The 288,358-nt window shown below is 40.5% G+C and overlaps 3 protein-coding genes and 1 long non-coding RNA gene across 12 annotated transcripts in view; 1 reads left to right on the top strand and 3 right to left on the bottom strand.

Annotated features, from left to right (window-relative positions):
* The window catches only part of EHBP1 (EH domain binding protein 1), a 336,619-nt gene extending 276,150 nt beyond the window's left edge, over positions 1–60,469 (bottom strand). Inside the window, exons 1-2 of one of the 8 annotated variants that reach the window (XM_045788076.2) lie at positions 60,324–60,469; positions 51,515–51,913 (exon numbers count right to left, since the gene is read on the bottom strand). In XM_045788076.2, coding sequence (XP_045644032.1) covers positions 51,515–51,618 — 104 coding nt within the window. In that variant the 5' untranslated portion in view covers positions 51,619–51,913; positions 60,324–60,469. Of the gene's footprint in view, positions 1–51,514; positions 51,914–52,746; positions 53,035–53,066; positions 53,135–60,323 lie in introns of those variants that run through there. The other 7 variants (XM_045788073.2, XM_045788075.2, XM_045788080.2 and 4 more) reach the window with 7 other exon arrangements.
* Positions 60,470–110,954: 50,485 nt separating this feature from the next.
* LOC123785973 (uncharacterized) lies at positions 110,955–287,663 on the bottom strand. The gene is made up of 7 exons (XM_087863907.1): positions 287,483–287,663; positions 285,462–285,646; positions 284,809–284,859; positions 281,288–281,464; positions 200,315–200,405; positions 139,629–139,700; positions 110,955–111,096 (listed from the first exon to the last, which is right to left on the bottom strand). Exons 1-7 carry the CDS (start codon positions 287,661–287,663, stop codon positions 110,996–110,998), a joined length of 858 nt encoding a protein of 285 aa, XP_087720033.1. The 3' UTR covers positions 110,955–110,995.
* Positions 205,574–211,600, top strand: TMEM17 (transmembrane protein 17). Of its 2 annotated transcripts, none has more exons than XM_087863431.1 (4): positions 205,574–205,786; positions 209,351–209,454; positions 209,633–209,746; positions 210,690–211,600. In XM_087863431.1, exons 1-4 carry the CDS (start codon positions 205,660–205,662, stop codon positions 210,966–210,968), a joined length of 624 nt encoding a protein of 207 aa, XP_087719557.1. In that variant the 5' UTR covers positions 205,574–205,659; the 3' UTR covers positions 210,969–211,600. The 2 variants fall into 2 exon arrangements, with proteins under 2 accessions (XP_087719557.1, XP_045644038.2); XM_045788082.2 differs by having other exon boundaries at positions 205,577–205,759.
* Positions 253,303–273,700, bottom strand: LOC123785974 (uncharacterized). Its single transcript, XR_006777838.2, has 3 exons — positions 260,041–273,700; positions 259,180–259,237; positions 253,303–258,707 (listed from the first exon to the last, which is right to left on the bottom strand). It is a non-coding gene; the product is annotated as an uncharacterized LOC123785974 (long non-coding RNA).
* Positions 287,664–288,358: the final 695 nt, after the last annotated feature.

Raw genomic sequence — 288,358 nt, 5'->3', positions numbered from 1 at the left:
CACAGACATATAAATACAAACATACATAATTACATATGCAAACATTTTATACACATGCACATAAAATATACACACTGATGCACTTTCTTTGAAATCTATCTAAAGTGTTCCATTAAAAAAACTGAAGTCTTTTGGTGGGTTTATTCAGGGAAGAAAACTTTACAACACAAATTAAAATTTAAAAAAAAAATAAATTTAACACCTCTAACCTACCCTCTGAGTCCTTAAACAGGAACAAGAATAAGCTAAATGTGAAGGTGGCAAGACTTGTCTCAAACTATGGTCCTGATATTAAAACCAGAGAGTAGGAAGGAGGAGAATAATGAGTGGAAAAAGGAAAATATAAGAGAGCCACAATGAACCAGAGTACAAAACAGTAAGCTGTATCTTTCTTTGGTCTGAAGCTAAATTTTGTGCCCTCCTCTTTTGCCGCTAGTGAGCTTAAAGGTAAAAAAATATATATAAATAGATATAGATATAGGTATCTATCTATCTATCTATATATATTTCACTGAATGTCTATTATGTTCCTGGCACTGTGCTGAGCAATGGAGATACAAAGATAAAAGAAAATAAACCTCGATCCTCTAAAAGTTTACAAACCAGTAGAGAGACAAGCAAGTACACAAAGTACCCCATTTCTAGCACAACCTTGAGGAACACAGAGAAGACAATAAAACCTTACGCAGAGAAAGCTCTACTTATATTTATCTCAGGAAATATGCACACTGACAAAAAGAGCCTACCCAACCACTGAGATTACTTATTTAAAATTTATTTTTAAACCTGTAATTTATGACACCTTAAATATAAAATCCGACAAAAGATGAGTGACTAATACAGTACATCTGTCTACTACAAAATTATAAAGCCATTTAATATATTTTCTAACAACATTGACAAGCATGGGACTATGCTTAGGATATCATGTTAAGTTTATTTAATACAGATTAAAAATTTTTTCCTATACTCTATAATGAAAGAAGATACCAGGAAGAAATATCTCAAAATGCTACTGTGGCCACTATTAGAAAGCAAAATTACATGTCATTTTAAAGATATACTTTTCTTTATTTTCTGCAATGCATTTATATTACTTTATGCTGGAGAGCTATTTAAATGTGGGGGGGGGCTGTTATTTAAAATAAAACAACCCTTTTAAGTTTAGAATTAAGTATGAACAGAGTTAAACAATTTCTTAAATTTTACCTTGACACTCCACTATGGTCCAAACAATAACAATATGACAAATACTTATCAGATCACTCTTTCTCCTCTACATCAATCAAAATTCCCCTTTCTCCAGGGTAAGTACCTTAGGAGGGTACTGAAAGGAAAGAAATTGGAGGAAACAATTTGCATTAATCTAAGAGATATGAATTTGTAAAAGAAGACCCTTCCAAAGCGACACAGTATAGAGAAGAGCATACTAGCACAGAGGAAATGTATTTTTCCTAGTTCTGGCGCTGAGTAACCTTCAGAATTCGTCTCCATTTCTCTGGGCCTATTCCCTAATTTATCAAATGAAGAAATGACTAAGATTTCAGCTAGTTCTACACTTGATCTTAGCCAAAAGGCCGAGAACCGATAGATTTCAGCTAGTTCTAAAACACAGTGGTTCAATGACTGTAAGATTAAATGACTATAATTGACTAAATATTTGGTGGTTTAAAATGAAATGAGAAATTCAGGAATAGGGTAAAGAATTTATGGCATGAAATCACTTGCCTCCTGTTTTCTTATAATCTAGAGCTAGCTAATATTATTAACTTTGAGTAACAATATGAAAGGGGAAGTAATATTTTTTAGCAGAACAGTAAACTGACCACCAAAGATTCATGCTCCCTGTCCAAAGCGCAGTGTTAGTTTTGGGAGGTGCTGCAAGAAGCCCCTCAACTGACCCCACCCACCACCTCTACCACCATCAGGTTGGCATTGAAATGGAGCCACATGATACTTCTTACCACTGGAATGTGAGAAGTTATTGGTATCACTTCTGGAGTAAAACGGGTAATAAACAGTATGCCTTCTCCATGCCAGTTGAATAGAGAGGATTCCAGAATGCAGAGGAAGGCACAGTCATAAGATAAAAGGTTTCTGGGCTCCCAGCTGACCACATGGAAGCCAGTCAACCTGGAATACCCTCTCTAGACTGAGATGTGAGCAAGAAATTAACTTTTATTAGGTTAAACCACTTGGATTTCTGGGTGTGTCTGCTATAGTAACTCAACATTCTAGAAAATTCGGTAATTTAAAAATACACATACATAATAATAAAACAGTTGCTATCTTGTATTAAGTTTTCTTTGCAAAGTACTGAGACCAAATTTAACCTTTTTATGTACTACTGGTTTTCATTTATATGAAATTGATGCTTCCAAAGATAAAAGACAGCTATAACTCAAAACCTAGTAATTAATATTTAAGCCCCTGAGCTTTTCCTAGATTAAAAATAAGGAACCATAAGTCTTTAGAACACAAAAGTACAACATATTTCTGCCACCACAGAATCCAGGATGTGTTTGCAATAAGAAAAAGAGAGCTCAAAATATTAATCCTGTAGTTAATGTGAATAGCCACTTCACTAAATAACAAGGTTATTCTTTTTAGGGGAAAGGGCTCTTAGCCATAACTGAACATTTCATGGTGGGATGCTGTGAATATTGAAACAAAAGGGAGAAATTGTCTTATCACAGAAGTACTCTAACTTTAGTATTTCTCAAGTAATTATTTTTATCCTTCAGTAGGTACATCTGCCTCCTACTGTATTATAACTGCTGTAGCTCCAGTTAATTATATTCCTTTATGCTTACTTCACAGGAGTTATTTAGCAAGCTGTAATAATTAATTCAATAGGAAGAAAATTATACAAGATGAAGTACTCATATATAGGATATATTTCTTTTCTGTAAAAATGAAAGGATAGTTCTAATAACAGGAGCTGTAAATCTTTGTCACTTAAATAAAACCACTTTTTTAAAATTATATTTTTGCATCTTCCTACTGTCTTTAAAACATTTTCACAGAGTGACTGCTTTTGGTCAAAAATATTTAACTGGTGATGCCCATGGACTTTTGCTGACAGAAATTTCTAATACCTATATATCAGTATTTAGAGACAGCACCAGTCAAACTGAGGAGGTGCGGTTTGGCATTCTTGAACTGAGTACACTTTTTAACAGGCCACCAAAAAATATATATATATATATATTTTTTTTCTTTTTTGCTGTACTATTCAACAGTACAAAGGGTTTATCATTTTTTAATACAAGGTTATTTCTGAGACAAATAGCATTATAAGTAATCACTACTGTATCATGTGTGCAATATTGGTCTTCCCTCCTATTTTATTGTTTTACGGAAATCACCCACACCACTTCTTTTAATTTAGCATATTTTTACTCTTCTTTTCTTATAGGCTTGTTGGAACAAACCTCACATGTCAAGAAATTCAGATCAATCCAGAGGTTAAGTATCTGACTAATCTCCCAGGATGACAGTTTTTTAAAAAGTCTCAATATGTCACCAATGCCACAGGCCTAGAAAAAAAAATTCCAAATGGAGCAGAACACTGGTGGACTACAGGGGAAAAAGGAACTAATGAATCACCAACGTTCAACTGTTCTCAGAGGAATTTTGAGAGGCTGACAGAAAAATTTAGGAATAATAATCACATATATAGGTGGGAAAACAGCAAAAAAAACCAGCATATTTTAACACAAGAAAAATCAAAAGAAAGGCAATGTGATAATACCACAGTGCTCAGCTGCAAACAACACTAGGTCATAACAATGAATTCTGATCTAACTCTTGTAAAGCTGGCTGGAAAATAGGAAGGATGGTAAAAACGAAGGGTTAGGTTGCTTCAGGGAGGAGGTGGTATAACAGCTAAATCCTCACTGATCACGTTAAGAAGCTATAAAGTCTAAAATCAAAAATAAATTTTTTTTAAGTTAGAAGTATGTTATTGAACAATGAAATACCATTCATACCCACACTGGGAAGTTTATATTCAAAAAGATAGATAATAAGTATTGGCAAAGATATGATGAAAATGAAACCCTCACACAATGCTGATGGGATTGTAAAAGGGTACATCTGCTGTGGAAAAGCTGAGTAATTCTTCAAAAAGTTAAACATAGACTTATCATAAGATCCAGTAATTTTACTCCTAGATATATACCCAAAAACTTGTACACGAATGTTGATGGCAGCATTATCCATAACAGCCAAAAAATGAAAACAACTGAAATGCCCACCAACTGATGAATGGATAAACAAAATGTGGTATATCCATTCAACGGAATATTATTCAGCCATACAAAGGAATGACATGCTGATACAAGTTACAACATGGATGAACCTAGAAAACATTACACTAAGTGAAATAAGCCAGACACCAAAGGTCACTTATTGTATAACTTCATTTATATGAAATGACCATAATAGGCAAATTCATAGAGACAAAAGTAGACTCATGATTGCCAGAGGCTTGGAAAGGGGAGTAAAGACAGGGATGACTATTAAGAGGAACAGGATTTCTTTTTTGGGTGATGAAAATATTCTGAACTAGATAGTGATGATATATGCACAACTCTCTGAATATACTAAACACAGCTGATTGTACATTTATAAAGGGGTAAATTTTTAAGAGTTTAAATAAGACTAGTAAGAATAAAGGCAAGAAAGGGTTGAATAAATGCTAAGTGGTTATATACAAGAAAACAGTCATTACTTTGAAGATCTTCCTTATTCACAAAAAGGACTCCAAATTAACCACTGCCAAGAATAATAACCCATCCTCAAAAGATTCACCACCATGAGGATATTTTTAAAAAGAAGAACAGCAAATACCTGCATAGCATATCATGTGTTTAAGACAGTGTCTTAAGTGTCCTACATATACTAACTCATTTAAAGTTCACAAAAACCCCACAAGTAGGTAATAAGGTGCTGCACTGCCCAACACTAGAAGGTGTCATTCACATCCTCTATGACCTGCCTCACAATCTGAATAGATATTAATATCCCTATTTTACAAATAAGGAAACTAAGACATAAATAAGTTAAGAAGTTTAAGAAGTTTTGCCAAGGTGACTCTAATAGTAAGTAGAAACTAAGATCTGAAATGAGGCAGTTTGGCACCAGAGTCCATGCTCCTAATCCACTACCTATACTGACAAATACACTGTAGCCTCTATAGCGAATCTCAAAGATTTTCCAAACAGCATTAATATCTTTGAGAGGTTATACTTGAAAGTATAATACTTATTTAAAAGCATAGATTTTCACCTGTTTGTAGAAATTAGTTACATTAGTCACAAACTTCATATTATGTTTATAACATCTAACCTATCTGAACATTATCCAGGAATGAAAGTTAGATTTGTTTTTAAGACTGCTATTCGACCTTTCACAAGGAATACATATGCATGTTATTATTTGGTCTGTGATTTTATCTTTGCCTCTCAGATTGTCCTAACTTTTTGTTTAAATAGAAAATTCATTTCTGGTTGTTGTAAAATAAATTAATTTGCTTCACTATAAAGCTAATTTTTGGCTATCTTGATATCATTTCTTCTCTCTATAAAGTTTAATCTGATAAATTATAATAGTAATCACAAAAGAACTTTAAAAAAATCAAACAGGATTAAAAAGTAGTGAATATTTAAAATTATTTATTATCTCACGTGGCAAAAGTACTGTGATCCAAGTCCTTTGAGCAGATGTCTCTCCAAGCCACTGCCACACAGTGATGAGTAAAATTTAAGCACTCTAGAATTTGGCATGTGACTGACAGGGTAGAGAATTACTATATGTGCCTTAATGTAAGGTGAGATGCTTTTTTTTTTTTTTAAGGAAGAAATTGCCTATTTATATCCTTACAACTCTTTTAATTATTTTGAACAAAGTACTGGCTAGAGAAGACACACCAGCTCAAAATAAACCCAATCAATATTAACTTTAAATGCTTAGGTGGCTCTACTAAGAGAATAGGTTTAAATGGGTTTAAATGGATTAAAGAATATTTAACCAATTTAGTAATTGTTCCTAGAAGAATGATTTCTCAGATGCAGAGGGAATGTCACTTATATAAACAAGCTTTTTATTTAAAAAACTATAAAAGTAGTAGAATACTACTATGTAGAAATCCAAATATATACATATGTGGTCAATGAGAACAATAAGTTATTTTAATGTTTCATTATTTAATGTCATTTACTTGTAGCCTGGGATAATGTTTCCAATGACATTACTATAACCAGAATCAAAGAGTGCTGTATCTCAAAGAGAGAGGCAGAAGTGAAATAAGCTCTATGAAAATTAGTCTAGATGACTCAAAAAGTAGCTCCAGTAAGGATGAAGATATTGATGTCAAAGACAAACACAGAGTTTGAAAAAATAAATACTTTATAAGAAGCATTACAACTAAATGCAACATGTGCTCTTAAATTGAATCCTGCACCAGAAAAAAATTTTTTTCTTTTGTTATAAAGGACATAATTGCAAAAATTGGTGAAATCTGAATAAGGTCTCTATATTAGATAATAGTATTGAACCAGTGTTAATTTCCTGATTTTGATTACTGTGTTGTATTTATGTAAGAAACTGTGTTTTTAAGAAATACACATTGAAGGATTTAGAAATACAGAGTCATCATAACATCTGTAATTCCTTCTCAAATGAGTCAGAAAAAATGTATGTATATGCATAAACACAGATACATTTACACAGGGAACAATAAAGCAAATAAGGCAACTAGATGAGTATGAGAATACTTTGCACCACTTTTGCAACTTTATATATCTGAAATTATAAAAACCAAATTAAAAAATCAACAAATATATTAGTATCTTTTTTTAATTAGTATCTCAAAAAAACTGTTTCAAGAAATTTGTTGGAATGTATTATATTTTTATATATATTTAAGTTTATTTTATACACTGTGACATTATATATGGTTAAATTATTACACCAAATATAAGTTGACATCTGTCTATTTCACCTCTATCTCTATAAGCTAGCAAAAAAAAATTTTTTTTTTTAATGGACCTTCTAATTAGGAAAATGCTGGTGATAAGTAACAGGGACTGGGGGTACATAAAACGTTATATGTTCAGGATCACCCTATATTGAGGCACACAGAGTAGCCAGCTTCCAGATAAACAGCTCCAACTTTGAAGAAAACACTCAGAACTAGTTTCTGCACAGGAAAACTGAAAATAATAGCACTTCTTGATAGCTTTCAGACACATAAATAACATCTATCAATCGGCAGTCTGGCCCACAGCTTAAAATAACCCAGTTCAATACAGTCTAGTCATGGCCAAAGAGAAACAGAGCTGAGCTATTTCCAGCTGTAGCATCAGCAAGAAGCCGAGTATGTTACATACATCCAATAGTCAAGAGAAGTGCATTTGTTTCTAGGGCCAAAAGTCAGCACCAACCAGGAAGAACTAGTTCCTATGGAATTCATGACCTATCCTATACCTCCCTTACTAGGAAGGGAACTCAATTTTTCAAAAATGACGAAAAGATATCAGACTCTCTCCCTTCTGAAAGAATTATTATTTCATTATTTTTTATGCCTTACTGTTGCCCAGGGAATAAAATTCAAACTCACTCAAAGTCCTTCTCAATTTGGGGCACCTGGGTGGCTCAGTCATTTAGCGTCTGCCTTCAGCTCAGGGCATGATCCCAGGGTCCTGGGATCGAGCCCCGCATCAGGCTCCCTGCTCCATGGGGAGCCTGCTTCTTCCTCTCCCACTCCCCCTGCTTGTGTTCCCTCTCTCGCTGGCTGTCTGTCAAATAAATAAATAAAATCTTAAAAAAAAAAAATCCAACTCTTGATTAAAAAAAAAAAGTCCTGGGGCGCCTGGGTGGCACAGCGGTTAAGCGTCTGCCTTCGGCTCAGGGCGTGATCCCGGCGTTATGGGATCGAGCCCCACATCAGGCTTCTCTGCTATGAGCCTGCTTCTTCCTCTCCCACTCCCCCTGCTTGTGTTCCCTCTCTCGCTGGCTGTCTCTATCTCTGTCAAATAAATAAATAAAATCTTTAAAAAAAAAAAAAAAAAAAGTCCTTCTCAATTTGACCTCTATAAATCTTCTAATCTAATTTACTACATAGTATGCCGCATATAAATTAGATCAGTCATTGCTCCAAGAACATGACCTGTGCTTTTCTTCCTGTGTCCTCCATGTTGCTAAATGTAATAAACATTTTGGGGGGTCCTCATCTTATCTGACCTCTTACCAACACTGACATTTGTGTATTTCTTCCTCTTTGCAGGCTCATCCTCCTCTACCTGGCCAGGCAGTATTAGGAAGTCCTCAAAAATTGGCTTTACCCTTACCTTACACCATATACAAAAAGTAACTCAAATGGATCAAAAACCCAAATGTAAGAGCTAAAACTAGAAAGTCAGAAGAAAACATAGGGTAAAAACTTCATGACTTTAGATTTGGCAATGACTTCTTAAATATGACAAATACACAGGCAACAAAAGAAAAAGCAGATAAGTAGGACTTCAATATAATTAAAAACTGTTTTACATCGAAGGATACTATAGAGTAAAAAGGCAATCCACAGAATAAGAGAAAGTATTTGCAAATCATTTATCCAGAATATATAAAGAACTCCTACAATTCAACAACAAAACGAACCAAAAAAACCAACCCAATTAAAAAATGGGCAAAGGCATAGCATAGGGAATATAGTCAATGATACTGTGAGAGATGGTAGCTGCACTTGTGGTGGTAACAGCATGACATATAGAGAAGCTGAATCACTATGCAATACAGCTGGAAATAATGTAACGTGTGTCAACTATACTCAAATAAAAAATTCATTAAATAAATTATGGGCAAAAAGAATACTAATTCCACACAAACTCTTCCAGAAAACTGAACAAGAGTAACTATTTCCCACTCATTCAATGAGGCCAGCATTCTCCTGATACCAAAACCAGGCAAAGACTTCACAAGAAAACAAAAACAAAAAGAAAACACTGCAGAATAATATCCTTCATGAACACAGATGTAAAAATACAACTAAAATTTGGCAAATTGCATCTAACAAAATATTAGAGGGATAATAGATCATGATCATGTGGGGTTTATCCTAGAAAGGTAGGGTTGGCTTAACATCCAAAAATCAATCAGTGTAGTTCACTGTATTAGCAAACTAAAAGAAAAACCATATGATAATCTCAATACAGAAAAAGCTTTTGACAGGGTGCCTGGGTGGCTCAGTCAGTTTAGTGTCTGCCTTCAGCTCAGGTCATGATCCCAGGGTCCTGGGATTGAGTCCCACATTGGGCTCCCTGCTCAGCCGAGAGCCTGCTTCTCCCACGCACTCCTGCTTGTGCTCCCTGTCAAATAAATAAATAAAATCTTTAAAAAAAAAAAAAAAGAAAAAGAAAGAGAGAAAAAAAAAGAGAAAGATTTCGACAAAATCCAACATCCATTCCTGATGAAAGCTCCCAGCAAAACAGGAACGAAGAAAACTTCCTCAACCTCATAAAAATCATCTACAAAAAAAACCCCTATAGCTAACACCATATTACTGGTGAAAGATGGAATCATTCCCCTAAGATAGGGAACATGACAAGGTTTTCCACTCTCATCACTTCTCTTCAATGTTGTACAAGAAGTGCTAGCCAGTGCAAATAGGAAAAAAAGAAATAAAATACATCAAGATTAGAAAGAGTTAAACTGTCTTTATTTGGAGATGACATGATCCTTTATGAAAAAGACCCAGTAGAATCTACTAAAAAAACTAGTAGAGTAGCAAGGCTGCAAGATACAAGGTAGATAAACATATTAATTGCATCTCCATATACTAGAATTAAGATGTTTATCATTTAAGATCAATACACTCAAGATCAATTTTCTAACATTTTCAGGACATTCTAATGCACATTTAATCTCTAAATTGGGAATGAGACACTATCTTATGTCCTTTATTTATAGATTCTCAAACAGTGAGTTTATTATATAAATTTATAAATTAATTTTTGTTGATATTTGACAGCATTTATTACCTCTATTTATCTTTTCTTCTATTTTACAAATGTTTAAAATAAGTGTATTTTTAGGGGTGCCTGGGTGGCTCAGTGGGTTAAGTATCCAACTCTTGATTTCGACTCATGTCATGATCTCAGGGTTGTGAGATCGAGCCTTGCCATCAGGCTCTGCACTAGCCATGGAGCCTGCTTAAGATTCTTTCTCTCCCTCTCTAAAAAAAAAAAAAGTGTATTTTTATAATCATACATACATTCCTTTACTTCATTTCCTAAATGTTACCCACACTTTCATTATAATACAAATCTAATTGTAATCATACTATACACAAAAATGTGTATCCCCGTTTTTCACTAAAAAATCTGCCATAAGTTGTATGTTCTTCCAAGGTGCTACATAGAATCACTTAAGTATTTTTTTTCTTGTTGTAAAATCATGCATATAAGAATAAAAACTATAAGAAGATACTAAAAAAAAATACAGATCTCATTTCTTGGCTCATCGACTGGTTTTGTACTAAGAGGTATGTGCTTTTATGTCCCAAGTTATTTCTTCTTTTCTCACCCTTGATGTCCCAAACTCTAACGCCATATCATCATTTTCACATTTTCAAGGTCTATAACTTTCATATTGTGTGTTATAACAATTCTTATATTTTGGATGAGTTATTTTTTAAATTAAAAAAATATCTAGGGCCTTACAATATTAAATACATAATTTTCATTCAGAATCAGATAGCATCTGGACATACAGAGACAATCTGCTAAACATATACCACTTAAGCAAAAAGAAAAATTAATAAAGGGGGGTAAGAAAGAAGCAAAAGGAACAGTTCTTTTTTCATTGAATATTTAATGTGTTTTTACCTTCTTGCTAAGATTACTTAGCTTCTTCACCATAAGAAATACAGTTATTCTTACACAATCCTTTGGATCTTCAAAACCTCCTGTTCTAATCTGGAACATTTACTTTCTAACAATAACTGTTCTACAGGTGTCAATCAAAGATCATTGTTTTGGGGGCGCCTGGGTGGCTCAGTCGTTAAGCGTCTGCCTTCGGCTCAGGTCATGATCCCAGGGTCCTGGGATCGAGCCCTGCATCAGGCTCCCTGCTCAGCAGTAAGCCTGCTTCTCCTTCTCCCCCTGCGGGTATTCCCTCTCTCGCTGTGTCTCTCTCTGTCCAATAAATAAAATCTTAAAAAAAAAAAAGATCATTGTTTTGTTTTGGGTTGGTTTGTTGTCGGTTTAAGAGAGGGGGTTTTATACTGTTTTATGTTATTAGAAATTCCTTGTTTTCTTGGAGCCCAGGACGTTTTATTTCTGGAGGGATTTTTTTGTTTGTTTATTGGAATATATCCTCAAGTAATTCTTTTAGGAAGTGAGAGAGTGGTGATTTTATCAATCACAATCCAGTCAGAAAAACAAAACTCCACTAGGTTATATTAACAGCAGTGATTTAAAGTACAAAATTGTTTAAACATGTGATAACAGACTAAAAGAACAAAAAGGTAGCCCAGAGGTAATACCTGTAGTAAGCAACTACTTCTCCCAGGGCCACAGGAACAAACAGTAAGAGGCTGGAGCTATCAAAACCTAAGATCTTGAAGGAGGAGCATTGGGGATAGAGCTCAGCCCTGAGGGAGCACTGCCCGGCTGCTGCTGGTAACTCAAAAGTATCAGAATGAGGACAGTTCTGGCAATATTAAAAGAAGGTGGAGGATGGAACCCATTGTTGATGCTGAAATGAAATGCCATTGCGGGCCTAACACTTATCAGAATATCAAGAAAACAGGTAGGAAGTCAGTCTTCTCTCTTCATGCCTGTCTCCTAATGGTAGAAACTGATAGCAAGTCTGCTAACACAGTCTGAAAAATATAATTTGGACAGTCCCAGCCCCAGCATCAGAGAGAATTTCAAAAGGTGTTTTTGGAGTTGAATTTTAAAGAATCAGCATTGTACTTAATTTTAAAGCTTAGGTGAGGAGAAAATTCTAGATTCAAAATTATTTTCCCTCATGACTTTGAAGTCATGTGCTCCTTTGTCTTCTATCATCCAGTGTTACTTATCAAGAGTCTAAATCTTGCTATGCGATTTACATAGCCTATTACATGCTCCTATGCTCACCACCTAAACAGACCAATCTAAAAACCAACGGTTCACTCTTATTACTAAGATAGTAAATGATTTAGTAATTAATATACATAAAATTATACTTTAAGAAAAACAAGATCATATTGTAGTACTATTTTGCAATGCATCTAACTTTTTTCATCTAACATTTCACGAACTTTTTAAATGTAGTTAGTATTCTTCCACACTTTATTTTTTATTTTTTATTTTTTTTAAAGATTTTATTTATTTATTTGACAGAGAGAGAGACAGCCAGCGAGAGAGGGAACACAAGCAGGGGGAATGGGAGAGGAAGAAGCAGGCTCCCAGCGGACAAGCCTGATATGGGGCTCAATCCCAGGACTCTGGGATCACGCCCTGAGCCGAAGGCAGACGCTTAACAACTGAGCCACCCAGGTGCCTCTCTTCCACACTTTAATAGCCACAAAGTATTTCTTTATACAGATAGCACCACAATTTAACCAATTCCCCAACTGTAGACATTAATATCATCAATCTTTTTATTACTATAAAGAACACAAAATAAACTTCCTTATAGATGAACATTTGCACAAACCAATGAGTATCTATATTCTTAGGATAAATTCCTAGAAATAGAATTGTAGGGTCAAAACACATTTTTAAGGCTTTTGAGACATACTGCCAAACCTCCACTCTGGAAGGTCATACTAATTTATATTCCTAAAAGCAAAAAAGAATCAAAATGATCCCATACTACAACCAATAGCAAGTATAATCATTCTTTTATAAATATGAAGAAAATTATAAAACCTTACTGAAGCACATAAAACAAACCTAGACAAATGGAAAGGCATATCACATTCTTAAGTCTGCCACTTTTGACATTATGGCAGACTAGATAAACTAAAGGGTCCTTCCATTGTGAAACAAGTAGATTCTGGAAAACGTACTATGTGTTTTAAACATATTGCTGGGCTCCCTAAAGTAGAGGGATTCTCTAAAGACCACACCCCCAACTGCCCCTACTATTTAAAAAAAGGTGAAGATGAGGAATACAAATCATGAGTCTAGTTGATATGGGAGCTGGGGGTTCCAATATATAAAGAAATGGAAGAAAAGTGATGCCTTGAGGGCAAGGTCAGTATCAGCACTGCAACTGAGATTGCTACTATAGTTGAGGCCACAAGCAAAGTGACAGAGCTGAAACTAATGCTACCACATTTAGCCTGGTTCTTCTGAAGGGAGCTGAAGTGGTCCCAAATCAGGTGCATTGCCAGATCCCAGAACAAATCACTGGAGGAAAAAAATCCCCAACTTAGACTCTCAGGGGTCTAATCAAGGGGAAAAAATATGAATTCACACTTGATCAGTAAGCAAACGAGGTGGCAAAGTAAATTTAGGTATCTACCTCAGTAGAAAAACAATGTGTGTGTGTGTGTGTGTGTGTGTGCGCGCGCACGTCTGTGTTTGTATGTGTGTGTATATATATATACATATATATTTTTTAAAGCACAGAGAACATTCAACTAAATTGTATGGATGTGTATGTATAATGAGTTAAATGCAAGAATGATCACCACCAGGTTTGTGGTGGTTATCGTCAGGTGATTTTAAACTTCTCCCTATACTGTTATGTAATGTTTGAACTTTTATAATGAATATATTATTTATGTAATCAAAAAAAAATTATGTAACCCAGATAAACAGGAGATTAGGCTAAAAAATCATCAGAGCACTAGACTTCTACTTCTAGAAAGATGGAGCAGACATAATTCTCCCTATTCCTCCCACTAAGTACAACCAAAAAACACTAAAAATATTATACTATATACAAAACATAAAAGATTTTGAAGGATGGCGAGAAGGTGGCAGGCCAGCTAGGGAATTCAGCCTCAAATAACCCAGACTTAGAGCTGAAGAAACCAGCAACCCCAAAATACCAATACATTCACGTATAAAAAGCCCCAAATGAAGTAAAAGGACCAAGAAAGGGGTAGTCTAGCAAGACCAAGAGCTTTCAGAAAATAACCATTCTACATCAGCTGAACACCACAGAAAATCTGTAACACCACCCCCAAGCTATGTAAGCAAAGGCCAAATGGGGTATTTAGACTTCCTCCTTCCTGAGACTCTAACAAGGTGCCCACTGAGGTGGTGTCAAAGGAGGCCAGTAGAGAGCCACGATTTTTATCTCTGCCAAACAGTATCAAGGCTTCACTTACCTATGGTGTCAGTGGAGACCACAAAAGGAACCTGGACTCTCACCCCCATCTAGCAGTAATGAGGTTCTCTACTGACTGCCACTGTCACAAGAGTGAAGCAGGGGGGCTTCTCGTTGATACAGGGCAGACTTGGGAGTTCTCAATACTCCTGAGTAACAATGAAAGTTCTGACTCTCCACTCAGTCTCCTCTGACACCAACCCAGAAGGGAGTGGGGGGGTGCCTCACTGCTGGGTGGGAATGATAAATTGTGTGTATATAATTTAATAACAGGAGCAGCCACTTAAAAAACAAAAGCTATAACAAAGAGATATACTCAAAAATGCTATAGATAAATTGAAATGGAATTCCAAAAACTGTTCAAGAAACCCACAGTATATACTGGGAAAAGAAAACACAGAAATGAAAAACAAAAACCAAAAACTAAAATGGCAGGCATCAGCCCTCACATATCATAACTTACATTAAATGTAAATGGTTTAAATACAAAAATTAAAAGATAGACATTGGCACAGAGGGTTAAAAAATACAAGTCAACCATAAGCTATCTACAAGAAACTTACTTCAAATGTAATAATATAAGCAAATTCAAAATAAAAGATGGAAAGAAATTTATGAAGCAAACATTAACGGAAGGAAAAGCAATATTAACATCAGAAAAGGAGATTTCAGAGCATAAAAAATTACCAGACACAGAGGAGGACATTATATAATGATTAAAAGGTAAACCTACCAAAAGACATACAATACTAAATGTGTATACACCAAAAACCAAGCTGCTAAATATATGAGACAAAAACTAATAGAACTGAAAACAGAAACATAAACCTACGATTATACTGGAAGCATCAATATCCCTCTCTCAACAATTGACAGAAAAATTAGACAGAAAATCAGCAATATTATAGAAGAATTCAACATCAACCAACAAAATCTAATCAACATTTAGAGAATACTCTATCAAAAAGAACAGAATATAAATTCTTCTCAAGTGCCCACAGAATGTATACCAAGATAAACCATATCCTGAGACTCAACACAAACCTCAACAAACTTACAAGAATTTAAATCGTACAGAGTGTTCTCTCTGGTCACAATGAAGTTCTAGAGAGTGCAATAAGGCAAGAAAAAGAAATAAAAGGCATACAGATTGAAAAAGAAACAATAAAAACTCTGGGCAAATGTCCTCTCTGCAACTGACAGGACTGACCATGTAAAAAAATTCCAAAAAAAATCTACATAAAACACTCCTTGAATTAATATTTGAGTTTAGCAAGGTCACAGGATACAAAATAAACACACATACGTAAATTATATTTTTTGTACACCAAAATTAAAAACAAAATACCAATTATAATTGATTTTAAAAATGTACTTCCGCGTAAATCTAAGAAAACATTTAAAGGACCCGTATGTTGAAAACTACACAATGCTGATGAAAGAAATCAAAGATGATCCAAATAAAGAGACATACCTTATTTATAGACTGAAAGACTCAACATAGGAAAAATGTCTTTCAATGAGTGAACGGTTAAAAAAACAGTGGTACACCCATACCATAAAATACTACTCCACAATAAAAAGGAATGAACAACTGATACACACAACAACCTGTACAAATCTCCACAGAATGATGCTGAATGAAAAAAAGCCAATCCCCAAAAGGTCATATACTGTATTATTCAATATTCTTGAAATGACAAAATTATAGCTACGAAGAACAGATTAGTGTTTGCTCAGGGTTAAGGAGGGGTGCAAATGACAAGGAAATGAGTATAGCTACAACAGGACAAGATGAAGGATCTTTGTGGTGATAGAAATGTTCTATATTTTGACTATCATCAGTGTCAGCATTCTCATTGTAACATTGCACTATAGTTTTTCAAGATGTTACTACAGGAAGAAACAGTAAAGGCTACACAGGATCTCTATTATTTCCTATAATTGCCTGTAAATTATCTCAAAATAAGAAGTTTAATTTTTAGAAGTCACAAAGACAGCACGGTACTGGCACAAAAACAGACACATAGACCAATGGAACAGAATAGAGAACCCAGAAATGGACCCTCGGCTCTTTGGGCAACTAATCTTTGACAAAGGAGGAAAAAAAAACCAGTGGAAAAAAGACAGTCTCTTCAATAAATGGTGCTGGGAAAATTGGACAGCTACATGCAAAAGAATGAAACTTGACCACTCTCTCACACCATACACAAAGATAAACTCTAAATGGATGAAAGACCTCAATGTGAGACAGGAATCCATCAAAATCCTAGAGGAGAGCATAGGCAGCAACCTCTATGACTTCGGCCAAAGCAACCTTTTTCATGACACATCTCCAAAGGCAAGAGAAACAAAAGATAAAATGAACTTGTGGGACTTCATCAAGATAAAAAGCTTCTGCACAGCCAAGGAAACAGTCAAAAAAACTAAGAGGCAGCCCACGGAATGGGAGAAGATATTTGCAAATGACACTACAGATACAAGACTGGTATCCAAGATCTACAAAGAACTTCTCAAACTCAATACACGAGAAACAAATAATCAAATCAAAAAATGGGCAGAAGATATGAACAGACACTTTTCCAATGAAGACATACAAATGGCGAATAGACACATGAAAAAATGTTCAAAATCATTAGCCATCAGGGAAATTCAAATCAAAACCACACTAAGATACCACCTTACACCAGTTAGAATGGCAAAAATTGACAAGGCAGGAAACAACAATTGTTGGAGAGGATGTGGAGAAAGGGGATCCCTCCTACATTGTTGGTGGGAATGCAAGTTGGTACAGCCACTCTGGAAAACAGTGTGGAGGTCCCTTAAAAAGTTAAAAATTGAGCTACCCTATGACCCAGCCATTGCACTACTGGGTATTTACCCCAAAGATACAGACGTAGTGAAGAGAAGGGCCATATGCACCCCAATGTTCATAGCAGCATTGTCCACAATAGCTTAATCGTGGAAGGAGCCGAGATGCCCTTCAACAGATGACTGGATTAAGAAGATGTGGTCCATATATACAATGGAATATTACTCAACCATTAAAAAGAACGATTTCTCAACATTTGCTGTAACACAGATGGGACTGGAGGAGATAATGCTAAGCAAAATAAGTCAAGCAGAGAAAGACAATTATCATATGGTTTCACTCATTTATGGAACATAAGAAGTAGGAAGATCGGTAGGAGAAGAAGGGGAAGAAAGGGGGGGTAAACAGAAGGGGAATGAACCATGAGAGACTATGGACTCTGGGAAACAAACCGAGGGCTTCAGAGGGGAAGGGGGGTGGGGGAATGGGATAGGCTGGTGATGGGTATTAAGGAGGGCACATATTGCATGGTGCACTGGGGGTTATACGCAAGTAATGAATCATGGAACTTTACATCGAAAACTAGGGATGTGCTGTATGGTGACTAACATAATATAATTTAAAAAAAAAAAAGAAGTCTTCAGAAATACACACTGTGGTAGCTCCTTTCCGTCCTGTGTGTGCATGCCTGTCATTCTTCATGAAGAGATGGAACCTATTCTTTCCTCCTCCTTGAATCTGGCTAGTCTTTGTAATTAATTTGTAGGACTTTGGAGGCTACATCGTAGCCTTTCAGCTTCCACCTGCCCTCCTGGAAAACTTGCTCTGGTGGGAAGCCAGATGTCACGTAAGAAATTTGAGTATTATGAGACTCTTATGCACAGAATAAGTGATGCCAGCCGGCCCCTAGCCCAGGCACCATACATGTGAGTGAAGTAGCCATCTTGGACACTGCAGCCCCAATACATTCTTGAAAGAGAATTAAGACCCCAGACATATGGTCCCAGTCAAGCTTTCTCAGCTATCTCCATTCTTTCAAGACATCCCAGGGGCGCCTGAGTGGCTTAGTCGGTTAAGCATCTGCCTGTGGCTCAGGTCATGATCCCAGCATCCTGCGATGGAGCCCCATATCAGGCTCTCTGCTCAGTGGGGAGTCTGCTTCTCCCTCTCCCTCTGCCTGCTGCTCTGCCTCCTTGTGTGTGCTCTCTCTCCCCTCTCCCTCTCTCTTAAATAAAATACTTTAAAAAAAAAAAAAAAAGACAGTCCATCTGATGCCCCAGACATTACAGAGCAGAGATACACCACCTTGGGGCCAAACTACTGATCCATAGATTTGTAAGCATAATAACTGGTTGCTGATTTACACCAAGGATCAACTAACTTTTTTCGGTAAAGGGCCAGAGAGAAATTTTTATTTTTTAATTTTTATTTTATTATATTTTTTTAGTTATGGGGGGAAGGGGAGAGGGGGAGGGAGAGAGAGAATCTCCACGCCCAGGGCAGAGCCCGACATGGGGCTTGATCTCACAACCCTGAGATAATGACCTGAGCCAAAATCAAAAGTTTAACTGACTGAGCCACCATGCATCCCGAGCCAGAGAGTAATTTTTAGGTGTTGAGAGCCACACAGTCTCTGTCATAACTACTCAACTGTGGTGTAGCAGCACAAAAGTGACCACAAAACGTAAATAAATGTGACTGTGTTCCAAAGTTTTTATTTATAACACAGAAGTCTGAATTCCATATAATTTTCATGTGTCACAAACTATTCTTTTGGTTTTTTTCAAACATTAAAAAATGTAAAGAATTTCATTCTTAGTTTGTGGGCTGTACAAAAAAAAAAGGTGGAAGGTTGGATTTGGCACCATGGGCTGCAGTTTCCTGACCTCTGGTTTACACCATTAGGTTTGGGGTACTTTATTCTACAACAACAGATATCTGGGACATACATTAAAGTATTTAGGAGTAAAGGAAAATAATTCTGAAGTTTACTCTCAAACTGTTCCAAAAAGAAATAATATATAAGGAGAGAAAAAGAAGACAATGATAAAGCAAATGTGGCAAAATATTCATACTTAATCATGCTCAGTGAAGGCTACAGGGAATTCTTTAATCCCCCATCCCCAGCCTATAAGCAATGTTAATTAACATTTGGGTGTATTTCCTTCCAGTCCCACTACCAAATTAAACATAATTGTTCCTTTACCTTAGGTGAATACCAAAAGAGCCCCACAAAGTCTTTTAGCAACAAATAACCCTTTCAATATTTAATTGCTTCTTCTACTAGTCAATATGAATGCCAACAAACTTATACATAAGTGTTTAAACATTAGGCTTTTTTTTAAAGGTCTGTGTGTATGTGTGTGGGAATATAAATGTTGGAAGTAGGGATAATAACTAATGATCCCTAATAGCTCTGCAACCTGAAATATTCATTTTTTTATTCCAGTTGTAAGGAATGTTAAATGATGTTGGTTTGCCCTCTGGAACAACCAACCACAATGTACAGTGGTGATTTTCAGGAGGCTGAAGACTTGGACTTGTCATTTCAAAATAAATATACTTTTAATTCTAAAAGGAAGCTTGGGAGAAAAAAGCATCAAATACTGTTACTAACTAACTTTTAAATAATTCTATCAGTGTAAAGAGAGGCGTAAAGGGGTTAAAGAAGATGAGAATAAACACAAGTTCATAGATAAACAGACTGCAAAAGGTATCAATTTTCATTTCCATATCTTTCTAACAGGGGAAGATATTACCCTACTGAAGAACCCTAGGAGATAAAAATGTTCTAAAAACATTTAAAAAAATACATTACTATTTATTATGACAAGATATGAACTCAGTACACGTGGTAGCTGCTTATGCTACAACTATAACACAGACTGTTGGGGCTATTTTGTTTTGTTTTTTATTCAAACTTCCACATCGTACTGACCTTTCCACCAATCAACTTTCACTGAATCAGGATCTAAAATATTCTATTTTCTGCCAATCCTCTTACTTCTTCCTGAAGCACTGGGTTACAAAGTCACAACAACAAAATAATTTTTGAGAGCTGCAATTAAGATCTTGTATGACCTTTTAATTTTACAGATGTGTTCAGCTGGACAGCAACAGGACCAGATTAGAAACCAGGGCTCCTGGGGCGCCTGGGTGGCTCAGTTGGTTAAGTGCCCGACTCTGGATTTCAGCTCAGGTCATGATCTCAGGGTCATGAGATCAAGCCCCATGTTGGGCTCTGCGCTCACTGGGGAGTCTGCTTGAGGATTTCTCTCCCTATCCCTCTGCCCCTCCCCCTGCTTGCACTCCCTCTCTCTAAAATAAATAAATAAATCCTAAAAAAACACAACTTAAAAGAAGAAAGAAAGAAAGAAAGAAAGAAAGAAAGAAAGAAAGAAAGAAAGAAAGAAAGGGAGGGAGGGAGGGAGGGAGGGAGGGAGGAAGAAAGAAAGAAAGAAAGAAAGAAAGAAAGAAAGAAAGAAAGAAAGAAAGAAAGAAAGAAAGAAAGAAAATCAGGGCTCCTGGCTTAAATGGTCTTTCATTTTTGTGAGCCTTGCTTACTTAAGGAATAAAGTATTGAATTGCATGCTCCAGGTTGCCTCTGTCATTCTACTGAATCCTAACATCTCAGACTTGGAAAAGAATTTTAAAGATCACCTGGATGGTCTAAACAACCTACTTAATCTAAATACATGAATCCACAGTCTATATTATGCCTGCCAAGCAGCTACCCAGATCCTCCAGCAATAGAGAAACCATTAACTCCACCCAGACTGCCCACTCTACCTTCAGACAATCCCAAATGTTCCCCCCTATGCTGAGGGAAACCCGTCTCTTTGTAACTTCTATCCTCTTGGTGCCCAGCAGAATACACTTACTTCCATTTCCAAGAACAGCCTTTCAGATACTTCATACTTGCTGGAGTATTTTCTCTTCTCTAAGCTAAATATCCATAACTCCTTAAACCGAACCTTGTATAATTTTGACTCCTCCTCCCTCCTAGTCATTTTCCTCTAAACACATTCCAACTTCTCTAAACCATTTTAAACTACAATGGCAAGAACTGAAGACAATACCTCAAATGTGGTCTGACTAAAGGGGAACCATTAACTTCCTTTCTTAAAGACCTCCAATACTGCAGCTTAACACATTTGTTTATTTTGCTTTGCTTTTTTCACAGACTCATAATAAGCTTACCACTGACTAAAATCTTTTACTTACATGGTAAGTCAAATCTCTTCCACTATATACTTACATGGTTGGAGTCTTTCAGACTAAAGTGTACACCTTTACATATTTATCCCATTCAATGTAATCTAGTTAAATTTGGGCCATGATTCCAGCCAAATGAGATCTTTCAGTACCCTGGCTCTTGATTCATATATCTAATATCACCATAGCTCACCATGATCTGCAAATATGAAACATATGCCTTCTATACTGCATACAAGTAAAGTAACTGATAAAAATAGAATAAAAACAAGCACTGAGTCCTACAGTAAGGCTGTAGAAATGTCCCTTTGGACTTAAAACAATAAATTATCCAGTTTCCAGAACATATTTTTTTCCATCTTGACAGTATCACCATTGAATTAAGCAAACCCTTTATAGAAATACAAATGTGAGGGGCGCCTGGGTGGCTCAGTCGTTAAGCGTCTGCCTTCAGCTCAGGGCGTGATCCTGGCGTTATGGGATCGAGCCCCACATCAGTCTCCTCCACTGGAAACCTGCTTCTTCCTCTCCCACTCCCCCTGCTTGTGTTCCCTCTCTCGCTGGCTGTCTCTATCTCTGTCAAATGAATAAATAAAAAATCTTTAAAAAAAAAAAAAAAGAAAGAAATACAAATGTGATATGTTTATCACATTTGCTTCATCTCTCAAAGGAGCAGATCTGTCAAAAAAGGAATTCAGGTTAGACTAACGACTTTTTCTTAATGATACCATACTGGTCTCTTTCATTATTAACTGCTTATAAATAAAATATGGTTTTTGTCCTCTGTTTTTCAACCTTCCTAAGGCTCAAATATTAACTTGCTTCGTCTATAATTTTAGTCTATAGATTTCTTGAAGAAAAACAAAAAACTACTCATCTCTAGGTTTCTTCTCTATAGCTCTCCTGATCCTGTTGGTTCTTCAAAAAAAAATCACCAGTGCCAAAGCGATTTTTCTTTTCCTTCTTCTGACGTGTCTGGATAAAATAACTTTAGTAGAATGATATTTCTTTTCATTTTCACATCTACTTTTTCTCTACTTATCAAATTATATTTTAAAGCTGTAAATTTTTTGTGGTACCAACTGGAACTGCAGTGTTAATTTATCTGGAATCCAATAATTCTTCAATTCTTATCTAGTTTGTATTCTGAAATGGTTATCTTGATTTTGGGTGCTAATATTCAATATCTCAAAATCCTCTTGTTCATATAGGCATATACCACATTTACTTGTTTTCAATAAAAATACTGCTAACAATAAAAGTATACTCTGCTAACAATAAAAGTATATTCTGCTTTCTTTCTATCTCTAATCCTCCATTCACACACATTAAGAATACCCACTGGCAGAACAATTGGATATCTATATGGGGAAAAACAAACCTCAAGCTTTACCTCACATAATACATCAATACTAACTTGAAATGGATGGTAGACCTAAATGTAAATGTTAAATCTGTAAAACTTCTAGGAAAACAAAAATAGTAGAAAATCTTCAAGACCTTGCAATAGGCAAAGATTTCTTAGGACACAAAAAATACAAAACACAAAAGAACACTGGTAAATTGGATTTCATCAAAACTAAAAATTGTTTGGGGTTCCTGGGTGGCTCAGTTGGTTAAGCATCTGCCTTCTGCTCAAGTCATGACCTTAGGGTCCTGGGATTGAGCCCCGCATCGGGCTCCCTGCTGAGCAGGGATCTGTTTCTCCCTCTCCCCCTGCCCCTCCTCCTCCCTGCTTGTGTTCTCTCTCAAATAAATAAATATTTTTAAAAAAATAAAAATTGTTATTAAAAAATATTATGAACATGAAAAGACACAGAATTGGAGAAAATATTCATAATGTTTTTATCTGGCAAAGTGTTGGTATCTAGAATATGTAAAAGAATTCTTACAAATTAGAAAGCAAACAACCTATTTAGAAAAAAAATAGGTAGAGGATTTAAATAGTTCAAAACAAGATACACAGAGGGGCCCTGTCTGGCTCAGTCAGTAGAGCACATTACTCTTAATCTCAGGGTTGTGAGTTCAAGCCCCATGTTAGGTGTGAAGCCCACTTGAAAAAAAAAAAAAAAAGAAAAGAAAAAAGAAAAACAAGTCACACAGTGAACAATAAGCACATAAAAAGAGACACAACAGCATTAGTCATCAGGAAAATGCAAATTAAAATCAAAATAAGATATTCACTACATACTTACCAAATGGCTAAAATTTTTATTAAAAATGTTGAGACATATGTTGATTTCCGATCATCTTAAAAACAAATAAGAGACAAATGTCAAAGCTGAAAATTACATTTCCATTGACATTTCTAAGAAAACAAACCTGAATATATAAAGTTCACCTAAGTATTAAAATAACGTACTCATATGTAACGATTTGCTTAATATATCAATTAAATGTGACCTAATTTATCACTCGTTTAAATATAATTAAGAGCATCATATGTAACTGGGAAAACCTGTAGCAGAAGAATTTTTTCTCGTTCTTTACCTCTACCAGTTAACTATTTAAGACTTCATTTCTTAATTTTAGTAAATACTAAAAAACTGAACAATTCAAATTTAAATTAAAATATATTCTACCTCAATCAGTGCATGAAACATTTACTAACTGCCTACTCTACACACTAGATACAGGCTTGATTAGTAAAATCATTTCTAAAAACTTTACAGTCAATGGCAGAAAACGTAATGCACACAAAAACATCAAATGTTGGCCCTCAAATCCCTTTGTGCTAGATGTTAACCCCCCTCACCACAACCAACAACAAATACAGTTGCTGGTTCACATTCTTCTCTCTTTTTTTCTTTTCCAGCCCGTACCAAAGTTTTCTTCATGATAGTCATTTTAAATTATAGTAACAAAGCCCCTTACTTTGTTACTACAGGAAGGAGAAGGCACTCAAATTATGACACTGAAATTGTTTTATATAGAATGGAAGCTATACATAATCTCTGGGACCCAGTGAAACTTCTGTCACATTTCTATTATAATCCAGTTTCTTTTAAGCAAACATGTCATCTCCAATATACTTGATACACCTGGAAAGTTGGCATTTTACATATTTGAATTATCAATGCCATGTCAAAAGGACATTTTTTTTTCATTGCTGCAGAGACCTCATTCCCAAATTTCATGTGGAAGTGCAATAGTTTCCATGTACAATAGATAATTCAGGATCTTGTCCACAACTTTGCCTTGAAACTCAAACAATTTGACAAATTAGGGCCTGAATCACAATTTTAAATTGAGGATCTTGAGTGATAGAGAGGTCTGTTATAGGCTTTCTTTTTTTTTTTTTTTTTTTTTTTTAAAGATTTTATTTATTTATGTGACAGAGAGACAGCCAGCAAGAGAGGGAACACAAGCAGGGGGAGTGGGAGAGGAAGAAGCAGGCTCCCAGCGGAGGAGCCTGATGTGGGGCTCGATCCCAGAGGACCGGGATCACGCCCTGAGCCGAAGGCAGACGCTTAACGACTGCGCTACCCAGGCGCCCCTGTTTTAGGCTTTCTAACAAACAACCAGTAGTGATTAATATATTAGGTACTTGAATGATTTTAACTTAGTAATAATTATCATAAAACATTTTTATAATACTAAAACCCCATTAAATTACTTAAAATATATGTAATCATTACTAAGCTTCCTATAAAACATTCTGGTACTCTTCAAAAACTATCTGCATGCATCTTGAAATGTTAGAAATAAGGCCCTACCCTCAATGAGTTTACAATCGAGAGGGAACCAAGATTAAGTTACAAGAAAGAGGAAAAAACAACAACAACAAAAGAAGTTAAATATTTAAACACTAGGAGTATGGACTCTATAATCAGATCTAAGTTGAATACCGGTTCCAATAATTGTGTGATCTTGGGCAAGTCTCAACCTCTCTAAGCCCAGTTGCCCTTATCTGTTATTTGGAGATAATAATAGTACTGATTTCCATAATTACTGTGAGCGCTAAATAAAATGTTCATGCAGACACCTGGCAAAATGTCTAGCACATAATTAGTATATAAATGTTAGTTATTATTTATTTTCACTATTCTTAGGGTTATTTATTGAGTACCAGTGATACAGATGGTTGGAGGAAGGAAAGGAGATCAATAACAGCAAGATTTAAGAAAGGCTTTACAAAACAGGTAAGAATTCAGCTAATCCTTGAAGGGATAGCAGAACTGGACAGACTGAGCAGAGATGCAAAGCAATTAAAAACTTAAAATTAAGACTGGGGGCACATGGGTGGCTCAGTCGGTTAAGCATCTGCCTTTGGCTCAGGTCATGATCCCGGGGTCCTGGGATCGAGCCCCACATTAGGCTCTCTGCTCAATGGGGAGTCTGCTTCTTCCTCCCCATCTCTCCCCACTAATGCTCGTTCACACACTCTTTCTCTCTTCTCCCTCTCAAATTAAAAAAAAAAAATCTTAAAGAAAACACAAAGCTTAAAAGACTGAATGAATAGGGCATGTTTCTAGAACAGTGAAATAAAACACCCAACTACAGCAGAAGAGACATAGAAACACTTCTTATAGAAGGAAGTAAAAAGATTTTTTTTCAAGAAAAAAATAATCTCAATTAGTAGTATTAGTGTCATTCATCAACACAAATTTGCCTTTAGGGGAAGAAATTTAAACTGTAGGTTAAATTACAGTATCTCAAATACTACTAAATAAAAATCACTTTAACAAAATAATAATTGACTGCAATATTTAACAACTAAAATCCAGCCAAGAAAAAAAAATATCTAAAACAACCAGTAGATATTAAATAAAGAAACATTCATGTGCATTGGAAGAAAAGAAGGACGCAAAAATAAAAAAAACTAGAAGTATTTTGTGTATACTAAGAAATCATTGGGGCAATTAGGTGATGGGCATGAAGAAGTGCACATATTGATTGTGATGAGCACTGGGTGTTATATGCAACTGATGAATTATTGAACTCTACATCTGAAACTAATGATGTATTATATGTTGGCTAACTGAATTTAAATTAAAAAAGAAATCATAAGTATGAGAAAAATTAAGATGCTATTTAAGGATACACAAATAAAACTTCCTTAAATGTTTATGCATGTAACTTTATGATGCTAACTGTCCTTGCCTATTATGTGTATGTTGTAAAAGAATTCAATAAACTTGAAATAAGAAAAATTATTTAAAAATAATTCTAAAGAAACAAAATGGGAGATCTTATAGATATGCATACTTCACAGCCTATTGAAATCCATTTTATATATCCAATCCTAATTTAGTAAAAGTAATAATTTATAATTATGGTAAATTTCTGAAAAATTATGTTTTTGTAAAATGAACTATACACCATTTTCTCCTGTAGTAACCTTCTATTGCTCTACTTAAAATACTGGCCATAATATCAATTATTAAAAACAATAAACCATTAAATCCAATACCATAATCTTAACATTTATCAAATATATCTAAATAAAGTTAAAACAAAACATAAATAATTCACAAAACTTCAGGAAACTCATTCACATATCGACTACAAAAGCAGGCTCTGGAGTCAGGCTGCTTTATGGGTATGAGACTGACGGGTTTAAATCTCAGTTCTAGACTCCAATAATAAGCTGCATATGTTGAGAAAGTTATTTAATCTTTCTATGCCTAAGTTTCTTCCTCTGTAAAAATGGGGACAGTAATTGTGCCTTCCCTCATGAGGTCATTGCAAGGATTAAATGGCATAATGTATACAAAATATGTATCACAATATCGAATTTAGATAGAGTTAAGTCCTTAATACACAGAATTATCATTAACATAATCATCATTATGTGTTTCGATAATACATAATGTTTAGACATTTTAAAAGTCTCTAGGGAAACCCCAAGACAACAAGAGATTTTTTTTTTTTCCAAAGGTACACAGAAGAAATTTTAGCCTCTGACGCCTATTGCTACAGCAAATAGTAAACACACCTTACCCCTATCTGGATAAAAATAAAACTTTACACTAAAGGCCTATTTACCTCAGTTCCATTTACTCAGTACATCATGTCGCTTTAAACAAAAAATGACAGAGCATACTAAACACAAAAACACAGTTTGAAGAGATAGAGCAAGCAGTAGAACCAGGCTCAGATATGGCAGAGATGTTGGAATTATCAGAATAGGAATTTAAAACAACTACAAGGTAGTTTTAGGTATCAAACAGAAAAAGTGGACAACATGCAAGAACACATGGGTAATATAAGCAGGGAGATGGAAACTTTTATGAATCAAAAGGGAATGCTAGAAATCAAAAATACTGTAACAGAAATGAAGAATGCTTTTGATGTGCTTATCAACAGATGGAATACAGCAGAGAAAAGACTCAGTGAACCTGAAGAAATGTCAGTAAAAACTTCCAAACCTGAAATGGAAATTAAAAAAAAAAAAAAAATGAAATGAAATGAAAGAGAACAGAATATCCAAGAACTGCAGGACAATTACAAAAGGTATAACATACACATAATAGGAATACCAGAAGAAAAAGAAAATGAAAGGAAAAGAAGTCACTTAACCAATTGAGCATTCAGGCACCCCAATAAATTTTTTTTATAAAAGTAAAATTCAGGGGTGCCTGCATGGTTCAGTCAGTTAAGGCATATGACCATTGATTTCAGCTCAGGTCTTGATCTCAGGTGGTGAGTTCAAACCCCCCACTGGGCTCCACAATGGGAGTGGAGCCTACTTTTAAAAAAAGTCAAATTCATACGTTAGGAGACAAAAAATAGAATCATAAAATGTCCAGATAAAACCAGACAAGGAAAAAATAAAACACTGAAGGCAGAAAAGGAGTGGAAAACAAAAAAGAAACAAGGAATAAAGGCAAAGAATAGAAAATAGTAACAAGTACGGTAAATATCCAACGTATCAATAACATCAATAGTCTAAATAAACCAATCAAAAAATTATCAGAATGGGTAAAAACAAACAAACAAACAAACCTGAGTTGGGTCTACAAACTAAATGTTGTCTATGATAAACCAATTTTTATTTGTTTTCCCTCCTCCCATATCCATCTACAAAAACATTTCCATGCTGGTTACCCTCCAACCCCACAGGGACCTCTTCTTGACTAGGAACTGATGGACCCAGCAGGATCCCATCTGCCCAGGCCTGGGATGGCTATCAAAATCCTGTGAGAACCAACTCCATTATCCCTTGAGATTTGGGTCATGGAGTTGAGTTCCACTGTTTTGCAGTGCGATGGACTAATTTACCCAATTGGGACCCCACAAGTCTCTGTTTGTGGCAACAGTGCTGAGTACAGCCCACCCTGAAATGAGAGATGGACTCAGAGAGCCAGGATTGGGTCTAGAATGCTGGAGGCTACTCTCGTCCCTTGCTTTGGATCTCCCACCTTGGGACTTTAGGATTTCCATCAGGGCCTGGGTGTGCTGGGGAAGCCCTAGGCTGGCCAGCCATTTCCCTAAAACTACAGGGTGCCCAGACCTGCTCTACTGCTGCCAAGAGGGAAAGCTCCTGTGAGGGAGACCTTCTGCGACCCTGTGCTGCTGGCCGCATCAGGGCTTCTGTGAGATACCAGAGTCCCAGGTGTCTCCCATCAGTTAACTTCCCTGCTCTGCCCTGCTTATGATAAACCAACTCCTAATATAAAGACACAGATAGATAAAAAGACACAGATAGATTAAAAGTGAAGAGAAAAGATACACCATGCTAACACTAATCCAAAAAAGCTGGAGTAGCTATAATAATTTCAGACAAAGCAGACTTTACAGCAAGGAACACTATCAGAAATAAAGAGAGGCATTACATAATGACAAAGGAGTGAATTCTTTGGGCATAACATTCCCTAATGTGTATAGCCTAACAACAGAGCATCAAAATACATGAGGCAAAAACTGATAGAACTACAAGAAGAAATGGATGAATTCAATATCATAGCTGGAGACTTTCATAGCCCTCCATCAGGAATTGACAGATTCAGCTGGCAAAAAAAATCAGTAAGGAATAGTTCAACTGCACAGCACCATCAGTCAACTGGATCTATAGACTACTTCACCTAGTGAGAGCAGAGTACACATTCTTTTCAAGTTCACATGTAACACCAAGACAGATCACATTCTGGGCCATAAATTACATCTTAATAAATTTAAAAGAACTGAAATCATACAAAATATCCTCATACACAAAATGGAATTAAACTAGAAATAAATAGCAGAAAGATGACTGAAAAACTCCAAAATACTTGGAGATTAAACAACACTCTTCTAAATGACACGAGTCAAAGAAGTTGCAAGAGAAATCTTAAAATATTTGAATAAATAAAAAAAGAAAATACAACTTACACCAAAAGTTGTGGGATCCAGCAAAAGCAGGGCTTAGAAGGATATTTATATTGACTGCATATATTAGAAAAAAAGAAATCAATGATCTAAGCTTCCAATTTAATAAACTAGAAAAAGGCAAATTAAACATAAAGTGGAAGGAAAGAATAAAAATTAGAGCAGAAAATCAATGAAATTGATAACAGGTTACCAATCAAAACCAAAAGTGGGTTCTTCGAAGAGATCAATACAACTGATAAATTTCTAGCCAGGTTAACAAAAAAAAGAAAAAGAAAAAATACAAATTATTAATATCAGAAATGAAAGTGGGGTCATCACTGCTGATTTTGGGTACATTAAAAAGGTGATAAGGAAGTATTATGTACACCTCCATGCCCACAAATTTGATAACCTAGATAAACTGGACTAATTCCTTGAAAAACACAATCTACGAAACCCCCTACAATGAGAAATAACCTGTGTAGTACTATAACTATTAAAGAAACTGAATTAACAATTAATAGCCTTCTAAAACAGGAATCACAGATGAATTCTACCAAACACTTAAGGGAGAAATTATACTAGATTAATTCCCTAGACAATCTCTTCCAAAAAATTGAAGCAGAGAAAATACTAATTCATCTAAAGGCCTGCATTTCCCTAATGCCCAAACCAGACATAGATATTACAAGAAAAGAAAACTACAGACTAGCATTTCTCATGAACAAAGATGCAAAAATCCTCAAGAAAACAGAAACAAATCAAATCCAATAATGTGTTTAAAAAATACTATACACTACAACCAAGTGGAATTTATTCTAGGCATGCAAGGCTTGTTCAACATTTGAAAATCAATTAACATAATTCATCGTATCAACAAAATAAAAAAAAATCATATAATCATATTATATGCAGAAAAAGCATCTAACAAAATTCAACGTTCACGCATGATAAAAACTCTCAGCCAACTACGAATAGAGGGGAACTTCCTCAACTTGGTAAGAAACCTATCTACAGGGGGCGCTTGGGTGGCTCAGTCGTTAAGCGTCTGCCTTTGGCTCAGGGCGTGATTCTGGCATTAAGGAATCGAGCCCCGCATCAGGCTCCTCTGCTGGGAGCCTGCTTCTTCCTGTCCCACTCCCCCTGGTTGTGTTCCCTCTTTCACTGGCTATCTCTCTTTCTGTCAAATAAATAAATAAAATCTAAAAAAAAAAAAAAAAAAAAAAAGAAACCTATCTACAAAAACCTACAGCTAATACCATACTTAATGGTGAGAAACTATACGCTTTCCCACTAAAAACAAGAATGAGGCAAGGATGTCCATTTTCACCACTCCTATTCAAATCATGCTAGAAGTTCTAAATAATGTGGTGAGATAAGAAAGGGAAATAAAAAGTACACAGGTTGGGAAGAAAGAAATAAAATTGTCTTTGTTTACATGACATGACTGTCTATGTAGAAAATCCCAAAGAATCAATGAAAAAATCCTGAAACAAACAAGCAATCATAGCAAGATTGCAAGATATAAGGTTAATACACAAAAGTCAACTGTTTTATTATATACCAGCAATGAACAACTAGAATATGAAATACAATACCATTTACACCACCAGCACTAAAAAAAATAACCTAGGTATAAGTCTAACAAAATACATATATACAAGATCTATAAGGAATACTACAAAATTCTTATAAAAAGATATCAAAGAAGGGGCATCTGGGTTCTCAGTCAGTTAAATGTCCAACTCTTGATTTCAGCTCAGGTCATGATCTCACAGTTGTGAGATCACTGGGCATGGAGGCTGCTTAAGATTCTCTCCCTCTCCCTCTGCTCCTCCCACCTCCTACCCCCCCAAAAAAATCAAAGCAGATCTAAATAAATGGAGAGATTCTCTGTGCATGGGTAAGAAGACTCAACGATGCCAAGATCTCAGTCCTTCCCAACTTAATCTAAGTTCGATGGAATCCCAATCAAAACCCAAGCAAGTTATTTTATGGATACCAACAAACAGATTCTAAAGTTTATATGGAGAAGCAAAAAACTCCAAATAGCCAACACATTATTGAAGGAGAACAACAAAGTCAGAAGACAAACACCACCTATCTTTACGACTTATAAAGCTACCTGGCAACTAAGCATATAAAAAGATGCTTAAAATCATATGTCACTAGAAAACTGTAAATTAAAACCACAAGATATCACTACACACCTACTATAATGGTGAAGATTCAAAGCACTGACAATATCAAATCCAGGTGAGGATACAGAGCAAAAGGAACTTTCATTCATTGTGGTGGGAATGCAAAATGATACAGGCATTGGAAAACAGTTCAGCAGTCTCTTATAAAACTAATAAATAAAACTAATCCTATTCTTATCATGATACAGAAATTGCTCCCCTTGATATTTACCCAAATGAATTAAAAACTTATGTTCCATATAAAAACCTGTACATAGATGTTTATAGCAATTTTACTCACAATTACCAAAACTCAGAAGCAACCAAGATGTCCCTCAATAGAAGAATGGATAAACAAACTCTGGTACATCCATACAATGGAATACTCCTTAGTGCTAAAAAGAAATTAGCTATCAAGGCACAAAAAGATATAGAGAAACTTTCAATGCATATTGTTAAGTGAAAGAAGCCAACTTTGAAAAGGCAACATATTCTATGATTCCCACTATATGACATTCTGGAAAAGGCCTCAAACTACAGAGACAGTAAAAAGATTAGTGGTTGCCAGGGATTCAGGAAAAGGGATAGAGGAATGGATAGGTGGAGTACAGGGGATTTTTAGGGAAGTCCAACTATTCTGTATGATAATGTAATGGTGGAATCATGTCGTTTTACATTTGTCAAAACCCATATAGGCACATAGCACGAAGAGTGAAAACAAGGTAATTATGAACTTTTGATAATAATAATAATAATAATAATGTATCAATATTGGATGAAGGTGATCTCTATGAAATGGTATGGAATGATTTCCAGGATACACTGTTAAGTGAAAAGCAGAGTGAAAGAGAGTACCAACAATATCTTCTTCCTCTTACGTCATTTATGTAAGAAAAAAGAAATAAAGGGTAAAGTACATGTATCTGATCATTTGTGCAAAAATAAACAGGAAAAATATACCCAAACTCAACAAATGATGTTAGAACAACTGGACATTTATACGCAAAGAATGAAGTTGGACCCCTTCTTGCCACCAAAACCAAAAATTAACTTAAAATAGATTCTTAGGTACAATTTAAAGCACAAATAACAATATAAAAAAATAGTTTAATCAGACTCCATGAAATGTAAAACCATTTGTGCATCAAAAGACATCATCAAGAAAGCAGACATTCATCAACTCAAGAATGAAAGAAAATGTTTGCAAATCACATACCTGATAAGAGTCTTATATGTAAGATACATAAAGAATGTATGTATACATAAACAATGCAATGCTAAAAAGATAAATAACCCAAATAAAAATGGGCAAAAGAGGGTCAGGTCACCTGGGTGGCTCAGTTGGTTAAGCATCCGACTCTTGATTTCAGCTCAGGTGGTGATCTCAGGGTCATGGGATTAAGCCCCACGCTGGACTCCACATAGGGCGTGGGGCCTCCTTGAGATTCTTTCTCTTCCTCTCTCTCTGCCCCTCCTCACCCACTCATCTTCTCTCTCTCTCTCTCGAAAGGAAAAAAAAAAATGGGCAAAAGATACACATTTCTAAAAAAAAAAAATCCCAACATATAAATGGCCAATAAACACAGGAAAAGATTGTGCTAAACATCATCCAGCAATTAGAGAAATGTAAATGAAAACCACAATGATATAGCACTGTACACCTACTAGGATGGCTATCCGAAAACAGACAATAAGATGTGCTAGTGAATGACATTTTTCAAACAACTGGAACAAACAGCCCTTAAATTTGTGTGGAACCAGAGAAGGCCCCAAAGAGCCAAGGAATTGTTTAAAAGGAAAAACAAAGCTGGGGGCATCACAATGCCGGCTGTACTACACAATTTCGAGCTGTACTACAAAGCTGTGATCACAAAGACAGCATGGTACTGGCACAAAAACAGACACATAGACCAATGGAACAGAATAGAGAACCCAGAAATGGACCCTTGGCTCTTTGGGCAACTAATCTTTGATAAAGCAGGAAAAAACATCTGGTGGAAAAAAGTCTCTTCAATAAATGGTGCTGGGAAAATTGGACAGCTACATGCAAAAGAATGAAACTTGACCACTCTCTCACACCATACATAAAGATAAACTCTAAATGGATAAAAGACCTCGATGTGAGACAGGAATTCATCAAAATTCTAGAGGAGAGCATAGGCAGCAACCTCTATGACATCGGCCAAAGCAACCTTTTTCATGACACATCTCCAAAGGCAAGAGAAACAAAAGATAAAATGAACGTGTGGGACTTCAACAAGATAAAAAGCTTCTGCACAGCCAAGGAAACAGTCAAAAAAACTAAGAGGCAGCCCACGGAATGGGAGAATATATTTGTAAATGATACTACAGATACAAGACTGGTATCCAAGATCTACAAAGAACTTCTCAAACTCAATACACGAGAAACAAATAAATCATAAAATGGGCAGAAGATATGAACACTTTTCCAATGAAGACATACAAATGGCGAACAGACACATGAAAAAATGTTCAAAATCATTAGCCATCAGGGAATTCAAATCAAAACCACACTAAGATACCACCTTACGCCAGTTAGAATGGCCAAAATGACAAGACAAGAAACACCAATTGCTGGAAAGGATGTGGAGAAAGGGGATCCCTCCTACATTGTTGGTGGGAATGCAAGTTGGTACAGCCACTCTGGAAAACAGTGTGGAGGTCCCTTAAAAAGTTAAAAATTGAGCTACCCTATGACCCAGCCATTGCACTACTGGGTATTTACCCCAAAGATAGAGACATAGTGAAGAGAAGGGCCATATGCACCCCAATGTTCATAGCAGCATTGTCCACAATAGCTAAATCGTGGAAGGAACCGAGATGCCCTTCAACAGATGACTGGATTAAGAAGTTGTGGTCCATATATACAATGGAATATTACCCAGCTATCAGAAAGAACGAGTTCTCAACATTTGCTGCAACATGGACGGCACTGGCGGAGATAATGCTAAGTGAAATAAGTCAAGCAGAGAAAGACAATTATCATATGGTTTCTCTCATCTATGGACCATAAGAACTAGGAAGATCAGTAGGAGAAGAAAGGGATAAAGAAAGGGGGGTAATTAGAAGGGGGAATGAAGCATGAGAGACTATGGACTCTGAGAAACAAACTGAAGGCTTCAGAGGGGAGGGGATGGGGGAAGGGGATAGACACATATTGCATGGTGCACTGGGTGTTATACGCAACTAATGAATCATGGAACTTTACATCAAAAACCAGGGATGTACTGTATGGTGACTAACATAATATAATAAAAAAATATTATTATAATAAAAAAAAAAGATGTGTTGGTGAGGATAAAGAGCAATTGGAGCCCTGATACATTGCTGGTGGGAATATAAAATGAAGCAGCCATGTTGGAAAATAGTTTAGCAACTCCTCAAGAAGTTAAACAAAATTACTACATGACCCACCAGTACCACTTCTAGATATATACCCAAGACACAAATGTTCATATCAACATTATTAATAATAGCCAAAAAGCATAAACAACCCAAACTACCATTTAGGATAAATAAAATGCAGTAGTCATACAATAGAATATTTTCAGCAATAAAAAGTATGAAGTATTGATACATGATATACATGGATGAACCCTGAAACTATAATGAGTGAAAGAAACCAGTCAGAAAAGACCATATGGTAAGATTCCATTTACATTCCATTACACAAAAAGTCTGCAATAAGCAAATAGACAGAGGCAGAAAATAGATTAGGGTTCCCAGAGCAGGGGTGGAGTAGGAGTACAGAGAAGGTGGAAGAGGAAGAAGAGGAGAAGGGAGTTCCAGAAGAATAGGGAGTGACTGCTAATGAGTATGGGTTTCTTCTGGGGGTGATGAAAATGTTCAAAACTTAGATGTCACATGATGATGGTTACACAACTCTAGGAATACACGAAAAACCACTGAATTGAATACTTAGGGTGAACTGTATATAGTACATGAATTATATCTCAATAAAAGAAGAGGAGGAGAAGGAGGGGTAGTAGGGTGAGGAGAACCATAATAAAACTAGTTACAGTCAGATGTTGGGTGGAACAAGTGGAAAGGATACAGAGGTGGGAACAGATAGATGAGACGGGGGAAATACCTTTTTTTTTTTTTTTTAAACGAGAGCAGGGGGGAGAGGGAGAAAGAGAATCTCAAGCAGGCTCCACCCCCAGCACAGAGTCCCCTATACAGGGCTTGATCTCACAACCCTGAGATCATGACCTGAGCTGAAATCAAGAGTTAGACACTTAACCAACTGAGCCACCCAGTGCCCCGGGGAAATATATTTTTTTAAAAATAGTTCTTTGATTTGAATTTCCCTGATGGCTAATGATTTTGAACATTTTTTCATGTGTCTGTCAGCCAATTGTATGTCTTCATTGGAAAAGTATCTGTTCATATCTTCCGCCCATTTTATGATTTATTTGTTTCTTGTGTATTGAGTTTGAGAAGTTCTTTGTAGATGTTGGATACCAGTCTTTTATCTATAGTGTCATTTGCAAATATATTCTCCCATTCCGTGGGCTGCCTCTTAGTTTTTTTTTTTACTGTTTCCTTGGCTGTGCAGAAGCTTTTTATCTTGACGAAGTCCCACAAGTTCATTTTATCTTTTGTTTCTCTTGCCTTTGGAGATGTGTCATGAAAAAAGCAAAACCACACTGAGATACCACCTTACGGCAGTTAGAATGGCAAAAATTGACAAGGCAAGAAATAACAATTGTTGGAGAGGATGTGGAGAAAGGGGATCCCTCCTACATTGTTGGTGGGAATGCAAGTTGGTACAGCCACTCTGGAAAACAGTGTGGAGGTCCCTTAAAAAGTTAAAAATTGAGCTACCCTATGACCCAGCCATTGCACTACTGGGTATTTACCCCAAAGATACAGACGTAGTGAAGAGAAGGGCCATATGCACCCCAATGTTCATAGCAGCATTGTCCATAATAGCTTAATCGTGGAAGGAGCCGAGATGCCCTTCAACAGATGACTGGATTAAGAAGATGTGGTCCATATACACAATGGAATATTACTCAGCTATCAAAAAGAACGATTTCTCAACATTTGCTGCAACATGGATGGCACTGGAGGAGATTATGCTAAGCAAAATAAGTCAAGCAGAGAAAGACAATTATCATATGGTTTCACTCATTTATGGGACATAAGAAGTAGGAAGATCGGTAGGGGAAGAAAGGGATAAAGAAAGGGGGGTAATCAGAAGGGGGAATGAAGCATGAGAGACTATGGACTCTGGGAAACGAACTGAGGGCTTCAGAGGGGAGGGGGGTGGGGGAATGGGATAGACCGGTGATGGGTAGTAAGGAGGGCACGTATTGCATGGTGCACTGGGTGTTATACACAACTAATGAATCATCGAGCCTTACATCGGAAACCGGGGATGTACTGTATGGTGACTAACATAATAAAATAAAAAATCATTATAAATAAAAAAAAGAAAAAGAAAAAGAAAAAAAAAGATAAAAAGAAAATCCTCGAAAATAATGAAATCTAAAAAAAAAAAAAGTCAAGCAGAGAAAGACAATTATCATATGGTTTCACTCATTTATGGGACATAAGAAGTAGGAAGATCAGTAGGGGAAGAAAGGGATAAAGAAAGGGGGGTAATCAGAAGGGGGAATGAAGCATGAGAGACTATGGACTCTGGGAAACGAACTGAGGGCTTCAGAGGGGAGGGGGGTGGGGGAATGGGACAGACCGGTGATGGGTAGTAAGGAGGGCACGTATTGCATGGTGCACTGGATGTTATACGCAACTAATGAATCATGGAACTTTACATCAAAAACCAGGGATGTACTGTATGGTAACTAAAATAATATAATAAAAAAATATTATTATTAAAAAAAAATAAACACTACAGTTAAAATTAAAAATAATAATAGTAATAATAAATCACAAAAAAATAAAATAAAATATAAATAGTTCTTACTTGGGGAACCATATTAAAATTTCATTAACTTATAAGTTAATTACTTCAACAAGAAAGGTGAGGTATTTTCTAAAGCAAAATACAAATAAAAAGAAATAAAGCTATCTGTGTTCTGAATTAAAAATATAACCAATCTCAATGTTAAAACTAGTGGATAAAAGTTTGATAAGGAATAAGACATTTACATACATATACATATACATATATTTATATGATGCAGTGAGTACAGAATCACTTTGGTATTCCTGCCAGAAATTCATAATCTGAACCTATTCATGAGGAAACAACAAACTGAAATTGACGAACATTCTTCAAAACTATCAAGGTCATGAAAAACAAAGACCAAAGAACTCTATCAGGTTAAAGAAGAGTGAAAAGATATAACAGTTAAATGAAACGTATAACCCTGGACTGGATACTGATTTTTAAAAAAGATTATCTTTTTGCTAGAAATAGAATTATTAACATAACTAGAGAAAAATGAATTAGGTCTATAGATTAAGGAACAGTACTGTATCAATGTTAATTTCCTGATTTGATAAACTGAACTATGGTTACCTAAGGAAATGTCCTCTTTTTTAAAAAATACACACTTAAGTATTTATGGGTAAAGGGGCATCATGGGTAATGTTAAGGGAAAAAATGACATACAGAGAGAGCAAAAGAGAATGATAAAGCAGATACGGTAAAGAGTTGCCACTTGGGGAATCTTGGTGAAAGGTAGATGGCAATTCTTTGTACTACTTATGTAAACTTTTCTAGAAGTCTGAAATTATTTCAAAATAACTGTTCTTTTTAAAAAAGAAATAAGGATGCAACAATATACCTCCTGTTAGAACCTTAGTACCAAAGATGGTAGCTGTATCAAAAGGTTATTGACAAATAACCTAACTGAATAAATAAATGAGAAAGGTCATATCTTCCTAATGGAATTCCAAATATGAGAGGAATAAAAGAAACAGAAAATCATCTGCATCAGAATACAGTAATAATTGCTGCAGCCAAAATCTACTACTAAAGAATTTAAAAATAGTGGTTGTTTGAAACTTTAAAGAGAAACAGGATCTTTACACAACCTCAAGTTATCTCCCTTCCAAAATTTATTAATTCTGTGGTGACTTTAACATATGTCCACAAATTCTTTGATATTCCTCCTTTCAGGATATGGAACCGAATTCCCCTCTTCATGAGTATATACTGGACTTAGTGACTAGACGCTAACAAGTTGAGTATGGAAAAGAAAAAACAGTAACGTACACTGAGAAATCTGTCAGACTCTACCTTAACCACATGATCAAATGAACACCACAAATAATAACTCATGTTGCTTTTGTGTGCTCTCTGATATGATGTGATGAAGGCACTTCACCTCTGTGGTATCTTCCCCAAGTCCATAACCCAATCTAATCATTAGAAAAACATCAAATCCAAATGAGGCACATTCTACAAAACACTAGTCAGCACTCTTCAAAACTATCAAGGTCATGAAAACCAAGGAAAGGCTGATAAACTGCCATAGATTAGAGAGTCTAATACGTGACAACTAAATGCCATGTGGTATCCTGGATTGTATCCTCAAACAGAAAAAGATTATTAGTGGAAAAACTGGTGAAATCCGAATAAGTCTGTAGTTTGGCCTAACACTAGTGTACTAACATTAATCTCTTAGTTTTGATAAATGCCCAAGGTAAATTTATTTACCCTAATTTTACCCAAAGGAAGCTGGGTAAAGAGTATACAGGAATTCTCTGTACTATCTTTGCAACTCCTCTGTAAACCTAAAATAATTTCATAAAAAGTTTTTTAAAAATAAATGAATTAACCAATTTTTAAAAGATTATTTTGTAAATTAGAGTACTCCTCAAATTAAAGCTGAACCATTAAACTCAATTTCTAAACCGACTTATTGCATGAATAAACTCAGTTTCAATTAAGTTACTTTGAGATAGGGTATTACTACATGCTCATTGCATTTAATGATTTTTGGAGGGGGAGAGAGAAGAATGAAACATAATGAGGGAGCTATTACATGTGGTAAACAAGATTTTGGAAGCTTAAGGGGAATAGATGGAAAAAGACTAGTAAAATAAAATAAGGATAGGTTTAAAAGATTAAAATTACCACATTAACAGTATCTTAAACAAACAGGAAATCTGGTAGGTTCCCTTTAGGAGGATAACTACGGCAGTAACAGAAACCCAAGGACCAGAAGAGGCTAGGAAAGTGTTAAGGGTTATCATAAAAGCCTATACCACAGGTTGCCCAACTTTCTGGGTTTACAAGGCCTTTAATGTATCAGTAATTTTTTCACAGGCCAAAGGAAATACTTAGCCATTCTGTTTGTTAAGAAGTCAGGTCCAAACAACTTAAGAAGAATGTATGTCCTAACAACTTGGCACCTATGTTGGGCACTGCACAACTTCACAAACGTCAGAGGACACTCACTGCCTTCCTCTCTCCCTGTTCCATATATATTTTCACATGGTACTTGCTTTTCATAACAGCAACTGCCAAAACTCAGCTTTGTAAAAATATGGTAGCAATGAAAGGAATATAGCAATCTAATTTTGAAAATGAACTTCCTCAAGCTAGTAGTTTGTGGGATTTCCAAAAGATGTTGCTGTATTTCCCTCAAAGTTTTTAAGCGTCCTTTGACGCACTTGTAGAGTTCTCTGCAGTACCTTCAAGGCTCCACAGTGCACAGTTTGGGAACCATGACTTTGGCAAAAGATGACAAAGGATGCCAAGGCAGGAGCAACAAAAAAACTGGAGTGAGAAAAAGGCATGCCTCAGAGAAAAAAAAATCAGCAGATCCAGAAATGTTGCCTGGAAGTATAACAACAGTGTAAGTAAGCACTTGAGAAGTTTCAAAACTTTTTTTTAAAAAAACTGTATGTTTTTAGCTATCCCCCAAAAGTGCTTGTCTCTATGGACGAGAACAAACTTGTCTTTTTTTTATGAATGAATAAACCTGTTCAAATGTTTATATTAACTTGACAGCTTTATATGTGGCATAGCTAAAGTACATTACTCTCACTTTTAACACACACACACACACATACATATTACAAAAATGGCTGGAAAAAAGGAAACAAAATTGAATTCAAATTTTCAACTCAATAAATGTTTCTGGAGTACCAACAGGAATCGTCATCCAGCATCCACCAAAGCTTTACTTCAGACAAGATACGTGAGAAAGAATCACATGCAATAGTTCTAAAATCTGGCTTGATGATGAAGCTTAAACAATCAAGGAACTTCTAAAATGACAGACTTGCCAACACCATTCCACAACTACAAGCTCAGGCTTTCTAATGGACATGAAATCTCCACATTTTCAAAGTACACCAGAGATTCTGAAATCAGCTAGTTTGAGAGGAAATGGCTAAAACAGCACTGTTCAGTAATACTTTTCGGGACGATGGAAATGATCCACGTTTTGCACTGGCCAATATGGTAGCCCCTCCCCACATGTTGCTAGTGAGCACTTGAAATGTGGCTAATGTGACTGATAAACTAAATTTTTAATTTCATCTAATTAAAGTTAATTTAGGTTTAGATGTGAACAGCCACATGTGGTTGGTTGCTCCCGTACTGGATAGCACAGAACTTGATGACTTATATTAAATACCCATTCTGCTAAATTTTCCAAGTTGTACCTCTGATTTAATTTAGATGATCAGAAAACTAGGTAAACTTTATCCAATTTCACAGTCTGAGTCTTTGTAGTTGGAGACTTTATCCAATGTTATACTTCTTTTTGTTCTCACAATAAAAGTCCTCTTTGAATTAAGTTCTAAGAGAAGTTTCTGCAAAAGAATTTGGATATTTTCTTTAGCGAGAAGAAATATTACCTGAGCCAGTGAGTGTGCTTCCCTTTTTGCCTCAGCTGCCAGTAATGTCAGAACCAAGTCCTTAGCATCCAATGGTAACTCCTCTTAAGTGTCTAGTAACATGCACTCTCTGCTCCTCTAAGACTATCTCTGTTCTATTTATATACCTAAATTAGTCAACATAGTGTTATTTTAAATTCTTAAGTGGACAAACTCTTTTGGACATAGGCAGAGTATCAACTATTAAAGTGATAACTTCTTTGATTAAAGTCAATATTTTTACTGTTAACTGAGCTTTAAAGCCAACTTTTTAAGTGTTTTCTCATTTAAAAGTACTTTTAAAATAATACTGGTTTAATAACGAAAAGACATTATTTTAATAGAACAAATTTACTGAGGAAAATCTTTAGGTACCAGTTAAAAAAGCTGCCTAAAAATATCACCATAACAGTGATAAATAAGACAAACATAAACTAACATCCCGCTGTAATTCTATAGGCCCCATTTCACAAACTTGGTTCTACCCCTTTCATAAAATATGCGAAGTTCTGATGCAGAATATGAACATCCCTACTGAGCATTCAGTTCAAAAAGCTTGTGCAATTTTTCCCTCAGTGCACTGGACTATTTTTATATCACGCAGTGAACTACTTCAGTGGCTCTTTTGTTGAAATTTTCCACAAAATTAGAACAAACACATCAACAGCACATTTCTAGAAATACCTAAAGTTCCGAGCATCTAATTGCAAAACTAACGTCAAACTAACCTAAATTATAAGAGTAGAACCTCTTCACATAATCCCTTAAAATTGCATTTCAAATATCAACCTTTAAAATACATAAACCAGGGGCGCCTGGGTGGCACAGTCGTTAAGCGTCTGCCTTCGGCTCAGGGCGTGATCCTGGCGTTCTGGGATCGAGCCCCACATCAGGCTCCTCCGCTAGGAGCCTGCTTCTTCCTCTCCCACTCCCCCTGCTTGTGTTCCCTCTCTCGCTGGCTGTCTCTCTCTGTCAAATAAATAAATAAAATATTTAAAAAAATAAATAAAATACATAAACCAAAACTTGATACCAAATTAAGGTAAGGGAATTTCACATTACTAAAAGATACAATGTACTAAATGGGTTCATTTAAAAAATGATAGGAAAAAATTTTTTTACAAAACATTGTCATAAAGAAATATATCCTAAATATCATACATAGTCACCATAAGATACACACACACAAATTCTGGCAAATGAATTCTACTTTGGAATAATTCAATTAGTTTCCTTAGCCAAATTACTTACTTGAAGTGATTACAAAGTTATAAAACCATATGAACTGATTTTGCTCTGGAAGCAATAATATGTCGTTCCTCTCGCCAAAAGCCAAAGTAATGTCAAAACTTCGTTAATTTCACCACAGTGCTTCTTGCTAGCAGGCTCCCCGGCTTACTCCCACCTCTCAGGTCACTCCAAACCTCTGTGCTAGTTTGTCTTTCTCTAACAATCTTAATGTTCCCACTATATTTTCACAGTGTTCTTGCTTATTCTACCCTTTTGTCTAAATAGTTCTCTTCATCACTTATTGCTTAAATAATCAGATAAAGATAATAATAACAATGGGTAACATTTATTGAGTGCTTACTATATGTCAGGCACTATTCTAACCACTTTACAGGTATTAGTTCATTTAATTGTCAAAACAACTTTATGCTGGAAGCACTGTTAGGTATCATCACCATTTTACAGATAAAATACTAAGAGGTTAAGTAATTTGTTCCAGTTTGCACAGTCAGAAAATGGGTATTTTTCTACATACACAGATATAAATGTTCCTTAAAGCTATTGTAAAGTTTCTTCTGGGGCGCCTGGGTGGCTGAGTCAGTTAAGTGGCTGCCTTCAGCTCAGGTCATGATCCCTGCTCAGCGAGGAATCTGCTTCTCTCTCTCTCCTTCTGCCCCTCTATCCCACTCAGTCTCTGTCTCTCTCTCTATCTCAAATAAATAAATAAAAACTTTTAAATAAATAAATAATAAATGAAAATAAACTTTCTTTCTATAGGGTTGGAAGGCAGGCACAATGGGCTCTCCTCTACTATTTGTTTTGTTTAGTTTTTTCTAAGTAGGCTCCAGACCCAGAGCTTGTGTTCATCACACCCTGAGCTCAAGACGTGAGCTGAGATCAAGAGTCAGATACTGAACGGACTGAGCCACCAGGTGCCCCTAGGCTCTCCTCTATTCTTATGCAGTTAGACTACAATAAATTGAACTAATAGTTTGTAGGTTGGGTACAGAGAAGACAGAAAGGTACTAGACTCTAGATTCCACAAACACTAGGTACAAGTAACTCCAAGATTTAGAGCACAGGTCAGTAAACATTCTTAAAAGGACAGCTAGTAAATATTTTAATGTCTGCAGCCACCGAGTCTATGTTGCAACTATTAAACTCTGCCATTTTAGTGTGACAGCAGCTACAAACAAATGGATGCGGCCAAATTCCAATAAAACTTTATTTACAAAAGAAACAGCTTGGACCAGGCCAAAGTTTGCCAACAATCTAGAGGCATACTGAATCTGGTGTGGAAGCAATCGTGATACAAGCACTTACGATATCAAATTACGGCACACAGGGGCTTCACTATTTTCCTTAAATAACCTACAGTAATTGAATTTTTGTACAGTTGAATTTCACATGGATAAAAATTTTAAATCTGGATAAAATACTATATGTAACAATTCCAGTTTTTAAAAAAATCAGTCCATAAAACACTAACATAAAATTACAACAAAGGATACGACAAAGGATATCAATTTATTATCTACTAAAATTAAATCTACCTTTGACAATTCATCACATGGAAAAGAAGACTCGGCTATTCCCTTTCAAGGAATAAGGTGTTCAAGATTCACATAACTTGTAACAGGAAGTTCTACAAAGTAAAACTTTCTGTCCTATCTCTCCCCTCATTCAATAAGATTTTAGCACCTGACTATCTCAACCATTTTTCCCCCAATTATTCTTGGCAACTTCAAGAGTCACACAGATAATGTGTCCCACACTTCAGCCTATAGATTCCTTGACCAATCTTTTCAGTCCCCAAAATCTTTTCCTCCATTCCATCTCAGCCACCAATTGCCATTGTCATACCCTAACAGCTATAGTCTTAATAGGACAAAAGATGACCCATTCAAATATAGGAAGAAATTCCACTTAATTAATTTAAAAAAAAGAAAATTAAGGTATACTCCTATTTAATGTATATGGCATAATTAAAAACATATTGAGAATGTGTGCTTATTTTTTTATTAATTTTTTTTAAGATTTTTATTTTTAAGTAATCTCTACACCCAGGTGGGGCTGGAACTTACAATCCTGAGATCAAGAGTTTCATGCTGTACCAACTGAGCCAGACAGGTGTCCCATGTGCTTATTTTTTTTAAACTGATAAGTAAATGTGATCCAAAGGAGACCACCACCTTTATCTTGTTATTACCATTAACTACATCTTCCACAATCAAACATCTCACTCTGACTCCTACCTCCCATATTTCCAGCTCATTCAATCTGGTAGCCCAACCCCACCAACTATTCAACCTCTTTAACATATCAAAATCATTATCCTCTTCACTATTACATTGACCATCCTACCTTTCATGTCCTTATTTTCCTCCTTTTCCATCTCATACTCCATGGTTCATCACTATAACAATTCCCACACATTCGCTTTCAATTTCCTTGCCCTTCTTTCTCTCAGTTATACATTCCTGACAAAACCCATCCCTGGTTAAATCTAACTCTGCCTAGTCTATGCCTGCACCCAAACAAGGAACATAGCTGAATTAAAATCTGCAAACTTGCTGGTTGCATTCACTTTAAATTTATGACCACAAAGTTAAGAAGCTCCTCAGCAACTACCCATCAACCCTTCTGAATTTCCCCAGTTTAATACCTCCTCTCTCCTCAATCCTTTGACTTCTCTTTCTGTCACCTCTCGGCTGATAACCTCTAATATTTTTCCCTGAGAAAACAAAAGGCAACAAAAGAGAATGTCCACACCCTCATGCAGCAAATCTACCAACTTACCTGCTTCTCTACCCATGTCATCTGTCTCCCTTCTTATAACAATGAATTGTCCCTGCTTCTACTTAAGTTCAATCTTTCCACTTGTGTACTGGATCCTGCTCCTGTTCTCTTATTCAAGGACTTTTCTCCTGAAGTTACCTCCTCTCCCAGCACATCATCAGTTTTTCCTTCTTTACTGACCACTTCCAACAGCATTCCAATGTGTGCAATATCTTCCATGTGAAAGGTATACCTTGACCCCTTGTCCCTCTTCAGATACTACCTAGTTCTCTGGTTTGTAGCAAAATTCTCCATGAAAAGTATTACACTGACCATATTCATCTCCTTTCCTCTAACCCAATCTAATCAGGCTTTTATCCCTACCTCTCTACTGAAACCACTTCTCAAAGTCACCAGCTCTTTCCACCTTGCCAAATCCACTGTCATCTTGCTCAATCTCTCAACAGTATTTGACAGTTAAACACTTCTTCCCTGATACATTTTGCACTTGGTTCCTTGGAGAATATACTCTCTTAATTTTCCTCCTACCTTACTACTGCTTGTTTTTCAGTCTTTGCTGGCTCTTCCTCTTCTTTCCTACCTCTATACGTTGAAGTGTCCCGAGGCTCAGCTCTCAGTCTTTCTTAATCTATTTAACACCACAGGAAATTTCCTGTAGCCCCATGGTTATATATATTCTATCTATATACTAAGAGACTCCAATCCCTTCTCTCCCCTGACCTCGAGACTCCTATAATTAACTGCTTAATTAAGATCTCCATCTGGATGTCCCAAACTTTAAGAAAAGCAAAACTAATTCTTGATTTCCCCCTCACGCCAAACCTTTTCTTCTCCAGGTGTTCCCCATCCATGTAATTAACATTGCATTCACCTGCTTGTTCAGCCATTTCTCACTTTACCTCCTATCTAATCCATCATTAAGTCCTGTCAACTATAACATCAAAAGCTTTGTTTCCAGTTACACAGGTGTATACATTTGTCAAAACCTATTGACCTATACACTTAAAATTGATGCATTTTTACTGGATGCAAAAGTTTAAGTTACACCTCAATAAAGTGTGGTGGTAGTATATGTGTGTTACCTGCATCTATCTGACCATTTCTCACCACTTCCACCACAACCTCCCTGCTACTTGGACTACTGCAACAGCCTCCTAACTAGTATTCCTGCTTCCATTTTTACTCATGACAATTCATATTCCACAAAGCATCCAGAATAATCTTTCTAAAATGTAAATCATATTATATCACTTCCCTGCTCATACTTATCCAATTGCTTCCTATCCACTTAAAATCCAAAAGCCTTAGCATGAGCTCAAGGCCATACATTAACTTACCCCTGCCTACTTCTCAGACCTCACCTCTTCATCATCTACCCCTTGTTCTAGACACAATGGCCTTCCAGATACTCCTAAAACACACTCCTAAAAAAAAGCTTGTGTCCAATTATTTTTTTAATGTACTTCAAAAGTAGGTTCTTTACATGAAACCTGACGTACCTCTATCTCACTCCATCAAATGGCCAATAGAGAAATGTTTGCTTAAGCCACTAAAGAAGTGGATCTGAATAAGTACTTATGAATGTAACTTGGCTTTCATAAACCCAAGTTAATACTTAAAGTACATGCAACATTTTAATGTCCAATGGAAAACTAAATTGGGATCAGTTACAGAGAGCCTGGAATATCATATGAAGGAGTTTATATTTTATCGAACAGGCCAGCATCACAAACCTAAGCACTAGGAAGAGCTGTTTGGTTTTTGTTTTTTTTGTTTTTTTTTTACTTTTCAAATCCTGAGATCACAAGATCTCATACAAAGAGGTAGGGAATAATAGAGAAAATGAGGAGTTACTTTCAGGTATACACTCACACACACACACACACACACCTTTTGATACCTCTACAATACTGAACCATGTGTTTGTATTACCTATTTTTAAAATAAATTATAATTAAATATATATTTTAAAACAAAAAAAGGAATTCTTACATGTCATGGAAAGACAAGAAACAAATATATTTATGCCTTTTTGGGAAAAGTTTACAGTACTTTAAATACTTTTTTAATGCCATAACTGAGAATTAGACGAAATATAAAAACCTAGATAAAATATGTTCATATAGGTAGATGATACAGACACATACACAAAGCATTATACTTATACATAATGGTTCAGATATTAGGGAGCTCCTACCAGAACTGAATTCTACAACTAAATTATAACCACAACTTGCCAACTTTGAAGTAATTTCCTTAAATACCTGAGAGCTCATAAAGTAAAGACTTTTCTCAGAATCTAAAAGCCTGAAGATGATAAAAGAACCAGGTAAGAAATAAACTAAGAAAAAAGATAGCACAGTCTCTTTCCCTCAAACTCATCTCCAGTGGCCAGTCTCACTACTTGCCAACAACTTTATCAATTAAGTGATTAATAATTAAATGACTTGGAGACAACAATAAGAGTGAAGTTACAAACCCCTATCATCTCCATATTAACATAGCAATCAAAGAATGATGAGGAATAGGACCTCACAGTATAGTGTCCCCTCAGATTAATAAGTCATTCAGGTTTTTGATCCTCACCTAAGTTCTAGAACCATTATAACATGAAAGAATCAGGAAGTGGACTCTATTGAACTAAAACTCACACCCCATCAGCCACAGCAAAGGTGAAATATTGTAAGACAGCAACAGAGAAAAGAACTTTGAGAAAGCAGAAGCCCCAAATCCTCTAATCTATAGAATCCATCCTTTGATCAATGTACTGTGACTTTGCTCATGGCCTAGATCTAAACAAATATCCTTAAACCCTTACCCTCATTCTGTTATCTGTCATATTCAGGCTCATAATCTATGGCCATGACAACAGAACACTGGAAACATTCTCCTCTCCTTAATCACAGAAAGAACACATTCTCCCTTGAAAAACATCCTGATTCCCATGACCCTCTTCCATCAACACATTATGCCTTTCCTGAATCTCTTGAGTTTCATCTTCATTCCCTGAGTTTCAAATTCATGCAGAAGTCAGTGTATTTTGAATATACTTTATCCTGGAGTCATGAATGGACACTTGGAAAAGTTGAAAACATTATTTTAAAATACTGCTCCTTAAACTTTAATATGCATACTGTGGATTTTACTAAAATGCAGATTCTGACTCAGTAGGTCTAGGGCAGGGTCTGAGAGTCAGCAGTTCTAACAGGTAGTTCCAGGTGTTGCAAATGCTCCTGCTTCTCAGAAAACATTTTACGTAGCACAGTTCTACAAGGCAATGGAACCTATATATACAGGTTACATCCAAAGACACAATCCCAATGGAATGCTATCTGTTCTCCCTTTTTATAGTTTATTTCTTCTTCGCTATACCAGATCTATTTTTCTGTCCTCTACACACTTGCAATTTATCTTCCATGTTATTACTATAAAATTGAAAATTCCAGAACATCCAAATGCTTCTGGTGTTAAAGCCATATCCTATCATAAAGATCTAATATAATAGGTGTACCATAATGGCCGTCCCTAAAAATGATCAACCCATCTATTCAACTGTAATCGAGTTAAATTTTCACTCTTGCTTTCACACTGAGACATATTAACAATAACTTATATACTTCTTAAGGAAAAAAAAATTCAGCCATACTGCAAACTATGGGAAAGAAACTGATTTTGTAACTAAAGAATCATTCTATATCCCTTAAAAAAAGAGACTCAAATTTAACCATCTTAAAGTTGCTACTCCTAGTATACTGCCCAGTTAAAAAATACTTGTAGTGAGGATCTTCCTCATTTCCTAGTTTAGGTTAGTAAGCACCCAGTCTTCCAAACCAGAAACTTGGGGGTCAATCTAGGCCTTTCCCTCTCTCTCATCCCCATCTTTTCCATACCTCTGACTGAAATGACCACCAAGTCCTATCCATTTTGTGTCCTAAGTGTTCCTCTCAATTACCTGTGCTCTGCCTTAGTCTAAGCCTTTTCCCTTACCTTACCTACAACAGTAGGCAGACATCGCTACCTCCAGTCACCCTTTCCACTATGATCCTTACTCCACATTATCATCCAAGTGATTTTTCCAAAATGCAAACCTAATGTATCTTCTGCTCAAAACCTTTCACTATCACCCACAGAATAAAGTCCAAGTCACATGTAATAGCCCAAGCACATAACTTTCCATGATTGGAATCCTGCCTACCTCTCTAACATCATATCCCACTGCACTTCCCCCATCCTGCACTTTAAGCTCCATTATTAACAAACTACACTGCTTAAATTTTCAGCACATCCCATGTTATTTAATTCCTCCATACTTTTTGCATAGGCTGTTGCTACAGTCTAGAAAATCCTTCATTTCTTCCCCCTTGGCTTTCTGGCCAACTACTATGACTCTTTCAAAACCCAACTCAGATCCCAGGAAGCCATCCCAAGACCTTACCCTCTATCCTTAAAGAGTTATTTCCTCCACTGCCAACTTTGTAAGTAATAATGGCATTTATTGGGCATTTACTGTGCCTGACACTGTTCCAAGCATTTACATGTATTAACTCATTTAATCTTCACAATAACTCTTCCTACGAAATGGTACCATTATTTCTTTTGCAGATATGGAAACTAAATCACAGAGAAATAAATAACCTGTCCCCAAGGATAACCAACTGTTAAGTGATGGAGACAGATTAAAATCCCTACATCATACATATTTGTATTATTGTACCTATCACAGTGAATTTATTCACATGACTGTCATTACCCTGAACTGTGAGCTCCTTGAGGGTGGGGACTATGTCATACTCAATTCTAAAGCCACAGCGCCTAGTATAAAGTAGGTAATCAGTACATGCATTTCTTGAATTGCACATAAAATAACATTCCTAACAAGTCCAAGAGAAAAGCATTCAGAAACTAGTTTCCCAATATTCAAATATAATTTAAGAGTTCTAGAATAAAGCAACTTATATTTCTCATCTAATAAAAAGAATATTAAAAAGAGAGGTAATACAGATATGAGATTACAGTCCTTGTGGACAATGAAATGGACTTATTTTTGCAGTAATACTACTTAAACACTGCAATAAATCAAAACCCAAAGGACCATTTGCTTAACATTAACTCTTTTTCTCTTACTAAATAAGAATTCTTGCTTACCATTCAAGATAGTGAAAAGAAAGCCCTAAATTTACCTTGCTCAAGTAGAAAGAAGTAAATCATAGGCCAGAACTATTAATTGCTTCCTTAAGTCTGGCCAAGAAATGTATCCCATTAGGCAATTAAAATAAAATACAGTTGCCTGACTAAGCATATAACAAAAGAATTTCTAAGGTTGTATTATGGACTGACATTCCATTATTAAAATAATGAAAAATTTTTTACTGTAAGCCAAGAAAAATTAAAAATCAAGAACAAAATAAAATAGATTATCACCATCCCACAGGAATACAGATTTCTATAACTATTGGAACGCATATGTCACAATAATACATATGCATGTTTACAGTATTCAATAGCATTTTCCATATGTCCTTCAAATTATAAAAAAAAAAATCAAAGTTATGCTAACACTAATGATGAAAGACCTCAAGACCAAATCTACTGTACTTAGTAAGCTCTCACAGTTACAGTCCTATGAGCCATACTGAAGTGCAGTAATTAAAACCCACAGGGATGGTACCAGCAGCAACAGTGCATACCACAATACTTGTTAGAGTAATCTGTTCCCTGCCCAGCTTGTACACACTCCTGCACTACAGAAAGGTGAGTCGGCTGTCAGCTGACTTTAGGCCACAGTGAGTTTAGGCCACAGCAAACTCAACCCCCAGACATGTCTTACCATTTCTTGGTACACTCAACCATCAACTCCTGGTAGGAGGCCACAAACTGGAACTTCGATGCATGTTTTCCCACACGCTGCAGTCTCTTCCAAACTGAAGCCATGATGATCAGTCACTGGAGCAGTTCTGGGTTAGCAATACAGCAGCTTTAACAAAGCAGAGGGCCCAAAGCAAAGGAGCTTTGCATGTATGTCTGTACTTTAAAAAACTCAACTACAACTTGAAATGATGTTTGGGGTCCATAAGTCTTCTCCCTGTTTCACAGGGTAAATCCCATCTTAGATGAATGGCCCAGTCAAGAACAGGATGATACACATGACAGGATGAATGAGAGGAGGTTCCCTCACGGAGACATCACCATTCCACCTCAGGGGCTATATGATGTGTAATCTGGAGGACTGAAGAGCAAAACAAAGAGAGAAAAATATGAGAGAAGCATGAGGAGTGACTAACCACCCATGTTAGATAACACTGCAACCGACAACCTCAGTTCTCCGCATGTTTTTCAAACAATGAAACAAAACACCAACCTCAAAAGCCAGTAACATCAAGGATGCACGACATCAAGGAAGAAATTACAATTCACACCAAAAACGTGGAGCAACACATAAGGTAATCAGCGTCAACAACAATCGAGAAACGCAAGTCGGGGCCCTACCTCCCCCCTCCTAGCATCACAGAAGGGCGAGCAGAGCGGGAAAGTCTAGGGATGCTGTTCAATGTCCACTGCCAGTCAGAGGGAGGAGTGGAACATTTTAAAATAAACTTTGTTTTTCAGCTGATAATTAACAGCCTCCAGTCCTAGAAGATGTGCTTGGAACAAATTAAGGAGCGGGGAGGAATGCTGTTGTTCAGTCGGAGGGGGAAATGGATGGGGAAAGAGGAGTGGAGGGAAATCTCAAGGCAGAGGGAGGGCAATGTCCCGGCTTCAGGCCACTGGGGCTCTCCACCTTCGCTGCCAACCGGAGGGAAATGGAAACTCCTGCCTGGGCGTGAAGCAATGACCAGCGGGGCAAGTGCACCGTGCGGGTGCGGTGCCTCCCTCCCCCTTCCGAAGGGAACAGTCCGCCGGAGCCTCCTTTCCTCACGCACACAGCCCAGACCCCTGCCCCACAGCAGTGGCAGGCGGTGGCTCGCCCGCGGTCCCTGTCACCCAGGCGATGCCAGAAGACCCCAGCCCGGTCCCCGAGCCCCGGCCCCGCCGCACGTCCACTCCCGCCCCTCCTCACACCTCTAATCCCGCTGTCGGGCTGAGTCTGGCCCGGTTCCCTCCTCAGCGCCGCTCCTCCGTCGCCGCCGCAGCAGCAGCCGCCGCCGCCGCCACCGAGTCCTCCATCCCCGCCGGAGCCACATGGAACAGCCGAGCCAGCCGCGGCGCTCGCGGGAGCCGGGGTCTGCAGCCCCTCAGGCGGACGGCGCGCCTCACGCCCGCCCCCTCCCGGACGGAGTCGCCCCGCTACCGTCCCCCACCCTACAAAACCCTGCCAGAGCCGCCGCTCAGTGCCCAGCACCCCCTCCCCCGCCTTCCTCCTCCGCCACCATCATCATTACCTCCCCCGCCGCACCTCTCACACTAACCCTACCCACGGCGGCTCAACCTCCGTCCGCCCCGCCGCCATTGGCCCGACACCGCGCGTGCCCCGCCCATCTCGGCGGCCGGGCCTTTCGGTGGTGGGGGCACCTCATTGGTCGACCTGGGTGCCCATAACAGCGGCTCCACCCCCTAGCTCTGGAGGTGTTTTTCCCCCAGCCGGAATGCGGCGCACAGTCTACTCTCATTTAAAAAAAAAAAAAAAAAATTGGAACCCACCGGGGACGATCCGCCCACTCTTCTGATTGGCTTGGAGAGGGAAACGATAGGCGGGAGGAGTAAGGAGTGTTTATAGTGAACTGGAAGATGATTGCTTAACGTGGATGTCCGTCAAAGGCGCGCTAGGTGCCGGGCGGGGTTTCTGGCTGGAGTCTGTGAAAGTAGAACCGGGGTTGGCTTCGCTGCAGCTGTGGGCAGCGTGGCTGCTGTGGTTTTCTCTTCTGTACTCTCCTGTCCCCAGCCTAGCAGCTGGGTGCGCCTACTCCTCCGCCACTAGCAACCAGGGTGTTTGCGCACACAGCCTTGGTTTCGCCCGATTTCTCCTGGGGTTTTTTCCCTGACAAACTGAAGTAATGACCCTGCCAACCCAAGCCTAACATTCAGTCTGCTGGTCCCCAAGGGGATACAATAAGCTGAGCTAGAAACAAAATGTTTATGGCGCAATTTCTTCTTGTTCTGATTCTTCAACATTTCTTTGAATCTTTGTTTATTTTTCTGGCTATGTTCTTCTTCCCTTGTAAATGATTCGGGAGTGGCCAGCATATAAAAAGGGTGAGTGTAGGCAAAGAAGAGGATGAAATAACCAAAGGAGAGTGTGAGGGCAGGGACATTTAACCTCGTTAAAAGAGCCAAGGATCTTTTTGAGAATATGATGAAAGCTATATAGACACTAATCCAAGGAGGGAGATTTATGCAATCATAAAACACAAAAATTTGCTTTCAATTTTGGGTGGTTCACAGATCTCTTGGTGTAAAGAGGGCAAAGAATGATATGGGGGGGGGGGTTCCAACATTTAACTAACAAGCAGAGTAAAGTGGAATAGAGACTGAAGAGGAATGATCAGAGAAGTAGGAGAACCCTACAAGCAATCAGCATAGAGCTTGAAAAAAGAGAGGGTAGCTAACATGTAAAGAAAACAAGCAGGTTGGGTCCCGGAAACAATTAAGGGCCATTGTTAATCTTACTAAAGATGGAGACCAGAGTGGATGGACAAAGTATCTTGAAGGTTATTAGGGTCTAGGGAAGGATTCTTTGAAGCACAGGACAGGAGGGCAGTGGTGAGTGAGAGTTGATCCCATCTACAGACACAAGAGCTAGAGAAAGAAGAGAGAGAGACAAGAATCAGGAGAAATGGGGAGACAGAAAGCTGGAATCCAGTATCTAATTCTATTTCCATTTTCAATAAAGTGATCTAATAATACCACAAGAACATAATGTGCATTTTACAGAAAAGGACATAGATATCGCTTATTTTGCTGCAGTCTTAATTTTAAAATATTAAGATAACCATAATATTTATATTGATTCTTATTTTCTTACATCTTAGAGCTCTCAAGTGTCCTTGCTGAGTGGTTTACTAAGTCACTACAACCTACAGCCATTATGATCTCATATAGTGATATATTCTGCATCATTAACAGACTTTAAGTGTACGGTGTGTGTTTTTTTTTAATGACTAATTTATAGAAATGGTCATAAACTATTTTAATCTAAGTTGCCCTTCAGGAACAACCCACATGATAATCAGGAGAGTTTTGCATCCTATTTATTATTGTTCTTCAAAACTTTTCAAACTTTCTTATGTGGTCAACCTAGTTTCATTTAACACTCTTTCTCATCCAGAAAAAAAAAAAGAGAGAGAGAGACTTTATTGTAAAGAAATTATCTTAAAAGCAATTAGTTTTGGGGCGCCTGGGTGGCTCAGTCAGTTAAGCATCCGACTCTTGGTTTCAGCTCAGGACATGATCTCAGGGTGGTGAAATCCAGCCCCACAACTGGCTCCATGCTCAGCAGGGAGTCTGATTGAGATTCTCCCTCTCCGGCTAGTCCTTCCCCAACACCTGCCCCCCTGCACGTGCTCTCTCTAAAATAAATAAATCTTAAAAAAAAAAAAAAAGCAACCAGTTTTAAATTCTTGTCTTTCTTTTGGGGAAGAAGAAGAACAAGGAGAAGGAGTGTATAGAACCCCTAGGGAATTTTCTCAAGAGACTGACAAAGAGTTTCTTATAAGACAGCTTTTCTTTTTAAGGGAAGTATTTTTCTTGCATGTAAACTCTTTCATTCTAGTTGCACAGGTAGCTAAGAAGAGGCCAAGTTTCAAAATTAAGTAATTAATGGTTCACCTGGGTGGTTCAGTCAGGTGAGCATCTGACTCCTGATTTCAGCTCAGGTCATGATCTCAGGGTCCTGAGATCAAGCCCCATGTCAGGCTCCCCACTCAGCGGGGAGTCTGCTTGTCTCCCTTGCCCTCTGCTCACTCTCTTTCAAATAAATAAATAGATCTTTTTTTTTTTTTAATGAAATAATTAAGACCAGACCTTGACATTGTTCTGCTGCTGAGCTCAAGTTCATAGGCTGGCTCCTGGAGGCTCCAACAAACAGCTACTTCTTCTCTCATAACTTTTTTTTTTTTTAATAATCTGTCTGCTAACTAAATTTATTGAAGAATCTTCCATATAGAATATCTTAAGATTTTCTCCATCTGCTTAGCTGAAAATTATTGAAAACAACTGAGTATTGATCATATAAATACTATTAATAGTACATAAAGGATACAATCCCTATTCTCAAAAGAGTTTTCGGAAATAGATGTTCAGTACATACGCAAGAAAATAACACAAATTACTTAACCTCTGTGAGTCTCAGCTTCTTATTCTGTAAAACAAATAACCATGCCTGCCTTTCTGGGATGTTGAGAAGATGGAAGATATGTAGGTAAAGTACCTGATACATAGTAAACAGTCAATAAATGGTAATTAATCATGAACACCATTGTGTTTGTTTAATCAACAGTCAAGAAAAAAAACAACAAGACCTTCAAGAATACTTGGGCAATACTTTGTTGCTACTGAACATAGCTACCTCCAGACTAAAGAAACAGTGCATTTAACATTATTCACCTCCCATTGACTCTGTGATTACCAAGAGTGGAAAAACAATAATTTATGTGGACTCAAGATTTTATAATAATTACTAAGAACTCACTTACCCTCAGCCCTCATGACCACCTTTCATACCATATATTACCTGAGATCTTTTGGCATGCTGGAAGTTACCTTTTTCTTAAGGCCTCCCATTCTCTCTACCTACCAGTGTGTATATCCTTCTGACCCTCCCCACATGTCCACAGGGGAACTGCACCTCAAACCCTTTTCTAATCCCCTATTTACTCAGGTCTTGATTTATCACTTCCTTCCACCCCAGGCTTAATCTGTGTGTCATACACCTGTGGTGTATATTACTTTGATTGTTCTGTTCATTTGACCCAGGTGTTGAATGCAAAAATTTATAGGTGTTTTATTTAACAGAAGATTCAACATTTAAAATAATTTCAATTTTGCCCTTAAATATCATCAAGCTCATAGTGAAGATAGAATATGAAGAAATAAGTGGAAAATGCCATCCCAAAACTTTCAATCTTCTTTGCCATGACAATTTTGAAATTACAGAAATTGTTTTCCAGGAAGCAGCTTTGCCAGTCACTGTTTCAGAAACCTCCAAAATGGAGATTCTAGTCTATGAAATGCAACCAAAGGCTTGAATTATGATCATTCCTGGTGATAAAATTTTTATATTTAGGTTTTACAGTTTTGCAGTAAAAATTGTCAGAGGTATTATTGCAGGATTTAACTACTAATAGAACTTATCTCTGCCTTAGTGCTAGTAATAAGTTTTACTCCCAAGAATAGCACTGCAGGCTTTTGCATTGTTTTCCAGTTACCATAGCAGTTAGACTATATACAACATTACTGCAATTTTTAACTGCTAATGATATTTTTTTAAGATTTATTTATTTATTTGAGAGAGAATGAGAGAGACAGAACATGGGGAGGGGAAGAGGGAGAGGGAGTCGAAGAATCTCAAGCAGGTTCCATGAATAGCACAGAGCCCAACGAGGGGCTTGATCTCACCACCCTGAGATCATGACCTGAGCTGAAATCAAGAGTCTGGCATTTAACCTACCGAGCCACCCAGGCACCCCAAAATTATTCCTTTCAAGCCCATAGTAAACAAATTTATTCCTGATTCTACATCAATTCTTATGTCCTAAAAAAAAAAAAAAACAACAACAACAACAACAAAAAAACTCACTGTGGCAGGCTAATACTTTCAAAATATTAACTGGTGGTTCCTGTAGTAGTTGTTTTTCCAGGTACTTCTTTTTATCCTCTTGGCCTTTCTTCTCCTAGACCCCGCCCCAATCCACCCTCAGCATCATACCCATGCTCATTTAGGCTGGTCTTTGCTCATTGTTTCAGGAAAGGAATGTAACAGAATGCAGAGAAACAGGAAATTTCCCCCTGGTTTTGAGTTTCAAAATTGTAGCCCTTTAGGGAGTAATGAAATGGATCCTTTTAGAGACCCACACTGTTCAGTAGGATAACCTCTAGCCACTAGTGTTCAATAGTTGAATATGGCTAGTTCAAATTGAGATGCTCTAAATATAAAATATACACCAATTTCAAAGAGTTAGCATGTGAAAACAGAATGGGATATATCTTATAAATAATTTTTATAATAATTTTTATATTGATTATGTATTGAAATTATAATATTTTGGATATATTGGGTTAAATAAAAGACATTAAAAATTAATTTCACCTGTTACTTTGCTTTTTTAACGTGGTTACAGGAAAAAGTTAAATTTATATTATACGTGTGGCTCACATTATATTCCTATTGGACAGTGCTGCTAAAGACAAGAGTAAAACTTCCTTTTATAAAGAAGAGAAATGGATTTCCTCAACAGGAAGCGGAAGAAGAGTCGGGAGGAAAGTATTGTGAAGCTAGATCCTGGTGGGTCCCTGAGAATAGGACTTACTGCACTATTCTCTATTCTGGCACAAGCTGTGGAGAGGGGCAACTGAAATAGCAGGATCTATCTATGGTATCTGAGAACTGAGAGAGATAACTTAACATTCTTTTTCCTTGTTCAGGCCAAAGAGAGGAGGCAAGACCCTAAAGAGAAGAAAAGGCTGAACTGTGTGTCTAGTCCAGCCTAGACTTCAGAGTACAGTTCAATAGAACTTTCTGTGATGAACAAAATGTTCTATACCTGGCTGTCCAATGTAGTAGCTTCTAGCCACTTGGGGCTATTGAGCACTTGAAATGTGGCTAGTGTAACCGAGAAACTGGAGTGTTAATATTTAATCTCAATTAATTTAAATTTAAATAGTCTCATGTGGTTCAGAGCTACCATAATGGACAGTGAAGCCCTACATAGTACCATGAAGGTTCTGGAAACCCAACATGATGATTTCCAGACACCCAAAAGGGCGCAAGGACAATGGAAACCACCAGACCTAAAGAGGCCTTGCTGATACACCAAGATTGACCCAGCAGCAATCTGTGGGGATGTCTGCTACTGAGGAAGGATGCAGATTGGAAATCTTGGGGAAACCAGCATGGTAGAGGAGGAGCAAGGATCAAATGCTCCATCCCCTTCCTCTGACACCCTGATACTGTGTAAATCCCCTCAGTTTTGATGCAGTCCCTGCTATATTGACTACGATTACGTGTCTGCCACCCCTTGTGAAGTCAGAGTTTGAAATAGAAATTGAGTTGAGTTATAGAAAAATGAAATAACACTTCTTGCAAACCTGAATTCTTTTAGATTGACATTTCTACCTGCTATAAAACCTCAAGTAATAATTCTAAAAAAATACTTAGAAGTTAATATTTATTCTCTTAAAAGACAGCCTTTTTTTCCCCTCTATATCAGAGGACACAAGTTCTTTGGTTGACATGAAAGCATAGAAAAGCTGCAAAAGAAAACCATCTTTTGGGACACCTGGGAGGTAGAGTCAGTTAAGCACCCAACTCTTGGTTTCAGCTCGGGTCATGATCTCAAGGTCATGAGATGGAGCCCCATGTCGTGAAATTGTTTAAGTGCTAGTTTCCCATGAACAAATCTTTGCAGTTAGCCATATGAACCTTTGGCACATTAAGTCTGAGATGACACTAATTCCGGAACCTAACTTACACGCTAACAGCCCAATTTTGTCCAATTTCATAGCATCTAGGAAAGGCTAACCTGGGCCAGTTGGTGGAGACAGAGGAGCATCCTTAACCATCTTGAAATTCAGATAGAGACAGAAGCAAGTCTATAGAAAGTGTCCTTTGGTGATTCAGTAGACCACTCTCCTATTGTTAATCCAGAGCAATATGTTGAATGATTAGAAGGCTCAGAAATCCTCAAGGATTATTACAGGCACTTATAATATTCAAAATGTGTATACTCATAATGTAGCAATAATACCACAATGACATTAACCATTCGAGTGGATGACAGCCATAAACCATTGGCCCCACTGTCCTATTGTGGACCAACTCTTGACTCTAGAGTACACTTGCTGGTCTGCACCATCCTCTCAGTCTGACCTTTCAAATTACTTGAGATAATCTCGGGATGGTGCAGTCCCAGTGCGCCGAGACTGTGTATGTCAAGGTAGGTGTAATTATGAGATCTTTACACATCACAAATGAGTGGACCATTACCAGAAGTATTGCAGCAAAGGTCTGAGTTGGAATGAGGAACCCTTTCTGAGAAAGTTTTTGCTAAATTCAATAAATGTATCTCCTATAAAGTCAGTAGGGATTCTTGACCAAGGTCTATTGGTCATTTCCCATGAAATGTTAAGAGTGTTTGATGAATCATAAAAAATAAACTGACCTCTGCTTCTTCTATGTTTTCAAAAATTGGAATAAATTCCAGATAACCAGATAGAGCATCCAGCCAGTGTTTTCCTCTGAATAATTCCTGGATGACTATATTTAGTGTGAACAAGATAATAAAATGAATATCTTCTGAAATAATAAGGTTAGACAGGGAGAGGCAAAGAAAAGCAGTAGGAATTCACAGTTTGGGAGGGCACTGAATACCCACCATGTGGCATTAAATCAGAGCATTTCCATCTCAAACAGTGAAAAACAAAAAACAAAACAAAACAAAAACAAAAAACAGCAGCTAGCTGAAATCAGGCAGAATCCCACTTACCAGGGCACTAGGCATGAGCCAAAGGAAAGAAGCCTTCTACAGAAGCTTGTCCCAGATGAGTCGAGATGGAACATGAACACAGCTTTCAGAGGGTAGAACTCATGCGCAGTTTCGGCGATCTGCTAAGCAAGCCAAGGTGAAGAAAAATTCCAGGGCAAGGGCAATAACATGGGAGCCAGCGAGAGATGCAGTATCATTCCAGATCTCTCTTTTTACAGCAAATCACCAAATTAGTGACTGGGTTTACAGAGAGTAGAACATAGCCTGCTAGCAAAGAGGACTTTGTGAGATCTGCTGGATATTTCTTCACATTTTGTAGCAAATTTTGGATGCTATTTTTAAATATTCCCAATAATGAATCGCTGATATTTTTCTCCAAAGAAAGTCAACTGTTGCGCAAGTTATGTTTTTTGTGCCATGGTTCAGTCTTCTCAAGAAATCCTGATATCTTTATAAAAACCATGATATTTATCCTGAAGTAAATTTAGTCTATTTTATTTTTTTAATGTTTTTTTATTATATTATGTTAGTCACCATACAGTACATCCCTGGTTTTTGATGTAAAGTTCCATGATTCATTAGTTGCATATAACACCCAGTGCACCACGCAATACGTGCCCTCCTTACTACCCATCACCAGCCTATCCCATTCCAACACGCCCCTCCCCTCTGAAGCCCTCAGTTTGTTTCTCAGAGTCCATAGTCTCTCATGCTTCATTCCCCTTCTGATTAACCCCCTTTCTTTATCCCTTTCTTCCCCTACCGATCTTCCTAGGGCTTATGTTCCATAGATGAGAGAAATCATATGATAATTGTCTTTCTCTGCTTGACTTATTTCACTTAGCATTATCTCCTCCAGTGCCATCCATGGTGCAGCAAATGTTGAGGAGTTCTTTCTGATAGCTGAGTAATATTCCATTGTATATATGGACCACAACTTCTTAATCCAGTCATCTGTTGAAGGGCATCTCGGCTCCTTCCACGATTTAGCTATTGTGGACAATGCTGCTATGAACGTTGGGGTGCATATGACCCTTCTCTTCACTACGTCTGTATCTTTGGGGTAAATACCCAGTAGTGCAATGGCTGGGTCATAGGGTAGCTCAATTTTTAACTTTTTAAGGGACCTCCACACTGTTTTCCAGAGTGGCTGTACCAATTTGCATTCCCACCAACAATGTAGGAGGGATCCTCTTTCTCCACATCCTTTCCAGCAATTGTTGTTTCTTGTCTTGTCAATTTTTGCCATTCTAACTGGCGTAAGGTGGTATCTTAGTGTGGTTTTGATTTGAATTTCGCTGATGGCTAATGATTTTGAACATTTTTTCATGTGTCTGTTAGCCATTTGTATGTCTTCATTGGAAAAGTGTCTCTTTATATCTTCTGCCCATTTTATGATTTATTTGTTTCTCGTGTATTGAGTTTGAGAAGGTCTTTGTAGATCTTGGATACCAGTCTTTTTTTTTTTTTTTTAAGATTTTATTTATTTATTCGACAGAGATAGAGACAGCCAGCGAGAGAGGGAACACAAGCAGGGGGAGTGGGAGAGGAAGAAGCAGGCTCATAGTGGAGGAGCCTGATGTGGGGCTCGATCCCATAACGCCAGGATCATGCCCTGATCCGAAGGCAGACGCTTAACCGCTGTGCCACCCAGGCGCCCCTTGGATACCAGTCTTTTATCTGTAGTATCATTTGCAAATATCTTCTCCAATTCCGCAGGCTGCCTCTTAGTTTTTTTGACTGTTTCCTTGGCTGTGCAGAAGCTTTTTATCTTGTTGAAGTCCCACAAGTTCATTTTATCTTTTGTTTCTCTTGCCTTTGGAGATGTCATGAAAAAGGTTGCTTTGGCAGATGTCGTAGAGGTTGCTGCCTATGTTTTCCTCTATGATTTTGATGGATTCCTGTCTCACATCGAGGTCTTTCATCCATTTGGAGTTTATCTTTGTGTATGGTGTGAGAGAGTGGTCAAGTTTCATTCTTTTGCATGTAGCTGTCCAATTTTCCCAGCACCATTTACTGAAGAGACTGTCTTTTTTTCCACCAGATGTTTTTTCCTGCTTTATCAAAGATTAGTTGCCCAAAGAGCCAAGGGTCCATTTCTGGGTTCTCTATTCTGTTCCATTGGTCTATGTGTCTGTTTTTGTGCCAGTACCATGCTGTCTTTGTGATCACAGCTTTGTAGTACAGCTCGAAATCCGGCATTGTGATGCCCCCAGCTTTGTTTTTCCTTTTCAACAGTTCCTTGGCGATTCGGGGCCTTTTCTGGTTCCATACAAATTTAAGGACTATTTGTTCCAGTTCTTTGAAACATGTCATTGGTATTTTGATAGGGATAGCATTGAAAGTGTAGATTGCTCTGAGTAGCATGGACATTTTAACTATGTTAATTCTTCTGATCCATAAGCATGGAATATTTTTCCATCTTTTTGTGTCTTCTTCAATGTCTTTCAAGAGTGATTTATAGTTTCTAGAATATAGATCCTTTACGTCTCTCATTAAGTTAATTCCGAGGTAGCGTATGGTTTTTGGTGTTATTGTAAATGGGATGGATTCCCTAATTTCTCTTTCTTCAGTCTCATTATTCGTGTATAGAAATGCAACTGATTTCTGAGCATTGATTTTGTATCCCGCCACATTACTGAATTGCTCTATAACTTCTAATAGTTTGGGAGTGGCTTCTTTTGGGTTTTCCATATAGAGTATCATGTCATCTGCCAAGAGAGACATTTTGACTTCTTCTTTGCTGATTTGGATACCTTTTATCCCCTTTTGTTGTCTGATTGCTGTTGCAAGGACTTCTAGTACTATGTTGAATAATAGTGGCGAGAGTGGGCATCCTTGTCGTGTTCCTGATCTTAAGGGAAAGGCTTTCAGCTTTTCCCTATTGAGAATAATATTTGCTGTAGGCTTTTCATAGACGGTTTTTATGAGATTGAGGAATGTACCCTCTATCCCTACACTCTGAAGGGTTTTAATCAGGAAAGGATGCTGTATTTTGTCAAATGCTTTTTCTGCATCTATTGAGAGAATCATATGACTTTTAAATTTTTCTTTCTGGATAAAATCTATGACACTGATTGATCTAAGAATGTTGAACCACCCTTGCATCCCAGGGATGAATCCCACTTGGTCATGATGGATAATCCTTTTAATGTACTGTTGGATTCTATTAGCCAGGATCTTGTTGAGGATTTTGGCGTCCATATTCATTAGGGAAATCGGTCTGTAATTCTCCTTTTTGATGGGGTCTTTGCCTGGTTTGGGAATCAAGGTAATATTGGCCTCATAGAATGAGTTTGGTAGCTTTCCTTGTTTCTATTTTTGAAATAGCTTTAGGAGAATAGGTATTATTTCTTCTTTGAATGTTTGGTAGAATTCCCCCAGGAAAACTGCCCGGGCCTGGAGTTTTGTTTTTTGGAAGGTTGTTTATAACTGTTTCAATCTCTTCATAATTAATTGGCCTGTTTAAAAAATCAATTTCGTCCTGTTTCAGTCTTGGTAGTTTACAGGTTTCCAGGAAGTCCTCCATCTCTTCCAGATTGCTTAATTTATTGGCATAAAGCTGTTGATAAAAGTTTCTAATAATCCTTCCAATTTCATTGGTGTTGGTTGTGACCTCTCCTTTTTCATTCACAATTTTAATTTGGGTCCTTTCTCTATTCTTTTGGATAAAACTTGCCAGTGGTCTGTCAATTTTATTAATTCTCTCAAAGAACCAGCTTCTAGTTCTGTTGATCTGCTCTAGTGTACTCCTGGTTTCTAATTCATTGATTTCTGCTCTTATCTGCTTCCTTGTGTGTGGATTAGGCCTGTCTCTCTGTTGCTGTTCCAGCTTCTTGAGGTGAGAATATAAAAACTGCATTTTAGATTTTTCTATTCTTTTGAGTGAGGCTTGGATGGCTATGTATTTTCCCCTTAGGACTGCCTTTGCAGTATCCCATAGGTTTTGGACCATTGTGTTTTCATTCTCGTTGGTTTCCATAAATTGTTTAAATTGATTTTTGATTTCCTGGTTTATCGAATAATTCCTGAGTAGGATGGTTCTTAGTCTCCAAGTGTTTGAGTTTCTTCCAAATTTTTCCTTGTGGTTGAGTTCCAATTTCAAAGCGTTGTGGTCTGAGAATATGCAGGGAATAATTTCAGTCTTTTGGTATCGGTTGAGACCTGTTTTGTGACCCAGAACATGGTCTATTCTTGAGAATGTTCCATGGGCATTAGAATAGAATGAGTATCTTTGGTTCTGGGGTGTAGTGCTCTATATATATCTATGCGGTCCAACTCGTCGAGTATGGCATTCAAAGCTCTTGTTTCTCTGTTGATTTCTTGCTTAGGTGATCTGTCTATTGCTGATAGTGGAGTGTTGAGGTCCCCTACTATTAACATATTTTTACTATATGTCTCTTTATTGTGGTTAAGAGTTGGCTTGTGTATCTTGCTGCTCCCCTGTTGGGGGCATATATATTTATAATTGTCATATCCACTTGTTGGATACATCCTTTAAGAATAATATAGTGCCCTTCTGTGTCTATAACTATAGTCTTTAGTTTAAAATCCAATCTGTCTGATATGAGAATTGCTACCCCAGCTTTGAGGTCCATTGGCGTGAAAGATGGTATTCCATCCCTTTACTTTCAGTCTGAATGTATCTTTAGGTTCAAAATGAGTCTCTTGTAGGCAGCAAATGGATGGGTCATGTCTTTTTATCCAATCTGCAACCCTGTATCATTTTATGGGGGCATTTAGGCCATTTACATTGAGACTGATTATTGAGAGATATGATTTTAATGATGCCATGTTGCCAGTAAAGTCTTTGTTTCTATAGATTGTGACTTTCTGTTCTGTATCACTCCTGGGGCCTTTTTACTTTTATAGAACCCCCCGTAATATCTCCTGTAGGGCTGGTTTCGTGGTTATGAAATTGGTCAATGACTGGCCATTCTGGAAGGTCTTTATTTCTCCATCAATTCTGAATGACAGCGTTGCTGCATAAAGGATCCTTAGCTGCATGTTTTTCTCTGAAAGAGCTTTAAAAATGTCCCCCCCACCCCTTTCTTTCATTCCAGGTCTGTGTAGACAGGTCTGACATAATTCTGATACCTTTGCCTTGGTATGTGAGAAATTTCTTTGCCCTGGCCACTTTCAATACTGTATCCTTGGATCTAATATTTGCGAATTGGACTATGACGTGACGTGGCATAGGTTTATCATGGTTGAGCTTGGGAGGGGTCCTCTCTGCCTCTTTGGTAGATTAGGGAAGTTTTCAGCTACAATTTGTTCAAATATCTCTTCTAGACCTCTGTTTTTCTCCACCCCCTCGGGGATGCCGATGATTCTGACATTGGAACGTTTCACTGAGTCAGTAATCTCCCGTAACATTACATTCCTGAGAATGGATTTTTTTGAGCCAAGTTTCTATTTTAGCTTTCTCTTCTACTAACCCATCCTCCAATTCGCTGATATGTTCTTCCGCCTCATTAACCCTGGCCGTCAGAGCCTCTAGTTTTGACTGCATTTGGCTCATAGAATTTTTAATTTCTGCCATATTCGCTCTCATTTCCGCCCTTAGAGATTCTATATTCTCATTAACATTTTCGTTAACACTTTTTTCAAGTCTACACATCATCTTGACCATTGTTACTCTGAATTCCATTTCTGATAATTTGTTTATATCCATATCCATTAGTTCTGTGGCAGAGGCCACAGAGTCATTGTCTTTTCTTTGCTGGGGGGGGGATTTCTCCTTCTCGTCATTCTGATGAGGAGTGGTTGCGGGGTTGTCCAGAGCCCAAATTATTGACCAGGACCCAGGCCGTGCGCCCTTGTTTTATAGGGATCTTAGGGATATGGGCTTCTTGATTTTTCAGCCTGTCTTCTGGGGGAGGGGCCTGCCGCGCCAATACTCAGGCAACCCTGTTTGGGTAGAGTCTCCGTGTCCCCTGCGAGGGGGGATGGGGATGGGCACACTGTGAGCCGGTCTTTCCGGGCTTTTGTTCTCTGGCAGCTTTCCCTGGCAGTTTGCTGTGCCTCTTCTGAGAGTCAGAGCAGCAGTGGCCGAATCTCAGCCTCTGTCTCAGAACCGAGGGATCATGGACCGTTCTCCACTGATGTTCTGGCCACTTTAACTCTGTTTCTGTTGGTGCTGCTCAACCCTGCAGCGTCCCGGGATGTGCGCCCCAACCCGGCATCCCAGCCCTCACTTCCAGGGCCGGCACGTCTCTGTCCTTTGTGTTTCTAACGCCGCCAGCCACTAGCCGCCAGCCACCCTGCGCGCTCCCGGAGCTCCCGGTCTCAGTCTGGTTCCAGTGAGCACACCGGAGCTCCGTTTCAGTCTGGTAGTGTGCGCTCCCAGCTCAGGGTCTCAGTCCGCTCTCTTGCGGTGCCGTCCGTGAGTCCGCCGGCTCCCCTGTGCAGGTGGCTACCGCTTCCCGGCGCCCGAACGTGGCGGCTCCCTCCCCCTTCCGTTTATCTTCCGATATCTGTGCGTGGTTTCACGGCTCCCCGCTTTGTACCTCAATACTCAGCGCTGGAGATGTTCATTTGTAGAGATCCAGATGTATCTTCCTGCGTCTCAGGCTGATTCCGTGGATGGTCAGGCTGGTCTGGTACCTATCCAACCCGACTCAGGGGACCGGCTGAAAAAGGGGTCCCCTACTCCTCCGCCATCTTAACTCCTCCTCCCTAGTCTATTTTAGATATTCAACATAGTGCTAAGCTAGACTTGGTGAGAAATAATTATCTGGCATTTCTCATTTCTAAAACTTATATGTGACCACCTTTTCCCTAATAACAAGTATTTTATACTTCAGTGGAGAAAACAAGAATGTTGTACTTGTACATCTTTCTTCACACAACGTATGCTATATTCAGAGGTCAGAACTTGACCATCTTTAGAATATTCACTCTGTCATCGAACAACCAAAGCAAAAATAGGAAGACTATTGGTAACTGCTGAACTTCTTTTATTCTTGTAATAACATACTTCCTAGCTACTCAAAGCTACCTTATACATGCCTCTTCTCCAGCTTTACACCACAGTTTACAAAATAATTGCCAAAATCCTGCAGTTGGTTGTCAGTAGTAAATAACTTGTTGAGTACTTCTTTTTATGTCATGCTGGAAAGTGAATGATGAAAGTAACTGCTCTTCAACATTGTGTGCTATGGATACTTGCAAAGCCCAGGAATGTTATTTGACCAAATAATTTTACCAATAGTTCATACTGCTTTCTCTTAAGTATCTAATTAATTAATTATCTTATTAATTTTCAGCTGATTTTGCAAGCTTTAAGGCAACAATGTAACTTGTACCTTGTTTTGCTACACGGAGTACACCTTTGAATAATAGTTTGATGATTTTGATTTTCCTTGATGATATTTTTAGTAAAAAATATATTCATGTATTAACACATATCTTGTGAGGGGTGCCTGGGTGGCTTAGTCATTAAGCAGTTGTCTTCAGCTCAGGGCATGATCCCAGAGTCCTGGGATTGAGCCCCACATCAGGCTCCTCTGCTGGGAGCCTGCTTCTTCCTCTCCCACTCCCCCTGCCTGTGTTCCCTCTCTCGCTGGCTGTCTCTCTCTCTGTTAAATAAATAAATAAAATCTTAAAAAACAAAAAAACAAAAAAACACCACACATATCTTGTGAATAACTACTAAACCCAAAGCCTTGTGCTAAGAATTGGGAATTTAGCACATCAACAGATAACATCCCTGCCCTTGTGGAGCTCACATTCTGCACCAGTTAGAAACAATTATTTAGGGATGCCTGGGTGTTTCTGTGGGTTAAGCATCTGCCTTGGGCTCAGGTCATGATTCCAGGGTCCTGGAATCAAGCCCAGCATGGCATTGGGCTCCCTGCTCAATGGGGAGCCTGCTTCTCCCTCTCCCTCTGCTGCTCCGCCCTGCTTGTGTGCTCTCTCACCCTCTCTGTCAAATAAATGAATAAAATCTTAAAAAAAATAAAATTCTCTCCTAAAGGGGACGCCTGGGTGGCTCAGTCAGTTAAGCATCCGACTCTTGATTTCAGCTCAGGTCACCATATCAGGGTCATGAGATTGAGCCCGCATCTGGCTCTGAGCTTAGCATGGAAGTCTGCTTGAGATTCTCTCTCTCCTATCTCTCTGCCTGTCCCTCAGCTCACGCTCTTGTACTCTCTCTCTAAATAAATAAAATATTTTTAAAAATTCTCCCTTAATGTTTTTATATTATTTTTTTAATTATTAAAATTGTATAACTGTAGTCTTAGATTGAAGATATTACATGACTTTATGTACTCTTTAAAATGTTCTCTCAATATCTAAAGGCTTTTCATCTATAATTTCTGCTTACAAATCGTATCTAATTGATAAAAATGAAAACTCTCCCTGGAATAAATCCATTCCTAGTACATCTAATGTGTTCTGAACCTGAATCCATTTTGCCCATGGACACACTTCAGTTTGGGGAGTGAATGAAGAGTCTTCTTTCACAAAACATTCTATTCTTAGGAATGTATTTTATATCATAAAAAGAAGTACTTTTTATGTACTTGAATTGTACTTTTTATGTGCTTGAATTGCTTTATTCAGATTAAGAACTGTGAATTTCATGGTCCTGTTAGGTATTTTACCCTTCATCCTCTAACTGGGGGCTCATATTGGACTCCCTTCCTATTTTCATATTATACATGGAGGATTCTGTTCTCTGCTTTAGTGCCAAGTCAGGTAGCTCAAATATGCAAATATTTGCCAGGTGCCTACTATATGGAAGAAAGCATTAACTTCAAAAAAATACATTTTAAAATGTGTAAAAATGTAAAAAAATATTACATATAAAAATACATAAATCACAGCTGAAGACCTCAAGAACTTTAAACTTATTTCAGAGAAAAAAAGTGTATGCATAATAAAAATGTAAGCTATAGCAAATGAAATAGCTTATAAAATAAGAAACAGTCTAAAACAGAATTAAAAGAGATATTAGAAATCCAATATTGTCCTGTAGTCTGAAGAGACTCAAGCCAGTTATGGTGAAGCACACAGAGCGAAGGATGGGGCTGACCAGAGATCAGGTTGGTGGTGCAGCTCCTTCATTTACTAACTGTATCATCCTAGGAACTCACATAACTTGAAGGGAGAAGTGTATTTATACATGTACCCATATACACAACTCCATGTCAAGCCACGCAGACACAATTCTAGGACAACTGGTAGAAGTAGAATGATTAGGAAAGAGAAACAGTTTCCTCTTAGACTGCTAGCTATAAAGACCACTATTCTATTTTGTTGCCAGAGAACCCCACTAGAACAAGTCCTCCTGAGAAAGAAGCGGAAACTGAGAAAGCCAAGAAATGAAACCAAGAAAAAGTTGCTTCATTTGCCTCATCTGTAACATAGAAGTGGAAAAATGATACTTTGTACCTGGAGGTTAAAGCCTAGAAGAGATACACTCTTAAGATCCCTTCAGCCCTATTTCTGTGGTTTTAAAAATTCCTGCATTTAATAAATAGATGCATGTGTGCAAAGTCTGAAAGAGGCATTTAGAATTTCTCAACAGTTGTTTTCATTATGATAGTCTAGTTTTTGCTAGCTTAAAAGGGTTGTTTTTTCCCCCCAGTTGGGGCTATTATTGTTTTTGTTTTCCTTATGGTGTGCCTTTTATTCCTGTGACTTACTCATTATATAACTGGAAGCCTGTATCTCCCACTACCCTCCACCCATTTTTCCCATGCCCCATTCCCCCTGTTCTAGCAACCGTCATTTTGTCCTCTGTATTTATAGGTCTGATTCTGCTTTTTGTATGTTTATTCATTGTTTTTGTTTGTTTGTTTAGATTCCAATATGAGTTAAATCTTATGGTATTTGTTTTTCTCAGTCTGACTTAATTCACTTAGCGTTGTACTCTCTAGGTCCACCCATGTTGTCCCAAATGGCATAATCCCATCCTTCTTTGGATTGGTTATCTCTCTCTCTCTATAGATAGATAGATGATAGATAGATAGATAGATAGATAGATAGATAGATAGATAGATAGATAGATAGATATCTCACATCTTCCTTATCCATTCATCTATCAATAGACTTAGATATCTTAGATTGTTACCATATCTTGGCTATTACAACCAATGCTGCAATGAACATAGGAGGGCATATATCTTTTTGAATTAGTGTTTTCATTTTCTTTGGATAAATATCCAGTTATTGGAATTACTGGATCATAAGGCTTTTCTATTTTTAATTTTTTGAGGAAACTCCAAACTACTTTCTACAGTGGCTCTACCAGTTTACATTCATTCAGTTGGGACTACTTCTGATTGTATTTGTCTAACTTTAATTTTCTGATTGACCAAAAATTGAAAGTTCATAGTCACAATTCCCATGAAGGCAGAATGGCATCTGTTAGGAACATGGAAGATATTGTTCCTAAATGTACCAATTTCTAATTCAATTGTTTATACCCAGCTCTAAAGGGGAGAGTAATCATTAGTCAATTAGGGTCATTTTGTAAATTATCTATGATAAATTATAAACAAAAGAAGCATTGATACAACATATTACTCTTTCTAGAGTATATTGTTTATAACTTCGATGGCAATCCAGCCCAGAGAGTTCAATCTGTTCCACTGTGAATTCCTGAGGTTTTTGAACCCTCTCTGGAAAGATATCCAGGATTCACAATGATTTTGTTATTGCACTATGAGAATAAAGAGTACAAAAACACCATATACAAAAATTAACACAAAAAGGATTATCAACCTAAATATTAGCCACTAAAACTATAAAACTCTTAGCAGAAAACAGGAGTAAGTCTTTGTGAACTTGGTCTTGGCAATGGTTTTTAAATATGATAGCAAAAGCATGAACAACAAAGAAAAATGGTGCTTTATCAAAATTAAAAACTTTTGTACTTCAGACACAGCATTAAGAAAGTTAAAGATTGGGACAGCTGGGTGGCTCAGTCGGTTAAGTGTCTGCCTTTGGCTCACTGCTTCTCCCTCTCCCCACTGCTGCTACTCTCTCTCTCTCACTTGAATAAATAAACAAAATCTTTAAAAATTTTTTTTTGTAAGTTAAAGATTGCCAACAGATGGAAGAAAATATTTGTAAGTCACATATCTGATAAGGAGCTTGTATAATTCAACAATAGACAAATAATCCAATTTAAAAATTGTCAACAGATTTAAATAGACATTTCTCCAAAGAAGATATATAAATGATTAATAAGCATATAAAAAAGATGCTTAACATCATTTGCCATCAGGGAAATGGAAATGAAAACCATAATGAGATACTACTTCACCCCCACTAAGATGGCTTAAAATCAAGGACAACAACAAGTTCTGGTAAGGGTGCAGCAAAATGGAAGCCCTCATGCATTGTTAGTGGGATTTTAATTAACAACCACTTTGGAAAAGAGTTGGGTAGTTCCTCAAAATGTTAAGCCTAGAGTTATAATATAACTCAGCAATTCCACTCTGAGATATATACAAGATAGAAAGGAAAACACATGGCTACACAAAAATATGTACATGAGTGTTCACAGCAGCCTTATTCATAAGAGCCATAAAGTGGAAACAAACCCAAATTCCATCAGGAGATGGAAGCATGAACAAGATATGGATATCCACACGACCGAATGCTATTCAGCCATAAAGAGGAACAAAGTACTGATACATGGTACAACATGGATGAACCTTTAAAGAATGCTAAATGAAAGAGGTCAGTTATAAAAGACCACATATAATCCCATTTATATGAAATATCCATAATAGGCAAAACCATAGAGATGGAAAGTAGATTAGTGATTGTCAGGGGCTTGGGGAAGAGCAAAATGGGGAAGTGATTGCTGAAGGATATAGGGTTTCTTCTGGGAGTGATGAAAATGCTCTAAAATTACATAGCAGTGATGGGTGCACAACTCTGTGAATACACTAAAAATCATTGAATCATACACTTTATTTTTTTAAAGATTTTATTTTTAAGTAATCTCTACACCCAATTTGGGGCTCAAACATACAACCCCAAGACCAAGAGTCATGTTCCACCGACTGAGCCAGCCAGGTGCCCCATGAATTGCACACCTTAAAAAGCCACATAATGATCCTGGGTGGCACAGGTGGTTAAGCATCCAACTCTTGGTTTCAGCTCAGGTCGTGATCTTGGGGTCCTGGGATCAAGTCCCCACTCAGGCTCTGCACTCAGCATGGAGTTGGCTTGAAATTTTTCTCTCCCTCTCCCTCTGCCCCTTCCACTCATGTGCTCTCTCTCTCTCTTAAATAAGTAAATAAATCTTTTTAAAAGATTTTAAAAAATATAAAATTCACATAATGGGTAATATTTATGGTGTGTCATTTACATCTCATAAAGCAGATATTAAGAGAAATAAAATAATATAGAAACAGACCACTGACCAAAGGCATTCTGCAGCCACATTTAACCAAACATCACAAGACAACTAAATATGCTGGAGAGCTTGGCAAACTATATATTCTAACAGAGAAATTTAAAAGGTGAAAGTGCGCTACACTTGGACTTAGGAGGTGTGTGTTCTAGGTTTTCCTGGACCCCAATCAAAATATGGAGGCAAAGATTGTTACTTCCCTCTGAATATCCATTCTCTTTTTCTTTTCCAGCGGTAAGAACCCAGATTTGACTGAGCCATTTCTACTCAGCTGAAGACCTGACAGCCTCTTTTGCAGCTACATATGGCTTGTGCCTAAATTTGGCTAAGTCTTGTTGTATATTCTAGGAAGTCTCCTCAAAGGGAGGGAATGTACCTTTCCTGGTCCCTCCATTCTATTGCTGAGACATAGGTGGGTTGGCTAGAGCTCTAGCAGCTATCTTGGACCATGAGGGTGAAGGATAGCAAGTGGCAAGCTGGAAGGAATCTAGGTCCCTCACAAATTTGTAGAACAAGTACAATTAGCCCTAAACTGCTTATCACCAGACTTCTTTTATATGAAACAGGAATAATCACATAGGCCATAGTTATTTTGTGGGTTGTTTTTTTTTTTTCTGTTACGTGTAAAGGTACATAATCCTAATTAATACACTGGGTTTATAAAGGGTAGAGAAGAAAAGGACCTTTATGTTGGTTTAGAGAAGGAGAATTTACTCTTTAAAAAAAAAGTTAGGGATGCCTGGGTGGCCCAGTTAAGCATCCAACTCATGATTTGGCTCAGGTCATGATCTCATGGGTCATGAGATGGAGCCCTGCATCAGGCTCTATGCTCAGCAGGGAGTTTGCCTGAGATTCTCTCTCTGCCCCTCCTCCACTCCCACATGTGTGCACACACACGCTTGCTTTCTCTCAAATAAATAAATAAATAAATAAATAAATAAATAAATAAATCTTAAAAAAAGTTAAAGCCTTCTTTCTGGATGGAGCAACTTTCTAAATTAATCTGAGGACATTCAAGGGCTCTTGATTTGATCTTCCAAAAGTTTGTTGACAATAGCCAAAAAACCTAGAACTATACAAATCTGTCATCACTGCACCTGCCTCCTCTCCCTGGCATTTTCATTTCAGCTGAGGCCAGTCAGAAAATTTCAAACACTGTGGGTTTCAAATTTGATTAGTTTGTAGGGAGAAGGTAGGATCTTTTCTTTGAAAAGGTTTTCAGTGGTATTCGAATTTTTCAGTTTACTCCAGTTTCCTAACCTTGACTACACATATAAGGTTAGTTAAGCATTTGATTGAGGGGCATAAGAACAACCCCCAGTGGGAAGAAGTTTTAAAATCATGCATTCTTGGCTACTAGATCCTTCCAGGGCTGGTAACTGGTCAGGATTTGTTCACAATCTTACGCAATAATTGTTTTGAATTATTCAATTCAAAAGCCATGCTCATATGGTCAATTAATCTATGACAAAGGTAGCAAGAATTTACTATGGGGAAAAGACAGTTTCTTTTGGTGTTGGGACAACTGGACAGCTACATGCAAAAGAATGAAACTGGACCACTTTCTTACACCACACACAAAATAAACTCAAAATGGATTAAAGATCTAAATGTGTGACATGAAACCATAAAACTCCTAGAAGAAAACAAAGGCGGTAATTTCTTTGATATCAGCCGTAGAAAAGTTTTCCTAGAAATGTCTCCTCAGGCAAGGGAAACAAATTATAACTATTGGGACCACACCAAAACAAAAGCTTTTACACGGAGGAGAAAACCAACAACAAAACAAAAAAAAAGGCAAACTACTGAATGACAGAAGATATTTACAAATGATATATCCTATAAGGAGGTTAATATCCAAAATATATAAAGAACTCATACAACCTAACACCAAAAAAAATCCAAGTAATCCAATTAAAGTCATGGGCAGAGGACCTGAATAGACATTTTCTAGAGAAGACATGCAAATGGCTAACACACACATGAGAAGATGCTTGGCATCACTAATCACCAGGAAAATGCAAATCAAAACCACAATGAGATTATCACATTACCCTATGATCCAATAATTCCAGTAACTGGGTATTTATTCAAAGAAAATGAAAACATTAATTCAAAAAGATAAATGCAAAAAAAAAAAAAAAAGATACATGCATTCCTATGTTTATTGCAGCATTATTTACAATAGCCAAGATATGAAAGCAACCTAAGAGTCTATTGATAGATGAATGGATAAGGAAGATATAGGCATAGATATATAGATATATTTATAGATAAATATTACACGGCCATAAAAAAAAAGAATGGGATCATGCCATTTGCCACAACATGGATGGACCTAGAGAGTATAATGCTAAGGGAAATAAGTCAGACTGAGAAAGACAAATACCATATGATTTCACTCGTATGTGGAATTTAAGAAAAGAAACAAAGAAGTAAAAAAGAGACAAATAAGAAAACAGACTCTTAAATACAGAAAATGAACTCATGGTTGCCAGAGGGGAGTTTGGTGAGGAGATGGGTGAAACAGATAAAAAGGATTAAGAGTACACACTTATCTTGATGAGCACCGAGCAATGCATAGAATTGTTGAATCATTATATTGTATACCTGAAACTAATATAACACTATATGTTAATTATACAATTCAATAAAAAAAGAAAAAAATTAAAAGTTTATTGTCAAATTATATTTTCAAAAGTCAAAAACCATATTTTTAAAATATACATGCACTCCTACATTCCCAGGTGGGCTTTCTGTATTGCAGGTAACCAGACTGTTCTCACAATTTTCTAGATTACTAAAAGTTGTCACAGTACATCTAGTCCTGGACATGTCTCCCTAAAATTTCAATTATTTATAGACAATACCAATGTGATTAAAAGGCAGACTTACCGCATCCAAATTCAGCTATATGAAGAAATACTACTAGAAAATCCTGATAAATAACTGCTTTTCACTTCCTGAAGCTACAGAATCTACCGCTATTTTAGTAATAGTTGTAATTGTTTTCTGTGTATATTTTTATCATTCATGCATGAAGGACTACAACTCACTTTAAACGCAAGGACATAAATATACAATAAAGTGGTTTCATTGGGAAAAGTTTAGTCAGGATTGGATATTAATGTAATCATAATATGGCCAGAAGATTTGGGCTCTTACTCATGAAAACAAATACTTGTAATCTTTTAAAAAATACTTCTCTGTTTTTTTCTTTTTTTAAATGGGCTCTACGCCCAATGTGGGGCTTGAAACTCAGCATCCCAAGATCAAGAGTCGCATGCTCTACGGACTGAGCCAGCCAGGTGCCACAACATTTGTAATTTTTAAAAATTATTAGCAGAAATTTTGTTTCAGGGAAATATATCAAAATAGATTCTGAACTAGCCTACCTTTGTGGTTTTTTTTCTATCACACTTGACATTTTCTGTGTTGAGGTTATACTTACAGATATTTATTTCCACATCTCACTGATAAGGCATTGAAACTTTTGCCTCTTTTTATTATTCTTAGGTAATCTCTATGCTTAACATGGGGCTCAAAACTCTTGACCCCAAGATCAAGAGCCGCAGGCTCTACTGACTGAGCCAGCCAGGTGCTCTGAGATGTCTGTCTTTTAATCAGTGAGATTCACTTGAGTTTTATTGCAGTTAAGGGTCCTTTTCAATAAAAAATGACTACAGATCTTGACAGTTCTTTTCAAAAATTGTTTTAAGATTTTATTTATTTATTTTAGAGAGTGGGGAGGGGTGGAGGGAGAGGGAGACTCTCAAGCAGACTCCCCACCTAGTACGGAGCCCCAAGGCTCCATCTCATGACCCTGAGATCATGATCTGAACCGAAATCAAGAGTCAGATGCTTAACCGACGGGGCCACCCAGGCATCGTTTGTTTAAATTTTTAAATATTTGTGCTGGGGTGCCTGGGTGGCCCAGTTGGTTAAGTGTCTGCCTTCTGCCCAAATCATGATCTTGGGATCCTGGGATTGAGCTTGCCTCTGGCTCCCTGCTCAGTGGGAAATCTGCCTCTCCCTCTCCCTCTGCGCCCCCCCTCATGTGTGCGCACGTTCTCTATCTCTCTCTCTCTCTCAAATAAATACATCTTTAAAAAATATTTGTGTTGGATTAGTAACTATTAAAAAATAACAGGCTTCAAATGATTCATATATGTAATTCTGGGACTCCTGAGAATGGATGGATGAAATGGGATACATACTTCCTTACTTAGGGTTGCATGAAAACAGCCTTCTCAATACTCAAACCAGTGCCCTCTGTGAATCAAGGCTAGAATAGTCATTCTGAAACTTGAATCCACTCCTGTATCACTCCTCTACAAAAAAGGAAAATTAATGCACAACTTCCGGGTTGTTGAGAAGATGAAAAAAGGATCCTATATTGATTTGTCTATTTCAAAAGTGGCTGTTTATACTTTATGATCAAGGCTGGGTGGGAGGAAAGGCAAAGTGATGAAGAAAATAATGTGTCTGACATATGAAAAGTACTCAATAAATGCTGATTTCCTTCTTTTCTTCCCTTCTGAAGGGAGCATATAGTATATAACTTGTTGATTAAATTAACAAAGGGTAAGGGAGGAGATGGTATTGATCACTCATGCTATCTAAAATATCCAACTTATACATCCAATAATTTACTTTATTTAATAATAATCTCTCAAGCCAAAAATCAGAGCCTGAAAGAGATCACTCATTTTTTTTTTAAAAATCTGCTGCTAGTTATAACACTTCTCTGCTTTAGTGAGGATCACGTTCCAATGAAAAGGAAAGCTGAAGAGTCTTTTCCAGAGTCTACTTTTTTATGAAAGTTCCTCTCTTCATCTTTCAAAAGTAGGCACATATTCTATATGCTTATTCACTCTGGTAAAGAAGTCTTTCCTTGAATTTTCTCAACCTGAGACTTGATAAGGACACACTGACTCTTGCCTCTTAATCTTTCCATAACCATCCTGTGCAGATTCTGAAGCCTTCTAGGTTTTTTTTTTTTTTTTTCTTGTTTTTTAAGTAAACTCTGAACCCAAAATGAGGCTTCCATTCATGACCCGGAGATCAAGAATCACATGCTCTACCGACTGAGCCTGCCAGGAATCCCTAGGAGTTTCTTTAAAGTGATATTTCTGTTCTTTCTGTTGGATTGCTTACAAATGGTCTCATAGAGAACACAACTAGCCTCTGGTATTTAACTTGGCACAGCAATCCATTTAAAAAAATTGGGAAAGCTTAATGAGAAATTACTATGCCGTGTTGCAAATGTATTTTTATTGAACCTAGGTGGGAATATCCAGAAAATTAGGCAGATCATAGGTGGTTACTTGTATTCCTAAATAGTGTATACTTCTACACAGAGGGACAACTCATACATCGTGCAGCTCATTCATAGATTGTCTGAGACCATCAGGACCCCCGCAGGAAACTGGGATTCCCGATGCCCCTTTTGCATTAGAAGACTGCACATACGTCAACAGGGAGATGGGTCCAAGGCAAAACAGTTTCTGAATTTGATAATTTCTAATCTTTGACACAAAGAAGATTTACACGACCCTCCCTCCGTCAACAAGAGGATTACCTTAGGGTTCGAAGAAGGAAGGCAGTATTTAAACAAAAGACTTACTCACACTTTGAAAAGTAGAAAGGGAGTGATCACAGAGTGTTTAGAAGTTGAAAGGATCTTAAAGAATATTTCGTTCAATTCCCCTAAGAATAAAGAAAACGAGACCAAGAAAGTATTTTTGTCTGCTGCAGGTCAAAACAGCCAGGAGGCAAGAGGTCATATGGAGTAGGGGAAAGAGCATGGACTTTGTGGCTAACAGTGTGGATTTGAATCCAGCTCTTCTCATAACTATTTGGATGGTTTTCTTATGTATAATGTAGGAAGAATAGGACCTGTCTTCTAAAGTTGTTGTGAAAAGTAAATGATATAACTTACATAAACTGCCTAGAACATTTGCTGGCAACTCAGTAAATGTTTGGCGATTGTTATTCTCAGTGCAGGAACACAAACCAGGGTCTTTCGACTCCAACTTTTGTACACTGCACTGCACTATCAATACAGCTGGCTATAAGGATTCAAACATTCGCTTAAAATACAAGATTCCAATGAAATAAATTGCGCACAGCATCAAACAATGTTTTAAAAACACTCACTAATCATTAATACAAGCCATACCCTGTCCTTTTTAGATGAAATTAAATGTTCCACTTTTCTCAGTGATTCTAGCTGTTTTCGGATACACACAGCTCAATACAAAGAGATGACACAAGGGACTTTTTATCTGCAATGCAGAGAGCAATACGGATATAATTTACATCCGAACTTGCCGTTAGCTCCATATGGCATGTATTCATCATTTAGTGGGTTCAGTGCCCTATCTTTAGAGCTTCAGTGATCAGGGTAGAAATTGCCTACTTATTTATGCTTGGCTGGACTGAAAATATAGAGAGAGGAAGAGGTGAAGGGAAATGCCACTCCCAGCAAGAACTGGCCCCAAAGTTAGGAGTCTAAGATTAACATTGACTTGTCCAGGAATAGCAGTCTCTGTTTTAAAGAGTAAGCAAAACGCAGATGACATGAGGTGTATTATTTATGGGTTACAATCATGCATGTTATTCCTGTCTGTCCCACAGAGGACTTGACTGTGGTTAAATGTAGGGCTGTCTGCCTTTTGTTCAGCACAAAGCCTCACTCACTCTGGGGAAGTGGGCTCTGGCAGCAACATGTGATCAATTGGTTTGTATCAGAAACAGGAGAAATCGTTCTCAAAAGTCAAATAGGGGGCGCCTGGGTGCCACAGCGGTTAAGCGTCTGCCTTCGGCTCAGGGCGTGATCCCGGCGTTATGGGATCGAGCCCCACATCAGGCTCCTCCACTATGAGCCTGCTTCTTCCTCTCCCACTCCCCCTGCTTGTGTTCCCTCTCTCGCTGGCTGTCTCTATCTCTGTTGAATAAATAAATTAAAATCTTTTTAAAAAAAAAAAAGTCAAACAGGAATTAACTCACCCCATTCCCATACCCCTCCTTCAGAGAGGGGGAGTGGAAACAGAAGTACTGTATTCTCTTGTTCCTACTGAGAGTAAAGAAACAAAGAGTTTTCCTCTCCCATCCCTTGGAAAGTCAAAGAATCGGTCCCTTTATACAAAAAAGAATTTTGATTTTCCTCCAATTTTTGCTTCAAAAGATTTAAATCTTTCAAGCTGGAAGAATCTGGTCTTTTATCCTTCGGTCACTATGATTATCTCAGTGATGGGAAAGAGGGAATTCTGAAGCATACAGCCTCCCCCCACACCTATTGTAGTATTAAACATATATTTAGTTCTAGAACTCAAACACTGTAGCAAAGTTTGCAGCCATTTATAACTTCTGGAATATTAAGAAGGATTATGGACTGTTATGGGTTGAATTGTGCACTCTCCAAAATCTATTTGTTGAAGTTCTAACCCCAGCAACTCTCAGAATGTGCCCTTATTTCGAATTAAGGTCATTGAGGAGGTAGTTAAGAAGAGATTAGGATGGGCCCTAATCCAATATGACTGGTATCTTTATTAAAAGGAGAAATTTGGATACAACCACATGGGGAGAACACCATGTGAAGATGAGGGCACAGAATGGGGTGATGCATCTACAAGGCAAGGAATGCCAAAGATTGCCAGCAAACCACCTGAAGCTAGGAGAGACACGTGGAAGCTTCTTCCTCACAGTGCTCGGAAGGAACCAACACTGTATACACCAATCTTAGAATTCTAACATGAAAAACCATGAGATGGTAGATTTCCATTGTTTAAGCCACTCAGTCTGTGGTATTTTGTTAGGACAACCCTAGCAAACTAATAATATGGAATTCCCTTCATTCCTTCCTCCCTTCCTTCCTTTTCTACCTAACTTACTTTTCTTCCTTTTCTCTCTCTTCCTCTGTCTCTCTTTTCCCTTTCCTTTCCTTTCCTCTCCTCTCCCTCCTCTCCTTTCTTTTCCTTTCCTTTCCTTCCTCCCTCCCTCCTTCCCTCATTCCCTTCCTCCCTCCCTCCCGGTTGGACTTCATGAAAAAGGAGGCTGGAAGAGAGGAACATGAATTTCCTTGTAAGCCATTGATGGACTTCATGCTTTCTGTATCATTAAGACATACAAATACTTGTTAAAAGGCATATCCACACCTGATTGTAACTAAAAGTTTGGTAATAGTGGGCAAAGGGAGCTGCCCCAAGGGACACATATGCCAATGTCTACTCCATGTACTCAAAGTCAAAATAATGGCTCCTAAAATCCAATGGCACATTTTAAGCCCTCAAAGAACTAAAGCATTTCCCTTGTTTCTCTCACAGTGGCTTCTCCCTTCCTTGACTGAAGAACCCATTTTTCAACTTGCTAAAAAGCCTTACGTTGTCCAGACTTACCTATCTACCTCCAAAATGAAGCAGAAGCAATGAGCTACTACCTTTTCTTCTTACCCAAGGAGTGATTCCCGCCCCCCACTCCCACAGAAAGGAATCTAGCCCGGGTTTTAACTTATTGTCCTCTCCCTTTTCTACCCATTGCCACATGAAAGATTAGTTTCCAGGACCATTGCTTGGCTATTGTGCTCTTCTCAGGGCTTCTCAATGATACAGCATCAAGACCACTGCCACTTGAAATTGAACATTTATGCACACCCACATACTCTCACAGAGTTGTTGTTTTCTAAGATGGCGGTATTGATACTTTCCAGTATGTGTGCACTTGTGCCTGATAAGGCTACTCTGAGAACATGGGATCTTCTTGTGCCAAATGTGCCTGACACCCATTCTTAGACTAAAGGCCATTCAAACCCCAGAACTGGTTGGTGTTCTTAGAGCTGCTGTATTCTCAACTATGATGGGACTGAAGCTTTATTCATAAAATGGTAAAGTCTGGAACTCCATCTGCCTGGGACTATAGCCTGTAGAAGTTTCCCAGCCATTCATGATGTTACCACATTGCTTGAAGCTATTCTAGGCAAATGGACATCAGTGGTTTTTGCCTGCCCAGCATTCATTCCTCCTCCTTCCCTGGTCCTCTCATTTTCTGTCCTTGAGGTTTAGATGCTGACCTTATTCATGCAACCTTAGGCTGCTACCATTAGTGAAGAAAGTGCACATGACCAAAGCCAAACCAATGAAACGCAACTTAGGGCCTGTGCTGAAACTTCTAGGAAAGAGGTGCTGTCTCTATTTGCCTTGGAGTTGGGAAGAACGTAAGCCCAGAGTTTCTAGGGACCCCCAAGTGAAAAGAATCTGCTGAGAATGAAGCACAGAGAGAGAGAGAGAGAGAGAGAGAGAGATCAAGGGGATGTGGGATGTGAATGCTGTCTGGACATCATCTGTCTCCCTAAGTCCAGCCAAGACTGGCTTTTCAGTTATGTAAGTCAATAAATTTCCTTTGCTAAGGCCATGTTGAGGTGGGTTTTCTGGCATTTGCAGCTGGAAGTGTCCCAATATATCCATTGTTTCTTTTGGCCTTCTGTCTTCTATTTCTTCTACTTGCACAGTGTACAACAGTTATTCTTGTTCTTGTACATGACATTTACATGTTTAGCTTCCTCATAACTGTTGGGATGAGCTTCACTTCAGCGTTACTAAGGTGTTAGTAAATTTGCTATTGTTAATCTTATTCTTCCAGTTGGAGAATTTATAGTTGTTGATGATGAACTTGTTCACATTGTCCTAGAGGCAGGGTAGTTGCCTAGAAAGTCCGAATACATCATAACTCATTATAAGACTATGACCTAGTTAAGAGCTTGAAATGTGCTGGTACCATCTGTCTGTCAGATGTCTAAACATCAGGATGATCTTGATTTATTTCTAGACTTTGTCAATCAGTTTATCACTTGCTATCTGCAAAACAGAATCCAATGACATCTTCATTCCAGGCTGAGTATAGGATTTTCTTGGTGCAAGCTTGCATGTGGCTTTGATTTTGTAGCTGCTATGAAAACAACTCTTCATAGCTGTTTACAATGAACAACCATAAAAAATAAAAAAACAAATAAAGTAGAAAATAATCTATTAATTCAAATGCACTGGAAAATCTGCTTCTTAGCAATTTCGATGCCAGGGAGAAAAGGAGAATGACAACAATCACAACCAGGACAGTATCTACCCCCACTGACAATAAAGGACACATAGACTCCTTATTTAGCACTTTCTATGACACATCTTTCTAAAGAATCAAAATATCCTAGAATCGGAGAGGCCACACTGTCACAGAGTTCAACTTATTCAGAATGTAGGCACACCCTCCACTTCCTTCTTAAATGGCAATCCAGGCTCCTTCCAAATGTCAAAATATCTCCAAGATTGGGTGTCTCTGCCCATTGAAGGAGAACTCTTATTTATGGAAAGTGTTCCCTTGTGTTGAGCTGCAGCCTCTCTCCCAGAATTGTATTTAAGGGAACTCAGAGATCATTCAATCCAACATCTTCATTTTGTGCTCAGTGATCTGCCTTATGAAACAGAGTATCTAATCATCTCCTCTGTAACAGCCCTTTCAATGTTTTATGGCAGCATTTGTGTTTTCCCATAACATTTTTTTCTCTGGGATAAATATGCCCAGGTGCCCCACCCCTTCCTTATCCTGGTCAAAGTTCTCTGAGGTGCTACCCTAACTTCCAGTCCTCTAATTCCCTCTTGTGACATGATACAGTCTTCCCAGCAACCCACTATTATTCATTCAGAGGCTAGGTATTTCCTTCCAGGTGCAAAACTAATGGGGGGAAGAAAACACTTTTCAGGATCTTATGTTGTTCTAGCTATTTTATGTATTTATGTAGAACTACTATTTTATGTAGCTCTTGAGCGCAAAAGAGTTGGTTATGAATGGCCTGTCAATGGTTCTGGCAAAGCCAGATTTTCTACAAATGAATTTGTCAGACTTCTGATCAAGAGTGTCAATAGCATAAAATTGTGCTATGAAAAGGCACCTTAGCAGTTACTTAGACAATTGCCTCATTTCAGTCATGCTATCTTACGTGTGTTCAGGCTTTTACATATTTTATCTTCTTTGTTTTTCATTACTGCCCTGACAAGAAAGTTGGGCAATGTATTATTCTCCCCGCTTTGTAGATGAAGCACAATGACTCCCCCCCCACCACCACCACAAAGTTAGGTTATAACTGGTCCCATGATTCTTGACTTCCAGACTACTGTTTTGTTTTCAGTATGGCCATTGTCCTTTGTCACCAAATAGCCTCACATTTCCCCTAAATAGCATACTGTGTGAGCAGCTCTCTGGAATGTGCAGGTTTAGGACCTTTCATCTGTCAGCTGCTACCCATGGTCCACACCTGGAAGAACCCAGATCTTCTGACTGTTGCAGTCTAGTGACCTCTCATTAAACTACAAGGCTTCATTCCCCTCCCTCCTGGTTTATGCACAACCAGTTCTGAAATCAGCAAACACATTGGCAGTATTGGAAGCAATGATAATTTTTAAGTGCTCATTTTCTCCTCCCTTTCCCAAATCTGATGATGGGAATTCAATTTGCCAAATGTTGCAAGAAAGGGCAAGATTAATTTTAAGTCATAAGCTAACAGTAGGTAGTGAGGAGGGAAAATAAAACTTAATCTGTAGGACTCTCCATATAAACCCTGAGGCTTACTCCCCCTCTTTCTCTTTCTCCTTTGCCCTGAGTGTAATTCATTTATCTTCTGATTCAGTAACTTGAGGAATAAGGGGATATGGAGCAGGGTGATGTATGTGGGTGAAGCCAGGGGGCACTAAAAATGAAAGGGGAGGAACTCTGAATCCCTATGGGCAGCACGCTGTGCTGGGCAGTCTTTACAGGAGTAAGTCTCCAGCTAGGAACAGAACTTTCCTTTCCCACCTGATGATCTTTCATTAACCTAATGAAAGGGTTCATCAAGAAGAAGACAAAAGGCTGGCAGATGCTCACCTTTAAGATTCTCTTTGGTTTATAAAAAAAAAAAAAAAAAAAAAAAACCACATAGAAGGACAAATCCCTCAACATTTGGGAAGAAAAATTTTCTCAAGTTCTTTTACTTGAATTTGGATAGGAACAGTGGAAGAACGTAATTTGTGGCTGGGGGGATTGCTATGCTCAGTGAGCTTTGAACAAATGCTCAGATGAAGCATGCCTTCTCTTCTTGCTTCTTGGATCTACCAAAACTAAAATACAGCCCAGGACTCAGTTTAGCTGTGGGTTTAGCTCCAGACCTCTAGACGTTTGGCACAACACACTTTGCTGGTGATGGTTTGAGATTTAACCTCGAAATCAAGTTGTTATATAATTTAACAATCCAAATCCCAATATATGTTGCTGGCCAATACAATTTTATTTTTTAAAAAATGTTTTTGTCAGTACAATTTTTATACTTTGTATTAAGAGTCTCTGTTTTAAGTCTTTCATTACTGTTGAGAAATTTGTAATATATATATATGGCATATACGTATATGTATATATGTATGTATGTATATATATTCACTTTCAATAATGAAAAGGCATGGGGTTTTCTAAGACCTTCAGATGCTAGCTACCTACTAAGACCTTCAGACAAGAGCCTGAAATGTTAAGAGAACTGATTGGGGTCAGATGGGGTGGAGGAATACATGAAACAGATAGAAAACAAAAATCATCCAAGGAAAAAATGTGAATGCTAGAGTAATTAAACAGATTACAAAGGAATGACAATGGCTAAAATTTATTAGGTACAGGTACCAGTGATGTAAAATTCGCAGCCGATGAGAAAAAGCTTCTAGACCGAACTGCAGGTTAATGTCACCTTGGTTTTCTGGGGGAGGTTATGGTATTGTCAAGCTTTTCACACTTACATGGGTTGTAAAAACAGCAGAAGCAGCCAAGAGGCTTCTGGGTTCCTGAACTGACTAATAGGTATGACATTGATGTTAGAGTTAAGTCAGTTTTCCATTATTTGGAGATTGATTAAACTGGTATGAATTGTGGGAGGTCAAATAAAAAAGGGACACCATTGGCTTTAGATTATGCTGATAAAATGCAAAACATAGGCTTTAGGGTCAGAAGATGGGTCTTGGAGTCCAGGCTATACCTGTCAAGCTGAGTTGCTTTAAGTGAGTCAGTAGCCTCTCTAAGTCACGATGCTCTCTGTGTTAAAATGTATCTAATAATAGTGGCTATTTTGCAACTCAAATAAGCTAACATATACGGATGTGTGTTATGAACTCTACAGTGCTAGTTACTGTTTTTATTATTTTTTTAGTGCTAGTCCCAGGTTATGAATCAAAAAGGGAAACAAAACACACCCTATTTCATTTTGAGGGAAAAAATATGGGAATAAATATTGCTTTTACAGTGTTTTGCCCTTTTAACTTCATCTGGAACTTTGAAAAGCTGCATTTATTTGCTATTATGGCTTGACCCTCCAAAGCTTCTGTATTTGATGCCTTTGGCCCTTATGCACATGTTAAGAAGTGAGAAAAACAATGATTGTTGTAGGCCTGTCCACTCATAGCTTAAGGGAGCAAGTTATGGAACTTGACCGTAGCCTTTGGGAATTTAAATCCCACCAACTACGGTGGGGGATCATGTTTTGGTTTTTTGTTTTGTTTTTGTTTTTGTTTTCAGGGTGATTATTATATTATTATTATTAGTTTTTTTAATGCATTGTAGTTTCTGACTGCTCTCCCAGCAATAAAAGGCCTTGGACTTTTGTGGGTTGGTAAAACAAAAATAATGGGTCTTGTACAATCCAACAAACTCACATAGGAATTTCCCAACCACACAGTCTTGTAGGATCATGGCTAGTGTACTAGAAACATGGGCTAACCCTCAGCTTTATTCATACCAAGTAAATAGTTACCAGGGTAAATCACTACCATTGGCATTTTTGAAATGTGAATTCTGAAAGGAATATGGCAACTCAGTCACCAAAATGTTTTTGTGAAATAGCACAATGTCAGCTCATCTCTCTCAATAGTTACTAGGTAAGAAACCAAGATGAATAACTTTCAGGAGCCAAACTAAACATTATTTTACCTTTAATTATCCTTACCTTTAATGATATCTTACTATTCACTAAGGTTTACTTGAAGACAATTATCACTTTATGAAATGGGACACATACAATGATTAACAGGGGTGTAAAGCTTATAATAAAGTATTCATGAAATTATATGGCAGGACAGATTTAGAACTGCTTTTTGAAGAGGGTGGCTCTATTTTGGCCTGCATCATTTAAGGAACTTTCAATTATTAATAATAACCAGATGATTTCCTTTTGCCTGAATTTCAAACTCAAAGATTCTCAGGATAAGAAGACATCTCTCCTTGAGTTCTTCCTTCTAGATTGCTTTTTTTTTTTTTTTTTTTTTTCCAGTATTGGAAGGTTTTTCTTGGTGGCATTTCAAGAAACTGAAGAAAGACCTTATTTTGTATCTAGGCTCTTTACTTCCCATGTCCTAACTTTGCCAAAATGTAAGCACATTATTGGACTCTCCTCTAAGTTTCAAGCCTAACTTGAATGCCTGTTCAACATCCTTAGGTGACTCAGCCATCTTCTCTGGTTGGGAGCAAAAATGACCACCTTCAGTATATCCATGAAAAAAAGTGTCTCCCAGGACTTCCTGGCGTATTTCAAGGGCCATAATTTGCACATAGGGGCACTTTTAAATCATTTACCAAAAAGCATTCTGAAGAGGTAAATTATAGAAAGGTTTCTCTTCATTGGCACTGGGGTTCACGGTCAATAAAGGACAGCTGGATTTCAGCCCCCACCTGGCCTGGCAGGGCACGTTTGCACAGTGCCCAAACCAGACTACCCTTTACGGCACCTTGGGGACACATTCATTTTTAACCGTTCCTTCCACATCCATGCTGAGGACACAGACATCTGAAAGACACCAGAGGCATTATTTCTTCAATCTCTCCAATTTCTGCCTCCCAGGCTTCCTGCAAATGTTCACTCTCTTCTAGTCTCTGTAGTTCTTCCCATCCCATTATAATGAACCCAAGCTCTCCCTCCCCACTCAATGATTCTCAAACTGTTTTGCCACCTATATGAGGCAAAAGCCTCCAAGACGCACACACTCTTTCCTACTTTTCAAAGAATTCTCTGATAGCAACAAACTGTTGCTGTGCAAACACATTTTATTTAGATTATGTGAATATCTGCTTTAGCAATACTGGTATGGACGGCTTTTGTGTGTACTGCAATCCATATTTGTGTTAATGTTTTGTTATAGGAACTTACAGGTCATAAATCTTGTTGATCTATATAGCTATCACTATCTTACCACAGGGTTAATCAAACAGTACTCCTCAAACACAACAGATGATGATGAAGGTAAAAAAAAGGGTAATTTATAATTAAAAAGCAGAGATAGTAACCACAGGAAAGAACAAGCAACTCAATATAGCACTGATACTGATAACAAAACAATCTTCCCCCAAATTGACGATACTTCAACAATCTGCCCATGCATGTTTATAGTGGGAGTTTGCAAATATTGCCGAGTTGCCTGGCAGCAAGCTGAATATTTAGTTAAGCCCTCAGTAAACTCTAGTTATGTGCTAAATTTTTATTTATGAATACCAAATACTACCAACTCTTGATAATTTAGCAGTTAGTAAGTAGCCTTCAGACAAACATACACACACACACACACACACACACACACACACTGAAAATGTAGGGCATCAAGGGCCATTTGCTAGTAAGATCCAAAGAAAAGACTTACATTTGGGAATCAGTTTGTGGAACATGAGGAAGATGCTTGTGGCCTACCAGCTGGCTAGAGTCCATACATTGAAAATCATTGCTTAGGTGGTGGGCTTGGCTTTTTGACTCAGCTTCTCAAGATGCTGGATCACTTTTCTTATTTCATACTCTATGGCCACAAGGACATTTTAACTTTGGGCCATAGCCAGCCCACTGGACCCCCAAATCCCCAGTCTCTCACTGGAGCAGTCTCTGGGAAGGAGAATCAGATGTTACCCACTAACTGGGCATACTTCCAGTTACCACCTTGTAGCATCTATGATGACATAATGGGAGGCCTTGGGTGAAACATGGTAGAGGGAAGTCAGGAAATTTGGTCACAGGACACCTCTGCCTTGGCAGCTGTTTGGCAATAGGCAGGTTACCTCACTTCTCAGATTAGATTTCTCCTCTATGACATGGAAATAATAATACCAATCTCAAAGATTTCTTATGAAGATGAAATGAGATAATGTAAGTGGTAAAGCATAGTATAATATAAATTTATTTATAAAAGTAATAGGTGCTATCCTTGCAGAGAGGTAATGTCCATGCAAACATCTGGACTGTTCTATTTTTGAAGTATAACTAATATTAGAATGCTATGATGTGTAAGAATGACAAACAATATAGACTGTCAACCATGAAGGTCAAATGCAAGGACCTCACAAACCCTAGAGACTATTCAGAGTATGAATTTCTGATTCCACAATCCTGAAACATGTCATAAGGAAAAGGACATCTCTCAGTGGTCCTAAGTCTCCCTCCAGCCCTTTGTTCCTCCCTTCTCCTGGTCCGGAGAGCAGGACTTAATTCAGACTAATTCCAAACATTAGAAATGAAGGGGTTTTTTTTTCTCTATCCCACTTGAGATTAGGCGCTCCTGCAAGGACAGAGGACAGCGGCTGAAGAATGCTAGGAATTCTTCCCTCCACCCAGTCAGGAATGTGTCCTGCTTGGGGCGCTTAGCAGGAATGTAAGGCCTGCCAGATAAGGCCCAGAGCTTGGCCATTGTGTGCTTGTTGTGGGGGAAGGAGCCCTCCTCCAGAACCAGCCTTAAGATCCCCGGAGGCTACTCTCTGGCTGACAGTAGAGACAAGAGCTGGTGTTGCAGAACTAACCTCTGCAGACAACGAGTGAAGAGAGCCCAGCTGGACATGTGAAAACAAAGACACAGCAGTGTTCTCAGTTTGGGGGAAGTACTGTCTTTGGAATCAACACAGGCATGGGCTTGACCACAGGTTCTGCTGCTTACCAGTTAGCTGCATGACCTGAATTAGGTACTCTGTGAGCTTGGGTTTCCTCGTCTATAAAAGCAAATAATAATATTACCTACCTCTTATACTTGTGGGGAGGACTGAATAAAATAGTGTATATAAAACACTTAGCATAGCACCTGTCCATAAACTGGGGCTATAAAGACAATTTTTATGACTAGTTTCAATTTCTTATTTACTTGAGAGAGAGAGACAACGGGGGGAGGGGGAGCACAGGGAGACAGACAAGCGGACTCTGTGCTCAGCGCGGAGCGGGGCTCAACAGCATTCCATACTACCTACGACTGGAATGACCTGAGCTGAAATCAAGAGTCAGTTGCTTAACCGACTGAGCCACCTAGGCACCGTTACATGATTAGCTTTTAAACAGTTTCAATACCTGCATTTATTCAGTGTTACAATACATAATGTATTTTCATATTTGTTACTTCTTTTTTGGGGGGGTTCCAGTGATTTTTTTTAATATTACAAAACAATTTTATTTGCCAATTATATCTTGATAAAATTGGGGGAAAAACCCATGTGCCTCCTGAGGAAAGTCCACAAACCACCTACGGAGTATCTTTCTCCTTCAGTATCAACCCCGAATTTGATCAAGTATCTAGAGCTAAACGCCTAGATACAACTTACAAGAGGCATATTTGAAACAACAGCATACAAATGCAATCAGTAAAATCCAGACCATTTCTTCAACAGATAAATTCCAAGAGGGATAAACAAGAGAAAAAATCCTAGAGTGTTACTTCTTTTTAATTGCATTAAGCAATAGTGTGAACTTGAACAACCTAGGGATGACTTCTAAATATAGTCATCTTTTATTTTATTTTATTTATTTGAGTGGGGGGGAGAGCACAAGCGGGGGGGGGGGGTGGACAGCAGAGGAAGAAGGAGAAACAGATTCCTCGCTGAGCAGGGAGCCCCATGCAGGGCTCAATCCCAGGACCCTGAGATCATGACTTGAGTCGAAGACAGATGCTTAACTGACTAAGCCATTCAAGCGCCCCGATATAGTCATCTTATAGAACAAGTCATAGAGTGTCAGCTTTGACAGTTATCCCTGAGTCTTCTCTTAGCTCTTGTCTACACTGCATCCCTAGCCCAGTTTTTCAGTGAACTTCCAGTCACAGCAGGCTGCCTCCCTCCAACCTTCCCAAGCATACTGATTCTATTGAACCCATGTAGCTGCTCTCACCCAAGTTCCAATGGGAACTTGGAAGAAGCCATTGTTAGAAGTCATAGAGAGGTTCCAAGGCTTCAGGGATTCTGTCAGGAAGAGTTGTCCTTGACGGTCCCCTGGGGCAGCCAGAATACCTACTTGATCCCCTTACGCTTGGGCCTCAAAGTTTAACCTGTGTTGGAGAAAGCCTCCTGCCCATGCCCTTATCCCAGTTCTCCTCACCTGCTGCTTTGCTTCTGTCAGCCTTTCTTCTCCTGAGAGCAGAATGAAGGAGGGAAGACTGTCCCTCTTAGTTCTTGTCTTGTTGAGACCAGAACTCCTAGAACAATGTAACCTAACTCTGATTCTTGGTGTTCTTGAAGCCGTAGTGCCTCCTCCCTTTCCTGGACCCCCAATCTTGATTCCTACTGTTAACGGTGATCTATTGTGTCCTTCTATAGACTTGAAATGGATTTTTAGCCTCCTCCTGGTATAGGGAGCATGAGGATAGCTGTTGACCTATTTCCTGAAGTCTCTGTGAGCTTCCTGACAATTCTTTCTTCTCTAGGCTTGGTCCCCTGTAATATCAGCCATGGACTTTGGACATGGAGCCCTACGTCCAGCTGGGAGCAAGCTTACTTCTCCACTGATGGCCTTATTGCTTCCAGGCTGGTTCCTGAATAATGCCACCCACCTCTCACTCTAGAATCTCAGAGAAATTTCATCCTTTATTGGTAGTAAATATTTTCTGGGAAAAACATACAAGACCATCACTTATACTGACCTTCTTAAATTCCTAAGGGTATGGCCTGAGGCAAGCTGGACCACAGTTTTCTGAGCTGGCAGGAAGGCTAGTGAGCAAGGGTCAGGCAATGCCCTCTGGAGGGACTCAGGATGGGGTTTGGAGGAACTGTCCTACATGAGAGTTTAAACCTGAGGTAAAGGTCTAAAGCAGAGTCTAAATATGGTAGCAAGCTCTGTTATAGTTATGGCCTTAGCCAGTGCCAGGTGAGAGATATTCCAAGGTATGATGAGACAGGGGTGAAGGAGGTTGCCTACATGTGGCCAGGCTACAGAAAACTCATTTATGGGAGCAGGATCCAGGCCAGATGGCTACAGAGAGATGGAAAACCAGGACCTCAGTCACTAGCTAAGGTCCAGAGCACAGTCAGGCATTCAATGACACCTTTAACATATTTCATAGCACCAGGCAAATGTGTGCCTGATATTGAAAGCAGCCCTAAGCACCAACCTATATTTTTTTCCCCAAACACCTTCTCCTGGTGATCTGTCTGCTTGCCTTCCATTCATGACCATGATTCAGTTACTGCTCCTTCTGAACTATTCAAACACCATAACTGCCTTCAGCTTTGCCCAACACTACCTTTGACCCCACTCTACCTTTTGCTTTTCCTCTCTGGATACAATGCTTACCCTAGGGATGTTTCATGTATCCAAAAACCATTATTTTACCCTCAAATATGGTGCTCCTTCAGCCTTTCCTGTCTCACTGGCTGGCACCATCTGCCTCTATTTTCTCAGGCTAAAAACCTGAAGTTTATCATAAACTTCTTTCACCTGTCCATCTGCCATGTGCATATTTCACTACACTGGCTATCCCACCTCTATCCCACCATAACCTTGACTATGGTAAATATCACCAGTGTGCACCAATATCCAATTCTTTCTTTTCTTTCTGGGCATATAAGAGACAATACTTCCCATCTCACTTACAGTTAAGTGCAGCCATCTAACTAGTATGGGCCAATGAGACATGAGTAAAATTCACATTTTATTTCTGGGCTAAGGTAGTGAAAAGCTTTCTCAGCTCTCTTTACCTGAAACATCCTTCTTCTCCTATTGTGTTCAATACAGAGGTTTTGTCTTTGAGATGGTAGTGTCACCAAGTCAAAGAAGCCTGGCTAACTGCATGATTGAGAAATAAACTTTCTTTGATAAGCCACTGAGATGGAGGGGGATCATTCGTTACTGTAGCATGATCTATCATATCCTGACTAATACAATCCCTGAGGCCTGCTGATTTTACTACAGCATGTGCCTCTGCCTTCCGGTCCCTTTGCTGTAGCTCAGGACCTCACTCTCTCCCACCAGCACTATTGGAAACTTAAAAAATGTCTTCCTGTCTCCAGGTTGGCATCCCTCAGACTCATCCTCCAACAAGACATCAGACTCAAATCCAGCCATGTGTTTGAGCTACACTGTTTTACTGGCTGCCCATCACTGACATGATGAATGCGGGCTGGAGACATGACAGACCTCCTTAGCCAGCTTCATCTCCCATGTCTCTTCTCTTTACACTTTATAACCAGAAATACTTAAATGTTTTTGATTCTCAGAATAATCCAGGCTTTTTCATGCTTCTTTGCCTTCACTTATGCTGTTCCATTTATCCAAAACATTTTTTTTTAAGTAGGCTACACATGGAGCCCAATGTGGGGCTTGAACTCACAACTCCGAGTTCAAGACCTAAGCCAAAATCAAGAGTTGGATACTTAACCAACTGAGCCACCCAGGCACCCTAATCCAAAATATCTTTATAAAGCCTTCATCCTTTTGTTTGCCTGGCTACTCTTTTCTTTAAGATGAGGTTCTTGGATTTACTGGCCAGGCTACAGAAGGCTCATTTGTGGGAGCAGGATCCAGCCATCTTTAAAATGAGGCTGGATTTACTCTCTGTCCACCACACTCCCACAGCATTATCTACACAGTATTAACTACATCATATTACATCTCTTTATGGGTCTCCCTTGTGAGAGTAAAAGCTTAAGTGGGTGGATACCTGTCACATGGTAGATCCTCATTTGTAGGACCTGCGGAAGTAACGAGATTCAGTGGTGATCTAGACACTCAGCCCTCATCCTTGGACACAGAATTCCAGGATGATAAACTGTGAAGTAGACTTGAGGGTTCAACCTGAGAAATCAGTCACTCCAGTGGGTATCCAGGTCTGGCAAGAGTAGGGGATGGAGGTCATACCAAGCTTAACAAATGAATCAAGGATTATTAACCTAGACAAGATTGGCTCAAGAACTGAAAGGACATTGCACTGAATGGGGACCATGAAGAGATACCACTCCGAGAATCCTGATAAGGTAGAAGCAAAGGAAAGACAGTAGAATCTGATATAACTTGACAAAATCATTGAAACTCTTAAGAATTGATTGGGCTTAGGCAGCAACCACATAGTTTGGCTTTCTTGAATGACTACAATAATAAATGCAGTAGATTCTCACTATTTGTGGTGTAAAGTCCCTGGGAACACTGATGAGCAAATATGAAACCATCATTCCTAGAGGTTCAGGTACCTGTGAGCCTGTGGTCACATTTTCATCAACTGATTAACGCAAAACTTTGTTTTATGTATGTTCCTGTTTAAAGATGCTTTATTTCCTTATTTAATGTATATTATGTATTTATTAACATTGAACTCATGGCCAACGACACTGTAATTTATGTCTTAATAAAGTTTATCTAACACACATAGTTCTCTAAAAGGTGCTTCCTGTGTGTAGGAAGCATGGAAAGCACCTCAGCACTGCACTTGGGAATTATTTTAAACAACAAAATCACCAATAAAAAGCACAAAAATGTGGGAAATGTGGCACCAAATAGATTACAAAAAGGATGTTTGTTCATAGTGTGGGAACTAAAACAAAAATAGTGTTACTTTGTTCAACTTCAGCTGAGAATGTGTATATCAGGTGACTCAAATTTTTCACCACTCTGCCCATGTCCATGAATGACCATGAAAGCATCATGAGTATTGATTTGGGGGTTACACATAAATTTTAGGAAGTAGGCTACTTCACAAATATAGAACCCACAAATAATGAGAATCCACTGTAGTTACAATTTATTGAACACCTACCACCTGTCATTGAACAAGGTACTTTACATATACACAAGTTTATCAGCTTTTCACTCTTCAAATAAGATGACTCAGCATTAACAATGGCACATATGTCTTTAGATCCATAGGCTCTCACCACTGGAAAAAGTAAACCTTTATAATAAGATTAATGTCATACAATTTTTACACTGAGCTTATAGATATATTAATGTGGCTAGACATTTGGAATAGGCTAGGCTCTGCTTCTCTTGGAAATTTCTAACTCAATAGTCTGAGCTCTTAGAGAAAACGTGGAATGCTGTGCACACTTGGCAGCAGAGCTATTGACTGATTGTGCTTAGAGACCTACGAGCTTGTGTACTAAGGTCTGAAGAGAATCTTTCTTATAGGAAAACACGGCCACCAGTTAAGAGCACACTCATCTTCCCAAGCAACATTAGGTGAAGCCAAAAATAGTCAAGTAAACAAATTAAAGACAGATATGTCTTTCCGGGCATTGACTGACTGAATAGCAACCTGAGAAGTTAGCAAGCTTCAGAACGTACCAACTATTTGAAGCTTCATGCTTGGAAAATGATGGTCTTGGGCACTCTGGGCATCCACAATCTTCCTACCTGCTGCTGGCTTTCCCTTTAGGTCAGTCCAGACTCTGTTCCAAACTACAGTGTGCTCACTCTTCCTTCTCATCTTTACTCTTATCACAGTGTCATTCTCTTCCCAACCAAATCACCCTTGACTGGCAAAGTACCATTTAGTCCCACATCTTCCATTCACCACTTTTGGACCTCCTTGCCCCTCTAGACCTTCCTTGTGTGGGGGAGGATGTGGACCACCCAAAATCTAGCCCACTTGTCACTCCATCTGTAGAAGAGAAATACTTATAACTCTGACCTCAGAATTTAAGCAGGAGAACATGTGAATATGCACAGCACAGGGCCTGGCACTAAGTGGCCGTTCCACAACGTGGTGATTCTGAATCTGAATTATGGTTTTGACCTTTGGTTCATATAAATTAACCTTTGGTTACAACCCCTTCTGAGGCAACTTTGATGAAGAAAAGGATAATATCACAAGAGACAAGGCAACAGCAAGAAAGAACATGCTTTGGGGGAGTGACTTCCATCCAGATTCTGAGTTTAATGGATGAGTGCAAGAATTTGGGGAACTGATATCATGTTAATATTTCCCTCTTGCCTAAAATCTCCCTAACAACATTTTTACCTGATATAATAAGTTTTTATGAAAGAAACACATTATAAAGGGAAAAATTAAGAAGAATATAATATTAGAAGTTCTGAAAATGAATACATTCAGCTTCAGGAAAAACTCACCCCACCCACATATCCACTTCCCTTTTGTTTACTTATTGGTCCAAAATTTAATTAAGTGATATGCACCAGGAATTTTTCTACATGATGAGGTACAGTGGTAAACATGAAAGGGAAGTTCTCTGTATTCATGGAACTTCCTTTTTTTTTTTTTTTTTTGTATCAGGAAATAGATCTGAGAAAACTCATGACCAACCAGTACCAATCCAGTCACTGGATCACGCACTGGTTTTTGGAAGTGATCACATGACAGTACCTAGTCACTGACGTAAGGTCCAGTCCCTGCTTCTAAGCCCTCAAGGAGGACACAGGAAGGTGTCACAGTGTACAGAGTGTGAGTGTAGAAGCAGAAAGGCAAAAGGAGCTCGCTGAGTCAGCAACTTCTGGGTCTGGGACAGTGAGTTACCAACCTGAGGACTAGATCTCAGGCTGGTTACTCTTTGTGAGTACTACCCCCATAAACAGAAATCTTTCTAGAAGTTATTTTTGACTGTGAAGGACAATGACATATATTTAGTCCAAAGAGATCTGAAATATAGGCCACTAGCAATTTCAAACAGTTGTCAAAGTGTGGAGATAAATCCTGAGAAGAGAGAGAGGTGGGGGTGAAAGCCTGGCTCTATTTGAGGAGTTCCTTCGTTTGTTTCTCACCAGGATTCAAAAGAAAAGAGCTGGATGTTGTGAAATTTGAGCTTTCAAAAGTGCTATAGAAAACTTTTAACACTGTTAAACACTTGGAACACCCAGCCAACAAAAATAAGACATTTGCTCTTATTCTGAAATCCCAAATTAAACTGAGGTCAGAGTAACAGTTGTGTTTCATTCTAGCATGCCTTAGTGAGGAATCGAAGGAGACTCCCCAGAGACTGATAAGCTCCCTGTAACATGCTGAATTGTTAGATCAGATGGAGACAACATTATATATACTGTTGACCCTTGTACAACAATGGGTTTGACCTGCACAGGTCCACCTGCATGTGGATTTTTCATAGTACAGTACTATAAATGTATTTTCTTTTCCTTATGATTTTAATAACATTTTCTTTTCTCTAGGTGTTTTATTATAAGAATACAGTATAGAGGGGTGCCTGGGTGGTTCAGTCATTAAGTGTCTGCCTTTGGCTCAGGTCATGATCCCAGCGTTCTGGGATCAATCCCTGCATTGGGCTCCCTGCTCTGCAGGAAGCCTGCTTCTCCCTCTCCCACTCCCCCTGTTTGTGTTCCCTCTCTCGCTGCCTCTCTCTCTGTCAAATAAATAAATAAAATCTTAAAAAAAAAAAGAATGCAGTATATAATATATATAACATGCAAAATATGTATTAATCAATCGTTTATGTTATTAGTAAGGCTTCTGGTCAACAGTCGGTGACTAGTAGTCAAGTTCTTGGAGAGTCGAAAGTTATACATGGATTTTTGACCACATGGAGGGTTGGCACCCCAACCCTGGTATTCCCCAAGGGTCAACTGTATATAGTGTGGTTTCTTTCTAAAAGTCACAATTAAAGGAATGTAGCCCTAACATAAACCATCGGAACTTGTCACAGCACTTTCCATAATGTAATAGATGGAGAGTCTCACGTGACAATCTCCAGTGTCCTGGCCTAAAATTTGTAAAATGGAGCTCCAGAGGAACTCTTCAGAGCTCCAATAAGTGTTTACTGAAAACAGTGGCGCCTGGGTGGCTCATTCAGTTAAGTGTCTGCCTTCAGCTCAGGTCATGATCCCAGGATCCTGGGATCCAGCCCCACATGGGGCTCCCTGCTCCACGGGGAGCCTGCTTCTCCCTCTCCCTCTGCTTGCCACTCCCCCTGATTGTGCTCTGTGTGTGTGTGTGTGTGTGTGTGTGTGTGTCAAATAAGCAAATAAAAATCTTTAAAAATAAAAAAAAGTGTTTACTGAAAACAATATGTAAAAACCCAACTACATTTTCCAGGGCCTCACTTTTGAGAGTTCTTTGCCCCGGCAGCATTACACAGCAAGGAGGAAGGGAGCAGGAAGTGTGTGAGCACCAGCTTACTGAACACAATGGGAATAAGACCAAAAAGAAAATGATCAAGAAACCATAAGCAGAAGGTTCGTCCTTGTCACAGCATTTTAGGATTAAAAATAAAAAGATTTACTAAAATTAGCCACAATGTAAAACCCTATAGCAGAAAGTTTTAAATAAGGCAAATGGCCTCAATGCTTCAGACAACTTTATCAACTTCATGCTATAAACCATAGCAAGCAAATTAATTATTCCCAGATGCTGGGGATGAAGAATGCTTGCTGAATTGTTTTGCTTCTCAAAATCTTCAGTATAAACACACATTCACAGGATTGCATTCCCTTTTTTGGCTCCCAACATGCAAGTAATTATACAGTGTGCAGGATAATGTTGGATGAGCTCTCCTTTGAATACCAAGCAAGTTCTGGGTTCTGTCAGCCTTTTGGATACTATGTCCACAAACATTTTTCTCTGACAGTCTTTAGTAACAACTTGTAAACAAATTGTTTCAAGTTCATTAAAAAAAAAAAAAGCAGCTCAACAGCACAAACCTCACTTCCAAATTATTCTAAACCCCTTAAGAGCAGAAGGGGGCAAAATTCATCTCAAATATAGTACAGCTCTTGTCTTGAATCAAGAACAGTTTTTCTGCAATCCCTATGAGAGGGGTCAGAAATCATATTGGTAGTCTTTATATTTTTATATTCTTTGCATTTTGCCAACATGTAAACAAAAAGGGAAAAAAACACATTGCAAATCAACTCTGAATTAAGAATATGTTTAGGATTAAAACATAGATTCTCTGATCATGGCCAGAATAATGTGAATAAAGGGTCATTTTTCTGTTTCACCTCCAAATTTTCACAGGACAAATGAAATGTGCCTGGTGTTGGTGAGTCAGGGAAAGTTTTTGGGTTTATCTGGGCCTTCATTCTCCTTGAAGCAATTAAACTCAGTGGATTTGTTCTGGGTCTTTATATAATGAGGCAAAGGTGTGCCTGTGTGTGTGTGAGTGCACACATGTGCAAAATGTGTGTGTGTGGGGGGGGGAGATAAAAAAGACACAGGGAAAACCTCAGGAACTGTTAAAGAAAAAGAACACATTTTCTACAGAAGGAAAGAGAAATTCTGTAGTCCTGCCAAATGCAACACAAATGAGAGGGAAAGTTCAAGGAAAGTTGATATTTAAAAATAAATAAAAGGAAATTCAATGGGAAAACAATATGCAGGTCAGGTTGAAGGCCAGAGAAAAATGCTCATTCAGAACTGGGCTGTCCTCCTGCTTTTTCTGAAGTGAGCAGCTGCTGATTATTGAAACCAACCCACACAGTTGGGTCCCTGCCGCCATGGCAACACTCTGGCTGTCTGTGCTGGAGTGGCCGAGGCACAATGGGGCAGTTCCAAGGCCCAGAAGCACTTCTGGCTACAGATTAAGGAGGTTTTTTGTTTTTTATGTGTGTTGGGAGATTTGGATTCCTGGGTTTGCGGTTGGCTATTGGAAACTTTTCCAACCTGCAATAAACCCTGACCAAAGGGGCAGATTTTCATGCAAATAGCATTATGGTAGGAAAGCATCGAGGTGTTCAATAGGCAAATAACTTATTTTTAGTCTTATTTTAAATTCTCTCTTACAAATCTCTAGTAAGCTCTGGGCATTTATACCTGGTCCCTTGTATTGCAACCTTAGGATGTTTTGGAAATAATGCTCAGCTTGCTTTTTATACTTGTAGCCTATAATAAGGCATGGCCCTAAAAGGGGAAACTATCATAGTCTTGCAAGTTGAAAAAGTTAACTAATAATTAACTGAAGACTTTGAAATTAAAGATACAAACTATAGGGGTGCCTGGGTGGTTCACTCCATTGAGCAACCAACTCTTGATTTTGGCTCAGGTTTATCTCAGCATCGTGAGTTCAAACCCTGCCTGGAGCGCAATTTAAAAAACCAACCAACCATAGATTATAAATTGCTATATGCAGAGCCTCAATCATTGGCACATTCAAGTACTGAACTCACCGTCTTGGTTTCATTAGTACTACAAGCTAACAAACTTATCTACCAGCTAGTTATAAAGAAAATTGCAACATAACAACCTCATGATGTAACATAGTTAAGTAATAGCATAGACTTTAGAGTCAAACTGCCTGAGTTCCTATCCTGCCATTTATTTGCTATTTAACCTCAGGCAAATTACTTAAACTCTCTGTGACTCTATTTCCTCATCTGCAAAATGCAGGTATGAGGAGTACTTACCCGGCAAAGACTGTTAAAGTTATTAAGTGCATTAATATTTCTAAAGTACTTGGAACTGTATTTAGTTAACATATAAGTCCTTAGAAGATAAATAAATAAATAGATAAGCTTTTAAAAATTTAAAAGGACCTCTTTTAAGACCCTGGGAAATATTGCCTTTGGAATTTAGGACAGCACAGTGTATTTGTGTGCTTATGTCCCCACTCAGGAAATGTTAGACTTCTTATTTATAACCACGGCTTTTAACTCACTTGGATCCCTGCTTAAGACTATTTGACCCTGATAAAGCAGCTTGTTTACGAATTTAGCCAATTTGTGTGTGTGTGTGTGTGTGTGTGTGTGTGTGTGTGCAGAGGGGAGTGTCTTGAAGAATATATACTGGATCCTCTGATTCATTTGGATGTCTACAAATGCTTATGTTTTGTTAAAAGCACAAAGCACAGTGCTTGCGAAACTGAGCAAGCATGAGATGCAGCCCTCAAACTGGGAAACGTATCATTGTACCCACTTATTCTAGCAGCAGCCAAGTACCTATTTTTCCCCAGCCTCATGGAGATAAAAAACCCAGTGCTTTCTCACCTCCATAAGAGGATGAGGTGCATCATTTCATTTAAAAAAAATTTATTCTTGAGAAATAAAAAGTATATATATTTAAGGTATACCATGTGATATTATGTACACAGATATAGTGAAATGATACCGCAAACTAACATACCCATCATCTTCCATTAGCTACCTTTTACAGTGTGTGTGGCAGGAACACTTCAGATCTACTCTCTTAGCAAATTTCAAGTATACGATACATTATTGTTGATGATAGTCACCATGCTATATATTAGGTCTCCAGAACTTACTCATTTCATAAGGGAAGTTTATATTTATACCTTTGATCAATATCTCCCTTGTCCCCATCCCCATTCTACTCTCTATTACTATGAGTTGAACTTTTCTTTTTCTTTTTCTCTTTCTTTCTTTCTTTTTCTTTCTTTCTTTTTCTTCCTCCTCCTCCTCCTCTTCTTCTTCTTCTTCTTCTTCTTCTTCTTCTTCTTCTTCTTCTTCTTCTTCTTCTTCTTCTTCTTCTTTTAGATTCCACATATACGGAAGACCATGCAATATTCATCTTTCTGTGTCTGGTTTATTTCATTTAACATCATGTCCTCCAGGTTCATCTACGTTGTCTCAAATTACACAATTTCTTTCTTTTTAAAGGCTGAATATTATTCCATTATATATATACCACATTTTCTTTATTCATTCATCTGTCAAGAGACACTGAGGTGGTTTCCATTACCTTGGCTATTGTGAATAATGCTGCGATGATCATGGGAGTGCAGATATCTTTTTGATAACCTGTCTTCACTTCCTTTGGCTACCTACCCAGAAGAAGGATTGCTGGATCATATGGTAGTTCTCTTTTTCATTTTTGAGCAATCTCCATACTGCTTTCCACAGTGACCAAACCAATTTACATTCCCACCAACAGTGCACAAGGATCCCTTTTTCTTCACCTCCTTGCTAACACTTATCTCTTGTCTTTCTGATACTAGCCACACAACAGTTTGAGATGATATCTCACTGTGGTTTTGATTTGCATTTCCCTGATGATTAGTGGTGTTGAGCATCTTTTCTTGTGCCATTGGCTATCTGTATATTTTCTTTGGAAAAATATCTATTCTGTCCTTCCCCCATTTTTTAATTGAGCTGTTTTTTGGTTGTTGTTTTACTACTGAGTTGTGTGAGATGCTTATACATTTTGGATATTAATGAGGTACATCATTCCTACCAGAGCTTGTTAAGGGTTTTCCACTTCATCCCAGAACTCTTACCCTGGGATCGAAGAGCCTATTCATGGGTTCAGATGCACAACTTTGATGGTGTCCATCCGTCTTAGGCCATGTAATTCCTTATAAATTGTGGAATTGCACTATCTCCGACAGTGGGACAAAACCTAAAACTGGTCCTATGTACAATCCTGTTCTTCTGTTTACACTTTCTTAATTAAGTGAGACAGAAATATCTGTTAGGTATCTATAGTTGCTGAGTGTTTTTTACAGATCTTGTTGGGATAATTGGATGTTTTTCACACAAATATATTATTTTCCAGCCAGGAGATTTATAACTTTTTGGAATCCAGTATATCTGAGGCTAAGGTCTTAGTATATTAGCCAATGTTCTCAAATTAGGTCACATGCCTTCAATTCTAAGTACAGGGACCAGAAGTCATTCTGGGACCTCAAAGAAAGAAATTAATGTCTATTTCAGTTTGCAAAATGGAAGAATCTTTTTTCATAAAGTTTTTTCTCCTTTTACAACTGTTCAAAGTGGGGCTACCTCTCTGGAAATGTGGGTACACTCAAGTGTAGGGGTGAATACTGAAAGGACGAGGACTGAAATACACAAAATTCATTAAAAAAATTAAGGTCACCCTGCAGTTCAACACAGATCCTGTTTTTTAGGAAAACAAATGTACTATCAGATCAAGTATAACTCTATGGAAAAGTTTTTGGAGGCCAGAAGCAAAATTAGAGAAAGGCAGCATTCCATAGTTGAAGGAAACAGAAGCTGCCACCCAGAAGAAATTCAGACTGAGTTGAGGTTATGACACTTTGAAAGGACACTGAATTGAGCAAACTGTTTTATTGTTTGAGGAAGCTGAAATGGAAACCTTAAAAAAGCAGTCTCCTTTTTCTATATCCTACTCCGAGAATTGAAGTGGTCTTAAATAAGAATGTTGGCTCTGGCAACGTTTAGCTGTACTCCAAAAAAAAGGGAAAGTGTTAGGTCCGGGGAAAGCTACCCTGGAATAACAGTCAGGAGACCTGAGCCCCAGTTTCACTCTGGTCACTTGTCAATGTAGGACAGGTTACATTCCCTCTTGGAGATATTAATAACCATGGTGCTGGCGGTGGTAGTAGAAGTAGCAGCAGCAGGAGCAGAGGGAGCAGCGGGAGCAGAGGCAGTGGGAGGAGTAGCAGCAGCGACAGCAGGAGCAGCAGCAGTGGTAGGAGTAGCAGCAGGAGGAGCAGCAGTGGTAGGAGTAGCAGCAGGAGCAGCAGCAGTGGTAGGAGTAGCAGCAGGAGCAGCAGCAGTGGTAGGAGTAGCAGCAGGAGCAGCAGCAGTGGCAGGAGTAGCAGCAGGAGCAGCAGCAGTGGTAGGAGTAGCAGCAGGAGCAGCAGCAGTGGTAGGAGTAGCAGCAGGAGCAGCAGGAGCAGCAAGAGCAGAGGCAGTGGTAGGAGTAGTAGCAGCAGTGGTAGGTAGCAGCAGCAGCAGGTACAGCAGGAGCAGCAGCAGTGGTAGGAGTAACAGCAGCAGCAGAGCAGCAGCAATGGTAGGAGCAGCAGGAGCAGCAGCAGTGGTAGGAGTAGCAGGAGCAGCAGGAGCAGCAGCAGTGGTAGGAGTAGCAGCAGGAGCAGCATGAGCAACGGCAGTGGTAGGAGTAGTAGCAGCAGTGGTAGGAGTAGTAGTAACAGTGGTAGGTAGCAGCTGCAGTGGTAGGAGTAGCAGCCACGGCAGCAGTGTAGTATTAGCAGTAGGAGCAACAGCAGTATTAGCAGCAACAGTATTAGCAGCAGAGCAGCGGCGGCAGCAGCATAGCAATAGTAGTGCTAGTATCAGGAGTGTAGTGGGAGTAGTAGCAGCAGTTTCCATTTATCGAAAGTCTCCTGTCAGGCACTTGAGTAGGAACTATACAAATATTATTTCTTTAAGCTCCATGGTAACCTTCCAGTGTAGATATTATCCCCATTGAACTATCAAGAAATTGGAGGATCAAAGAGGTTTAGTAATTTGCTTAGGCCACTTCGCAAGTCAGTGAAAAATCTGGATTTTGAATCTGGAATGATCTGATTCCAAGGTCTTGTCCTTCTCTTGGTAAACAATGTGGTATGGGGCAGCGTTTCTTAAACTTTAACGTGCTCATGAGCATATAAGATCTTGGAGACCTTCAAACTGGAGATTCCGAAGCAATGGGTGTGCTGGGATGCCTGAGGTCCTACATTTCTAACAAGCTCCCAGGTGACACTGCTGGTTCGAGGAAGCACATTCTGATAGTGCAAAGAAAGTATGCTCTCCAGCAGAATGCGCGGCCTTAGTTCACTCCTCTGCAGCACAGAGGAGTCTGATAAAATGAGTTTCAAGGTTCACTCCAGCTCTGAAATCCCAATATTCAGGGTATACTATAGTATCAAGAAACCAGATCACACAGGAACGACTCTTAGCCGCATGAATTTTTAAACTGGTTTCAGATGAGATTCTGGCTGTGATTTATGTATCTTTCTGCAGCATCTCTGACAGGTAGGATCAGACACCCTCACTCAAATTACATTGTTGTTAAGCTTTAGACTGAGCTAAATCTTACTGAAAGAGTTCAAAGCACTTCTTTTCATAAGCATCTTTAACGATTATAAATGTAAAAATAGTTTCTTATGACAAGCTTAGATGGCAGGGTTTTTCTTTTTAATAACAGAAATGAGAAGTCTCCAAAACCATAATGGTAGCACAATCCATAAAAATATGTTAATTCCTCATCTTAAAGTCTTACAGAAATTGAGGTTTTCTGAGTTAACAAAATAGACTTCATCACAGATGGTCCGAATGATAAAAGGAACCAGCACACTAGTGCAGCAAGACTAAAAACACTGCTCTTAGCGTGCTGAAAGTCTTTCAGGAAATCTTTCTACATATAACTCTGCTCAGTGTTGAAGGAAAAATGGTTTTGATTGGCAAGGGCACTTTGAATGCTTTAAGCAAAGCTCGAGGCTATAGGATGTGCACGTTTTATGAAGAAGCTATTTCTATTTAAAATGGATGCCCTTATTAAGATCCATTTTCTTATCATCTTGTACCTAACACAGGATAATGGCACCAAGGAAAGTGATTTTTGCTCTCTCCTAAGAGCTACAGTCCAGATCACCAAGAGAGATGCCACGAACTCCTTTCCCTGAACTCACACAAGGGCAACTGCAGGAGTAGGGCGTAGTCCTTAGTCTGTGAGTCTCTGATAAAAAAGAATTTCCCAGTGGTGAAGACTGCTAGAAACTGAAATCAGAACCCCTTACTGAGGGCTTTAGAAATCAGATAGAGAGACACATCCATCTGGAGGGGCCTAAGTATATCTGTGTCTAAAGAAAGATACCTTTGAATTCAGGCAAGATTTCATTTTTTTATGGTCCTCAAGGGTGGTCCATATGTATTTAGCCAATTTTTAATTACCCATGGCAGTGACAGTCAGACTTTTTAAAGAGGCAGAGCCACTCTTTTCTAAATAATTTCTTATGAAAAGTCCCAAAATGTAAAATGGATAAATACAGAGCTACTCCATTCGATGTTTGGAAAGAAGGGCTGCCCTTAGACCCTGCTTTGGCCACCACAGGTTGTGTTCCAGCTTCCTACTGCCATTTAACAAACCACTTCAGAACTTAGTGGCTCAAAACAAAGTTTTATCAACTCTCATAGTTTTGTGGGTTGACAAGGCTCAGCTGGAAATTTCTTGCTTGAGGACTCTCATGCAGTTTCAGTCACGAAGTCCTCTGAAGGCTCTGCTGGGGTGGGCGTCCAAGATGACTCCTCCACTCTATGTCCAGAGCTTCAGTGACCCTTGACTTCTTTCTGTCTCCATGTAGCCTCTCACCCTCAGGGCCTTTCTGTGTGGTTTGGATTCCCCTAGGGTGGTTTCTGGGTAGTCACATTTCTTACATAGCAGCTGGCTTCTAAGAGGCAGGATTTGAAGCTGCCAGGCCGATTAATGGCAAAGCCCAGAGCTGGTACAACAAGACTTCCACTGTATTCTATTGTCAAAGCAATAATGGGGCCTTCCCGGATTCAACAGGGTTAGAGAAGTAGTGACCTCCTGATGGGAAAGTAGCAATGTCACACTGTAGAACATGTGGGATAGGACATATTGTTGCAGCCATTTTGGAAAATGCTGTCTGCCATAGTTAGTAAGCACTATGGTAATAAGGATCTGAGATGAGATGGAGAATGAAAATGTAATAATCTTAGTGTCTTTTTTTTTTAAGTAGAGTTGATACACAATGTTACATTAGTTTCAGGTGTACAACATAGTGATTCAACAACTTTTATACCTTATGCTGTGCTCCCCACAAGTGTAGCTACCATCTGTCACTGTACCACACTATTACAGTACCATTGCCTATAGTCCCTGAGCTGTGCCTTTTATTCAATCTTAAGTCTTCTTAAAAATCCCTTCTTCTTAGAGATTTTAATTGTGATCTTGTGCAAAGTTGAAAACAGTAAGTTTGGTTTTATTTTTTGATCTTCTTTACTGGCAGAGATATTAATGTTACATCCTATTGGAAAGTGCTACGAGTTGCTACTTATTTGGGGAGAGAGGTGTGGCTAAGAGGAGGTAAGGATACAAATGATGTTAAACCATAGCCAAATCCTCCCCCTAACTATTTTCCATATCACAGAAAGTGACGAGAACAGACACAACGTGGCCCCAGAACACTCAGGTTAGAGAGACAGAAAGACAGACAGAAAACTGGGGGGCCTGGGTGGCTCAGTCGTTAAGCGTCTGCCTTTGGCTCAGGGCGTGATCCCAGCGTTCTGGGATCGAGCCCCACATCAGGCTCCTCCGCTATGAGCCTGCTTCTTCCTCTCCCACTTCCCCTGCTTGTGTTCCCTCTTTCGCTGGCTGTCTCTATCTCTGTCAAATAAATAAAATCTTTAAAAAAAAAGAAAAAGAAAAGAAAACTGCAGCAACTTGTAGCCATTCCAGCTAATTAGTAAAGCAGGCAGCCAGCATTTTGCAGAGCATCTGGAAAGAAAGCAAACCTTCTATAGAAAACAACTGGTAAAAACTGCACTTTGAGGAATACATAAGCAAAGCCTATAAACCTGACACTAGAAATAAGGGCCCTGAAAAGAGAAGTGGAATCCCAGCCTGGGAAGCTGAGACAAGAGGATTTCTGGAGCCTAGAAGAAACAGAACAGTTTTTGGGCCACTCTAATTAGGACTTCCCCCTACTTTGTTAGTCAGAAAGGGAAATAGCAGAATCCATAATAAATGATTCATTAAATGCAAAATATTCTTTATTATCTATGACAAAACACTTAAATATTAAAATTCTGATTTCGGAAAGAAGACTCGGTTATTTGCAACAAATCCATTGGTTGCCTTCCTAAATTCCAAAATTAAAGTGCCCTTCCAGGTTTTAGTTATTTAGTAACTGAACTGAAGGCACACTAGTTGGATATCATGGCCAAAACTCTTGTGCCCAAAATGGAAAAAAATCTTTCACAATTATTCCTTCCCAAGGTTTATCTATGGATGTGGCACGTGTTGCATTAACCTGTCCGCAAAGATGGTGGAAAAAGAGTCCAGCATGGTCTGATGCTCAGTTTAGGTTCCATGAATTAGAGCTCCAGCTGGAACAACAAATTTGAACCTATCTGAAGGTCAAGTATGATTTAGAAAAGCAGGCGACACATTTTATTACCTAGGGAAATTACCCCTAGAAATTTCTCAATTTATTGTTGGCAGTCTTCTATTGTCAGGGCAAGATTTTTCAGAGAATTGTTCTCAAAGAGAGGAAGTCTTGTCAGTCTTGGTGAAATTACACTTTGAGTTTGGTCTGATTTTAAGTTGGTTTTTTTTTTAAGATTTTATTTATTTGAGAGGGTAGAGCATGCGCGTGCGCACGAGAGAGAGAGAGAGAGAGAGAGAGAGAGAGAGCGCGCGCGCAAGAGTGGGGGGTGGTGCAGAGGGAGAGGGAAAAACAGACTCCCTGCTGAGGGGAGAGCGGGACACAGGACTTGATCCCAGGACACTGGGATCATGACCTGAGCCAAAGGCAGATGCTTAACTGACTGAGCCACCCAAGCGCCCCCGATCTTAAGCTTTTAAAAACAACTCCAGTAGTCGTGAAAAACTGTGTGTGTGTGTGTGTAGGGGGAAGTTGGTGGTGAGCTAGTGGTGAGAAAGGTATCAGTGGTCCCCAAGAGAAGAAGGAAGAAAGGAAGAAAACTGCTGAGCTTTAAAAAACAATCCCCAGGAGTATTTTTGGTTTTTTGTTTGTTTGTTTTTAAGTTTCTGGTATGTAGGAGTTTTACAGATAAAACTCATTTTGGGGGCACCTCGGTGGCACAGTTGGTTAAGCGTTGGGCTCGTGGTTTCAGCTCAGGCCATGATCTCATGGTTGTGAGATCAAGCTTTGCATCAGGCTCTGTGCTCAGCAGAGTCGGCTTGAGATTCTCTCTCTCCCTCTCCATCTGCCCTGCCCCTTCCACTCGTGCTCACTCTCTCTCTTTCAAATAAATAAATAAATCTTTTTAAAGAAACCTTATTTTTTAATTTGATACCAGTCTATAATGAATTTATTGCAACTTGAGTCTTCATGATCAGTCTTCTGCCTCCTCTCCAGTTTGTCTCACATTGCTCTACCTTACCAAATCCTAGCACATCCTGAAGGTATGTGGAATGACCAAATATTGTATACTCTTTTACAACTTTATGTCTCTGTGCCTTGAGTGTCCTGTCTTGTCTTTTCTTTCTTTCTTTCTTTCTGATAGCCAGGCAAACATTTATTATTCATCTTTTAAACTCAAATATCACTACCTCTATGAAGTCTTGCCTCATGTTAAAACTTATCTCTACTCTCTGCCCGGGATAATTGACCATTCTTTTTACTTAAGTGTCTGTTTCCTTCTACTAGGAAGTAAGCACCTTGGGGGCAGCTCCATGGATCCTTTTAGAGACCAAGAATGTCAGTGTTTCATTCAGTTTTTCAGGAGTTATCAGTTCCTTCCAATGAATTCCACTTTTGTGCTCAAAGTTAGCCAAAGGAGCTTTCTATTATGTATAATCACAGAACCCTAATGGTGGCAGAAATACACTGAAACTGAACCAATTGTCTGAGTGGAAGGGACTCAGGTAGCTTAGAGCACAGAGTAAGGAAACCCAGAGTCAGAAACTGGCAGTGCTTGTCTAGCACTCTTCAGAGGAGGGTGGGCCTCCTCTGGGCACTCCCTGAGGCTGGGTACTAGAAAGATATTCTCTATTGTGGGTCAAGGATAATTCTTCAGACCTCATGATGACCTGGAGAATATTGCCCAAATCATCCTTCACTTTTCTCTCTGATTCCATGCTTACTAGCCAACGTTATAATCACAAATTCAATTCTCAGGGTATTATGAGATCAGGAAGGAAGTAACTTTGGTAATTGGAACAGAATATTCCCCGATGTAAGTGAATAACATCTGTAAGTGAGTAACATTATGTGGCCGTCCTGACAGTTTGGACAGCCCAATCAGTTGTCTCAGTCTGATGAACTACAGAGTAACATTATGTGGCCGTCTTGACAGTTTGGACAGCCCAATCAGTTGTCTCAGTCTGATGAACTACAGAGTAACATTATGTGGCCGTCCTGACAGTTTGGACAGCCCAATCAGTTGTCTCAGTCTGATGAACTACAGAGTAACATTATGTGGCCGTCTTGACAGTTTGGACAGCCCAATCAGTTGTCTCAGTCTGATGAACTACAGAGTAACATTATGTGGCCGTCCTGACAGTTTGGACAGCCCAAGCAGTTGTCTCAGTCTGATGAACTACGGAGCCCAGCAGAACTGAGTTTCTTAACCTGTAAGACCAAGACTAGCCTGAGGTGACCTCACCTAGGTGATGCCACCCTTTGAGACTTACCTGGGATTCCACTGTTCCTCCAGATTATATTCCTCCTTCCTACCATACCTCATTTCACTACAATCATCAGTAGTAACCAGTGGTGGGTAAGTCTCCAAGGTCCACATTCTTTGCTCTGTGTAGGTTTACATAGTAAAATCTAATTAATTCTAATCATCAGCTATAAGCAGAAAGGTAAGTGAGCAAGGTTTAGTTACACCTTTGAATGATAAAAGGATTTGTTAAGAAAACCGATGATGTAAAGCAGTTCTCTGTTTTTTCTGTGACATATAAGAATGGTGTTGGCATGAGCAACACAGCCCCACGTGCGGTTCCTGGCTCCATCTCTGCAGCCCCGCCCTTGCTTTTCTCTCAAGAAAGTATTTTGAGATGCAAATGTATGACCATGATATTATTGTGATAACCTTACATCACCTCTGGCTTATTTTTAAAAGTCAGTCATTTGCAAGCTTTTATACTTCTATGATCGGTATTAGGCTGCTTGCAACACATCAGTGTGTCCTGTTGAGACCTGCTGATGTAAATATTACAGGGAGAAAGTTTAAGCTAATTATTAACCAAGGTGTTTATAAACAAGTTTTAGTGTTTGTAGAATTAACATGCCAATTTCACTCTTTCTTGTCAGTTCCAGCAGGAGGGACAGAAGCATGATTTGGTAGTAGTGAGAACTTCAACTGAAGTAACCATGTACGCTGGAAACCAAAAAAATCACCTCTATTATCTCAAAGTTATTTGTCTTGTGCTCATCTCACAAATTCAGGCAGACCTTCCCATTAGATTAATTAAAAAGATTTTACTGAATATGAAAAGTGTTGAGAAAGCATAGATTCTTGATTTGGACCCTTCATACCCACAGTGCTTAATCCCTGGCTGCAGGTTCCTCAGGCCACTTGGGGATTTTATCTAGTACTTGACCTGCAATTTTTACCTCTAGAATGCTAGACCTATCTGTAGAACTTGCAAGGGCAAGTGATACTTAATGAACAGTCATAATGAAACATTTTTCACGTCAGTGTCACACAACCCACTGAATGAGGCCCTACATTTTAAAGTCACAAGCTGTGCTGTTTATACCTTGTGCTGCTGGTCTGGTTGCTGCAAAGTCTTTTTAAAAACACAGCCGTGAGCCGACATCCTGCATGCGTGGAATTGCCTAGGAGCAGAGCAATGAATTAAAGATGGCACAGCTCCTTTTGCTTAACATTTCCTATTTTTCAGGGGTTTGTTTTGCAACTTTAATATTATTAATCTACACAACCTTTTACTTTTCATTCAGAATTTATATCAGAATCAAGCTAATAAATTAAAGATGAGTTAGTTCATTGTTGGGTGGTTTAACATAGACCTAGTATGTTAATCCTGATGTGCTTGTTACTAGGGTTTTAAAATTTTTATTATTATTATTTTTCTGCCTCGTAGCTGTGGTTAGGCAGCAGCAATAAATCAGAACAAAGGAATGAAGGTATTGGGGCTTTAGGGAAAACATGTATTAGAAAAAATTGGTTTGGCACTAAGGGCTGTATTGCATTAAGATGGATTTTAGAGATATAGAGGTAAGAGAATATAGACAAATAAATTGTATAAATAATCTGAGAAATAGCAAGTCTGTACAGACCCCGAGTAACCCTGTAAGCTACCATCAACAGGACTTCCTAATTCCTGTTCAAACAGACCAAACAGGTACACTCTACTTAAATAAATAGCCAGGAGAAATGGGCACATAGCTAATGCTAAGGAAAGTGGGAGGAACAGATAAAGCTCTTTAGAATAGCCCAAAGGATTGCAATAATAGAAGTCAGTGTAGGAGTCTGACAGAGCATCTTCTGTGAATAGGGCTTTATTGCCACTCCAGGCACTGATATTGCAAACACATGCTAAGACAACCAGAAACTGGGAGCCTCACAGTGAAACTCATGCCTGAGAATGCAGTTCTCTGCAGTGGGGCATTCACGTTGGCAGCCTGAATGCAGAGGAGACAGGAAGGAGCATTTAGATAAGGCCGAGTATATGAATAAAAAATACAGTGTGGAAGGTGGAGTTGATAGGAACTAGATAGGACCATTCCAGGGCCCCCGAGGAAGTGCAAGGAAGCCGGGAAGTACAGAAAGAATAGAAAGAACAAAAGGGACTTTTCCTAGTAGCCTAAATGGTACCTCAACTAAGAGACCCAAATGTTCTGGAACAGATTTTATTCTCGACTAAAGCATAAAAGCTCTGTAGATACGGAGACAGAGCTTGTTTAAAGCCCTGAATTTGCTTTTTTTTTTTCTTTTAGCCCTGAATTTGCTTTTGTGGCTCACATATATCTGTTTTGTTTCTAGTTCTTGAACTGAAGTTGGTCCAGGCATACACCACTGTGCAGGGAGCAGACCTGGTCCCCATTCTTAACTTTGATGTTCACCTAGATCCCTTTCCTGTTTGTTCACTGGTCCAGCTATTCCCTGGCCCAGCATCCCATCCCCCGGATCTGCTACAGGCCCTGCTTCACACTGAGCTCCTCTACTGCACCTTACTGGCCTTTCTTTATCTTATCCTATTTTATTCAGTCTCCCTCAGCTTCCCCAGTAAGGTTTATTTGTGACTGCTAAACCATTGGCAGTTATGTCCAAGATAATAGTAATCATAATAATAACAACCCTGCTATCCTATACAGCCTGGCTGAGTTTCGTACACTGTCATACAAAAATGGGTATATTTCCCTGGCTTCATGGATTTGTAGTAGCTGAGTCCCAGTGCAGGTAGAGGTTACCACTTTTTCAATTCCCTTCCTTCCCCTCTTTTTCAAATAAGAATAATACACGGACCCTGATGTCAGGGGACTTACAAACTAATCTAAATGGTTAAATATAAATGTTGAAAGTTCAACAACAGGAAAGAAGTAAATAATTGTTGTGGGAAAAAACAGGAGGGGAATAGTCACAAAGCAGCACATGGTCACTTGGCAAACGAAAGGGTACTAATTGGTACAAAAATTCAAAAGCAGGAGAGAAAGATTATTTTGAGCTGGCAAGGTCAGGGGGACCTGCCAGGCATATCTGTCAGGGAAAGCTGAAGGTTTAGACTTGAGCTCTTGTGGAAACTCCAGGGTTCTAGCAGAGGCAGGGGATAAGAAAGAGAGAGCATTTAATAGTTTGGGTACCAATGAGCATCTGACAAGAAAGGACATGGACAGATAAGCCTCACCCTTCACAGTGAACTTTGACTGCCATCTTTTATATATATATTCCTGTGAAGACCTAGGTATCCCTATGATCTTGGTGCACCTAAAACTTGACAACGTGTTTCTTGGGAAAGCCTGTGAAATGTGAATTGACGAGAAAATTCCATCTGCAGGTCAGCATACACAGCCTAAGAAGTTTTTGCTCTTCCACCAGCCTAAAGCTAAAACCAGGCTATTTTCACTCTTTGGTTAGCTAAATTCATTTTAATACTGCACTGTCAGTATTTTATTTATTTGTCTGGATGCCACATTTCCTCTCCCAAATCTCTCTTGCATAAGTGATTTACTATTTGTTCCTAAAGCTGAAGATTTCATGCCTTGTCTCTTTCTTCTGATAAGAGGATATTGCAGCAGCTTTCCTTTTATGTTGCTGATGGTTTTTATTTTGTTAATTCAAAGTTCAGCAGAGTAACTAGTTTAGTACGGCACAGAAAACCAAGAGGTTCAGCCCTCAAAATGACTAAGACAGTAAATCTTCGCTGGCCCATTATCACATAGAACCCTGTTGAATTTGCTTTCCTAAAAAGTAAGTTAGTAAAGTGTGGTTCTTAAAATAGGTTTTACATTTTCTTAACATTTTCTTAACTCTCTAAACTAAGCATATTTAACTACAGGACACTTAAGGTCCTTAAGATAAAATTATGAAAAAACAGTTTTACAATGGAAACCCATAAACCCTGAACATTAAAAAAAAAAAAACTTGAAAAAAAAGAGAGCAATTCCTTCTGAGTACTCTCATTAGGTCTTCACATAGAAATGTAGAGCGCTCTACATTTAAGATAGGGATTACACGGTTTAAATCCCCCCCCCCAATTTCTTTTAAGGCAGCACTTGGGATGTTAATTTATAATAAGAAAGTTATATACGCCATAGTTCTTTATGGTGGTGGTCACTAGACTAAACATCAACAAACAAAATTAATCACAAAATTAATTCACAAGGTCAGGACTGAACTACTGTCTAAACTCTAATTTTATAAAGTGCAAGTCAATAGAAAGTATTTCATACTAAAAAGGCTGCAAGCAAAGTAGAGACCTGACCAGGTAGCAGAAGCTACCCTGACTCCCAATTTTCCTCCCTTGGGATTTGGGGACTAAATCGGTTATAGAACCCCACATGACCCTGGAAAGCAACACACACTCTATGTTCAGGAAAACTGATGAGAAACAAAAAAGAATCAACCAAGTGGTTGGGTACCTATGGAGTCAGTGCATTAAATGCAAGGACAGGAAGTGGTAAAAACCTGCTGGGATGTTTTTGTGATGCCATGTGAACAGATTTCTCCAGTTTTAATTGGTTACATTTCTCTTCAGGAACTTTGGTTATATTTAGGTATGGTGCTTTTTCACTCTCAGAAAATTATAGAATAATTCACAATCTAAAATAAAATGCCCACAATTCATTATATCAAAAATGATAAGCAATGTACTAAGAAAAAAGGCATGTATTTGAAATCCTAATAAATAAATAAAGTCTTTTCATTTACTAACATGTGAATAAGTAAAATTTAAAGCTAAATAAAATGAAGTGCACACTTGAGTACATCTCTCTAAAAAACTGGCAGATCAAATCAATGAAAACAAATGAGGATATAGAGAATTGATTAACACAGTTACAAACTAAACCTTATAGATATATAGGACTTTATACCAAATAAACAGAAAATAAATATATTTTTTCCAAATGCCTATGGAAATATTACAAAAAGTGGTCACATATTAGGCCACAGGAACAGTTCCCATAACATTACTTAAGTTGAAACCATAGACGTTACATTCTCTGACCATATTGGAACACACACACCACACACACCATAGCCCTGAGTCCAACCATTTGGACATCTTAAAATAGGCTTCTAAGTGAACGCTTGGATTAACAAGAAAGAAACATGATGAAATTATAGAACCTTTGGAAACAAACGACGACAGCTTCACACATCAAAAGCTATGAAAGTCAGAGATGTGATATGAGAGGCTGCCATTGAGAACTGTGAAGGTGGAGCAAGATGACCGTGAGTCAAGAAGTAAAAATTGAGCTACCCTATGATCCAGCAATTGCACTACTGGGTATTTACCCCAAAGATACAGACATAGTGAAGAGAAAGGCCATATACACCCCAGTGTTCATAGCAGCATTGTCCACAATAGCTAAATCGTGGAAGGAGCCGAGATGCCCTTTAACAGATGACTGCATTAAGAAGATGTGGTCCATGTATACAATGGAATATTACTCAGCCATCAAAAAGAATGATTTCACATTTGCAGCAACATGGACGGGATTGGAGGAGATAATGCTAAGCGAAATAAGTCAAACAGAGAAAGACAATTATCATGTGGTTTCACTCATTTATGGAACATAAGAAGTAGGACGATTGGTAGGAGAAGAAAGGGAAGAAGGAAGGGGGTGTAAACAGAAGGGGGAATGAACCATGAGTGACTATGGGCTCTGGGAAACAAACTGAGGGCTTCAGAGGGGAGGGGGGTGGGGGATTGGGATAGGCCGGTGATGGGTAGTAAGGAGGGCACATATTGCATGGTGCACTGGGTGTTATACACAACTAATGAATCATCGAGCCTTACATCGAAAACCGGGGATGTACTGTATGGTGACTAACATAATATAATAAAAAATTATTATAAAAAATAAAATGAATAAATAAAAATAAAATAAAATAAAAGTAGCATGAAATATTAAAAAAAAAGAAGAAGAAGTACCGTGGCCTGTAGAAACGAGGAACAACCTTTAGCATACTGCCAAAAACTAAATGGGGACCTTAGTCCAACAAACACAAGGAACGGAATTCTGCAACAATATGAGTGAGGACAAAACACATTCTCGCCTAGAGCCTCCAGAAAGGAATGCAGCCCTACACATATTTTGATTTTAACTCAGCGAGACCAGTGTCAGACTTCTAACTTACAGAACTGCAAAATAGTACATTTGTGCTGTGTTAAACCAATGTGTTTGTGATGATTTTTACGGCAACAGTAGAAAACGAATACAGATTTGGTACCTGGAAGCGAGGGACTACTGTAACAAACCACCAACTGTGCGGAAGTGCTTTGGAATCGGGCAGTAGACAGAAGCTGGAAGAGTGTTGGGAAGCATGAGAGAAGAAAGTCTAGATTGCATTGAATTGACTTTTAGTAGAAATATGTGCTTTAAGAAATTGTACCCTGCAGTTATATGGAAGGCAGAATCTATAAATGATGAAATTGGACATTTAGCTGAGATTTCCAAGCAAGTGTTGAAGGTGCAAATGGGCTTCTTCTTGCTTACGGTAAGATGGGAGAGGGAAGAGATACACTGAGTAAAGGACTGTTAAGCAAATAGGATACAGGATTTGATGATTTGGGAAGTTCTGCACCTATCCGGATTAGAAAAGACACTAAAATAAAGAGATTCACTGTCAGGGAGGTGTACTCTAGAGAAAAAACTGAGGGTATGGTTAGACAAACTTTAGCTGATACCTCAGAAAAATCAAAAGGTCAGAGTATTCAGCCACACAAAAGGTTCTTTGAAGAGATTGGGATGTGACTCACAGATCCCCTCAAGCAAGCCGAAGAGCTTCTAGGAAGGTTTGAAGACTTTGTCCCTCAGACATCTCAGCAAGATCCAAAAACAGAGATGGAATTATCTGGAAAAGATCTGTGGATGAGCCTGTTATCTAATAGAGTAAATCCCTGTGGCATACATGGGAGACCCACAAAGTTCTTGAGAATTTTATATCAGCAGAAATACTGTTAGCTTGGACCAAAAGAGACAGAGAGAGTATGAAAAGAAAGGAGGATGTGAGATTCTCACTATTCTACAGGCAGGAAACAGGCTGATAAAATCACACAGCTGCAAACATGTATTTCTTTCATGAAAAAGAAAGAATGACTCATCCCGTTCACCATAGAGGATTATTCCAGACCTTGAGACTTAATGGAGTTTCCCCAGCTGGATTTCGAAATTGCTTGGAACCAGTGACTTATTCTTTTTTAACCTCCTTCCATATTCTCCCTTTTCGAACTGGAATATGTTAAGTGTTATCCTAAGCTTGTCCTACCAGTGTATTTTAAGAACAGATAACTTGTTTTCTAGTTTCACAGGTCCACAGATGGAGGGAAATTGTGCCCTAGGATGGATTATACCGAGTCTCACTCATACCTGATTTAGATTATGAGAAATAGAAAACTAATACAAGATGTAAGGAAAATATAAAATACACAAGTAAAAATTACCTTTTTACTTAGCAAGCATTCAAGACTTTCTTGCATGCTTACTTATTCAAAGCATTGAACTTAAATATAAAGTTATTTATTTATAAGTAGTAGTTACTACTATGATTTTAAAGATCAGTATAAATGCAAATCCAAAAATTACTATCTTTAATGAAGTTTCGTTTTCTTTTCAGAATAAAAATGAGGATCTCAATAATCTTTTCCCATAAAAAGATTATGCCATAATCTCACATTTTACTAAAGTTATTCTTATCATCAATTAGCACAAAGTAATGTACATATAAATTTTAGTAATAGTATAGTCTCACAAGACCTTAGGAAGATAAATATTATCCCATTTCATAGAAGGGAAAATAGGTACTACTTGATGGAGAAAAAAAGCTTGCTTAAGGAAACAGGCATTAGTGACTGACTTGGAATAGAACATGTTACTGAGTTCGAGCTTTTGCCTCGTACATCAACTACGGCCATATTTTTTTCTCATGACCTTGATTAAAATTGTGACTGGCCCTCAATCTCAGAGAATGTGTGCTAATATCTTTTCCTCTAATTAGGTATTAAAACAATACAATTTTAAAGTTAAATGGTGAAAAATGAACAGCTTTCTCTTTAACATTAAGAACAAGGGAAAGATGCTCACTCTTAGCCACTTCTAGTCAACATAGTACTGGAAGTGCTAGTCAGAGCAATCGTGAAGAAAAAGAAATAAAAGGATCCAAAGAGGAAAGGAAGAAGTAACATTATCTCCATCTTCAGATGATACAATCTTTATGTAGAAAACCCTAAAGATTCCACACAAAAACCTGCTGGAACTAAAACTGAACTCAGCAAAGTTTCAGGATACAAAATCTACACACAAAAATCAGTTGCATTTCAACACATGAACAATAAATAGTCTGAAAAGGAAATTAAGAAAACAATCTCATTTATAATAGCATCAAAATGAATGAAATACTTTGAAATGAGCTTCTCCAAGGAGGTGAAAGACTTGTACACTGAAAACTGCAAAATATTGCTGAAAGAAATTGAAGAAAAAGTAAATGGAAAGACATTCCATGCTTGTGGATTGGAAGACTTAATACTACTAAAATGTCCAAATTACACAAAGCAATATGCAGATTCAATGTAATCTCCATCAAAGTCCCAATAATATTTTTTGCAGAAATAGAAAAATACATGCTAAGTTCATATGTAATCTCAAGGGACCCAAATAGCCAAAACAATCTTAAGAAAGAAAAACAAAGCTGGAGGCCTCCAACTTTCTGATTTTAAAACATATTGCAAAGCTGCAGTAATCAAAACAGTATGGTAATGGCATAAAAACAGAGGTAGAGCAGTGGAAGAGAATAGAGAACCCAGAAATAAGCCCTCATGTATATGGTCAAATAACCTTTGATAAAGGTGCCACGGCTATGCAATGGAGAAAGAATAGTCTCTTCAAATTGTGCTGGGAAAACTGGACAGCCACAGGCAAAAGAATGAAGCCAGATGCTTACCTTACATCATATATAAAAATTAACTCAAAATGGATTAAAGACCTCAACATAAGACCTGAAACTATAAAACCCCTGAAGGAAAATACAGGAGGAAAGCTTCATGACATTTGGTTTGGCAACGATTTCAAGGACATAAATGAAAAGCACAGGAAAAAAAGCAAAAATAGACAAATAGAACTACATGAAACTTAAAAACTGTGCAGCAAAAGAAACAATCAATAGAGTGAAAAGATAACCCTTGGAACAGGAGAAAATATCTGCAAACCATATATCTGATAAGGGGTTCCTATCTAGAAGATACAGAGGACTTCTACAACTCAACAGCAACAAACCGACACAATTCAGAAATGGACAGAGGACTTCAGTAGACATTTCTCTGAAGAATATACACAAATGGCCGACAAGCATATAAAAAGATACTTAATATCACTAATTATCAGGGAAATGCAAATCAAAACCACAGTGAGATATTACCTCATACCCATTACAATGGCCACTATCAAAAAACCTGAAATAAATTAAGCATTGGGCTTCACAGTTGGAGAAATTGGAACACTTGGGCACTGTTGGTGAGAGTGTAAAATAATGCAGTTGTTATAGAAAACAGTGTGGAGTTTCCGCAAAAAATGAGAAGTAGAATTACTACCTGACCCAGCAATCCCACTTCAGTATAGATGCAACAGAACTGAAAACAGGGACTCAAAGTGGTATTTGTAGACCCATGTTCACTGCAGCATTATTCACAGTAGCCAAGAGGTACAAGTAACATCAATGTCCATCGACAGATGAATGGATAAAGTAAAATATGGTATATACACACAAAGGAATATTATTCAGCCTTTAAAAAAAAAAAAAAAGGAAATCCTGCCATATGGTACAACATGGATGAACCTTCAGGATGTTATGCTAAGTGAAATAAGCCAGTCACTGAAAGATAAATTCTGCATGATTCCACTTACATGAGGTATCTAAAATAGTCAGACTCTTAGAAACAGAAAGCAGAATGGTGGTTGCCAGGGGCTGGGGGAAGTAGGCAAAGAGGAGTTGTTGTTCAATGCATATAGAGTTTTCATTTTTCAAAATGAAGACGTTTTAGAGATTTGTTACATAACAATGTGTATATATTTAACACTACTATACACTTAAAAATGGTTAAGACAGTAAGTTTTATGTATGTATTTTTCATCACAATAAAAAATCTTTATACTTACTATATTGAACTATATCCACATAAGGCATAATTACAAATCAATTGCTAATTTGAAAATTCCAGAGAGTTCCAATGTTAATTGAAATAAAATATTTAAATTAAATTGCTAGAGCACTACTTTAATAGTATTGTATTCCTAATTACAAATTCACTATTATTGAAGTACTAATAAATACATTAAAAGATTGTTAAAAAATAGTATTTCCTTCTGAAGAATGATCATCCAAAGAACAATGGTTCATTTTATGATATACAGAGATGCTCTTTCAAGCTAATTAAATCCAATGCATTTTTATAGCAATTAACAACATGTGGTTAATTATTATGCAGGACTTGCTATATAATATTAATTATGATTAACTCATTTTTATAAGAAGAGGAAATATGTTTGTTTAGGAAGTATAGTACCTTTGATGTTTTATTGCAAGTTAGACTTTAATAAACTTTGGAATTGTATATGAAAAACAAAGAGTTTTCCAAATAAGTTTTAAAGTTGAGTCAAAAATATCTTTTAGGGATAATCTTTGTAGATTTGACATCTACATAAATAAAGTCTGTTCTACATTTAAAACATATATTTGAAGCATTGCCTTTATGTAAATCATTATACTTGGCATTGTGAGAAATATAAAAGTGAATCGATTCAATCCCTGGACTCAAGTTTCCTATGTTACCAAGGTAATTTGAAGAATTTCTGATTCCTTAAACTGTGTTCCAAAGAATTATTTAACTTTGCAACTCTCCTTGATTACTTCCTCATGAAGCAATCTAAAGGCTTTCTTCTCCTATCAAGGTGGTTCTCAAATGTGGGTCAAAGTCGAATTACCTGAGGATCTTTTGGAATATACACACGTAAGGACCACATCCCCAGATTTCTAACTCATAGTCTGCAGTGGGTTTGGACATTTGTGTTTTAAAAAATAACCAAGTGGCTGGGGCTAGTGGTGAGGACTAGGTAATGACTGCAAAAGGGCAGAAGGTTTCTTTTTATGGTAATAGAAATAGTCTAAAATTATATTGTGATGATGATTGCAAGCTCTACAAATTTGCTAGAAATTACTGAATTCTGCAATTTAAATGGTGAGTTTTATGGTATGTAAATTATACCTCAATAAAGTAGATAAGAAGAAAAAAACCTGTGGGATACAGTCAAAATATTAGTCAGAGGAGTTTAGAGTCTTTTTAGATGCATCTATTGGTAAGAAAAAGACTGAAAAGAAATGAACAGAGCATGCAACATATTAAATTGGAAAAGAACAAAAACAACAAAAATGGAAGGAAGTAATAAAGATCAAAACAGAAATTTGATGGAAATAAAACCTTTAACCCCCAAATTGCTTCTTTACAAAGACTAACTTAATGAACAAACCTCTAGCAACTCTAATAAATAAAAAAGAGAAAAAACACAATAGTAACACAAATAATAAAATAGAAGTATAACCGCAGAAACAGGAGATATTAAAAATATTAGAATAGTGTGTGCAACTTTGTAACAATACATTGAGAAACTAGATGAAATGGAAGAATTTCTAGGAAAATATAAATTTGACAAACTATATACAAGAAAAGGTTAAAAAAAAAAAAGGTCAATATCCTTAAAATATTTTTAAGTTAGTCAAAGATATTCCTGCCCCAGAAGTTCCAGGCCCAGATGACAGTGAGTAAATTTTCTCAACTGTTCAAGGTACAGGTAACTTCTACATCTGTTAAACTGTTTTGGAGAATAGAAAGAGACGAAAATCTGTCAAATTCCTTCTATATGTTTAATATAATGTTCATGCCAATATCAGACAAAAATTATACAAAAGAAAGAAATAAAGAAAACATTCTAGCCTAATCCCATTCATGACTACAGGTACTTAGAACCTAAATTAAATATCAGCAAACTAAATATAGCAGTATAGGAAAAAACAGCATATCATGATCAAATAGAACTTAGAAATGGAAGAATGGTTCAACATCAGAAAATACAATACTTTAATTCATAACATTAATATAGTGAAGGTCATTTACTCATTTTGACAGAGGAGGCAATACTAACACTTCACAAAAATTTTAGTAACCTAGGAATAGAAAAACTTAATTTGATAAAGAGTATCTATCAAGAAGTCAATTGCAAACTTTATATGAAATCTTAAAGCACTAGAGAGCTACAATGTCACTGGAATTAGAAACAAGACAAAAATGCTTGTCATCATTAATATTGTTCAACAACATTCTGGAAACCCTAACCAATGTAGTAAGGCACATAAACTTGTTTCACTAACTTTTTCTGTAGATAGATAGATGTGCGCGCGCACACACACACACACACACACACACACACACACAGATAATAAGGAGAAAAATACTAGAAAAGATGAAACAAAATGCCATGTTTATGGATCTAAAAAGGATACAAAAGAATTGATTTAGAAAAACTATTATACAGATTTTAGGAAGGAAGACAGGTATAAGATCAAAATACAAATTACTACTAGCTTTTGTAAACACCTATAGTAACTAACTAGAAGGAATCAAAAAGGACCCATTTGTTTTACTGACGAAACTACCAACTACGGCGGAATAAACTTATCCAAAAATACACAAGAGATGAAGAAAACTATAAAACTTTCTATAAAGTATTCTAAAAGACCCAGAAAAAGAGAAAAACATGCTATGATTCAAAATGGGAAGATGAGATGTTGTAAAGACCAATCACCTCAAATTTAAAAGCTCTAACAGGATTCTTTAATGGAAATTGGCAAGGTAATTCCAAGTTTATTTGGATGAATAGATCAGCAATGATTACAGAGCAAATTATAAGAATAAAAATAATGAGAAGGAACTGAATCCTTTAACAAAGCTTACAATAAAGTGATAGTGATTAAAATAGTGTTATATTGGTGGAGAAATAGATCGACTAAATAAAATAATGTTCAGAAACAGATACATATGAATTTTAAATTTAGTGTATGAAAAATATGTCATTTCAAACCATTGTGGAAAGAATGGACTAATCAATAGTTTGAGGTCAACTGGATGCCCATTTAGGAGAAAAAAATTAGAGTTCTCTTCATACCACACATTTTGAAAACTAAATTCCAAAGGAATTTAAAAATAGTGAAATGAAAAAAGGCAAAACTGTAGAAATTCTAGAATAAAATATAGGAAATATTTAATAATACTGGGAAAGATCTTCCTAAGTAAGGTACAAACCTCAGAAGCCACCAAAAAAAAAAAAAAAAAAGGTGGAGCGATGATTGCATAAAAATATAAACCTTCTATAAAAGACATAACAGAGAAAATATTCCGATTCCTAGTATAAGAACTCCTATAAATAAATAAAAGGAAACCCAATAAGAAAAGGGCAAAAAATATGAACAAGTACTCTGCAAAATCCCCAAATGCTAACACCTAATAAACACATGAGGGGCGCCTCGGTGGCACAGCGGTTAAGCGTCTGCCTTTGGCTCAGGACGTGATCCCCGCGTTATGGGATCGAGCCCCACATCAGGCTCCTCCGCTATGAGCCTGCTTCTTCTTCTCCCACTCCCCCTGCTTGTGTTCCCTCTCTCGCTGGCTGTCTCTATCCTGTCGAATAAATAAATAAAATCTTTAAAAAAAAAAAAAAAAGAAAAGATGGTCAGCTTTGCTGGCAATTAGGAAAATGCAAATTAAAAATGAGATCCTATTTTTATCCATCAAATTACAAAAAGCTAAACATGTGGATGAAGTTCAGGTTTGACTAGGATATGAGGAAAGAAAACTCATACTTTGTGAAGTGTCACAGTGAATCGTGAAAACCTATTTGCAGTGACAAATACTTGTCAAATATTATAAATGTCATCACAATGTGCCATAACTATCAAAATTAAAAAATATATATATATATTTAAAGATTTATCTATTTACTTGAGAGAAAGAGAGCGAGAGAGCGGGGAGAGGAGCAGGGAGAGTCCTAAACAAATTCCATGCTGAGTGCGAGCCAAAAGCAGGGCTTGATCTCATGACCCTGATATCATGACCTGAGCTGAAACCAAGAGTCTCGCTTAACCAACTCCACCACCCAGGCACCCCTCAAAATTAAAAACATTTTTAACTCGCAGTTTTAGATTTACATTATAGAAATACTTGCATAAGTGTGCAAGATTATATGTATAAGGAATATTATTTGTAATAGCTCAAACTATGAGACCTCAATGTCAACAACAGGAAAATGGTTAAACGGATGCTGAAATAGTTATAAAATGGAAACCCCTCGGCCATTTAAACATCAGAAGTCTGAATTATTAAGTGAAGAAATTATGTAATAATATATAAAGCAGGACTTCATTTTGTGAAAGCAAATAATGTGTATGCCTGAATATTCTCAAAAAAGTCTGGAAAGATACCAAAGATTTGACTGTATTTACTTCTTCGGATGGGTGTGGAAAGAGGTAGGGCGATACTGTAAGTGGTTGGAGATTTTTACTTTCTACATTATAAATTATTTATATATTGTATGTGATCTAGAAATAATTTTGTATTCATTGAGTTACTTTGCAATAAAAAATAATGAAAATAAAACATATAGAAAAGAATATAAGAAAAGGGTCAATTGTACAAAAATATATTTCACAGAAATTACAATTTACAGCTAGGTAAAATGGAAATAAACTGGAACCCCCTAAATCCAAACAAGAAGGAATTTGAACCCCAACTTCATTTTTTATGCATTTGTATGAACTGCAAACCTACTGCAAAATTTAGGGACTTAACTGACACCAGACCCACACCTGTATATTATCTAGAACTCAACAAAAAATAGTGGAGCATTCAAAGACTCGTGCATTCTGTTTTGGATCTGGGCCCACCCACACCAATGAAGAACCCACAGACATCGATGCCTCACCTCTGGAGTTCATCCAGATTAGCACCTACCTTTTCATTCCAGAAAAGCTATTCTTCACTCTGAGCTTAGTTGGAGGAGTAAAAGGAGAAGAACAAGGGGAAGAAGGGAGAAAAGAAGTAGGAGGAAGAGGAGGAGAAAGAAAAGAGGAGGAAGAAAAGAGCTTTGACCTCTAATACAAATACGGTTCCAAAACTGAATAATCACTCCAAACCACACAGGTATAAGTCTAGAGATCTAGCCTAAAACTGCTAGTATATTTGATCTCAAATTGGACTCCAGATCAACATTAAATAAGGTGGCTTTTGCTTTCATTTTGATGCTGGTAGGCTGGGTCCAAGGACCTGGAGGGGTCCTGCAGGACCAGCCAAGAGGGTCCTTGGCTTCACGTAGGATGAAAATCAAATGTGAGCCAGCAAGAGATGAAAGCAGAGTTTAGTGAAGATATAGAGAGAGCAGATAACAGGCAGAGTGAGACTCAAAAAGGAAAGGAGGGAGTCTCTCTTACATTCGGGGTCTGGAGTTTTTACTGGGGACAGTGGTCTGGTGCACATTCCTCTCAGGCATCCAGGAACCAGTTAGAACAAAGATGAGAGCCCAGGTGTCATTCCTTGGAGCTGGGGGTCTTGGCGTTGAGATACCTAGCTTCTGGTGGTGTGGAATTCACATATGATGGCTTCCTCCGTCATTCTCACTTGGTTGTTCTTCAGATGTTATCTATCCCAGAGAACCATTAGCTCCTTGTCTCTTACAAGGAGGCTATTTACAATGCATGTGTAAGATGGGGTAGGGGTGCACATCCTAGCAAGAATAGAAGCAGGAAAAAGAAGCAAAAAGAGATTTTTATGGAATCCTTCAGTTTCCCTGTCTCAATTTCAGTAGTTTCTTTAAAAGAGGATATACTTTCTCTACAACTAGATAGATCCAAACAAAGGCCTGAATTGACTAGATAGCCATAAAATTTAGTGTAACAACAGGATTACAGTACTAGTCTCTAAAATAATCAGAGATTTGGCATTGCTTTCAGCTCAATGACCTTTTCTTAAAACTGATCAACTTGGCTAGAGAAGATTTATTAATTCGGAGTTTGTAATCTAAAGGTAATTGAAGAAACTTATAGCATGTAATTGTGACTTTATTTCTACTGAATAGTCATATATTGTCTCAAAATCTGATTCCATTGAGCCAAAGGCAGTTCCTCAATGTGAAAGAAATGAGGACTTTAGGTAACATCTGCAAAATCCACATGGTCAGTTTGAGTCTCAATAGCTGTACCTCCTTGAACGAATATGTGATATATTTGTTTTTCCTTTCCCAGACTTAAGCTCCATTTCCTCACTTTCTGGCCACATCAGTAAGAAAATACAATCCTATGAGCCACCACGGAGATTCTCAAATTATACCTTAGAGGCATTTAATTCCCAAAGACCAAAGCCAAGAAAACTTCAGTTAAAAAAAACAAATAAACTAAGTTTCCTTGATTTAGCTATTCAACTGCTTTAAAATAAACAAATATTGTGGGGCACCTCAGTGGCTCAGCTGGTTGAGCCTTGGACTCTTGATTTTGGCTCAGGTCATGATCTCAGGTCGCGAGATGGAGCTATGCATAGGGCTCTGCACTCAGCTTGAAGTCTGTCCCTTTCCCTCCCCCTCTGTCCCTCCGTCCTGCATGTATGCTCTCTCTAAATTGAGTAAATAAAATCTCTTTAAAAAATTTAAGGAACTAAATATTGCTTCAAGTTCTTTCATATATCCCATACCATCGTGACAATGAAAGGCATTGAGATGAAGAAAATTCTCGTCCTCTATCATATGGGAAATTTTAACAAGTTAAAAGCACATATATCCAAAGACTGAAACAAAAGAAAGAATAAACTGATGGACCCTCTTTTCCTTTGTCTTACAGGTATCCTATCTGTGCCAGATAAGCTCATCGTTATCTGGGGAACACGTAGAACTAAGAGGAAGTAAAGGGAGATAGGAGAAAATACAGTAGTTCAAGAGAATGTCTTAAAAAGTAATAGGTTTCATACTTGCCAATGGCTGGTGAGCTCTGTAGGCAATTAAAAAAGAGGATTTCTAAAATATTTGATCTGCGATGGCCCAAAACTTATGCATAAGTAGTCACGCTTCCGAGATGACTACTTTAGAAGCTAATACTCCCTGTGGGTAAGATCGCTTTTAAAATAGCATCGCTATCTTATCTTTGCCTGACCAATCTAATTCTTTAATATCCTTTAAAATAGCTGATGAAGGAAAAAAGTCAGAGCCATAGTAATAATTACAATTCATTTTTTAAAAGTTTTATTTTGAAATACTTATAGATTCCCAGGAAGTTGCAATTGTGGTATAAAGAGTCCCATGTACCCTTCATGGTATCCTCTTCCATAGCTGTAGTATAATACTAACACCAGTAAATTGACATTGGTACGTTACTGTTGATGTCCTGATCACAGGTGGTATGTTACTCAGTTGCTGCCATTTTTGTAACCCACATTCATTTGTGTATGTGTGTTGGGGGTGTGTAGTTTTCTACAATTTAATGTCATGTATAGATCTGTCTAACCACCACTATACCAAATTCAGCAAAATAATTCCCCGGTGCTAACTCTTGGTTTAGTGCTCCCCAACCTCATCCCCTGTGTGTGTGTGTCATCTGGTTACCACCAACCTCTTTTCAATCTCTATAGTTCTGTTATTTCAGAAACATAATATAAACAGAATCGTACTGCACTTAACCTTTCGAGATTGAGTTTTTGCACTCAACATAATACCCTTGAGATCCATTCAGGCTGTTTTCATGTACCAATAGTTTATTCCTTTCTATTGCTGAGTAATATTCCATTGCATATCATACAGATTGTTCAACCATTTACCCACAAAAAGAGCATTTGGGCCGTTTCCAGTATTTCGCTAGTCAGAATAAAGTTGCGATGACCATCCTCATACAGGTTCGATGTGAACATAAGTTTTCATTTTTCTGAGACACACGTCCAAGAGTGTGATTACTGAATTGTATGTTTAGCTTTGTAAGAAAATGCCAACCTGTTTTCCAGAGTGGCTGTACCATTTCAAATCCCCACCTGCAATATACGATAGATTCAGTTTCTCTACATCCTGACCGGTGGTATGATCACTTCTAAAAAATTTCAGTCATTCTGATAGGTGTGTAGTGATATCTCATTGTGGTTTTAACTTGCATTTTCCTAATGGCTAATGATTTGAGTATCTTTTCATGTCATTATTTGCCACCCCTACATCCTCTTCTGTGAAATCCTTTCACATCTTTTGCCCATTTTATAATTGGATTTTTTTACTGTTGAGTTTTGAGAGTTCAAATACACACACACACACACACACACACACACTTACTATATGTAAGGCCTTTATCAGATGTGTGGTTTGCAAATATTTTCTCCCACAAACTCATTTTTATAAGACAAAATCAGAACTGGACCATAAGTGAAAGGACATTTGATTTTGTAGACAGAGGATCACACTGAAAGCTATATGACTTTGATGTTAAATCTCCCCCAAAAAGAGATGGGCACTCCCATATATAGCTGGTGGAAGTATACACTGGTTCAATCTTTCTGAAGAGCAGTTGGGCAAAATGGATCTCAAAGTATATGCTATAGATTCTCTTTTTTAAAATATATGCATGGGGTGCCTGGGTGGCTCAGCTGGTTGAGTATCTGATTCTTGATCTCAGCTCAGGTCTTGATCTCAGGGTTGTGAGCTCAAGCCCTGCACTGGGCTCAGTTCTAGGCATGGAGCCTACTTAAAAAGGGGGGGGGCACATGGGTGGTTCAGTCAGTTAAGCATCTACCTTTGGCTCAGGTCATGATTTCAGGGTCCTGGAATCAAATCCCACTCAGTAGGGAGTCTGCTTCTCTCTCTCCGTCTGCCCTTCCTCCCTACTCGTGTGCTCTCTCTCTCAAATAAATAAATAAAATATTAAATATATATACATGCATAGAAAAAATTTAGAAGTATATATTTAAAATAGTTCTTTCTAGGTAATAATTTAAACATTCTCCTTTTCTATAATTATTTCTTACAATTTTTTTCAGAAGTTTCTTTAAAAAGTTTTCTTTAAAATGTGAAAACCAGCTACCACTTTTTTTAAAGATTTTATTTATTTATTTTAGAGAAAGAGAGAGAGAGCATGAGGGGAGGGCCAGAGGGAGAAGGGGAGAGGATCTCAAGCAGACTCCCTACCAAGAGTAGAGCCCGACAGGGGGCTTGATCTCAGGACCTTGAGATCATGACCTAAGCTGAAACAAAGAGTTGGTTGCTCACCTGACTGGGCCACCCAGGTACCCCAGGTTTTTTTGTTTTTTTAAAGATTTATTTATTTATTTGAGGGGGAGCTTGAGAGGGAGGGGCAGAGGGAGAGGGGAGAATGGGAGCGAGAATCCCAAGCAGACTCCATGCTGAGCATGGAGCCTGACATGGGACTCAATCTCATGACCCCGAGATCACAACCTGAGCCAAAAACAAGAGACAGATGTTCAATCTACTGTGCCACCCAGGTGCCCTTGCTGTTTTTTTTTTTTAAGTAAACTCTATACCAAAGGTGGGGCTTGAACTCAGGACCCCAAGATCAAGAGTCACATGCTCTACCGACTGACCAGCCAGACACTCCCTAGCTACCATTTGTGATATGTGCTAGGTGCTTTACAGACATTACCCATTTTAATTTTTGAAATGATCTTATGAGGTAGGTGCTATTATTCTTACTTTACAAATGAAGAAGTTGAAGCCCAGAGATGTTAAAAAAAAAACAACAAACTTTTAAAATGTCATGGCCAGGGAGGTGGGTGGGGGATGGACTAGACAGGTGATGGGTATTAAGGAGGGCACTTGTTATGATGAGCACTGGGTGTTGTATGTAAGTGATGAATCACTGAATTCTACTCCAGAAACCAATATTGCACTGTATGTTAACTGACTAGAATTTTAATAATTTTTTTTTTAATGTCATGGCCAGAAAGTGGTACTAAAATATAAACTCCACGAGAGTAAGGATGTTGTCTGTTTGTCCACCGTTGTATCCCTAGGATCTAGAACTCACTAAATATTTTTAAATGATTAATAGGCAAAACCAGGCTTTGTACCTAAATATGTCTTACTCTAAAACCTCTGCCCAAACTCTTGCTCTAAACCAACATTCCAAAGAAGACTTTCTGCAATTTATGACCTTGACAAGTGTGTTCCTTCACCTTTAATTTACTTCATTTAAAATAGGAAGAAATGACCCCCCAAAATGAGAAATGTATGCACAACATGAAGACACTCTAGGAAATATGAAGTCACATGATGGGTAACTGTGTTGCCCTAGTCAATAAATAAATTAGCTTGTAGAAAGCTTAACAAACTTTATAACATTAATATTTTATTTAACATGGTGTTTCTAGCCATTGCTAGGAAATTTTGGATATTTGACCCTTATGTTAAGAATTCAATTCTGAATTTATGATACTATTATTTCTATGGAAAAACTCAGCTTATCTCATACAATTTTGACTTCTAGTAGCTTTTCTAGAAGCATAGCACTTTGGAAGAATGAATATTTTTTACATTGCTATTCAAAAATCATAATTTATTCTTTAGTAGCTACATAGCCTTCTAAATCGCATGAAATACTATTTTTGGAAGAAACCTGACATTCAAACTATAATTTTGTGATAGGTGTAGCAATGTCAACCTGAATTAGAATAAAGCTTCAACTTATGACAAACATCTTATTTCCAGTTCCTGATTAAATTTTACTAATACAACCATAATATCATAATTACTAGGTCTCAGCCAAGTTAGTCACAGTTAATAAATTTATAAAAGGCCAAGTTTTTCATACAGCACTGTTAGATTCCCCCACTTAGTGTTGTTGACAAGGTTAAGGCATGAAGAGAGTATTTGAGATGATCTTACTAGAGACATGCTCTCTATCATCGTTTTGACTTAATGTTGTTTTGGGAGTTCAGGCCAGTGTAAGGAGAGAGCTGAAACAAATCTAAAAGAGAGAAATAGTGGAAGAAACAAAAACATCACTATTCGAAGACAATTGATTATGTATCTAACAAAATGCCCAAGGAATCTGCTACAATTTTTAGACCTCATAGAATAATAAATGGCCAGATAAAACATAAAATATAGAAAAGCCATTAAGATTCTTGAATACCAATAATTACAAACTAGAAAAATCCTAATTTAAAAAAGAGATCCAATTTACAATAGAATAAAATATTGATAAAGAGAAATAGACTTAATAAGAAATGTTTATTAAAATAATAAAACTTATCGGGCAGTGACATCTCGAAAGAATAAAATACAGCAAAGATGTCAATTCCTAATGTTATTTTTAAATCTAGTGTAATCCCAATCAAAATAAAAATGGACGTCTCTTTAAATTTAAAGAATGTTATAATATTCAGTTAGAAAAGTAAAGAGGATAGGAAAATATTCTAAAAATGAGAAAGGAAAGAGCAAATGAAACAGAAATATGAGTCAGTGAAACAGAAGAGAAGCCTCGGAAATAAGCCCGGCTGTAAATAAGGATTAAGAAATGACCAAGTGCAATACAAAACAATAGAGATGATTTTTAAATACACATTTGTGGAAATCATTCATTAGAAATTTGAATTAAATTATTTTAGATCAAATATTTCATAACACCCCCAAATATATTCCAGAAGTCTTAAGTAACTAAATACCTTTAAACTCATAAATAAGTAAATAAACAAGAGTGAGTGAATGTTGATCAAATATTAAGAGATACAATAATTTTCTTTGACTTTGAAGCAATAAAAGAAACTACAAGGGGAGGGATCATGGTTTCATACCCAACTTTAAAAAACATTTATTCAACTTAAAAATAGGAAAACTAGGTAGAAATTAAAGAATCATGTTAAATTTTTAGGTTACTGAAACTTGCATGGCCTGTTGTAACTACTGCACCTTGCACAGTGCCGGGCACATAGTAAACGATCGATAGATATTTGTTGAACAAATATTGCAATAATTAACTAAGTAGATGTTGATTAATTATATAAGACAAGGAAGTGACCCTAGAGTCCAATTAGCCAGCTGCAACTAGGAATGATGAGGGCAAATTAATTTCTTTGGCCCAGATGCATAAGAACCGCGAACAGGAGGCTGCCTAATCAGCTGTGGAATGGACAAGAGATGGGAACAACAGGTGGGCTGTGGAGTGCTATCAGGCCAAATCATGTCACACTATATGCATTAGCTGTTGGAGGGTGATAGCAGCCAACAGGCCACACTGGTCTGGGACAATCAGCAAATGAATGGCTTGACTCAATCAAGAAATCTTGTTCAACTTGGGAGGCCGAGAGACCAGGGTGCTGAATGACAGGACTTACAAACAGCAGACTGAGCTGCTAAACAAAGGGTGTGATTGTGTTTGGAGAGAAGAAAGACAGGACCACATACTTCTTGTCAGTCTTTTTCTAGGATAATTATTCAATGGAGTGCAGCATCCTTAAGCACTCAGACTTGATGGTTGCTGCGTTTTCCATACGAGACAGAGGGATTTTAACATCCATAGATGATTGTTCCCAGTATATAGTAAAGGAAACATTAATTCAAAATCATTCGGGAGTAAGGGAGTCTGTGCAGTAAGGTGTTCTGCATTATTTTTAGTCTACTTTGTGCTGATGGCTCACAGCCTTCACTACATTTTTGCTGAATCAGCAAACGAGTTACACATCATTTGGATAAGGCTAAAAAATGATCAGTGTGGTTTTGCCAAGATCTTGCTTTACTCTTTGTTATTGGAAACTCGTGTTGGAAACATAGAGAATTAGCCTAATGTTTGCTAATATTGTGAATCTATGTGTTTCCATCTTTTAAGCCCTGTTTTCCCAGGGTGATGAAAATAAACACATTGACAGGAATTAGGAGCACAGAACTGTCCATCTTCACGGCATGCCTGGATCCAGGGTTTCTCTGCTGTAATGATACCCCCATAGGCCTATCTAGAACAATGCCCATCTGTCACCTAGACTGGAGAATAGTCAGTCCTTCAAGATGAGTAGAATTTTTTTTTTTTTTTTTTTTTTTTTTTTTTGCTATTATCACTTGACCAGCACACAGGTTACTTGATGGAATGGGCCAAATAAGTTGGCAAGCCATTCATTTCCTAGCTCTCCCTATAGCAACTTCCTGAGTACAACAAGGGAAGGAGAGCAGATTTAAAAAAAAAAACTATTTGTGAAATAGCTGGTAACAACAGGACCAGCATTTAGCACGTGTAAAGTAGATATTTCTAAATAGTGGCAGGATGAGAGAAACTGTTATGTCAAGTATTTTTAACTTCATGATCAAATTGGAATAAAATCAAAAGTGATTGTCATCTGAGGCAGTAGAATTCAATTTTCCTTGCATTATGGAGATTTCTCTGAGCAGACCCAGGTTAAACGATTGCTCTGAGGTTGATGACACACTGATTCCTAGTGCCAACAATGACTTCAGCCTGATGGCAACCTTTACAAATTGCTTCCTGTAAATTCTTTGTGAGAATAACAAGCAACTCATTTTGCTTGAGAGTGACTTTTAGCTAAGGGACTCCACCCAGCAGTCTGGATTTAATAAAACAAAATACACTTTGGTATTACAAACATATTTTTTGAGATGTAAGTTCCCTGCATAAGTTTTTGTAAAAGCAAAGCATTTTCATTTTATACTCAGTGAGAGCCAGATGGACCCTAATGCATAGCCGGCCAACTATTACTTAGTTTATCTGATCAGTTGGTGGCGAAGAGTGGCAGGGGAGGGAAGGCCACTGAAGAGCCACATGTGTGTGTGTTCTTAATATTTACAAAAGTCCTTAAAGACACAACCAGAACAATGGTTGGTCATTCAACCATGCACTCATTCACTTATTCAGCACACAGTACTCACTGAGCAACAGGAATGGTTGTAAGGCTCTGGAGGGTACCAGAGTTGAACAAAACAGACACTACTTTTGCTCTCATGGAACTTCTATTCTAGTGAGCGAAGACAAAAAATAAGCCAAAAATTACCCAAGGAAAAAAGTTTTTAAAGAGAACTCCATGTTTTTAATGGGCAAGGTACAGGAATTATTTATTTACAGAAGAGTAGGTATTAGGAGAATGTATGTCTTTGTGACTGGTAGTAGATAAAACCATATCAGTAAATATTTAAGCTTGGATTGCTCGGACACTGTGTATATAATTTATGACCTTGTTCCTGAACTCAGAGAGCTTACAATTCCAACATGCAAGGTGTTCCCATACATCATGTAGACAAAGAGGAAAGGAAGAACCAGCAAACACTTTGTATGCCATCTGAGTCAGAACTACCTTGCCTCACAGTCACAGTCAGTGTGAAGTAGGTTTCGAGTCCTTGCGCCTCTCAGAACTTAAATAAGAATAGGAATTCTTTGACACTGTGTGTCTTCTCCTACTTGGTCAAAAACAAAGCAAAACAAAACAAAACCTCCACAATGGCATCATTGGCATGACAGGGAAACTGTGTGTGTGTGTGTGTGTGTGTGTGTGTGTGTGTGTGTGTGTGTGTGTGTGAAAGAATGTCCAATCCACTTTGTTCATTCTACTGAACTCATATGATTAAAGGCTTTTGAAAAAGTTTTTATTTAGGGGCGCCTGGGTGGCTCAGTTGTTAAGCATCTGCCTTCAGCTCAGGTCATGATCCCAGTATTCTGGGATCGAGCCCCGCATTGGGCTCCCTGTTCAGTGGTAGGGAAGCTTCTCCCTCTCCCACTCCTCCTGCTTGTGTTCCCTCTCTCGCTGCCTCTCTCTGTGTCAAATAAGTAAATAATATCTTTAAAAAAAGTTTTTATTTAAACTGCAGTTACTTAACACAGTGTTGTATTAGTTTCAGGTGTACAATATAGTGACTCAACAATTTCATACATCACCTGGTGCTCATCACAATAAAGGGTGGTTTTGTGTTTTTATTTATTTTTGTTTTTGTTTTGTTTTTAACAAACATAAAAAGAAGGACCTTGGCCCTTAGAATGTAAAGACCATAAGAACTCTTTAGAACAACTCCTCTGACATTTCAGCTCTAACTTCTATTCCCTCTAACTCTTTCTTCAACTTTCCTCTTTTCAATGTTCTCTGCCAACTGGAATCATAAATCAAAGTTTATGATCACCTCCAAATATATTGGCCACAGACCTCATGAAATCAAAAATCACTCTATGCTTCTGCTGTCCTTCTGGAGTTCACCAGAACTACAACACTCACCTCCTCGATCTAGTTACTTAAGAAGTAATGCTCTTGGGGCGCCTGGGTGGCACAGCGGTTAAGCGTCTGCCTTCAGCTCAGGGCGTGATCCCGGCGTTCTGGGATTGAGCCCCACATCAGGCTCCTCCGCTATGAGCCTGCTTCTTCCTCTCCCACTCCCCCTGCTTGTGATCCCTCTCTCGCTGGCTGTCTCTACCTCTGTCGAATAAATAAATAAAATCTTTAAAAAAAAAAAAAAAGAAGTAATGCTCTTAAGGACAACCATTCTCATATCCTTGACCACAGTTGCTTATGGTTCAAAACTATGACTCCAAGTCTTTTGTTTCTTTCTAAGAACACTTATTCATCTAACAAACACATGTTTGTGGCTAACATGGGGCTACTCGGGCCTACAAAGATGTTGAAGTTACATGGTTCCTACTTTTATAAAGCTTATGGTTGAGAAGAGGGCAAACTACACAGATAGCTCCGAAACAAGGTGGAAAGGGCCAAGCACCCTAAGAGAGAGGCAAATGAAGCGCCATGTTTGCTTAGAGGAAGCTTCTGGTGAGGGGCCTCAGGATGGCAGCACTGTAGCAAGACTTTAGAGGCAGGTACGATTGTACCAGATCAGGGATGGGCAAGCAGATGTGAGTTTACTTCTTTATTTTATACTTTTTTCTCTTCTTGGTACATTATGCAGTCTTTCTCACTTTTATTTATATTCTTCAGATGAGGTTTTCCTAATAAAAACTCTTTTTTTATTTCATAAACCTCTCTCTTTAATTTTCTTCCATTAATATCACTTTGAATCTTTAATAAGTTTACTTTTAATTGGGTATTTAATCAACTTTACAATGAAAGTTAAATAGGAATATCTAAGTAATAAGAGCAACATGAACTTTCTTTAAAAAATCTCTTCGAATTTCCATGTTTTCATAAACCCTGAAGACTTTTCCCATTCTACTGCTACATAAAAATAATTGTGCATTTGTTAGAAATCAGTATTTATCATTCTGAATTACACATTTTTTTCTCATCTGCTATTGCTTTCTGTAGTCCTTAACCCATTGTTTATGTTTCTCATATTTATCATTCCTACCAGCAATATAATGTTTTATTGTAGCAATGTATCACAGTTGACTTGCTGTGTTATTTCCCTATAGATATGTGTTGGATGGGGGAGGCCGTTTCTAGTTTTTAGATGTACTAGTGAGTACCTCCACACACATCCATCCATATGCCTTTTCTTTCCTCTGAATTACCTCCTCGGTCTATGATACATTTTCCAAAGTGAAACAAGATAATATATAATGTATGGCTAAGGGTGTGGGTGCTGGCAGCCCCGCTGTGCTTAGAATCCTGGCTCTGCCACTTGTCTTCTGTGAGAACTTGAGCAAATTACTTAACCTCTCTGAGACACAGTGTCTTCATTTAAAATATAGGAATAATAGTCATACTCATCTCACATGATTAATGGGAGAATTATATGAGATAAAGATACATGTAAACCTTTAGGACTGTGCTTCACGCATCATAAATGTTCAATAATGGTAAGGTTTTTTTTTAAGTAATCTCTACATCCAATGCGGACCTTGAATCCATAATCCTGAGATCAAGAGTTGCATGCTCTACTGACCTAGCCAGCCAGGTGCCCCTCAGTGATGGTAGTTATTAATTATATACATTTCTTGGCATACTGTTTGTTGCATTCTAAAATTCAGTAAATGCCAATTTCCTTGTTTTCATCTACCCAAATTACTACAATTTGGACAAAGTATTCAATCATTTCGATTAATCATGGAATTACAAGCTCAGGGTTGTGAATAATTTTAAAGATTTAGTCTCTCATTCATGTCAGATATGTTCGAGATGCTTTCCAGAAAAAGAACATTAGCTTACAGAATCATCAGATGTCTCCAAGTTTTCATCTTTGTGTATTGGTATAAGGATCCTACCTTACATTTATTATGTTTGTATTTTTCCATTGTAATAGATGGAGCCCTTGGTTTCAAGTAAAACACCTCAACCTTTTACAAGAAGGAAAGGCAGGAGTACAGCAGGGTGCTTGCTTCCTTCCTCTGTCTCTGCCATATGCTGTTGTCCGTGCCTTAGTTTCATTTTTCAACCTGGCTTCCACAACCCATCCCACCCCCCCATCCCCCCACCCCCCTGCCGCTGGGAGCTCACAGGCTCCCTTTGACAGTGACTGCATGTCTTTATCAACTCCACATTCCCAGGAAAGGAGTCTTATTGGCCTGGCTTGGGTCAGTTGCTCACTCCTAAACCCATCAACTGTGGCCAGGGAGTTTGGCCACTGTAACCGGTGGTCCCAGTCAGAGTCATTTATCTGGAGGGGAAGGAAAAGCATTAACCCCAAGGTAGGGGTCTAAACAGAAGGGCTCTGGCCAGACCAAATGACAGATTTCATCAACTCAAGTTATTACAGGGGCTTGATATGTTTCACATCTGTTTACTGTTCTTGTGTGAAACTCTATCCTCTTATGTGAAATGTTCATATCTTTGACCATTTGTCATCAAAACATATTTTCCCTTACATATTTATATCATTGCAGGGTGCCTGGGTGGCTCAGTCATTTAAGTGTTCAACTCTTGATTTTGGCTCAGGTCATGATCTCAGGGTTGTGAGATCAAGCCCTACATCAGGCTCCATGCTGGGCATGGGGTCTGCTTAAGATTCTCTCTCTCTCTCCCTCTGCCCCTCTCCCCTCTCTAAAACAAACAAACAAATTAATGTCATTTCCCTAATGATTTTGGGAATACAACTGTGCAAATATTTAAAAAATTTAGAAAGGCATCAAGATTATTGAAGAAATACTATGTTTAAAGAAGTTCTCAGTGCTATGAAAGGTTCAGAGAGCCGCATTACTATAGAAAATGTAGTTTCTAATGGGGTTGAATATACAAATAAATGAAATAAAAAAGGCTGTACACATGGTCACTCCTCAACCATGGAGACCATGTTCTTAAGAACTCTGAGGCAGAAGACCTATGGTTCAAGAACTTAAATCCATATAACAGAAATCATGTTAGGGGAAATGATACTTGAAATAAGCCTCTGAAAGCCATTAGGATTATGTTCTTTTATACTAAAATAAATATGACTTTATACATTTTACCTTAGTAATCATGACTACGACATGGATATATTTAAACCTTTACCATTTCATACTCACTAGCAAGATACCTTTCAGGACCTTTTTCCCCTGCAGTTTCATTAAGATATTTATAAATCATTTTGTAGGCTTGCTTTAAAATATCCATAGCGAGAAGAATTCTTTCTGGGGTTGGTCCTTCTCTGAATGTTCAAGGTCTTATTTTATGACCTAGTGGTTTCTATCAGACACACTAATATCCTGTCTCTATTCCTTATACATCAAGGGCTTCCTAACACATATCTGTGACTTTGCCTGAGGGCTTCTTCCAGCGGCAGAAGCAGACTTGGTCAGGGACAGGCTGGAAGGGTTAGAGATGTAACCCCTCCAGGAGCAAAAGAGAGTTGGTAGAAAAATGCACCAGTTCTCACCTTTTAGTTGGAATGACTCAAGATGGGGGCCATGCAGTGTCTCAGAGGTCTCCAGAAGGATTAGACCCTAGCTGACCATAGCAGTAATGTGTTCACTAACACTTTGTATTGACCTCTTAGAGTGACATCTAAACAAACAGCTTGCCTTAAAATCCTTGCTTCACGTTCTGCTTTTCGGGGGGAACTAAACCCAGGAGGAAGTTTGACTCCCAGCTCCTGGTCTCTGCCTCCTAAAATATCTGGATTCTCAAGAAATGTTGAAGGCTTGAGAAAAAACTTTTGAGAACTAATCCCCCACCAATACCCAGAGTTTTGCAGTCCTGGATCTGCCCATTTTAACTTCATGCCAGGCACATGCATTTCTCCCCCTACTCTCCCCACTGAAACCACAGGAAGTGCTTCCGAAGCCCTGGATTATTACTGCTAGTTTTCCTTGGTCCTGCCCAATCTTTCATTTCAAAAATCTTTACTTTGTCTCTGCTTTAGTTCCTCTCTACTTTCAACCTCCATTTCTCTCTTTCCCAGCTATCCATGGAAGGAGTGATGTGCAATCTACATATTCCAGAACTGAAATTCTACAGTTGTTGATAAAATACACATCTGTATGTATTAAATAAGAATTATGTCTAAGAGAATGCGACAGTTAGGGAGTTTAAAATGATGTATCAAAAAGGAAGTAGAAATATAACCTGAACAATCAGAAAAGGCTTCACAGAGAAGTTTGGGACCCCTGATCTAGTCCTATCACCCATTTTACAGATGGGGAAACAGATCTATAAGGTTAAATGACTCACTCAGAGTCTTACAGCTTATAATTGGTGACCAACCACCACTTCTCACCCCTCAATCCCTTCTGTGCTCCATCCATGCTGCCCACTCACCATTTGTCCAGAGGTAGCCTTGCCTCTGCCTTTGTCTTTTGTTGGCCTTGAAGTTTGCCATGAGGACCAAGCCTGGAAAAGGATGAGAACAAATAGCACATTCTCCTAAGCACTCTCCACAGTGCACAATATCAGTTTTCCAGAGCGGGTTTTGATATGGGTTGAAAATATTGTTTTGTCTCAAATCTTGGAAAAAATTCTAGTTGCATGGAATTTTTTTCTCCAGAATTAATCATGAGTAGCATACTCTTTATCCTTGTTCTTTGACGAAGCAGAAAACAAAATAGCCATTGAAGGCGCCCTTTGTTTACCCCCAGGGACTAATGACGTTGTGCATCCCTCCCACCAAGCAGCCCTCGGGTACTGGTCTCTCTGAAGAGTGCTGAGTGCCCAGGGTGCTGACTAAGCCCATCCCCACCCCAACTTTTGCCAAGGAGACAATTCCTCTGTGTGTTCTTGAGCTTGGTCGTATCAAATATTCTCAACAAGTTCTTCCAATTTCTGTTTTTAAAATAAAAATCAAAAGACCAGCACATTCCTTTTATGTTTGTGCAAATGAAGCAGTGGCAAGAAGCTGGTGAAACTCTAGCTACAGCCTTTTGATATGTAACTTGAGTGATTACCTCCTGAAGTCCTGAAGTATAAATTAAACTATTTTTATGATATATTTATATACTACATTTCTTCTATAGTATAAATATATTTACCTTGTCTCAGATTTCAAGATTATATTTTTGGTACTTCTATAGACTGTGGAATCAATATTCTAAGAATGAGTCTTACCTCCAGTAATAGTGACTCACGCATAATTGGGGATCCAATAAAATACAACCTCCTCTTCCCACACCATGCTTTGTTTTAAAGGGGGGCATCATTGGTGCACATAGTGTTCACTAGAGACAGTGCTAATCACCATGAAGTCATTTCAGGGAACCCAATGTCAGCTGAGGGAGGCACTGACACGAATATCATGCACACTCTATGGCTCTCATTTTCTGCAGTGATTCATGTGTGACTTGGATCTAATCAGGCATGTTTCATAACAGAAAACACTCCTTTTCTGCAAAGATGTTTAGGACCTGGACTGTGTACTGCTGCAAGGCATAGATGTAGGATATCCACGTAAGGTGCTCAGCCTGCCTCAGAACGTGCCTTGGACGTAGTATGTATGTCCCCAACTAGAAAATGAACACAACCTCTATTCCTCCCTCCCTAAGATCACCTCTCCCCCACCCCCCATGAGGGTCCCTGCTTCTCCTGCAAGGGAATCACTGTAGGAAAAAATTAGAGCCTCTAGAAAATCAGGAGTACCTCAGGGAAAAGACAGAAGAAATTCTAGGAAGGAGGAAGAGCTTGGGGGAGCTGTTTCCAGGAGCAAATGTCCAGCCAGGGATGAGCTTTGTTTTTGGTAAGCATCCCCTTGAAAACAAACATAACAAATATTTTTTAAAAGAGGGGGGAAAAAAACCCCAACTTCTAGGAAAGCACTGTGGTCATCTGTCATTCTCATCTTAATATGGTTTGGTTCAACCAGATTGCTTTCCTTCTTACAAACCAGCTGCACCAGGAAGATAGAATTTTGTTTGGTGGGGAGAGAAAAGTAGATAATTCCAGAGCATGGTGACCTTCTGGAAGACAGTAGGGGTGTGTGTGTGGGCGGGGGCACAGGACACGCTAGGGGAGGTAATAAAAAGGAAGTTAAAAAACCACCCATCACTAATTCAACATGTGCCCTAAGAAAGACATTAATTCTCCTCCCTATGGTCCTTCTCCTTCATCTCTTCCTCCTCCTTATGCTCTCCTTTCTCCTTCCATTTGAGTTTTGAGCCTGTGGCCCTTGTTCCCAGAAATTTAAACCATTATTATTAATACAAGAATTTAGTAGCATTATTCATTAAATTGGCTTTTCTGGGAGCATGCTATAAACCTAATTGCCATAGTAACTCATAATCATAATATTACTAATGACTAATAACTAATAATTATCATGATAATTCTCCTCTGCCTCCTCCTCATCATCATCTAAGCTTCTTTGGGGAATTCCGTGTCAAGTTTCAAATTTCTGTACACTGCAGCCCCCAGGCTGGACAATGAAAGAATTCAAGGAGAGTGGGAAAACAGACAGGGTGCCAGGGTGCTGAGTTTGGACATGCAGCTTGGGTCTTATGGCTCAGGGTCAGGCCAAGAGGGTGAGTAGAGTCCGAGATCTAGTCTGTGCTCTGCTGTCCAGGCTGAACATCTGGGCTGACAGCAGCATCTGCAGAGAAGATGGGACCTCTTTTCTCATCTGCACAGAGGCTGTGGGCTGGCCATGGCCCCGAGCCTAAAACAGGCCTACTGCGGATCACCAGAATCAGTAACAGCATGCACAGGAGAGGCTACACCTTTTTTGGAGGAGTTCCAAAACCAACATTTGGGAGTGTCGAGGCCAAGTTGAAGAAAAAGCATTATGGGGAATGGCGGGGAGGAGATGCACAGTCAAGCTGCTTAGGTTCAGGACAATGACCCCAGCTGAAGGGCTCCTTTCTCGCTGCTCGCAGGCAGTTTTCATTACATTGCCGTTACCTCTGGTGTCGTCAAGGTACTCTTTGGCTTGTACCATTAATATTTTACCCCAAAATTTTAGAAATTCAGTTTGGTCAAATGCTGAGTCCTACCTGTATTGAAGGAGCCCTTAGAATTTCCTCTTTACCTCCATATATCTCTTTAATTCTCTTATCTTTAATGACTAAAGGAAAATTTGGTCTTTTAACAAGTAATCAGATTTTCCTGATTCTTGATTTGACCTGAGAACAGCTTTCAGCAAAGCTTGTTAGAAAGTGAGCTAAAGTGTGGCTTGTTCGTTCGGAGCCTCTGAAGGACGTTACAGCTGCCACAGTGAGACAAGCCGGCTTTGTTTGTGCTGACCACGGCCGTGCCTCCTCCTCTTCCTTGCTCTCTGTTTAGCACTTCATCTTTATCTAATCTTTAACAAAGCATAGTCTGTGCAGGCAGTCTGTGGTGAGCATAGCGAATCAGCCTCTCCTTCTGGAATGTGGCAGCAGTGAACAGTGCCTAAATATTTATTTCAAATATAATCTATCTGTAGTCCTCCACATCCAAAGATTTTTCCAGTTGAAAATATCTGTGGCCCTATGATTCACAGGGCTTTTGCAATAAGAGGCCATGCGAATGGACACGAGCATCACAGTCACTGCCAAGCCAGCAGAAACCATACAGCTGGCCCTTCCAAGGACAGCAGAGAGAAGGAAGAGGGTCCTGCTTTGAGCAGCATTGCCGCATAAGAGTGTGCATGCTACTGGGAGGTCTGTTGTGGTAGGGATGGCTGTGAATGGAGGTGTGGCAGACAGAATGGACTAGGTTGTCGACTGGAACAAACAATCCCAAGGTCTCAGTGGCTCAACATACCAAAAGTTGATTGTTTGCTCATGCTAAATGTCCAGCACGGGTAGGCAGGGGGATCCAAGCTGAGCAATTCCATCTCAACACATGTTTTTATAATTCCTCAGCAGGGAGAAGAAAATACAGTGACTCATGCACTGGTTCTTAAAGCCTCTGACTGCAAGTGACACATGTCATTTCTGTTTCTATTTCATTGGGTAAATTAAGTCACATGTCCACATCTAATTATAAGAAAGGAAAGGAAGTGCACTCTTAACCACATATCCTGAAGAAGAGAATGGGAATATTTGAAACAACTCTAATGACTATTGTGGGGGTCCAGTTGGAAGGACTCCAGGGCTACGTTTGTTTTCTAGGAGCTCTCAACTAGAGCAGGAAGGACTATTTCCATACTCATATGTCTGGTAGCTGCTCTTACAGCTCAAGTGTCTTATTTCCAGAGGTAGGTCTCATAGGCAATTATCTAGAGAGAAAAGCAGTTAGTCCTAATTCTTCCAAGCAGGTTCACTATATTTTCATCTTTAAAATAAAGAATTCCATAAAATACAGATATCATTATTGAGACATAGCTTAAGGGAGTGACTAATTCACAGAGGCTTCAGAAACGAAACATGCCTCCAGATAGCTAGACACTGATTACGTGAAGAACCTACTCTGAGTATTGTGCTTCCTTTCTACATTTGAGTCACATAGTGGAAGTGGTGGGTTTTTGGCAACCGTCATGTTCAACACGAACCTCTCTCCAAGACAGAGCATATTGGATCAGAGTGGACTTCTGACCAAAGCCGGGCCAGAGTTTCTTCTCTAGGAATTTAGTTTGTACTGAGAGAAACTCTGAGGAAACAGGGGTTTGACTAATTGGTCTCAGTTGTCTGTTGACTAGAGATACAACTGATATTGCTAGCGCTCACTATCCATCGGCTCCTCTCCATTTCCCAGTTTCCCTTGCAGTTAGAATGAAGCCATGTGAATAAGTTCTGGCCAGTGGAAGATGGACAGAAATGACAAGCCACATGTAGGGCTGGCTGCTGAAAATACCCCTCATATCCCTCAACTTTCGTTTCCCCACCACAGTGGCCTTAGAGGCCACATGATTAGACAGCATAGCTAAAAGATGCAGAGGGGCTATCCATTGCATAGAAAATTGCGACATGAGTAAGGAAAACAATTATGGATTAGGATGTATTTTTTCTTCAGCATATCCTAGACTATCCTGAATAACATAGAACCAACAGAGGAGTGGCTTTGTTCTACCAAGAATCTAAGAGGGAGAAAAATGACATACATGTGCAGAGGGGGGCAGAATTGAGAAAAGGAGACCATGGGTCCTAATTCCTGGTTCTAATCCCTTCTTAAGGGTAAATCACATTTCTGTCCTTGGCTTCTGTGACGCCCTTGTATCCTTATTATAGTAAATGCCCTGTTTTTTATTAAGCTTGTTCCAGAGTTTCTATCTTTTGCAAACAAAAGTTATAACCTTATGACCTTTATAACTTTTAATACCTCTCATATCTCAGTGCTCAGCATGAGATTACTCGTTATACCATGAAAACAACTAACAAATTAATAGGTATGATGCTGACTTAGATTTTTAATTCCTTCATGCCAGGAATGCCAAGAACTACAGCAAAATCTGGCCCAGATGTAATTCCATAGTACAGCCAGCGCTTACGACACAATTCCAGAATTACACCAATCTTGTTTACTTATCCAAAATTCAAATAAAGGTGGATAATCTTTTCAGTTTTATTGGTTACAAATGACCAGCTGACAAGTTACTCAACTTCTGCAATTGCAGTAAAATTCTACAGCTATCAAGAAAGGGTTGCTTGTTCAAGAACAGCTAAGGAATTGATTGGCTCTTCAGAACCTGTGCCAACTTCCTTTCTGCAGGCGGGCTAAATAGTGGATACCTTTTATAGAAGGAAAGCCATCATCCTATGAAGAAAAACTCTTTCTCTGCCACGAACAAGCTGAATGCAAGCACAGAAACTGCAGACAAAAGAGCATTTGATGATAGATATTGCTGATGCCTGGTGCCTTCAAAGGCATTCCAGGAAAGGTGAAGGAATAACTGTGACTAACAATAACTCATGCTTCTTCCAGGATGCTACTCATTGGGCCAATGGATCACTTGAGAAATATGTCAGTGAGTCAGTTCATACTCACTTTGGCAGAAAGATTCCAGGTCCCTAACGTCTTTGCATTGAATGGAGTAAACGCCAAATGGATACATTCTCTGGGACAAGTAAAGACAGGAGAACATTGATAGTAAAAAGCAGTTTGCTCCTTTAGTATCCCCACCCACCATATATCTGAGCAAAATGAAATTATCAAGGACAATGAAGAAAATCTTGAGTACACCCTTCAGAAAGATGAAGGACCCAGGGGAAGGAGAAAGGTGGAAACACAAGTAGAAAGTTTAATAATTCACTAAACATTGAAAACAACACGAACTTATAAGTACTGCAATTTATATATGAGGATATATCAAAGGCCAATCAAAATAATAATGGTTACAAACAAAAAGGAGGTTGGACCAGATGGTCTAAGGTCTTTTATTTGAAATTCCATGATGAAAGGACTATGTAGATTTTTGTAGGTCAAAAGCCAAATGTGGCCACTGATTAAATTTATCCTATGATAATGACATTGACATCCATTATTTTTTTTACTGTGTCATGCATTCATAAGAGTTTATTAAAATATACAGTTTAAAGGAGAATGAATCCCAGTACCCATGTACTTACTGTTCAGCCTAGCCTAAGAATAAAATATTAACAATACTTCATAAGCCCTCTGAGCCTACTCCAGCTGCATCTTCCTCCACTTAATCCCCGTCAATGGCCACCCAGAGGTTACTACCAGTTCACACTCTTATGTTAATTGTTCCCAGATTTCTTTATGGTTTTACCACCTATGACTCTATGCCCATACAACATATTGTTTAGTTTTGAAAATTTGGTAGTTGCATAAAGAAAGATCAGAGTTACACTATTAATTGAAAGCTCAGGGATAAATGCAATATTATCCCTTAGTGTCAGCTCCCCTGAGAGTCTGAAAGAGCCCTTTTTGGGGAAGTCAGTGAGCAAGGTTGGAAGCTAGTCCTAGCAGACACAGGGCACAGTCAGGGCATGTGGCAAGGCCTCCAGGTGAGCCTGATACTGATGTCGGGCAGAAATATGTCAGAGGGTATGGGATCCTCTCTATTTCCTACCTTACCTCCAGTTCCCAGATACAGGGTTAAGCAGAAAGTTTGGTGAGATGAAATGAGTACTCCTAGGTGGATGCAAGGCATGGAAACAAGAGTGAGAACTTTATCAACAAATGGTCATAATACAGATTAGAATCTAAGCAAGGCTCATTCAAGCATTCTGTCTTGAGGTTGGAGAAGAGGGTAAAATAACAGTGGAAACTTGGTTATGACAGCCACCAACATGTCTGTCTCTTGAGCCTCACGTTTCTCTCTGGGAATAATTGTCCTCTGTATCTATTGATAGCTGTCCTGGAATCTCCCTTCACTCTTCATGAGAATTCCCTTTGCCTTCCTCCTGAGTTGGATCACCTGTGTCTTGTACCCTGGACTGGAACACATAATTTGTGGGGGCGCAGTGAAAAGTGAAAATGACGAGTCCCTTGTTAAAAAATTATTGAGAATTTGGGGGCGCCTGGGTAGCACAGCGGTTGGGCGTCTGCCTTCGGCTCGGGGCGTGATCCCAGCGTTCTGGGTTCGAGCCCCGCGTCGGGCTCCTCCACTGGGAGCCTGCTTCTTCCTCTCCTACTCCCCCTGCTTGTGTTCCCTCTCACGCTGGCTGGCTGTCTCTCTCTGTCAAATAAATAAATAAAATCTTAAAAAAAAAAAATTATTGAGAATTTGAAGATGGTGACAGCAGAGCATCAAAGAAGTATGGGACCCTTCTATGTGTGGGACCTGTGCAACAGTATGGGTTGATGCCAGCATTGCCAGCCCTGCCTATATGCTATGTTTTCCTCTTCCCTAATTTACTCTCTTATTCTAAGAGAGCACATTCCCTGGTAGTCTTTTTGTATGAATGTATAGGAAATAAGCTTTTGAGACTTGCATGTCTGAAAATGTATTTGCTCTCTCCTCATATTTGAATGCAAGCCACTTTATTACACAACACTGTGTTCTGAATGCTGCTCCCTGGAGTTGTGTAATGCAATAGCCCTGCTTGCTTGATGGTTTGGTTGGGTATAAAATTCTAGACTGGAAACAATTTTCCTTCAAAACTTTAAAGATATTGCTCCTTTGTCTTATTTATAGTGTCACTGTGGAGAGGTCTGAAGTTATTTGGGTTCTTAATTCCCTTTATGTGACCTGTTTATTCCTCTCTAGAAGTTTATATAAATTCCCTGGCCCAGAGTTCTGAAAATTTACGGTGTGCCATTGTGAGGGTCTATTTTCATTCACTGCCCTTGGGACTCTATAGGCCCTTTTGATCTGACAACTCATGTTCTTTGGTTGAGAGAAATTTTCTTAAATTATTTCATTGGTGATTTCCTCTGCTCATTTATGTCGTTCTCTCTTTCTGGAGCTTTTATTATTTGGATGGTAAGCCTTCTAGAACAGAACTCTCTTTCATTTTCTTACTTTTTCCTCTTTGTCTACTCTGCTCTACTCTCTGAGAAAATTCTCACTCTCACATTCTGGCCATTCTGTTTTTTTAATTTCATGATTATGTCTTTAATTTCTAAGAGCTCTTTTTATTCTCTAAATGTTCCTCTCTTGGAGGGCCTGGGTGGATCAGTTGGTTAGGCATCTGCCTTCGGATTGGGTCATGATCCCAGGGTCCTGGATCGAGCCCCACGGAGGACTCTCTGTTTGGCAGAGAGTCTGCTTCTCTCTCTCCCTCTGCCTGCTGCTCCCCCAGCTTGTGCTCTCTCTCTCTCTGTCAAACAAATAAATAAGGTCTTTTAAAAAATATTCCTCTCTTATAACATCTTATTCTTGTTTCATATATGTAGTGTTCTCTTATCTGAGGCTAGAGGAATTCTTGTTTGTTTTGTCTTCTCCTCTCTACATAGTTACTGCTGCTCCATGCTGCTGCTTTTTTTTTTTTTTTTTTTGTATTTATTTGGATCTCTTTCTTTTTTGTTGGGGACTGTCCTCAGATATCTGATAATTCTTATTTTTCAGCTCTTAATTAATAATGGGGAAGTAAAAAACTGCTTAAAACACTCAGCAAGTGCACAGGCTTGCTGACTTTGAACTTTATTCTAAGGTGACCTGGCTGGGCTCTTTCAGTATTCAACATTGAAGTCAGTATTTTTACATTTTCTTCTTGTTCTGGTCAGATTCCCAGAAAAGACTATTCCTGTCTCCTCTCTGGTGAAGGAGAGTCTGGCTGAGATACAAGTGAACAAAGAAGTCTGGAGAGTCAGAATGTATGAGCTCATTTTCCTTCCAATAAGAAGCCCTGCTCTCAACTGTGCTTGGCATCCCTCAGTCTCTGACCATCTATTTTACTCTATAGAAACAAAACCTCCAGATTGTCAGCATGGGGGAAGAATAGTTATCTGGTACCGTAAAGAGGAAAAAGGCAGTTAGGAATGCAACTGCCTCTCAAGTAGCTTTTTCTTCCTTATTTGAGGTCTACTTTTTACCCCAGACCTAGGCATACATGATACTGTCTGAGCATCCTGAAGATTCTACAGTTTGAAACCAACTTTCTTGGGCCTGTTGTTAAATCCTTACTACTCGTCCATGTACTTTCCAGCTTCCAAAATGTCATTGCTCTTACCATCTCTCCTATTTTCTCTGTACTTGTATGTTTATATCTTTGGTAAAGAATCTCTTCAATGTAGCTATAGGGTGCTCAGGAAGAAATGAAATTAGATGCATGCATTCAATTTACCATTTAAACTCAGAACACCACCTTCTTTCTTTCTTTCTTTCTTTTTGGGGGGGGTTGGTTGGTTTGTTTTTTTTAAAGTAAGCTCTATGGCCCAACATGGTGCTTGAACTCATGACCCTGAGATCAAGAGTCACATGCTTTACCAACTGAGACAGCCAGGCAGCCCATAACCCCATTTTCTTTGAACAGCCTTTTTAGAACTTGCTGTACCTTGTTTTTACGTGTTCAAATGTATTGATGATGGAGCTGGCACATCAGCACGGCAGTGACAGCTAACCTTCAAATGCAGGCATAGCTTTGGCTAGCGGCTCAATGTGGGAAACATTGATGGGATTACCTGCCCAGCATTTCTCCAGCAGCTCCCCAGCTTGGCCACTCAGGAGCTGACTGACAGGTTCCTACATAATCTCACATGCAGGTTAGAGTTGATTGGCTTAGGGAAATCCAACCTAAACTAGACCACTAACTCACTTCTCTGAGATTCTTGGATATCAGCCAGAGAAACCATCCTTTGTGGAAAACTCTAACATGTGAATTCCTTTCCTCCTGCCACCCAAATTTTGTTGCTGGGTCAAGTTTACCTGCACCATTCTTTGTCCAAGATGTATTGTCTCTCAGAGAGTCAAATTGCTTTATCTTTCACCACTGCAATCCAAAGCTCCTTTCTCCTGCCCACCCACCTTTAGTCCCAAACCTCCAGCATGGACCTGGAGCATGAAGAGAGGGAACTCCAGAAAAGCCCAGACTAGTGCGGGGAAATTGGGAGTTCAGAGCTTTCATCTTCCATGCTGATGATTTAGGAGATAGTATACCTTTTTTTCCCCCAAAGGGAGTGGAGTTTAAAAGCATTTTAGCACTAAAATGCAAATTTCACCAGTTATTAAAAATTTTCCCTCAGGAAATTCCTAGTGCAGTAAAAAAGATAATGACTTTGGATCCAAAGAATTTTGAGGTCTATATTCAAATGCTCTAACTTTGGGCAAGTTATTTGATCTCTTTTCCCTCAGTTTCTTCATATGTGAAATGGGATTAAAAGCACAGGGATCTAAAAAGACACAGTTTAAAAGGTGCCTGGCATGTGGTTAAGGTCTGTAAATGTACAGTCTTCCCCATTTTCCTCATCTGTTAGCAAGAGCACTAAGATCTGCTTCCGTACAGCAAATATTCCCAAGAGTGCTAAAGGAGAACACATCAGCAAAGGCAAAAATGATCTACCTGAGGCCTGGGGGACCTCTGAGAAGGCTATTCCATACAGATATTTCAAAAGGGAAAAGTAACTGAGGGGCACCTAGCTGGCTCAGTCAGTAGAGCATGCAACTCTTGATCTCAGGGTTGTAAATTCAAGTCCCACATTGGGTACAGAGATTACTTAAAAATAAAATCTTAAAAAAAAAAAAAAAAAAAGGAACTGAAATCCCCCCTATGTTTGTCAGGCATGGTGGAGGTATGTTTAAGTTGAACTTTTTTTTTTTTTTTACCTACTTGTTTATTTTAAGCATGAAGCCCCTGATCCAAATGCATATGAAATATAACTCACCTGTGATATCAATATTACTTTGGTAACATTTTTGAGTCACCGATCCCTTTGACACTTTTCCCAGCAAACACATGTGTGTATTTGTACTCACACAACTACACTCTGCAGGTGTACAGACATTTGTGTTACTTGAGTTTTTTTTTTACAAGAGACATGCACTAATTTTATAAATAAAGAAGCAATGAAGAAAGATAAACAGTAACATTAAATATTTTGCTTTTTTCAAGAAATGGCAAGTTTCCTTTTTTCTATCAGCAAATTCAAATAATATACCCTGTTCCCTTTTTGCCCTGCCTACCAGGCAGGAAATCCAGAGTTGATTCTTTTTTTTTTTTTTTTTAAGATTTTATTTATTTATTTGACAGAGAGACAGCCAGCGAGACAGGGAACACAAGCAGGGGGAGTGGGAGAGGAAGAAGCAGGCTCCCAGGGGAGGAGTCTGATGTGGGGCTCGATCCCAGAACGCCAGGATCACGCCCTGAGCTGAAGGCAGATGCTTAACGACTGCGCCACCCAGGCACCCCTTCAGAGTCAATTCTGAAGCATAAAGACTGAAAGACCTAGAATACTTGCATTTCCCTTTCCCTTTGATCCTGCTTTTTCTATTTCTAGTTATCCAACTTTTTCCTAAACCTTCCTCAGGCTTGTTTTTCAAGCCAAGGACATCCCATGATAAACTCTGACCAACTGAGGCACTTTGCTTGCACCACAGTCCTCTCTGCACCCCCACACCACCTCCTGCCAAGCAGGTTCACTAGAACCTGAATGATTTCCTTCCTCCCCTGTGAGAAGTATCCTGCCACGTCTAGCTGAGGGGCATCTAGGGCTGGGAGGGGATAGAAAAAGAGATGAGAACTCCCATATTTGTCAGGTATGGTGGAAGGAGTTTTAACATGGACTTTATTTTAAACTGCAAAGTCCTGATTCCAACGTATTTGAGATAGAACCCAACATATAATACCAATATTAGGTAATTTTTTTTTTTTTGCGTCACTGATTTCTTTGATACCTGCTCCATGGTGGGCATGACCTACAGACCCAGTGGACCTTGAGCGGTGGATGGAACCAGCCTCACCAAGCCCTGGAATTACCTCCAAAGACTGCCAGGAAACAACAGGGCTGGGCGGATGTGGCGGCCCAGGGGTATGTTTGAGGTCCAGACTGCTGCCAGAGTCAGGGCTGAGCTGACCTCCTGGGGGTGACAGCAATGAGAGGCATGCTCCACTATGTGGGGAGTGGAGGTCGAGGGGCAGGTGGCTGTCACCCCTCTACACGACCCCTATCCCCAGATCTAAAGGGAGAATGAAGATCAGCTATTAATTCTGCAAGCTATTCAACATACAAAGGCCTAAAACAGACACCTCAGACTACCTGTACTAGTAAATAACAACTTCATCCCTAAGTCTTTTGAGGGGTACAAAGTGGAATATTTAAAAACAAGATAAAAGATAAAAGTCACACTTTGTTCTTAGAATTAACCTACCTTCCCTCATCTTACCCTGCACCCACAGAAATGGGTGTTTTTACCACCCTTCTCACAAATGAAGAAACTGGCTCTGAGGTCAAGGTCACACAGTTAATACGTGACAGAATCAAGGTCTGAACTAGGTCTGACCCCAGACTGGTGTCCTTAGTACTGCATCCCCACCTCCAAGGTGAGGCAGACAGATCTTCATCAGGCTGAGGGAAAAGAAAGCCCTCTCTCACGACAGATGAAGATGCCACTGCCAAGGGACCTGGGAAAACTGCTGCCTTCGCTTGTTTTCTAACCACAAGGATGTCTTTGCTCTGAAATGCTTATGAAACCCCCTTTATGAGATGGCTTGCTGAATTTAAGACTGCAGCCTGTGAAACTTGACTTTTTCCTTTTTTGAGTCTAACTGGACCTACGATATGCCTAACTGGCCCATGTTCAGACCAAGTGACCCAACCAGACATAACTGACACATGGTACAAAGTCCCTTCCAATAAATGCATCCTTCCACACTGGTGTGGCCATATAAGCATCAATTGTCCAGCCTCTCTACAGGTACTCAGGGAGTAGCTCTGCCTTTCCCCATGCCCATCTACTTTCTTCCTCTGCCAGTTATTTTTTTCAAACATGGGTAAGATCCAGTTATTCCTTTGCTTAAAAATCCTCCATGATCTCCCACCCATCTACAAGGATAAAGACAAGGCTCTTCACAAGAGGCTCCTTCTTGTCCTTGCAGCTCTTAAATTTGGAGACAAGGTGAAATCCTAAAGTACAGCCAAGTGTTCTCTAGAGCTGCAAGCGTACTGATTCTTGCCCTCAGATCCTAGGTGAGAACAATCAGAGTATAAAGTGTAAATAGAAAATAAAATCTTTCATTTAGCCCACACCAACCCTACAGAGTTTGCTACTCAGAGAAATGTGGGCTACTCAGAGTGAGGGGCTCAGAGTTTTTCTTTCTTTCTTTCTTTTTCTTTCTTTCAAGATATTATTTATTTACTTATTTGACAGAGAGAGAGAGACAGCCAGTGAGAGAGGGAACACAAGCAGGGGGAGTGCGAGAGAAAGAAGCAGGCTCCCAACGGAGCAGGGAGCCCAATGCGGGGCTCGATCCCAGAGTCCTGGGATCATGCCCTGAGCCGAAGGCAGATGCCCAATGACTGAGCCACCCAGGTGTCCCGAGAGTTTTCTTTCTTTATAACCCCCTCTTCTCTCTTTTGAAAAACAAGCCTGAGGAAGGTTTAGGAAAAAGTTAGATAACTAGATAACTATGATCAAAGGGAAAGGGAAAGGCAAATATTCTAGGTCTTTCGGTCTTTATGCTTCAGAATTGACTCTGGATTTCCTGCCTGGTAGGCAGGGCAAAAAGGGAAACAGGGTATAATATTTGAATTTGCTGATAGGAAAAAAGGAAACTTGCCATTTCTTGAAAAAAGCAAAATATTTAATGTTACTGTTTATCTTTCTTCATTGCTTCTTTATTTATAAAATTAGTGCATGTCTCTTGTAAAAAAAACTCAAGTAACACAGATGTCTATACAACAAAAAGTGGATGCCCCCTTACCTATACCTCTAATCTCCTTCTCCAGAAGTAAACCTTAAACCCTGAGACTAACCATTTATTTCTAGAGGCTTTTTTTGTTTTGTTTTTTTCGTTTTGGGTTTTTTGGGGGGGGTGTGAGTTGTTTTTGTTTTTGTTTTACACAGCTTTCATAGAATATGGATTTTGTTTGCGCACGCGCGCGCGCGCGTGTGTGTATATAAATTCATAACTTGCATTTTCACTTCACAGTGTACCAGGGCCATCCTTCTATCTCTATCTCTATCTCTATCTCTATTTCTGTCTATATATCTAACTCTTTCATTTTAATGACCATAATATTCCATTATATGGACGTAGCATAATTTATTTAACTATTCCCTTATTTAAATTTTTTCTGATTGTATAGTCTTATAATGGGGATCCTTATATGTACACTTTTGTACAGATATGAGTATTTCCATAGGAAATATTTCTAGAAGTGGAACTGAGGGATCACATGACTCATACATTTAAAATTTTGATGAACTGTCTTCAAAAAGACTGCACCGATTTACAATCTCACCAACAGGGTTCAAAAGTGCCCATTTCCCCATTCACTTGCCAACACTAGATTTTATCGACCTTTTTCATTTTCTGGCACAAACCGCTAAATGTAATTTCTCCTGGCAAGGTCAGTATATTTTAAGCTAGAAAGGAGACCAATCAGAGAGTCTCATTTCTCTTGTTCTGGGGCGGTGGTTTTCAGGCTGTGCTCTGTGGAGCCGCAGGAATTCTCAGAGGCTGGCAGGGGGGAGTGCAAAAGGACAAAACTTCCACCCTCTTAACCAGGGCAACTGAGGTTTTTATCTGTTTTACATTTTGTGCTTTGGGGTGAGATTTTATTTGAAGATAAGATTCTGTTGCTGTAAACAAGTTTGGAAACCAAAGGCCTGGGTCTTATTTCTTACTAAACCATTAGTAGCTTGAAGAGGAATTGAAAACATATTCCTTCAAGGCAAAGAAGAAGGGATGTTAAACAGTGAATATGCAGATGTAGCCAAAATATTCTTATTTACACATTATGTGTGCGTGCGCACATGTGTCTGCTAATGGCCTTGTTTATGCTTGGCCTCACCCTGTGATACCCAAACGCTATCTTGCAACCAATCCTATAACACCATTTCTTTCAAGATTTGGATTAAAATTCCCTTTCTCTAACTACCCACACCCTGCAAAGCACACACACACACACACACAGCAACAACAAACTACTCCACCGCACAAAGAATTCCGGAGGGGAGTCCAATTTACTATTGAGAGCATACTGGGAAAGTCAGAGAAAGAGAAGTTTGAGTCGTAAGGATACAAACAATTTCAAGATGGCAGGGTGAGCATCTTGTGGCCTTTCGTGGCCTAATACCAGCTCTTCTTGATCTTGTTGGCTCCTCTCTTCACTCTCTCCATTCTTTATTTTCATCTACTACCCCCTGGATTGAACCAAGAACTTCAAAATAGTTTCCTCTTTTAAGCACTGCAATTCAACTCTTTGCAGCTTTTACTCTCCACCTCACATGGCCAACCTCTTCATAGTGTTCATCTTCCCAAAGGGGCTTTCCATTTTGTAGAATCAATCCTCTCTAGGAGGCAGTTCTCTTAGAAAGAAAGAAAGAAAGAAAGAAAGAAAGAAAGAAAGAAAGAAAGAAAGAGAGAAAGAGAAAGAAAGAAAGAAAGAAAGAAAGAAAGAAAGAAAGAAAGAAAGAAAGAAAGAAGCAATAGGAATATTGTTTTTCTTCCTCTATATCCCTATTTCTTCCTTACTGAAACACTGTCATTGTATTTCTTTTGTCCTCTTATCATTTTATATATCTGGACATTCCAACCAACTGGTAGGCAGCCCAAGGACAAGAACTCTGCCTTTTTGTAGCTTTTTAAGTGCCCAGTCTCCGGCATACACCTCACAAATACATAATGAATAAAGCAACCCTAACGTACAATTAAAAGAAGAGTAAATGATAAATGAATTTAAGAGGACCCTTAGAGACATTGTAAGATGTGGTAGATATCTCCTTGCAAATGCTGTAAAATCAGCAATTCTTAGAAGTTCAGTTCAAACATTCAGACATATCTTCAACTTATATTTGTCTTTTAGGAGATCCATAATGTAAGGTTATCCTACTCAAAATATTCACTACTTCACATTTCCTTTTTATGCTGGCCTTTACTCTTCTAAAGTTTCTTTCCTACTTTTCCTATGAGCTAGATATTATTTTTGTTTATTCCCTTCCCACCTGGCCAGATTGGAAGGAAGCAGAGATGATTATCAATACAATATCTCCTCTTGCTGGGATTCTAAGAAGAAAAAAATACTATATAAAGTAGCATGCTATGTAAACCAAGGCTTAAAACATCCTTTAGTGAACCATTGTAAAATATCACTTGAAATTCCTGCAGGATCTTCAGCCTGCTATGTTTAATTCCTAAATCTCATGTTATTAAAAGAAGTCTGTTTGCTCTTTTACCTACACTCACATTATACAATTTTTTTTTCATCAAAACTGGCTTAGTTTGGAGTGAGGAAGCAGGAACATATGACAAGTTAGAATTTCTGATATTTGGCCCTTTGCTATAAATTTAAGCCCATGAACAGCTCAAAGCTCAGAAACCAGACCCTTCTGTTGTGGAGATGCACACACACACACACACAAATATATAATATAATAAATAAATACATAAATTCTGTCATACTGACAAACAGAATAAAACAGTCTATGCTTTCTGTGGAAAATAAAATAAATTTTATTGGATAATATAATTGGATAACCTACAAGAAGTGGATACGTTCCTAGAAACATACAACCTACCAAGACTGAAACAGGAAGAAACAGAAAATCTGAACAAATGAATGAGCAAGGATATTAATACATAATCAAATTTTATTTTCCATAGAAAGCATAGGCTCTGTTTTCTTCTGTTTGTCTGTATGACAGAATTTTTTGCCAAAACATTCAACTGAAAAAAGTTTCTCCCAACTATATGCTGCCTACAAAAGATTCACTTCAGATTTAAGGACACACATATGCTCAAAGTGAAGGAATCGAAAAGATATTCCATATAAGTGGATATCAAAAGAAAGCAGGGGGAACTATATTTATATCAGACAAAAGAGACTTTAAGGCAAAAACGGTAACAAGAGACGAAAAAAAATCATTATGTCACGATAAAGGGGTCACTTCATCAAGAAGATATAACAGCTGTAAATATATACACACCCAACACTGGAGCACCTAAACATATTAAGCAAGTAATAACAGATCTGAAGGGAGAAACTGACAACATGGTAATAGTAAAGGACTAGCCCACTTTCAGCAATAGGTAAATCATCCAGACAAAAGCAACAAGGAAACACTGGACTTGAATCATGCACTAGACCAAATGGGCCTAACAGACACTTACAGGACATTCCATCCGACAGCAGCAGTACACATTCTTCTCAAGTGCACATGGAACATTCTTCAGGATAAATTATATGTTAGGCCACAAAACAAGTCTTGGCAAATTTCAGAAGACTGAAACTATACCAAGTATCTTTTCCAACCACAATGGTATGAAACTAGAAATAAACAACAAAAAGAGTGCTGGAACATTTACAAACATGTGGAAACTAAACAACCACTCCTGAACAACCAATAGGTCGAAGAAGAAATCAAAAGAAAAAATTTTTTAAAAATCTCCAAACAAATGAAAATGGAAATACAACACCTGAAAACCTATGGATGCTGCAAAAGCATTTCTGAGAAGGAATTTTGTAGTGATAAACGCATCTATTAAGAAAATAAAATGATCTCAAATAAACAACCTAACTTTACACCTCAAGGACCTAGAGAAAGAAGAAACAAATGAAGCCCAAAGTTAGCAGGAAGAAGCAAATATAAAGATCAGAGTAGAAATAAATGAAATAAAGACCAGAAAAACAATAGAAAAGATCAATGAAACTAAGAGCTATGTTTTTGAAAAGATAAACAAAAGTGACAAACCCTTAGCTAGGCTAAGAAAAAAAAGACATAAGTTTCAAATAAATAAAATTAGAAATGAAAGTGGCAACACTACAACTAATACCAAAGAAATACATAGGCTCCTAAGAGACTACTATGAACAATTATATGACAACAAATTAGATAACCTACAAGAAACAGGTACATTCCTAGAAACATACAACCTACTGAGACTGAAACAGGAAGAAATAGAAAATCTGAAAAAACAAATAATGAGTAGGGATAGAAACACAGAAAAGCCCAGGACCAGATGGCTTCACTGGAGAATTCTACCAAACATTTAAAGAAGAATTAACACCAATCCTTTTCAAACTCTTCCAAAAATAAATGAAGAGGAGGGAACACTTCCAAACTCATTTTACAAGGCCAGCATGACTATGACACCAAAGCCAGATAAGGACACTACAAGAAAAGTGTAGACTAAAATCTCTGATGAATACAGATGCAAAAATTCTCAACAAAATATTAGCAAACTGAATTTAACAACATATTAAAAGAATCACACACCATTGCCAAGTGGGATTTATCCCTGGGATGCAGGAATGGTTCAATATACACAAATCACTAAATGTAATACACCACATTAATAGAATGAAGTATAAAAATCATATGATCATCTCAATGGATGCAGAAAGAGCATCTGACAAAATACAACATCCTTTCATGGTAAAAACTTTCAACAAATTCGGCACAAAAAGAACACACTCCAACATATTACCCAAAGCCATCTACAGATTCAATGCAATCTATATCAAGATTCAAATGGCATTTTTCATAGAAATCAAAAAAACAATTCTAGAATTTCTGTGGAACCACATAAGACCCCAAATAGCTAAAGCAATACTGAGAAAGAACAAAACTGAAGACATCACACTTCCTGATTTTAAACTATACTACAAAGATACAGTAATTAAAACAACTTGGTACTGGCTTAAAAATAGACACAACACATAGACTGATGGAACAGAATGGAGAGTCCAGAAATAACTCCCTATAATATCTGGTCAACTAATATTTGATGAGGGAGCCAAGAACACTCAATGGGGAAAGGGTACTCTCTTCAACAAATGGTGTTGCAAAAACTAGATAACCACATGAAATTGGACCTTGATTTTACACCACTCATAAAAATTAACTTGAAATGGATTAAAGACTTAACCATAAAACCTGATACCATAAAACCCCTAGAAGAAAACACAGGGAAGAAGCTCCCTGACATTGGCTTTGGCAATGATTTTTTTGGATATGACACCAAAAGATCAAGCAATAAAATCAAAAATTGACAAGTGAGACTACATCAAATGAAAAAGCTTCTGCACAGCAAAAGCAACAACCAACAAAATGAAAAGGAAACTTACTGAATAGATGAAAATATTTGCAAACCATAAATCAGATACGGGGTTAATATCCAAAATATATAAAGAACACGTGCAACTTAGTAACAACAACAAAGACAAACAAACAAGCAATCTGATTAAAAATGGGCACAGGAAAAAAAATGAGCAGAGGACCTGAAAAGACATTTTTCCAAAGAAGACATGCAGATGGCCAACATGTACACAAAAGGATGTTTAACATCAATAATCATCAGGGAAATACAAATCAAACCACAATGAGATATCATCCCATACTTGTTAGAACAGGTATTACCAAGAAATCAAGACATAGTAAGTGTTGGCAAAAATGCAGAGAAAAAGGAATCCTTGTGTACTGTTGGTGGAAATGTAAATCAGTGCACCCACTATGGAAAACAGCATGGAGATACCTCAAAAAATTAAAAATAGAACTACCATACGATTCAGAAATTCCATTTCTGGGTATATACCTAAAGGAAATGAAAACAGGTTATTGAAAAGATATCTGCACTCCTATGTTTATTGCAGCATTACTCACAATAGCCAAGATATGCAAACAACCTAAGTGTCCATCAACAGATGAATGGATAAAGAAGATGCAGTGGGCACGCATACACACACCACACACACACATACACACACCACACACACACCACACCACACACACATACACACACACACACACCACACACACACACACCACACCACACACACACACACACACACACATACACACACCACACACACCACACCACACACACACACATACACACACCACACACACACACACACCACACACACACACACACACACAAAACACACACACACACACACACACACACACACGCACTGGAGTATTATTCAGCCATGAGAAAGAAGGAAATTCTGCCATCATGGGCCATATAAGGGCATTATGCTAAGTGAGGTAAGTCGGACAGAGAAAGACAAATGCTGTATGATATCACTTCTATGTGGAATCTAAAAAAAGCTGAACTTATAAAAACAGAGTAGAATGGTGGTTATCAGGGGCTGGAGATGGGGGAACTGGGGAGATGCTGTTTAATGGTACAAGTTTGCAACTAGTAGATAAATAAGTTTTGGGGATCTAATGCACAGCATAGTGATTATAGGCAACTTTACTATATTATAAACTTCACAATTGCTAAGAGAATGGATCTCAATTGTTCTCACCCCAAAAAAAGAAATTATAATTATGTGAAGTGATGGAGGTGTTAACTAATGCTATAGTGATAATCACATTGTAGCATATAATGTATCAATGTAATACATAATATATAATGTTTAAAAAATAAAGTTCCCATAATTCAGCAAGCTTAATTGGTATCATGTAAACAACACAGAGAATGATCATAACCAGATGTTTTACAGCTAAAATATCATGCAGTCACTTCTAAATCTAGCAAAAAAGGTTGACCTGCTTACTTGCTGACATTCAGCTCTTATCTGCCATCATTTCAGCTGTCCAGCCAAGTCAATTACAGTGGAAAAAAAGTTTTATAAACCAAAAACAACACACAAAAGAAAAGGCATGTTCATAAACAAGATGTGTGGGCAAAATGAATTATTTCATTTTAAGCACTTACGTCTTCTGTGGTTCTCACAATAAATGCGACCAATAAAAAGATTGCAGATGTAAGCAGGGTAATTTAAGATGTGGCTTAAGAGTTGGCCACACCTGGGTTTGAATTCTGATTCTACCACTAAGCAACTGGGACCTTGGGAAAGTTGCTTAACTCCCTTAGGTCTGTTTGTTCAGCTCTAAATTGTGGGTAACAATACCTTTCTCATATTGCTAGTGTGAGGACAAAATGTAAAAATGTGTGCTTAGTAAGTGGTAGCTGTTTTATTGTAATTATTGTCACAGAACTTTTGCCATGTAGCACTTTGCCATCCTAAATTAATTTTTGTATTCGTATTTCTTTTTTTGAGCTTCAAAAATACTTTTATATGCATCATTTCATTTGAATCTCATAACAACTGTAAGTGAGATAGAAGAGACATAATTAACCTCACTAGAAAACCAAGATCAATGCTTTGCCTCAGTCATCCAGCAACTCATAAAGTTGGGACAAGAATCCACGTGGTATCCTTATCCTCAGGAGCAATCCTCCAATCTGGTCTCACAGCAACAGGAGGGAGCTTTTAAAAGCACCACTTGATCGTGACACCCCCTGCCTTCTTGTCCCCTTCTCCTCTCCTTCTCCTCTCCTCCTGCCCCCACCTCTTCCCCCTGCCCTTCAAAGTTTCTAGTTTGGGACTGGTCCAGAAAAAAAAAAAAAAAAAAGTCCTGACTTTAGCTCAACTGGGTGAATCCCCACATAGGACAAGAAAACCTACAGTCCTAAGACCACGGTCCAGAGAAACACCAGAAAGAAGGAAAGAACAGGTGAATAACAACCTAACTAAACTATAAGTGAATAGTCACCAGCTCTCTCTGGCCTCCTTCCCTCTCTTTAACTCTCATTCTGCTCTGAAAAGGTCACAGGTCCCTCCACTTAAAATGCCTCTGCCAGTAAACAGAAAGCAAAATAGCGGGAGGAAATTTTTTGGGCAAAAGCATTTATATTCAATTTCTTGTCAAAAATGTTGTGGGCAGAAAGTATGAGAAGAAAATACAGAAATACACGAGGCATTGCAAGTATGCATCTAATATCCTAATATAAATTTGCAGTAGGTCAGTGATTTCTCAACATTTTCAGAGTTGGAACATTATCCTTTAAGAGGTTCATACTGTTTTAAAAATTAAATTCAATTAAATCAATTTGAATAACTCTGACCCTTCTTCAGCTGATGTTACAAGACCACCACTGCTTTATACTGAGATGAGAAAACTTGTAGGTTTCAAAGTAGCATAACTGTTTGTGCTTAAGGCATTACGAGGCTGGCATTTATCAGGTCACTTTTGTCCACAGAGGAAGCAGTTGGCATCTGTATTATGTGAAACACTGTTATGTTGAGGGGGGAATTTCCCCTCAAAAGCCATTTCTCCCTCTCCTCCTAATTCTGTTACTAATGCCTTCAAATTCATTATTCAAGGTTAATTTTTTCTAGGGAAGCAATATTGTTTAGTATCACCTTGATCAAAACAAAGATATAAACAAGATGCACTACTATTTTATGTCCCACTAAGAAAGAAAAACCAACGCCAAGTATAATAAAATACCATCAATGTAAGAGGCATCCCAATTTCAGAGACAGTGGAATACGAAAAATGTGTGTGTTATACTCTATAAAATGCAGTAATTAAGAGCATGGACCTTAATATCAAATACATCTGGAAGGACATAGCGATTCTGCCATTTGATAGACAGGCTGCCCTGGAGAAGTCATTTACCTGACGTTCTCCTTCTCCTCCATTAAAGTAAAATACTAATATACACCTCCTTAGTTATCAAGAATCACCTAAAATGAGGTATGGGGCACCTGGTTGGCTCAGGGCATGATCCCGGCGTTCTGGAATCGAGCCCCGCATCGGGCTCCTCTGCTGGGAGACTGCTCCTTCCTCTCCCACTCCCCCTGCTTGTGTTCCCTCTCTCGCTGGCTGTCTCCCACTCTTGTCAAATAAATAAAAAGTCTTAAAAAGAAAAAAAAGTAAAATGAGGTATAAAAATGTGCTTAGTGCAGAGCCCAGGCCTTAGTTAGGTATCCAAAATGAAAACTACAGTAATTACAATAGGGGAGAATAAATAGCACATTAAGTCCCCAGGGCTCATGATTCCTTACTTTCAATGAGTTTGTGAGATTGGAGATAAAACAGATCTCTACAGACTGAGGTATGTGACGGAGAGGTTTGTTTGTGGGAGAGGAGATAAGACCAGAACTGGGCAACTGCCTGGGGAGGGAAGGCCTGCGGGTGGGGGAGAGCTGGATGTAGAAGAGGAGGGCAGAGGACACCAAAACCAAGCACTATGTCTTCAAACTTTGGGCAGGATTGCTTCTGGTTTCAACTTGATTCTAACATCAAGAATACACTCATATCCCCCCTCTCCAAAAAAAGAATACACTCATGCCCTTAAAAACAATATGTTAAGTGAACGAAGACAGTCACAACCGAATGTTACAGGATTCCATTTATATTAAATGTCCACAATAGGCAAATCCATGGAGACAGAGAGTAAATCAGTGGTTGTCAGTGGCTGAGGGGAGGGGAAATGGGAAGTGGCAGCTAAAGAGTACAGGCTTTTTTAGGGTAATAAAATTAGATTGTAATGATGGTCGTGCAACTCTATGAATATGCTAAAAACCAATATCATGCCCTTTATTTATTTATTTATTTATTTATTTATTTATTTATTTATTTATTTTTATTTTATTTGAGAGAATGCGCAGGGGTGAGGGGCAGAGGGGGAAGGAGAAGCAGGTTCCCCGCTTAAGCAGGGAGTCCAATGGGGCTGTCCTTGGACCCTGCGATCCTGACCTGAGCAGAAGGCAGATGCTTAACTGACTGAGCCACTCAGGCACCCCCTGAATAGTACACTTTAAATGGATGGATTTTATGGTACATGATTTACACCTCAATAAAGATTAAAAAAAAAAAAAAGAATACATTCCCTTGTCCTGCTATTTTGAAGTCTAGAACTAAATTTTAAAGAATTCACTTTACTTTCTAAAATGATAAAAACAACCGAACACATTTAGAAAAATAAATGTATCAACTTTATCTTAAATTACACGAAAGTCACTAAAATTTCACAAAGTTCACTTAAGGTTTTCACATTATTTTCATCTACACCATACAAAAATGGCCAATTCAACCACAGTCTTCAATTTTGTGAATATCAGAAGATTCAGTCACAGGGATAATGACTTAGCCTCTATCAGGAGCCTGCAGGCATTATGTAGTGGGGATGCAAATGAGTTTATATCCAGAGGTGATATTCAAAATAGTTTAAAACTGGGTAAGTCAGGCACTGAGTAAACAGAATGGATGCCAGCTAGAGGTCCCCAAACTCGAAGGAGTTTGAAGGATCCAGGAGGAAGGGCCAGGTAAATTGAAAGGTATGGATTTACGGAATGAGGGTACTTGGAAGCTCCAGCAGGGGTGTTTTTAGTAAGTATTTTTATATTTTATTTTTATTTTATTTTATTTTATTTTATTTTATTTTATTTTATTTTATTTTATTTTATTTTATTTTAATTAACTGGTTAGAGCTGTTCCAGGGCATAGCTGTCTACCTTATCTCTGGTATGCCATCAGAACGCTCACCCTGCTCTCTGTGGCCTTAAAGTGTAGAGATGATGTCTTTACTCTTGACATTTTACAGAGAAGAAAACCAAGGTTGAGGAAAGGTGAGTGGCTTGCCTGCCATGCATGAATAGTAAGAGTCAGAAGGAGAATCCACATCTCCAAAATCTCAATCCAGGTCATATGTGGTAGGGGAAAATGGGCAGAACATCCTCGCACCATTTATAATTTTTAACCATTTCTAAAGCAGAGTTGCAATTCATTTTCTAGCTGTGTGTACAGAAAAAGCATATATATATTTGTTATGGGAAAACAAAGGGACAGTGAGTCCAGACTTCTGGGTAATTATTTTTAAATTATGTTAAAGGGAAGCATCATGATATACACGTAGCATCTCCCAACAGAAGTCACACATCATTGCCAAAGCAAACTTGAAGCGAATAAATTAAAGGCATTTAAAATAAAATACACAACTTTCGTCTTCCTAGGTATTAAAAAGAAAAGACCAGAAAAGAAACAAGAAACGATAGACAAAAATGATGTTATTCACCTTAAGTGTGATTTAGAGCATTGCCAATAGAATGCTACAGGATGACTTTTCGGATGCTTAAGGTTTTGTGTATATTGAGGGAGAGATGAGTATATTCGTTCATTTATATTTTAATAATAATTACTTATATTTGAATGGCCTTTTACCATCTTAGAAGTGCTTTCCAAAAAATAAAATAAATAAATATGCTTTCCTAAACATGTAGTAGAAGACTATTGACATAGGAAGTATTTTGCAATATACTGCTAAGAGGAAATGTAGGCTACAAAAACAGTATGCACAGTTAAAATACTATTTTTTGTATAAAAGAAAATGTGTGCTGTATGTGTGTATGCATACATATGAAAAAGATTGAAAACATACTGAAATACTATCTGTTCTCCCTGGTTGGTACAATTATGGGTTCTTGTTTGGTATTTTCCTTTGTCTGTTTGTTCTCCAGGTTTCTTGCATTGGACATGTATACTTTTGTAAGAAAAAACTTGAGGCACCTGGGTGGCTCAGTTGCTTAAGTGCCTACCTCACATCATGATCTCAGGGTCCTGGGATAGAGCCCCATATTGGGTTCCCTGCTGAGCAGAGCTCCCCCTGCTTGTGCTCTCTCTCTCTCTCTCTGTGTCAAATAAATAAATAAAATCCTTTTTAAAAAATGTAGAAGTGCTTCCATGTGTAATTTATATTCATTGAGCCTAACAGTCATGTGACATATAACACCTCATTTTATGTAAAAGGATATTGAGTCTCAAGGGTGCATGGGTGGTGCAGTCAGTTAAGCCTCAGACTCTTTGTTTTGGCTCAGGTCATGATCTCAGGGTCTTGAGAGCAAGCCCCGGGTCAGGCTCCGTGCTTGGCGGGGATTCTGCTTAAGACCCTCTCTCCCTCTCCCTCTGCCCCTCCACCCCGAGTTCTCTCTCTCTCTCTCTCTCTCTCAAATAAATAAATAAATCTTAAGGGGAGAAAAAAGAGGATATTGAGTCTCAGGAGAACTAAGTGACCTACTAGTAGACAGGTAGCAAGTACCAGAGCCTGGGTTTTCATTTGGCCATTTGACTCTAACTCTTATGTTCTTTCCTCTACATTATAATGCTCAATTTTTTGAGTTGGCTCATGTGATGACTCACTGTGGCGCATGCCGGGCTATCTTTATGTTATCCTTGCTGTAGAGCACCATCCACTCATTTGTACCTGTTAGTCATCCTAACAGAAAGCGCCAGTCCAATTAAAATAGTAGCTGTTCTAGAAGTGGCAGCAGTTGAAGCAATTAACTCCCCACAACATATTCCTGCAGCTTTATTCATTTGAGTAGCCATTATTTCAAAGCAGTACACTACACACAGCTCTCAAATCTTAAAAGCTTCCTGGACTCTCTCCTAGACTCTGTCCTCTTTATCTATATCCAATTTCCACTCCTATCAGTTTTTCAAGGTATGTATTTTTCTGTGATCTTTTCCTTAAAGGCTACTTCTTGCTTCTGAACAGGCCCTGTTCTACTGTGAAAAAGCAAAGAGAACTGTGGGAAAGTAAAGCCATGGAGCTGAACGTGACCACGGACTCTGCTGGAAGCTCTGAAAATCTAGCCTATTACCCATAGCCTCACAACGAGCTGCTGCTGATTTTCTGGGCATGGAAAGAGTTCCCAATCAATTGCAAGTTTCTGCCTTAGGATTTCCTGAATACTGTTTTATTCTTGGACTTTTCACACAAATTTTGCAGCATCAGGGAAATGTTCTGAACGAGTGACATTGTTTAGCTCAGGAAGATTTGGAGTGGAAGATCTATAACCCTTTTCGAGATACATAGGGAAGTCATGGATTAGGCCGAAGCATTCTGGATTTTGTGTACCCTGCCAGATGAAACTCTACTTTCATCCTTCAGAGCTGAGCTGTGTTGTTCTGGGCCCAAAGATGATAGTTTCCAGGTGTTTGTTCCTTCATTCTGCATTTTTAAAACAATGCATATCTTCAGCTAGAGGAGAAGTTGCTGATATCTAAGTAACGTGACCCACATATGCCTGGGCCTCAAAGGCATCCCTGTCCTGGGCTTATAGACGTCTTGAGTAGGACTTAGCACTTCCAGACTCAACAAGAACAAATTTAACTTCCCAAGACATATTGTAGATTTCATGGAGCGATGCATGAAAGGGTTATAATCAAGTACCACATGGCAAACTTTAATAGAAACTCCTGTTAAACATCTTAGTTCTCCTCCAAAAAGTTCCCCTTGGCAACCTCTTCTCTCTTTAATCTTGTCCTCACATAATCTCTAAGTTTTCCCTGGTTCTAGATTTCACAGCATTGTTCCTTGTCCCTGCCCTCCCCCTCTACTTCCTGCAAAAATAATAAATATTTTCTAATGCAGAACAATTTAGTGACCTCTCTTAATCTTGCATCCTCACATCCATCACTTTGTTCACCAAAGAACTTTCTTTGAAATCTGTTGGGCATTATAAATTCCAAGTCATTTTTCTCTGTCACAAATAATTTTTCTCTTGTCACCACTGTGTTGGTCATCACTAATTATTAGGGAAATGCAACTCAAAACTGCAGTATTACCTCGTACTTGTAAGAATAAAAAAGACAAGAAATAACAGATGCTGGCGAGGATCTGGAGAAAAGAGAACCTTTGTGCAGTTAGTGGTAATATAAATTGGTATAGCCATTATGGGAAACAATAAGCAGGTTCCTCAAAAAATTAAAAATTTGGGGGGAGGATAAGTGAAATAAGTGAAGGGGATTAAGAGGTACAAAGTTCCAGTTATAAAATAAATAATATGGAGATGAAAAGCACAGTACAGGCAAGATAGTCAATAATATTGTAATAATGTTGTATGGTGACAGATGGTCGAACTACACGTATCATGGTGAGCACAGCTAAATGTGTATGGAACTGTTAAGTCACTATGTTGTACACCTGAAATCAATATAACGTGGTATGTCAACAATACTTCAATAATAAAAATTTTTCTTAAAACTTAAAAATGGAACCATCAAATGACCCTGCAATTCTACTTCTGAGTAGATATCCAAAGAAAATGAAATCAGTAACTCAAAGAAATATCTTCACTCCACACCCCTCACCATGTTCACTGCAACATTATTGATAATAGCCAAGATATGGAAAAAACCTAAGTACCCATCAACAGATGAATGGTTTAAAAAATTGTAGTATATATATATATACACAATGGAATACTATTAAGCTATTTTTAAAAAAGAAGAAAATCTTGGGGCGCCTGGGTGGCACAGCGGTTAAGCATCTGCCTTCGGCTCAGGGCGTGATCCCGGAGTTCTGGGATCGAGTCCCCACATCGGGCTCCTCCGCTGGGAGCCTGCTTCTTCCTCTCCCACTCCCCTGCTGTGTTCCCTCTCTCGCTGGCTGTCTCTATCTCTGTCGAATAAATAAATAAAATCTTAAAAAAAAAAAAAAAGAAGAAAATCTTGCAATAACATGGATGAACCTTGACGGCATTATGCTAACTGAAATAAGTTAGAAAAAGAAAATACGGTATGATCTCACATATATGTGGAATCCCCCCTGAATTCCTTGTCTCTATGAATGGCTCCATTATCCATTCAGTTGCCTGAGCCAGAAAACTGAATAGCATCCTTGACACTCCCTCTTCCATACCCAACACACAACCCATCAATCATCAGGCCCAGTGGAAACGAATTCTGCATTATCTCTAACCACATCTCACTACACATCCCTTAACCTGGGAAGCCCCATGTCTCAAAACACTCTAACAGCCTTCTCCTCCGGTTCCCCACTCTGCTCCTCTTCATTCCATTCTCCACCCTACAGCCAGAGTGGCTCTTAAAAACAGAAATCTGATTGTTTTACCCTGCTGTTTCCTATGGCTCTTAAGTTAAAGTCTGTACTCCTTAAGACAGCTTACAAGGTTTCTCTAATTTGCACTCTACACCCCAGAGTTAACACTTTTTTTTTTTTCCAATTCTTCAAGACAGCCATGGTCTCTCTCACTCACAGGCTTTTACACATTCAAGTCTCATTTCCTGAACACTCCTACTTCCTTACCTTTGCTTTGCTGACATTCAGAAGCTTTTCTTGGCTCCCTCCCCCCAACACTTAGTTCCCATAATGCACACTAATTACTTACAGCCCATCTTTCCACTAGACTACACAGTCCATGAGGCAGGCATACGCCTATTTTTACAATTCTCTTCCAGCACCTAGCACAGTGCTTTGCATATAGGAGAAGTTCCACATATATTTGTAGTATAATGAATAAAAAAATAAATATGCCACCACTTTGCACTAGCAGCAATATCAGTATCTTAAGCCTACTTTATCTGCATGCAGTGTAAGCTAATTACTCAGTCCAGAAAAAGTATTCTAATTCTGTTTTCTTTTTATAAACCTATCTTTAAGCAGCGGAACACTTTTTTCAAATAAAATATGTGTCAGAGCCCAATTTATACAAAATGGACAAAAACAGAGCTGCTCATATTGAAACTGGGGTGGGAAGCTCCATCTACTTAGCTCCCTTGATCCTAAGGGATCTCCAAGGAACCCATTAGGACACTCAGAACTTAGTTTGAGAACGGCTGATCCAACCAATCCCACTGCAAATAGGTCGAAACATTCATATCACCTGAGGCTTTGTTTTTAAAATCTTCTGAGAAGTAGCCATTAATAGGAGGGATTGCTTATCTAAACAAATAAGGAACCTAAAAAGAGACCCTCAAGTATCTCTATTTCACCTTTCCTGGTATTGCTTTTCTAACCTGCAATGAAAGAGTAAAATACTCTTTCAAAGACTTAGAGGCTCAAAGTACTTCAGGGCACAGACTGAACACATTTTACCACGAACCTTGACATCTGGGGGGAGGTTCAGAGTGAGTTAAAGCCTAAGAGGATTTACCCTGATGCCATCTCTGCTTTGGTTGGAGCCTGAAGTCAATGACACGTATGAAGTTCTAATCCTCATGCAGTTGTCCTTTTCCTTATGTTGCTGATACTCAGCACTGAAGTCTAGGATTCTTTTCATTAGAATTTTTTCTTCTCATGAATAGTGTTTTCTGCCAAAGGGAACAAACTTGCTCCAGACAGAACAGCGTTTAGAAAAGCGCAGGAAAGACATTGGTCAATAGGAAATTGCACAATGAAATGTCTTGTGGGCAGATGGGCTACAGTTTGAAGGGGTTCAGACGAAGTCTAGTTGAGGCCCATACAATCCATTGGGTAAGGCCGTGGCACACACTAATATCACAGGGCCATGAACACTTAACCTACCAGTGAAAGCCTTGGCCTTAAAACCAGCAAGAGAGAATTTCCTCTAGATATCTTGGGGGGGAAATGGGACCACTTATAAATACTGCTTCTTTTGACTGTAGGCAAAACTCAAAGTACGAATAAAATTCTGAATATTTTAATGAGTACATGATTGAGAAGCATATGATTGCAAAGCATGGAAAAACCTCTATTAGACAAAAGCATGATAAAAAATTTATTACTTTCTTTCACTGACTATAACATTAAGAGGGAATCAAGAAACATAATCTATGTAATAGTGGTTAAGTTTGGGAGCTCATGTCATTTGAAAGAGGCTACATCGAACTTTGCTTATGTTTAGCATATTGTTGGCAATAAACAACATAATTGTACTATAAGAATTTATTCTTTGCTGAGGCAGATGAGGCAAATAGATCATTTTCTTAATAGCACAGTCGAAGCGTAGTACTTAAGAGATGTTCAATTCAGTTCCTAGCTCAAGAGCTTACAATCCAGCTTTAGTTTCAGAAACAGGCAGGTAAATGAAGCATTGTAGAGAGTACGGTGGGCATTGCAATAGCAGTAAGGACAGCACAGGAGAGGAACACCTAACCTGGGAAGGGTCTCAGGGGAGGCTTCTACAGGAGGTGATACTGGTGCTGAGTCTTGAAGGATAAGTAAGATAGAAGGGAGGGGAAAGGAGAAAGGACAGTGAAGATGGAATGGGGGAGGAGTTCTAGACAAAGAAACCAGCATGCATGCAAAAAAAGAAAGTGTCTCGTGGTTAGATCAGAGTGTTTGTGGGGGATGGCAAGAGATTGGCTAGAAAAATAGGCAGGGCTGGACGCCTGGGTGGCTCAGCCAGTTAAGAGGCTGCATTTGGCTCAGGTCATGATCCCAGGGTCCTGGGACCGAGTCCCCCATCGGGCTCCTTGCTCAGCGGGGAGCCTGCTTCCCCCTCTGCCTGCCGCTCTCCCTGCTTGTGTTCTCTCTCTCTCTGAGAAATAAATTTTAAAAATCTTAAAAAAAAAAAAAAAAAGAGAGGGAGAGAAAGAAAGAAAGAAAAGGAAAGAGAAGAGAAGAGAAGAGAAAAGAAAAGAAAAGAAAAGAAAAGAAAAGAAAAGAAAAGAAAAGAAAAGAAAAAAGAAAAGTAGGCAGGGCCAAGGCCATGAAGGACAAGAAAGTAGCAAGCTAAGGAGTATAAACATCAGTCTTTAAGGTTACAGGGAGCCATTAAGGTAAATAAGCAAAGAAATAATATGATCAGATAAGCAATTTGGAAAATAATTTATCAGTAGTGGCATGAGGTCAACGCATAATTTTTTTAAAGTTCATGAGTCCCATATTAATATAGAATGGACACTGTTTAAAGATTTTAACTCATTAAATAATAAGGGAACCAGTAATTTAGTTAAGCTGGTTCCAAGAGAGTTGAAGAATGGGGGGGTTTATAGAGGCCATCAGGAGAGAAATCAAAATTAGCTTTTTACTCTTTTAAGTCAAAGACAGATCTAGTTAGTGTTAGAGCAATAAAATCTTGGGATTACTTCTTCTATGGAACAGAACTGTTGGCATCTCTATAAGGCAAAAATCTGCAAGTTAACATGTAACTGCAGAGCATGAGCCCTTAATTTATAAATTCCAATAACAATAAAAAACTTCAATGGTGGTACATTCCCAAATGAAATAATTACCGAGTAGACCTATTTTTTTACTTATTAAAAAAAAAAAAAAGTTTTTTTTTTTAAAGTAGCCTCCATGCCCAGAACAGAGCCTGAACTCAGGACCCCTGAGATCAAACAAACTCAGGACCCCTGAGATCAAACTGCGGGAGGGGGGGGGTTGCTGGGATAGGCCGGTGACGGGTAATAAGGAGGGCACATATTGCATGGTGCACTGGGTGTTACATGCAAATAATGAATCATGGAACACTACATCAAAAACTAAGGATATACTGTATGGTGACTAACATAAAATAATAAAAAATTATTATTTAAAAAAACAAAAACAAAAACAAAAAACCTGAGCCCAGAGTCAGATGCTTAACCCACTGAGCCACCCAGGCGCCCCCTACTGGATAGACCAGTTTAAACAGCACTTCACCATCACATTGAAAGGACCTACTGCACTGTCTTGAGTCTAGTCTAGAGAGTGATAATATGAAGGGATAATCAGCCTATAAAGAAGATTTCCAGCATGGGGGTCTTGTCACAGAAGACCAGACTGGAGATACAGACAGGAGAGCTGTTTGGGTACAGGTAGTGGAGTACACATGCACATTTCACTTATGTAAACCCAACTATATACCTTTGGGAAAATAAAAAGGATAAAGGAAATCAATTATTAAAATGACAAAAGGACTTTTCCCACCATTCCTGTCATACAGCATATGTCCCAAAACCAACATGATAAGAGAGGCAGAACTCTTAGCAGGTTTCAGGTTCCCTGGCCTGAAAATATCCCTATACTGAATGTTGGTCTTTCATATCCTATAACTATTTTTTAAAGTAATCTCTACACCCAACATGGGGCTCAAACTCATGACCCTGAAATCAAGTGTCAGATGCTCTATGAACTGAGCCAGCCAGGGACCCCTATACCTTTTTTTTTTCTTTTTTTTAACATTTATTGAGTTCTTAGCTGAAACACAATAATCTCTTCCAAAGCTCGAGGAAAAACTGTCTGTTCTTATGGGAGATGGTACTATTTGTGCTCATGGACTACATAAAGGATTTCAAAGGGTAAATTATATTATACCTTCACTTGACTTTAGAATCTTCCTCTCCAACCCCTCCCCCAAACTCCCTGTTTCGAAATGACCCCACTATAGGTAAAGCCAAGTATTTCAACTATGTCACCCAAGGAAACTGGAAAAGGTGAAGGGATAGAGATTCTAGGACATAACCCCAGAGAACACTGACATCTAAGCAGAGCCCAGGGGACTGAAGTTCTTGAAGGAATTTGAGGAGAGCTGGCCAGCAAGATAAGATGAAGGAAAATTAGAAGAGGATGAAAGTTAAAGAAGGAGTTTAAAGAAAGGAATGGTCTATAACTTCAAATAACCATTGGGTAAGACAAAGGCAAAAAGAAAAAAAAGTCCATTTGATTTGACAATAAGAAACCATTGGCCTAAGCACAAAACACTACAGAGATGTGGTAGGGGCAGAAGTCAGATTGCAGACAGGCAAAGGGTGAATAGAAGATAAGGAAGAAGAAACAGCAAGTATAGCTCCTCTGTTTTTTCCAAGAACAGTGACCATAAGGGAAGGAGACAATGTGAAGAGGGCCACTGCATGCAGCTGCTCAGGCTGCATAACGGTCAATCCTAGGAGACCTTACTCACCATGTTGATTCTGTGAATGGTGCCAGGGACATGCAGTTCACAACAGGATATGGTGGCCTGATTTTGGGAGGGACACTGGGTTGAGGATGAATTGTTTATTCATTTGTTTAGTGTTAAAATTTTTTAACTTGTTTTATTGGGAGGAAAGAGTATTCAGAGAGGGGAAGTTGGAGACAGATAGGGGTGTGTGTGTGTGTGTGTGTGTGCGCGTGTGAAAGGGAGAGAGAGAAGGAAGGAGGGAGGGTGATTGAAAACATGAGGTTTCTGATTAGGCAGGAGGGGGTTTAATCAGAACACATTGCAGTATTTAATCACAGTGAATCACACACTACTTACAGTGAAATGGAAGGAAAGGGTAGGAAAAGATAATTTGATGGTGATAAAAGTTGGGGGTTTATCAGGAAGTTGGAGTGTATGTGTGTATGTGTGAGGTAGGAAAAAAATTCACTTATTGTAAATGGGGGAAGGGAATAATTTTTAGCCAAAAGATGAGGAAAAGAGTTTGAAGTTTAGAATAGTTACTGAAGATAATGAGAGAGGGGGGATTACTCAGGACCCCCAAAAATAAAGTGATTTTGAGGGTCTGGCTGATAGAGACCAGGACTTTGTAGTGGAAATAAACCGTGACAGAGCTTGAAAACAAATCCTGATCTATTAACAAGGAGTAAATGATGGAAAGATTCCATTTAAGCCTTTGGGGTATGTGTGTGTGTGTGTGTGTGTGTGTGTGTGTGTGTGTGTGTGGCGGGTAGTAGGGGAGGGAGGAAAGTAGGAGAAATGAGTGGGGTTTGTAATCTACTGAGAGGCAAAATAGTATAGAAAAAAAATTACAGTCATTCATTATGTCCATAAGCAGACTATTTAACAGTCAACCATAAAAGTAAAAGAGGCAATGTTACCTAGACATCAAGTACCCAGAGCTACCCCTAGGGCGTGTGGGGCCACAAGCAAATACATTTTTTTTTGGCCAGGTCCCTCTCTATATAAAAAAACTTGATTTTAAAATTGCATTACAAAATTTATGGGCCAATCTGAGGAATAATGGTTTATAGATGAAGATTTAAAATAACTGACAGAAAAGATATAAAGTATTTGTGTATTGTCCAATCAGTGCACAAGAAAATTCCTCGTAGAGTCTGGACACCAACTCTTTATGTTCTTTCTCCTCAAATGAGTTGTTCCTGGTTAATTTAACAGGAAAAGGGTAGCAACACTGTTACTACTCACAATGCCATGATTCTTTGGAACCTGCTAGTATTTAAATTATATGGATTTCTTACGTCTGTGTTCCCTAGTACCATTTACTGTATTTAATACTGGTTACATAATTAATTACTCATGAGGCTGCATCATCTATCATGTCATTTGTGAATACAGGCTGCTAGCCACTCTCTAAAAAGTTGTTTCTGTGCTTTCTTGATGATGACCACAAATGTGAGTCCAGAGTATGCAGAAAAATATGAACAGTAATTTGTTTCTATAATTTGTTTACTGATAGGAATTTTAGAGTGAGAGCATAGAACATCTTCTGATCTTTTTTTTTTTTAAGATTTTATTTATTTATTTGACAGAGACAGCCAGCGAGAGAGGGAACACAAGCAGGGGGAGTGGGAGAGGAAGAAGCAGGCTCCTAGCCTCCTAGCGGAGGAAACTGATGTGGGGCTCGATCCTAGAACGCTGGGACACGCCCTGAGCTGAAGGCAGACGCTTAACGACTGCGCCACCCAGGTGCCCCAGAACATCTTCTGATCTTATCTTCTCTTAAACTCATTAGGCTTTAATGACCACACGTGGGTCAGAGTCTGTGGTAGAAGTGGGGTGACAATGATGAGGGGAGGAGGGTGTGCCACAGGGTATTAGGCCACCCATTGCCACCCCGCTGCCCTTGGGTTCTGTATACTGGGTGGGAACACACATGAGTGAGAACCAGCGCAGAGCTGATACACACAGCTCAAGCCCAAGTCAGTGGTGGACCATGAGTACGCCAAAGTCCCAACCTTGTCCTTGGGCTGACACAAGTGCGAGTCTCCCAAAACCAGCATGTCCGCACCATTCTGGTGGTCCCACCATCCATGAAATGGCTTATCTCTTCATTTAGTCTCCTTTAATGTTTCTTTAATAAAACTTTACACTTTTTTCCATAAAGGTTTTGTACTTATTTTGCTAGATTTATTTCAGGTACTTGATATTGTTTAAGTGGTGTATTTTCAAATTATGTTGTTGCTAGTGGGTAAAAATGTAGCTAATTTTTGTCCATTGATTTTTGTAAGCAACTTGGCTAAAATTTCTCATTAATAGTCATCATTTTATATTTGAGGGATTTTGTATGTGAATGATCATATATCATTTGTGAATATGAGAGTTTTGTTCTTTTTAAGCGACACATACTTTCATTGCTTTTATTTCTGTTGTGTGTGTTTTTTTTAAGATTTTGTTTATTTATTTGGCAGAGAGAGAAAGAGCACAAGCAGGGGGAGCTGCAGGCAGAGGGAGAGAGAGAAGCAGGCTCAATCCCAGGACCCTGGGATCATGACCTGAGCTGAAGGCAGACGCTTAACCGACTGAGCCACCTAGGTACCCCTATTTATATTTTATTTTTAAGTTTTTGGTGGAGAATGTGGACAATGATATTTTCATTTCTTTTATTCTTGCTTTTTTGAGCTAGCTGGGTTCTCCAGTATAATGTTAAATAGAAGTAGTAATAGTAGTATTGTCTCTTTCTAATCTTTAGGGGATATTTTCAATATTTCCCCATTAAGTATCATGTTTGCTGTATATTGTGGTAGATATCTTCTATCAGATTAAGAATTTCCTTCTACTCTTAGTTTAAGAATTGTTAATACCCAATAAATGGAAAAAACCTAAGTATCCACCAATGGATGAATGGATAAAGAAAATGTGGTGTATATATATGCAATGTGATATTATTCGGCCCTAAAAAAGAATGAAATCTTGCCATTTGCAACAACATGGCAAGTTGCAACAACATGGCAACATCAAGTACCTGAAATAAATCTAGCAAAATAAGTAAAAAACCTTTATGGACCTTGAAAGCATTATGCTAAGTGAAATAAGTCACACAGAGAAAGATAAATTCCTTATGAATTTATGATCTCACTTATACATGAAATCTGAAAATAAAAACAAAAACCAAGTTCATAGATCTGGAGAACAGATTGGTGGTTGCCAGAAGCAGGGAGTGGAGAGTTGGCAAAGTGGGTGAAGAGAATCAAAAGGTACAAACTCCTAGTTATAAACAATTAAGTCATGGGTGTGATATGCAACATGGTAACTATAGTTAATAATACTGTATTGCATATTTGAAAGTTGCTAAGATAGTTAAGCAAAAGTTCTCCTCATAAGAAAAAATAAATTCTGTAACTATGTATTGTGGTGGATATTAAACAGATTTACTGTGGTGATCATTTTGCAATATATACAAATATCAAATCATTATATTATAAATACCTGAAATTAATATAATGTACGTCAATTATACCTCAATTTTTAAAAAGAACTGTTATCAAGACGATATGCTGAATTTTAAAATTTTTTGCACCCGTTGAGACGGTCATATGATTTTCTACCTTTAATATATTAATTTATTTCATTAATTGGTTATCTAATGTTAATCTGACTTTGCATTCCTGGAGTAAATCCACCCTGGTCATGATTTATTAATTTTCCATGTACTTGAGAGTTTGATTTACTAATATTTTGTCTAAATTTTTTGTACCAATATTCATAAGTGAAATTAGCCTTAAGTATCAAAGTTATGAGCTAGGGAGCATTTCCACTTTTTTGTCTTTGGAATAGTTTGTGAAGGATTGGAATTATTTGTCTCCTGAATGTTTGTTAGAACTCAACAGTAGACCTATCTGGTCTTGAGGAACTATTGCAGGTTGTAGGAGACCCTTAATTAGATCTTGGATAAGAAAAAGAACATTAATGGGAAAACTTGAGAAATTCAAATATAGTATAAAGATTAGTAATAGCATATCAAGGTTTACATCTTAGTTTTGATTAATTGTATTATGATTATGTGAAATATTAACAATAGGGTAAGCTGGGTAAAAGGTATATAGGAATTCTTGGTACTATTTTTGGAAATTTTCACTAAGTCTAAATTTATTTAAAATAAAAAATTAATTAAAAATAGAAATACTATATGGGGGCGCATGGGTGGCTCAGTTGTTAAGCGTCTGCCTTCAGCTCAGGTCATGATCCCAGCGTTCTGGGATAGAGCCCGGCATTGGGCTCCCTGCGCAGCGGGAAGCCTGCTTCTCCCTCTCCCACTCCCCCTGCTTGTGTTCCCTCTCTCGCTGCCTCTCTCTCTCTGTCAAATAAATAAAATATTTTTTAAAAAAAGAAAAGAAATACTATATGATCCAGTAATTCCACTGCTGGTATTATCCAAACAAAATGGAAGCACTAATTCAAAAAGATATTATGCACCAATATGTTTACTGCAGCATTATTTATAATACCCAACGTATGGAAGAAACCCAAATGTCCATTGATAAATGGATAAAGATGTGATGTGATATATATATATACCACAGAATATAACGGAATATCACACAGCTATAAAAAAGATGAGATGGTGCCATTTGTGACAACATGGATGGACCTAGAGGGGGTATTATGCTAAGTGAAATAAGTCAGACTGAGATAGACATATACCATATGATTTCACTTATAAGTGGATGGAATCTAAAAAAACAAACAAACAGAAAGTAGAAATAGATCCATAAATACAGAGAACTGATGGTTGCCAGAGGGGAGAGGGGTGAGGGATGAGCAAAATGGAAGAAGGGGATTGGGAGATACAGGCCTCCAGTCATGGACTGAGTAAGTCACAAGGGTAAAAGGCACAGCACAGAAAACATAGTCAATGGTATTGTAATAGTGTTGTATGGTGACAGATGGTAGCTACGCTTGGTGAGCACAGCACAACCTACAGACTTCTTGAATCACTGTATTACACCTGAAACTAATGTAACATTGTGTCAGCTATACTTCAATAAAAATAAATAAAAAATAAATAAAAAGCTTCTTTAAAGTTGGGGAGGAGGAGTTTGAATGAAAAGGAAAAGTAAATGCTGATAACCAATGAAGCTTTCCTTTCTTTTTTTGCACGATTGAAAATTATTACAAAAAAAAATTTAAAAAGGAACACTGCAACAAAACAATTGATCTGGTCTTGATTTTTACTTTGTGGGACAATTTTATATAATGGATATTTTCTTTAAAATTTTTTTTGACTATTATTTTCTATTTCCTCTTGAAAAAGTTTTGGTAAGTTATATTTTTCTAGGAACTTATCCATTTCTCTAAATGTTCAAAGTCATAGCCTTAAGGTTGTTCATAATCCATTTTCTTTTTAACCATTTAATTGTCTGTATTAACTCTAGTTATGATCTCTCTTTTAATACTTATCTGTAAAAGGCTTTTCAAAGGAAGAATTTGGCCTTATTAATCCTTTTTTTGTATTTTTTCCTCTATTTCATTGATTTCTGCTGTTCAATTTATGATTTCCACTCTTTATTTTTTACTTCATTATTGTTTTTCTAACTTCTTAGCTTAGGCTTTCATCTTTCCTAATACATCTTAATTTATAATACTTTTGTTATCACACATTCTAAGTATTTTCTAATTTCTATAATTTCTTCTTTGACCCTCAAGTTAGATAGAAGATATCTTAATTTTCCACATACAGGCTTTTTCTAGTTATCTTTCTGTTATTGATTTCTAATTTAATTGCATTATGGTCATAAACTGTGGTCTGTATGATTTCAATCTTTTTATAAGTGTTGATATTTCCTTTATAACTCAGCATGTGGTCAATTTTCAAAAATACTCCACACTGCTTGAAAAGAATGTGTATTCTGTAGTTGTTAGGTGCAATGTTCTAAATACTTATTCAATTACAGCGAGCTTATTAATTGTGTTTTTCTAATCTTCTACCGCCTCACTGATTTTGTCAGCTTGATCTAAGCACTTACAAGTTTAGAGAACTTCTTACATCTTCCTGTAGAACTGGGCCTTTTATCCTTAATGAAATGAGTCTCTTTAAAGCCTTCTGTCTTAAGGACTATTTTGTCTGATACTTATATACCAACACCAACCTTTTTTGGTTAGTGTCTGTATGGTATAATTTTTTTCACAGTCTTATTCTAGTTTTTCTGAATCCTTATGTTTTATATGTGACAAATAGAAGAATATAGCCAAATTCTTTAGAACAGAATGCATAGGTATACAATATACATACACATGCCATCTATAAGTCTTTGGCCCTATAAGTTTGGCAAGTAGTCTATTTTTGTTTTTTTAAAGATTTATTTATTTATTTATTTGAGATAGAGAGAGTGGGGGTGGGGAAGGAACAGAGGAAGAGGGAGAGACAGAATCTCAAGCAGGCTCCATGCCCAGCGTAGAGCCCCACTTAGGGCTTGATCTCATGGCCCTAAGATCTGAGCTGAAATCAAGAGTCGGACTCTGAACCAACTGAGCCACCCAGTTTTAATTCCTGATATATTTGAATTTATTTCTCCATCTTATTTTGTGTTTTTTATGTGTCTTGAACATTCAGTATTTTTTTCTGTTCTCATCTACTTTTTTGGTATGGATTACTTTTTTCTTTCTACTTTTTTCCTTTTGAGTTAAAAAGTTATACACCCTTCTGGTGGTTATGCTATAAATTTTAACTTGGATACTAAATATGTTTACCATTCTCCCAAACAATAAAAAATACAGAATATTTTAACTCTGATCATTCTCCTCCAAACTTATATGCTATAGATGGTTGTGTATTTCACTTCTAGTTATTTTTTAACTTCTTAAGAGATTATTCTTATTGTTGCTCTTTTTAGCTGATATTTATAATTAACCACATATTCCTTGATCCTCATTCCTTTATTCATCTCTGACCTTCCATCTGTAACCGCGTTCTTTCCGCCTTTAGAATCTCCTTTAGTGAGGGTCTGTTGGTGGCAAACTCTCAGTTTTTGTTTGCTTGTTTGAGGATGTCTGCTTTTTCCATTGTTCTTGAAAGTTAATATACAAATGTAGGTTGACAGTAATTTTCTTCCAGCACATTGAAGATTTTAACCTTTTTCTGGATTTCATAGTTGTTAAGAAGTCTAACTGTTGTTCTCTTGAAAGTCATCTTTCTTTTTTTCCTCTGCCTGCTTTTAAATTTTTTCTCTTTGTTTACGGGATTCTGAAATTTTGCTAGAATGTGTCTAAGTATAAATTTCCTTCTATTTATCCTTATTAGGATTGTGGGGCTTTTTGAATCTGCGGTTTGTCATTTCTTGGAAAGTCTCAGCCATTATCCCTCCAATTATTGCTTTGATCCCTTCCATCATCTACTGCCTGCCTGGAATTCCACTTAAATGATTGTTATATTTCCTATATATATATCTCCATGATTTATAACTTCTTTTATATTTTCCTTCGCTTTGGACTACATTATGTAAAATTTTGTGGATCTATCTTTCCTAACCCATTCTCCAGCTATGATTATTCTGGTATTAAATCCATCCATTGTGTTTTTTATTTCAAATATTGGGTAGACCTTGCTTTATTGCATTTTACTTTATTGACTTTGCAGATGCTGCGTTTCTTACAAATTGAAGGTCTGTGGCAACCCTGCGGTGAGCAAATCTTTTGGCACCATTTTTCCAACACCATTCGCTCACTTCATGTGTCTGTCACATTTTGGTAATTTTCAGAATATTTCAAGTTTTTTTTTTTTATTATTATTGTGTTCGTTATGGTGATCTGTGATCAGTGATCTTTGATGTTACTTTGTAATTCTTTGCGGCACCATGAACCACCATGTGTGTTCTGACTGCTCTACTGAACAGCCATACCCCTGTCTCTCTCCCTCTCCTCAGGCCTCCCTATTCCCTGTGACACGATATTGAAATTAGGCCAACTAATAACCCTCCAATGGCCTCTAAGTGTTCAAGTGAAATAAAGAGTCATAGGTCATCACAAGCTAGAAATGACTAAACTTAGTGAAGAAGACATGTCAGGGGGTGAGACAGGCCAAAAGCTAGGCCTCTCAAGCCAGTTAGCCAAGTTGTGAATGCAAAGGAAAAGTTCTTGTAGGGAATGAAAAGTACTACTCCAGTGAACACACAAATGATAAGAAAGCAAAACAGTCTTATTGCTGATATGGAGAAAGTCTTAGTGGTCTGGATAATAGATCAAATTAGCCACAATATTCTCTTAAGCCAAAACCTAATCCAGAGCAAGGCCCTAATGCTCTTGGATTCTGTGAAAGCTCCGAGAGGTGAGGAAGCTGCAGAAGAAAAGTTTGAAGCTAGCAGAGGGTGGTTCATGAGGTTTAAGAAGCCAGCTCCATAACATAAAAGTGCAAGGTGAAGCAGCAAGTGCTGATGCAGAAGCTGCAGCAAGTTCTCCAGAAGATCTAGCTCAGATCATTAATGCAGGTGGCTACACTAAACAACGGATTGTCAATGCAGATGAAACAGCCTTTCATCAGAGGAAAATGCCATCTAGGACCTTCATAGCTAGAGAGGAGAAGAGAATGCCTGGCTTCAAAGCTTCGAAGGACAGGCTGACTCTCTTGTTAGGGGCTAACACAGCTGGTGACTTTAAGCTCATGTGCCATCCTGGAACTCCTAGGGCCCCTAAGAATTATGCTAAGTCTCCTCTACCTGTGCTCTAGAAATGGAACAACACAGCCTGTATGACAGTATGTTTACAGCATGGTTTACTGAATATTTTAAGTCCACTGCTGAGATCTACTGCTCAGAAAAAAAAAGATTCCTTTAAAATATTACTGTTCATTTACAATATACCTGCTCACCCAAGAACTCTAATTGACGGGCACCTGGCTGGCTCAGTTGGTAGAGCATGTGACTCTTAATCTCAGAGTCAGGAATTCAAGCCCCACGTTGGGTGGGGAGCCTACTTTACCCTCTAATTGAGATGTACATGTTGTTTTCATGCCTGCTAACACAACATCCATTCTGTAGCCCACAGAGCAAGGAGTATTTTCAGCTTTCAAGTCTTATTACTGAAGAAATACATTCATAGGGCTATAGCTGCTACAGATACTGATTCCACTGGTGGATCTGGGCAAAGCAAACTGAAACCTTCTGGAAAGCATCACCATTCTAGATGACATTAAAAATGTTCATGATTCATGGGAAGAGGTCAAAGTATCAACATGAATAGGAGTTTGGAAGAAGTTGATTCCAACCCTCACGAATGACTTTGAGGGGTTCAAGACATTGTGGAGGAAGGAACTGCAGATGTGGTGAAAATAGCAAGAGAACCAGAACTAGAAGTGGAGCCCGAAGATGGGACTGAACTGTTGCAATCTCATGATAAAATCTGAACAGATCAGGAGTTGTTTCTTACGAATGGCAAGCAAGTGGTTTCTTGAGTTGGAACCTACTCCTGGTGAAGATGCTGGGAAGACTGCTGAAATGACAATGAAGGAGTCAGAACACTACATAATCTTAGTCAATAAAGCAGTGGCAGGTTATGAGAGAATGGACTCCAATTTTTAAAGTTCTAATGTGGGTAAAATGCTATCAAACAGTATTGCATGGTACAGAGAAATTGTTCATGAAAGGAAGAGTCTGTTGATTTGGCAAACTTCATTGTTGTCTTATTTTAAGAAATTGCCACAGTTACCCCAGCCTTCAGCAACCACCACCCTGAGCAGTCAGCAGCCATCAATATCAAGGCAAGACCCTCCACCAGCAAAAAAGATTACAACTCCCTCAGAAAGCTCAGATGATGGTTAGCATTTTTTAGCAATTAAGTATTTTTAAATTGAGGTGTATTGTTTTTTTTAGACATAATGCTATTGTACACTTACTAGACTACAGTATAGTGTAAACATAACTTTTATATGCACTGGGAAACCAAAAAATTCATTTGACTTGCTTTTTTGCAATACTCACTTTATGGAGGTGGTCTACAACCGAACCCACCATATCTCTGAGGAATATCTGTATTTTAAACTTCTAGAAATTCTTTTGAGTCTTTTTCAAATCTGCTAGGTCATGTTTTGTGTATATTTTCAATTCTTTCTTATTTCTTTAAATATATTTGACATATTTTTATTTCATGCTCGGTAATTCCAATAGCTGATATTTTGTAGTCTGATTGTGTTTGTTGTTTTTGCTGGCCCTTGCTCATGGTATATTATTTGCTTTTATGTTTTGTGATTTTGACCATGAGCACATATTTCTTTAGAATTTACTGATGGGAATTCTTTGAAGCCTTTTTTTGGAGATGGGTTCCATTAGAACAGGTTTGCATCTGTTACTTCTAGGTTCCTAGAAACTACACATTAAGGTTTCCTTTAATTCTTGACTTCAGTTTTTGTTTTTGGACTCCCAGGTATAGTGTGAATTTGGGCTACAAGCCTGTGTGAGTGCTGGCTCTGTTACAAACTCTGTTTTTTCTCTCCCTCCATTCATAGTCAACTCTCAAGGCAGGTAATTTTCCTTGCAATTTGCTGGGGAATGTGGGGGATGGAGCAGAAGGTTTCTTTGTGGTTCATCTTTACACAAAAGGAGTAGGCTTTTGGGGACCTAGATTTAAGCAGAGAGGTCTATGCTTAGACCACTCACTTTGTGCACACTTTAACCTTTGTATTCACTCATTTGGGAAATGCCCTCAAGGCAAAGGCCTCTCCAGGTTTTTGCTTACTTCCTGGGTCCCCACTTGCATTTAGTTCTTGATCTCAAGTATTTCTTACTTTGCTGTCAGCATAAAATGCATTTTGAAAGACTAAAAAAATACTCTGTCAACTATTTTTAGTTGCCTTCAGTGAGAGGATTATTCAGGATATCTAGTCTGTGATATTGTAGAATGGGAATATTGGGAAGTCTGTCTCTGTCTGAAGGTTAAGAGTTGAACTCCAAGATCCCTTCTTGGGTCCTCCTAGCTCCTTATCCTACATGCTCTCTCTCCCTAGATGATTTTATTCTAGGTGCTTCTTGCCAATGATTCCCTGAACTATACATCTGTATTAGTTTCTTTTAACCGCTGAAGCCAGTTTACCACAAATTTGATGGTTTTAAACAACACACATTTATTTTCTTACAGTGCTGGAGCAAAAGTGTGAAGTCAGTTTCACGAGATAAAGTCAAGGTGTCAGCAGGGCTGATTTCTCCTGGATGCTGTAGGGAAGTCCTTCCTTGCTTCTTCTGGCTTATGGAGGCTTCTTGTATTCGTTGGATTATGACTTCCTCCTTGCATATTCCAACATTTTGTTTCCCTCATTGCTTCCTTTTCCCTCTTCTATGGTCACATCTCTCTCTGTCTCGCTCTTATACAGATACTTGTGATTACATTTAAGGTCCACCTGGATCTCAAGATCCCTAACTTAATGACATCTGCAAAGTCCCTTTTGCCATGTAAGATAACATTCACAGGTTCCAAAGATTAAAATCTAGATCTCTTTGGGGGCCATCATTCAGGCTCCCACAACTTCCAATCCTAATCTCCAGACTCAAATCACCAGTTTCCTTCTGAACATCTGCTGCTGATTGTCTCCTAGACCTTTAAACTCATTTTATCTAAAACTGAACTATATTCACCAGCTCAGTTAGTGACATTGTCATCCTCCCTAGCATCCAATTTCAAAGTTGGTATACACTGCTTCTCCTTCACTGTTTACATCCCCTTGGTCACTGAGTTCCTGTCCAATCTACCTCTAAGAGGTCTCTCAAATCCAGTTCTTTTTTTTCCTCCCAACAGCCACTTCCAGAGCTTGTTATCTACTGTAATTGTGACCTCACTGAACTCCTTACTTCTGTTTTTCTCCCACCTAAAATTCCTCTGTTGTCACGAATTATTTTTTAAAAAGATGTATTTATTTATTTAAGAGAGAGAGAGGGACAGGGAGGGAGGGGCAGAGGGAGAAGGAGAGAATCTCGAACAGACTCCTCACTGAGCACAGAGCCTGATGTGGGGCTCCATCTCATGATCCCGAGACCATGACCTGAGCCAAAACTAAGAGTCAGTTGGTTAACTCACTAAGCCCCATGGATTATCTTTCTAAAACCCAAATGACTACACTACTCTCCTCTTAAAATCTCCTCAATGGTTCCATCTTTTTCTACTCATTTAAATCCAAAATCATTCAAGGCCCTTTGCAATCTGGCCAGAGTATATGATAACAGCCTCATTGTTGCCAGGCCCTACCAAGTACCATGTGTTCTCACCACACAAAGTGTTTCTGAACCGTGTTTCCTGAACAAGCCATGCTACTCCTGCCTCAGGGCCTTTACACATCTTATTCCCTCTGCCTTGTGAAAGGATTTAAATCTATAATGGAACCAGGGAATATGATATGGGAATGATATGAGAACCTCATTCACACATCCTCAGGAAAATAAAACTTAAGGAATGAGAGACTGATTTCCCATAAATGCCTGATAGATAGAAAACTGAAACTTATCCCTTGACCAATGAACATCCACCAAGAACCCCTCCCCACCCTCAAGCCAATGACCTTGCTATTTGGACTCTAGGTAAACTCCCCCTTCTTTGCACTCCTTTCCCATAAATGTAGCCTGCCTCAAACCCTCAATGGACTCGCCTGTAGATTGCTAGTTTGAGTGTCTCAAGTTGCAATTCCACTGTTATTCCTGAATAAACTCAATTTTTGGTAATTTGAGTTTGCCTCAGTTTACCTCTTTTATATAAATCGATAGCCTAGAAAATCTTTCCTTATCACCAACATAGAAGTCTTTCCAAACCTTTAAGAACTAGTTGAATTCTTAATTTTTCTGGGAAGTATTATAGGACTCTATCACACAGTTAGGATTAAGGCTCTGTAACACTTTAGATATTCATTCAATGATTCACAATATTTATTGAGACCCATATATGTCAAGGACACTATGGAAGGCATTGGGTATAAAATGGTGAATAAGGTGTAAATAGATCTTTCTTTCACAGGACTCATAGTCTAAAGGGCGACACAGATGAATAAGTAAACAGGCAGTTATAATATCATGTAAGTGCTCTCATAGGAAAAACATAAGATGTAGGAAAAGACGGGAGGGGAACCATGTGCAGATATGGAGGATCATCAAAAGACGACAGCTAATCTGAAACAAACCATGAGTAAGAATTAATGAGGGAAAGGGGTTGGAGAGAGAAAGAATTCCACCATGAAGACAACACACTGTGGTCTAAACGCTGGCGTTCCCCCCCACCCCCGCCCCGTTCATATGTTGAAATCCTAACCCCTAGAGGTGATGGCATTAGTAGGCGAGGCCTTTGGGAAGTGATTCAGTGATTCAGGGCCCATTGTAGAGTCCTCACGAACAGGATTGGTGCTTTTATAGGAGATTCCCCAAAGTTTCCTAGTTGTTGCCACCACGTGAAGATACAAGGAGAAGTCTGTGACCCCGAAGAGGACCCTCACTAACCATGCTGGCACACACACCTCAGACTTCCAGTCTCCAGAGCTGTGAGCAATAAATTTCTGTTGTTTAAACAAAAGTGACACAAAAATATCTAAATGGTTGTCGGAATGGAGGAACCCCCTGTGGGATGGAAGTGACATGCCTGGGCAGACCAGATCGCTTTCCAGGGTGGTCACAGGCGCCTCTGCAGGGACATAGAGACTGCTTTCTCAAGGACTCTGGGTGGGTACCGTGGGCCCTGCGGAACACATGGGAGCCAGGGATGTCTCAGAACCGCCATGGAACCTAGAAACTCATCTCCTTGCCCTCATGTTTAAGTCTATACAGAAATCTTCCCAGACAGCCTTAAGTGGATTTTTTTTTTTACACCATAAAGTGATTATTAAGTTTTCCTGTTTATTCTTTGGCTAGCTGGGGTTTTTTTTTTTTCCTTTTTTCTTTCTTAATTATCTCTTAGATGACATTTACACTGATTAACACCAGGCTGCTGTAAGTCAAAACACTGGGACAGTATTTCTCCTAACAGGAAGCACATAAATGAGATGGATTAAAATAAACAAGGTATACCCACCTGTGCATACTATCCTAAATCTTTCTGGCTTTATGTGCAGCTCCCCTGACCCATTTTATCTTACTTTCTAATTTAAGCCATTTCCAGAAAACTATGCATGAACCAATCTAGTCCGTCCCAGGCCTGCCGTTGCTGGGTTCCCAGCCCTTTCCACAGTGAGGGTGCCCCTGTGCCAGTGTTTGGACAGAACCTAAATTCTTTATTTTTGGTAAGGTGTTACACTTTACATGTATTCAATAGAAATGTGTGTGTATTGTGTTTTTGTTTTGTAAAGGTGAAGTTTTCTAGTGTGTGTGTGTGTGTGTGTATATATATACATATATATATGTGTATATATATATGCCAGTTATAGATATATAAATTATATATATACCATATAAATATGGTATATATACGTGTGTGTGTGTGTATATATATATATATATATAGTGTGTGTGTGTGTGTGTGTATATATATATATATATATATATATACAGTATATGTATATATATGTAAATTATGTTGTTTACCAGCCACGCAGTGTGTGGTATTTTGTTGAAGCAGCCCAAACAGATTAAGACACAGCACATAGCATATATAAAAACTTAGATATAAAAGAAAACATGGTGCATGCACAGAACTGAAGAAAGGTCTGGAAGGCTGGAATGTAGACAATGGGATAGGGAATGTCAAAAGATGAGGATGGGGTATAGGCAGGAGTCACATCATACAGAGGGCCCTGAGGGCCATATTCAGAAGTTGGGTCTTTATTCTAAGAGTAAAGGAGAGTCACCAAAGGGTTTTAAGAATGCGAGTGACATAATCCAATGAATGTTTTAAAAGATTATTCTGGTTGCAGCAAGGGTAATGGATGTAAATAGGACAGAAATATCAATTAGGAGGTTATTGCGGAAAGCCAATTAAGAGCTCACAGATAGCTAAGTGAGGCGGTGCTAGTGGAGATGAACAAAAATCAGATGGATCTGAAAAATGTACAGGACATTATGAAGAAGACAGAGTCAAAGCTGCTGCTCAGGTGACAGGCTTGGACTGCTGAGAGGATGGTGGAGCCAGTCCCTGAGAAAGGGATACAGAGAGAGGGTAAGCCTCCGGGGAGTCAGGTCAGTTTTAGCAGTCTGTGGAGCAATGCTTTCTGTGCCCTGCTTTCTATCTCGTTGTCTCACCTCTGATCTCCATGCAGCTGGGGGGGAACAGGTCCCTGCACTATGACAGAATCCCATCTTTGCTGTCCTGCCTCACAGCTTTCTCTCAAACTAGGGAAGTCCATTCAAGTCTGGCAAAGGTACAGTCCTGAAGTGCCTCAAGTTACCATTTCCTGGGGCGTGATCTTCAACCAACGGGTGCTGGGAGCTGGTGGATAATGCCCCAACCACCTTTCCTTCTGAGTGACAATTCTGAGTCACAGGGACAGTGATTACTGGTCTACGCTCACAATGATTACCAGTCAGTCATGTATCAGCGTTTCCTCCTTCTCTTACTATTCCTGCTCCTCACTCCTTCTTCCTGGAACTATCCTCCCAAATAAACTTCATTCATGTAAGCCCTTGTCCCAAACTGTAGTTGAGGGAGGGGGAGTCAAACTGAGAAATATGTCTGTAGCACTTCAAGGTGAAGATCCAAGTTAGGCCCTCAGGAAAAGAGATATGGAGTAGAAACATAAATGTGTGTTTTCTTCCCAAAAGAGGCTGAAAACATAGCAGTAGATGAAATCATCCAATGAGAAGAGAAAGGGGCCTATAAGGGAAACTTAAGGAACAGTAACGTTTCAGGCTCGGGCAGAAGAGACAAGGAGACTGACAAAGGGATGACCAGAGAGAATGGAGAGGAACCGAGGAGGCTTGCAGACATGGAAGCCCAGGGAAGAGAAAGATTCAAGAAAAAGGAGTGCTCAGTAGTGTCAAATGCTATTGAGAAGTTAAAAAAAAAAAAAAAAGTACAGAGAAGTAGCCATCAGGTTTAGCAAACAGAGGTCAGTGATAACTTGGTGAGAAAACAACTCTAAAGCATGATAAGGCTTAAGCTAGGTTACACAGAGTTGAGTGTTCATGGGGAAGTGAGAATATGAACAGACTGAATATGGGGAACCCTTTTAGGAAGTTTGGTTTTAATGCGGGAGGAGAAAGTCGAGGAGATAGCTGTCGAATGACGTTAAGGGTGTGTATATGGGGGCGCCTGGGTGGCTCAGCCGTTAAGCATCTGCCTTCGGCTCAGGTCATGATCCCAGGGTCCTGGGATCGAGCCCCGCATCGGGCTCCCTGCTCGGCGGAAAGCCTTCTTCTCTCTCTCACACTCCCCTTGCTTGTGTTCCCTCTCTCGCTGTCTCTGTCAAATAAATAATAAAATCTTTAAAAAAAAATAAAAGGGTGTGTATATGTTAAGATAGGAGAAACTTGAGCCTGTCCCAACTGTTTAAGCTCATAAGAAGCTAGGCAGAGAAAGAGGTTAAGGTAGGGGAGAATTAGGGATAATAAAGATAATGAGCTTCTGAAAAAGAAAGGATGAATTCCAAGGAGATAGATTAGATTTGGTCTGAAGGAAGGGTTTGCCTTCCATGGAAATGGTATTGTGGTTACTTGCTTATTTCAGAAATGATATAGACAGATAACTCCAAAGCATGGCCACAGTCCTTTTGTGCTAAATTGTCTTAATCTAATAAATTTTAATTGAATTTAGCCACTGATAATACTTGATAACAAATACATATGCATATATATGCCCATCAACTAATTTACTGGATGCTGCCATGATATTAAGACTAGAGTCTTTCAGATGTTACACGGATATTTGCTTGATGTGGGTGAAAAACCCTTGTTTCTCAGGTGAGGGAGAGAAAGGAAGCACTATTAAACTTCAGTCTAGCAATCTGGCATCATGTAACCTCATGTGCCTTTTTCTAGGCGAAGTCAGCAAGTCATTTACTGCTTGGTGGTCTGTTCTTCATTTATACACTGAGACTAGTAAGTATTTATGATACGAACTATTCCTGGATATTGGTCACAAGTTAAACTTCCTTAAGTTAAACCTTTATTATCTACAAGCTTATAAAGGAAGATAGTGTTCCTGAAGACAACTATCACAACAATTCTCTAAGTTTGTAAAGAGAATGTCAAAGTTTTTAATGATCCTTTTGGAGGATTCTTCTTTACTCACTGGCTGAGGCTTCTTAATATACAAATCCCAAAAAGTTCTAACTAAAGGTATTTTATTTCTCTGATAAATCTCCCTGAAGCAAGTAAATGCTTCAGTGCTCTGAAGACCTTCAAACTGTGATCAAAATTAGGGCCATCTGTCTAAAAACTATCACTGCACATTCAGTGGGTAGAAATTTCCTTGAATGTTAACATTTTCCTTATTGTGGTGTTCTCTTCCTTTTTTTTCTCCTCCTGCATCTCCTCATCCTGTTCCCATCTCTGCTCCTGATTTTATCATCATTATATACCCATAGCACACAGCAGCCTTCATCTTTAGTAGACTTTGTAGGCCAATTATTTGATGCTACTCTACTGGTTCTTGTGGCTTCTCTGAATGTTTTGCCAGCTATCCTCTGAAAGTGATCCAATGAGCTTTTACTTGCTATAAAAACTTTGACGTCTTCATGTAGCTCTTTTTCAATATAAATGAACAATGCCTTTGGAAGAGCACTGGCTAATTCAAATGTATATGGATTTGTTTCACCTACACCTGCATCCATAAAATCAAGTTTTTCTACCTTACTTCTAAGCACCAATCAACATAAAAGCAGCTTTAGTTTCCTTGTTACCTGGGATGAGAGTCACAGGAAGTCGCATGGCGAGATTTGGCCAATATGAGTAGAGTAACATTTATAATAACAAAGGTCAGAGAAGCAAAGGTCTAAAGTGAAGCAATTGTGAGACAAGAGCCATCTGTACCCTTCTATCAGTGTTGATTGTGCTTTAAAAAGTACAAAACCTTATATGGATGGGAGGAATTATTGTAACCCAAACCTGTGTCATACACACAAAAACACACAAACCAAACAGCACTCGTGCGTGGCTCATACAGGTCTGTGTAGTTAGAATTTGAAAACTTTTCCATAAAAATCACTGGCTTCTCATTGCTTTAAAAAAGCGTCTTGGTCACCACAGAAGAGGAACACTAAATGAACAGTGTACCTATGACTAGGAAAGGAGCTGCTCTTCCTCCAGGCTCCTCCCTAGGCGCCCTCCGTCCCTATGCATCAACCACCATCTATCTCTCCAGCCTTTTGCAGAGCTCACTGTCTGCAACTCTGGAATGACATCTCTCGGCTTGGAGTCTTGGGGCTTGAAAAATTCTGACAGACACCCATGAAAGTACAAATAGCACCGTACCATTCAAATCTTCTAGCTCAGTGACAGACTGTTAAATAAAAAAGTTTGCCCCTCCCAAAAGCTTTTAAAGGATCAGTGTTCCCTTTGTTTAAATACAAAAGAAGGAAAGAAAAACCGAGCTAACTTGCTATAAACAAAGCAATTTGAAATTCTAGTCACATTCTGAAAAAAGTCAAGGGATCATTTTTCCACAGGAACCCCCTATTAATGCCTCTTGTGACTTTCAGGAAGGCTTCAGGCAGTAGAATGCCTCAGAAATTCAATATGGGTTTTGCTGTCCCACCTACTCCTGTAGTGCCAGACTGCCAAACTGGGTCTGAGAAAGGAAGCCTCAAAGCAATTGCCAAGCCATTTCTCCCGTAAGTTTCCAAAAATTAACATAACATGGGGATGTTGGGTTCATTCATATGCATTAATTCAGTAATGTTTATTAAATCCCAACCATACCTGCATATATTCTCCCCTTCTCTTAGCCGCCCATGATTTGCTTCTAGTGTTTCTTCCATCACTAGAACAACAGCTACAGTAACAGCCACAGGAATTTTCATTGGAACAAACATGATCAATAGCCCTTATAATTTTCATGAAAGTTTAAATAAGAAAAAATAGAAAAGCAAAAAATATGCTTCCCTTGAATCCTACCGAGATTCACTTCCATGCTTATTTCCATTTTTAGTTACTTGAAAGACAGTTCATATATTTTTTTGAGTTCCCATCAAAGACTAAACTATAAGAAACAGACTTTTGGACCTGAGTTTGGTATGATGCTTCCTAGTTTACAGAGCACCTTTGTATTCTTGATTTCCTTTCGTCTACACAATAACTGCTGGGGAGGCATTATTGTAGATGAGGAAATCGAATCTCAGAGAATTCAACTGCCACAGCTAGGAAGTAACAACACTCAAAACGGACCGTATGACGCTTTCCACCACCCCATGTTTCCTTAGGTAGATGAATACAAAGATAATAAGACTTAAGGAGTGCTAATATGTGAAAAGCTCCACTATAAAAAATATAGAAGGATGGGGCGCCTGGGTGGCACAGCGGTTGGGCGCCTGCCTTCGGCTCAGGGCGTGATCCCGGAGATCCGGGATCGAGCCCCACATCAGGCTCTTCCGCTATGAGCCTGCTTCTTCCTCTCCCACTCCCCCTGCTTGTGTTCCCTCTCGCTGGCTGTCTCTATCTCTGTTGAATAAATAAATAAAATCTTTAAAAAAAAAAAATATAGAAGGATGAAAAAGTGAGAGCATCAGAAAAAACACCTTAAAAAGACAATCCTGGTTTTTTTATACACACACATCACTGTGTATAGTTTTTTAAATTATAATCTATTTTTCCTCTAACAGATCTGATCATGTTAATACACTGGAAAAAAACTAAATAAAAACCATTTTAACTAATGTGTGCTTCTATTGATTTTTTTGTGGTGGTGTTAATACTGGAGCTGCTTGTAGGCTATCTTCTCACACATAATAATTATTATTTACTGATGGCAAAGCTCTGTGGATGCAACCAAAGTGTCAGGGACATAAAGAAAAGCCTGTTTAAATGATCTGCGAAGCAGGGCCACAGCTGTAACTTTGTCCTGGCAGAGCCTGTCAAGTAAATAGCATGATCTTTTCAAACACAGCCATATTATTTTCTTCCTGGCATTTGTAATTTGTTAAAATGCTCAGTGTACATGCCTTTCTTTCTAATAACAATGGCAAATGGCCAATCTCTGTACTTATCTCTTGCACACACATTACTTCTATGTATATTTGATCTAGTTTCTATGTTTGAAGGAGATATGTGTATACACACACACACACACACACACACACACACAAATGTACCTAGCTGCAAATTTTAAACAGCATTCTGTGACTGGTATGATATAACCTATAACTCAGTGATGTAACACTCAAAAATGCCAAATAAAACAATTTCATTGAGATGCTATAAAAGTAGCCCAAGATCAACTGCTGGATCTTAGAATTAAAACACACACACACACACACACACACACACACACCCCATGATGCTTCAAAACTGCTGATATTTGATTTTGTAAGACATACTCCATCTGATATTTATAGGCTTAATCTTATTGCCAGAGCCCCAAGAGCGTCTGTCTGGGATCCCAGCCATTGTCTACCAACTTATTTGTACCTTGGTAGATATGTGAATATCCAACAGTTTTCTAATTTAGAAACGATGGGTGGATTTTCAGTAACTCTTATTTTATTTATAACTCAGAGATTAGATACTAAAACAGGAGCCACCTAACATCACTGCCAAAAAAACTGATCTTTAATATAAATCCCTTTAGGCATGACTTTTTTCCACATACAGTTATACAATCTTAGGATTTGACAAAATCTTGAAGGTTATTGAAGCCAACCATTCTTCCCAGCCAATTCAGTGCATTGGTTAAGAGTTGGGGCTCTGGAAACAGATTGCCCAGGCCTGTCACACTTACCATCTATGTGATACCAGGCAAGCCTTCAAACTCTCCAAGCTTCTGTTTCATTTGTTAAATGGGAATAAAATAGGACGTCCCTCCTTGGGTTGCCATAATTAAATGAGACAGCACGTGGCTTGGTACATGTACAGTGGGCTTTTTAGTTCCTATGACATGAGGGAATCCTACAGTTATCTTTACACATGGTCACTCAGCCTTTGGTTGAAAACCTCCAGTGACAAAGAATCTTCCACTTCCTATGGCATACCTCTCCCAATTCTGAATCATTTGGACTCTTAAAAGTTCTGCCACAGGGGTGCCTGGGAGGCTCAGTCAGTTAAGTGTCTGCCTTTGGCTCAGGTCATGATCCTGAGGTCCTGGGATTGAGCCCCGCATCACATCAGGGCTCCCTGCTCAGCGGGAAGCCTCCTTCTCCCTCTCCCTCTGCCATCCCACCACCCCTCCCCACCCGGCTTGTGCTCTCTGGCTCTCTCTTTCTGTCAAATAAATAAATAAAATCTGGAAAAAAAAAAAAAAAAAAAAGATTCTGCCAGAGCTTATATCTGTCTTCCTCTTGCCTCTTAGTGACCCCGATTATACTTCCTTGGACCTTTCAGGAAAAAAAAAAAAAAATCCGTTCTACATAACAATTTTCCTTTAAGTAGCTCAAGACAAGATAATTTGGCTTTTTCCTCCCATGAGTCTTTTCCCCCAGTTAAATATTCCCAAATCTTTTCTTCATGTGCCATGTTTTCAAAGTTCCCTCCTCATCACTACCATGATTATTCCCATATAAATGTCTTCTGGTTTATGTTCATATGATGTTCTTAAAAGGTGATACACAAGCTAATGAAATAGCCCAGGTAAGGACTAAGTTAAAAGCGTATGAAATTCTGATTCTGAATAGTGACAGCTTTATTTCTTCATTCTCAATCTTTATATCTTTTATTCCTTTTTATTGTCTTGTCTGGTTCAGTGCTGAATAAAACTGGGATCAAGGGGCAGGCAGTAGTAAGTATCCTTGTCTTTTTTCTTTTATTTATTCTTTATTTATTTATAGTAAGCCATACACCCGACATCGGGCTTGAACTCACAATCCCAAGATCAGGAATTGCATGTTCCACTAACTGAGCCAGCCAGGTGCCCCTGCCTTTTTGACTCAAAGGAAGGCTTGTGTCAGCAAGCCCCACCATGTCAAGCACATTTTGGGAAAACTTGTGCTAAGCCCTACTGGAAATGGAAGTGAGACCACGGGAGGGATAGAGGTTTTCTGTAAAAGGTATAATGCCTGTGATGTTTGCATCAGACAACCTCAAAGAAAAACAAACTGTTGAAGTTGTATTTTTCATACTCTGTTTCACTATAAAATTGTCTACCTTATCTTGAGGATGAGAATTTTTGATTACAGATTCCTCAACAATTGTTGAAATACAAGCCAATAAAATATACAATGTCAAGCACATCTAAATCAAACATACGCTGAGGTTTGATTATTTTGACAGTGTTATAGGACTATAGCTTTGCTGGTTCTGGACCCTAAGCTTTAGTAACAAAGCCTAAGATTCCAATAGTTTTTTGGCAGCCAAAGCACACTAATGCTAGCAGCCTCAAAGCTCCCCCATCCAGAAATTATGTAATTGGTATTGAGAACCCAAGAGCTGGTCTGTAGTCTATTCATATTAAATATCACGTGACAGAAGATATAGGCAAATAGTTATATAATTGGAGAATATCTTTGTAAGTAAAACATAAAAGGCAAAAACAATAAAGTGATTGACAGATTTAACTTAAAAATTAAAATCTTCTTTGTGCCAAAAAAAAAGTTCATAAACAAAATACAGATAACAGACTTGGAAGAAATATTTGCAACATGTATTTCAAAAAAAGGTTAATGTATTTAATATACAAAAGCTCTTAAGAAACATTAAAATACATACTGTAATTGAAAAATGGACAAAAGACATGAACATAAATGTCTCAAAACAATAAATACAAATGGTCAATATAGATATGAAAAAATGTTCAGCTTTACTAGTATTCAAAGAAAATAAAAATAAAGCAAGACTCTAATTTGTGCTTATAAAATTGGCAGGAACTTTGAAAATCATAATATCCAATGGTGAAGCAACAGAGAAATAAGCCAAGATTCTTATACACTGCTAGGAGTTTATCAGAAAGAAATAACGATAACAGTCTTCCAACAATAATGCCATAAGAATATTTCTAGTAACTTAAAGACAAGAAGTGCAGTGGTGGGGCAAACATTCTGATTGCCTAAGTATAGTGTATTGATTAAATAATAATGGCATAGTCATCCAATTGAGAGAATAATATTTAAAGATTTGGAAAAATGTTTATAATTGTAAGCAAAAAAAAAAAAGTTAGAAAACAGTATTAGAGCATTATCCTGGGAGGAGATTGGGTAAATAAATGATGGTGTATTAAAACGATATTGTAAAATCATATTTAGTGATTTAGAAATGTTTATGATTTCTAAGTGACAATGTTTTAAAAAAGAGTATTAAATTATTACCCTAATTATAATTTCCACAAAAAAATAGACTGTAAAAAAGAGAATCATTTTCTCAATATTTGGCAATAAGATGTATTATTTTTGTAAAAAAGAAAATGTTTTTTTTAATGTTATCTTGTTAGACTTAGCCATTGTTCCAGGTTGTAGGATCCTGCTAAACAATGTGTTTTTCCTCAGTGAATTTATAAGCTTGCTTTCAACAGAGGTAGTGATAAAAATGTTAAATAGAACAAGGTCAAGGGGAGAACCTTATATTAAAAACAAAAATAAAAATAAAAATAAGGTAAAAAACAACCTCCCTCAAGGCTGGAGCAATTCATTGATTAGTATCCTTTGGGTATACTCACTTAATAAGTTTCTAATTCACTGATTTACACTCACATTTAGTGAAAATTTCTCAATCTTGTCCAAAGGTATTACATGTCTTAATGAACTACTTTGCCAAGCTCAGATACACATTCAGCCACACTCCCTGATACATTAGTCTCTTGATTAAAAGAAAGACAGACTCATTTAGGTCACCATAAGAAATGAAGTTTCTTACAAGATTACATGTTCAGTACATAGAACTAAATAGATCCCAGGAACCAAGGCAGTTCTGGCAAAAATATGCCCTTTCCATCTATCTTTTGCTTCTGTACAGGATTTGCTTTGCTCTCCTTTTGAAACTGATTAACCAATCCCTTCCCATTGTCCCACTCCAAATCACAGAGATAATCTGATTAGCCACCACTGTGCAAAGAATAGTCCAACCCTGTTTCCCTGAGCAGAAGGTTGTGGGTGAGTCATTTTCATCTAGAAGGAAACACTGAGGAGGGTAGGCACTGTGACTACTGTGTCTGATATTACTGCTTTGCTAGTTCTAGCAAAAAAGAAAGGGAGGTTTGAATGACATGATTTGTTCATATTAAACATACTCTGCCTAATAATCACTAACTTTGTTTTTAAATATACTCACAGAGAGGAAAAAAAGATAGAGAATACATTTTAAAAGCACAAGGGATATATGGAATGCAGTGAAAAAGTCTAATTTTAGATGTAATTGGAATTCTAGATATGGAAGAAAGAAAGAGAAAATGCGAAGTAATATTAGAATAAATAATGGCCAAGAATTTTCTAAATTCCAATATATATCAGCCACAAGACATGCAATGAACCTCAAGAGATATGAACTTTAAAAAATTACAAATTTACATCTAGACATATCAGTCAAACACTGAAAACCAAAGACAAAGTAAAATCTTCAAAGTAGTCAGAGAAAAAGATACAATACTTTCAAAGGAATGAGAATGAGACTGACAGCTGACTACTCATCAGAAATAATGAAATGGTATGAGAGACAATGGTATGTCATCGTTAAAGATTCTGCCAACTGAGAATTCAATACCCAGCGAAATATTCTTCAAAAATGAAAGCAAAATAGACATTCCAGACCAACAAAATCTGAGAGGATTTATTACTAGTAAACTGATACTGAAAGCAAAAGGGAATATAATCCCAGAGAGAAGGACAGAAGTGCAAGAAGGAATAAAGAGCAATAGAATAAAAACCTGGGTAAATCTAAATGAACATTAACTACATAAAACAATAATTATAACACATTATGGGATTTCAACTGTAAGTAGAATTAAATGTGATAATATTAACACAAAAGGCAAGACAGGGGCAAGTATAGTGCTCTATAGTCCATACATTGTCTTGGAAATGGTAAAGTATTCATGTGTATTGGATTCAAGGATAACCACAAAAAGAATAATAAAGAATGTATATCTAACAAGCAAATAGGAGGAGGCATAAAATAATTTAAAGTAAATCCAAAGAAAACAAGAAAGGAGAGGAAAGGGAACATACAAATGTGGGAAAAATAGAAAACAAGATGATTGATTTAAACCCAGATATCTTAGTAATTATTTAAAATGTAAATGGACTAAAATAGTCAATTAAAAGACAAAGATTTTCAGACTAGATTGGAAAAAAAAAAACCTATATACTGCTTACAAGAGATACATCTTGTTGGAGATAAGATGGAAAAAAATATACTATCAAACATTTACCAAGAAACCTAAAAGAGCACACTGTAAAGCAAAAGCATTTCTAGAGTTAAAGAAGGACATTTTATGCTAATAAAAGGCCAATTTACCAGGAAGGCATAACAATTCTAAATTTCCAAGTTCCTAAAACATCATTTCAAAATATCATAAAGCATATTGACAGGACTAAAAGGAGAAATGGACAAATTCACACCTAGAATGGAAGATTTTTTTTTTTTTAAAGATTTTATTTATTTGACAGAGAGAGAGACAGCCAGCCAGAGAGGGAACACAAGCAGGGGGAGTGGGAGAGGAAGAAGCAGGCTCCCAGCGGAAGAGCCTGACGTGGGGCTCAATCCCAGAACTCCGGGATCATGCCCTGAGCCGAAGGCAGACGCTTAACGACTGAGCCACCCAGGCGCCCCGTAGAATGGAAGATTTTTAACATGCCTTTCTCAGTGACTGACAGAACAAACACAGTCTCAGGTTTTGAAAGATTTGACTAACATATTTAATAAACATGACCTGGTTGGACTGACATAGAATGTTTCTATTAGTCAGTGTTCCCCAGAGAAAAAGAACCAAAAGGAGACATAGAAATAGAGACATATATGGAGATTCATTATAGGAGTTGGCTCACTCAGAATTATGGAGGCAGAGAAGTTCCACAATCTGCCATTTATAAGATGGAGAACCAGGAGAGCCAGTGGCACAATTCAGTCTAAGTCTGAAGTAATTCAGGGGAGCCAATGTAAATTTGAGTCCAAGACCAAAGGCCAGAGAACCACAGGGCCACTGATAGAAGTCCCAGAGTCCAATTCAAGGACAGGAAAAGAGGGATGTCCCAGCTCAAGAATAGAGAGAGAAAAGCCACCTTTCTATCCCCCTTTTATGTTTCTTTCAGGCCCTAACAGGTTGGTGAAGGGAGATCTCCCCAGTCTACTGAATCAAGTACTAATCTCTTCCAGAAACACCCTCACAGACATGCCTAAAGGCATGTTTTACCAGCCATCTGGGCATCGCTTAGGACAGTGAAATTGACACAAAAAAATTAAACATCACAACACTGAATCCAACAACTGAAGGAAATACATTCTTTTCAAGTGTACCTGGACATCTCTCAAAATTGACCATATGCTGTGTTATACGCAACTAATGAATCATCAAACTTTACATCGGAAACCGGGGATGTACTGTATGGTGACTAACATAATATAATAAAAAATCATTAAAAAAAAATTGACCATATGCTGGGCCATAAAGCAAATCTCAACAAATATCAAATGACTGGAATAAGTAAACTGAGTATGTTTTCTGATCATAATGGACTTAAGCTAGAAATCAAATTTAAAAAGGAAGATGGGGCGCCTGGGTGGCTCAGTCAGTTAAGTATCCACCTCTTGATTTCAGCTCTGGTCATGACCTCAGGGTCCTGGGATGGAGCCCCATGCCGTGCGGTTCCGCACTTAGCAGGGAGTCTGCTTGTCTCCTTCTCCCTCTGCCCCTCCCTCTCTGCTTTAAAAGCAACTTTCTTGAGGGCTTTTCTCTAGACTTTGAGAGAAAGAAGTAACTCCATCTCTTCCTTTATAGTGAGAATGGGGTGAAGAGAGGGAATACAATATCCTTACAAATATTCTACTTCACAAAAGGCTTCTCCATTCACTCTTATACTTCAGGGAGTAGGGATGGGGTAGTTTGGGGAATTTCTGATGGTAGGGCTGTTTCACTATAGTAACATTTCTTAGTAGGCTGGCCTAACCATAGGAGGTCCCTGAATTTAGAATATGTGAACTTACCACCTTCTGTGCACAGCTTTGCGACTTGGCCAGGCCCAGGGAATATCTCTGTTGACATCCTATTACACTTGTCTCCAACCACCTGGAACTTCTGTTAATCATCACAGCATGCATTGAAAAAAAAGAGAGAGAGAGAGAGAGAACAATTCTGTATTAACTAAAAATACAGTAGGAAAGGGAATGGGATACAGGAATAATTGCAATGATTTTCTATTTGGCAAACCAAATTTACCTTCAAGAAAATTTGGAGAGCTGTGTTATTCATCTACATAAACACAATAAATAATTCAAATTTATTTGAACTCTTTACGTATGTGTACACTTTTTAATACCCAATTGTCCATTTACTGGATTTCTACTCTTACAACCTTGATGTGATGGGGGGTTAAAACGGAACATGACTAAGCAATGTGTAGCATGGTCTTACAGACAAAAGTACACTATGTTAAAAGCACAGGATCGCAATTTATAACAAGCATGAGGTTACAATGTGTCAATATTTAGTGCAGGGGGCAATATTTTACTATAGTCAACACAAGGTAAAGATTAATTTTCTTCTAGAAAGAAAAACATGATGTACATTTTACACAATGTAATATAAAAATATTATTAGTACAGTAATACTATCATTCCTAAAAATGGAATTTATTACTTAGTCAATAAAATGGCTACAGATCTGAGGTTTCCTGAAGCAGTTTTTGCTTTGCTGATCTTCCCAGGTTTGTCATTCCCATCTCCCACAGAGTTTGATGCATGGAACAGCTGTTTGCCGTAGCAGGTGAGCAGTGTGCTTGTATAACACAAAGAAATGCCACAAAACCAAAAAACTGTAATATATACAGCATCTTAAAAGGGAAAGAATTTTCTAATAAAAATGTTCAATGAGGATGCCTTCGAAGACAAAATATTAAAGTCAGCCTTCAAATATCACTTAATGTGATAAGAAAAACTCCTTTCAAGAGATTTGACTTTCTGTGTAATTCATAGCCTGATTCTTTCTTATAAACTTTTGAAAAATATTATGAATAGAATATACTGTACTTCAGATTCAAAAAGCTTTTGATTATCCATTAACAACTTCAAGATTATAAGATTACATTTCGGGTAATTTAGAGTAAGATTTTTTAAATGTGGATGGTGACGTAGAATCATATCTGAAGATGTCATACCCAAATATATATTTTTTAGATTTATATGAATTCTTAGAAATGTCTCACAGATCATTTTAAGGCAATAAATTGAATAACATGTTCCCTGTACAATATTGTTTCTAAAGTCTTTATAGCATCAAAAGGTAAGAATTTATATCTTTATTATGCCAAGGAGTGATTTAAATAACTCCCCAAATCAGCTTCCTGTCACATGAGATAATACATTATGGCCAGACAACTTTGCCTCTTGTCAAAGAGGAAGAAACTATTCCAGTAGGCTCAGAATTTTTGTGAAAATAAATATTTAGGAAGGTAGACCATAGCCCAGTGAAAAACATTAAGCAATTATTGGAGAAGAAACTATTACTCTGACCAACAATATTCATACAAAAAGTTAACAGTTTAATTTATAGGGTTATTTATTAATCTTTCTGGGAATGATACGCATGATTTTAAGAATGAAGATTCCATACTGCTCTTTAGATTCTGAGTAACAGGTGTAGGATATGGGAAACTCAAATTGTATTAGTCTCTTGATTCCATGAAAGTGAATTCCCTTCTTCGTTCTTCAGTATTTCACTAATGTGATTGCCTATAAATATTGTGCGCATCAGGTAACAAAATAGTGTTTGGAAGGTTTTTTTCAGCCCATTGGACCATTTGTGACATCAATAATGACGGGATTCTTTTTAAAACCAAATTTTTTTCCTCTTAAAACTCTTCTTTAATATATTTTTGTGCCATCATTGCCTTATTCCCTTTATTCCTTTCCAGTTTATCTTAATACGATTTATTTCAAACCAGGAAATTCTCTTTAAGAGAATTCACTCAGGCTTTTGATAAATTTGGTTAACACACATGTCCTGGTTTATGGTTAATCACATCCACTGTCTTTACTAGGAAAGCAATGGAGGTATTGCCTCTCAGGTACAACTGAATTCAGAAAATCAAACCCTGGCATGATTTCACTCCACTGTAGCGGTTTCCTCTTCACCGACATCATTTTAATAGATGTGTCAATGATAGTTATCACTAATAGAAAGCCTTTTCTATTGATATAATCTTCACATCAACCGTAACAGTAAGTTACCATTATTCTCACTCTATAAAACAAAAGTCTGAAATCAATTGCACAGCTCTCAGGTGCTAAAGTGAGAATTTTAGATGATTTGAACCCTGCTCTCTGCTTCCAGGGGTATTTTTTCCACTATAACCCAAAACCTGACCATGAACATCATATGCTGCTTAACTAGGCCTGTGGTTGGGCACTTCAAATGCTCCCTCACTTTCTTTTTGTTTGTTTGTTTTAACTAATATTGGTAATGTTGGAAGTAATACCTTGGTATATAAAACATTTTTTATAGTGTTTATGCTTATATCCCCAAAACAGCCTTAAAATTTGGGTTATTGTGTTAAAGGCAGAAATGTTTTTAAGACAATTTGTACATATTGTCAAAGGCTTCCCTCAATGAGATTATTCAAATTATAATTCAATCAGCAGAGCATGAGGCTTCCTACTTCACTGTGCCCTTTATAAAAATCTTGGCTAATTTAATAAATGAAAATTGATCCTTTGTTGCTAAGTTTAAATTTTGAGGGGATGCTATCACTCATTGTGTTTTAATAATATCAATTCTCTATTTTATAGAATGAACCCAGTGTAAGGACTGGCTAAATCCTTGAACTAGAAATGGGAAGATCCATATATATATCCACATATCCATATAATAAAAGATCTTTACATCTTTTATTCCCTTCATTCATTCAATAGTTATCCAGCTCCCACTCTAGGTCAGGCACTGTGCTAGCATTCAGGATAAAGGTAAAAGGTCAACCCTGACCTCAAAGAGCTTGTGAACTAGCAAGAAAAACAGACACAGAGAGACAATTCTAGTACAGCATAGCTAGCACTGTGACCAAAGTAACATAGAGGAAGATGCTTTGAGAAACACAGAGAAGCCACTTTAGCCAGCTTCAGGGAGGTCCTGGAGCCTTTTTGGAGATGCCAAGGCTTAGGCTTCATGCTGAAGAGAAGCAGAAGTTAGCCATCTTTCCCTGACATCCCTAACCAGAATTAATTGCTTCCTCGTCTCTGTTCCTTTACTAATGTGTAAATTCTTATTAGTTTCTACATCTTGCACTGGGCTGAGCTTAATGATGGGGAGGGACCATATCCCTAATTAGCCTAGTACAATGCCCCCAAAATAGTAGGAATACATTAAACATTTGTTGAATTATTTTGAAATTCTAGCCATGTAGCTATCTCCTCCCATACCTTCGTAAATATACCTTGACATTTATGTAAATATGTGTGGTTTTCCTTTTGATTGTAAAAATAATACTGCTCACCACATATCAATCAGAATGGCTAAGAGAAAAGATGGAAGATAACAAGTGACGGTGACAGATTTGGAGCAACAGGAATGCTTAGACATTGCTGGAGGCAGAAGAAATTGGTACAACCAAAAACTGTTGGCCATATCTGTTACAGCTAAGTCATACCTCATAAGCCAGCACTTCTACTCTTAGGAATAAGCTCAACACAAATGCATGCATATGTTCACTCAGAGGAATATTTTCACCAAAAGGAGCATTATTCATACACAGCAGCACCAAACTAGAAAACACACAGATGCTCTTCAACAGTAGAATAGATAAACTCACTGTGGTATGTCTCAAACAGCAAGGAAAAAGAACCTACACTCAACAACATGAAAGAATTTCTTAAAAATTATTTTGAGGACAAAAAGGCAGATTTTTCTTTTAAAAAGCACTTACTATAAGATTACAAATGGCCAAAACTATTCTATGCTATTAAAAGTCAGGAAAGGTCTGTTACAATCACTAACTGTAAGCGAATAGGAAGTGGAAGCTTTACGGAGTTGCTGCTAAGGTCAGGGTGCTGGTTACACATGTAAATTCAGTTTGTGTCCTTTTCTGTAACCATATTATAAATAGCTTTTTTTTTTTTTTAAGATTTTTAAAATTCATCTGAGAGAAGAGCAAGTGTGGGGAGGAGCAGAGGGAGAGGGGCAAGTGGACTCAACGCGTAGCGCACAGAAATCAATAGTCGGTAGCTTAACTGACTGAGCCACCCAGGTACCCCACTTAAATAGTTTTTTAAAAAGTAATACACCTTAGGGGCACATGGGTGGCTCAGTCCTTAAGCATCTGCCTTCTGCTCAGGTCAGGATCCTAGCGTCCGGGGATTGAGCCCCAGATTGGGCTCCCTGCTCCACTGGGAGCCTGCTTCTTCCTCTCCCACTCCCCCTGCTTGTGTTCCCTCTCTTGCTGGCTGTCTCTCTCTGTCAAGTAAATAAATAAAATCTCAAAAAAAAAAAAAAAATACACCTTATTTGAGAAAAAACGGGAAGATACAGAATTTTTTAAAAATTTTAATCACCCACAACCCACTACCCAGAAATAAAATATTAACATTTTGGATTTCCTTCCAGTCTTTTTTTTCTTTTTTTGAAGCCACAGTGCTTGTGCCACTTCCTCCACCTCTGCTCCTCACATATTCACACACACACACATTTTGCAATATTAGGTTCACTTCTACTTAGTTTTTTTTTTTAATTTTTACTTAAAGCTAATCCACTTAATCAGATATTCATCGCAAGCATGTTTAAGATGCAGCAATGTATCTCATCAAATAGAGTTCCAGGACTATATATTATATATTATTAAAAATATTTAATATTTTTAATATTTAAATTATTTAAAATATTAAAAATATTTTATTTATATACCTACCCAATATATGTTAATAATAAAAGAAATTTAAAAATACATATTCCTAGGGAAAGAACCACCGGTCGGGAACATTTTTTAAGCTCTTACATTCGTTCTATATTTCCTTCCAGAAAGCTTGCATCCCACTGCAACGTGTGAGGAATCCTTGTATCACAATCCAACCTCAGGTCATTTATCACTATTTCTATTTGTTTTTAAGATGGTGGGGCTTAAAACAGGACTAAGGAATCTACCATTCCGCACTAGGCTGAGGCGCTAGGCAGGACGCCACTCTCACCCCTCCTCTCCTTTCGAGGCGCTCCCGCCCCGCGCCTCTACCACGCAGTGCAGCCGCGCGTGCGCCTGGGCCCCAGCATCGCGCACCGCCCGGTTGCCGTGGGAACCGCAGAAGGAGGCTGCGTCCGCAGACCCAGCTGTAAGCTGTACCAAGGCCCGGCCATGGAGCTGCCGGATCCGGTCCGCCAGCGGCTGGGAAACTTCAGCCGGACCGTGTTCAGTGACTCCAACCGGACCGGGCCGCAGTACAGCGAGGGTCCGGGTGAGTGGGCGAGGCCCAGCGCAACGGGTATGGCCTGCGGAACACTTGGCGCCGGTTTTGGAGTGGCCAGATTTTGCCCGGACCTAAAATGGCGGTTTCGCCTTCAGCTGGTTCTCCGCAGTGCGGGAAGCGCCCTGGAGGGGGGCCGAGCCTTGGGCTGGGACATTTCCAGGCCCGTAACCCCGACGGGTCCTGAGCTGACGGTGCTGAGGCCTGGCCGGTGAGCTGTAAGCCGAGAAGCTGAGGTGGCGCCAGCCTTCCTCAAAAACTAAAAATATAAAATCCGCCTTCGCAGCACATGTCCGGTTTCGCATCCTCAGCGAAGGCCGAGGGTGTTTTTCCTCTGCAACTTCCGCCCTGGCTTTTCGGGCCAGGTTAGAGTGAAAACAGCCCAGGCGGTCTCCCCTTCCCACTTCCTACCCCGGTTAAAATATCTTCTTATTTTCTCTTTTATTAGCAAAACAAATACGTTACACCGCAAGTCCGTTTTCTGATGGAAGGGATGGAAAGAATTGCTTTTTTTAATGGGTCATTTTAAAACCGCTATCCACTTCGGTATGGCAGCTGCCACACTAGCATCGCTTTCAACAAAGCTCGCCCCCTTCTCTGCCGTCTCCAGCCTCCAACCCCCATCCCCCATGTATAACTCTTACCCTCAATCTGGTAACAAAATACTACGACTGCATTCAACTTGACGGCAAGCGATCACTCAGTTTCCTCCAAAACAATTTCCCCTTCTTCAATCATGATTTTGTCAACCAAATCCATGTGGTTTTTATCACTGAACTCTTCTAGGGAATAGAAATCTTTTCCTCTTGCTTGGTTTAGGAATTTTTAAAAGAGAACAGAGAAAAGTAAATTCCCATAATTGCATTGTTTTCACCCTGAATTTAGGCCTCTTCAAGATTTAGGATGTACAGAGAAAAACAATGTGAAAAATGAGGTTAAGTTTCTGATTATAAAGCTAAGGCTTAACAGGCACTAAAATCTGATGATGCAAGGTATCAGGGGTCAGCAGACATTTTCTGTAAAGGACCAGATAGCAAGTATTTTACTTTGCAGGCCATAGGTCTTTGTGGCATCCATAGATAATGCAGAGATGCGGCAGTGTTCCAATAAAACTTTATTTATAGACACTAAAATTTGAATTTCATATGATTTTCAGTGTCACCAAATATTATTCTTTGACTTTTTTTTCCCCATTTAAAAATGTGAAAAACCATTTTTAGCTCACTTGCTATACAAAAACAGGCAGCTGGCTGGTAGTTTGCCTACCCCTGATTTATATAATGTTTTAATTTAAATTCCATTTACAGAACTCAACTTGTACTTTTGCAAAATTTAGTAAATTCACGTCTTGTGCTTTCAAGGTTCATTTACATATTAACTTGATTTTCAGTTGCATGATGATAAGTTTGAAATGCCGAAATATAGCATAACTCTTAAGACGCTCATGTACACAATTTCTGGGGCGCCTGGGTGGTGCAGTCGTTAAGCGTCTGCCTTCGGCTCAGGGCGTGATCCCGGCGTTCCGGGATCGAGTCCCACATCGGGCTCCTCGGCTGGGAGCCTGCTTCTTCCTCTCCCTCTCCCCTGCTGTGTTCCCTCTCTCGCTGGCTGTCTCTCTGTCACATAAATAAAATAAAATCTTAAAAAAAAAAAAAAAAAAAAAAGATGCTCATGTACACAATTTCTAACATAAAAACTGCAAATTTTGACTAGTTTCTGCTCCAAACATATTAACATTTTCAGCTTAACTAATTTATCATTTTTCCCCACATTTTCTTGTGAATCCGTAGTAGGTTTATTTGCACTGTATTTACAAGCATATACCATTACGGTGTCCACTGACCAAGAGTTGTACTGTTGTTTTGAAAAAAATCCTAGGCTGGTGAGTTGCCTTCAAGTTTAACAAATTTTAAGAATTCATTCTTTTATCAGTGATAATCTAAAAAATAAGATTAAGCAAAGTAAAAATAAAAAGTATAAGCAAAAGTAGATCATAACAGAAAAAAGCTAAAGGAAACCTTGCTGTGAGAGACCATGATTATTTCTTATATTTTAAAATTATTAAATGACAGATATACTCAGCTGTGGAAGGAAAAAATCTGTTTTTAAGAAATTTATTTTAGAGCCTTTATAAATGCTTACATTTAGGGCGATTGATTTCAAAATACATATCTGTTTTTAAATTGTTAGAATTTAGTCAAATTTAGGATGTATTTGTAGGACTCAATTTAAAAAATCAAATTCTTAATTTGGGACCCTTCTCCCTTACATAGAAGCAAAAGGTATCTTGCAATCAGCCTTAGAAAAATGCAGCTCCTGTATCACAAATGGCTACATTGATGTCTTTATGACAGTACGTTTCCATTAATTCAGTCATTCTGCTTATGCATATTTGGTATGTACCCTGTATAAAGCAAGATTTTAGGTTCTATGAGGGTCTCAAATTTGGGTAGAATGTAGTCTGTGCATACAATAAGGCTGTGTATTAAGTGAAAAAGAAGGAAAGGGGAGTAATGTTATTGAGTGCCTAAGTTCCAGGCATGGTGGTAGGGTGAAATAATTAACACTGTCTTTAATCCTCACAAGCAACCTCTGAGGTACTTGTACTGTTACCATTTTATAGATGAAGAAATTGAGACAATTTCTGTTGAGAAATTAGTCAAAAGGTTTCAATAACTTATCCCAAGTCTGGCATCCAGGGTTACAAGGGTATTTGAGGAGTTATGGGTTTACTTGGACTCCAAAGCTCATGGTCTCTTCAGCACACTAGATTGTCTAGAGTGAGGGGATGTGATTCTTTGCTAACACTTTCCTACACACAGGTTAGAGATAAGTACCTAGAGGGGAAGATATTTCTGCTGGGGTGGGAGAATAGGATCAAGAAAGAATTTATGGGGAAAGTGGCATTAAATTGGTTATTAATGAATGGGTGGGATTAGGGTATGCTGAAGAGGGGTGTGTCTATGATTTAGGGGGATTCGTTTTTGTAGGAGATTAGTTTATATGTGAAAGATTAGTTTTTATGTATTTTGGCTCTTTACATAGGCTCTTTACATAGAACTCTACAAAAGAGGTAATGATCGGGGGCGCCTGAGTGGCTCAGTCAGTTAAGCATCTGCCTTCAGCTCAGGTTGTGATCTCTAAGTCCCAAGATCGGGCTCCCTGCTCACTGGGGAGTCTGCTTCTCCCTCTGCCCCCCACCCTGCTCTCATGCTCTCTCTCTGTGTCTCTCAAATAAATAAGATCTTAAAAAAAAAAAAAAAAGAGGTGATGATTGTTATTGTCTGTTCAATAGAATTCATATTGATATTCCACACTTAATCTATACCAATGGTGTGCAAAAAAGTTGACAGACTGTAATGGCAAAAATGATAAAGTAATTGAAAAATAAGAAACATACCCCCAAGAAGCCAATATACGAATTAGTGTTATGATGAATATTTCCTTTCACTGTCAGTGATTATAAATAGGCTTAAAATTCGGAGTTTCGTTGAACCAACACTGTAGTTATTAAAGAAACTAAAGGACTTACAGGGCAGTGACCAGGATGAAGAGTTTGTTCTTTTTCTGTTTCTTTTGTAGATAATGAAATGGTGTCCAGTTTAGCATTGCAGATGTCACTTTATTTTAACACTTACTTTTTCCCACTTTGGTGGGTAAGCAGCGTTATGATGCTTCAGATGAAGGTAAGTCTATGCTTAATACTTCTGCTGACACCTCTTCTGCCCATCCCTGGCATTGTTACATTGTCAATAAAATTAAAGCTCTTAATATTTGTTTTCTCTTTCAGGTCGGTTTTACTATATGTGAGATTTTACAAACGTGTTTATTTTTGTGTGTTTTGGTTTTTGTTTTGTTTTTTAGTATTCAATCTTGCCTGATTACTACAAATTCATTGTGGTCACTGTTATCATCCTAATAACCTTAATTGAAGCTATCAGGTTGTATCTGGGCTACATGGGGAACCTACAGGAAAAGGTAGGCTTTTTTCCTTTCTCTTAGTGCGACATGTCTAGGCAATATGGTTTTCATAGCGAGGAAAAGGCAGAGAGAGGTGGTGGAAGGAGCAAAAGCCTGTCTCCGACTTTACTATTTCTGTCACTGTAGTCTGTTTGCTGAATCTCTTGAGCCTTGGTTTATTTGTTAAAAAAAAAAAAAAAAAAAGGGGGAAGAAGAAAAGAAAAAGGGAAGATACTTATTCCAAGGTTTGTTGGGATTAAATGAAATAATTTATAGAAAGTACCTGAACATAGTAAGCACTTAAGAATTGACAGTTTTCCCTCTTCTCACCAGTCTTGAAAATACTTGGTCAACTAAACATGATCCTGATTATGAAAATGGGGGGAAATTATAAGTTCAGGAATCCCATGCCAGGCACATGTTTTCTGAATCATCATGCTGCCTAAGCATTTACAGTTATCAGAGCTTAGGGATAATGCCTGAAGATTTCTCTGGTTTTCTAGGCCCTTCATAATTAGGTCCCACCCACAGGCCTCACTGTATTTCTTGCTATTTCCTAACCCAATCGTCCATTCCAGGCTGACATGTTGATTCCTAGTCATGCTCATTCCATATCTTTGCTTACTTACCTTCTTGCCTCTTCCTCCTTCTACCCAACTTTAAAAGCGTACATTCTTGGATTCTTTCTTTTACCTACCCTAATCCCTCCCTTGTCTTATTTCTTATAGTATTTAGTTCATATCTCTAAGTGGTGCATTTAATAATTCACTAAGATATATCATTCTAGCATTGCTACATCAGTTAGTTTTCACTTTTAATCTAGACTGTAAATTCTTTGGGGACAAGGACCATGTTATATTCCTGGATAACAGAGCTTATAATGTAGGTTCATAGTGCTGATCTGTGTAAACAAAAAACTGTCCTTTACTGAGCTGATTGCTCTTACTGTGTGTCACTGCAGGTTCCTGAGTTGGCTGGCTTTTGGCTTTTGAGCCTTCTATTGCAGCTGCCTTTAATTCTCTTCTTGCTGTTTAATGAAGGCCTAACAAATCTGCCCTTGGAAAAAGCGATACACATCATCTTCACTTTGTTCCTTACTTTCCAAGTTGTTTCAGCCTTTGTTACCCTGAGGAAAATGGTAAATCAGTTGGCAACTCGTTTCCATCTCCAAGACTTTGACCGGCTTTCTGCATATAGAGGGGGCGTGAGAAGAATGAGATCCTGTATAGAAGAGATTTGACCCAAAGCTGTTGAGAGAAAAGCTAAAGGATCAGCTTTTCTACCAGACTGTAAGAGGAAAACATCAGAGTCCTAGCATGAGAAGAAGGACAAAGCATGTATTTTGAACTGTATATTCTCTAGGTCTGAAATTCCAAAGCTGGGGGCGATGATAAGACTGTACAGTACCTGAAAGGAGTAAGTCAACCCTGAAGCCTAGGTATTGTCCACCTTGTGCCAAATATCTTAATATTTTTGTTGTCAACTTTTCAGGTGCGTAGAAACCGGTGTTGGTAGTCACAGTTTACCAGCTTTACGGGAATATTTCTAGTTAGCACCTAAAACTAGACATGTGTATATTTCTTTGAAATTTGTTGGCTGTTCATGTTTTGGCAGTACATCTGAAGCACATGGCAATTCTTGTCAATATTCTGTGTATTAAACTATATTTGTAAATCGAGACACCAAATTTTCACGTCTGCTAGGGTTAAATTCTAACCCTACTCTTAGCTTTTATACTGAGGTTAAAAACAGGTGGATTACCACGGTATTTAGGAAATCATAAAATTGTAATTTTCTTAAAACTATGTTCAGTATTTATAATGGTGGTGTGCAAAATGTCTTTATAATAAATTATGAAATATTTATGTTAAATTATTTGTAACAAATCATTCCTGTCTTGTATAATTCTTTTGGGCTATGAGTTTATTATTTTTATTACAGGGTTGTCAGGGAAGGAAAGAGAAAAATACACATATTAGAGAGCCTTTTACATAGTGAGCACTGCACTAGGCACATTAACCCTTGTGATCTCATCTACCAAATCGTTGTTCACTAAAGAACTCATAGCCAGTAAATTCACATGAGGCTTGATTTGAAAAGCAAGGTTCCACTTAATACACGGTGAGAGCTGAGATGGGCAAGGGGACTATACTCATGATCTTAAATCAGCATGTTCCCTTACTAATAGGAGCAACCTATTTAAGGAAGTTCTGTTAAGAATAAAGCTGCATGGGTGTATCTGAACATTATTTTTAGTGATTATTGGATTGTCTTCAGAGATATAATATTTTCTTCTTTCCCGCAGGGAAGTGTGCCTTTATAAGTAATGTATCTTACTGAGAGACAGTTGTAGTTACATTAGAAAGTATTCCTTCCAATTTTCCTTTTCTATTATTCAGGCTCATCCTAGTATCCCCGTTTTGCCTTATTCATTCTTATATTGCTTAATTTTTTTTTAAAAGATTTTATTTATTTGACAGAGATAGAGACAGTCAGCGAGAGAGGGAACACAAGCAGGGGGAGCGGGAGAGGAAGAAGCAGGCTCATAGCGGAGGAGCCTGATGTGGGGCTCGATCCCATAACGCCGGGATCATGCCCTGAGCCGAAGGCAGGCGCTTAACCGCTGTGCCACCCAGGCGCCCCATTATATTGCTTAATTTTTGAAAATGTTTTCACTTCCCACTATTACACCTGACTAAACTAACTATGCTAATTTTATTATTTCTGCTTCCTATTATTATATATAAAGTTCAGTCAAAGACTTCTCTGCAGATGCACTAGCTAACTTCTCCCTTCTACTAAAGTAATTACTAGGTAGACTCCAATAATTTGAAATTCAAAATACAATCATGTTTGGATATTTTTCTAAAACTTACATTTGTTCGTATTTGTTTCCAGATAGGAATATATAGGTGATTCTATAAGAAAATATGAAATAAGAACATTAAGTCTATGTAGCAGATAAATTAAGGGATGATCAAGAAAGACTATTTAACAGTTGTTTCCAGAGTTTTATCTTAAATATCAGAGCCTCTGATATATTTAAACTTTAGTTTTATAAGATTAATAGCTAAAATATTAGGGTCATAATCAAAAAATTGTAAAGGCTATCAAAATTTTGGTAAAACAAATTTGATTAAAATTTTCTACAAAATTTTTTTTGCTGTAGTAAATATATTGCTTAAAATGCAAATATAATAAGGATGGGGAAAAGAAAGTAAGAAAGTCAATTGAGAACACAACCCAGTCATTTGTTTTTTTGCTCTAAATAATGAAACTGTGATTTTGTGTCAGGCTGAACCAGTATTTCCTGTTGGAGTATACGTAGTTCCCTATGGAAACATATGAAAATTGAGGGAGAGAAGATATTTACATGTCAGCATATTTGGAGTTCATGCAGTCCTTGTTTTTATTTTATTTTAATAAGTTTGCCTATTCTTAATTCCTACTGCATCCTTCTCTCTAGGGGTCCACAACACTGTTCCAAAAATTTCTAGTTAGAATGTTGACCTTCACAAATATTTTATCTTTCACATATTTTTTATTCCAAAGGCTTTTTCTCATCACAGACAAGGTAGATGCAAATTTCTGTAAATCAGAATGATTTTTAAAAATTGGATTTTCATCATTGTATGTTTGAATGTCTAGTATGTGAAAGGGCATAGTGGAGTGTTCACAGCCAACTAAGACCGCTCCCGGTGCTCAGCTGTATGATGTGGGAGGCGCAATATTTGCAAGACACCCTTAAGACAAAGTAGGAAAGTCTAACTTCATTAGGGAGGTGCACTGAACAATTTCTACCTGGTAAGTACCTGACAGATAAGAGTCCTTCGCTTCCAGCACATCTCCCCTCTTTGTTCCTAGCATCTAGTGTGCGGGATTATTAGCATGTTGGCCCTTCATCAACGTTACTTAGAAGATGCTATTCCTGTCATTGTCAGAGCACAGGAAGGAACATGGTGAGGGTGCTGGGGGTGTGGTTAGTCAGATACACACCTGCACTTGCCTGTGAACAAGAACAAATGTACTGTCTGGTTGGAAAGGCAGATGAGCAAATCAGTGATAGCACAATATAATGGGCACTGTGGGATTACAGAGAAGGGACATAGAGAAGATGGAGAATCTGGGAAGCCTTCCCAGACAAAGGAACACGTGAGATTGGAAGAATGTGTAGGTATTAAACTGGTCATTTCAGTATGAAGAGACAGATAATAGTGACTTGGAGTACTGTTTCAGGTATTATCTGGAGTTTGGTGAAGCTGGTGGGAAGGGTACGTGAGAAGACAGGACACAGAATAAGGTAGAGAAGCTCGGGAGCAGCTAGTAAACTCAGCTAAAGATTTTAATATTCTGAATCCCCGAGTGCTTTAAACAGCGGAGTATCACAAACAGATTGAGGTTCCAGAAAGATCTCTCCAAAGACTGTGGAAATGGATGGGAAGGTTGGACCAGATGTTGATTTAATGAAGTAACTTCGGAGAGAACAAAGTTTTAAAAAAATCATTTTATATTTTAAAATAGGTATTGAAAGTTTTTTCCTAATGCAATTTTTTGCAGATTACACATGACGCTAAACACAATGATGCCCTCACTGTGTTGTTGCCCCTCTGCCAGTTGTTAGTTTATTACGAGACTGAAATAGAGCTTGGTCTGAAATAGTCCTATACATTTTATTTGACATAACCTAAATAGGTTCTTAGTTTGCGTCAGTTAAAATTATAGCTTTTAAAAACTCAACTTTTAAATTTAATCAAGATTTTGAGAGTAAAGAAAAATCATCTCTAATTCCATCACCCTAAAATAAGCAAATGTCATGCTTCCTTGCTGTTTTCCCTTTGTAAATTTTAAAAACATAGTTGTGATCCTTGGCACTTACAATTTTGCACTCTGCTTTTCTGAAAACATAAATATTTACCCATCTTTCTACTTGGTCACAGAGCCATCATTTTAAATGATTGCGCAATATTCCATCAAGGAGATAGATGCTAATTTTTTTAACTTCTCTCCCAGTGGATATTTGCATTGTTTTCTTCTTTTGCTTTTATACATAACATTGTAATGAGATCTCATGTATGGTGCTTTTTCCACATCTTAGACGACTCTTTTTAATTAATAAGCTAGATTCTCAGAAGTGAAATTGCTGGATCCCAGAGTTGAACATTTTTAAGGACTCTTGATGCATGATGCCAAATTATAATATCCACTTTCTGCCATTTACCACTCACACTTCTAAAGATAGTGCAATGAAAATTTTGATAAGGACAGACTTATGGGCCCTGGTTACCCATTCAACTTTGTATTTCTGAGTGGCTACCACAGGTACAGTGAATCTCCTAAGGAGGAAAAAAACCCCTAAAAGCTGTGAAAGAAGAAGTGCAAAGAATTAAAAAAAAAAAAAAGATTTTTGAATTAAGGGAAAACTGATAAGGACAGGAAAAGGATTAGGCAAGCTGGTCGCAGTCAGCAACAGACAGTGAGATGTGACACAATAAAAACTGGGTCATTGAGTTGGGACAGCCCTAGGACATAAAAAGACTGAAATGAAGTAAAGCTCTGGATTACTTTGTTCTTGAATATTGAATTTTTTCAGAAGCATGGAGCATGAAATATTATAGTGATAAGCCAAGATTGGAAACATAGCCAAGAAAAAGAGGTCTTTAAGGGATTGTTTAAAATGTGCTGAAGGAATAATTTGGTTTGGTCTTAAACGGCTCAAAAAGTAAATTGACATAAAGCTTTTGCATAGCAAAATAGGCATGGAGGCAGAAAACAAGGAGGCAAGGGGAACAGTGAAACCTATTTGTACATTTGTTACAATGTCAAACATCAGATTTTGGTCCTAGAAAATGCTCCTCAGAAAACTTCAGTGCTGTATTTTAAAAGCGCACCAGCACTAATTTATTATGGGTATATATTTTTATTCTAGTTTTAAAAGATTGTTAATTCGGAGGTTTTAACTCAATAAAACACACACACACACACACACACACACACACACACACACACACACAGAGTTAATTCTAAGAATCATTCTAAAGTTCCTCCCCCCTCCCCCCCAGTGTGGAAGCATTTAAAAACATTCAGTCCCCGGAAAGATGTGTTTAAATACAGATTTAACCGCAATATTTAAATTTATCCTGGTGCTTTCATAGATTTACATCTTTCTAAAAATAAGATCAGTCAAGAAAGTATAGAACTCTTCAAAACAAGATAAAAACCTGAGGATAGGTGGAACATAAATTCTATGAAAAGCCAGACACTCGGAAATTGATCTTATCAACACGCTCGATCTAAACAAGTTCCACAGCAGCACCCGTGGCTAGAGGCAGCTTCTTTTTTTTTTCCCCCATAATAATATTTTCATTATATTATGTTATTCACCATACAGTATGTCCCTGGTTTTTGATGTAAAGTTCGATGATTCATTAGTTGCGTCTAACATAGAAGCAGCTTCTTAACCTCGTGGGGTATATGAAATCACAGTGCATATAGCACAGCTCTTAGTCCTTCGTTGTTCCATAGACCCAAGTGTTTAGCATTAGGTTATATTAAAAATGCGGATTTTTAAAAACACCAAGAACGGCCTCCTAATTTTTCAGAACTGTAATATTCAGCTGATAGGAAGTGGTATCATCAATTAATTTTTAAAGGTTTTTAGCTCCTGATCCTGAGTTATTATATTCTAATCGAAACCACATTGGAGACACTGCTCAATATTATAGCTTAAAAGAGAAAAATGTTTGATAGTCAAATTCAAAATCAAAATTCAAATTCAAAAAAATGTTTGATATGTACATTTACTAATTGCTTTTATAAATGCTTGGTTCACTAGTGCCTAGAAGAACTAAAATGATCACTAGAGAGGATGGAAGTATAGGACTTTGCTTGAACAGCTTTCCTAAAAAGAAGAGCTGGTAAGAGTCAAATTTTTTGCTGTTCTAAAAACTGGAGCTCCGCATGGTCAATAAGCCCCTGCTAAGGAGGACAGCAGAGCAGTTAACTGTTGGTTGTTCGGCAATTTACAAAGCAGGGCAACAAAGGGTGATCATGCTTTTTTATTTTTAGTATGCTATGATTTTGTCCTGCAAAGTAAATGCAGTTTAGCTAGCTCCAACGATATACCATCCACGATGTTTGATATTTCTCAAAAAGAGAAATAGGATTGAGTCCTGCCCTTCCAAACAAGGCCCCAAGGAGAGAAATTAAAGGTGATCATAATGTCTTAAGATAATATTGTATTAGAGCAATATAAAATAGGAAGATAAGTGAGGAATCCTATCAAGGGGGCAGGATGGTCTTTGGATAGATGGAATAGCATGGGCAAAGGTACAGACATCTGAAAATACACGGCCTGGGATGTCTCGGTGGCTCAGTCGCTTAAGTGACTGCCTCCAGCTCAGGTCTTAATCCCAGGGTCCTGGGATCGAGTCCTGCATCGGACTCCTTGCTTGGTAGGAAGCCTGCTTCTCCCTCTGCCTCTGCCTGCCACTCCCCCTACTTGTGCTCTCTCTCACTAATGCTCTCTCTCACTCGTGCTGACAAATAAATAAAATCTTAAAAAATATATAGATATAGATATATAGATATACACACATATATGGCCTGAACAGAACCAAAAGTAGTTTGATGTGAATAAAGCATAAGGTGTGTAGAAAAGGGCTTGAGATGAGCTGGGCTTGATAACATCCAGATGTTATCAGCCTTTTATATATTATAATAAAGAGTTTGAACTTTATACTATAGACAGTGAATAGTGTATCTATATTGAAACAGAATTAGAAGGAATTGTTACTGTATTTGAAAATGATTGAAAACTGAAAGGGAGAGCTAATTTGATAGATGGTATAATCTCGTTTCAAAAGAATCTCCTAACAGGCTGAAATGCTAGGCACAAATACACTTTACACACACACACACACACACACCCTCCAACATACACCTCTCAAAAAATCAGTTCTCTGGTACATAATTAAGGAGCTTGTCGTGTGCTATTTTTCAAGGGAAGGTATCCAGGTGGTTTTAGGAAAGCACAAGCATGTGCTGTATTAATAGAAACATAACGACCACATCATACAGAGTAGCAAGCTCACTGTAGCCTTCCATGTTGCAGTAGTAAATGTCTCCACTTCATAGTACTTTTCCTACAGGTGTGCTTATTGAGAAATCTAAAATCAAATATAATCATGTTGCTACTCGCCTCAAAATTCTGTAAGACTCTCCATTTCCTGCCCCGTAACACCCAAACTCCTTAGTGTGGCCCAAGAGGCCTCTTCCCCCTGTGTCCGGCCTCCTCTCGCCACCCCTCCAATCTAACATCTGCAGCTCCTCCAGCAACCATTCTGGATTTCGCCTACGAACCTCTTCCCTCCACACAGCTCTCTTTGCCAGAAGTTATCTTACCCATGTGGTCAAAGTCTATTTACCTTTTAATGGCCTGGCTCAACTGTCGTATCTGCTATGGAAATTTCCCACTGTCCCCTACCTACTTCCAGGTAACACTTGTACACTTTTCTTGTATCTCTGTTGCTCATATTTTATGACTGCATCTAAAACAATTTATTATATGTATTTTTAGATTATACTTCTGCTACTTAACTGTAACGTCTTCGTGGCAAGTGTTTTTATTCATCCGTATATTTCTGATGTTTAACACAGTGTAAGTGTCCAATAAATATTTGGTGAATAAGTGAATGAATGGACTTAGTTAATGGAGTCAGTGTTGCACAATGGTTAAAAGATGGCTTAAAAGGTTAAAAGTGGCTTTGGAGGCAGACAGACGTATGCTCAAATCGTTTTTCCATTTTATCAGCTTGGTCAGGTTAGTTAACTTACCTAATCTTTAATTCATTCATCTTTAAAATGGGTGCTCATAGGGCTTTTGCAAGAATTAAATGAGATAAACATCATGATAAACATTCATAAATGGTAAATATTCTTATTACAATTTGATATTCTAAATTTCCTGGGCAATTTAATTTCTGCTAAGTCTTTCAACTCACTTTGTTGCTATATAGGACCAGAAGCTTTACCCTCAGGCTTGATTAGGCTTTGATTACCTTCCTGTAAACTGATAAGAGACTTACTGATATTGTATAATAGGAGCTGTATCTGGTCTGAGTACTCTAAACACTGGGCACAGGCATAAAGCTTGCCCTTCCTGTGGAGCCAGGTCCATTTAGGAGATCAAGTTATAATTGCAGAGGTTGCTTAGAAAGCAAAGCTTCAAAAGAAGGGAAATTAGATATTGTTACAAGGATGTTTTTAACAAGGGAATATGCACCTATTAGGGACATTCCACTAGAATAGGTCACATTCAAGGTTTTTTTCCTTCCTCCTCCCTTTCTCTGAGGCAGTGATGATCTCAGAATTGTAAAGGTCTTTTAGAAGTCATTGTTGATTCTCTCATCTATGGAACATAAGAACTAGGAAGATCGGTAGGGGAAGAAAGGGATAAAGAAAGGGGGGTAATCAGAAGGGGGAGTGAAGCATGGGAGACTATGGACTCTGAGAAACAAACTGAGGGCTTCAGAGGGGAGGGGGGTGGGGGAATGGGATAGACTGGTGATGGGTAGTAAGGAGGGCACATATTGCATGGTGCACTGGGTGTTATACGCAACTAAGGAATCATCGAACCTTGCATCAGAAACCAGGGATGTACTGTATGGTGACTAACATAATGTAATAAAAAAAAAACATTAAAAAAAAAAAAAAAGAAGAAGTCATTGTTGATGTAGGGAGGTGAGATAAATACATTGTCTCAGGAGGTCAGCTAATTTCTTTGGTGCTATCTACGTGGGCTTAGGAGTTTTATCCTGGGCTTTTCTGTCCAGAAATTCAATTTTAACTAAGAGACTCAAAAGGAGTGACCACAGTAACTAAACTCATAGAAAACTGATGTACAAACCAGGGTCTGTCACACTATAATGCAAACTACAGTTGCCAGTATATTTTCTTCCTGTAAGAAATCTATTTAAAAAGCCAAATTATAATGAAAGTTGCTTATTAATCATGAAATGGAAGAAATGGATGTTCATATCACCTAGTTATGCTAATTTGAGTTCGTCACGTCTACTTTAGAGATGTGTCTGCCTAGAAACCGGCTACTTGAATCCATGCTGATCAGGGCTTCCCCTCCCCAGCACTGGGAGATGCCATGAGCAAAGTTAAGGAAGCCAGAAATGTCACCGTGTGTGTAGGGAATTGCAAGCAGTGTGTGTAATGCTCAACGTTTGGGGAGAGGAAGAGAGCAGACAGATGAGGCTGAAGAGGTAAACAAGACCAGACCATGGGATGTAGAGACCAGTAAAAGGGAGTGGCCAGGACCACAAGGATTTATTAAGTGGCTCTGAGAGCTGAACTAGGCTATGTGCAGTGATTCCAACCTATGTAATTGCATCATTTTCTATAGCTATCTGGTAATCTTGGACAGAAGGTAGATGGCCACATTGATCCAGAGTTAGGCAATATATAAGGCACATGCAGTGGGGAAAACAACACCACAGAGATTTCCAGTTGTTGTTGAGGGTGGCTGAAGGAATGAACCATGGCATTTCCACTAGCTAGAAGGGTAACTGAAACCATGAGGGATAATCAGCAAACGAGGGTGGGCAGAGGGCTTGATGAGGTAAAAGGCAAGTTTGAGGACCCATCTCATGAGCATCTTGAGGACGAGAATGAGGTCTTATTCACTATATCCCGAGGGCCAGAGACAATGCTTGGCACATTGCAGGCTTTGAATAACGTTGACTGAATGCACAGATAAATGAATAAACCAACCATGGTAGAACTGGTCTTAATACACAGTAATTTCTTTAATTGCTAAACTCCCTAGAAGTTAGAAAGGTCACATTTACTCATACCTATTTTGGGGGCATGAAAAATAATTCTAATTTTAAAACCAACAACCACTCTCACACTAAGAATAAACTTGCAAATTTGGCTGGACTCCCAAAACTAGTACAAGTAACAGCCATCATTTAATTGAGGGCCTGCTATGTATCAGATGCTCTGTGACAGGGCTTTATCATAATCTCATTTGATTCTCCTGACAACTCTGCAAAGCAGGAATTATTCCCATTTTATAGAAGTTGAAACCGGGACTTGGGAGAGGTTAAGGAAATTGTCCCGACTCACACACAACGAGCAAACAGAAGACAGGATTTAAAGTTGGGCTCTAAAGACCATGCTTTTTCACCAAACAATGCTCCCTCCCTCCAAACACATGCCCCGAAGATGTATTTCGGTTGATTCAGAGCTGTCCAATCTAGAAGCCAAAGCAGGAACAATGAGACTATTTCTCAACCTTGCACCCCTAGACCTCTAGGGGTCAAGGAAAGTAAAAGAAAAGTCTACAAGTTACTGTAATTTTTTTTTTAAATCAAATACATGTTAACCAACAGAAAGGTTGAAGCAGGCCAATTAAAAATCTGGGTTTTAAAATGTTGCTTGGAATTACACTCAGGGTACAGCCTTGGTCATTTCAGGACAATCGAAGTTGACTGGCAGTTAAAGAGATGTGTATTTGATTAATTTTTTTTAAATGGGGAACACTTTTGGTAGACCAATTAAAAGGACTGTCATTTTCAGAAGTAGATCCTTGAGACAGCAAAGTACTTTTCATGAGCTATCTTATTTACCCCTCCAAGGAATTATAATAATTGTATTATTGTATTGTTATATTATATGGTAATAATTATAGTAACATTTTCCACATAAGAAAAACAGAGTATCAGAGAGGTCTGATAAGTGAACCAAGATCACATAGCCTGTAATTAGCAGAATTGGGATTCAAATTGCAGGACGTCTGATTCCAAAGCTTCATCACACAGTTCTACGGATCAGCTGAGGTCCTGATGTTTGGCAGGCACAGAGGGTTCTAGGATGAGTTAGATACTGTTCAGGAGACTTGCAGTCTAGCACTAGCTTTCAACAGTTGGAGTGTAGGAGAGAGTAGTCAAGAGGTGCTTGGTGGGGGTGACTCTGGGCCACGCTGGAGGGGATTCTGTCCCATTTCAAATAGCCAACAGGTCCAGAGCACGAACCCACTGCTGGAGCCAGGAAGCAGCAGGGCTTTTAAAGCAGCTGGTCGTGAACATTTGCTTTCTTTTCCCTCTTCCCTTAGAATAAACCCGAAAGCGATATTTTATAAAGCAAAGTTCCCACAAATGCAAATTAATGAAGAAAAAACTGAGAGCTCACACAGATGTGGACAAAGGAGAGAAACGGTTACATGGGGTAGTCAGAAATGGATTCTGAGAGAGGCGATGTGAATCATTGGTGGTTCTGTGCCAGTCAAGGGACCTATGTCATTTTCTGTTTCTCTGAGTAATGGGTTGCGGATTAAAATTAACTTGAGTCCTATGCATTTATTACTCAGAGTGTTTTTAAATTATAATCCTAAAAATAGGAGAAGTTGCCAGATCTTACTCAGTGTTTCTACCTCAGCATTTATGAGTTTGTTTGGTTTTTGTTGTTTTTTTTTTAAATATCAGAGTTAAATATTTCCGAGATCAATTTTTGGTCCTATGGAAACAAAAAGGAACTCACTGGTCTTGGATTCCATAGATGTAAACGCCATGCAGCTCAAATGTACACACTTACCTAATAACATTTTGACGGAGAGTTTTTGTTTTGTTTTGCTCTTTCAGACTTAAAAAAAAAATAGAGTTCAGGGTAAGGCACATGTGCACTTGGGGTGTAACTGTGTGGCTCCATATCGAACACAATCCTAATAACACCTACAGCCCAATTTCTTTTGAAAACATCAGTCTTCTAGGTTATAAAACCAGTCCCCGGTATCTGCTGCCTTTACTGCATGAAATAGAATGAGCCAAATATTTCTTCCCTTTGCAAACAAGCCCAAATCAGCACACGAATTGAGGAGTCAAAAAGACACAACACAAGAATAATCAAGCCCCTCACAAAAATGCCCACTCGGACTGTAGGGCACAGGCAATCACAAGTCAACGCGATCCTCACTGAAGACAGAAACAATTTGCTCACAGCAAACGCAGCTGCAGTTAATAACATGGGCAATAATATCAAGAGCAGATCTGAATGCACACAGGCCAATGAAGAGATTTTCATGATTTCAGGAGAGAAAACACCACCTTCCACCCCATTTGGGGCCAAGAGCAAAGTCAGGCAAATGGAAAATATGCTGGAAACTGTGTTGGGGCTCTCCAACAAAAACATTCCTGTCCTCTTCGTTTTAACTATTTGAGACAGCCCTGCTTTGGATCTAGAAGACGTGGAAGCCCCCTGACCCTGGGGGCAAACCCACCCTAGGAGTGTTTTACTATAATTGCTTCCTGAGATGCTGGGCCACTCCAGGATACATTTACCATTTCCAAGCCTCTGGGAGGATGCGTGATGTATGCTGCCAACGTCCAGTCACCTGGTGAAGGTGTCTGTCTGTGAAAGCACATGGTTTTCCAGTTTAATTCCTGCCTTAACAGTATAAGCCTCTGTATTGTTGACTAACAGATAGCCAAATACCCCAATAAGGTGGTCCAACTGTGTGTGTGTGTGTTTTATTGTTTGTAAGTTTGGATCCAAAGCAGAGAAATTGTGCTAAGGTTGGGAAAGTCTTTATTTTTTATTCCAGAAAAAAAAAAGGGGGGGAACAGAATAAAACAGAGGAAGTGTCAGCAAGCAGGAACTCCGTGTAAACCTTTTAAATCCCACCTCTTACAGGTTAGGGACTTTCTATTTCTTTTGATTTTCCCAGACTCGGGATTCAATTCCTGAGCTCCCTAGTCAAACTGCAAAAGGAATTTAGCTGTTAGGAGAACTGCGTAATCGGGTCCTGTGTACTTGAACAGCAATCACGGGATGGCAGTCAGAACTCCTCCTTGGTAGTAGCTTTAGGATTGCCCTAAATACCATAGGTTTGCTAATTCTTCTTCATAAAGCTCATTTGTTATTTAAAAAAAAAAAAAAGTTTGTCCATATGTTGATTGCTTCAATGGCCTATTCCTCCATGGAAAATTCAACAAGGTCAGTATTGGGGCCATGGTTTTTATTCTCCATTCAGCATCTTTCTCTGACATCCATTTTAATAAATATGAGTAGTTTTGCATTTGGGTCACGCCTTTCTAGAGTAGCTGTGTTAAAACTATCATCTTGGTAACTTAACAGGCAGCACAGAATTGGGAAGAGGAAATGACATAGCCAGGTCAAGGTTGTGTGGGCACAAAACTTGAATCCAGGTCTGACAGCTGGTCCTATAAGGTCACACCTCCCCCCCCCCCCCACACACACACTCCTTCTCTTTACTGTGTACTGTCACCTAGAGTTACAGCCTGGAAATGAACTGAATACCATGACCTGCATCTTCACTCTATTTCAAAGTAAACTCGGGGAGATCTGTGCGAGTTGGGCTTGTTTACCTTGGTGCTTTGACTCTCACTTCAGCTTCCTTACCCATTAAAAGACAATCCCACCCACTCACCTATTGTACAGGTATTTTCAGGGTCTATAAATGGCCTGGAGAAGGTGAGGACTTATTATTAAAGCGGACAGAACAACAGTTCCCCAAAGATGTCCATGTCCTAATCCCTGGAACCTGTGAGTACGTTAGGTTATCTGGCAAAGGGAAATTCAGTTTGCACATGAAATTAAGGTTGCTAGTCGGCTGATTTTAAAAGAGGGAGATTATCCTGGATTATCCAAGTGGGTCCAAAGTAATTGCAAGAGTCCTTAAATGTGGAAGAGGAGAGCAGAAGAGTGTCAGAGGAGTATGATATGAGAAAGACTCAACCGGCCGCTCCTGACTTTGAGGATGGAAGGGGGTATAAACCAAGGAATGCAGGCAGCCTCTGGAAGATGCAAAAAGAAAACAGCTTCTCTCCCAGAGCGTCCAGAAAAGAACACAACCCTGTTCTTACCTCGATCTCAGCCTGGTGAAAACCCCGTGTGTTGTTTAAGCCACTAAGTTTGTGGTATTGTTACGTATCCGTAGGAAACTGATGCAGTTACCAAAATGACTGAACTTCTAAGGACTGAAACGTGTCCCATGTTCCAGATGGATTATGAGAGCTGAATGAAATACAGTGAGTTGCTGGCACAGTGTCTGCCTTGTAGGTCACCAAAACAAATCTGATAAGAGAGCCAGCAAGACAATAGGGCTCACAAGGGCATACAGCCAGCCGGGGGGGGGGGGGGGGGTTGTCACTTGCAGACTGGAGCTGCCCCGTATACCCTGCGTGGGGACACGTGCTAAAAATGACAAGAGGTTGCAAACCGTCCCATCTATTAGGTCAGAGACCCTCGTTGACACCAACGTAGGCAGATGATCCCCCCTTGTCCCCACCCCCAACCCCCCAGGCTGCACCCATTTTGTCTCTTTTGGTTCCCTGCTACTCTTTTCAGCACCCTCAGGGCTGCTCTCAGCTCACATCCCTGAAGCAGGAGTTGGAGCACTGTGATCTGCCCTAGAGCCAAATCCCCAGGAACACCTCTGGGGGTCAGTTTCCACTTCAGGGATGGGGCAGAGTCACTGAGCAACTTTATCCTTATTCTATTCTTGCTGGAAGATCATTCCTGCTTCACAGACATCTTATCAGAGGGCCTCCAGGGACAGAGGCAGAGCAAATGCCAGATTTTAAAATTATTTCCCTCCAGCTGTGCATTAATATTTTATTTCAGTCTTGCCCCAAAGGCTGCTCAAGATGAAAAGCTTGAGGGGGTTCCAAAGGTGGATCAGAGCCAAACTGATTTTTGTCCATGTCTCCAGGCCCCAGCTCTCCGCCACCTACAGCAGCCATATCATTAAAATGAAAATCCTGCCCTGGAGAATCCTCTATTCCTGCAGATTTGCACACACCTAGCACCCTAGCCAGGCCTCAGAGGCTCCTTCCTGGTCAATTCAGCTGCCACGTGAGCGTCCACTCTGACCCACATTCCTGGAACAATTTCTTTTGCAAATCAGCAGGTCTTAAGCAAACAAGGGCACATTCAGGACATTGAACTACACAATTAGCTGAGGGTAAATTCGGCAAAGCATCTGATCTGCTCACCAAAATGGAAAGGCAAAAAAAGTCCAGCTTTTAAAATTAAACATTAACTGTGTAAGGTTAATTCTGTGCAAGTCTGCGTGGGGTGGCACAGAGCTCTGTATGAGACAAAGGCTCTGTACGAGGGGTGGAGGGACTGGGATTCCTGGGGCAATCAGGAGAATCACTGTCTGATTGGGACAGATGCTGAACACAGAGACAAATATAATTTAGCATGGCCAGAAAATGAGGGCAAATAGCCAGTCATCTTTTCTGGCATCTCCTAAAGTCCACTTTCAGCGGGGTTTAACATTTTACTAACTGTGAGCATTAGAACTGTGAAAAGGATACACTGGATTAATCAAATGAAAGATAGACGCCCTGATCTCTGGGACCTTAGAACATATATCTTATGTAAATCCTGTACCCCTCTTACATAACATAACGCAAGGTCAAAAACACGGGTCAATGAAACAATGAGAGGGCCACGGAGACTAGAAAGTAGCGGATGCAAATGTATTCACTATTAGGTCCTCCCAGCCACTTCCAGCTTGGGAGCACTTGTGTGGAAGTTCTGTAATCTCCCCCCTCCTCCCTCTGAGATTCAGAAAGATCAGTGTGACAGAATATTTCCAAACACTGGAGCAAAATAATACATATAAATATCAGGAAGATCAGTCAAGCTGGTTTTCACGAAAACAAGGAAGTCAATATTCTCTTTTCCCCACTTTTGCAGCAATAGTCAGCCCCTATAATAGAAATGATGAGTCAGTTAGGAAAGTCATGACTACTTTTCTACCTCATTCTGCTCATCTGAGGAATTCTTATGTAATTCTCCACCAGCTGACTTTGCAGCATGACCATCCTTTTTGGTCAAAGTCAGACTATTCTGAACAACATGAGTAAAGGGGGTAGAAAAAAGATTTCAGTGGCGATAAATACAGACTTAGAGATACGAAAAAATATCAAAGCATGCAAATAGAAGCTGGAAACTATACAGAGGTCACCCAGAGTAAAATGTCTTAAGTGGACCACAAAATGAGCAAAAGTTGGCAGGTATTTAAAGGACAAGGATAATACTTGGGAGGCCAGAAAGATCAGACACATATGTGCTATATACAATTGAGGGAGATAGCTCCACGTGACTATTTAAAGTAATGAAACATAAATGAAATGTAGAATTCAGTCCCTGAGTCACACTGGCCACATTTCAAGTGCTCAATGGCCACATGTGGCCAGTGGCTACTGTCCTGGACAGCACAGATATGGCATATTTCCACCATTGCAGAAAGTTCTATTGGAATGCTTGCTATTCTAGAAATAGAGAAGCCCTGGAAATAATCTGGACAACTACCACCAAGGTCAATGGAATCATTGAGAGAGGCAACAAAGACTAAATTAAGTTTTTTAAACTTTGAAAGGAAAAAGGTAAAGAGTGACTTTAGGCTTTAAGACTATGATAACTGTTGAGCGAAGACCAGATGTTTTCTACTTGAAGAGCTAAAGCAGGAAGCTTGTAAGTTAGTCATAAAGAACCTCTAACTGTGAGGTGACTGGACTCTGGAAGAGAATAGGAAGGAACACTGTCAAATTTGTATCCTGGGAAAGATGTAAAAATAGGGTAGTGACCTGGCATCCCAGATTCTGGAGTAGGGGATTGACTAGAGTGAACTTTGTCGTCATCATCAATTTGCTTTGATCAGTTCAAGTCCAGCACACAGAGTAATCAAATGAAAGCCACAAATAAGCGTTGCTGCATGAATCCCCAGAAGATTTTGTTTTGGTCTGTCATGCCTATGGGGGCTGTAATCCCAAATCACAGCCTTAGATCTTGGCCACTTTTTCTTCCCCCTACAGCCTCCTTTGTTTCCAAAGGTAATTAGAAAAGCTCACCCCAGCCTTTCCTTTGAGCAGCCCCTCCAATTTCTTTGAGAAGCTACAGAGGCAGAGCCCATGGTGACCTCAGATGCACTGACTAAATTGGCACGGCTATGGTATGACCTAGTGGGTAAGAGCCTAGGCTCTGAGTTCCCACACTTCCTCTTACTGGCCAGGCAACCTTGGGCCAGTCATTGAACATTTGTATTAGACAGTCTCGCTTGGTTGCTGGTAACATTTTCTTTTAAGAAATTGAAAATTTATTAGTTCATGTACCTGAGAAACCCAAAAGTCTGCTCCCCACATATAAGGAACATAAATTTTAGGATCTCTTGCTTACAATACTCCTCTTTGCTACCAGTTTTGTTTATTAGTCTCTTTTGGTAGCAACTGGCAAAAGTCCAACTCAAACTAGGTAACATAAATAGGGAATTCACAGGCTCATGTAACCTGGGTGGTTCAAGAGTACAGTGAACTTTAGGCATGGTTGAATCTAGGGGTCCAAATGATATCTTTCCATCCTCAGATAAGCATGTTCTATACGGTGAATAAGATGAAAACCAGAAACCAAGGCCTAGACCTAACTTGAACAACCCCCAAGGGACAAAGAGCGTATCTTTCCTAGTAGAAAAGTCCCAGGACATTTTCTAATTGGCTCAGCCTGGGTCAATGCACATTTATGGACACTGTGACCAAGAAAATGGAGTGCTCTGACCTTACCAGGTCAGGGCACACAGTCGTTCCATGGTCTAAAAATAGACTGGATAACCAGTCCCCAACTGCAAGGAATGAGTTCGTCATAGGAGAGAGGTGTCTTGAGTACTGTATGGTCCATAAGAATGTACTCACTGCAACTTCTCAGTTTTGGTTTCCCCATCTGCAAAATGGGAATAAAATTATTTTCTCACAGGACTATTAAAAGATTAAGTAACTCCTGTAAAGCATCTGGGACATTGCTCAAAAGATAGTAGCTTATATTTTTGCCAAACAATAATTTATTATTACACTTTGTTTGGGACGCCCCGTGGCTTTTTAATCTGTCAACCCGGCCGGGCTGAACTACATTTCCCAGAATTCCCTTTCCTATATGTTTCTGCTTAGACTGAGCTGCAAGAGATACTTTTTTGTGGAGGGTGGAAGTGAAGCAACAGCCATTTTGCAGCTCACACACGTCACTTATCCGCTAGCTCACCTTGTCGGTATGGGTCAGCAGTCTAGCCTGTAATAGCTCCACTTTCCCCTGGAACCTTCTTCAGCCTCTCAGACTCCTGGGCCAGGTATGTGTTTAGTTCTGCAATGGAGGGCACCATCTTCTCCTGAAGCACGCTCATACCACCAGTCAGAGGCAGTGCAAACTAGCTTGGGCATTAGCCCTTCTGGCCACCTCATATTTGTGGCTTCCAGCTGTGTTTGTTCTCTTCTACTTTATACCCCCTGCCCTTCCCAACTATCTTCCTTGGGGACTTCAAACTTGAGCATTAGACACAAAGACAACAGCCTTACAGAGATCCCTTAACCAGCTCCCATAATTGCATAAGGTCACATCCCTGTCACATACACTCCCCTCTAAGTGGTTCTGCCTCTTTCCTTGGACCCTGACTGATGAAACCAGAACTTCGTTTTTCTGAACTCCCCCAATCTCCCTTTTGGGCTTAAAGGAACTAAGACTCTTTGGAAACGGCTTCTTGAGAAACACAAATTAGGATAAAACTGGAGCTGATGATTAAGGTAAACTTCAAAATAATAATTTAAAAAAAAACAACAAAGAAAGTCAGGAGGGGAGAAAACAACCTCACAGCACCAACCACATTCTAACTTCCACCCCAGAGGCACAGATGAAATAAATGGGACCAGCAGCATTTATTATTGATCCTGATTATTGGCTCATACTTGCCCAAGGTCAAGCACAAAACCCATGCAAGAGGCAATGAGATGCTTGGGCCAACGAGAGGAGTTCAATTACTTAAATCAAGCAGTAATCCTTTTCTGTCTACTTACATATAAGCTTAAAGCCAGTGAGAGTGTCCATATGCATATGCACCGTGAGAATTTCTTGCCATGGACCTTTCTGCGCTCGGAGGCTTGGCTGGGTCCCCAGTGGCAACTGCCCAGGACTGTGTTCTCTGGACTTCCTCACTCCCTCCCTTTCTACAGGAAGCAACAAAGCAGTACATGCTGCTCCCGTCTCTGCTCTGGAAGGAACTCATAACAGACAATGCTGGCTAAGAAAGGAAGTATTCCCATCCCGTCACATGAACAGAGGTGAGATTAGGAAAAAGTGAGTTCTCTTTGGGACTACATAAAGGCATCCCTCAGAGTAGGGAAGCTCAGTGGCTTCTTGACCCATCCCTTGCAACTCTGTCCACAAATCTCCCCTCCTTGGATGCCCCTACCTGAAATTTACCACTAGAGTAATTTATTGTGGTCTCAAGTCACAATCATGTAAGATAGTTTGATCATCTTCTTGCCTTGTAACAGTAAATAGGGACGCTCCCAGCAAACAGTGGGAGGGTTAATGGCAACTGGTGAGGTTTTGGGGGATAGTGGTAGATAATAGGGGCCAGGTACTAGGGAGAGGGGGCTCTGAAGAGAGGGGACAATGAGCGGTAGCTCCAGGAGCCACCACAGCATAAATGCCTTGGATTGCTCAGTGGTGTGTGGGGCTATAGGTCAGGGGACCCCTGCAGGTAGAAGAGGGCACATAAAGGAATGTAGAAAGGCCCTGAGCTTCCCTCTGCCACAGCATGACCTAGACCAATATATCTTTCCTCCATATACCCTTCCTGTCTTCCTGTATCTCAGTCACTTCAAGGGTCACGTCAGGGGCCTGGCCCGTGTTCTCTGTGATAGGTCAGATGCCTCTGGCTTCCTGCCCCCACCCCTATCCTTGACCTCATCTCTGATTCTAACCACAGCTGTGTTGGCCTCACCTTCATAGCCACTTGTCTCAAGGGCTGCCCCGTATCCTTTGCTTCCTCTATTTGGGGATTTCTAGGGTGCTGTAGACACTAGTGGGAGCCCACTTATCTCTCCCATGGGCACAGCCCTAACATACAGGGGAGTGAATGCCTCCACTGGAAACTTCAAACAGTGGGTGAAGGGAGGTGATGGATGAATGCCTCTTCTGGCTGATTGGCAAGTGGACAATCCTGAGAGACTATGTCTACACGCTCCTCAAAATGTCCTGGGTGGGATTAAGCTCCACCCACAGAGTGATAACCTTGATAACACACCCATACTGGCTTTTCTTCCTTCCTTCCTTCCTTCTTCCCAGTCCCGCACTTCTACTCCCTAGGATCGCCTGCCAAATAAATTACCTGCACACAATCTCTTATCTCAGGTTCAGCTTTCCAGAGGGGGGATCCAGGATAGCAAAAGTATCTTCTCTATGCAATCCCGATAAATCCCAGGGCCCCATGAGGCTCAGTCTGGGCAGGATGTCCAATGCACAGCCCAGCAAACAACAGTGGCATCATGAAAAGGAATTTCAATCTTTAGCATCTATAAAGATGCATCAAAGAGAATCTAACATTTTCTAATTTCTCCTTCTCTGGGCCCAAAACCATCTCACGGCAACTCCAGACCCATTTGCTTGCTGTTATTGCCCTTATTTTTTTCCATCTCTTTAACTGTATGAATGTTTTTAGCTTCTCTGGCTTAAATCAATCACACACACATACCCCCTTTCCATCTCTCTACAGAAGCTCTTCTGATTCGGCTCCCCAGAGGAGCAAGCAGCAATCTTCTTTGCTGGTGGTGGAGAATGAGGGGCTCCTACTCCCTCCCAGTTCCCTCTCCCTTTCGTTCTGGGATAGAAGTTAGACTGTGGGGGCGCCTGGGTGGCACAGCGGTTAAGCGTCTGCCTTCGGCTCAGGGCGTGATCCCGGCGTTGTGGGATCGAGCCCGACATCAGGCTCCTCCACTGAGAGCCTGCTTCTTCCTCTCCCACTCCCCCTGCTTGTTTTCCCTCTCTCGCTGGCTGTCTCTATCTCTGTCAAATAAATAAATAAAATCTTAAAAAAAAAAAAAAAAAGAAGTTAGACTGTGATCTTCCAGGGCATAAACATAGGTATAAGCACTGGTCTCCACAGTGCCTAGATAGAAACCCACAGCAAACCTGCAGGGAGACCACCTTTTTCCTGTCATGATACACACAGAAGTGGGCATTCTTATACCATATGCTCAGGTAAATGGATCAAATTGTCATCCCAAAGGACAACAGTCTCCCTATCTTGCTTGGCACAGTGTCCCCCATTGGCAGTGTTTCAGACCACCCGAGTTGGGAAAGCCGTGGGGTGTGCAGGCAGTGACCAGGGCCCTCCACACTGTGGTAGGTCCTGAGAACACGTGGAGAGCTGGCGAGCTGGCGCGCTCGCTCTCTCGCTCTCTCTCAGCTTCTAACAAACACAAGCATTTGCTTGACGTTTTCCTGTACACTCTCACGTTTTCCAACTGCCTCCCCGCCCCCACCCGCACATTCCACAACACGGCAGTTCATTGTTCTCTGCTCTTCAGCAGTGTTGCTGTGCGCAGCCACGACTGTAGTCTTGCTTTGTTCCCACTTTAATCAGTGCCTGTCCCTGGCCATCCCTCAAAAAACAGACCAAACCAGCCAGCTGCAGACCCAGCTGTCAGCAAGCACCGACACTGGCATTCAAGTGGCTGCAAGAGCCCACACAGTGCCCAAAGAGAGCTCATTCTTCTCCTTTCTCCTCCTCACAATTGACAGGCTCTGAGGAAGGAAACCGTGAGCTCTGGGCTTGGCAGAGGGGCAGGAGGCTCTTGTTAACAGCTTGCCTTCCTGTTTATATGGGGTCTGGCAAAACTGTTAATTTTTCCTACAGAGGTGACAAATGGGAAAACCAGAAACGCCAAGGAGTAGCAGCTTGGAAAACTGTCTCAGAGAGACTTCTTGAAGCAAGGCAGGGGCTGCAAGTGTGTGTGTGTGTGTGTGTGTGTGTGTGTGTGTGTGTGTGTGTGTGTGTGTGGTAGGGGGAGGCATCTTGGGTTCCAGTCCCAAGAAGAGAACATGCCCCCAGAAAGATGCACTGAGCCTGGCTGTATGGGCCTGCCCCACCTGCTGTTCTGCTTCCCACCAACGGCTCCCTGCAGAGGAAGCATCTGGAATAGGACCTGCAGGGTCCCATGCCCATCATCCACGAGTGACTCTGATCTGGCCCTGAAGAGGAAACCACTCCGGGAAATACACCAGGATTCAATGGTCTCCCTTCCTGCTGCCTCCCCCTGGCATCCTAAATCCAGTGTTTCTCTGCCCTGGCTGTACACTGAAAGCCCTTGGGGGAGAGTCTGATTCAACTGTTCTGGGGAGGGAGCTGGGCCCTGATCTGTTTTAAAAGCTTCTCTAGAGACTCTAATGAGCAAGCCCAGGTTGAGAATGTTGGGAAGGAAAAACTTTTCCTCTACCCTCTTAGGTTCAGTAACTGAGGGACTGCAAATTTAACTGTCAAAAGATTAACAGGAGAAAAGGAATACGAGTTTATTCATATTTTACATACATGGTAACTCACATAAAAGAAGTCAAACTCAAAGAAGCAGTTAGACTCAGAGCTTATATGCCCTTCTTAACAAAGGAAAGAGGGTTTGGGCTTTAAGGGACAACCAACTACAGGAAAGTGACTAGGAAAGATATGGGGAGAAATGAGTGTAAGACAGGGTACTTTTAGTAAGGCTTGTTAATGCAGACTCATCTTGGTGCTGACTCCAGGGATGAGTTGTTTTTCTTTCGTGGTATGGGAGAGGAGTACATCTTCAAAAGGGAAACCTACGCCACCTTCACAAAGGGAAATTTATGCCCTGCTTTTTAGGTGGATAAGGTGAGGGCAAAGAATCCTTCCTGCATCTATTGCTTCTCAGTTGCTTTTAGCTCAAAATATTCCAAAATGGCATATTTCGGGGTGGTATATCCTAATCTCCTTCAATAAAGGATAGATTGTTGTTGTGTTGTTTCCGTTATTATTGTAAATTAAATGCTAGCTCACTTCAGAGAGCTGTTTATTGGGGTAGGGCTGCAGGCAAGGAATGAGATGAGGAGCAAGTCATTCCAACAGGCACAGCCCTCTGCTAGGGTGACCAGCCATCCTGATTTGACTGGGACTGGGGGCACGGGTTTAGGGAAGTGTTCCTTGGAGGCGGATCTTTGGGCGCTAAAACTGGGAAAGTCAATCACCCTATTAGACCCAGGGCACCATGGACTGCCTTTTATCATGGGTTCCCTGAGTCCTTGAGCCTCTTGAAGGCAGGCATGGAGTCTTATTCCTGTTTATATTCCTAAGGATCTACCATATAGTAGGTGCTCATTATCCAGTTCCTGAATTTGCTGCCTCCTGTTTAATACAACAAAAGTCCCTACCTTCTGATATTTTATGTGGGAATGTTACCATGCTTTCATGGCCTGAAGAAAGACATAGTGTTATTTGTTCTAGAGAGAGAGAAGCAGCTTCTGAGTGGGTGGGAGAGCAGGTTGTAGGCTGGCTTTGGGAGAGTATTTGCAAGCCTGCGGACACAGAATGCTGTGGCTGCAAACACGGCAGAGAAATGGAGCTATTCTCAGCATAGATGTAGAACTCATTTAAATATCCCTATGCACACAATTCCCATCAAAGGGACTGGATTACAAAAATTAACTATTTTGGAGATTTTGTCTTATAGAAGGAAAACCAAGATATATTCTCCCTCTCTCCTTCAGTTTTACATGAAGAGGGTAAAATGAGGATTGGTAGCTTTCTGGGGAACACTGCAGCTTTCTACTCAGGCATTCTGAGGACTCTCAAAGCCTGACAGGCAGGCCTTCTGGAAGCTAACAGTGAAGACCTCCCCATCCCACCACACTGGCCCCCTCCAATCTTTAGTGTGGCCACTTTGGCTTCCTGCCCAGTCCTGGAGATCTGCCGGGCTCCTGTTCATCTCCTGTTTGGGAGGCTCCTACCCAGCCCCTCTTACTTACTCCTTCTGCAATGGTTGGCTCACACCTAGGCAACTCCAGGAAGTCCTATCTTCCTCTCTCTCTTCTGGACATTTCTAAAGCAGACAGAATCCATATCACACTGTCCAGCATCCCTCTGTGTTCCCTTCTGGAAGTAACCAGGTAATTCGTTCTGCCAACATCTCCCTTGCTGATATGTGCTCTGCACCTATACCTCAGTCTTGGTATTCCCGGGACTATGTGAAAACCTGGGTAGCTGTGGTCAGTTCACCTGCTCACCATGGTGTCTAATCAATAGGAAAGTAGTTGGGGTGGGTGGGGGGCATACTGTTGGCTCTGCTGCCATGAGGCCTTGGGTGTGAGTTCTCTCATGTGGTCACCTTCCCTGATTCTGTGTGGTGGGCATCCCTCCAAAACTTCCAGGACTAGAGGCTGTGTACCATCTCTGCTGCAGTTTCCACTATGTCTTGGGATCCTAAATCTTGGCCAGATCCTCAGCTCAGCCCCACAGAGAGCAGCTGAGCACATAATCAGAAGACTTACTCTGGAGTCAGTTATCCTGAGTTCTGGCTGTGTGGCTAGACCCTCCCAGCATCTTAGTTTTCTCATCCATAAAATGGGGATAAAAATAGTGTGACCCACTTTTGTTAAAGCAATTAGCAGTACCTGAGATATAACAAATGCTGGCTATTGTTTAATGTTATTTTAATGGAAGGGAGAGAGGCCACCTGATTAATGTGTGTCCTATGCCCCAAAGTTTTCCCATCTTTGGGTTGATTCTTACTATTAGAGGCCGTTCTGGTCTCTCTAGGAACTTCTAACCCCAGCCACTCCTGGGTTTCTTTTGTGCTGTACTATGCCTCCCAAAGAGGCCAGCAGAGCCAAGTTCTAAAAAGGTTTCCTTTAATTGCCACACTGATATAGCCTAATTTTTTTGTATGTATTAGTTTTGATCTCTCAAACCTCTGTGGGCTTGCTGAGGCAAGTAATTCTGTCTTGTGCTATTTCTTTATCTTCCAACTAAGCCAACATAGTTCTAGGCAATGGTTGAGTGATGCACTAGAATCTGGGAGAACCCAAAAGCAATTTTCTACCCATGCTGCCTAACGTCCATGAGAGCACTAAGTGGAGCCCCTACCCCACCCCCTACCCCACCTTGTTAATCTTGGACATCTTCATCTGGAACAGGCAAGTTAACACTTGCCTTAGATTTTGATCAATTGGGATTATGGAGTGACAATTGGGAGAACTTCCAGTCCTAGCCTCTGTCTACTCCCTAAGGTTTAGAATAAGCCCAAATAGCTTTATTGGGAGGCAGACAGGGGAGATAACAGCCGAAGTCAATATAATAGACATCCTCTCTCGGTTTTATTTCCTCAGCAATGCACCGTAATAATGCTGAGCCTAGAGTCTGCAGTAATAAAACAGATACGAGCCATGAAGAGGCTATAATTCTAGGCTGCAGGGAAAGCCCTAAGGCTCATCCTCCATGGCCACCCTTCTTTTACTAGAAAAGAAGCTGTTTGTGGCATCTCTCGGGACCCTCTGGCATTTTAGAGTCTTTGTTGGAAAATGCTTTTATATTAGCATTAAGTCTGTGTTATCCTAGAAAAGACTGGCTGAGTAATAAGTGAGCTAACCTATTTTCCATAAAGAACTCTAAATCCTCCCCCCACCAGACCTGTCTGAACAAAATATCTGTATTCTCACCCACACTCTGAGCTACCTGCTGCAGAGGCTGAAACCCCACCAAGTTTTGCTTTAGCACTACTGCTCCTGGGGCTACGGGTTGGTCCCCCATTCTAGCCAGGGTCCTCATCCCTGTGTCTGAGTCCTTACTCTGCTCTGATATAGATACAGGCATGTCAATGGGGCCAAGAGTCCTTCTGCCAGATGGGATGAAACACCGTAGACTTACTGCAGTCAGCAACCCTTGGAGGGGAGTCCAGACGCTAAATGCTTTGTTGTGCAGAAACTGTCAACCAACAGTAGAGCAGAGCAGACCCGGCCCACCATGCACATCATATTCCTGCCTGGGCATCCAGGCTCAGTTTGTCCTTCGCCTGAAAGGCCCTCCCTTCTCCTAGGCACATGACAATCCTACGATCTTTCAACACTCAGCCCTAGCTCCTCCCTCTCTTCTATCCATTCATTCAGGGTGCCTTTATTGAACACCTATTGAATTCCAGGGAGTAGGCTAGGGATGGGGATATGAAGATGAAACTCAAAGGACCTACCTGCAAGGAGCTTCCAACCTAGGAAGTCTTCTCTAATGACTCCAGCACACAAGCACGTGCTCTCTTTTGAACTCCTGTGAACATCATCTGGTTGGTCCAGCCTTGGATTTCACTAATATTATCCCCAGATTATAGATGGATTTAAATGAGTCCCTGGGAAGTTCGGAGCATTGTCCAAGGTCACTGAGTCAGTTGGTAGTTCTTAAGTACTCCACCTATCTCTGTGTTGGTCTTATTTCCCCAACTGGTCTCCAAGCTTCCAAGGAGGTAGACAAGACACTTTAGCTTCTCTACCCTTTCAGCCAACTCCTTTGCATGCATTGAGAGCCCAATAAAGGCTGATGGCTTGGTGATTGCCCTTGGGCCAGCCCAAGGTCACGGGACTGCTCTGCATGGGACCCCACAGCCCAGACCTGCATCTTGAGAGGCTGAGTTTGTTCTCCATTGCTCCGGCCTCACACTCACATTCCTGTGGTGTGGCCTCCTTTTGAGAAGCAGCAGCTTTCAGCTTCCAGAAGTGGACCTGAATCTCACTGTTTACAAAGAGCTTTTGCTTGCTCCAAAGGTGCTATTCTCAAGACAGGCCATGGTAAGAAGCTCTCAAGATGGGAGAGGTTTACTTAAATAGGGGTCTTGGTTGCAGTCTTCTTCCTCAGAGAAAAATCACATTACCCTGGTCTCTCTTTTCCCCCATGAGCCATTTGTGAGAACAGGGGATAATGAAGAAAACTGAGTTTTCCTCCTGAGAAAACTTCTAGGACAGCTCCTTATGAGGGACTGTGGTCTTGCCAGGAGAGCACAATGTGAGGGTGGGATTAGTGGAACTATGCAGGACGCTCAAGTGGACCCACCCCCTCAACCGTGAGGCCAGCCACAGTGAAGTCAACCGAGGACCCTGTGGGCTGGGCCTCTGGCCAAGACGGGTAGGCCTGGTTGTCACCCAGCCAAAGGCTGCTGTGCCCCTGAAAATGTTCCTTCATAGATACAGCGTTACTTGAGATCCACAGGCTGTGGGCCAAAGTTTGCCCGGGGGGTTTGTCCCTCTCAGCGCAAGCAGAGCAGGACGCGGAATTTAGGAAGCAGGAAGTGAGGACTCTGTATGGGAACACTTAGATTTCAGGATTCAGGTCAGAACCTCATTAAAGATTTGGTTGTTGTCTTTGCGGCAATTTAAATGTCCATCTCTCCAGAGCCGACTCTAGAATCTGGTGAGCTGGGAGAGAGGTCTCAGGGCCTTGGAATGAAATCCTGGGGGTAGAGAAGCAGGGAAAGAAGTGCTCAGAGTAGAGAGAAAAAGTGTCCCCCACCCAGAGGTGGTCAGTGTGGTGGGAGAATCTGACTAATAAGACCTAATTGTGCCAAAGGGAAACAAATCCACTCTAGGGGCAACTTCCTAGAGCTGAGAGACCAGGGAGAAGGAGCCACCCACAAGGTGACCTTGTTTTAGAGACCAGGGAGGGAAAGGAGAGGACACACTCTTGAAGAATATATTCAAGGCACTGAGAACATCAGGACACAAAGGTGGAGGTCCTTAGGGCTGGACTTTCTCAAGGGCAGGGGACGGGAAAGAGATAGGATACCTTGAGACAGACTTACAGCCAGTCAGCAGGACCCAGGCTGGCTGGGTGGCTGACAGCCAGGAGACAGCCTGCTTCTAGGGCACCAGACACCGCCTCTTCCCAGAGACCATGAAGTGTCAGCCAACAGAAAATCCACCTGGGCCTCCTTGTACATTTTCTTATTCTCAGGAGCCAGGAATGTGCTACTTCCTTCTGTCTCCCTGACCTCAACTACACTCAGAACAGCTGGAGAGTCTCCAAAAGTGATTTGCCTCCCATCACCTGGCAACAGGCAGACTGAATAACCATCACCTTTAATTTTTGTTTTCTTGAAATAAAATTCCTTAGAAAGAGCTCCGAAAATGAGAAGAAATCCTAATTTTCCAACACCATTGAATGTTTCCATATTTCAGAGCAATTCAATCTGTGGATTTTTAGAGAAAGAAAGAAAAAGGAAAGGAAAAAAGGGGGGAAGGGAGGAAGGTAGGCAGGAAGGAGGGAGAGAGGGAGGGAAGGAAGGAACTGAAAAGGACCTAAGCAAGAAGCTAAATTAGCCTGCGCAGCTTGATAATGAAGATAAAAGCCCTAGCAAAGTTCTCACTTCCCCAGATCCCATGTGTCCTCCCTGCCTCCCTCACCACATCACCTGACTCTGGGCCCATTTTGAGGGAAGAAGAGTTTAGCAGTCTCTACAAGCCCAACCACTTCTACTGGGCCTAGCCTGAGGCTGGAATATGCCATGAGCCAATTTAGAGAAGTTCACTCTTGTATATTAAAAGTTGCCTGGGGGTGCCTGGGTGGCTCAGTCAGTTAAGTGTCTGCCTTCAGCTCAGGTCATGATCCCAGGGTCCTTGGATCCAGCCCCACATCAGGGCTCCCTGCTCAGCGGGGTGTCTGCTTCTCCCTCTCCCTGTGCCACCCCCATGCTCTCTCTCAAATAAAAATATTTTAAATAAATAAAGTTGCCTTATAGCATACACAAATTAAAAATTAAGTGTGCCTGACATAACAAAGTGCATTTGTACATTTTCTGGAACAATAAAGGTGTTCTTTGGTTTGGCCCTCCAGGGCTGCCTTAACAAAGGTAAAGGAGTTGGCTGCCTGCTCTGGCTGACCCCATGGTCCACATCCAGGAATGGGGTGTGGGGCTCCTAGGTTGCCTCCTGTTCTATTGCAAGGATAACATTTCGCTCCGTCAGACTCCCCTGGCCTCCCGCAGCGAGTCCCCTCCTGCATCTGATGGCCCCTTTGTTCGGCTCTCCTGCAGCCACACTCAGTGAGCTTCAGTCCTCGAGGTCAGATCTGCCGGCACACAGGAATGGGAGCATCTCTGGATCTCTCCCATGTGTACGGGCCTGTTCCGTCTCATCAACTGGACCGGAACATTTCACTCTCTAGTTCTCCCGTGTTCACAGGTGTGCCTGGGATGAACGGTCTCCACTCTGACAACCGTCCACCCCCAGCACCCACACGCACCTACACACCAGTTCTACCCGGCAATCTAGAGATTAAACATGGCGGCGACAAACTCAGGAACAACCTAAGTCGGGGCCCCACTTGTTGTCCCGCTGGAAGCCACTGGTTTTTTAAGGCGACAAATGACCATCCCCTGGACTTTCGATTAAATGTCAAATAATTCTTTCATTTGAGGGGTTCTTTCATCCCTCCCAGAAACCCTGGCAGGCAAGAGCCGGTGCGAATGTGCTGACACACCCCTCACGTCCACCCCATGCAGCCTCCGCGCCAGCAGCAGCTGCTTTCAGAGCAGGGAGGTGGTGCGGCCAGCTGTCTTCACAGAATCGCGTGGAAGAACACGAGAACTGGGATCCACCTCGGCCAGGTATGAAGTGGAAATGAACTGTCATAAAGGCAGGAAAGGAAATAACTCTAGCCCTTACACACTGACCAAAACCGCTTCAAGTCCAAGTCTCCCCAGCTCTGAGGCTGCTGTTAAACACCAGGGACCCCGAGCCTTCAGAGCCAGACCCAGCCGACCACCACGGTGCTGAGAATTCAGTTCCTCTTAAAGAGGTCCCAAGTCACAAACACCTGTTTTCACAGTGAGCACCTGCTCTCTGACTAGAAAAGACAGCAGACATGCATGCGGAAGCTCAGCAGCGGGCAGACACACCTGTCACTGCCTGCAGGCCCCGGTGAAACTCCTCGCTGCCTGAGGCCCGGCCACCTGGCCCTTGCGGGCGTGGGAGCCTCTGGGAACACATGGCCTCCGTGCCTCCATTGCTGGGGGAGCCCAGTGGGCCAGAAACTCCCCCTTCTCCCAGCCCTGAGTCCTCACAGCCCCACCTGGTCCTGCAGGCAGAAAAGAGAACCACTGAGTTTGAGCTACAGGGCTGAGAGCTTGAGAGGCTCCAAGCTGGGCCATTAATGAACAGCCTGCAAGGAGACTAAGCAGAACAAAGTGAGACAGAACTCTGCCAGGAACCGGAAGAAGGTAAGCCTTCAGCTGGCACCTGGGGCAGAGGCCCATTCTGCCTCGGGGAGTCCTTGGCTTGGCACCAGGGTGAGGCTTTCCAGAAGTGTTTTGATAAGAATACTCCAGAAGTCTCTATGATGCTTCCAAGTTCATGCGTCCATAGAATGTTAAAGTAGGAAGGGGCCTTTTCGTGGGAATTTTCTAAGTCCTATCTCCTCTGTGGGGCACGGTTCAGTTTGCTTATCTGTACAATGAAGGCCTTGGACTAGGTCCGTGGGTTTCAACTCTGCCCACGGGGACAACCTGGGGCGCCTTGATCATGAGCTTCTGATTTCTGAAATTGCTTCCAAGTAATCCAGGGAGCCGGGTGTTGGGGAAGTCAACGGAGGGAGTGCTGTCCCAAAACTGGCCAAGACTCGTACATTGTTTAGGTGGGATGCTGGGCAAATGGAGGGAGGAGGTTATTCTGTTCACTCAACTATTTTTCTGAATAAAAAGTTTAAAAAAATGAAACTACTAGTATCTTAAAACTTAAAACCCATTCCTGATCCTCACCTGGAATCTTTAAATTGGAACATCTAGGGGCTGAGGCCCTGGCATTGGGGTTTTAAAAAGGAGTCCCCAGGTGATTCTTGTGTGTAGCCAGGATCGGGAACACTAGCTAGACACTCTCCGTGGTTCCCACAAGCAGCTGAGCCCCTGAGCCACCCACACCTTCGACCACACATAGCAAGTCACATTCAGTTCCCGTTTGCTTTAACTGCCCACTGCCGGAGCCCTTCCTCTTAGAGGGGACAGGACGGGATGGCCTCGAACAAAGGCCCTCAATTGTACTTAAGTAGGGAGCCCCTATTAGTCTGTAACCCCAAGTCCTCTGGTTAGCCCACTCTGCACCGAATGCTGAACCCTCAAGCTGGCTGCTTCCTGAGGCCTCCAGGGCCACTTGTGCCAGCTCAGGGAGGATGGGGGGGCTGCCCCTCCAGGTGCATCAGGAAGTTCTGGACAGGACTGATCCCTGTCACCTGTTACAGTGAGCTTGAACTGGAGCCTCCTCGTGTGGCCAGGCTGCCAGGCCTCCCGCCTCTCTGAACACAGCAAGTCACATTCCTGTTGCATTTGGTTTGACTTCCCAGCAGACACTGAATGTTCCTGGATGGCTTCCCAGCATCCTTTCTTCCCCTGCTGCATTTCAGGGTCTGGGACCGAGCAGCAGCGGCAAACAAGCTCAGTCTGGATCTCCTCTCAGGAAGGGCAGCTTCCTGCCCCCCCCCCGCCCCCGGGAGGTTCCACCTGCTTTCAGAGTCTTGTCACTCCAGAACAACAACCAGAGTCCCCGGGGCCTCCACCCTCTGCCACCCCGTCCTACAGGCTGCATTTTCCTTCACTCTCCCCACAGGTACAGACCTTTATGTTCCAGACTTAGCTCCTCAGAAGGTTCCCCCTCTCTGTTGGGCCCTTTGTCCTTTGTTAGTGACTGATCAGCTCTGTGGGGGAGAGCGTGGGCCTTTCTGAAACACAGGAACTTCCTAGGTGATAGTGCTACTTCTTTACATAGTACCTCTTACTGCCTTTTCTGTAGCTGAAGTTGGTTCTCCAGGTTGGCATTTGAGACCTTTCCTGTCTCATTTCCCACTACTCGTCTATCGGAAAAAAAACATTTTTTTAAGCCTTCTGCTTTGGACTGTCTGGTCTGCTGTGTCTCCCAAATGTTCCTTATACTTTAGGTCTCTGCTCAGGCAAATCCTCCTGCTTTGAAAAGTGAATTGCCCTTTTCTCTACCTGCCATCCTTAGCGTTTGTCAAACCAAACAATGGAGGTTAAAACTTTTTGAGCCCTGTGCCAATAGTGCTAAGCACCACCTACACATCATCTTTCTTATTCTTCATAAGACTCTGTCACTTAAAAAACAAACAAGCAAACAAATTTTAGACGTACAGAAAATTGCAAAAATAGTACAGACAGCTCTGTGCACCCCTCACCCAGCTTCCCCTAATATTAACATCTTACACAACCATAGTACAATTATATATTTTTTTCTCCCTAATGCCCTCTTTCTGATCAAGGATTCCAAATTTAGTTGTTGTGTCTTCTTGTTCTCCAATCTGCAAACAGTTCCTTAATCTTTCATCATTTTTCGTGACCTTGCCTTTTTTGATGGGTGCTGCTTATTCTGTAGAAAGTCTCTTAATCTGGGTTAGTCTGATGTTTGTCTCATGCATGTTTGAGGTTATGTGCTTGTGGCAAGGATACCCCAGAAGCGATGCTGTGTCCTTCTCAGAGCACCATTCCAGGGGGTTCCTGATGCTGATTGCTCGACTTCCAGGTCACATTAACCTTGAGCCCTTGATGAAGGTGATGTCTGCCCGGTTCCTCCACAGTAAAAGTTCCTCTCTCTTCTTCGCAATTCGTGAGTGCCTTGGGGGAGACACTTCGAGACTATGCAAATATCATTTTTCTCCTCTGATTTCCAACCACGGAGTTTACACCCCCCCCCATGCATGTTGTCTGCAGCAGCTATTACTGTGATGTGGGTCTAAAGGGGACTGTGCGTTTCATGAGGGTCCCTGTTTTACACCCTTGATAGAGAACAACACTGTGGCTCATATCTATAAAATAACTTGCCCAAGGTCCTACATCGCCTTAGCACGGGGTCAGAACTCAGGCGCCAAAGCTCTGCTTCTGACACTAAGCTCTTTATTCTCCTCATTGAGGAGTGAACCATGTGCTGACCCGTGACTCCACGTGTCGTCCCTCCATCTTCCATGTGTGGGCTCCTCCCCCAGACACACGGCTGGCTTCTAGCAGGAACAGTGTGTCCAATCTGATTCCTCCAGACTGCTTAGGGCAGGGTCTGGTGTTCAGCAAGTACTTGCGGACCCCCTGGTCCTGGAAGATTGAAGAGGTCATGTGTATCAAGAGAAGGAGCTAGATCCAAAAATGTCTGGCTTCTTTCCTTTTTCCCAGCCTGAAAGGTACTTAGGCTGCACACATACCTCAATCTATGAACAAGGGAGGAAGAGTGGGCTGGGTTTCCCTGAGGGGCAGGGGCTCAGAAGAGCAGACAGCCGCAGGGGGCATAAGCCTGAGGCTAACTGATGGGAGGGGGAAGGACAAAGTTTGAGAGAAAAGGCAGAGAAAGAAGAAGGGCCCATCTTATCAGGCCCATCATTTGACAGATGAAACGGCCGACTCCATGTTCTAGGGTTTTATTGGTTCCCAGCAGACCATCAAGCGCAAAGCTATTCACGGAAGTTTACTGAACTCGCCGGTAGGAAGTGCAGCCTGGAAGCTCAAGTGCTTCCCCTAATTACTAGCATCTCTGTGCCTCTAAGTCCACATTTGTTCATAATACAACAAATATTTACTGGTCACCTTCTACGTGGCACCACGGTGCAAGCTACTGGGAATACAACTGTGAGCAAAACCAGGGTCCCCACGGTGAAGTGGGAGGGGTTGGTTTGTCTGTCCTGTCTTTTCCGGGCTGTGGGTGGAGTAACCAAGCTAGAAGAGGAAGCCAGAGGGACAAACATACTAAATGCTGTCTTGTACAGGATGGAGAGAAGGTCAGGGACTTAAGTTCACACAGAGCTGCAACTCAAGTCTTATGATGCCAATTTCAGGGCTTTCCCTGTGCCAATATGTTCTTCATTCATGTTTGTTCACTTTTTAAAAGATTTTATTTACTTATTTGAGGTGGGGGAGGGGCAGCAGGGGAGGGAGAGGGACATGCAGACTTCCCACTGAGCGCTGAGGCCGATGCAGGGCTTCATCTCACAACCCTGAGATCATGACCTGAGCCAAAAAATCAAGAGTCAGATGCTTAACCAACTGAGCCACCCAGGTGCTCCCATCTTTGTTCTCTTTTTGATGCAGGGGGCAGAAGGCAGCAGAAGGGGGACCGCAGCACGGTGTGGGTGTTTATGAAGATGTGCATTCGAGTAGGGCTGGGGCCAGGACTGAGGGCAGGGAGCTGGACATGTGGAAGGACTGGGCAGAAGGGATGGTTCATAAGAAAACTACAGGCTACAAACACTGAAAAACAGCTTTCAGGAGCCAGTTTCAGGCTTCAGTTGCCAACTCCTGGGTTCTCTGCTCTTACAGCAACTGTCAGCCCACTGACCTGGCTACCAGGCCAAATGTCCAGGACCTGGACTCCAGGTCTTCACAGTGAGAGGATGTGTAGGTAAAACCAACGGTGTTGAGTGTGGCGACGAGCACTGGACTAGGAGTGGTCCTGGGGGTCTCTTCCTAGCTCAGCCAGAGCGTCTACACCAATCCCTTCACCTGTCGGACTCCGGTCCACTCACTGGATGCAAAAGGAGGGTGGGCTTAGAGGTTTTCTATCTGAATCACCCAGAGAAACTGTGATACAGTAGATCCCAGGACCATCCCAGAGATGGGGTACAGGACACCTGGAAGTAGACTCAGGGACATGCCTGTAACAAGTACCTCCAAGGAACTCTGGGCCATTCTCAGGCCTGGGCCATACTTCAACTAACAGTGCAGTTGGTCACCTCTGGGTTACCTGACAGCATTTCCCTAAGCAAGCCAGGTTCCTTGGGCCAAGTAAAGAGGAGGCCACATTTTCTAGGCACTCCCCACCTGTTACTATAAGATAGGCCAGCAGAAGAGGCTGGGCTTCTCCCACTGACCAGGCAGGGGTGGCCAAGCAGGACACCTGCCTCCAGGGAACCAGCACCAGCACTTCAGCTTGGGGGAGCTGAAGTGGCAGAACCTGTGGATGAGGGCACACTCTGCTGTCTGTTCAGGGGTCAGAGGTCACTCTCACCTCCATTTCCCCTTTCCTGGCCTGGCCACTTTAAATCCCAGCCAGACCAAAGCTCATTTGAGCATATTTGTATACAGAGAGCAGAGTTCAGGGCCTGAGTCCTGCGTGTACTTTGAGTTTTCCCAGACTCCAGGAAATCAACAAGTTGAGGAGACCTATAGGTCTACAGGAGTCCAAGAGGCTAGCCAGAGACCCCAGGACCTAGTTCCTTTGTGGGAAATCAGTACTCACTAGTTGATAGCTCTGAATCTCAGTCTGCCCTCAAAGCTCCATCTTTCAAGGGTTTCTTCCTCTATAAAGCTGTCCCTACACCCCCAGCCATAATTACCTGCTTTCTCTTCTACAACTTGGCTAGTCACTTTAGTGCCCATCTCCAACACCAGCTGGAAGTAGGGACTGTTCCATTCCCTGCCCCCCAAGAGCCTTAGCAGGTGTTTTTAGCAAATGAAAGATAGAATTGAATGAGGCAGGGGTTCCTGGGTGGTTCAGTAGGTTAAGCATCTGACTCTTGGTTTCAGCTCCAGTCATGATCTCATGGGTGGTGAGATTGGGCCCTGCACTCAGCAGGGAGATTTTGTCCCTCTGTCCCTTCTCCCACTTGCTTGAGCTCTTGTTCTCTAAAATAAATGAAAGAAAGAAGGAAAAGAAGGAAAGAAAGAAGCACAAAGTCACACAATTGCACACACAGCTTATAATTATGTTAGAAGAATGACCCAAGAATAAGGGAGTTCCCTTTGACTCTAAGGACTCATTTCTCCCACAAAATACAGACAGTTAAGAACCTTGATGCAGCAGTGCTGGTGGAAGGTAAAACCTATTCACATCTGGGTGTGAGGTGGCCTCCAGCAGAGAGGGAGGTGTTGGGACACAGAGTTCTGCAAGCTAATGGTAGTGCCCAGAGTCAAGGAGACTGGAGAGGGGCAGCTGCAGCCCATACGGAAAAGCTTTACTGAAAAAAAAAAAAAAATCTAGTACTCAACAATGTTTATGGCAAGACGACATTTTTAAAATAATATTACAATGACATTGGGGCTGACTGTGAACATTCTCTTTTCCCCTCTGGTTAGGAGTTTTTGCAGAACACACAAAAATTCAATTAAGCAGTACAGTTTGTTTTGTAAGTTTGTTAGTGTGTAAAGCGGTTTTGGCATTGTTTGTGGAAATGAAGTGTTAGCCCTGGTTGACTGCTTACAGAAGTCTCTTGTTGGGGCACGCTGGAAAATGAACTCAATGAGAACGTTTATGTTCCACATAGTGACTTGGTCAAGAGAACTAGTCAGGAAGCAGAAACATGGGCACTGCCTGAATGCCACGTGTCTATGACCCAAAGCCAATCTGCAGTAGAAGCCTTCTAAATTCTGAGTAACTTACCTCCAACCAATGGGGACAATAAGGAAGTTCCCAAACCCCCTTACACCCAAAGTGATACAGATTTCAGTGATATACAATAAAGGGCTGCTGAGGGGTCATGCCAAGGCCCTGCTTCTCCACAGCTACAGATGTCCTAAGAGCTGGTGTGCCCTAGCTCCCATCCCCCAACACACAGATATCCTATTGTTCACAAAAACCTATTGACTCCCAGTGACACCTGTGACATTCTCCCTGTCACATCTGATTGAAATCGCTCTCATGAGGGAAGCAAAGATTCAACAAGCTTACAATTTTCAATCAAGTAGGGTAACCACAGGGCCTCCAGGTTACACCCCCTACATATTCATCTGTGAAGTGAAGTTGTATGAAGTTGTACGTGAATGTTCATAGCAGCTTAATTTATAACAGGATGGGCATTTTCCTTAAAAACTAAGGTTAAGTTTACTTCAAAACCAGAACTTAGTTTCTCCTCAAACTGCAGGACTCCATGTTGGCAGTGTCTTGAAAGGGACTCTTTGGGTCAGCAATCATGCTCACAAATACCCAGGAACCCTAAAAGCACCATCCTGGCCCCGAGTTTGCTGCAGACATGAGCATGTTGACCAGCAGTCGGAAAAACCTCTTCAAAAGGCCCAGCTTATCCTGGGTTTTCTATTCTCAACATCTTCCGGCCTTAGTATCACAATCCAAGTGTTCATCATCTGGACCCTCGGTGCCAGGCTGCTGAGGGCCACGTGGCTGGCTCAGCACCACACATTTTACCTCTTGATCTTTATGGTGTGTCAAGACAGGAGGTTATGTGACACCCATTTTGCAGATGAGGAAACCAGTCCCCACAGAGGTGAAGTCACGTGCCCAAGGCCACACAGCTGGTCCATCTTGGGCTGGGATTGAACCCAGGTGCTCTGGTTCCTACGATAACGGAGGTTGCCCCCTCATGAGCGGTGTGAACTACTGGAGATGGATGATCTCTGAGCTGCACCAAAGTGTGACGGTCTTATCCCGTGAGGGCCTGCCCTGCTGCATGCTGCTCACCAGCTCGGCCAGGCTGTATTTCCTATCCTGCAGTGTATGTTCACCAGGCCTTCAGACACATAAATAACTTCACCTGTCAGATGCCCTCCTGGGATGCCCAAACCAAGAGATGGGGTTTTTAAAGCCTTGAGTTCTAACCTTAGCATCTTGCAAGTACTAACAGAGTCCTCACAATAGCCCTATGCAGTAAGTTCTGTTAGCATCCCCATTTAACAGAGGAGAAGACAGAGACATAAAGGGGTGAGGAAACTTCCCCATCCTCTCACAGCTAGTAAGCGGCAAAGTCGGATCTAACAACCAGGTCTTTTTCTGACACCAGATCTGGGCTCTAATCAGTCTTGGCAGATGTTACAGAAATAAACCACAGGGAAAATGCTGGTGCAAGAAACGAAGGTCTTAGCTCCTTAGCAGTGGCAAAGCCCTGATCAGCCAGAGGCCCCTCAGGTAAGGCCACAAATAAGTGGGAGAGAAGCCAATAAGATTAAAGCCTTAATCACAAGCTTGGCTCAGAGCCTAGTAGCAAAAGCTTACAGCAGCCTCCTACTGGGCCCCAGGGCTAAGAAGTTCCCATTGGGCTAGCTCAGCCCTGGGCATCCCGGCAGCCCGTCCACACTCCCATCTATCTCATTAAAACCACAGTGAGATACCACTTCGAACCCAAGAGGACAGCTACAACAGAAGGGACAGGCAGTAAGAGATGGCAGCTCTGCCACCTGGAACCTTCGGGACTTCGGAACCAAACTGGCCGGGAATCTGCTGTGCCCGGTGAGAAATGCAACAGCCCGCAGCTATCAGGACGTCCTTCTCCAAGAAACTAACGCCTCGGACCCTTCTGTCTTTGTTCCCCGGGGCACCACCACACCCAGGCGCACACCCTCCCTTCCTCCAGCTTCCAGGCAGGGGCGCCCTTCCTCCTGGCCCAGGTGGGGAGGAAGCCCCTGCCCTCGCGGCCCTCCCGCTGGCCACTCACTGGCTACCACGCCCCAAAACGGTTCTCTGCCTATTCTAGGGTTAGAAGCCAGACGGGTCAGCGACGTAGAGGGCCGCGAGGCTCAGACGGCGACGCAGCAACGTGAACAGAACTGCCCGTGGCTAGAAGAAACGCCGAGGAGCGCGCAGCCCCACCTCTCGGCGGCGGCGGCCTGGCGACCGTTTGCTCGGGGGATGCTGCCCCCTGCTGGCCGCATGGGAGGACGCAGCGGGGCTGCCGCCTGGACTGGACGAGCGACCTGCGAGGGGCAGCTCTCAGGGCAGCCACAGTCCCACCGCCACGCCTGGAGGGCAGGTGGGGGGAAGCGGGGAGAGGGGGGAAGGGAGAGACCTGGGCATCAGATGGCCCGAGTTCGAATTCCGTCCCCAACACCCTCTAGCAGCAGTACTGGCTGCCTCAGCCCTTCTCAGCTCTAAAATGCTGTCAACTCTTCAAAAGTTCTAGAAGGAGATGAAAGTAAGAGGTCTGTTGTATAAATAGCTCTGATATCCCTCCAAGGCCTACCTGTGCTTCCAAAAGCTTCCCTGGTCAGGTCTTCCTCAGGAGCCGCCAACTCCAGGGCATGCGCGGGTGAAGCCATGGTGGTTATGGACTGGAGGGGGCGGAGGATGGCTCAATCCCGGCCCCTAAAGATATCCAGGTCCTAATCCTTGGAACCTGTGAATGTTACTTTAAATGGCAAAAGGGATTTTTGCAAGAGTGATTAAATTAAGGGGGCTGAGATGGGGAGATAATCCTGGATTACTCAGGTGAGTCTTAAATGTAATCACAAGCGTCCTTACAAGAGGGAGGCAGAGGGAGATTTTACTACAGAAGAGAAAGAAAGCGGTATTACAAAGGAACAGGGGGGAGGGAGGGGATTTCAGAGGTTACTGCTTACTTTGAAGATGGGTAAGGGGCCAGAGGCCAAAGAATGCAGCTCTAAAAAACTGGAAAAGGCAAGTAAATGGATGTTCCCCTGGCAGCTCTCTTGATACCTTGATTTTGACCTGGTGAAATGGATTTCAGACTTCTGATTTCCAGAACTGTAAGAGAATAAACGTGTGTTGTTTTAAACCATCGGGTTTGTAATAATTGGTTACAGCAGCAGTCAGAAACTAGCACATGGCCTTCTACTCTCAACTCTTGTGTTAGGCAGTTGAGATCAGGCAGTTAAAAAACTAGAAAGACCCCTCCTCTACCCCCAGGGGAAGTTTATAATCTCCCTCTCTTGGGATTTTAAGAAGCAACGGCCAAAGAGACATTTCACCACCACGGAAGAGACATTTCACCACGGAAAATAAATGAATGACTAATAAGCACATGAAAGATACTCTGTCCGTAGCATTAGGAAGGGTAGGAATCATTAAAACCACAATGAGATACCACTTCACACCCACTAGGATGGCTATAATAGAAGACACTAACAAACTTTGGCAAGGATGTGGGAAAACTGGAATCCTCATACATTGTTGGTGGGATGGTAAAATGGTGCAACAACTTCCGGAAAATAATTTGGCAGTTTCTTTAAAAGTTAAACAAAAATTACCATATGACCCAACAATTTCACTCCCAGAAATCCATCCAAGATAAGTGAACATTTATGGGGTGCCTAGGTGGCTCAGTCGGTTCCCCTCAGCATCCAACTCTTGATTTCCACTCGGGTCATGATCTCAAGGTCGTGAGATCAAGCCCTGCTTCAGACTCGTGCTGAGCATGGAGCCTGCCTAAGATTCTCTCTCTCTCCCTTCCTCCCTCTGCACCCCCACCCTGCTCCTGTGTGCTCTCCCTCTCTAAAAAAAAAAAAAAAAAAAAAAAAAAAGTGAACATTTATGTCCAAAGACATGTTCTAGCTATATTATTCATAATAGCCAAAACCTGGAAATAATTCATGTGTTCATCAACAGTGAATGAAAATGTGGTAAATACAATGAAATATTATTCAGCAATAAAAAGGCAGATTACTGACATGCTACAATATGCAAGAACCTCAAAAACATTATATTAAGTGAAATCAGACACAAAAGACCACATATTATACAATCCCACTTATATGAAATCTCAAGAGGTAAACCGACAGAAATGGAAAGGTTAGTGGTTGCCTGGGACTAAAGGTGGAAAGAGAGAATGGCTACAATATATGCAGAAGGGATCTTTTTGGGGTGATGACAGTGTTGTAAAATTGGATTATGATGACGGTTGCACAGCTCATTGAAAATAGGTGCCCACAGTTCCTGAAAATGCTTCAGGGAGGTAAAGGGAAAATGGGCATCTTGTTATTAATGAGGTAACTTTCAGACCCCGCCCAAGGGCAGGGGTTGGTTGCCAGGAGGACCAACCATGTGATTAGGGAGTTGGAATTATCAGTCCTACCTCCCATCCCCACCCTCCCGCCCCCACCCCCGGGGAAGGAAAAGGGGCTGGAGGCTGAATCAGCCAAAGCCCAATGACTCAATCATGACTATGTAATGGAGCCTCTATAAAAACCCAAGGGTGATGGTCATTGGGGAGGGTATGTGTTGTGGTGAGTGCTGTGTGTTAAGACTGATGAATCAAAGACCTGTACCCCTGAAATAAATAATACATTATATGTTAATTAAAGAAAAAAAAAAAAACCCAAAGGGACAGCTTTTGGTCCTTTTTGGAGAGCCTCCACACTTGGGAAACCAGAATGCTTCCATGTGCCATCAAGCCACACCCCAAGCTCCATGAGGGCAGAACCTCCTTTGTTTAGGGCCTGGCCCTATGAAACTCTTCATCTGGCTGTTGACTTATATTCTTATCATATCCTTTAATAAACTGACAAATGTAAATAAGACATTTCCCTGAGTTCCGTGAGCAGTTCTAGCAAATTAATCAAACCTAAGGAGGAGATCACTGGAACCTCCAACCTGTAACCACTTAGTCAGAAGCACAGGTCACATCCTGGGGCTTTTGCCTCGTGTCTGAAGTGGAGGTTAGGGGCAGTCTGTAGGACTGAAACCTTAACCTGTGGAATCTGATGGCATCTCCCAGGTAAGCAGTGTCAGAATTCACTGGATTCGCTGATGCCCTCAGGTGCCTGAGAATTGCTTTGTGTTGTGTATGGGGGAACTCAAGCGTTGGAGTTAGGTTTAGGAAACTTTTTTTTTTTTTTTTTTTTTGACAGAAAGAGAGAGAGAGCACAAGCCGGGGGGAAGAGCAGAGGGAGAGGGAAAAGCAGACTCCCCGCTGAGCAGGGAGCCTGACGTGGGGCTCCATCCTAGGACCCTGGGATCATGACCTGAGCCAAAGGCAGACACTTAACCGACTGAGCCACCCAGGTGCTCCGTTGTCTGGGAACCTTTAAAACAAATGCTGACCACCTCATTTTTAAAAGATTAAGAGCCAAACACTAGTGGTAGATTTAAAAAAGATAATCCACAGAGTTCTATTTCTTTTAATATACAAAGGGGTTTCTTTTTTATTTGGGATCAAGCTATAGGGCCCTAATATCAACCTGGCACACAGGGTGGTAGAAATAGAACAGAAGACAGAATGTCTCCATAATAACAAATTCATAATCCAATAAAATACAACCAAGTATGAAGGAAAAAGAATCAAGAGTTTTCACCCTCTACTTTTAGGGGAGTTTCTTTTTACCTAAAAAGGGAGAAAAGTGCTGAGGTTTAGTTTTTTAGGCCATGTTAATAGTTCCCTAGTCTGTCCATTGATAAACTCAACTTTGTAAGTTGGTACCATGTGCTTCCTGACCCCCTGCACACCTCCTGTGGACCACACACATCACCTGAAGTGTCTGGGTCTCCAGAAGTCTACCTCAGCCCTCGGCTGAGATTAGAGGTTGAGTCCTGATATAAGACCCCCACCACCACCACCAAACACAGAGGCCTTCTCCCCCAGGGAGATTCAGGAACCACAACACAGTGGAATCATAGAGAACAGAATTGACAGGCAGGATCAGATTCAAGGCAGGTCTTCCTAAATTCATGAGTGTTTGATTTGATGGCACAGTGAGGTTTTTTCCTCCGAAGGACAAGTCTCCTCCCACCCTCCTTTCTAGAGGCAGCAGCTACCCCAGAGCCTCTCGGATTGCTCCACCCACACCTGTAGTTTCCTGATTTGAGGAACATTCTTGCCTTGAGCACCATCTGGAACCTTGGCATGAGACTTAGGCTGGGAAGGGTTGAAGGGAAGGTATCTGCAGAGGTCCACCACGTCAAAAGCAGGTGCTATAGGCAGGCTGTGGTGCCACATTCTGACCAGAGAATTTTCGTTAATGTAGGTTCTAGTTAAGAGCCAGATGAAGCCAACAGCCAACATGAGCAAGACTGCAGTGAACACAGCAGGTCCAGGAAATTAAAGGGTAAGTCAACTCCTGAAACACAAAGAAACATTAAAAAAAAAAAAAAAAAAAGAACCAAATGACAGGCTTATATTCCATTATCTAACGGACTCTCAAAAGCATCCTCAGTGATTTATCTATTCTTATCCCCGGTCCCTAGCATGTTGCCTGGCACATCAGTAGGTACTTATTTTTTGAGAGAATAAACAAATGAACTGACGGCTAATATTTTATCAAAGCCAAAGTCAGACTTGGAACAAAATAAACCTGGTAACGTAAAGACTTTTTACCAACTTTGGCTATATAGCTCCCTCAAGAACCCTATTCATACACACAGAGTTAACTTTGAAAAATGTCCCACATCCTTTTGCGTTGTGGATTCTAAATTGCCTATGAGCTAATGACTAAAAGTCTTCCATCTTAGGCATATCAGAAATTAATTTTGTCTATTTATAAAAAGACAGAAACTGTTAAATTTGAGGCCATTCACCAAGAGAAGCACAAGAGCCAGTTGTATTCCAAAATGTATTCTATCATCATGTAACTTATTATAGATCCAAAGAACTATAACTAGTTTTGCATACCATCTAGAAACTATCTTTAGAGCAAAATCCACAGATGCCAGATTTCTGAAACTTCAAGATGGCTGCCTCATAGAACTTTTTTCAACTTAACTCTTGTCACTGCAGGCAATGGACTGAATGTTTACATCCTCTCCAAATTCATATATTGAAATTCTAACCCTCAAGGTGATGGTATTAGAAGGTGGAAACTTTGGGAGGTGATTGGATCATAAGGGTTGAGCCCTCATGAATGGGATGAGCATCCTTATAAAAGAGGCCCAAGAATCTTGACCCCTTCCACCATGTGAAGACACGGCAAGAAGATGGCTGTCTAAGAACCAGGAAGCAGGTCCCCACCAGACACTGAATCTGCTAGTGCCTTGATCTTGGACTTCCAGCCTCCAGAACAATTTCTGTTGTCTATAAGCCACCCAGTCTATGGTATTCTGTAAGAGCAGACCAAACGGACTAAGACACTGCATTATCTGGATGCTTGGAGGGCACAGGAAGAGAAAAAACACAGAAAAATTACATATTGTCGGTCACAAGTAGCTTCCTATTCATAAGATATTCAGTTAATACATACTGAGCCTGTATTTTGTGCCAAACTCAATCTTCCTTTGAAATATAAAAACTAAGAAACACACACACATAAAAACCCAAAGAACTATGCAGACAGCATTGCAAGGTCACATGTCCTTAGAGTCCAATAGCATCTTTGCTGGAATTTCAACATCTGATATTCAAAGAGCCAGACAAAACCTTCGACATCTATTTGAACCCTTTGTTTCATAAGGGTGTTCAAGACACAAGGACTAAGGTCCCACAGCAAGTCAGCGAGATGAGAAAGAGAAATCATGTCTATTGATCTGCCTGTGGTGGCGCCAGGCAGCTCATATTATTTCAGAGGTAACTGCACCAAATGAATTGCCATCACCAGCAATAACTCCTTTAAAAGGCTAAAGGCATCAGCTAGTTCATTACCAACTGCTCTGTGCCGAACCTGCTCCGAAGAAGCTCACTCAAACCCATGTGAGACCCTGCCCAATTTCATCTTTGGTAAGAAAATGTCTAAAACCAAGGGCATGACAGACAGAGCCTTGGCGAGACAACCAGATGTTCAAGGTAAATTCTACACACACCTACTTTGATCAGTCAGGAATGGCATCCTTATGGAAGTGCTCCGAAGCTAAGTTTGCAAAAGAAAAATCAGTACAATGAAGAGTCTCACAGTAAATGGTTTACTACCATGTTCCAAGTTCTAGAACAGTTTCTGGACTTGGTATCCTTCAGAGAATGTTTGCTTTGGTGTTTGTGGCCACAGGTATCATACTGAGAGCTCAGCCCTGACCTAAGGATGGTACAGATCTCATAGGAGATCCCAGCAGCTCATAAGCGTACAAACGAGAGGGCATCTGGGCAACCAATGCCTTTGTGAGGAGTGTGCACAGACAGCATGCCAGGCTGCGGGGTATGGTCTTCATACTCCTTTTGGCAGCGACATTAGTAAGAGCCAAATCTGTTCACACATTCTGCTCCATTATCACAGAACTCCAGGCCAATTTCACACTCGTTCACATCTAAAAATAGAAGAATAGACTACTCTGGTTAGTCTCACTATCTGGTCCCTTCTGCCGTACTATCCTCCAGACTATTCCCAAGACTCATCATCTGCCTTTTTCCACTCTTGCTGGTCTCATGCTATTTCTTGAACACATCAGGCACAGCCCTGCCTCAGGGCCTCAACAGGTGGAGGCCTCCTCACCCTGCTGGCTAGCTGCATGGCTCTCAGGTGTCTTCTCAACAAGGCTTTCCCTTACCACCTTTAAACTACTATAATGACCGCATTTCTCAATAGAACGTATCAACATATCAGCTAATATACTCTATGGTTTTCTTGCTTGTCTCCTGGCTAAACTGTAAAGCCCATTGAGAAGGAATTAGTCTTTCAGATTCACTATTGAACCCCGAGTACCCAAGACGATGCCTGATCCATAGTCGGAATGTAATAAAATAGGACATAAATAGATAAACTAATAGCCAACCCTTCCTCGGACTGGGAGGCAAGCCTAAGTTTTCCATGATGAAGACTGAGAAGGGCCTGCTCTCCTTGGGAAATGACTAGCACCAGGGGACTTTTCCTACTTACTCAATCCTGGCTGAATCATGCCTAATGTAACGAGTCCTAGTTCTTGTCTGTATAAAATTTTCTCTCTTGGGGTGCCTGGGTGGTTCAGTTGGTTGGTTAAGCATCTGCCTTCAGCTTGGGTCATGATTTCAGGGCCCTGGGATCGAGCCCCACGTCCGGCTCCCTGCTCAGCGGGGAGTCTGCCTATCCCTCTTCATCTGCTTCTCCCTCTCCCTCTTCCTCTCCCCCAGCTCATGCTCTCTCATGCTCTCTAATAAATAAATAAAATCTTAAAAAAAAAAAAGTTTCTCTCTCACATGAAAATTTAGCCTGAGGAGGTAGTTTTTAATCACGTTCTCCCTAGAATGTTAGCCGCTCTAGTTTGTTGTAATTTACCAAATTGTTCTCCATTTACGAGGCAAGGGAAAGTTGTGTCAAGATCTTGTCTGACACTCTAGGGTTTTTTTTTAAGATTTTATTTTTAGGTAATCTCTACATCCAATGTGGGGCTCCAACTCACAACCCCCAAATCAAGAGTCACATGCTCCACTGACTGAGCCAGCCAGGTGCCCCCTGACACTCTAGTTTTAACACTTGATAGGATTTCCCCCCTTTATTTCAGGTACTTGGACTATATATAAATGAATTAGGCTTTCCCACCCCCCCAAAATGGAACAACCACATATAAACACATCTTGAATAAACAGCTAACCCTCCAGAACATGTACTTTTCCATTCCAGTCAGCCTGCCTCCTCATTTTGGGATGAATAGTAGTCCTTTTCTCCTAAGATCTGAAAGCAAAAGGAGAGATCGTATGAGACCACCTTTGCTCTTTATTACAGCTGGTCAGCACTCAACACATTCCGACCAACTGATTACGGAGGCTGCTTTCAGCCCAGAACACAAGGGAGTGCTGCCCCTTCCCCCAAAAAAGGTCTGGCACACCACAGCCCTAGGTAGATAGCTGTTGCTTATCTCTAATGGAGTGTCTTTTTCTGAATAAATTTTATTTATTTATTTTTTAAGATTTTATTTATTTATTTGACAGAGATAGAGACAGCCAGCGAGAGAGGGAACACAAGCAGGGGGAGTGGGAGAGGAAGAAGCAGGCTCATAGCGGAGGAGCCTGATGTGGGGCTCGATCCCAGAACGCCGGGATCACGCCCTGAGCCGAAGGCAGACGCTTAACCACTGTGCCAGCCAGGCGCCCCACCACTGTGCCACCCAGGCGCCCCCTGAATAAATTTTAGAAACAGAAGTTAAAGGCAACTAATTCCAGAAAAGAACTGCTACATGACAATTATCATTAAAGTCAAGTCTTCCTAAAAAACGGAAAGAAACTTACTATCTTATGTTCCCACTTTTTGTCTATCTGTAGCATTTGCTACAGATCTCCTCCTTTTTGAAAGGAAAAGGAAAACCCACAATGCTACAGAGCCCACACACATCAGTGCGTGCACTCCATTTTTCACACAGTGAAAAACCTGTATGCACACAGGTTTGTCTATTTTCAGAGATTTGTATTTGCTATATTCTCCTAATGGCTTGAAAGGAGTCAAGTAGAGGGTACCATAATTTATTTGAACTTGTTCATCACTCATATTTCTAACTTTTATTATAATAATCCTGTGATAAATATAATGGTATAGGAGTTGTCCAAGTTCTATCTTTCTGGGATTTCTAGGAGTGGGATATGTGGGCCTGAGAACCATTTGTTCTGAGCTCTTGATGTGTCTGTTACCCTGTTTTCCAGAAGGTGCATGATAATTCATAGCCTTCTAAGCAATGTCTCATAACCAATAATACTTGCTAGACTGTACTACATGCCATGAACTGTTCTAGGCTCTTCATATTAATTCATTTAATCTTCATAACAATCTTATGAAGTACTATTATTCCCATTTTAGAGAAGAGGAAACTGAGGCACAGAAATTATGCCAGGTCCTTTTACAGGAAGAAAATTAGTTTGAGGAAGAATCATATTGTCAATTGAGGGTGAACATTGAGGGGAAGCAGAGTTACCACAATTACTGATGCTTGTGAACAGCCTAAGACTATATCCATCTGAACTCTGAGGACATAGGGAGTGTGGCATAGGTGCTCTTTTGTACCATTTAAGTAGCTATGGTCCTTCCCCTGAACAGTTTAGGAACCCATTCAGAGATCTGACAGTAATGCAAATAGTAGTAGTAGCCCAGTCAATTAGGTCTCAGCAAGTTAGAAACTTTTAGAGCTAGAAACTTCATGGACTTGATAAAGCTAAGAAAACAGATTCGAAATGGGGACTTTATCCAAAACTCTCTTAGGGACTCAGCTGGGACTAGAGCCTAATCACCTACACCCTAGTCTGACATCTCTCTTTCATGCCCATTGCCCCTCAGCTGTGTTCCCTGATCCCTGCCAGAAGGCAGACCAGCAAGTCAGTATAGAGGACAGTTTCCACCTGGGTAAGGGCCAAAGGCCAGGAGAGGGAGAAAAGGGAGGAGGGAGAGGGAGGGTGGGGGAGGGGGAAAGGAGGGTGGAGTGGGGAGAGGAAGAAAGAGAAAATGCAAATGTACAGGGGTGGGGAACCCCACCAGGGGCTGCTGACCTGTTTTTAGAACAAGAAGGGTCTGTAGGCTCACAGGTACTTAGTCCAGTCTTCAACTTACCTCCTGCTTAGTTTCTCTCACCACAGATTTTAACATGTTGAAAGAGCCCCCACTCAAAGACTCTCTGAGGTGCTCTGACTCAAGCCTCACTTTAACTCAGACGTCTGCCAGAGAGAGGAGAGAAGAAACCCTATCACCAAAGCACACAGATACAGTTTTAGTCTCACAAGCCTCTTTGGGACTTTTACCCCCGACCTGACCTGAAACGGACTCTTGTCGCTTGCGTTCATGTTTGTGCTTACACTAGACTGCGGAACGGGTTCTCAGACAATGGCCCCAGGGCCACGCTGCTATTCAGGTGAAGCCTGGAAAATCCAAAAGCTTCGACACAATACACTACAAAGGATTGAGTTTGAGTGTTTGTTAAGTTGGAGAGGCACATAGCTTGAAATCTGGGTCAAAAAGGCTAATTTCTGATCCGTTTCCTGATGTGAATAGTGTAAACAATACTTTGTGAATATGCTCAAACAGACAGCCACTCTTCTGCTATTGGCTTACAAGATGGCCTGAGAGGATCTGTCAACATGATTAGTGGGGTTAGACTATATCTAGTGCGCTCCAATTATGAAATCTCACCTTTTGGATTATGTTGAAACACAGCCACTTCCAGAAAATGGGTAAAATATTGTTGTATCTTCATGAGTCACAAGAGAAAGTAAAACAGAAATTAGTTTTGCTTTCCTACTTATATGAATCAAATTCCTAGTGTTTCAAACTTAATGGCAGACATCGTTAATGATTTAAATAGTAGATGAAACATATCAGCTCACATTCTGCGTCAGGGTACTGATGTTCAGTATGTTCTGTATAATTACATCAGTTAATCCTCGGGGCACCTGGGTGGCGTGGCTCCATCGGTTGCGTGTCTGACTCTTGGTTTGAGCTCAGGTCATGATCTCAGGGTCGTGAGATCAGCACCACGTCAGGCTCCCCGTTCTCCCTCTCTCTCTGCCCCTCCCCTCTGCTCACACACACACACCCTCTCTCAAATAAACAAAGAAAATCTTTTTTAAAAATCAATTAATCCTCACAACCCTATGAGGTACTATCATATCCATTTTACAGAGTATAAAACAGAGGTTAAATGATTTACCCAAGGTCACACAACTAGAAGGCTGCAGAGTCAGAATTTATTTTTTTTAAAGATTTTTTTTTTAATTTATTTATTTGACAGAGAGAGAGCACAAGCAGCGGAGCGGCAGGCAGAGGGAGGGAGAAGCAGGCTTCCCGCCGAGCAGGGAGCCCGATGCAGGCTCCATCCCAGAACCCTGGGGTCATGACCTGAGCCAAAAGCAGACGCTTGACTGACTGAGCCACTCAGGTGCCCCATGCACAGCCAGAATTTAAAACCAAGCTGTCTGGCTCCAGACTCTGCACTTAAACCAAAACACCTTGTGAGTCTGTACGTGTGTTTGACTTCCTTCTCAGTTGCCTCACCTGTAAAATGGAGACCCTATCACCAGCGTCAAGAGGCCTGGGGGATTAGCAGCAGAGCATCAGGAACCGCAGCATTCTATATAGTGGAGTCTCCTCTGGCATCCACTCTTTCTCCCATGACCAAAGACTTATTTTTATTTCTGAGAAAAAAACTGAGTCAGAGAAATAATCGTGATAGAGTTGGAAGGGACCCAAGAACATGCCTACGACAACCACCCTTCCTCTCTTCTTTGGAGGGTCACACTCCCTTCTCCGCTTTCTTTGGTCGCTTATAGCAATGAGTATGCTGCTCACAATGCAGTCAAATCCATCTCAAAACAGGGGAGTAGCTTTCTCAATAGTAAAAGAAAAACTCCAGACAGCTTTTCAAATACAGCAGCTGCCAGTTATCTCTTTCAATAATCTTCAAGACTCCCTCTCCCCTGATGACTCTTACTGGGTTCCAGATTGACAAAGCTTGTTAAAGTTGCCTTCAAAGTATGATATTCAGAACAGAGCTGTGTCAGGCAAGGGATAAGTACAACAAAATAAAGGATTATCACCTCCCTTGATATACATCTTCTATTAATATGACCCTCGACTCCCTTCCCCATGCTTGGGGGGCCCAGGGTCCACAGCACGCACTTACCTAGAGTAGAATACGCTGTCTGGGCTCCCCCTCACCCCCCTAACTCCCTGACTTTGAGGAAGACAAGTTTAAAGTTTGTGTTCTCCAAACAGTGCTAAAATAGCCATGCCTGTGATACCATATCTCAAGTCCTAATCCCAATTACCCTCCATTCTCTAAAGTTGCCTCTTGATACTGACTGACCAAAAAGCAACTTTGGAGAAAATAAGCACACTGATAACTCTCTAGGCCAGAGCAGAACATGGCCATGAAACCAAGGTTTTGTGACCCTCAAGCCCAATAAATGATGAAAACAATCACAAGTCAAAGTGTTCAAGCTTCAAGGTTTGAAATGTTATAAAGCCCTAACATCTAACTCCGTCAACTCCTGTTGCTAACTTTGAGGCTGCTCTGTGTTTCCAGCTCTTCCCACTTCCAGACTCTATAGGATCATATGTCCTAACCCTCTTGTGTTTGGGCGTGCTTGGTTGTCACTTCTGGACAGTAGCGTTTAAGTGCTATGCCAAGACAGACCCTCCAGAGCTTTTCCTCTCTAATAAAGCAACTGACGACCATCAGGCTGGGTACCTGAGGGGCTGTGAGGAACAGAGCCCACCTTGCCCAGACACACTGCAGCCTGAGTGAAAAATACATCTTCCTTTATTTTTAAGCCACTTGTTACCACAGTATAACTTAATGTGTTCTGACTCCATTATTAAATTCCTGAAAGGAATGGAGTTGCCCCCCAACATTTCCTAGATCCTTCTCATACCACCGAGAATCTCCTAAGAGCTGACACTCACCCAATCCTTTTCCTTCTTTTTCCTGATCGGTCTTCATAATTTTCTTTGGCATGAAAATGCTTAGGATTATAGAAGCCCAACTGCCACTGATAAGCCAGAAAGAAGAACTCATCTTGAGGTCTGAGACAACAGCTCTTTCCAGAAGCTATGGCAGCCACAGAGGCTATTACCCCCCTCCGTGACCCCCCAGCTCTCCAGCTTCAGAGATGAAGGAGCCACGCGACCCGTGAGCCCAGAGCAGGGAAGGATAGTTGAAGAAAGGGAGAGAGAGATCTTCAAGGACAAACTAAGACTCTGTGTGGCCCTGTCATTCAGTTCAAGCTCTCCTAGGAGCAGCCTCCTGCTGGGTGAAACGAGTTCACTGCAGGCAGGGTCAGCCTGGAAAACGAGGAATTCTGTAAACAGCCTCCCAGCAGACGCACCTCCGGCTACAATGTGCAGTCACAGTTCTGGTACAGGCCATGACAGAAAGGAATAGTGCCAGTTTATCTAAGAAGTTACCAAGTTGCTATCGTTTTGATTTCTGCTCTGCTGAGCCCCCAGCAAGCCCACATCCCAGGCCTGTGTGGGGCGGCCAGCCTTCCTGTCCATTAGTTACATAATTACTTCGGAGACTCCCCTCGACCCCCTTCCCCACGCTTGGGGGGCCCAGGGTCCACAGCACGCACTTACCTAGAGTAGAATACGCTGTCTGGACTCCCCCTCACCCCACTAACTCCCCGACTTTGAGGAAGACAAGTTTAAGTTCAACCTGATAGGATTCAAAACCAAATATTTTGGCAGAGCAGCGTCGGGGGTAGTCAAAAGATGGGAAAAAAGTACCTGTTTTCCTGTCAGGTATTTGGGAGGGAAAAACTGGCACTCATGAGCTCATTGGCTCTCCCTTGATGGGAATAAAGAAAGCATCCAGAACTGAAGGGATGCCTTTAGAGCCTTTTTCAAAGTCACTTCCCCTCACTGCAAGCCCTTCCTCACCAGGATTCCATAAAGTCTAGTCATAAGCTCTTGTTCAGTTGGATTTATCATTGTATTTCCTGAAATGTATGAAGTTCCTAAGAAGATACTCCAAGGAGAGGTGACATTCATCTGACAGTTACAAGCTGTGTGCCAAGAACTTTCTGGGCCCTAGCAATAGATACACTAGGGAGCACATCAGGTGACCTGTCCTTGTGACACATTCCAGCGAGACATGCAGTAAACAAGAAAGCTGCTGATAGCAATGAGTGCCCTGAAAGAATTCAACAGGGTGATGTGACATTAATGGTTGGTGGCATCTGAGCTGAGACCTAGAGAGACAAAAGGGAGTCAGGCAGGTCAAGGGCTATAACCACTACAGAAGTCAGGAAGTTAGGCTCAGTGAGGGATACAGCACAGGCGAGTTTCCATGAAGGGAAGGCAAGGCAAACCTCAGACCCAGTCCTCTAGGTCTGCCTCACTGCTAAGCAGCTCTTCACATGACCCAACTTGAGGTTTCAGTACTTGAGTAACCCTTCCACGATCCTGCACGACAGGATGGCAGCCCGCTGTTGCCAGTCCTTCCCACGTGCTGCTGTCCGTAACCAAGGTTGAGATGAAAAGGCCATCAATGGTAGGATTCTTCACCACTCGGCAGGGGAAGGAGGAACTGGGGGGTTGTGCCTTGCGTCCTGGCCTTGTTTGGAGTCAGGACTGCTGAGGGATTACCTGCGGCCCCACAGAGCAGGCCACGGGGCTGGGTGACAACCTGGAATGTGGTACTCTCACCCTTCCAACCTGAAGATGTGGCCTGGCCGTGGCCAGCTGGTGGAGGGTCCTGGGTGGTCTGAGTCTCAATCCTGACTTCCTCAGCACTTCCCCAATCCAGGGGCTCTTCTGGGAGAGATCTGCTCCACCAGGGGTCAGGTGGGGGGTCCAGGCCGTCTCCCATGATCACCCTGCACAACATCCGAGCCATTTCTTTAGCTTTCTTTTCAAGGGCAGCTGCAGACCCCGACGCTGTCTTCTCCTTGCTTGGAAAGAACTGCAAGGACTTGGAGGGCCATTCTGAAGGGGCTGGCAGTGGACAATTCACCAAACCATCCAATACAGGTTTACTCTGCAATTTGGGCTTCTAGAAAGCAGTAGGGAGTAGGGCTTTTGTTAGACCCCTTCCTCCATCCCATGCCTTGCTTAGCTGGAGCCTTGGGGCTATGGAGGTTTCATCTATGAACAAAGGCTCTTCTTCCCCATCAGGGAAAAGGGAAAGAGGGGAGAGATGCCCTCTAGCCCCCATGACTTCCTCATCCCTCACCCCTCATCCCAGCAGTCCCCTCAACCTCTGCCCTTCTGCTTCCCAGACCCACACGGGTCACACTCGGGTCTGAGATGGTTTCTAGCCACCATTTTGGGGCCAGGCCAGAGTGAGGCTGCTCACTACCATGGGATTCTCTGCTTCCAGTGGATTCTCTCCTGGGCTCAGCAAAGACAGAGTATTGGCCTTGGAACACACTGCTGCTGGGTCTGGAGGTCAGTCTCATGGAAAGTAGCATCACGTGGACAGCCGGTGTCCGTGGGTCAAACAGCAGACTCCCAAAGCATCTGCACACATGAGAGGCCTTCATTTCCTCAGTCGAGGAGACTCCCTGGACCATGACCTTGTCCTGGCTCCCGGCAGTTGTCAGGGCCACAATCCAGAGATGTAAATGACAATATATCTGTCGGGCCCGGGCCAGATGGTCCAGCTGGCTGGACAGTTTCTGTGGCAACCAGAACTCCCCAAATGGGTCCCTCAAAACCAGACGGCACCTTTGGATTGCAACACATACTACTCTGATGTGTTGCCTCACCTCTGTGGAGAAAGGAATGAGGGGAAAGGGAGTAGGAAGGATGAAGAAGGAACCAGGTTGTGGAAGACCCAGCTAACAAGTCCGAGAGAAGAGCACTATAAATTCAACCCTATTCACCCCCAACCGCGACCAAAGCCCCACCTTGCTCTGTGCTTAAGGGACAAAGCTACCGACTTCTCAGAAGGCTCTCAGCTCCTGTGTCACCACCTCCAGAAACTTCCCACCTACTTCCCCATCCCTCCCCCCTTCTCTGGTTGACCACAGTGCCCTCTGAGTCCCTGTGCCCTGACAGTGGTCACACACGGCATTTGACATGTTGCATCTGGCCATCGGAGGTTTGTCTCTAACACCCTACTGTGAGCACCTGATTCTAGAAGCGGGCCGCCTCCCAGTGGCTGCTGCCCCACAGCACACTCGGGTGCCTGCTGGATGCAGTGTGGCTGTGCAGTGCTCACGGCCTCTGCTCCCGGAGAGAGAGGCAGAGATCGCCGGGGCTGGATGCGAACTCGCTTCCTACCCTGACCCAGACCTGGGAAGGTGATGAAGGAAGCGGACTGTCCAACCCGTGGTTCATCAGCAAGTACGGCAATGGTGGTACTTGGAATACCCGGCAAGGTCTCTAGAGGCCCTTAACGGGTCTTCTACCATCCTGACGCAGACTTTCACCAGCTGGGTTGCATGTGAGTCAACAAAGACTCCCCTCGGGCACCTGGGTGGCTCAGTCAGTTAAGCGTCTGCCTTCAGCTTAGGTCATGATCCCGGAGTCCTGGGATCGAGTCCCACGTCAGGCTCCCTGGGAGCCTGCTTCTCCCTCTCCCTCTGCCCTCCACTCCTGCTTTCTCTCACTCTCTAGTGCTCTCTCAAATAAATACAATCTTTTTAAAAACAAACAAACAAAGACTCCCCTTATCCATCTACCATTGGCCTCTTCCTTTCCGCTGCCCCTGTCACATTTCCCTGGAGCCTCTCGCCGTGGCCTCAGTTCTCAGAGACCAGTGCCACTAACCCTGGCACCGAGCAGCTCTGAGCAAACAGGCGAGGGCCCAACATCTAGGTTCTGTGAGAGCCCCTCTCTACCCTGCAGTGAACCAGGTCTAAGACTCCAGGACAGGACCTCCAAATAGCCAGACAGCCCTGAGGCCGAGCAGTGTGAAGAAAGCTGGCTATAGCCTTAACTCTCTAGAGAGACTGGGAGTTTTATTCAATTCTGCAGAAGTTAGAACTGCCAAGTTTAAGCAGCCATGGCAAGAAAACACTGAGAGAATACCTGCTGTGGCACTCAGGGTGACTGGGAGCTCTAAAGCACTCTGCCCCTACAGAACCAGGTCATGAGTAGTGCATACAGCAGATTTCTCATTTGCAAGGAGGAGGGCTCCATGCACCCTCCCCCGCCTGACTCTCCAAAGAAAACCAGGAGGGAGTTTGAACAGCAAGACCTTTCTAGAGACATGTTGACCTTAGGGTGGTTATGGACATGAAGGCCTGGGGCAGCAGCAAGATGGGAACATGCGTCTGGGACTCCTGCCACGAGGAGAGCCCTGGGGGGACTGGTGTGCTTCCAGCTTGGTGCCTAGCAGCGTACAAACAAAAGTGCATCCTCTTTCAAAGCAAGCACTCCAGTTTAGGCCTAGAGCAGGCGTCCACGAACTACAGCCCATAGACAAGTCCAGCTGTTACCTGCTTTTGTAAATAAAGCTTTACTTGAATACAGCCAGGCCCATTCATTGACATGAGTGTTAGAAGTGTTCCATAACCTGTCTTGCCCTGTGCACTAGCCACTAGATACATGTGGCTATCGAGAACATGAAACATGGCTTATGTGACAGGGGAACTGAATTTTTAAATTTAAGCTTAATTAATTTTAATATAAATAGCCACATGTGGCTAATAGCTATCATTGGTACAACATGGTTTAAGATCAAGCACTTTTAGCAAGAGACAAAATAACCCAATTTATACTCAAAGACTTCTTGGGATTATCAGATAAAGATAGTTATATGGAACAATGTTTAAAGAAATAAAAGACATAATCATGGGGCACCTGAGTGGCTCAGTTGGTTAAGCATCCGACTCTTGATTTTGGCTTGGGTCATGGTCTCAGGGTTGTGAGACTGAGCCCTGTATCAGGCTCTGCACTGGGCATGGAGCCTGCTTAAGATTCTCTCCCTCTCCCCCTGGCCATCACACCCTCAAGGAAGGAAGGAAGGAAGGAAGGAAGGAAGGAAGGAAGGAAGGAAGGAAGGAAGGAAGGAAGGAAATAATCAAAGCAAAAAGATATACTGGGAGGGGCACCTGGGTGGCTTAGTTGGTTAAGCATCCAACTCTTGATTTTGGCTCAGGTCATGATCTCAGGGTTGTGCAATGGAGTCCTGAGTCAGGCTCTGTGCTCAGCAGGGAGTCTGTTTGAGGTTCTCTCCCTCTGCCCCTCCCCCTTACTCTTGCTCTCTAAAATAAATAAATAAATCTTTAAAAAAAAGACATATTGGGAACAAATGGGCACATTCAAAAATAAGTGAACTTATAGAAATGAATAATTGGAATAAAATTCCATGACTACTGATGTCTGCAGTGTACTTGAAATTCATCCAAACAGTAAGATGGATGGATGGATGGATAGACAGGTAGATACGATAAAGTATGGTAAAATGTCAATAGTAGAAGGCAGGTAGTGGGTATATGGCTATTTATTGCAAAGGTCTTCTAATTTGGCCGTATGCTTAAAAAATAATTAAATGTCAGAAAAAAAAAAACAAACTACTCCTGAACCAAATAAAGCACCTGTGATGCAGCACAGAGACAAGAACATGAAAATATGCGAGAAATTAAGAGAGTCTTGATATTTAGGGGTGTCTGGCTGGCTCAGTCAGAAGAGCATGCAACTCTTGCTCTCAGGGTCATGAGTTCAAGTCCCACATAGGGTGTAGAGATTAGTTTTAAAAAGAGAGAGAGAGAGTCTTAGATATCTAATTGGAGCTCCAGAAGAAACAGGTAGAGAATGGAGGAGAAGAAATATCTGAAGAAATGGTTACAAGTTTTTTTGAGCAGATGAAAAACATGCATCCACAGATCCAGGATGCCCAGTATGGTAACTAAAGATGGCCGTAAAAGTGTTGCTGCTCCACTCGTTGAAAGGTGGAGTCTAACTCTTCTGTCCTTGAAACTGGGCTGGCTGCGGTGACTTGCTTAATCGCCTGCCCCAGGAGATGGGTAGATTGCCAGGGCTCAGCGTCCTGTAAAGTGAGCCCTTTGGAGGGCTGGATGGCCATTTCAGTATGTTCTTCAAGGGTCTCCCCGGAGGAGGCCACTGCCCAGCTGGTTTGCTGCTCTGAGACTAACTCACAGCTGTAGTAGCAAATGCCTTTGGCCTGAGGGAGCTTCACTTCCAGGGGAAGAACCATAGAGCGTGAAAGCCAGAACCTGGGAATAACTCAGAAGCAAAAGGATGCAAGGTACCATCCAGTCTTCTTCCCTCAAGCATGTTTGTTACTTCTGTGCTCTCTCTGCCGTAGGAGAAGGTTGAAAATAAGTTCCCACTTCATCTTATGTAGTGAGGACCAGGCACTGCCACACTAGAAACCGTGTCCTTGGGCTCAGGTCAGGAAGTACTCACTAAACTTCTAGAAACTAGCTCTGCTCCAATCAGATTTGGAAAGAGAGCCAGACAACCCAGGGAGCTCTGCAGAAAGTTTGGATTGCAGCTCCAGGGAGTTCAGCAGAGAGACCAGCAGTCACTCTGCTCTTTCCATGACTGGCTAAACCCTGGGGCATGGCTGGACTCAGGGAGACGGGGAGGAGTCTACCTCCTAACTCCTCTCCCTGCTTCTACTCTTATGGAATGATCCATTCTGTGCAGCAATTTCTGTTCAGAGATACCACATCATTTATATCTTCAAAACTCTCCAGAAGCCTGTCCTCCCTCAAAATCCTGACACCCGAGCAGGATCTGTAAGGCCTTTCATGATCTGGCAATTGTCTCTTGTCTCTTGGACCTGCGTCTCTCCACCTTGCTCATTCCTCGGCCGCTGCATGGCTTCCTTTCTGTTCTTAGAACATGTGAAGCTCATTCCCACCTCAGGGACTCAGCATTTCTGCTCCACCTCCCTGGGGCACTCTCCCTCAAGTTCTTCATGTGGCTTCTCCCTCATTTCAACCGGGTGTCTGCTCAAATATCGCCTGAGAAATCTTCTCTAACCACAGTCAAAAATAGTCCCCTCCCCATCACTTTCTTAGGTTCTTCCTCCCAGAACTTAGAACTACTAGAGGTCCTTATGTGTAATGAAGGGACCAGCACCTCCACTATTACACAAGCTGTGTGGGAGAAGAGACTCTGCTGCATCCCTGGGGCTTAGAATATAATAGCGTCCAGCAAATGGCAGCTGCTCACAAATGCAGGCTGAATGCATAAATAAGCGTCTGTCAACCATCTGACACTGTGTCACCTGGACAGGACATAAGGACAGTAATCATAAGACCAGTGGAGGGACCCACAGGGAGAGATTACAACATGGGTTACACAGATCTCACACCAAACATGTCCCTTGTTTCTGAGGATAATAACCAGAGTCACTCGGGCAGACATGGATCCAGAATAGGACAATGGCCTTCAGACTCCAGGGAGCATCAGAACCACCACATGCAGGGCTTGGAAAGATTACTGGGCCCTAACTCCAAGCTTTTTTTTTTTTTTTAAAGATTTTATTTATTTATTTGACAGAGAGAGAGACAGCCAGCAAGAGAGGGAACACAGGCAAAGGGAGTGGGAGAGGAAGCAGCAGGCTCCCAGCGGAGGAGCCTGATGTGGGGCTCAATCCCAGGACTCCGGGATCACGACCTGAGCTGAAGGCAGACGCTTAACAACTAAGCCACCCAGGCACCCCCCTACCTCCAAGCTTTGATTGAGAAGGTCTGGGGTGGGGCCCGAGTGTTGGCATGTCTAACAAGTTTCCAGGTGATAATGATTCTGGTCTGGGTACCTCACTTTGAGAACCATCAGTGTAGGTCAAACTACATAAACACCTTGGTTCATTTCTGCCCAGAGAAGCCCAGGGGTGGGACTTTCTGGAAGAAAGCCAACACGCCTACAGCTCCTTATACCACATGGATGGTGATAGCAGATCTTTGCTCATCATGTGCCATCCCCCCTCTCAACATCTGTGCTAATGTTTGTGGAAGGGACCCCTTACCCTCCAAGCTACTCTGCCAAACTCAAGCCTCACCTCCTCTGTGGAGCTCTCCATGACTACACTGGCTCATGATGCCCTCCCCTCCCCTCCCCCCTGTTCAACTGCTCTTGGGGTTTAGACACTACATCGTCTTTCTAATCATTAACTTTCCTAATCATGACATGCTTGCCTCACTTCATCTCAGACCAGAAGCAGAAGGGCAAGTCCAGATTGCAAATGTTCCCTAGGTGTGCTCAGAACCATGGCTGGAACAAGATTCCACCCAGCCTGCGGCTGTGTCTCCCTACTACCTGGAGATGACGCCCAGCCTCAGGAACTCACAGCTTACTGAGTAGCCCTCAAGGGTATCTAGGGAATCCCAGGACAGGACTTCATTCTGGGTCAGCTGGAGACAGAAGAAGGAAAGGACAATGGAAAGTTCACTCTTCACCTCCAAAGCTTCTAAATCCAGGCTTGCCAGAAATACACCATGAGCAGCCTTCTCTTCAGTTCCTTCCCCTGGGGCCGACCCAACAGATGTCAAAGGCAGAGTGTGTACCAGAAGCCATGCAGTTGAGGCTCAGCTCCCCCTGAAGCCGCCAGGTGGCCAAGGAGGTGTTACTGTGGTGGTTCTCAGCACTGGCTGCACCTTAGAATCTCCTGGGAAGTGTGTAAACATCCCAATGCCCAGGCCCCAAACTAAGTCAGGATCTCTGGGCATGAGACCCAGGCCTCAGTATTTTTAAAACTCCCCAGGTAATTCCCATGTTTAGCCAAAGTTGAGAAAAGCTTCTGTATTCTCTCTTGATTCCAGGCCCTTAGAAATGTCAGTGTAGACATGACAGAGTTCTCCATCTTAACTGGATCATTCATTTGGATCATGGTCCTAGTGCTTGGCTGTCCCAGGTTGCTCATCTCTGAGACACAACTCCATAAGGGGATAAGAACACTTAAAGAGAGATCAATTACCAGGCCAATGGGCTTCCCCTGAGGACCCAACCTCAAGATTTTATCTCTGCATTGAATAGTGTTGTCAGGTTTGAGTTTCTAAGAAGGCCAAGAGCCATGCCCCCAGCCCTGACCCTTATGACAGAGTTGGTTGTAGGAAGCGGGTGGACAATTCTCTGGGGATAGAAGCAGCTTAGCAGGGCGCTGATTCTAGTTCCTCATCATTTCCTGCAGTTTGGGGGTAAAGATAGAAGTAGAAGACACCAGAATCAAAGAATGAATCCTGTCTTAGAGGGGTCATGATTGAATGACCACTTCCTTGCTCACTTCCTCAAAGGCCAAAGTCCCAAAATGTGGATGACACCATAGACTTTATACCCATTCTGTGAACACACCTGACCTGTCTATACACCTACAGTGTCATCCACCTGCTCTTCCAGAGCTCTTTTGCCTAGGTCACTGTTTCTTTGCCTGACGTGTTAGCCGAGCCTCTCCCACAGATGACAGGTGCCCTGAGGTCAGTGACTAAGCCTTCCTGGGCCATAACCCAGCCTCCGGCAGCCATAACCTTGCAGGGTCTTCAGAACACTGACGGGTTGGTAAAAAATACGGGCAGAAATGTTTGCTGTTCTTTCCCCTCTCGGGTCTCTTTTGAGAAGTAAACATGATTAAGGGCACAGTGGGCAACATGCAGCAAGCACTCCACTTGGGGTGGCTCTTACGAGTGTCACTCACCACGAGCCAGGGGCCCGAAGTCTGCAGGACACATGCCTCATGGTAGGAACAGGAAGCCCCTGTTATCCACAGAGGCCTTTTCTCATGGCCCCTTACTGCCTCACCTTCCCACTCATTTATCTAGCAAATAGCCCTGGGAACCTACCCCTCTGCTTCACCCCCCTTGCTTGGGGGAACCCAAAGGGTTCTGAACAAGTTGCTGATATGCTGTTTGAGGGTCTGAGGGCAGCTCCACCCCCACACGGGCACAGCTGTGTGCCACCCACTCCTGAATGTCCCCTTCCCCCCAGGCTCCCTAAGTGCCACTGGGTGGCAGGCGGTCTCTCCCTGCATCAAGAACTGGATGGTCCCTGAATATTCACCACCTTCTCCCAGGGCCCGAGAGCCAGGCCTGATGTGCGGCTGAACCTGAAACCTGACTGCGGATGTGGGCCCTGGGGAGCTTCAATTCCAGCCATCAGGCCAGAGAGGGAAACCAAGGGGAATAAGGCTGGGGTGGGGGCAGGGGCCCCATTCTGACCAGGGCTGCCCTCCCTCTCCAAGCAGCAGGGGTCTGAGGCCAGACACAGCCTCCACGACCTCTTCCTTTTGGGCATCCTTGGCCTGAGGGGTGACTACCGAGGCACCTGTTCTGCACTGTGCAGTAAAGGGCAGGATGACCCACCACAGCTGCATGTAATCAGTCCTGGGGATCACACCAAAGCTAAGGGAGTCACTTCATCCCACCCCCACTCTAACAGCCCTCACCAGAGGCTCACAGCAGAGGAGACAAGCCTACAGACTCCTCACTTACTTCTCAGCGATCTCGTCAAGAGACTGGGCAAGGCTAAGGCTGGGGATTCCTCTGGACTGAAAACAAGATGGATTTGCAAACTGACCAGTGAGTCACTTGTGCCCCTTCCTCCCTGCCCAGTGCCCCCCTCATCCATGAGCTCTCCTCGGAAACATCTGGATACTCTCCTCTCCCACAGGAACCTGCTGCCAGGAAACCAGGGGCATCAGCTCTTGTCACCTTTGTGTGATTTCAGCCCTTAAGTCACCTCTCCCACATAACCGCCTGGGCCTCTGATTGGACAGCATGGCCTGAGCTGAAGGCAGGTGCTTAACCGACTGAGCCACCAGGCACTCGTCATGGTCACGCTTTTCCTGAGTTGAAGAGCTCCAGGTGTGGGGAAACTCTGGAGGAGACATGGGGATGGGAATGGGGTGGGGGGTGCACATGTATCCTTGGGCCCTAAAGCTGTATCATCTAAGTGGATCCTGTCAGCTCAGGCTCTGCCCCCCTGAAAGGGTTGGCACACCTTACAGTTATGTCCCTGGTCAAGGTCGCTCCTCCCTCCACGCTTCTCCCAGGGTCATCTCTATAGCATACAGACTTCTACTGCCATCCATGCCCCATAGTCTCAAATCCTTAGCTCCACCCTGAGGTCCCTGAATACCACGCCTGAATAGCAGGCTGGTTTCCACCCCACACGTAGATCCCCTTCCCCACACCTCTGCTCCTTCCAGAGCTTGATCAATAGTACCCTGGTCTCACCAAGCCTGATGCCATGAGCCATCCCGGCCTCCTGGGACATTCCCTGCTTTCCACAGCTGTTTTACCTGCCTGACACCTGCTGTCTACTCCCTCATCCTCTCCATCCATCCCGCCATTGCCTTATGGAGCCCTGGAGCCCTCACTTGCCTATGGTAATATTGTATGTTCAATGCGACTTCAGGGAACTCTTGTGCGTGGTTAGAAAAGATTCTCCTGCTTAGGAAAGATTATTCAAAAAAACTTCGGTTTTTAGAAATCAGTAACTTTTATCATTATCAAAAACTTTCTTTTAGCTTTTTTAACATGAAGAATTTAATATAGGGGCGCCTGGGTGGCACAGCGGTTAAGCGTCTGCCTTCGGCTCAGGGCGTGATCCCGGCGTTCTGGGATCGAGCCCCACATCAGGCTCCTCCGCGATGAGTCTGCTTCTTCCTCTCCCACTCCCCCTGCTTGTGTTCCCTCTCTCGCTGGTTGTCTCTATCTCTGTCAAATAAATAAATAAAATCTTTAAAAAAAAAAAGAATTTAATATAAAGAATCGGTAACTAAGCCTCAATTTGTTGACTATCACCAATAATTATCATTCTGAGAAACTACCGGGCAACATTTTCAGCAAGGAGAGCTTTTCAAGCCTGAGGGCCCAGCACTCTCAGATGCCATTTATATATATTTATATATATATATACTATGTTAAGTGTGTTTAAGTGGCACACTGTTCATTCAGGGGCATTAAGTACAGTCACGTCGTTGTGCAACCACCACCACACCCACCGACAGAATTCTTTTCATCTTGCAAAGCTGCAATTCTGTTCCCATGAAACCCTAACTCCCCATTTCCTCCTTGTCTCTGCCCCCGGCGCCCTCCCTTCTACTTTCTGTCTCTAGGAGTTGGACTGCTTTACGTACTTCCCATAAGTGGAATCATCTGAAGCCTGCTTGAACATCTCGAGCTTTTGACCTTCATCTCTCCTTTGCCTGCAATGCCCTCTCCTGACTTTTAGACTCCCACTCATCCTTTAAGATCCAGCGTGTCTCCTCCTTTGAAGCATTCCTTGACTATTAAAGTCAGGTTCATAATCTCCCTCCCACCCCTTGGCATTCCCCACTAACCTAGCAAATACTTCAGTTTGCACATATCTGCAATGATTTACTTTCATAGGCAGAGAACCATGAGGCCAGGGACCCCTCCCCATGCCTTTTGTTCATCACCAGGCCTCAACAGCCTGCGGAGTGGGGCTCATTAACGGAACGACGAACCCATCTCTCCCTCAGCTCCATCAATCAAAGACCAACAGATGTCTTGGGATCCCCCTGTACCACCTAGGACCTCTCTACTGCCCTGGGCTCAAGACCTCTGTTTGTCATTTCATTGGGTTGGGAAAGAACAGTTCACCCACTTCCCAGGAATCCCTGCAATGTGCCCTAGTGGCCTACACGCTTCTTCCCCGACAAGCGTGACTGGTGGCCTAGGTGTGGCCACTGGCCAAGATCTGGGTTCTACAGGGGAAGTGCAGACAGGGTCCCCATGATCAACAAGACGCTGCCGAAGATGTGCAGCGCTCCTTGCTTCTCCCCAGCCTGGCCGAGATGGAGAGCCGGCAAATGCCCGAGTGAGGCCTAGAGCGGCTCTGGTCGCCCGCACCTGCTGGCTTTGGGGTGGCCCGTGGGCTCGGCTCGTGCTGCTGCTTCTGCTACCACTATCCCAGTCGTGACCCAGCCTGGCATCGGGCCGGTGGCTGAGCCGTCTCAGGTCAGCACCACGCCTTCCAGCTTTCCCTATGGAAATGAGGCCATGCCCATGAAACTGAGCACGGGACAGAGGCAGTAAGTTTCTGTTTACCGGTTCTGGAACCTGACCCTTCTCTCTGAGGGAACAGTCCTTGCCAGAACTTCTACTCAGGCCCAGTGTTTAAATCAAAGGCAACAGGCCTTCATTGACTATCTGGCTAAGAGAAATGCCTGGAGTTGACGGTATTTCAGGTCAAGCGCTCCTGATTCTGGCTGGAGCAGAGGCCACTCTTTGCAAAAAGAGTAGCCAAAGACAGTCTGCATCAGATTTGCTGGGCAGAGAGGGAGGGGCTTGTTTGCTAACACACAGATTCCTGGGCCCCACCCGGATAATCCCATCATCTGGTTCTGAACCCCTGGGGAATGGGGGCGGGGGTCCATTAATCTCCCTAATTAACAAGCTCCCACCCCACCCCCAGGGAACTCTTGTGCTCACTAAAGTTTGCAGAGCACTGCCTGCCCAGCCTAACAGCAGTAAATTCAACATGCTTCACTTTCCTAGAGCAGGAAAAGAAAACTCATTTCTGTCCCAGGGTCCAGATTCCAGTAAAAGTAAAAGAGTCGCAGTCGTTAAACCACGTGCCCACAAGGGCAGTGGTCGTGTGTATGTCTCCAGAAACCCTATGCATGGGTGCGTGGGAGGCTGTGGTGGAGGGGGGTCTTTGCCCTTGAAGGAGGTTATAGAAGAAGATGCAAAGGAGGAGACAAAAGGAAGGGAATGAGAAAAGAAGGGGGTCTCCAGTGGGACTGTTGTATAAAGACAAACTGAGAGCCCAAGAGCTGTTAACCTGTGGGGTCACGGGAAAGATGAAGACTGACGAGGGGCCGTACTGAAATATCAAATCGCACACCACAGCAGGGCTGGGTCTCAAAAACATAATATTGAGTGAAAGGAAGCATCACAGAAGAATCACACAGTAAGTTCCATTTATGTGAATTTTTAAAAACCGGCAGAAGCAAATAGCATATTACATAGGAGCGCATACAGAGGCGTAACATTGTAAAAAGCAATAAAGGAATGATGTCCCTGGAATCCAGGCGGGTCCCCTGCGCCACCTCGGTGAAAGCAGGGATGACAGGGAACCTCAAAGGTACCGATCCATTTCTAGTTCTTAAGCAGGTGGTGGGTGGGCCCTCAGATGTGCTGACATGTACTTAAAGCACATCATTTTGCACAGATGCCATACGAAGGTTTTTAAACACACATATGAAACAATGAGCAGCATGAATATGAACATGGCTTGTTCATCAAATTCTGAAATACTAGGAAAAGGCAGCCCTTTCTAGAATCTGTGGCAGGTATGGCTTGAGCGAATAAAAGGAAGTCCCATTCACCAAGGGGACTGCGGATGTTCAGCACTTGTTACTGACTGATCTTGCCTCCGGGACAGGGATGGGTACGTAAATGAGGTCTTGGGTACTTGACCGGGAGAGGAAATAGAGTGTCCAGCGCCACAGGGCATGGGCTGAGAGCCAGGTAGCCGAGCCAGGTCCTGGAGCAAGGCGGGACATGCCAGGGTCAGCAAATCTAAAAGGGCCAAAATGGGAAGGAGGAACTTAGACTGGAAGCCAAACAAGTGGGACCAGAGGAGGGGGAACGGGAGGGGGGTAATCCGAAGAGGCCAGCCTGTAGGAATTCTCTTAGCTGGATTTGGGCCCCCTCTGGGATTAAGGGTGACCTGGTCTGTGGCAAACTTCCGGAAGCAGATGTGACACAAAGATGGATGTCAGCTCCAGAGGTGACACCAGTAGACAGAGCCACAGATGGCCAAGAGCAGCTCCCCTGAGGCAGCCCATTAACCACACACCCCCAGAGACAAAAGCAGCCTTAGAAGCAACCTGTCCACTTTCTGGCTCAATGTAGAAATTCCTGCTCCATCCTGTCACAAATTCCCAAGCTCTGATTATTCTAGAGGCTCAGGACCTCTGGAGGGTTCTGTCCCATTGTAAATAGTCATGCTCTCTTATCAAATCCTTTGTTTGGAGCTGAATTTCAGCCTCCTTGGCATATTTCCCCAGTTGTGTCACCTCTGCTTTCAGGAGCTATGCAAAATTAGCCAAGTCCCTCTTGCACCCACCAGGTCAGCAAGACTCTGGGTTCTGGCCAATAAGCAGAACAAGGTCCACTAGGGGGTTGGTGTGGTTGACACGGAGACATGCCAGCCTGACTGCCCCTCAAAGAAGGACTTGCTGCCGTCAGCACACAGCCTCCAGCTGATTGGGGCTGGCCGAGAGCTGCCTCACCAAAACAATTGGTCACGGGCAGGGTGTCGAAATGCTGGCCACTGCATCCCCCCACCAGCCACTCTAATGGGCCACATACGCCCATGGGCTCAGCTTTGTCAGGCCTGCATCTCAGCATCACCACCCTCCATGCCCAATCCTGCTTCCACTCCCTGACCTTCACAGGTGTTTATCCCTAATGAACGCCCTGCTCACCAAACCCCAGCTCAGCACCTCCTTCCAGAGTGCCCCATCTGCTACAGAAAGGCAGTCTTTCCAACAGATTAAACCAAACAGGGGACGGTTTGGGACCCTCTAGCAGAGAAAAAATATGGTGTTTCCATTCTCAGATACCTTATTCTCTGAAGCCTTTGCTAAGAGTCTGGGGTTTCCCTAAGAGCTCCTTCAAAGCAAACAGGCAAGGATTTTATTTAGGAGAGGGTCCACTGCAACTCTCCAGCCTGAGCAGGTTGTCCCAACGAACAGTTCAGAATGGGCCAGACTGCAAACATGCTCAGCTCCCTGCCCCCGGGTGGGGTTGGAAAAGCCATCACCCTCTTCCATTTATTAGCACAAACCAGCAGAACAACCTGGCAGTGTCCACGTACTTGGAAAGGGTTTCCGTTCAAGCTCAATTTCTTTCCCAGTCCCAGAATTCTCAAAAGCAGCAGCTCCCTGGTTCTCCCTCTTCTGGACCCATAGTACTGATGTTCTTGTCCCATTTTATGCAATTAATTACGCACTGCTATAGGACAATTCCCAGGCTGCTGGTGGGTCGGCTCATTTACTTATCCCTCGGATTATTATTTTCTACTAAGAACAAAACAGCAACCAGCTAGGAGCTCCTCATACAGATTTTTTTGGTAGGAAAAGACTATGCTAGGCTTCCTCCTAGCACGGCTGTTAGGTTAAATTACAAGGAATTTCTAATCCTTTCTTTTTTTTTTAAAGATTTTATTTATTTATTTGACCCAGAAAGAGACAGAGTATAAGCAAGGGAAGCACACAAGCAGGGGGAGAAGCAGGTGTCCCAAGAAGCAGGGAGCCCAATGTGGGGCTTGATCCCAGGACCCTGGGATCATGACCCAAACCAAAGGCAGACGCCCAACTGACTGAGTGACCCAGGTACCCCTCTAATCCTTTCTTTTTAAGTGACTTTTATTATCACCATCTCTTTTTTAATTATTATTTAAAAAGAAATTCATTATCTTCATTTCCTACTGCTGCTGTAACAACCACAACCTCAGTGGGTTAAAACCATCCAAATTCATCATCTTCTAGTTCTGTAGGTCCGAAGCCCAAAGTGGCTCTCACTGGGCTAAAATGAAGGTGTCAGGAAGGCCCCATTCCTTTTTTGGAGGCTTTAGGAGAGAACCCATTTTCTTACCTTTTCCAGCTTCTAGGAGTCACCAGCATTTCTGGGCTCCTGGCCCTCTTGCACCCGCAGCGGCTGGTGGAGTCTTTCTCGCAGGGCACCATTGCTCTGTGCCTGCCCTGCCCCCTCCACATTTAAAGACTGGGGTGATTACGTTGGGTCCACCTGGATTATCTAGGATAATCTCCCTTTCTCCAGGTCAGCTGATTAGCAACATCAATTTCAACTTAATTCCCTTTTGTCGTGTAACCTTACATATTCCCAGACTCTGAGGATGAGGACGCGGACATCTTTGGAAGGTCATTATTCTGCCTACAATATATATGTTCACTGTAGGAAATTCAGATATAAGGAAAAGTATAAAGGAGAATATATAAAACCACTTCAAATCCCACTGCCCAGAGATAACCAACAGTTTAGTGGATATTCATCCAGTCCTTTGTTCAATGCGTGGGTTTTTTTTTTCCTTTGTAAACTAGATTTGGATAATACTATGGTGTTTAGTAATTTTCCTTAATAATACACATATATTTCCATGCTATCTAATATTTTGCTACATTCCATTTTTTTAATGGCTATCTAGGATTCTACTCTGTGGATGTGCTATAATTTATTTAACTTAGTTAATTCTCTGTTGTAAGACACATAATTTATCGCTAACTTTTCTTTATGCTTAATAGCCTGTGGTAAACATCCCCAAAGCTACGTCTTTATACACATTTTTAGGATCCATTTTCTAAAGGTACCCCAAAGACTGGGTACCAGTCATATCACTTGTCCTGCCAAGTGGGATGTTTTTTAGAATGAAAAGAGGTCAATCTTAAAAATTAACAGTAACTAATAACTAACAATAAGCTGGGACTGACCTGGGCATGATACATACTGCCTCCTAGCCTCCTGAAAGGTCGCAAGGATTCACCTTCCCACCAGCAGCAGCCAGGTATCCTCGCTCTGAGCCCTTGCCAAAACTGCCAGTCCTCCTCCCGCCCCCAGTCGCATCTTCCGGAGACTGAGAACCACACAGAGGCAAATGCCATTGTAACTCTCACTGGAGAGGTGGCCGTGGCAGGCCTGTTTCTTGCGGCCGGGAGAGGACAGCTAAGTCATTCTTGGCCCTCGTTGCCAATGATTTTACTTTAGGTGAGTCTGTCGTGGCTTCTGATGGAGGCACAGGCTGGATTAGCTTCAAGGCAGTGGTGACCGACTTCCCCTCCCTCACAAAGGTGTGCTACGGGCTCGGGTAGAAGAGGCACCTTCCCACAGAGTTTCAAGCCCAGGCCGACGCAGGTGTCCCCAGGGAGCCCTCCAACAAGACAGTATTACCTGAGCAGAGTCACCTGACAAACTTACCTGAGCAAGAGACACTGACCTTGAAGAGCCAGGGGCAAGAGCTTGAAGCTGCAGTCAGACAGCTTCCTACACAGTGTTTCAAGGACCAAGTTACACTTTCTCACCAGAGGACTTCCTTTTGGATAGAACCCTCTGAAACCATCAACTGTCAAGAACAAATAAGGTGGCTGCTGAAACCACAAAAACTAAAAGACTAAATTCATTGTGAAGATGTTTCCTAACATTCAAATGGGGATTTTTTTGTTTGTATTTGTTTGTTTTGTTTTTGTTTTTAGTAGAGGTTATTTGAATCAGGCCCCCAAGACGACAACACGCTCTCTGGGCAAAGACCCAGGCCCATGCACCAGGCTGCCTCACTCGGCTTCTGGAGATAGAAAATGGGCATTGTGAATGGGAACACGGAGACGAGATATCAAGTCCTCAGCCTTCTTGCCGCAGACATTTCTGACCTTCTGAGTCCAGTAACCCAGAGGCCACACAGGAGACGTTTGACTCATTCTTGTTGACTCATGGGCTGGAAACGCAAACCCAAACGGGCCCCAGGAGCGATCTCGTTTGGAGCAGTTTCACTTGTAAGCAACTGGCTGGCGGCCTAGAGAGAATGTAAGCCTTCGGAAACAGAGGAAAATGTTCCAGGTGACATTTTGTAAGCATACCTGCAAACCGTGCTTTGTTTGTCAACCTGGAAAATGAGCAGAACACACTTGCAAACTGTGCTCTGTTCGTTAAAAGAGCAAGAGGCAGAGCCGGCTAGCCTGGAACAGGGACTGGCCGGTCACCGCATGTCTAAGGCTGGGGCCTTCTCTCTGAAAGAACCGCTCTTCTTAAATTTCCAACCTTGATGTCTTAGTGCAGATGTTCAGTTGGAGATCTAGGCTGTTTGATACAAGCAAAGGCAGAGTTGTGGGATCACCATCAGCCACAAAAGGGAGCCCCACAATTTGGAGGAAGAAAACACTGGCCCAGAAGGTGAAACGTGTTGGATTCCTCACATCGAAAATCAGCTTCTGTATTCAGAAGGACGGGAGCCAGAAGGTCCTGAGTCCAGACCTAGAGCATGGCCTCCCACATGCTCTGTGGGCCTTGGGCAGGTGGATTTCCTGTTCTTTCTTTTTTTTTTTAAGATTGATTTATTATCTTAGAGAGACAGTGTGCACACATGTGCACAAGCACGAGTGCCGGGAGGGAGGGTCAGAGGGAGAGGGAGAGGGAATCCCAAGCGGACTCCACACTGAGCGCAGAGCCCGCCCCAAGTCAGGACCCCCAACATCCTGTGATCATGACCTGAGCCAAAATCAAGAGTCGGTTGCCTAACTGACTGAGCCCCCCAGGTGCCCCTGCCAGTGGAATTCTTCAAAGATATGGATGCTAAAGATAGGGCTAGCTAGAGCAAGGATAAACGCCGGATCTATTCAGAGATCCTAGGCCCTGGAGCCCTAGATTACCATACGTGTGTCATCTGCTCGAGCTGCTTACTGGTGAGAAGACCTACACAGCCGCTTCAGGCCTTTGCATCCTTTACAGCTGCAATTCCTTTTCCCCTCGGATATCCACAGGCCTACTCCCTCCCTTCATTCAGGCCTCTGCACAAATGTCACTGCTTCTACAAGTTTGCCTGATCAATGACCTTATCAGAAATAGCCTTACAATCCCCCTGCCTGATTTCCATTTTTCACACTTAATCACTACTCCCCACTACATGATATATTTAAGGGCTTAATATCTGCCTCCCCAGTTAAAACGTGAGGTGCAGAATGGAGACATTTGTATTTATAGCCAGGTCCCCAAGTCTTAGGACAGTGCCTAGCACATAATAAGAGTGCAATAAATATTTGTTGAATGAGTGAATGAGTCTTAAAGTTAGGGTTGAGGTAAACACCAAACAGTCAGTCTTTCACTGGGCAGATAGGGCTCACCTGAGAGGTATGCAGAGAGGAGCAGAGTTTGGAGTGCTTGGTGATAAGCTGGGGTGGGGAGAGGGCCAAGATCCACGGCTGGTGGCCCCACAGATGCAGACACCACAGGTGGGCCCAGCCCAGGGGCTTGCTTCTTGCCCACCTCCCTCCTGGTTTGACAGTAGCTCTCTTCAAACCCTGGCAGAGAACAGCCTGGTTAGAACTGGAAAAGTCTAAAGGAATTATTTGACTGATGAGCAAACTGAGGTCCAGAGAGGTTTACATGGCAGAGCTGGGGCTCACGCTCAGGTCTATCTGACACCCAGTCAACTCTTCTTTCTAAAATGCAACACTGCCGCCCCAAGAGTGGGAGGAAAGAGTCTCAGGAAAACTGCTCTGTAAACCTTTAACCAGTGGCTACTCTGAAGGTAGAAAGCGGACTCTAAACAACATTTCCTCTGAATTTTTACAACTCTCTATCAAATGACAACTCTGGACTTTATATAACAGTATTGTTCAACAGAACTTTCTACAACAGTGGAAATATTCTGTTTTTGTGCTGTCCAATACAGGAACCCCCTGTCACATGGGGCTAGTGAACATTCGTGGCTAGTGTGACTGAGGAACTGAATTTTAAATTTTAAATCTGATGTCACTTAGTTAATCTACATTTGGGTATAAATTGCTGTATGTGGCTAGTGGCTACCGCTTTTGGACTACCATTCTAGACACTTGTATACAGAAGTCTTACTCTGGAATATGAAGAGGAGGGGCAGGTGGGAGAAAGAGATGGGGGGAGAAGGGAGAAAGACAGAGAGACACACACATAGAGGGAGAGGGAGAGAAGGAAAAGGGGGGTTGGCGAGGAGAAGAAGGAAAAGATGAGAGGGAGGGAAAGGGAGGGAGAGGGAGGGAGGAAGACAGCGCGTGCACGCGTCCTGGTTGTAATTCCTCCTGACAGCCACAAGATGACACCATTGCTCAGACTCTCTGCTCTGAAAAGCAAATCTGGCCCTTTTGGGATTCCCAGCTCTCCTCTCTCTTCTATCTCTGTCCAACTGTCTCTCTTAGGTCTTTCTTCTTCCCTCCCTCCTCTCCCTCTTCCTCTCCCCCCCCCCCCAACCTTCTTCTTCAATCCTGACTTCATGAGACTGTTTGGTGGCCTTGAGCAATAGGACAGCAGAGGACCTTGTGCGAAGCTGAAAGCAGCAAGGATCCTTGAGTTTGATATTTGGCTACGGGAAGCTCAGTGCTTGGTTCATTGGCCATGACGGGAAAGGCACTCTGGATCCTTCTATCACTGCCCTGGACCTGGCCTGCGCCTTGGAAGGCCTTCAGGGACAGTCTTGTTCACGCACTCTTCCCCTTACCGCGTTCTCCCCACCAACCGCTCCCTTCCTTCCCCCTCCCCTCAACAGATCTTGGAAGCTCCTGCCCTCGGATCCGGTCCCACAGGTCATCACCGGAATGTCTCCGGAGAAACTATAAACGCGGAGAGAACGTCCCCTGGTGAGGGTTCTGAGGTCTCCTTTGTTATTTTAGCCTAAGGACAAAGGAGCCAGTGGCCTGGGGATGGTGGGTGGAGCTTGCAGTATTTTTCTGAGATTTTTGCAGTTGGGGACTCAATCCCCAGGGACGGGGCAGGGCCGCGGGCTAATTCCAGTGCGGCAGGATTGGGGCTCTGAAAGCTCGCACACCGAGGAAACTTCAAAGCTCTTCCGGGAATCGGGAAGGGAAGGGGCCCTGCGGAAGGTGGAAGGCAGCTTTGCAGGCACCGCCCTCTTGCTTTGAGCCGGGCCTGCCGCTCTTCAAACACCTCCAGACTGTCCCCGCTCAGCGGACTCGGGATTCGCCAGGGCCCTGAAGGCAAACACAGGGAGGACAGCGCCCCACCCCCGCCCCGAGTTTCTGGCTCTAACTGTCCTCTGGCCTTAAAAGCTGAGGCCGATTTCATCTCTGCAAACGGAGCCTGTCGCGGCAGAAACGCACCCACACCAGTCCTGCCTCCTCCCCAAACCTGGTCAAACTCTGACACAGCTGCTTTGCAGGGAGTGATCAGAATTACTAATACCAGGAGGTCATTTGAGGTAATAATTAGGACCGTCATTAATTTCTGAGGCCTGAGTGACTCATTTATCTCTGATATGCACAGGGATCAAAGGAGGGTATTTATAGCTTAGAAACAACCCTCCCATTCTTTCCCTTGTTATAATAAATAATAAAAAGCTCCCCGGGCCTCGTTCCTTACCCGTCTCTTTCCTGCTGGTCCTGTCTTAACTGTCCCTGTACAAAAACCAACCCGCCTCTCCCTTCTCTCTAGTCTTGTTCTTTCCTCTTTAAAAACCACGGCAGGTCCAGCTGCTCTCTGCCCCGCTCCAGAGAGTCTTGGCTGCAGCTGTACTGTGGAGTCAGTGGGGCCAATCCCTCTGTCCCTAGCAAGGCATCAGGTGGGCTGTCCTTGGAAACTTACCTCATCTTTACTTGGCCTCAGTATGGAGATCAGTGCTAGAGTCAGACTGACTGGGCAGCCTACAAACCTGGCCCTGTCACTTATGAGCTGTTTGACCTTGGGCAAGTTACTTAACCTTGTCAAGCCTCAGTTTCCCAATCTGTGAAATAGGGATGATAATCGCCTCTAAGGCTGGCTTATGAGAATTACAAAGGACAAAATATATAAAATGCCTAGCAGAGAACCTGGTACAAAATAATGTCAGCTACATTTGTCAGTACCTCAAAATCCTTGTTTTATTTTCAAGAGCTTGTAGCTGCCATGCAAACTGTATCTTTCATGTTCTGTTGTGGCCCCTAAGAGGTGAAGCGAGGACGCACGAAGCCCCACGAGGACTTAACAGGAATCGGATCATTGTACGTCTGTCTGCAGGGGCAGCGGGGGGCGGGGGGGTGTCTTCGCCTTCAGGAGGCTGTGAGACGGGCCCACGTCAGTTTCTCAACCTCTGCACTGTTGACATTTCAGTCCAGGTAACCCCCTGTTGTGAGGTGTCAGCCTGTGCTTTTACAATGTAAAGCAGCATCTCAGGCCTCTACTCACTAGGTGCCAGTAGCAGCCTTCTAGTTGTGACAATCAAAAATGTCTCTAGACTTCCCCGCATGTCCCCTGGGAGGCAAAATTGCCCTTGGTTGAGAACCCCTGGTCTAGGCAGATGGGCAAGTGTGGAGACCTCCCCCCAGGTACCCGGTGGAGCTAAAGTGTGGAGGCAGGAAGGAGCGTGATCGGAGGAGAGGCTCTCCTGCCAAGGCAGTGCTCAGGCAGAGCTGCAGGGTTGAGTACAGAGAGCAGCCCCACGGTTTTCCCTGGTAAGACTGGGCCTGGCTTATCCAGGACACAGCAGTCTGCTTTGATGTGCGCCTCTGGATTGCCCATAGCCAGAACTCAGATACATCGCCCTGTCCAGCCCCAGGAGCTCTGGCCAAGCAGCAGTGCCCCAGAGGCCCAGAACGCTCACTGAATCGACATCGGGTCAATTCTGATCTTCGGGCCGAGCACCACCAGAGTGGGACTCCCTACTCTGCCACTCACTCACCGTGTGTCCTTGGGCAAATTGCTCACCGGCTCTGGGCCTTAGGATCCGTATCTGTAAAATGACGACAACAAGAGCATTTACCTTATAGGGTCATTAAGAGGATTAAATGACTTCATATTTGTAAAGTACTTAAAACAGAGTCTGGCACATGGCAAGTACTCAGTGTTCGTTAAATAAGCCCAAACCCAAAAGAAAGCTGCTACAGGCCAGGAGACACCAGCTTCTGTAAGTCAGACGTTGCCCCTGCGGTTGTGTTTGTGCGGACCCCTGGCCATCTGCACCAGGCTGAAGGGGCTGTGAATCCCCGGGGCATCCCCCCCACAGTGGTGGTTGCTCTTAAAACTGCGTTCCTTTGACTAGACCAAAAACTTGGTGCAGAGGGCTTCAGAACTTCCCATCTGACAGCCCCTGGGGATTTCTTTGCAAGCGTTGGGAGGAAAACCTTTTCCTCTACAAACATAAGTGTGAGGGGTGAGGGTAGGGAGCTGATTAATAGGACAGAAGGCGACGTGTGTGCACACACTGAGTGCAGGGGCACCGAGTAACGGCAACTCACTGCAAAACCAGAGATGAGGGTGTATATACCAATTTAACAAAAGGGGGGAGGGGGTTAGAGCTTCAAAGGATGAAAGGTTCTGATGAGGCTGGCTTACTCGATTTCTTCGGGAATGTCCCTGTGCCGCACAGCAGTGCCTCCCTGACTGAGGCCTCCCTGGGGGTGGGGGGAGCGGGGGTGGCAGCTGGCTCTCCGAAAGCTCTACGTTAGTCAGATAAGGAAAGTCCAGATGAGGTTTCTGCGCATCTGCCGTTGAGCTATTGGTCCCTTCAAGGGAAGTACCTGGGGGGGGGGGGGAGTGAGGGAAGGAATTAGAGTGAGTGGATGAGGCCTTTGGGGAGCCCTAACACTTCTGCCTATCAGAGGAGGCAAAACCCTAGTCCGGAAGCTTCCCCAAACACAAGCAGGAAAAGCCACTCAGAGTCGCCAACTGCACTGTGTTAGTTATCTATCGCTAGGTAACAAATTACCCTTAAACAATAAATGTTTATCATCTCTGACAGTATCCGAGAGTCAGGAACCTGGAAGCAGCTTAGCTGGGTGGTTCTGGCTCAAGGTCTCTCAGGAGCTTGTGATCAATATGTCACATGGGGCCGCTCTCATCTGAAGGCTTGGCTGGGGCTGTGGGATCTGCCTCTAAGATGTCTCCTCTCAGGGCTGTTGGCAGGAGACCTCAGTTACTCACTGCACCGACCTGGGATAGGGCTGCTTGTGTGTCTTTATGACATAGCACAGGCCTTGTCCAGAGTGAGCAGCCCAAGACAGAAAGGGATGCAGAGGTCGTCATGTCTTGGTTGAGCTAGGCTTAAAATCATGTACAGTCACTTCAGTTGTCTTCTGTTGATCATACAGATCAACCTGATACAATGTGGGACACTACACAAGGCCCTGAAAACCAGGAGATGGGGTTCACTGGGCACCGTGTTAGAGACTATCTACCACACCACCACAGAAGAATTTCGCCTGGGCACTGTGAGGTCAGCCCTGCTCAGGCACACCCTTGCAGAAGCCTCTCAGATGAAAATCCAGTTGCACGAGGGTGGGATTTGATGCTACTACCCACTGCCTCAGTCTGCCTCCTCACCGAAAAGCACACCCACTCAGAAGTGGGTCATGAGTCATCCCCACGGTGGAGCAAAATCTACATGCAAGGCACTGGGTGGGAGAAGCACAGGGCTCATGGAGCCCTCTCTGAGTCAAGACTGGGAAATAAAGCCCTCACACGAAAATAATAATGATAATAATATGGAAACATGCAATTTTTTAATTGTGAGATTATAGAGGAGGGGACATGATGGGGCTGAGGCAGTTCGGCAGGCTTTGGGGAAGAGATGAGACATGAGTTAAGTCCTATCACCCAAGACCCTTCCTGAGTCCCAAGTCCAAATATGAGGAACTACTGACAGCTTCCCCCTGCTTCCTGCTGTTTCATGCCTCCCAGCCATTGCATATGCTCTTCCCTCCAGCAGGAATACCTTTTCCCCAATCTTCCCCTTCTCGTTAACTCCATTTCTCCTTTCAGACAGGAGCACTGCCTCTAATAAGCCATCCCTGATACCCTCTCATCTGATGTAGCTGTCCTCCTCTGTGGTCTCAAAGCATCCTTACCTCCCACAGAACTCTACCATGCTTGACCTGACGCACTGCTTGCTTCCCCACTAGACTTGAATCTTCTTGAGGGCAGGCAACAATGTCAGATTCATATTATATGGTGCCTAGCACAGTGCCTGGTGCATACTATCACTGAATATATGTTTGTAAAAACAAAGGAGGTTGGGCAAGAGGAAGAGAGAGAAGGAGGATGGGCTCAGGAGGTAGCAATAACACATCATCTTTCCTCCTCCCCTTCATTCCTAAGAGTGGGGCTTCAGGCAATATCAGAGCTCTTGGCCAGAACCACTCTCCTCTGCCCCTCCACAGCCCAACCAAAGTAATCTGGACAGTTCTAGTCTCTATCATACAACATGTTGTTTGAGAAATAGCTTTTAGTATTGAAGGCATACAAAAAAGGGAGGAGCTGCAGGATTATTTGTTCCCAGGATACCCCGACTTAACTGGAGGAGCTTGAGACTATCCACAGGTTGAAAGCACCCCATGGTGACAATCTCTGTGACCCACCAGGCTCCCTGAGAGCAGCCAGCAGTGCTGACAGGAGGTGAATGTCTGCCATTAAGCGACTCAAGGCCATAACAGGGTGACCCCAGAAGGAGATCAGATGTTGGAGAGAATCACAGAGGACTGAAGGTTTGGGGACACCTGATGTCCCCTGAAGTAGCCCAAGGCCACTTTCTGGCCCCATTCTGCCTAGACCCCTAAGTGACAGCTCTCTCTGCCCCTCCTTGGACACAAGTTAGCCTTCTGGTTATTCATAGCCACTCACTCACATGCTCTTTCCACATGCATCAGGTTAATATTTTAAATATTAACTGGTGTTTTGTTTTGGTTTGGTTTGGTTTGGTTTTCTGTTAGCTGAAACTTCATGTGCTGAGAATGAGTTAGCCTACTCCTTGGTTCAAGGCACACCCTTTTTTATTAGCATATGCAGGGCTCACTTTTATTTTACTTTTTTTTTCTCCCCTTTGTCCCATCCCCAGCCTTGTTTTTCTCCTCTTATCGTTGCTGTGATTCTGTGTACTGCCAATCCTATTCCTATTTGCATCCTGACCCAGTATTCGTATTATTTTGTGTGTATTTTTAAAACATATGCTGAAGTAGTCTTTAGCTACTCTTCTCACTCTTGTCCACTCAAGATGATGAGACTTTGAGATGGCTCCAAGTTGATGTGAGTAAACATGACCAGAGCATTTCTTTTACCTGCTGAATAGTACTCATCATTTCATATAACATTTTCTTTATCTGCTTTCCTATTAATAAATTTCTAGGTGTTCCCAAACCCTATTACAAATGATTCTCCAAGGACATACTCACATGTGTTTCTGTGGGGGCTTGGGCAAGAGTTTCTCTGGGCTCCGCCTCCAGGAGAGCCAGGTTGTA

This window comes from Ursus americanus, chromosome 7 (assembly GCF_024610735.1).
Source record: "Ursus americanus isolate L20-20 chromosome 7, mUrsAme1.1.p, whole genome shotgun sequence".
Lineage (NCBI taxonomy): Eukaryota > Metazoa > Chordata > Mammalia > Carnivora > Ursidae > Ursus > Ursus americanus.
Note: the sequence above shows the minus strand (reverse complement) of the source record. Positions and strands in the feature narration are given on the sequence as shown.

What these genes read in the sequence shown, in the direction of transcription:
- TMEM17 (XM_087863431.1), top strand. Translation starts at nt 205,660, where the DNA reads ATGGAGCTGCCGGATCCGGTCCGCCAGCGGCTGGGAAACTTCAGCCGG. An exon ending in GGCGAGGCCCAGCGCAACGG is followed by an intron (nt 205,787 to 209,350) that starts GTATGGCCTGCG and finishes TTTCTTTTGTAG; the next exon opens with ATAATGAAATGGTGTCCAGT. An exon ending in TGGGGAACCTACAGGAAAAG is followed by an intron (nt 209,747 to 210,689) that starts GTAGGCTTTTTT and finishes GTGTCACTGCAG; the next exon opens with GTTCCTGAGTTGGCTGGCTT.
- LOC123785973 (XM_087863907.1), bottom strand. Translation starts at nt 287,663, where the DNA reads ATGGGGCCAGAAAGTGGCCTTGGGCTACTTCAGGGGACATCAGGTGTC. An exon ending in GACATTCCCGAAGAAATCGA is followed by an intron (nt 284,860 to 285,461) that starts GTAAGCCAGCCT and finishes GTCATTTTACAG; the next exon opens with ATACGGATCCTAAGGCCCAG. An exon ending in CCTCTCTGCATACCTCTCAG is followed by an intron (nt 200,406 to 281,287) that starts GTGAGCCCTATC and finishes GATGATTAACAG; the next exon opens with AAGTTCCAGGTGGTTGGAGA.